This window comes from Notolabrus celidotus, chromosome 23 (assembly GCF_009762535.1).
Source record: "Notolabrus celidotus isolate fNotCel1 chromosome 23, fNotCel1.pri, whole genome shotgun sequence".
NCBI lineage: Eukaryota > Metazoa > Chordata > Actinopteri > Labriformes > Labridae > Notolabrus > Notolabrus celidotus.
The window spans coordinates 19844005-20128891 of NC_048294.1; the positions used below are offsets into that span (position 1 = coordinate 19844005).

The 284887-nt window shown below is 41.3% G+C and overlaps 17 protein-coding genes and 3 long non-coding RNA genes across 27 annotated transcripts in view; 5 read left to right on the forward strand and 15 right to left on the reverse strand.

The window, feature by feature from the left end:
* The first annotated feature begins 457 nt into the window (after window positions 1-457).
* aco1 (aconitase 1, soluble) lies at window positions 458-18882 on the forward strand. The gene is made up of 22 exons (XM_034676530.1): window positions 458-510; window positions 2867-2999; window positions 6353-6484; window positions 6577-6745; window positions 7601-7738; window positions 7858-7927; window positions 8020-8203; window positions 9382-9521; window positions 9611-9782; window positions 9869-9969; window positions 11358-11474; window positions 11630-11789; window positions 12209-12344; window positions 13220-13304; window positions 13501-13657; window positions 14364-14488; window positions 14581-14685; window positions 14884-15026; window positions 15336-15483; window positions 15586-15708; window positions 16745-16930; window positions 17015-18882. The coding sequence occupies exons 3-22, from the start codon at window positions 6376-6378 to the stop codon at window positions 17129-17131; spliced, it is 2685 nt and encodes an 894-aa protein (XP_034532421.1). The 5' UTR covers window positions 458-510; window positions 2867-2999; window positions 6353-6375; the 3' UTR covers window positions 17132-18882.
* A 2149-nt stretch (window positions 18883-21031) lies between these two features.
* On the reverse strand, window positions 21032-27345 carry paqr9 (progestin and adipoQ receptor family member 9). Its single transcript, XM_034677258.1, has one exon. It carries the CDS (start codon window positions 26143-26145, stop codon window positions 24985-24987), a length of 1161 nt encoding a protein of 386 aa, XP_034533149.1. The 5' UTR covers window positions 26146-27345; the 3' UTR covers window positions 21032-24984.
* A 9011-nt stretch (window positions 27346-36356) lies between these two features.
* On the reverse strand, window positions 36357-41707 carry LOC117807552 (leucine-rich melanocyte differentiation-associated protein). Of its 2 annotated transcripts, XM_034676879.1 has the most exons (4): window positions 41470-41707; window positions 38751-38942; window positions 38583-38660; window positions 36357-36671 (listed from the first exon to the last, which is right to left on the reverse strand). In XM_034676879.1, exons 1-4 carry the CDS (start codon window positions 41631-41633, stop codon window positions 36470-36472), a joined length of 636 nt encoding a protein of 211 aa, XP_034532770.1. In that variant the 5' UTR covers window positions 41634-41707; the 3' UTR covers window positions 36357-36469. The 2 variants fall into 2 exon arrangements, 1 of the variants encoding a protein (XP_034532770.1); XR_004629994.1 differs by lacking the exons at window positions 38583-38660; window positions 38751-38942; window positions 41470-41707 and adding an exon at window positions 36950-37164 and having other exon boundaries at window positions 36557-36671.
* Window positions 41708-48880: 7173 nt separating this feature from the next.
* frem1a (Fras1 related extracellular matrix 1a) lies at window positions 48881-80729 on the reverse strand. The gene is made up of 37 exons (XM_034677017.1): window positions 80638-80729; window positions 72295-72740; window positions 69409-69503; window positions 69004-69314; window positions 68397-68593; window positions 66858-67181; window positions 66658-66766; window positions 65256-65387; window positions 64558-64902; window positions 64330-64472; window positions 63879-64075; window positions 63695-63785; window positions 63452-63619; window positions 63176-63384; window positions 62733-62826; window positions 62375-62627; window positions 62025-62228; window positions 61713-61898; window positions 60199-60395; window positions 59898-60108; window positions 58052-58196; window positions 57833-57974; window positions 57348-57543; window positions 56984-57248; window positions 56262-56679; window positions 55774-55975; window positions 55531-55675; window positions 55325-55454; window positions 55134-55206; window positions 53851-53994; window positions 52901-53109; window positions 52770-52817; window positions 52541-52690; window positions 52097-52228; window positions 50534-50649; window positions 50279-50364; window positions 48881-50060 (listed from the first exon to the last, which is right to left on the reverse strand). Exons 2-37 carry the CDS (start codon window positions 72535-72537, stop codon window positions 49858-49860), a joined length of 6513 nt encoding a protein of 2170 aa, XP_034532908.1. The 5' UTR covers window positions 72538-72740; window positions 80638-80729; the 3' UTR covers window positions 48881-49857.
* A 3104-nt stretch (window positions 80730-83833) lies between these two features.
* On the forward strand, window positions 83834-86587 carry LOC117807668. Its single transcript, XM_034677018.1, has 2 exons — window positions 83834-84311; window positions 85593-86587. Exons 1-2 carry the CDS (start codon window positions 84026-84028, stop codon window positions 86006-86008), a joined length of 702 nt encoding a protein of 233 aa, XP_034532909.1. The 5' UTR covers window positions 83834-84025; the 3' UTR covers window positions 86009-86587.
* Window positions 86588-87386: 799 nt separating this feature from the next.
* Window positions 87387-92743, reverse strand: LOC117807461. 2 transcript variants are annotated; one of them, XR_004629973.1, is made up of 6 exons: window positions 92726-92743; window positions 90729-90856; window positions 89312-89398; window positions 89181-89218; window positions 87928-87998; window positions 87387-87812 (listed from the first exon to the last, which is right to left on the reverse strand). It is a non-coding gene; the product is annotated as an uncharacterized LOC117807461 (long non-coding RNA). The 2 variants fall into 2 exon arrangements; XR_004629974.1 differs by lacking the exons at window positions 90729-90856; window positions 92726-92743 and adding an exon at window positions 89826-90045 and having other exon boundaries at window positions 87388-87812.
* A 2199-nt stretch (window positions 92744-94942) lies between these two features.
* On the forward strand, window positions 94943-106647 carry tspan5a (tetraspanin 5a). 2 transcript variants are annotated; one of them, XM_034677097.1, is made up of 11 exons: window positions 94943-95332; window positions 97428-97478; window positions 98287-98433; window positions 98531-98701; window positions 100012-100137; window positions 100327-100374; window positions 100493-100609; window positions 100691-100752; window positions 101097-101210; window positions 103235-103275; window positions 103740-106647. In XM_034677097.1, the coding sequence occupies exons 1-9, from the start codon at window positions 95252-95254 to the stop codon at window positions 101167-101169; spliced, it is 876 nt and encodes a 291-aa protein (XP_034532988.1). In that variant the 5' UTR covers window positions 94943-95251; the 3' UTR covers window positions 101170-101210; window positions 103235-103275; window positions 103740-106647. The 2 variants fall into 2 exon arrangements, with proteins under 2 accessions (XP_034532988.1, XP_034532989.1); XM_034677098.1 differs by lacking the exon at window positions 101097-101210.
* Window positions 106648-109584: 2937 nt separating this feature from the next.
* rap1gds1 (RAP1, GTP-GDP dissociation stimulator 1) lies at window positions 109585-144076 on the reverse strand. Of its 2 annotated transcripts, XM_034676428.1 has the most exons (15): window positions 143810-144076; window positions 136776-136883; window positions 135328-135450; window positions 132654-132779; window positions 125796-125942; window positions 119891-120019; window positions 119584-119709; window positions 117345-117488; window positions 115973-116104; window positions 115712-115846; window positions 115474-115599; window positions 115054-115193; window positions 114022-114148; window positions 113602-113730; window positions 109585-113486 (listed from the first exon to the last, which is right to left on the reverse strand). In XM_034676428.1, exons 1-15 carry the CDS (start codon window positions 143811-143813, stop codon window positions 113359-113361), a joined length of 1824 nt encoding a protein of 607 aa, XP_034532319.1. In that variant the 5' UTR covers window positions 143814-144076; the 3' UTR covers window positions 109585-113358. The 2 variants fall into 2 exon arrangements, with proteins under 2 accessions (XP_034532319.1, XP_034532320.1); XM_034676429.1 differs by lacking the exon at window positions 125796-125942.
* A 2729-nt stretch (window positions 144077-146805) lies between these two features.
* slc1a1 (solute carrier family 1 member 1) lies at window positions 146806-167418 on the forward strand. Its single transcript, XM_034675998.1, has 12 exons — window positions 146806-147237; window positions 151632-151772; window positions 155073-155165; window positions 155296-155410; window positions 157718-157760; window positions 157873-157977; window positions 158637-158821; window positions 160577-160684; window positions 162301-162423; window positions 162550-162744; window positions 163887-164021; window positions 164109-167418. The coding sequence occupies exons 1-12, from the start codon at window positions 147138-147140 to the stop codon at window positions 164347-164349; spliced, it is 1584 nt and encodes a 527-aa protein (XP_034531889.1). The 5' UTR covers window positions 146806-147137; the 3' UTR covers window positions 164350-167418.
* Window positions 162903-168251, reverse strand: LOC117806984. The gene is made up of 2 exons (XR_004629846.1): window positions 167923-168251; window positions 162903-163267 (listed from the first exon to the last, which is right to left on the reverse strand). It is a non-coding gene; the product is annotated as an uncharacterized LOC117806984 (long non-coding RNA).
* Window positions 168252-169816: 1565 nt separating this feature from the next.
* Window positions 169817-181639, reverse strand: spata6l (spermatogenesis associated 6-like). 2 transcript variants are annotated; one of them, XM_034676665.1, is made up of 13 exons: window positions 181351-181639; window positions 179753-179890; window positions 178717-178765; window positions 178539-178580; window positions 178344-178468; window positions 178168-178260; window positions 177228-177410; window positions 174052-174151; window positions 173757-173803; window positions 171320-171441; window positions 171076-171157; window positions 170362-170450; window positions 169817-169970 (listed from the first exon to the last, which is right to left on the reverse strand). In XM_034676665.1, the coding sequence occupies exons 2-12, from the start codon at window positions 179837-179839 to the stop codon at window positions 170385-170387; spliced, it is 996 nt and encodes a 331-aa protein (XP_034532556.1). In that variant the 5' UTR covers window positions 179840-179890; window positions 181351-181639; the 3' UTR covers window positions 169817-169970; window positions 170362-170384. The 2 variants fall into 2 exon arrangements, with proteins under 2 accessions (XP_034532556.1, XP_034532555.1); XM_034676664.1 differs by lacking the exon at window positions 181351-181639 and adding an exon at window positions 180403-180571.
* A 2427-nt stretch (window positions 181640-184066) lies between these two features.
* LOC117807481 (NLR family CARD domain-containing protein 3-like) lies at window positions 184067-191169 on the reverse strand. Its single transcript, XM_034676795.1, has 6 exons — window positions 191129-191169; window positions 189058-190861; window positions 188797-188970; window positions 188528-188701; window positions 185224-185270; window positions 184067-185113 (listed from the first exon to the last, which is right to left on the reverse strand). Exons 1-6 carry the CDS (start codon window positions 191163-191165, stop codon window positions 184578-184580), a joined length of 2772 nt encoding a protein of 923 aa, XP_034532686.1. The 5' UTR covers window positions 191166-191169; the 3' UTR covers window positions 184067-184577.
* Window positions 191170-192619: 1450 nt separating this feature from the next.
* LOC117807482 lies at window positions 192620-193547 on the reverse strand. The gene is made up of 3 exons (XR_004629977.1): window positions 193515-193547; window positions 193167-193257; window positions 192620-192726 (listed from the first exon to the last, which is right to left on the reverse strand). It is a non-coding gene; the product is annotated as an uncharacterized LOC117807482 (long non-coding RNA).
* A 4367-nt stretch (window positions 193548-197914) lies between these two features.
* Window positions 197915-201257, reverse strand: trmt10a (tRNA methyltransferase 10A). Its single transcript, XM_034677003.1, has 7 exons — window positions 200811-201257; window positions 199447-199612; window positions 199289-199360; window positions 199143-199217; window positions 198856-199005; window positions 198662-198767; window positions 197915-198505 (listed from the first exon to the last, which is right to left on the reverse strand). Exons 1-7 carry the CDS (start codon window positions 200960-200962, stop codon window positions 198309-198311), a joined length of 918 nt encoding a protein of 305 aa, XP_034532894.1. The 5' UTR covers window positions 200963-201257; the 3' UTR covers window positions 197915-198308.
* A 3433-nt stretch (window positions 201258-204690) lies between these two features.
* LOC117807581 (nuclear factor 7, ovary-like) lies at window positions 204691-206731 on the reverse strand. Its single transcript, XM_034676915.1, has one exon. It carries the CDS (start codon window positions 206728-206730, stop codon window positions 205315-205317), a length of 1416 nt encoding a protein of 471 aa, XP_034532806.1. The 5' UTR covers window position 206731; the 3' UTR covers window positions 204691-205314.
* Window positions 206732-208642: 1911 nt separating this feature from the next.
* Window positions 208643-210561, reverse strand: LOC117807619 (tripartite motif-containing protein 35-like). The gene has a single exon (XM_034676955.1). It carries the CDS (start codon window positions 210559-210561, stop codon window positions 209152-209154), a length of 1410 nt encoding a protein of 469 aa, XP_034532846.1. The 3' UTR covers window positions 208643-209151.
* A 2951-nt stretch (window positions 210562-213512) lies between these two features.
* On the reverse strand, window positions 213513-230971 carry c23h4orf54 (chromosome 23 C4orf54 homolog). 2 transcript variants are annotated; one of them, XR_004629911.1, is made up of 3 exons: window positions 226353-230971; window positions 215959-216088; window positions 213513-213867 (listed from the first exon to the last, which is right to left on the reverse strand). XR_004629911.1 is itself a non-coding variant. In XM_034676215.1 (2 exons), exon 1 carries the CDS (start codon window positions 230954-230956, stop codon window positions 226373-226375), a length of 4584 nt encoding a protein of 1527 aa, XP_034532106.1. In that variant the 5' UTR covers window positions 230957-230971; the 3' UTR covers window positions 224178-224215; window positions 226353-226372. The 2 variants fall into 2 exon arrangements, 1 of the variants encoding a protein (XP_034532106.1); XM_034676215.1 differs by lacking the exons at window positions 213513-213867; window positions 215959-216088 and adding an exon at window positions 224178-224215.
* On the reverse strand, window positions 218133-219902 carry LOC117807140 (tripartite motif-containing protein 35-like). Its single transcript, XM_034676216.1, has one exon. It carries the CDS (start codon window positions 219900-219902, stop codon window positions 218511-218513), a length of 1392 nt encoding a protein of 463 aa, XP_034532107.1. The 3' UTR covers window positions 218133-218510.
* A 12435-nt stretch (window positions 230972-243406) lies between the features above and the next one.
* On the forward strand, window positions 243407-252025 carry hacd4 (3-hydroxyacyl-CoA dehydratase 4). Of its 2 annotated transcripts, none has more exons than XM_034676507.1 (8): window positions 243407-243422; window positions 246029-246183; window positions 247744-247850; window positions 247945-248072; window positions 248161-248270; window positions 248355-248461; window positions 249814-249948; window positions 251321-252025. In XM_034676507.1, coding segments are annotated over exons 2-8 (669 nt in total). In that variant the 5' UTR covers window positions 243407-243422; window positions 246029-246181; the 3' UTR covers window positions 251401-252025. The 2 variants fall into 2 exon arrangements, with proteins under 2 accessions (XP_034532398.1, XP_034532397.1); XM_034676506.1 differs by lacking the exon at window positions 243407-243422 and adding an exon at window positions 245909-245930.
* The window catches only part of focad (focadhesin), a 44381-nt gene continuing 8938 nt past the window's right edge, over window positions 249445-284887 (reverse strand). Inside the window, exons 6-45 of the mRNA XM_034676503.1 lie at window positions 281370-281468; window positions 276733-276834; window positions 276279-276507; window positions 275141-275350; window positions 274967-275054; window positions 274571-274764; window positions 274225-274491; window positions 270223-270327; window positions 269999-270100; window positions 269767-269894; window positions 264823-264949; window positions 264486-264620; window positions 263700-263750; window positions 263420-263503; window positions 263184-263322; window positions 262916-263104; window positions 262510-262631; window positions 262340-262432; window positions 261923-262011; window positions 260475-260516; window positions 260265-260373; window positions 260057-260173; window positions 258779-259017; window positions 258558-258647; window positions 258319-258466; window positions 258107-258226; window positions 257830-257952; window positions 257665-257742; window positions 256714-256785; window positions 256532-256634; window positions 256215-256295; window positions 256006-256134; window positions 255808-255923; window positions 254732-254992; window positions 254533-254622; window positions 254249-254426; window positions 253823-253920; window positions 252939-253190; window positions 252771-252846; window positions 249445-251765 (exon numbers count right to left, since the gene is read on the reverse strand). Of these exons, the coding sequence (XP_034532394.1) occupies window positions 251692-251765; window positions 252771-252846; window positions 252939-253190; window positions 253823-253920; window positions 254249-254426; window positions 254533-254622; window positions 254732-254992; window positions 255808-255923; window positions 256006-256134; window positions 256215-256295; window positions 256532-256634; window positions 256714-256785; window positions 257665-257742; window positions 257830-257952; window positions 258107-258226; window positions 258319-258466; window positions 258558-258647; window positions 258779-259017; window positions 260057-260173; window positions 260265-260373; window positions 260475-260516; window positions 261923-262011; window positions 262340-262432; window positions 262510-262631; window positions 262916-263104; window positions 263184-263322; window positions 263420-263503; window positions 263700-263750; window positions 264486-264620; window positions 264823-264949; window positions 269767-269894; window positions 269999-270100; window positions 270223-270327; window positions 274225-274491; window positions 274571-274764; window positions 274967-275054; window positions 275141-275350; window positions 276279-276507; window positions 276733-276834; window positions 281370-281468 (5149 nt within the window). The 3' untranslated portion in view covers window positions 249445-251691. The remainder of the gene's footprint in view (window positions 251766-252770; window positions 252847-252938; window positions 253191-253822; window positions 253921-254248; window positions 254427-254532; window positions 254623-254731; window positions 254993-255807; window positions 255924-256005; window positions 256135-256214; window positions 256296-256531; window positions 256635-256713; window positions 256786-257664; window positions 257743-257829; window positions 257953-258106; window positions 258227-258318; window positions 258467-258557; window positions 258648-258778; window positions 259018-260056; window positions 260174-260264; window positions 260374-260474; window positions 260517-261922; window positions 262012-262339; window positions 262433-262509; window positions 262632-262915; window positions 263105-263183; window positions 263323-263419; window positions 263504-263699; window positions 263751-264485; window positions 264621-264822; window positions 264950-269766; window positions 269895-269998; window positions 270101-270222; window positions 270328-274224; window positions 274492-274570; window positions 274765-274966; window positions 275055-275140; window positions 275351-276278; window positions 276508-276732; window positions 276835-281369; window positions 281469-284887) is intronic.

The window sequence follows — 284887 nt, forward strand, 5'->3', positions numbered from 1 at the left end:
TACAAATGTTTTTAGTATTTTATTCATAACCATTCTTTATCTTTATATATTCTTCTTTTTTATTTCAATTTCACATATTTATCTATTTGTTGATCCATCCATCTATCTTTTTGTTTTGTTTTTTATTTATAACACTTTTAGAAGGTAACTAACTGTATTTATTACTTTTTCTAACTTATTTTTCTGTAGTTATTTGTTTACTCACCATATCCTTTTTCTATTTATTGATAAGTTACACTTTTACTGTTTTTTTTATATTTGCTGATAAATAGTTTTTTATTAATTACCAAATTTAACTATTTCAATTAATTATGTATTCATTATACTTTTTTCTATTTATTTTTGCAATATTTATGCATTTTATTCTTAAGTTATATTTTTAAATTATTTTTGATTGATTCATATCTAAACAAATAAAGATATCATTTAGATAAGTTAAAACGTTACATTTCAGAAATGTTTATTTATTGCTTCCAGTGTGTGAGGAGCAGCGGTTTTGCATGATATAAGGTAAGAGTTATACACTGTAAGAACTGTAAGAATGTACAAATACAATTAGTGGTAGATACTGGTGGTATTTGCCAGTCTTTGGATGTTATAAACATATTTTATGAAATTAATTCATATTGCTTTAACCACACCCACAATCCTTAGACAGCCAATCAGAGCGTGCTGTCTGAACCGAGCCCCCTCTGCAGTTTTAGACTGTGTGTATGTATGTATGTGTGTGTGTGTGTGTGTGTGTGTGTGTGTGTGTGTGTGTGTGTGTGTGTGTGTGTGTGTGTGTGTGTGTGTGTGTGTGTGTGTTTTCCTGTGCATTGTCAGTGTAGACTGTGCAGCTGGATGGAAAATGTCTCAGTCTCAGGAACAGACTGAGCTGTCAGTCACTCTGTCACCTTCCTGTCCGCTCTCAGTCTGACATTAAAGCACAGAGGACACAGAGGACACAGAGGAGTTTAGACATAACATGCTGCTCACACACGCTGACAGCTTGTAGTGAGCCATGCAGGGGTAAATGTAATATGAATTTCTAAAATGTATTTAACAATATGAATAAGATAGGATGATAGAACTTTTTAAATCCAGAGCTGTAGGATGAGCTGAGGCAGCTAGAAAACTACTCAGAACAGGAGCCTTTGAAGCCTGAATGTGATCCTTGCATGTATTAATTGCGAATGCACGGAACCCATTGATGTAACACAGCATTTCCAGCCAGAGGCACATCCACAAAGGGAGACCGTTTCAGCAGTTTCTAGGGAGAGATGGAAATAAGTATTGAAGAGATCAGTCAATCTGAATGGAAAACATGTGAAACATTCAGTATAATTTGATTTTTACAAAGCAGACAGGGGGCAAAACTGTACAACACTGGTGCTGCAGTCAAACAGAGACATTGAACTGATGCCTGACATTTGTACACCTCTCTGGGTCTGGGCCTCCTTGCAGCAGCACCATCCGGTCAAAGGTCAACACTCAGCACCTTCTTACTTTACTGTAGCTCTGTGAAACCGCTGCAGCCGACAACTGCTGCAACATCTGCTGCAGCACTGCCATCTAGTGGCTGTTTCTGTGAGCTGCATGCAGATGTTAAAATTCAGACTGTAACAGTTTGTCACTCTTACTGAGAAGACTAACCTAGATTAAGAATGATCAAAGTATAAACATTAATTGATTAATTTCAACCTACTCTTTTAATAATTTAAACAAATAGCAATTCAATTAACTGGGAATAAAAAGTGCAATAAATTTGAGGAATGAGGAATACATTTGAAGTCTGGGGTTATTTTAGTATAAATGAATATTATTATCACTGTTACCATTTATTTATCCTTTTTAAAATACTGTGTCTACTGCACAGTGTTTAACTTAATCACTTCTCAGTTATTTCTCAACTAAATTATATATATACATATATATATATATATATATATATATATATATATATATATATATATATATATATATATATGTTTTTGTGTGTGTGTGTGTGTGTGTGTGTGTGTGTGTGTGTGTGGGTGTGTGTGTGTGTGTGTGTGTGTGTGTGTATTGATACCAGCTTTTGCATGTAGTATGAGGTAAGTGAACTAATGCATTTGCAATGCATGTCAACAGATAGGGCCTATACAATACAAAGAAATCTACAAAAACACAGAGAGACAGTACAAAAGAGACCCAAAAGGTTCATAATGCAACAATACAACTAATTATATAGATTTAATACATAACTAAACTCAAACACTGGTGTTGATTCTTACTTTATTTCCTGTAAACAATTCGAACTTGTGAAAAAACATTGTGCTGATTATTGCATTGTTGCCAGAAGATAAAGTTCAATGGAATGCAACCACCAAAGAAAGAAAAAAAGAAAAAATCTGCCTGTTAATATTATTCCTTAATATTTCATTTCTAGTTTTCATCCCAGTGAAAAATGAAAATAGCCAAGAGCTGACATGCACACACATTATTTACTCAATTTCCCGTGATCACGAGTCATTTCTGGTCGTTTTCTAGAGCTCTTTGATTGTTATAACTTATGCAGCATGGCAACAAGGCATGTCATAGTCTCGCCTATAAATGTGACCAGCGTCTTGTTTTGTTTTCTAAAATGCCAGGAGATTATTCCTTTATCACATGAAAACAAGCCTTGGTATCTTGAGATATATTAATCCATTATAATGGGAAAATAGCTTTCTTACCTTAAAATAACTTGAAATAAAATAATATAGTTATTGATATCATGAACATTATGAATATTAATTTGGATTGTCTTTCAATAGATGTTATTTTTCATTAATGTAATTATATATCTTCTTTATTTTTACAATTAGCGCTGCCTTATAATCTTGTATGTGCTTTTATTGTGAAGGAAACCCGGAAATGTGTCTGTTATTGCTTCAGGACGCGGAAGTGTCGCGGAGCTGCAGGAGAGAGAGCGGAGTGTGTGATTAGCTGCTGACAGAGTGTCGATAACACACGGCGGTCCTCTGCTGCACATTGAAGTAAGTTATCAAACCCCGCCGAGATTAAACCGACTGCTTTATTAAAGGCTTTACGTTTGCGTGATGAAGCTAGCTGACGTAGCAGAACTCCTCTGTGCTCAGCTGTGAGCTAGCTCTCTCTGACTGTCACATTTATGACCCTTATACCTACATGCACTGTGATAATCATGTTTTATACGCTTTATCCAGCAGCTTTTATGTCTCTGAGTATGTTGGTTTGATCTTTGCCTTCATTTAAAACCATAACAGTGTGTCAATGTTGAAGTTTGAGCAGGTTAGCTCATGCTAACTTACGTCAGAAAGAGGCCAAGTCAGGTCAAAGGGTTTGAAATGCAGCTTTAGAAATATGAATGAAGCACAGAGGAGGATTATCTTCACAGGTTTCTCAACTAGTTTGGTAAGAGGAAACTAGTTTAGTTCGGAATAAACTTATTCAAGGGACTTTCAGTAGAAAGTATGGGTTAGTTTTTGTTGATAATGAGCCTTTAAAAGTGACTTTTGAAACCTCACCTCTGATTAATGTCAATATATTTCCTCTAACAATAAAGTCTTCTCAACATCAACAATAAAATACTCGTATATAAGATTTTAACTGCTTTTAAATGACTTCTATAGGGTAGTGAAATCCCTTCCAACAATCATTGGAAGATGAAACATGTGAACTGATTAACTAAAGAATAAAACCACGCCCATAAAAAAGGTATGGTGCAGGATTAATGTATGTATCACTGCATCTTGGTTTGGTTTCCCTGAGATGAAATTATGTTCATGCTTTTACTTTGTAATTTAATAAACAAAACTGCAGAATATCTTAGTGTAAAAATGCATTTATTTTAATAAAGGCACATTGAAATGCACCGTGAGGAGTCTATAACAGGTTGTGAAATAGATAAAAAGTGATACTGGAGCCTCTTTATGAGCTACTGAAGCAAACAAGACAGCCAGCAACAAGGTTGTTAATGTAATATTCACAATGAGGGACACATTTAATAATAACAATAATAAACTTTATTTATGTTGCACTTTTCAAAACAGGGTTACAAAGTGTTTTACAAAAATCAAATTCAATTAAAATAAAATAACACAAAATAAAAAATATATGTGAGGAATATAATGATTATAATAAAAACAATTACAAATTAAAACAGAACAGTAGGGAGTCAAGCAACATATATCGCTCAATACTCATACACGTCATCAGACATTAGGTGTTCTTGTCATTTAATGCAGGCCTAAAGGGCGCTCAGATTTCTCCGGTTGCAACCGGAAGTCTGAGCGTTCAGTAACCTTTAGTTTATTACTTTTAGATGCTTTTAAACAAGTTTTTCACAATAAAACATTAAGCTAAGGGTGGAAGCAAAAGAGGCACAAAGATATGATGTTGTCAGAATATTTTAGTCTGATAAAATAGTTGAGATAATCATAAAAACAAAATACAGAAGGATAAAAGAGAAAGAAGGAAAAAAGGTAGAAAAAGACAAAAATAAAGGAGTCAGATGGAAGTAAATAGAAGAGCTTTCCTCTGGAAAAAAGTTTGTTATTTTGCGATTTTGAAAAAATTTCAACTTACTTATTGTGCAGCAACATAATTAGATTGAAAACATTTTCAAAGGAGACTTTTGTCAGTTTCAGCTTTATTATTTTCAGATGTATTTCAGTTGAAAAAGGTCAAACTCTTTCTGTAACACTGTAATAAACTGAGCTTGTATTCAAGAGAGAGTCGTCACACTCTGTCAGAAGTGATTCCAAACATGTGCACAAACTGACTTTGCACTTTGCAGCCGAGCTTCAGCCTGCCAAGTATGTGGCTATTCAGGATGTTCTCCCAGTTGCGCGCTCCTTTTTCATCCCTTCACCTCTCACACAGTTAACGCCTCTCGAGGAAACACCTCTCATTCAATCACCGTCTCCTGGAGTCACTCCTTTAAACTTCATCACCGCTTGATGAAGATTAAACCGCAGCTTATGTTGTTTTTGAAGTGTTGTCAGATTGCTGAGGAGTCATTCGTTATGTAAAGCTTGTAAAATGTGGACTGATAGTTCACTAACCCCCAGGTCCACCTGCCCACGTGGACTGGATGTTTATCTATCTCCTCTCTGACTGTGTAAAGACTCCTCATTGTAAACCAGACTTTTAATTAAACCTCTGTACTCTCAGTAAACACTCACAGCCCTGTTTGATTTCGTCTTCCTCACGTGCATCTTTTTCAGATTCAAGAGAGCTTGTTCTGCTCTTTCCTTCAAGCTTTATCTCACCAAGATGAAAAAAAGATATACACCACAAAGTCCCGCCCAGAGAGAGAGCAGAGGAAAAAAGTTTCATGTAGAGGAACAAACAATGACTAAGCATTTTTCAGGAACAGAACATGTGCCTCCAGCCTGCAAATAATCCTTAATCCTGTTTATAATCTTCAATGCTTATAAAATAATCTAAAGTGACTCTGCAGCTCAAGCCAAGAGGAGGGAACAATAACTTTAAAAGCACTTTTACTAAAGAGGGCAGAAGTAGGACACACATGATCGGTTATGTGTTAAAGTTTGAGGAGGCAGACCGGAGCGTAAAGACGAAGCAGGTTATAAAAACATATAAAGAAAATGTGCAGTTAAGGAAGCAAATCAATTCCTTTTAGACATGATGCGATGATGAATGCAGAAACTTAAAGCAGACATAACGTAAAACCGAATTTTTATGACAGAAGAGGGTCAGAATTTTGAGTTTCTTTGTAAGTATCTAAACTGGATCTTATCCTGTCTTGATGTTGGGTCTTTGTTAATAACAGAACATAGAGTATGGTCTAGACCGGCTCTGTTTGGAAAGAGTCTATAGATAACATTTGTTGGGTTTCGGCGCCATATCAATAAAGATTGATTGATTGATATGTGTGAGGTAGAAGTGTACGTTATGGTGTCGTCTTTAAACTTTAGAAACAGACTTTAACTCCTTTAAAGTTCTCAGTATGGATTAGGCAGAAGCTAACTTAATGGTGTTATCTGCATAACAATGAATTTAAACCAGTAGCAATGCAGCACAATTATTGATCCAGCTTATAAGATATTGGGCCTAGTATGGACCCCTGTGGGACACTTCCGTTCTTTTTTATGTCTTACTTTTTTCTTCTTTCCTTGGTCTGTTTGTTTGTTTTGAAAATGTTGGATAACTTTGTAACTCTTTGTATGTATAATACTGTATCACACCAGTACATTTTTCACATATTAACGCAACTAAAAGAAGATATTGATATAAAAATAGGACTAAAAGTGGAACCAGAAATCAGAAGATCAGGTCAGAAATCCTCTGTTGATTGTTTGATTTGAATCAGGCTCATCTTTGTTATTTTATCTCCTCTCTTCAGATTTTCCTGACACATAGAGGAGGATGTCTGCGACCGTGAAGAATCCTTTTCAACATATAGTTGAGTCTCTGGACGCAGATGATCCAACCCTGCAGTTTTACAATCTTTCCAAACTCGGAGATCCCAGATATGGTAAAAAAACAAAAACATCTTTACTGTCAGCGTTGTGTAAACGTTTGAGTCTTATGTTCATACTCCTGTGTGTTCATGGTCCGTCTCCTCAGACCGTCTGCCCTACTCCATCCGGGTCCTCCTGGAGTCCGCTGTCAGGAACTGTGATGAGTTCCTGGTTAAGAGCTCAGATGTTGAACGCATCCTGAACTGGAAGGAAACCCAGACTCAGACTGTGGAGGTCCCGTTCAGACCGGCCCGCGTCATACTGCAGGACTTCACGTATGTGGGCGCTGCATTTCTTCTCTTTACGTGTGTCAGAAAATCGATCAGTTTTACACATGAAGGTCAAAGTGGTCATGTGGTGTGTGACTCATTTCATGAAAACAGATTTTAAACGTTTCCTGTGATCATGGAGGATCTTCTTCCAGTCTGAAAATCACCCTGAGGGTCGTCTCGTCCTTAAGACTGCAGATTTATAACAGGGCCTCTGTTACTCAGTGGGTACTTCTGGCATGAGAGGCGTGCTTTTTAAAATCTAGGCCCTGTTTTTAAAGACTTAAATGAATAATAGCTATCAAAAGTTCTGGCTGCAGAGTAATCTCTCATGCAAAGTTCTTGTTTCCTGCTAACAGGCTCAGATTGAAGCTCCTCTGCCTGAACGAATTACAGAAGGACCCCCGCAGAGAAAAAGTGCATGATCCCTTTTTTTAAACCAGAAACAGATGTTGCATCGCTCCATTGACAAAAACAGTAATTTAACCTCACTGGAAGTCAGAGATTCTGGTTGGTTTTTGAGTTTTTCTTTGTTGCACTAATCCTGGTTCAGGATTTTGTTTAGAACACAAACAGACTGACACGTTAAGGCAGACGAGGAGGAACAGCAACTCCTTTGTTCTGCAGGGTGAAATGATTGTTTTGTGACTGAGCTGAAGTCCGGTGGCTTTAAAGAGTGCGTTATAATAACTGTTTGTGCTTAAAGATCAGGCATCTCCCTTGTACAGGTTTTTTTGCAGCTGACAGCATCTACACTTCTAAAACTTTTTCTACCTGCAAAGCTTGAAAATATGTTAACGTACGACTCCTCCACTAACTGTAAAGATAACTGTGATTGTGTCATGTCTCCTGAATCTGCAGTGGCGTCCCTGCTGTGGTGGACTTTGCAGCGATGCGAGATGCAGTGATGAAGCTCGGCGGGGACCCAGAGAAGATTAATCCAGTCTGTCCTGCTGACCTCGTCATCGATCACTCCATCCAAGTGGACTTCAACAGGAAGTAAGAGGCGGTCCTGTTACGCACACTCGATCACGCTCACGGCCAAATTCAATACAGAAACATTACCTCACTTTGCTGCATTGTTAAGTGACTGAAACCCTCTTCCTTCTTCCCTTCAGGTCTGACAGCCTCCAGAAAAACCAGGACCTGGAGTTTGACCGTAACAGAGAAAGATTTCAGTTCTTAAAGGTTTGAAATGAAACAAAAACCAGTGAGAGGTTTGAATATCTGTGAAGTGAAGAGATCTGTTAACCTGTAAATATACTCTCTGTTCTTCTCAGTGGGGCTCGAAGGCGTTCAGGAACATGCGAATCATTCCTCCCGGTTCAGGGATCGTCCACCAGGTCAACTTGGAGTACTTGGCCAGAGTGGTCTTCAAACATGAAGGGTACTTCTACCCAGACAGCCTCGTGGGCACGGACTCTCACACCACAATGATCGATGGACTGGGAGTCCTGGGATGGGGTAAGACCAAGTCCCATCCCTGTCTGCTGCTTAATGATAATCAGCTGTGGATTCAATGGTGAAGAAGTTAGACGGTGATCACACAGGAGTCAAGAAGAAGTAGAAACCTTAAACTGCAGCGTGTCATGGTTTAGGTACATGTTGTGACATTGGTACTTTTAGCTTAGCATAAAGCCTGGAAGTAGGGATGTGAATGAAATAATGTGTCGGTCACATGTTGTGTCTGAGTAGTTCAGGGACCCTCCACTAGCTGGAGCTGTAGCTCTGATTAATATCTGAAGCCATAATGCTCTAAGGCTCTACTACCTGGATGTAAAGGAGCACAGGTGATGATGTCATCTGGTAGCACGCCGTGGTTTGTCAGTATGTTGATCTAGCAAATGGAGATAAAGTTGTATGTAGACATATATAACCACTCCACCAGAGCAATGAGGAACCAGCAAGGAGGACTGCTGGAGCTAGTGGTAGACACACTGCAGACACACACTGCAGACTCTATGACCCTGTGTTAAGCTGTGTTAAATAATTTATGCTGAATTTTAACTGACTTACACCTCTATAGCAATGCCTGCAGGGTTATTGTGGTGTTTAAAACAATGAGCCCTTCACATATTTTGGGGTATTAAAATGATCAGCATGTACTCCAAATTTGGGATTTTTAAATTTTTTTCTAAAGTTATATATGTCTTTTTTTTTTTTTTTTGGCTTTTACACCTTTATTTTATATAGGAGAGGACAGTGGATAGTGTAAGAAACTGGGAGAGGCTGCAGTCTGGATTCGAACCAGGGCCATCAGCTACATGGGTGCACAACTTAACCATTAGACCAAGTCCACGCCCAAATTGGGGAATTTTTGTAGAAACAGCCTCTGCATCACTTCTCTTTGGAGCCACAAGGCTGTTTTTTTGTTAATGCTTTTTACAGTTAAACAGTGTTGAATCAGAGCTAACCAATTAAACATCACAGACTCACAACAGCACAAAAAATCTGAACCTGCAGCCCTTGCAATTGTGGTGTGAGTCAATCGCTGAGCTAAACAGGGCCCCTACAGGGATCCATCTATCTATCTAGGATTTGCATTTATTATGTTGTAACTGTATCATCATGTAAATAATGAAGATAATTTGATGGTTTAATAAATTGTGGAGTTATAATGAATGTTGTGGTTGAACCTGCAGGTGTGGGCGGTATCGAGGCAGAGGCGGTGATGCTGGGTCAGCCAATCAGCATGGTGCTGCCTGAGGTGGTCGGGTACAAGCTGAGCGGGACTCCCGATAAATTCATCACCTCCACTGACATCGTCCTCACTGTCACTAAGGTGGGTATAACCAGACTGACACACCTTCACCTCACAGGTTTTAAACCATGAGAATATACAGATAATCCCTCCTCTTCTTCTCCTTTCAGCACCTCCGTCAGGTCGGCGTGGTCGGGAAGTTTGTGGAGTTTTTCGGGCCGGGTGTCGCTCAGCTGTCCATCGCCGACCGAGCCACCATCGCTAATATGTGTCCAGAGTACGGAGCCACGGCTGCATTCTTCCCTGTGGACAACGTCAGCATTCAGTACCTCGAGCAGACCGGTGAGCCGACACAGAGTTATTCTTACTCTCTTTAAAGCGAGATTAAAATTTATTTAAGTTTCTGATTTGTGTTTTTATGTTTTCAGGGCGAGAGGAAGAGAAGCTGGCCTACATCACAAAGTACCTGAAGGCTGTGTCCATGTTCAGAGACTACAACAACGTCTCCCAGGATCCAGACTTTACTCTGGTCAGTCTCTACACGTTTCTGCAGCTTAAGTTTCAACTTCTTCTACTTTATTTAGTCCTCAAAATCTTTAACATGTCCCTTTAACTGATCTATTTCTGTATTTTAGAGAAATGGTCGGGAGTGTAAGGATGGATATCTGTGAAAATGAAAAATGGAGAGATGCATGAAAACACAAAACTCTGCATCTTTGAACCAGTTATTTGAAAAAGCTTTAAAATGATTTGTATTTACAGTCTCTGTGTTTAAAATGAGGATCGGGAATCAGAAAGATCAGAAACCAGGAGAAAGAAAATCTTAAAAACATTGTTTGTATTTATGTGATAAACATCCTGATTTCAAGTGAAACTGCGAACCAGGAAGTTCAGATTTTCTTACTTTTTTTTTGAGCAGCAGTTTGCAGCATGATAAGAAATAGAATCAAATATATTCATGAGTTAAATCCCTACCAATTTTAATTCTTAAAGTAAAAGCAGAAATGCCAGAAATGTGCACATCAGAAGTGTTTTAGGCGTCCCCAATTTATACGGGATGCGGCGCAGTGCGTTACGGCCAACACGTTCCCATTCTTAACAATGCTCATGTTTACACAGGGAGAGCCGTGGTGCGTCTCAGCTCCGTCTTGTGCCGCTCCGTTAGAGATACGCTTCAAGTCTATTTTTGATGGAGCATGCGTCAATCTGCACTGAAAAGATCAACCTGGACAGGAAGTCAGGCTCGAGGATCGCATGCAAAATTTGCTCAATTTCAAAATAAAACGCCATATACGGACTCCCGACCATTTAAAAGATCATATAGATCAGAAATACTCATGGATTATGGATGTAAGCTACAAACAGCCACAGATCAGTGATCCATGTGGACTAAAACAGGACTTTAAGATGATAACTGTGTCAGAAGGTAACAGGACAACAAAGTAGAGCAGAATTATTCATATTAGACTCATCTAAACCTTCAAAAAACTAAACTTTATAGTTATGCAGCATACTGGGTGATGTTTGAAGCACAAAAGCAATGGAATGCTATCCAAATGAGCAGAAATTCAACCATAAAAAGGCTCTGTAAGCTGTTGTTTGTATGTTGCTCTCTCTATTCTGGACCCAGCTGATCCTGACTGCTCTGAACTGGTGCTACGCTCCAAACATGCGTCCTGTGTAGCAGGGCGCGTGTTGTCCGATGGAGCAAACATGCATCGCAGCTGTAATGCAACACGGAGCATGAATTGGGGGTAACAGTCACCTGCAGCGTTGGCTGTTTGCACCCCAAGCCAAAGCTCTACCTAGTGTTCCCTCCTGGTATTACACATCAATGAATGCTCACTCTGTTACCTTATTCTGTAAATACAAACACGTTTCCTCCGACTCCTGCTACTCCGTCTCTGTCTCTCTCAGGTCGTGGAGCTGGACCTTAGCACTGTTGTTCCATGCTGCAGTGGACCTAAGAGACCTCAGGACCGGATCGCCGTGTCAGAAATGAAGAGCGACTTCGAAGCCTGTCTGGCAGCAAAGGTAGGAACCAGAACTCTCTGCTGCAAGAGACAAGGGTTCAAAAGTTGCTTTTGGACCAGAAGTACCAGGACGTTTTAGTTCCAGGAAGCGTGATATTGTGAGGTTTCACTGATCTTGTGTCCCTGACTTCACATCTCTTTCTGTGACACCTGCAGACAGGCTTCAAAGGTTTCCAGGTTCCTCCTGAGCGTCACAACTCGTCGGTTCCCTTCCAGTTCAACGGAAAAGAGTTCACGTTGAGTCACGGCTCGGTGGTCATTGCTGCCATCACCAGCTGCACCAACACCAGCAACCCGTCTGTGATGCTGGGAGCAGGTGAGCGTACAGCGCTTACAGACGAGGGTTTAAACCTTGAGCCCAGGTTTCTGTATCTGTCTTCACCCTGACAGAGGAGGTTGCTTATTCCTCTAAATAATCACGTGTGCGGCGTCAATACAAGTATTTTTCTGCTCCTGACCGAGTCTGATCCTCTCGTCTGACCTGGAATCGTAAATATCAAACACGTTTTGTATTTATGATTCCAGGGCAGACTGGGAGCGTCACCAACCGGATATTGAATGCTTTTACACAACGTTGATGTCCTGGAGTCACGTTTGACCTTGCACGTTTCTGAGAGATCTCATGCCTGTGAAATCGTTCCCACAAACATAAAGAATGTGGTATAGTGATCTTATGGGATCATCTTGTAAGTTTGTTCTATTCAAGGTTATTAAAGGTCACTCCTCTCCCTTCAGGACTCCTGGCAAAGAAGGCGATCGAGTGTGGTCTGAGCATGAAGCCGTACATAAAGACGAGTCTGTCGCCTGGCAGCGGAGTGGTCACCTACTACCTGAAGGAGAGCGGCGTCATGGACTACCTGTTCAAACTGGGGTAAGCTGCACAGACTTAATCAGGCCGCGGTCTCCACACATCTTCATCTTCATCTCTGTACGAATGATTTCAAATGTGATTATTGAAGTTTTCTGCTGAGATAGACTCTGAAATGCAGCTCCCTGTGGTCAGCAGGTGGAGTTTGCTCAGGCTGCAGGCTGTAATGCTCTTTATAAGGACTGTATGCTTATATCTATACAGCCTCCTGATATCACATGACACTTCACGAGGAAGATGAAGATGTCTGCTGAGTAACCACATCATAAAACGCGGCTACGTCACACCTCGTATTTCTTTAAAACAGCTTTAAAATTACGTCTCATTTAATTAGATTCCTGCTTGCCCCCTGTGCTCCACTCTAAGATGACACTGGAGGAAAGGAGGCAAGGAAAGGAGTGTCAAAAAATATACTTGAAAGAAGAAATGTGTAAAAATTGGAAGTCTTGATTGCAGAAAACTGACAACATCTGCAGTAGGACTCTTTTCATTGCACACTACACACTTTACAACAAACTTTAAAGCTCTGCTGTTGTGAAATATTCAAACCCAGCACAACACCTCATTGATCCAGCTCCACACAAGCAGACCTCATGGTGGTCATGTGATCTTTGCAGGGTTAATGATTGACACTTGTTCCCACAACGCTGCACACTTTCTTAAAGCTGCACTCAATATTCATGAGAGCGCTGCAGCAGCCCCTACAATCAGGAATAATAAATAAATAAATAAACTCAGTTTAGAAATGTTTACATTTTTGTTTTCCTCATTTTATCACATGATATGATATTTTACTTCAGTCCATGAGTCCTTCACTCCAGAGCTCTTTAAAGATAATTCACAGATCTGATTGTAAATGTTTCTGTGTCTCCTGTTAGCTTCGAGGTCGTCGGTTACGGCTGCATGACGTGTATAGGAAACAGCGGGCCGCTCCCAGAGCCGGTGGTGGAGGCGATAACACAGGTACCAACCAGCTTTCTGTAATCTCTCTTCTCTGTGACCTTTCGTTGTTTTATTCGTTCTCGATCTTACTTTACGAGCTTTAGAGATAAAAAGTAGAGCCTAAATAAAATGCATTGATTGTGTTTCCTCATTCTGCTCTCTAACTGGAGGTGTGTTGTGTGTTTGTTGTGTGTTTGTTGTGTGTTTGTGTTCTCAGGGGGATCTGGTCGCTGCAGGAATCCTCTCAGGAAACAGAAACTTTGAAGGCAGAGTTCATCCGAACACCCGAGCAAACTACCTGGCCTCTCCTCCGCTCGTCATTGCCTACGCCATCGCCGGCACTGTGAGAATAGACTTTGAGACAGAGCCAATCGGTGAGCTTCATTAAGAAAATCATCCGGGGAGAGCGCATCATTGAGAAGCACACTGAGAGCAAAATGTAGCTTTATTTCATGTACATTTATTATCAACACAAGAGTTCTATGAAGACATGAAGAGTAAACACAGATTGAAAATCAAATTAAAGTTCCAACAGAAATTTACAAATAGTTTCAGTGGATTATCGTAAAAAAACAAGCATATAAAGAAAAAGGAAAATAACTCTGAAATAGAAAAACAAGTCAGATATTTCAGGGTCCGACAGCTGTATCGTCTGCAGTGTTTCTGTGGATTAAAATAACCTCTGATGTTGTGATCTGAAAGTCTTGACATTCAAACAGAGCTCCAGGGTTTGCAGGGGAATATAAAAATGACTCATGTGGATGCACTTCAGTCTGAATGTCAGATGTACGTGTTGTGTCTCTTACATGAGGGACTGCAGATAGAAAGAAGAGACGGTCAAGATCTGGTGTAACCATCTTTTCCTCTATCGCTGAATATATAATGTCATTGCTCACCGTCCCTGATAAACATCAAATCAGATCATACACAAGACTGACTGTTCCCTCAGCTCCTCATTTCCATTATTTTCATCAATGTAAACTTTGAAGTATGTTTTGTTTTAACAACATTTCCCTCTTACAAACTGAAGACTAACATTCTTCTTTAATTTGAATCATTCATCTTTATTCGTCTTTGCAGCTGTGAACTCTGAGGGTAGGGAGATCTTCCTGAGGGACATCTGGCCAACACGGGAGGAGATCCAGGCGGTGGAGAGGACCTTTGTCATCCCTTCCATGTTTAAAGAAGTCTACGAGAAGATCGAGGTGATGAAACCTGCAGCTGTTTTAAAATGAAAAATGCTCTCTGACATCACGAAGAAGACAAACTAAAACGTCTGTTTGTGTTGTTGCTGCAGAAAGTGAACGAACGCTGGAACGATCTGGTCGCTCCCTCTGATAATCTCTACACCTGGGACGACATGTCCACCTACATAAAGTCTCCACCTTTCTTTGATGGTTTGGTAAATAAAAAAACAACTCAATACATCCTTCAAACACAACTGCTCAACTAACATTGAATTACTAGAGCCGTCACAGTGCTGGAATTAGCCAGCTCAAAAAGTTGGGATAATTTCCTCCATTAAAAGGTAAAGGTATTTAAACACCTCTTAAACCACTTTAGTTTGATTCTGTTTCTGTGTCACCTTGTCTGTTTTCAGACCATGCAGCTCCATCCTCCTACATCCATCCAGGACGCCTTCGTGCTGCTGAACCTGGGAGACTCTGTAACCACGGATCACATCTCCCCTGCTGGAAATATCGCCCGGAGCAGCTCTGCAGCGCGCTACCTCACCGGCAGAGGGTGACAGCACACTCTTTGTTTACATCTTTCTCTCTGTGTTGAATTTAAACCAGTCAGGTGAGCTCTAAATAAACAGAGAGGCAGCAAACAGTCGTTATTTGAAACTCAGCTCTTCTGAAAAAAGAGAGTATCATCCTCTGTCATAAAAGCATTGCAGCCTAATCTAGATTAATTTGATTATTGTGCTTATTTATAATCTGCTGAACACGATAATAAGATATCTGGTGTTTCCTTAAAAGCAGCTAGAACTAATTCACAGTTCTTCAAGTCAAGCTTTCTTCCTCATCATCTTCTGCATGTTTTTGACAGACTGAACCCTCGAGACTACAACTCCTACGGCTCCCGGCGAGGAAACGACGCCGTCATGGCCAGAGGGACGTTCGCAAACATCCGCCTGTTCAACAAGTTCCTGAACAAGCAGGCGCCTCAAACCGTCCACCTGCCCACCGGAGACACGGTCAGCACACGCAGCCCGTCTGTTCCTCTGGCTCTGTTTCAGTCCTCTGAGTTTCCTCTCTGGCTGTCACATGTTTTATAACGGTCACGTGTTTCTGTGCAGCTGGATGTGTTCGATGCTGCAGAGCGGTACCAGCAGTCCGGAGTCCCTCTGGTGGTCCTCGCAGGGAAAGAGTACGGATCAGGCAGCTCCAGAGACTGGGCGGCAAAGGGTCCATTCCTGCTGGTGAGGAGACGCTTATTGTTGTCGACAGCTCTGATAGAGAGCGGCTCTTTCTGCAAACATCAACATCTTACAAGGGATGGGTACCGCTTCAATTTGATCAATTCCCTGAGTTACCCTGCTTTTATTGTTTGGACATTTCGGCTCAACTGTGACATGGGTTTTTTTGTCATTAAAAATGTATCTTTCTTATCAGATTAGATCAAGGAAGTTTACCAACCATAATTATTTCAATAAATGAAAGAAAACTAGAACAAAACCACAATAGAATACAAACTAATATTATCATACATATTGCATTTTGCAGACCTAAACGCTGGAGACTAAGAGGTGTAATCCCATCACCATAAAATCTTCAACTGCAGAGACTTTCCTCCTCGTTAATCTCACCCTTCATCTCTGAAATGAACAGTTTCTCCACGACAGGAGGGGAGCTCTGTGAACTCGTATCTAACAGAAAAACATTAGATACGAGTTCAGATACGACGTCCCGTCACACTCTGGTACCTGAGTGTGACGGGACGTTAGGACAGCTGCGGGGGCGGCAGGGCGTTTTTGAGAATATGAGACCGAAGCATCAAAGACAGAGCTTCCCTCAAATTAACGCTGTGTTGGGATCAATAATAAAATAGAAAAATCAATTCTAAAATCTATCGGGAGCAAATGAAGAGAAGCTAAAACAGGAGTTATGTGCTCTCTCTTTTTAGTTCTAGTGAGGAGTCGGGCTGCTGTGTTTTGGACGAGCTGTAACTTCTTTTAAACTGTTTGTTTAAACATGTACAAGTGAAAGCGGTACAAAAACGGTGATTGGTTGGTGTTTTCCCAGGTTTACTCCGGCTGTAGATAGCAGCTTTTTTTCGCTCTTATTTAGGAACACATTATGTATTGATTGCCGTCGGGACATAAAGATCATTTTAACCAGTATAACAAAAAGTGTATCCTGTAGATCTCTGCAGTATTCAGGTCGTGTGATGAGTTTCTCAGTTAATGAACAGTTTGTGTTGCTCTGTGAAATAAGATCTCTTTCCTCTCTTTAAAGGGTATCAAAGCTGTCATAGCAGAGAGCTACGAGCGGATCCATCGCAGTAACCTTGTAGGGATGGGTGTGATCCCTCTGGAGTATCTACCCGGGAACACCGCAGACAGTTTGGGACTGACCGGCCGAGAGCGCTACACCATCATCATCCCGGAGCAGCTCACACCGCGGATGATTGTAGACGTGACGGTTCGTGAAGGACGATGTGAGACCGTTTTTATAACCTGCTGTGATTTCACAATCTAACGTTTCCTCTCTTTCCTCCGCTCTCAGCTCGACACGGGGAAAACATTCCAGGTGAGGATGAGATTCGACACCGACGTGGAGCTGGCGTACTTCCACCACGGAGGAATCCTCAACTACATGATCCGCAAGATGTCCGAAAACTAAGCTCAAAAAGTTCAGCACACGAGGAGATAGAGGTTTCTGTGTCTCAGCTGCAGGGAGATCATGAAATGTCTTACTGAAGAATAATGTCCAAAAATAATCCTAAGTGTGTCCAGGTTTGGTGCAGAGAGCCATTCACAGCTAAAAACAGATACCATAAAGTTCTCGTTTTAATGAGAATGCTGCTACTTACTTCTGATCACACATCAGACCGAGACTGAAATATTAAAGACCTGAGAGGCGGAGAGGAAGGGGTGTCGTGTTTTCACCTTTAACTACTGAAGAACTAGTTTTTCTAAATGTTTCTGCGACAAAATACTCACAAGTTCATTCATTCTTTAAATTCTATGAAGCGGTGCTAAAAAGTTCCTCAATGAGCCTGAAGTTTGTGCCATCCAAGACTTAAAACTCTTTGGACTTTTTCCAAAGTGGGATCTTCTTTTTCTTCTGATTCAGGTGAATTTTTTTCCTATAAAAGGTGAGCCAATTCAATATTCAACAGCCCTACTTATCTCAACTGTTATCACTTTATCAAACTTATGTTTCACCAATAAAAACAAGTGGAAAAAATGTCAAAAAATGCACCTGGAAAAAAAATAGTGTTTTCATTTTTTTGCACTTTGCAAAATAATTTAATGTTTCTTTTCTCAAAACCAAAAAAAATGTCTTCTCTTCATTCTCTACAATCTACATATTCTGTCTCTCTTCGGCTAAAGGCAAAAAATAGCCATAAAGGATAACCTCCAAACTCCAGACTTCCAAAAACAAGCCTGAAAAAAAGTTTTCTTTTACATACGAAAGTTTTCTTCCTCGGCTGTTTTCAGCGGTTCTTGTTTCCATGGATGATTTCTTAAGTTAAATTCACAGCCAGGGGTGAGATCAGGGAGAAGAAAGTTTTGCCAAGATTTTTTTTAACTCACATTTTCTTACATTAGCCAATATCCATCCGCCAATTAATCATCTGCCAAACTTCTTTTTCCAACTTATAACAAGTTCTCTTAAAACCATCAAGTGTTGTCAGTTTGAAAAATCATGTTTTCAGGCCTCATTTTCTAATCGTAAAATGTAATACCAATTTCAGCCACTAGAGGATGAAGAGCGCCAACGTGTTCAAAAACGGTCCGAAAAAAGACTTAAAGTTTTCCTGTTTTCTTCATGTTAAATTTGATTTCTTGTTGCACACTTAACACGAGTTACTTCCTGTTTACTGTTCATTATTTACCGTCTTTCAGCAGCTTATCTCAAATGACCTTCATGACTACGACTTTTCAGTTTTTTCTGTAAGTCCTAAACAAAGAAAGCAAACGAATCTTCAGAAAACACACCACCACTGTCTTTCTCTCCTGCCTCTCAGGTTCAGCGTACTGAATTTATAAAAGATTTATATAAATATATTAACTGACTATAAGAGATGTGAATATTATAGGTGAAACTAAAAGGCATGATGATGCTTGATTTAAAGATCCAGCTCCACCAGACTTCCTCCAGTCATTCATTCATTTCATCCTCACATTAACTCGTCATGTCCATCACTCAAACGCGCTCATTCATCGCTCAAACATTCCAAACTTTACTCGTCTTCGTCTCCGTGTGGTGTTTTTGGCTGCCTTATTTTATAATTCAGATGTGTGTGTGTGTGTGTGTTTGTCCTGAAACGATTTGATTCTGAAGACTGAAGAAATCATGTTTGTGTGTCACTGTGTGAATACATTTAACTCTTTAAATCAAATAAATTGTGATTCTTTTTGCCACTAGTTTATTGTTCCTTCACTTTAGTTTATTTATTTAAGCATATTGCCATGTCTGCTCCTTCAGTCACTCTCTCAACTTCAAAGTCTAACTCTTACTTGGAACTATTTTCTTTAATACTACAGATTTGAGTCTAAAAGTAGTCTTTCCAGGCAGTTTGATCTCAGCGCTAACTAACTGATCCATACTTTTAAAGTATCTTCAGAAGTTTGAACAAGGAAGCAGGAATTAGATCTTTGTGGCCGTCTTTGATTTGACAGGTCGTCACTTCACCAGCAGGGGGCTCACTGAGCAGCTCAGCTTTGTGTCTTTCACATTAAACATACTAAAAATAAACATGTGAAGAGGAAGTCAGCCTCTGTTTGAACATGAAGCATGTCAGGAAGCATGTATATACATATTTCTCACTTGTAACATCTTAAAACATCAGATGAATGTGCCTCATATCAAATGTAATGATTTGGACTAGTTGAACACATTTAGTGAGATTTTATCAGCTGATTCTGAATCATAAGAGACATGTTTGCTCCAAAGTGTCATAACTTTATTTAAGATAGATCAACCGACTTTAAACAACCAGCTTTTCTTTTACCATAATATTGTTGTGGTATTCCTTCCACATTTTCAGAAATTGGTCTATGATTATGACTCTACTACGTCAACACTGACTATCTGAGAATAAACTCTTATCTGCTTCACCAGCAGGTTGTTTAAGAGTCAGGACTTTACAATGCAGACTGAGGGATCGTAAAGGTGGTGTAGGGGGTGGAGTGTGGAGTATGATATTAAAAAAACAGCTGCAGGTGTCATCTGCATTTCCCACCAAGGTCCAACACACCTTCACTCAACTAAACACACACGATAAGGGCCCAAGGGTTAAAGGCCAGACTTGCAAATCAGCGTTTGATCACACAACATTTGAATTATTTAAATGTTTAAAAAACCTGAAACCTCACTTCACTTGAACCCTCTAAGTCCAGGCTACAAAGTCAGTAGTCATGAGAGGCTGATGATAGGTTTTAGATGATGAAATAGGGACCATTATGAGACATTTGGCACAGCCTTCAGCTCATTAGCTTAAAGGCTGGAAATGTGGGAATCCACTGGCTTGGCTCTGTTAAAAAAAGTGCCACACCAGCATGAACCCACTCAGAGTTTTTATAAACATTGGACGTAGCTGCTGTCAAGTCAACCTTTAATTTGTGGACTACATTTGGAAACCTTAAGTTTTATATTCAGCTGTCGCCATCTTAGTTTATTTGGTGCCATTTGTGACCATTTATCACCAAAAAGTTACAGAGGAGCAAAGGGCCTAACTATGGTAGGGTAGCAGCTAATGTTAGCAATAGCTTTCTCAAGTTAACTGCTATATAAATTAGGATGATAATTCTGGCTAGCTAACACCTTTTGGATTTTTATTTAGTAGGCTTTTCTTTTAGCTGAAATTTGGCCAAAAGAGTAGAAGTAAAAGAAGAGGTGTCGCCAATCACTAAATGATCACTAGCTTTGCTACGATAAGCTTAGCATAACTCACATGGAGTTTGGTGCTAATTGGGACACTGGTTAAACAAAAGAAACTAAAATCAAACAGCTTGCTCCTCAGAAAACTTGAAACTGAAAAATCTTAAAAATTTCTCAAAATATTAATTTTAAAGTAACTTTACTAATTTCAAATGACTAATAAAACATTAAAAATAATTCCTAGATATTTTAAAGCTCCAGTAAGAGACTTTCAGTGTCAGTTTTTCCACCTCTGTGGACAAAGCAGTCTTTGATGTTTTTGTGCTGTACGTGCATAATTTGTGTTCCTTGACAAATAATCTGCTTTGTTTTGATAGTCTCAGATGTGATCAGCAACTTACATTTAATCGCATGGTCTGACTCCTACCCACCACCAGTGGTTTCAGACATCAATAGCTTGAAAAAAATGTCACTCTTCTTTTAAAGCTCATAAAAAGACATCAGTATTAATTCTAGTCTGTTTCATAACCAGCTAAAAACTCCTCAAAGGAGCTTTAAGGTTTTTTAGATGCCTAATTCGATCTCATTTTGGCTAAAACTGCACCAATATTAAACTAAAATATAAGAGCACCACAACCTGCATACCAAACAGACACCAAATGTTGACTCAATGAAATAAATGGACAGTCGTAATCATATTTCTCTGTTTAATTTATTCAATAAATCTCAAATAATTCATTAGTGCTATTTTACATCAATTAAAATAATGGAGGTTTTCAGCATTAACAGACACAGAATATAATTATCCCCCATCTCTACTCATTAATAATTTAAATATGTGTAAATAATATATAAGTGTCGTTCTTCAGTCAGCCCTGAGTGCTCCTCTAGGTTATACAGTCAGTTTAACATTCACACTCTGAACACTGTTTGAACATCCACGGTCAAAAGATCCATTTCCACGAGGACTCTTCTCCGTGACAGAAATGCTCCGCAGAGGTAGAAACATCCCTTTGACATTTAACATTGAACACATGGTCTGATGTGAACCTGAATAATACAGTACTGCAGGGTCGACCCTTAAAGGAACATTTAGCTCTAAAGTGCACAGCATGATCACATCCGACCCTCTCAATGCGGTCCTCATGTACTCACTCCAGCATCACACATTAGCTTACATCTCCGATCATTTACTCTTGTGCAAGTGAATGCATCAATACATGTGCAGATATAAGTAATACAGTGGTAATCATGACATTACTATAATCACACAGTGGTTATCGACACGTAAGAAGATGCATCTCCCTCCACACGACAGAAATCACCAACACGTGACAGAGTTACACGAAACACACAAAGAAAACACATGTTAGCAAGCTTTAACATTTATGGTCCATTTCAGTGTGCAAAAAATCAAAAATCAAACGTAGCATCAAATCTAAACTTCTCTATTTGCTTCACCATTATCTAAAGTAGCACAGTTTGGCGAGCAGTACTGAGGCTGCGGCTAAGAGTGACTCAGCAGAAATGAATACGCTTAATCCTGGCAGCTAGCGAAACAACGCTCTGTCAAATGATGTGTACAGTACTGCTAACATCTCTCCGTTGAGATATATTAAGAAAAAAAAAAGGTAAGCGTGCAAAAAGTGACTACAAGTTTTTATATTTTGCTTTAATTTATCAGTCAGCCGACTGTTTGCTTTACAGGCTAACCAGATCTTCTCTGTTCCAGTCTGAAGCACCAGAAACACGAAACAAACAAACGTTTGGAGGGAAATCTAAAGGGATTCTTACGTTGGTGAAATGTTTTTCAGCAAAAGGTAAAAACAAAAAGTGAAGACGGTTTCAGGGAGGTCATAAAAATTATGGAGTTTCTGAACAAACTGGATTTAAAACAACCCAAACCCAAACTTGGCATTCGTCCGAAACTTTTTCCATCAAAACTGTGACGGCAGGGTTTGAGTTTGTGCGGCAGAATTGCATGAAAACAAACATATTGAGACATATTTCTGACATATTTCAAGGTAAGATATGATCCCTACTGCACAGAAATAACCTCTTCAAATCATGTTGAACTTTGCTGTACGCAGACGCAGACGTCCATGAACGATATTTCACTGTTTTTACATTAATAATTTTTTGTCCAACAAGATAAAAAAACTATTCTGCATAAAAAAACATTTTCAGACCATTATAGCTCGACAACTTGAGACCATCTATTAGTCACTTTTGTGTGACTTTAGAAAAATCTGAAATAACGGTGCGAGTAAAACTGAATCAGACTCAAAATGCAAAGTGAAATATTCTTCCTGCCTTTTTTTTTTCTCCGGATGTGGCCATAATAATTTTTCACACAAATCATTTTGATCTGGATCAGAAAAATATGATGCGACTTTTAAAAAAATTATTGAAAGTTTTTCTCTCTTTTTTTCTCATTGCTTCAGACAGATATTTTCCCAAATAATTCTTTGACGAAAAATTCAAAAATTCCATTCAATGATATCCTTTTAAATCATTTCCCAGGTGGGTGGACAGTTACAAATACCAGATATTGTGGCATTCCAACTAACTACTTAAAATGCAGAATAAAAATGTTTTAAAACCATCTTTTTTGTGTGTGTGGCGCACCTTGTCTTCAGTACAATATGAAAAAAACTGAGGTTTATGAGAATACCTTTGAAAACTGCTGGCTTCACCCTGGACGGTAAACTTTGTAACACCGATGTAATGATAAAACACGAAAGCAACAAAAGACAACATTTAGTTCTCACCTGATCTACCTGTTAGTGCAAATCTATCCATGAAGGTCCTGAAGATGTAGAAAGACGGAAATATTGCCAAAATTGAACTACCGCTCTACCACACTATGGCTTCTTCTCTAAGATTACTGAACATCGATTAATACAGAAAGCAGCCCGTCCTCCTGTCTTAATGTTCACAATGCTGCTCTCTAAACTGAAACTCAGCTGTTTTCTGGAATGACTGATTGGATGTAGGCGATATTCGTACAGAGTGTAAACCACCTCTGCAGAACAGTCCAGCCAGCTTTTAGATTTACGCCTCATTGAACCTGAATCAGCATTTAAAGCACTGTGAACACAACCTGTGAGGAGCTGGTCATCAGCGTAATGGAAACCGTACATACAGCAGATGTTTTTACAGCACTACGACTCACTTCACATTAAATGTCCCAGCTGAACCTGTCAGCAGGACGTCGTTACATGCTTCGGAAATGTCTAAGACTCAAGCATGGCTTCTCAGTGACGGAGCTTTTTGACCGGCCCCTTCTGAAAGTGCTTTACTGATACGAGCTCTCAAATATTTCTGCAGCTTCGTCAAGGCCACCACACTTCCTGTTACATGGGTCACATGGAGGAAAAGAGGAAATGAGAGTGTGAAAGCATGTGAGGTTAACAAAGGTCAGAAAGAGGATTCAGGAGACGTCAAGCGATGAGCTCTACGGAAAACGAACAGGGCCAACTGAGGAAAAAATCATTTCAGAGATGAGTTCAAAATCAGATCAATCATTCTTTTACTAGAGCAATAACATAAAAATACTCTGCATGCTATTAAATTCATTTTTAAAAAGTTTCCCTTTAAAGATAGAAATCTTAAAATAATTTCCCATATTTCCTACTTTACTATGTTTTCATTAAACAAAATGTCAAATATTCTTCCAATTGAGGCAGATACAGTGCATTACTTTACACAAACATTTAATTGATTTTTCTGCTTAAATCTTTTTTTAGGACAGCTCTTACTTTTCCTCGTAGGTTTTTTTTACACCGCATTTTTCTGCCTTAATTTGCAAATAAGGTCACTTAAAATATTTTTATCTTTTGAATTGAAAAACACTTTACCTCATCTCTGTTTAAAATGTCATAATTTGAATTTACTTCACTTTTAAATTTAAAATGTCATAAAAGTCTGTCTTCCTTTTATGTAATTTTTTCTTCTTTCCAGACAATTTTTTTATCTTCAAATTTTTCTTTTTCTTCTGCAAGCAAATTTTAAATTCTTACTTTTTGTAGTCTTTACATTAGAAAAATCAAGTACACAAGTTTAAATTCTTAGTTTATATTTAAAGTTCCGACCTCATCTTTTTTTTTTCTTCTTCATTTGGCCCTTTTCACCTTCCGTAGAAATTCAATTTACCCACAGCAGAGAAAGACCCAGTCTGAGGTCAAAGAAACGGGAGGAAGCGTGACAGCAGAGAACACGTGTGGTCAGGCTGACATATCAAGCCACATTACCCATGTGTTAAATGGAATATGTGTTCTCCTGGGTACCAACACCTTTCCTCTGTCCTGGAGTGAACCATCCTTAGAGGTAGTTTGATCACCTGACATCCTGTCTGAACATGCTGGAGCCGCTCGGGGACAGGGCTTGTGAATTTTCCAAATATTCACACAACCAGACAGCCACCCTGTGGTAAGCTCAGAATATAATCCTCTCATCTCCCTTTGTCCCAAATTTCTCCCGATGAAAGCGTGCACAATGCTCTCAAAGGGTTTAAAACAGATAACAGGTGTAACATCAGCAGGGGGGGGGGGAGGGTCTGTGTGCGTTTCTTCTGGTGGCATGGCTCTGTATAAACGTGCAAACTGGTTTCATAGTCTGGACGATAAAAACTCAAGTCTCTATCATTAGTGACATTTCAGGAGCTTCTTGGGGTGTTCCTCTGCGAGCTGGTCTCTCTGTGGTCCGTAGATGGAGTTGGCCTGCCAGGAGAACCACATTATGATGGAGATGATGGTGGTCTGGAGGAGGAACATCACCCCGTACGTTGAGAGGACGGTAGGTCCAGGCAGGCGCGCGAGGGTCGCGGGGGGCAGCAGCAGATTCGGACTCAGCAGGATTGCCTTTACCTCCGCCTTGATCATGTGGAGTTCGTCCAGGATGGACAGAAACGTACAACAGTGGAACCACTGGTGGCTATGCCCCCAGATGTCGAAGCGACCCGGGGCGAGCCGCTCGGGGAACTTGCTGATGTTAAAGACAGCAGAGACCACCAGCCAGAAGCAGTGGCGAATGAAGAAGGTGGCCGTGGAGTTGGAAGCCGCGAAGGAGGAGGAGGCGGAGGAGTAAGGCGACCTGGTGAGGAGGCGGTAGAAGACTGGTGTGGAGGAGACGAGGAACGGGAGCAGGAAAACCAGGGTTCGGATGAGGTATCGATGCTTCCTCCATTTCTGGCGAGTGTTGCAACAAGACAATACGCAGATGATGGCCACCATACATGCACTGGGGATGTAGAAGTTCTCAAAGAACACAGTGAACTCTGGGATTGCATAGGGTGATGTAAGAGCCTCTGCAGGTTCATGTTTCAGGTCCGTGTGAGACCCATTGTGGCTTCCTTTGTCCACTATCCCCGCCTGAGGGTGGATGTAATAGTAGTACGCCAGTGACGAGCCAACAGTGTATGCACTGATGGTGCCGTAATCCACAAAGAAGCAGACTTCCCTCACCACCAGAGACATGGAGTTGAGCAGGTGGGCCATGCTGCTCGCCATGAGCAGACAGAACACCCCGATGAAGTAGTTCCAGAAGGGATAGAAGAAGGGGGCATCGCCATGTGGGGCACCCTCCCAACTGAACACCTCCACGAAATAGTACGAAAAGACGAACACTGGGAGGAAGTGAGTCCAGAAGTTTCCTGTTTCATTGGTGGGCCTGAACGCGGACAGTAAGCAATCCTTCAGGCTATAGTTTGGGAAGCGATACCCGGTCAGGATGAAGTTCTCTATGACTCGAGGCGGCACGTCGGTGTGCCTCAGGAGAGGTAATGGCTGACCGCAGTTCAGATGCATAATGACGACCAAATAGTCTGTTCAGGCAAAGTTTTATTGCTCTCCTGTTTAGATTATGTCAGTATATTATAGCTCTCTTGTTCGTGAGTAGGTAAGGCATCCATCGGTGGCTCAGACTTCCAGCTCTGCTCTCCTGTGGACATTTGATCCAGCTCATGCAGGCCTTTTGAGCTGATCCAGCAGAACAGGTCTGTTATCTGTTAGCATACTGGAGAAGGTGTATAGTCTCCAGTGTCATAAATCCACTGCTTGATTAATTTTTCCTTTTAGTTTCCTCTTGCGTCACAAAAGGTCAGAACCCCCCTGCACGCGATGCTGCTGATGATCCTGCTCCCTTTCTTTCCCACAGGTCCTCCCTCCTCTTCCTCCTCTTCCTCAGCCCTGTGCACATTCACGTGTCCTCTTCTTCTGCATAGTACTACAGCAGCACATAAACCTGAAGGTCACTTATTACTGTGTTACAAGGTTGAACAGGACGTGGGCTCCTGCCTCCATGCAGCAGAGATGTCCTGAAGACCGTCCGTTAAGCTCTGCGGTATGTAGGTCATGCCGGGTCTGAGTGCACTATATCCGGCTACTGCAGTGTTGCCGGACTGAGCATGCGCCTGAGAGTGTGATGGATTATGGGTAGTGGAGTAGACGGGTAGGAAAGAAACAGTAGAAGAAGAGCCAGAGAGAGTAGGAGAAGTTGAGATGAATGTATGTTCTGACAGTGTCCTGAAATAAAGAGGTGACCCGGTTCTTGCAACTCGTCTCCACTGCAAGTTATTGTAAGCAGCCCGGACTGCTTGTTACCAGCACTACAACGAGCCAAACAGTAGTGTCGTTTTCTACGGCAGACGCCACGGAGCTGAAAAGGTAACAGCAGGCTCCAGTTGTCCCTGGTAGATCAGGCTGCGTCCACGTTCCAGTGTCAGTTCATCCAGCTCCCATTCTGCGAGACGAGAGGCGAAGAAGAAGAGAAATCCCCTGGGACAGAGAGAGAGGTTTTCAGTGCCGGTGTTCAGTCCTCTAAAGAAAGGTCATGTTTTAAAAACCGCCATCTTATAACCGGGAGTTATCAGGTAAATATCCCGGGGTAAACTCCATGGAGCAGCCGTTCACGTCCAGCCGGGAGACTCAGTCTGTTCCTGCTGCATTTCAGTCCGACACTGAGTGAGCGATGACTGTTTGACAGGTAGCGGTAAAGCGTCAAGTTAAAGGCGCGAAAACATGCCGGTTCCGGTTGTGATTTTCAAAATAAAATAAGATTATGCCCTGGAGGTCATTATGTAGTTTTCAATTCCCTTATCAGCTAAAATAATAATAAAAAAAATACATTTTACCTTTGACGCACTGTACCTCTTCAACTCAACTCATTTTTATTTATATAGCACCTTTTGTACATTCAAGCATGCAGCCCAAAGTGAACAGAGACAGAAAACAACAGCAATAGATAAAATGACTAAATCAATATAGAGGAATGTGATGTGAATTACTTCAGAAATACAAATGAAATAAAATCAATTGAAATAAAATCAAATACATACCAGTTCAATACAATAATTAATAAGGAAGATGATAGAATAAAAATATATATATATGATGCTAAAACCAAGCCGCAACCTCCTGGCTAAAAGTATGAGTCCCATGCGGAAGTGCTAAAAACTGCAGTTCATCAAGTGTCTGCTTGAGGCTGGCTCTGGATGTAACGGAAACCACATAAACACCCATTCAAAAAAGCCGATCTTTACACAGAAATACACATGTTTACAGCCTGGTACAAAAGACGAGTGTAGCCTGGATAGATCATTTCTCGAACGGCACACACTTTGGGGAGGTGAATATTTTCTAACGAGGCAATTTTGAAGATATTAAGAGTCTGAGTCTTCCAATGAGAAGCACAGCTGACTTGACTGACAGACGGGAACACTGTAGCTGTTGGCTAGGAGGCTCAAAGCCCGCCTATTTATCTCACAATCATTCGAATGCAGCAATATGTCTGCCGCAGCCGATTGGCCTCAAAACAGCGCTTCAGAAACAGATGGGTGACGTCACGGAAACTATGTCCATATTTTATACAGTCTATGGCCAAAACATTGGTCATAAAAGTATTAAAAGTAATAACGCAGTTCAGGGCTAAAAGGAAATTACTCCACTTAAAAGCCAAATTAAAAAGGTAAGTCTTAACTTAACTTCTAAAAACACAAATCAGAGCAAATCCCAAATTGCTACAAGACTCATCACTAAAACAGCAAAGGTTAAAGACAGACAATAAGAACACATTTAAGAATAATAATTGCAAACAGCCCAATTATTAAAAACAGTGTGCTTAAGTAAATTAATAATAACAGTAAAAGCAGCAAGGGAGATCAGGTAAAAACTAGGAAAATAAAGTAATTCATTTCCCTCATTTGTCATTTTGGCCTTTACATATATTTTATCTACTGGCCTGGCTATATTTTTTTCTGTAGTAAGCACTTATAGGCAAAAATGTAAATGTAATGATTCAATTTATTCAAATAGTGAAAACTAAGATATATATTCATATCATTCAGAACCTACATATACTAGTATAATATGGAATAACACAAAATAGGAATAGCAAATGTTGGAAATGAATAGAAATCAAAGAATGGCACGCATCCATGTATTTTGTTGCTCATAATTAGATTATTTCTTCAAATCCTTTTCTCCAAATTTCTGACCCATATTAATCTAATAAGACTGTTTTTCTTGGGATAACAAGTGTACCATCATTATTCCTGATGATCTCAGAGTATCCAACACATATTTTGTTTTTTAAATTGCAGGATAACCTTGAGGTAATGAGATAAATCCCATGATAAGCTGAAAACTAGCTTTGTTATACTGAGATAATTAGATAAACAAGTCAAGATCCCCAGAACGCAACATATAAATTAGTAATTGTGAAGATAAAATTAAGTTAATAAAATGTATGAATGCATGTCTACTTTGGACTTCCGTGGAGCGCCAGATGTCGCTATATCTTCTACCTTCTCTTGAACGATTTAGAATTATTATATGGTATATTTAGGCCTAAATAAGCAAACATGTACTTTGTTTACAATCAAAACAAACAAAAAGGATATTGATTTTCAGCAATGCATGTGCCACTACAAAGTGATTACAAATAACCTGTGTACAAAAAAAAATGCCATTTTCTTTGACTTGATAGTCTACACAACTTTCATCACGACCATTGCACTACTTTTGAAATTATTATTTCTATAATATTATTGGTTCATTTGCATCTTTGAGTTTTCTTCTATCCTCAAAGTGTGGCATTTGTGCTGCAGTGAAAACCTAAAGCTATATTTTACATTGTATACAGTGAAGTATTAGTCTTTTTCTCACAAATTCTTATTACAACACTCACATGTATCGTGTTTTTACAAATTATATCGCAAGTTGATGAATTGAAAACAAAGAAAACCCATGTAGGTATAGTTATCAAGATAGTAACAGTAACTGGAAAACAGAAATAATCTCTTATTTTGAAGGCGTCAATCGTCGTTTCCGGCGTCTTTTATGTGAACTGCGTGGCTGACTACAGTTCGACAGAACGCTGAACTACTTTGAGCTTTGATCTCTCTTCGTTCTTCTTTGTGTTTGCTCGTGAGAACCTTTACACGGATATCAAAGCCAATAAAATGACTATTTGAAGATGAACAGCAGTGAATGCGTGCCGTGCCGTGCCAACAGTTTACCTTATCTGCTTAAAATGCACACTCTGTCCCTGTTTAGTAATCCTACCAGAGTATCAGTGTGTGTGTGTGTGTGTGTGTGTGTGTGTGTGTGTGTGTGTGTGTGTGTGTATGTGTGTGTGTGTGTGCCTCACTTCCCCCTCTATATATCTAAACTTTTTACTAAGTCTTACACTCTCTGCCTTTATTTGTACTGTAATGAGTTTTCACTGGTCAGACAGGAGAGTACAGTGATAACATGCCACAGCAATAATGTCCATTGAGCAAATATTCAAAGAACAAAACTAAATTTACAGTTAATATTCTAAAATGTTTGATAACTACACTGTGTTGCATAGTGCTTATCAATTTTGTATTGTTTCTTATCCCTGTATTATTATTAGTATTTTTAAAATGTCTCAATCCTGTGATACTTTTTGTTTATTATTGTTTATTTTTTACCAGGAAGTGAGGCATAATGTTAAGTTGTAGGCCGTCATTTGAATTTACAGTATAAAGGATGTAGCGTCATGGTTGGAATTGTAATGGTAATGCAAAGGTGCCCTAAACCTGCATTCTTTCGACTGGCCAACAGGGGGCTACTCCACTTGTAGCAACGGAATTCAGATCGTATAGAAAATGAGCCTTAATTGACAAGATGTATTCCTCTTAATAAATATATTCATATGAGTTTGTTGTTCCAATATCTTTAAAGTCTTATTCAGTACAGCGTAATATTGGTTTTGTAAATGTTGGTCCCATTTTGACCTAAACTGGCCAGGCCCAAGCCTAAATTCAGACACAATATGAAAACTGTTCAACATTCCAGATGAAAGCAGACAAAAAAAAGGGAAAATAATTTTTTTTTCATTCCTTTAACTTAAGGCTTGTTTTTCACTTATTAAAATTAATAATGATTGCAGCTTCCCTACAAAACTAGCACTAGCATTTGCCGATTACTTGGTGTTTTCACTTTTGACTCAAAAATGGCTTCAAAATGAAAAGTATGTTCAACATTAGTCTGAAACATTTGTTCAAATTTGATTACCATTAGCACAACCAATCAGAGCCTTGGGTGATGTAGCGCTAGGCTGCTAAGCTATGGTGGCTAGTTCAGTTCCAACATCGTACATATATTCGCCCTCTGATTTGAGTCATATACAAAAGCAATTTTTAATCGATTATTATCTTTGTTTTTTAGCTGTAGGTATATAGCTTGTGTTTTCTCTAGCTAGCTAACTAAATTGCTGTTCATCCACATAGCGGGAAAGCACTTGAGAAAAGCTCCCAAAAATTGGTTTCTTAACTAAATGTATGTAAGCATTTATTTAGCAGCATATAAGAAAATATAACTAATTGAGTTAGCAAACAATTTTTAATTCACAGAAGCAAAACAGAAAACAAGACATGCCAGACTAAATGGACAAAAGCTTATAGCCTTGGGTTTCATGTCCAGGTTTTGTATTTCTTTGTATTTAATGTTAAGCTAACCGTATTTGCTGCTCTTTTACAACACTGCATGCTGAGAAAACAAGATGTGGCTCCCTCTATCAGATTCTGTTCATCAGTCAGCCCTGCCCATCCATCTTCCCATTTAGCCTCCAGCGATGGCTGTTGAGGCCAGATGTCAGGAAGTCTTTGAAGCAGCAGTTTTTGCAGGATGGAATGGAGGAGGAAGAGGTGGAGGTGGGGGGTGGGTGGTGGGGGGTATTTAGTGGCTACTCTCCAAATTCCCCAGAGGAATAAGAAGCAGGCAACACTGGAGTGCAAAGCAGACTGGGAGAGAGCCGCAACATGCTGCTTTAATTAGTGATTGACGGGCACAGAGGGTTTTATGGACGAGGAGCCACGACTGTAGCTTCGGAGCTGTGATGACATAATGGACACACATGGCTGAGTAGAGTTACGTTACAGACCCTCAGAGGGACTCGCAGTTAGCTGAAATATCATACCAGACTGGATAATGTTTAGGTCTTGATTACATTCTAGTCTAGGGGTTCAATTTCCATACCATTCTACCTTCCAGACCATGCTGACCAAAATATAAGACGACCTTAAGACAACCCCCCCTCTGTTTGACAGCTGTTTAATGTCTCTGCTGCTCTGATAACGGATACCTCTCTCCTTGAAGGATCATCCAATTCATTCAATGCACCTTGAAGGGACAAGGATCGAAGAGAGAGGAGGGTTCTGGAGGAACGTCATTGTTGCACGTGCACGTCCTCGATCGGAGGAGCTAGCAGAGGACCTGAGGAGACAAATTCAATAAGAAGCAGGCTCAGATTGTCATTCTAAATGTCTGAACATGTTATAAAAATAACCCAACAGAGGTAGGATTTTTTAAAGGGTGTAAGGTATTTACAAAACTAGAAACTGAATGTTGTCGGACACTTATGACAACGATCTGAGCCTGACTTTTAGTGGATGTACATTGATTGGACTCATGTTTGCTGAAACAATCTGCAGGATCTATTCAAACACTTTACAAATAAGGCCCTTGCTTTAAATGACTGTAATCCCCCTTTCTGTACAGCTTTCCTTCAGCCCTTTGACCCACTAACATGATTTAAAGAGCAGGAGTCGTGTGTGCGTGTGTAAACAAGACGACGACTCATCAAAGCAGCAAATATGCAGCGAGTCAGTCACTTGACTGGTCATGTTCTGCAGGGAGGTAAATCCTGCCTTTACAAATCACTGCCCTCCAGACATACAAATGATAAACCTGTGATCACTTGATGGTTTTGCACACAGGATCACACTTTTCCTCTCTCGTGAATCTCAGACGGTCGCCCCAGAGCTGGAATATAAAGCCACCGGACGAGCTGCAGAGAATAAAGTCACATCAGTGGTTTAAAGAGAGAGCTTTCATTGATCGAGAACTGCAGCAACAAGCAGCACAGACTGAAGGAGTTAACAGGAACTGAGCCAGCTGATGACTCAGTTTCTGCACACACACTTCTCATTAGCAGAGCCCTGAAGAGGAATGAAAGAAATGATAAACTGAAGCAGAAACGGCATTATGATCTGCTGTCACACGTCCACAAACCACGACTGTTTCTGAAACTTGTGCACCAGCATGCGGCTCAAACACTGCTGAGTTCTATACGTCCTGGTTTTGGGCATAGACCTGTGAGTCATTGGTGCCAATATCTCAGCCATAAAACCGATGCCACTTCTGTTTACTCCATGACTACATGTTCCCTTCTGCAGCTCTGGCTGTGACTTATTCTGGTGATGCCGACTCGAGAGGGTGTTTTCTCAGCAATTTTGGACAAGTGACCACAAATTGCAGCTGACATCAGGCCCTTTGGACTTAAAATCAAAGAGTTTCTTACATTTAGGATGCAGATAATAACAAGGATGATTCAACAAGGATACTGGAGCTGGAAAGTTTGTTGATCATGTCGGAGGTAAAAGTGCCGCCAGAGCTCCGACTCCAGGAAGTTTAAAGTTTCCCTGAATGAGAACATCCAAACATGAGCAGTCTGTGTGTCCTGAATGACTTAAGTCGTGTTTATCGTATTCATTACCTGGATTTAGGGAGCAGCTCTGAGTCCTTGAGTCATTCCAGGAAATCAGGCTTCAAACCTGAGATGAAACACACACAAACACTCAGGAGCAATCAGAAGAGACAGAGGCTCTCTATTGAAAGAGAGGAAACTCTGACTTCCTTCCCAACATTCAACAGCAGACAATACACTTCACCTGCACACACAAACAACACGCTTTCAACAAGATGTAAAGTATGTTCAGAGACAGCAGACACAAACAAGACACTCGATTGTGACCTGCAGGCTCCAGCAGCCCTCTGTGACCTTTATGTGTAAGGGTCAGACACTCAGAGTAACTACCTGAGCTCTCCTGAGTTTCAGGTAACAGCTCTGCCTCTATCTGCTTCATATTTAAACAGCAGGTGTAACCATGCTGGATGTAGCCTCAGTGACGTGACCCACTTGTGGTGTATTGAAGTCCAATGATGGCGGTCACCATGCTGGAAATGCTGCCTCAGACTAATCTGCGATCAAACAGTACAGACAAAGAGGTGGAGCTGAAGTGAGCCTTAACACTCAACTGCAACACGCCAACCTGTTAGTCAAATTAGCCACGCCCTAATTTTGCAAATTTGTGCTCAACGCTTATCCTTGACAGAATAAAAGCCGATGAAGTACGCACCAGAGGATGCTGCTTGGGTATAACCAACCCATTTGGTACTCCAGTGTGCTCCTAAGCCTTTGACCAGGAATACAAGTAAGAGATAGTGAGCCGGTGGTTATGTTAGATATAATCCAGACAGAGTGAGACAATGCACTTTTTCACCATTTTTCACCACCCTAAATTACACTAAACTTAACACCTTCATTCATGTTAGAGTTCCAATGTCCTTCTTATCAAGTGTTAGTGTTTGTCTGTTGGCATTTTGAAAATAACAGCAGCTCCTGTATAAAACTCTCCTTTTTGATAACGCTTATAGTTAGAGCTGGCTCAGGCTTGGACCAGCTCTTAGTTATGCTGCTTAGACTGCTTAGACTTAGATAGGCTTAGACTGCCCAGGGAACTGGTGCACTGACACACTGGGATCACTGTGACCAGCTAAATACTGCGAGGTGCAATGCTCATGGTGGATTAAGGTGGGAGTCTTACCCTGTCTTTGTGTTGGGTCTCACCACCAATCTAAAGTTTTGTGCTCCCCAAATAAGCAAAGTAATATTAAAATATCCTCCATGTTGTCTACTGCTGTTATTGGCAACTAAAGTTTTTAACACAGTGTCAACAGGCAGAGGTGAAATGTGCCAGACTCCTTTTTGTAGATTGATTTGACGTGACGTGTGTGATCAGGTTGTACCTGGGGTCACTCTGTCTACTCAGAATTAATTGCTGTTGTTATGAAGTTTCGATCAATCAGGATCAAGTATTAAACACAGCTGTTGGGTAGCAGGTAGCGATAAGAGACTTCATGCTAGGACTTTGTTTCCAGTGTGCTGCCCTTTTGCAGTCATACTGGCTTCTTGAGAACAGAGGATGAAAATAGAGGTGAGAGATGAGTTTTAAAAGCGGACTGATAGCTCCTCTTGCATGCTGTTATCTGTGTGGAGACATTACTTAAACTTAAACTGTCGTTAGATGAGTGTTGTTGGTTGTGTGATTGCTTTTCCAGCCGATATATTTGCCCTGTTTGCTCTCCTAACAGACTGTTTCCCTTTATTCAGCCAAAGCCTGAACAAACAACTCAAACTGCAAACTGAAACCCAGTCGAGCAGATTCTGCATTTGTATGCTGAGTCTGTGAAGAGAGATTAAAAGTTGCCTAACACCGGGAGCTGTGGAGGGACATTTGAAGACTGAGAGTTCAGCGTGATGAAAGGACGTCAAGTGGCAGGGATTCAATCAGCAGCAGAGGAAATAACGAGGATAAGATAACAGAGTTTAGAGGAGAGGGAGCTGATGTGAAAAACCTGAAGAGTGCAAACACAGAAGAAGGTAGGAAAGGTTTCAAACAGAAGCATGAGGTAAGAATGTGTAAACAAGTGGGAAACAACGTGTTGAAATATTTCAGAAGAAAGTCAAACTGGTGTCTTCTGTTGGTCTGTTTCATCTAAAATTAAAGTTCCTTAAATAACAGATCATGTACATCAGTCTGTTATCCCTCACATGCATCTGTTCAGTAAGAGGAACCTCAAACCTCTTCTGTAAAAGACAAAGTTATTCTCTGCATCACACTGACTTCACGCTGCACATTTTGGAAGTGAAAATGCTGAGTTACATTTGTGCACAAAAAAAATAAGATAAATCAGCAGCAATTTAGTGATTACACATTGAACTTCTGTATGTTATTTTAAGTATCAGAGAGTTCAAAAAGGAATAAAAGCTCATTTTTAATGTCATTTGGTGCAAATCCTCATGCAATATATCTTTGAAGAGACATTTCTGGATCTTTCTGCAGAATCTGAAAGTTTTCTTCTGAAAATTGAGATTGTTCAGATGTCCAGGAGATGGCTCAGCCAGCTTGGTTCTCGACTAGGATAATACACCTCCAAGAAGATCAGGAGTAGAGAGCACTACAAAATGTTCCTGTATCACAAGAAAAAAGCTTTGATATCTAAGTCAAGATCTCAAAAAGAACAACAGATAGACATGACTCATTATCATGGGAGAGTAGTTTAAATAAAATATATGGATGCATGTCCACCCAGGGCTCCTGTATTAACTCTACATATGTTTTCTGATGGTCACATAGTTACATATCCTGTGTTTTTACGTATCCTATTGCACCAATAAGACAAAACAGAACACCCTCTATGTGTAAACTTACTTGGCTTCAAACCTGACCATTTATATTTTCACCAGCAGTGCATTTGCTTGGGCTGTCTGTTTAACTGTGGCTCCCTCTAGTGGTAAAATTAAGGGATCATATGAAGATGGCAGCATCAAAACCAACAGAGCAGATTGTTTAAATTGTATGATTTCTAAAGTGTGTCGCTTCAGGTGTAGAAAAAGATTCACAGCCGTGTAGAATAATTCCTTTTTTATTTCATAGCGCAGCTTTATAAAACATTTGAATATTTAACTCAGTGTAAACATGTTGAAACAAGCAGATAAAGGTGGGATATAAAGGTAAGGGATCAAAAACTTTACTATAAACTACTCTCCTATGATAGCACTTGACTTGATTGTACTTTTCTGCGTGTGCGTATGTTTCTTTGACGAGTCCTCCCTTCTTCTTCTCCTGTTCTGTCTGCTCTGCTGAAGCCTGTAGGTTTTTCTGGCCTGGGCTCGCTCCTTCTCCAGGACCTCTGTGTCATCCAGGATCTCAAGGCCTGGAATCTGACTGATGACATATTGTCTGAAAAAGGATTAAGAACATGGCGTTAACAAGATATTCATTCAATATGATACAAGTGCATTGATACTATTGCTTGCCATCAATGTAAACACTGTACCTCCAAATACTACTCCCTGTACCTTTGGAAAATACACACTGTACCTTTAAATACTGTCAAGGCAACACAACCCTGGCACGAGCTCGGTCTAGGGCATCAAAGCGTTGGCTGCCCGTGCCATACTAAAGGAAGGAATCAGGCGGCTGTCGAGCCAAAGGCAAAGGGAAAAGGCGGACCCTACCTGTGGCGACCTCTGTCCAGGACACCATGCACGGCTCCAGGACCAGCTCAAGCTGCTTCCTTCTCGTTACCCCTCAGGGTTTCAGATGACAGTTAATTTGAAGGTGACATATATAACACACGACAAAAACTCAATGGGAAAAAAGGGAAAAACTTCGCAAGAATGCCTTTTCACGGCTTCTGACAACGGCGTCTCTTTTCTTCTCGCCTCTCCAGCAGGTGTCTGCTTGAGCTAATCAAGACCACAGCGTTACCGTCTCATTGGTCAATTGGTCACGTGACCAGGTAGGTCCACCCACCTGTAGCTCAACAGCCATAACCCCCATACTCTGGACAGTGTTGCCGCAACAATACTACTCACTGTATCTTTAGAAAATACACACTGTACCTTTAAATACTACTCACTGTACTTTTAAATAATAAACACTGCACCTTTAAATATAACTCACTGCTCCTTTAAATACAAAACACTGAGCTTTAAATATTACACAGTGTACCATTAAATACTACACACTGTACCTTTAAATACTACACAGTGTACCTTTAAATTCTACACAGTGTACCTTTAATACCATACACTTTACATTTAAATATTACACAGTCTACCATTGAATACTACACAGTGTACCTGCATAAAACTATAGACTGCACCTTTAAATTCTACATAGTGTCCCTTTAAATACTACACACTGTACCTTTAAATTCTGCACATTGTACCTTTAATACCATACACTGTACCTTTAAAAACTACACACTGTACCTTTAACTATAGAGCAGAAGCAGCTGCTGCATGACATCAGAACAAAGAGATGAAACACTAAAAGCCTATCATGTTACAGGGTTAAACTCAGTGCACAGAGGACTTTATAACAGAGTGGATGCACCTGCTGTGTTAAAGAGACTAATGGTTCTAATGGTGGATGTATTTGAGACCTGTCATGAGTCCTTTATGAACACATCCCCAAGGATTAAATCAGAAGTCACGAGTGTGGGAATTATCCAAAGCTAAGACTGTAATTTATAATCCCATATAAAGAAAGAGGCCAAAGCAGCTTTCTTTCACTTAAGAAATACTGCAGAGGTTAGTTCCCTCCTCACCCAACGAGAAGCTATTTAACCATTCATGGTCTCCAGGAACAATCCACTCATGTTCTATAACCACTTCAGAAATCTGTTACAGCTAAAAGAAGAGAAAGAAGTCCAAGGTTTGCGTACTTTGAGCCTAAATTACTGTGATTTTTACAACCCTTCATGGCCTCTTAGACGCTCTGCAGCCGGTTCTTTACGAAGAAATCAGGAGTTCAGCCTTTTTTCTTAACTATACACCAAAACTATGGAATGCAAAGTCTGTCAGTCAGTTAGAGTATTAGCACGGCCCAGGCAAGCCACAAGTCCTACCCCCCCTCTCCACACTGCCTGATCCTGGCAGAGAAATAAACCAAGCTTTCTTTATACATTTGTCTGTTCATTTATTTGTTTGTAATGCTTCAAAAAGTTGTCAAATTATAACATATTTAGATTAAAAATACTCTTCTAGGTGCTAGTTTTAGGCATATTTTATTGTGAGCGGAGATTATGCAGGGTACAGAGTGATTCTGGTTTTGCTGACCATTAAAGGACACCTTGATGCTCACCTGTAGTCTTTGTATTGGGTAAGACTTCCTCCATTGAAGTAGCTTGGTGCCGCCTCATTGTTCATCATACTGAGGATTCTGTTTGAAGAACAAAACAAACAGGAGGAATAAAAATCACAGCATCATCCACCGCTCCTCTGCACAGATAACAAACAGCATCAGGCTTACTTTATGTTGGGGAACTTCCGTTTCACCTCCTCTACAAACACGGGCAGGTTGTTGATCTTGTTCTTGTTGATGCTCACCGTGGTGACGCTCAGCATGTACGGGAACTTGATGTGCGACGTGTAGTTGTTGCTGTCCAGGATCAGCGTGCTGAGCTTCTCCATCCGTCCCAGCAGAGCCGGGTTCCAATAATTACTCAATAAAGGAGAACACACGGACAGGGTTCACACACAGAGTCCTTGACATGATCCAGGATCCTACAACAACTCTTGACCCATTGGATTCACAAACATTGGCCCTTTATTGATCTGTGCTCAGCTGGTCCAACACTTTTGTTTTACTAAAGTATCTCGACAATTACTGTAACGATTGTCTGTGCCAGCTGAACTTAGACCCCTAGAGAATTAATCTTTCTACCTTTGACAATCCAAGCTTACAACGCCAACAGACAACCAACCAACCAACCAACAGAAAACCATGAAACTAAACACACACACATTCACTTTTCCTATAAGTTTTTGAGTCCTCAAACGTCTCCTTTAACCCCATCATCAAACAACAGAAACCAAACAATAACCAAGTATCTCCACAACAGAAATCCTGAAGATAAAGTTTACCTTACTCTTCCTGTCCAATTAAAGTTCCTAACCATAGACCTTTCTGGAGTCCCTGAGCTCCCTTGTCTCATAGGTTCCTCTGGATCTCTGCAATAGATGGCCTGCTGCTGTGGACGTGCCAGACTCCAGCTGCTACAACTACTACTATCTGTCTCATCACTATCATCTCTCTCTCTACATCTCCCTCTATCCCTCTCTCCAACACGGTCTCAGCAGATGTGTGTCTAACATGAGTCTGGTCCTGCTGGAGGTTTCTACCTGTTAAAGGAAGTTTGTCCTTGCCACTGTAACTTGCTAAATGCTGCAAAGTGCTCTGCTCATGGTGGATTAAGATGAGATCAGACTGAGCCCTGTAGATGAGATAGGACTGGATCTTATCCTGTCTTGATGTTGGGTCTTTGTTAATGATGGAACATAGAGTACGGTCTAGACCTGCTCTGTTTGGAAAGAGTCTTCAGATAGCATTTGTTGTGATTTGGTGCTATAGAAATAAAGATTGATTGATACTGAGTATCAGCATTGAGTTTTCTTTTAAGTCTTTTAAGTTCTCCTGTAGCTTCATCATCAGACAGAGAAGACCAAAAACAACCATCCATTATCCATACCACTCATCGTCTCCGGGCTGGAGGCGATCCCCTCCCTGGTTGGGTCACCAGCCTCTCACAGGGCCAACAAATAAACAGACATCCAGACACTCACTTAACACAAAACAAGTCTTTGGGCTGTTGGAGGAAGCCAATCCAACATTATTCATCATTATGACATGCGTGAGGAAAAAACAGAGCTGTCTGTTTGTCTGATGAACATCCATTTGATGACTCTTTAAACAGGAATGACATCCTGGAGAGTTTATTGATATCCAAACTCACAGGTGAACACTTCCACCCCTCCCTGTTAATGTTTATTTAAAAGCTCCAACCAAAACCTTCAAAGTAACAACTCTAACAACCAACGACCGACTGAATCAACACGATGTCTCAGCAGACAATTGCTGGAGAAAACCAAACAGCTCATAGTGGTTAGATTTATGCACATTAAGACCTTAGCTATCATTTCTGCTCCTTTTATTTTCCTCCAGTGAACTACATGGACTGTGGCGAGAGTTTGATCATCAACAGTCATCCCCGCCCTCATTCTTACTCGCACAGAACCTTTGTCCCTTTAGCCCCTGAAGAAGAGTACAGTTTTGTGACAATTATGCGCAGGCTACTGCTACAGAACTGTTATCCAACACTGATATCTTTGTGGACAAATAGAGGCATCAGAAGCTAACTCATCTAATGCATCTGCATGCTAATGATCCAAGAGAGAGCATACAAATTAAACTATTCTTAACTCTCAACATAGATTAGCAAACACTGGTTGAAAAGTAAAACATTTTCCAATGACTATTGAAGACATTGATTCAACATCTATGGTGCTTTCCAACCAAAAGTTCCAGGAACTTTTAGTTACAGGATCTTCTCTTCAATGAACTATAGGTGCTTTTTAACCACAGGAACTTTCCCCAGGAACTAGGGACCTTTGGAGGAACTATGCCCACTTCCACAGCAGGAACTAGGTCTAACTTTAGGTCCTGAGTAGATAATTTCCCCCTGGAAAGTTCCTGCTGAAGGGGTAGTACTTTCCAAAGGTCCAGGAACCTTTGGGGTGGGGCCTGCAGTGCTGAATGTTTCTGATTGGTAGAGTACCCTCAGTGTTTTTATTTCACCCTGCTTCCACAATAACATCACACACACCTGTGATTCACTTGGTTTAATAACTCCTGAACATTGGTCTTCTCTGAGCGTGATAGTGTGAATGCGTCTCTGTCATCTCCCGGTGTTACAGTCTGAAGAGTGACCCTGTAAACTGGAGACCTTCAGCTGAACGTGTCAGTGTTTGTGGAGTTTACAACAGCTGTTGAAAAAAAGAAGGAGTCCTCGGGAATGCATCCTAGTTTAGTTTGTATTCAGATGTTCAAATATCCTCATTAGATATTTAATGATCATCTAAAGATGTTTGTGAGGTATGCATCCAGCTGAAAGTCTTCAGTTAACAAGGTCGCTTTTTAAACTGAAACACCAGTAGATCTTTGCAAAATTTGGTTGTTAAGTAAAGGATACTCCTCCAGTAGATTGTTACTCAGGTCCAGCACTTCCAGAGTCTCAGTCTGTGTCAGAATAGTCTCATAGGGGATCTCTTTCAGGTTCTGGTAAGCATAAGTAAGCCACTGAAAGCTTGGGGCTTGGCCGGTTTGACTGTGTTGGCCGGAGGATTGATGATCCATGGGAAAAACGTCGGCGGTGTGACCTCCTCCGCTCCAGCTTTTATGGTTGAAGAGTAGGAGAGAATTCAGATGAATTTGTCATGATCGAACCTGCAGAGAGAAGAAGAGAGAGGATCAGAGTCATGAAGGAAACGGTGTTCATGATTGAGGACACATTTTCATCTACAGGGACACACAATTGAATGCATTTACAGTTTCACCGTGGTCAGATTTATTTCACATATTGGATGTATTTAAAGAGAAACATGGAGAAATAGATTTAAAAGAGAAACATGGAGAAGTAATGACAGATTGAATTATTGGTTCAACTGTGATATGTCAACATCTTTCTTTCCAGTTTAACTAAAGCTGCATCCTGAGCATTCAGAGACTGATGGTGTCACAGCGGCACGCTCAAAGGTGCCTTCAAATGCAGCCATGGAGGATGCATGGCGTGCATCCATCCCTTTCATGGGGATGCCACCAGTTTTCATGTCTGTTGGTGCTGTTAGGTTTAATTGACTGTCTATCATCCTGGCCTTGGAACGAGGGCGAATATATACATCCAATTCAATTGTTTTTAATTCATTACTCCATATACAGTTTAAAGAACACGGTCTACAATTACTGCTCACTCAAGAAGACGCTAAATACACATAGGCTCAATGTATTTCAATGGTGTCATGAAGGACTTCCACCAGATCCATGTCCGGTCTGTCTCGGATCTGCTGTGGTCCGGTTCCGTGCTCTCTCGTCCGTCAACATCCACGGGTTGCGTTTTCAGAACGCAGCACAGAGCGGGATCCTCAGACAGCTGGAGTCATGTGACCGAGGTTTTCCCGCGGTAATTAATGAATCAAGGATTCTCCTCCTCCTCTCCTCGTCCATGTTGTCTTTATAGTCCTCTGAAAACCTCTGACCTGTTGACTCCAGGCCTGGCTCCGCTCATCATGACGGTTTGTTGTTGTAGTTAAGTGAAATACGATCTGGTGATAACAGGATGTTTTCATTTTCTTTTGGTGCCTGACTTCCTGTCCCGCCCTGCTCTGTTGAGATTGAGGCATCGTGCTCCGGCATCGGGCAAAAGTAGAAGTCTTGTGTATCTGATCCGGAAGGCTTCAACCTGCCGGATCAGAGACGCAGCCCGAATGCAATGGAGCAGGTTAACCCATTGACTAGAATAGAAACCTATCTGATCAGCGAGGTCTTTTCGTGGATAAACCTGCTCTTATCTGCACGTCGTAGTTTGTCCTTATTGCTGTAAATTTCTCAAATCTCTCAAAACTGTTAAACTACAACTGAGCTCACCAGCTAACTACCTGATGCTGGACGATAGGCTATGTGACGTAATTGTAAGGAAATCCTCTGTAGATCAGACTGTCACATTCAAACGCTTTGTACTTTGAAGGACCTACTCTAACTCTCTCACTCTCAAACCAACATACCTGCTCTTATATCGTCTTAATGAGCTTTGAATTTTTGTCAGTAACAAACGACTAACCTAACATGAATGCTCTCCAGTAAACAGCAAACACTGATGGTGCATGCTGAGCCAATAACTGCATCCCTGTTGCTCTGTTTCCAGATGCACGTTGATATTTAAGAGATTGATCCCACACCACTTTCTGATAGGATTGCTATCACACCAATCACAACGGCACAACACATTGGCCATCATCTGATGGCTGTAAAGCTTTGGTGGCAGTTAAAACTTTAACTTTAAACTGTAAAACTTTGTCCAGTTAGGAACTCAAGGATGAAAACAGACTCGAAATGGAGAAAAAAACAAATAAAAAAACTCCATTTATGTCCAGATGTCTGATCATAGAAACAAAAAAAAGTCAACGGTTTCCACTTTTGAGCCAATGTGTTCTGACTACTTTACTTTCAACAAAAATATTTGGACACCAGATACTTTGTCTTTCACCAACAGATTCTTCTTGTATACTGTATGTAGATATCCATGGACAGAGATCAGACAATCTTAAACTCTGCTGATGGAAAACCAGAAGAGAACGGTTTTGATGCGTCCAGACGACTACAACAGAAACACGCAGCCAAAATGAGGAACCAGGTAGCTTTAAGTTGATTAGTAGGTACGACAGAGTAGTAGGATCAAATTTCGAGAATTATGCCATAATAATTCAAGATTACGGTCATGATATTACAAGGCTGCTTTATAGACCAACGGTTCCCGACCCAAACAGTGATATCATAGGTGTTCAAGGCTTGACCTCGACCGTGTGAGATAGAAACATCGCCTACAGCGGCCAAGCAGCAAACACACTGCCGGTCTGAAGCAATACTGAAACACATTTTTGTCCATTTGTTGCTGTACGTGTCAATAAGATACAAACATGCTGAATACAAACTGAGAACCGATTGTTGTTTCACTGAAGCCTGAACACCTTTCATTTAAAGACTTGATCCTGCAACAAACGGTCCAAGCTTAGCAGACACTGTTACAGTGAACAGATTTTAATATGTGGTTATTATGGTACAAACATTTAGCAGCCATGGGGCACTTTTAACCTAGATTTTTAATCATGCGCCCCATGTACAGAGGCTACAGTCCTCGTTGCAGCGGTCGCTGGATCGATTCTTTACCTAGAACATTTTCTTCATGTCTCCTCTCACTCTCCCCATGTTTCCTGTCTCTCTTTATCTTTCCTATCAATACAGGCTGAAATACCTCAAACATCACTTTAAACATGGGGCGCATAGCCATCTCAATGGAACATCAACCTGCATTTGGCGCATAGCAGGTGCTGATCTTGGATCCTGGGTACATGTGATGTATATGTATTTTTGTATCATCTGACAACTCACAAAGACGATCCAAGCAGCAACCTCCAGTCTCAAAGTATGCAGGAAGTGTTAAAAACTGCAGTTCATCGAGCATCCGCTTGAGGCTGGCTGCAGAAACACTGGAAACCACATACACACCAATTCAAAAGACGATCTTTGTAGCATTAGTAAACAACAACGGTTCAGTAAATATTAAGATTACGAGTTTTGCCTAAATAAGGACATGACTGACTTGACTGACAGGCGGGAACACTGTAGCTGTTGGCTAGGAGGCTCAAAGCCCGCCTCTTTACGTCACACTAGCTCGACAGATGTTAGGTTGAGTTCAACATTTCCAATATGGCTCCCACCGATGATTGGCTTCAAAACAGCGCTCAGGAACAAATAGGTGATGTTGTGGGTACTACATCCATTATTTATACAGTTTATGAGATGATCTTGTGACCCATATTGGGGACCCTGAGGTTGAGAATCACCGTCTAAGACAACCCGTCCACCATGGACTTTGAGTCCTGAGAGTGTGGTGCTGATAAAGATGAAGTTTTCAGTCATTTATGAAACCTTGAGTAAAGAATAACTTCCCAACATGCTCAACATTCCTTAGTTTAGTGCCGGCAGCTTTATAAAACACAACCACAGTCTTACATGATGACCTTTCCTTGTGATGCTGCAACTTTTAGTCATAAAACCACCTCGTCCTTTTATGGCTTTTGTCTTGTGATGGTGAAACCTTCTTTTTCAATGCTATTCTGAAAATGTTACATATGTTTTATTCCTTTATTTGGCCTTAAACTCTGACATATGGTAGGCTTCATTCTTCAACCTGACTCCAGGTGTGTCCCATCACCCTAAAACATGAGCCATGAGATTGAATCTGCTCACCTCCCTCTGGGGGAAGAAGGGAATACACTGATACTCATCTCACTACATAATAACTTCAAGCATACATTAAATACAACATTTAAACACAGCATGGCTTAAAAAGTCAGCAGGCACATTTTAAGGACACATTCATTTTCCCAGAGAAAGAAAGGTGACAGTAGCTGACACAGACGCCCACCAACCAGCCTTATTTGAACCAACACTATGTAGAGATATAAGCAAAGCAATAAAACCCCTTCAGTGAAACAGCAGAGGAAATAAAAGCTCCTTACAGACTCCACAGCAGGATGACTTAATGTGGCAGAAATGCTCAGAGAAACTCACACAAAGGTTAATATTGTTGGAAAGCAGTGCTGCTCTGTGCGTAAAAAGAAAAGAATGATGAGTGATAGAGGGATTTCAGTCTGTCTGTTTCACAGCACATGCCTGGAGAAGACACTTCAAGTAAATGAGCAGCTGGTAATGTCCCTAGCATGTTAACTTACAGTAGAAGACTCCATTTTATTCAAGGCTGGGGGTGAAATGTTCAGAAAGGTGCGTCTCTCTCTTAAACTTCAAAGACTCTCCTCTGAACTCACAGATGTTTCAGACACAGCTTTGAAACTTTGCACAAAAATGTAAGGAATACAGGAAGCAACATCTTCATTCATCTTTAACTGTTCAGATACAGATCATCTAAAGTATCAGGGTAAGTTTTTAAACACACACTAACACAGACTGAGGACTCAGGTGGATCTGGACCACCTGAGGAGGACTTACCGAACTGAAGAAGATCCCGAGTATCCTTTTGACTTCATGCAAACCTCAGGGGAGTTCTTACAGCTCATGTAAAAAGCTCTCTTTCATGGCCGGTCTGTGGATCACATGATGGGGATAATCACGTTGGTGCTTAACCTTGTGGTTCGCAGGACCCACTGGCCCAGATCTCCGTCATAGCAGCGGGTTCTCAAACAGAGGGAGGAGGACAACAACACAGGCTTATATAGAGCACAGAGGAGATAGGAGGTTATATATCACAGACATCACATCATACATGTTCCTTCTTTGTGCTCAGTAACAGCTGGACGTCTGAGCATGAACTCTGGCACACATCTCTATAGTTTATTATAAGAGGCTGTATTTTAACACAGAGATATGATCACGTCTCCAATTAATGTGTGTTATCTGAAATTGAAGGATTTGTTCTTCCTTGAAAATACTTTGTAAGATAATTCAAGATTTTCCTCAATTTTATGCATCCTTTGAATGGAAAATAAAAGAGCTGTTGGTACAAAACTTTTTGCGTAAGTTTCTTTACTTTAATTATTTTGTAAACTTGTAACTTGTAAACTTTTTTTCTGTTCACAAAATATCAGAGCAACTGAAGACCAATTAGAACATTTTTTAAAACGGTGCACACAGCGTATTAACTTGTGCCTACAATTTAATTATTTAGTGGCGATATGTTATCTTGTGTTGTTTTCTTGTGCACACAAATATAACCAGTTTCCACAAGATACATGTATTTTGCAGAAAACTGTTAACTTGTGGACACATTTTTTTAATCTTGCGTGCACAAAATAATAACTTGCTCCCACAACACAGTTCTACTGTGTTCACATATTGTTATCTTCTGGAAACTTAAATATCTTGTGCACACAATTTAATATGGGAACAAGTTATTATCTTGTGCCCGAAATACAATAACTCTGCGGCAACATATTTTTATCTTGTTCACACAACTGATTCTGGGCACAAGATAATCACTAGTTCCCACAAGAAAGTTAGATTTTGATTACATGTTTTTATCTTGTGGAAACAACTCCATTATCTTTTGCGAACAGGCTATTATATTATCTTGTGGGAACAAATTAATAATCTTGTGTCCACACAATAATTCCCACAAGATAACTTTTACCTGCACAAAAATGTTAACAAGTTAATGATCTTGTGGGTTCAAAATAATAACCAGTTCCCACATGCAGTTACTGTGCTCATATGTTATCTTGTAGAAACTGAAATATCTTGTGCACACAATATAATTATCTTGTGCTCAAATTACAATTATCTTGTGGTAACAGGTTATGAGCTTGGGTGCGCAAGATAATAACTTATTCCAACAAGAGAGTTATACTGTGCTTACATGTTGTTATCTTGTGGAAACAACTCAAATGTCATGTGCACAAAATGTAATAATCTTGTGGGAACCTGTTATTATCATGTGCACACATAAATATAACCAGTTCCCACAAGATACTTTTATTCTAGGCACAAGATAATAACTTGTTCCAACAAGACAGATAAAATGTGCCCACAAGTTATCTTGTTGGAACAAATTAATCATCTTGTGGGCACAAGTTGAATTCTTGTGGGACCAATATAACAAAAAACGATAGCCTTGTGGGAACAAGTTGTTATACTGTGTGCACAAGATGGTAATTTGTTCCCAAAGTATAAAAAAAACAAATTTTTGGGACTTCAGAGGCTCAGTAGAAAATAGTATTTCTACAAAGTAATGAAACTTTCAGACATGTTTTAGGTACATTGATCTTTAAAGAAGTGTTTTTATACACAGATCATTTAACAAAACAAAAGATCCTTTATTAAGACATGATGCTCCTTATTAAGAGCCTCCTTAGATGAATTTAATGCCTGCTTTTTCTCCCCCCTCCTCCCTGTAAACATTTGCTCTATCTGAACCATTCCTCCCTTTTTGTGGCTTTAGTCCACTTCACAGCAAACATCTCATCATTTTAATTTTATTTTGCTCCCAGACTCTGAAAACAAACAGTACATCTCTACATAGAGTTCAGTGTGTCTGTTAAATTGTGGCAATCTGATTTAATGCAAATCAAATGAGTGAAAGTAAACAGGATTGGGACACAGGAAGCTGCGTGTCTTGTGGGAAATTGCTCATGGAGGACAGAATCATAACAAACATTTACGTAACTAAATTATCTGGACTGAACTGGTCAGATCAGATTTAGCTCCTTAATGAGAAGCTTTAACTGCTCTTCATAAGCTTTTCATTTCAGCTCCACAGCAGACTCCTGACGTGAGTTTCTGCAAGATGCACATTTATTACAGCTCTCAAGCCAACAATTAAACCTTTCAAATCAACACCTGTCACTTTAACTCTGTTATCTAAGTGAGGGGAAATGAGCAGATGAGCTGATGATGTTAACAGCAGTTCAGCTCACAGACCATGACAGCTCAGCAGAGGAGAAGCAGAGAAACACTGACAACTGCTTTATTTGGTGTTTTACTTGATTTGTTCACAGGAAGATACATCTGTGAATAGTCCTGCTTTGGGATTATGTTACTTTCATGGTGTGCGAATTCAGGTCAGCTCAGCTTAGAGTCCCCAAAAACCTGCAGAACAGCACTAGAGAACACTGATAACTGCTTTATGTGGTGTTTCACTTGGTTTATTTAGAGGAAGAGACCACTGTGTAAGTTCAAGTCAGCTCAGCCCACAGCCCCCCAAACCCTGCAGAAGAACGTTGAAGAAACACTGAATGTTAAGTACAGTTAGCAGCAGCTCAGCTCTCAGACCCTGACAGCAGGAGACAATTAGAGATACACTCGTAACCGCATTATTCAGTGTTTTCCAGGATTTATTATGATACATCAGCTTAGAACAGGAAGAGAGCACAGCCTTCTTAAGGATCATTTTACTTTCTTAGTGTGTGAATTCAAGTCCTGATAGTTCTAAAATCTTAAATTAAGCTACAGTTAGCAGCTCAGCTCACAGCCCCCAAAACCCTGCAGAAGAGCACTGAAAGAGCCCAGGTCGTAAAGTACCTTCTCTTTGTTTAAAGTTAAGGCACAGTTATTTTATAGTACTTTATAATACAAGCTTGTGATGGATATAATTCAGCTTGTGAGCCATAGTCAACAGCAGCTCAGCTCATAGCCCCCAAAGCCCTGTTGAGAAGTACACTTATTTTAAAGTAAAACTGCTTTATACAGAGTTTTTCAGGATTATTGTCACAATGTAAGTCTTTTGGGACAGGAGGACACAAGTGCAGACAGACACAGAGGGAATCCTTACCTGAAAAGCTTGCAGCAGCTCAGCTCACAGCCTCTTTTCAACATGGTGTCCACAAAAAACTCAGATCTTTAAGATCAGACCGCTTTATTCATTTCCCACCAGCTTTAACTACCAGCTCTGTTAGCAGATTATTCGTTTCTGATGAATGATGAACACAGCTCAGTTTTAAGACTTTGTAAAGTGTGGAGCCTTTCAAGAGGTTGCTGTTGCACGGCTCTGTGTACCATAAAGTGATTCATGTAGCTGAACAACAGAAGTGCAGAGTTCGTCTGAGAAAATGTCAACAAATGCCTCAAATAAATTCTAAAACATACCTTGTGAGCTTTACATATAACAATACTTTCAGTGTTTAATTAAAATAAATGTGTGTAAACATCATCACATAGTACGTAGCTTCTCAGACATAATAAGTGTCACATTATAGATTCATTAACAATGACATAAAGAGTTCCAGTTGCTCCTTGTTGGAAAGTTTAAAAGTCCTGAGGATCAGTCTGTCCTCTCGGCTGTGCTTCTGTGTTTTCATGTTTTCACTGAACACACGAAGCGATGACCTCTGCTCGTCTTACAGTCCCTGATTTGCCATTTTGCTCTCTTCCAAACCAGGACGCACTTTTTGTTGCCCTTCGTTTTCGAGCGAGGTGGCGTCTTCCTCCAGTTTGTATAGCTGACCGACTCGCCGCCCGCCCACTCCCAGCGTCCTCTGCCCTCCCGGTCATTCAGGCCTGAAACAGTGGGAGGAAAATGAGTCAGAGTCAAGGTTTATTCATTTACTTTATTATTTAGGAATATGTTTCTGGATCCCCTCCATGGTTCTAGTCTGGTTCTTTCTTTTTTTGTTTGTTTTCCTCTGACAAACCTTAAGTTTGACGACTTAAATCCTTTATATAATGTAACAAACACAGCAGGATGGTGTTGTGAGAAATGTTCCTTAGACACTCACCGATCCAAAAAGGTTTCCTTCCACTAAAGTCCCACATCCAGTCCATGTCAGCTTTAGAGAGAACGCTTGCTAGACTGCCTTTATATCTGTAATCACAAAGACAAGCTGCGTTATGTCTTCAGAAGGATCATTCTAAGTGTAATAACCCAGATTACATGGATTTCATGCATGACAGGCAAGTAATCAGAAGCATGCGTTCTCAGTCTTTCCCTCTGGAATGAGTCTTTTTTTATCTGGTCCCGTGTGAAAGTGTACCTCTCTCTGCAGGCTCTGTTTGCCGTGCTCCACGTGACTCTGTGCTCGGTGCTGAGGATGAAACAGCGCCCAGCATGGAAGGTCCAACCCTGAGGACACCTCTGAGCGCCCACCATCTGAGTCAGAGAGGGAAGAAGTCAAATATGTTGACAGTTAAGTAAGGGATGATGTTTGGTTAGCAGGTGGTTAAGGGAAACAGAATCCCGACAGGGTGAGACAAGTGAGAGTGAGTCCTGTCCATCGTCAGACGAACCCCTTCCCATAACTACTTGCTCTTCATACATTATCCTGCTTATTACCCGACTACTAACTTTCAAAAAACATTGATTAAAGATTATTTTATCAATCTAAAAATGATTTCTGTTTTTTTTTAATAGTCCCAGTGATTCCTTGTCAGTGATCGTTCCGTGGTGATGGATTTTTATCTGCCTGTTGCGGTGGATTGAACATGAAACTGTCCTCATTCAGCTCTCCTTCTCTGAGCTCTGCGGTTCACACACCTTTAAAAATAAACAAATGTCACAACTTTGAACCCTGCTGCTATCATCACCACCGCTCATGGTTTAAGTTTCGTTGTAGAGATCACTAACTTAAAGTTTCTCTCACCTGCTCCGTTCGTTGATAATATTGCCGGACAGGATCCAATATGAAAATGTCCGCAGCCTGCTGATTTAGCATGATAACCAAAGCTAACGTTCTAGCCACGTTGTTTTGATGCGAACAGAAGCTAACGGTTTTACCTCACTTTACGGTCTATGGTGTCAACAAGCAGAAGCTTAATGTGTCTGAACTCTTTTCCGTGGATTGACTTGACATGTCGTGTGATCAGTTTGCCTCTGATGTTGCTCATGTTATTGAAAGTTAATAACCATCATCAAAGGGTTTTGACCAATCAGAATCAAGCTTCTGACACAGTCTTCAAAAAATTCATTTAGATGTTTAATAGGAAATAAGATGAGTTGCCTTGATTTTGGCGCCCCCTGTGGACAGAATGAGCTGTGCTGTGAGTCATTGCTACCAAATGTAAAGAGATAAAACAATCGCCAGCACATGGGAGTTGTTGGTCTACTGTTGCATTATCAGTAAGCTTTAATGCAGGAACAATGTTTGTGCACTCTGCCGTAATCCAAAAAGAAGCGATCCAGTCATAGCAGGGGTAGACCAACAACTCCAGCATGATAAAGTTACTCATTTCTGCTGACTACTCTGATAAAAAGGTCTGTGATGTTGTAAGACACTAAGATTAACAATTAGAGTCTGTTTGTGGCCAAAAACAAGAACTTTCAGACTTGTATTGAGTAAAGTTGGACCAAAGGATTACTAACACCTCACATAGTCTCTTGAAGCTGTTTCAAACTTCGACTAGACTCAACATGCAGGTACGGTAAGGGTAAAAAAATGTTGGAGTTCCCCTTTAACGTCACAGAGGCAAAGATTCTCCTCACCTTTAACGTCTCATGTCAGAAAATCGAGATATTTTTGACACAATAAGAGATTTCAATATCCATTCTCACAGACATGCAGAGAAGCTGTTGCATGCTTGAAGGTTCCCCTCTCTGTTACCTGATCAGTGGGTGCCCAGGGTTTCCAGTTGACGCCATTGCAGTGGAAAAGCTGGTTGGTGCTCTGGTTGAAGTGCAGGAGTCCCATCAGCTCTGGCACGCAGGGTTTGTGTACGAGGTTATCAGATGAAGCCTTCGAGCCAAACACACCACAGTGAAATCAGTTTAAAGCTTCTACCTGGCAGCACGCTGGTTTGTTTGTTTCTGTTTGAGCGTTAATCCATCAGTTAATTGTTTTTAAAGCTCCTACGAGTCTTTTAGTCACAGGAAAGCCTATTAAAGATCGAAAGGTTGATTTTTCCGAACAAGAGTTGGCAGCCTTGAACTCAACTCGAGGATTAACAAACTGGACTCGATCACAGAGCTGGAGTGAATTAATCTCTGCTGCCTCAACATGAAGTAAAGTTTCCATGACGAAGAAACCTCCAGGAGGGTTCAGACTCACATGTGCTCGTGCTGGCCCACTCTTTGGAGGTTTTGAGATCTTGTTTTGGGGAGCTGATGCCGCGTGCTGCACAACACGGATGTTTGCTTTCCGGCCTGTCCTCGATGGAGAGGTGTCGTCTTCTACTTGCATTTGCATGATCCCATGATACTGGAATCAAACATGATATATTTGATACATTTTCTTACAGCTTACAGGTAACTTCAGGTTAGAATCAGCCGCAGCTTACCGTGTAAACAATGTCCGTCCCGTTGTGAAAGACTGATGAAGGGGCAATCTGTGAGTTCAAACACAGCAGCAGTTTAGTTTAGAGGAAACAACAAGGCAGATCCATGCTGATGTTTCAAACGAGACTCTTACCGTCTTTGGGTTGTTGCGAACTTTGAGTTTCTTCTTCGTGGCATCCGGTGAAGGTCTAGGGATGCTGTCTCCTCGACTCCAGACGACCGCTTCTGTGCCGAGCGGCAGTTTCTCGAGATGAATGGATCCATGAGGGGGATACTTGTCAGACCGGATCTCTTTACCTCTGAGGAGAGGAGCCTCACGGTTCTGGTTCAGTCTGCACCGACCTGTGGTGATAAGTTCTGTCTTATTTGTGTCTTTGAGAAGATATCAAAGTTTTTAAACGGTCGGTTTAGAGTCAGTGTAAGATAACTGTGTTAGATAACTGAATAAAACAGATCATGTATGAATATTTAAAGAATATTAGCATATATTTCTGAATATACATATTTGTTTTATGACATTAAGTACTTTATTTGATAAATATGCAATTTTTTTCTGTATATAATATAAATTATTTCATTGTATTTTTTTAAGCTTTGGTGTGTTTTTGTCTCTTTATTTGAAGGGAAAGTAATCAAGACATTGAAAAAGTAATGATGAAAAACTAAAATAAATATAGAAATTATGGATTATACATAAAAACAGTAGATTGTGTTTATGTATAGATACATGAAGAGATGTATGCAATAATACCATTTTTCATTTGTTTGTAAAATGCCCAAATTAATTTGATGTTTTTTCTTATTAATCCAATTTCTTGTTTTCTTTGATGTAATCCAATTCACTTCAATCAATGAAAGATCAATAATCTTTCTAAATGTATCATCTCATTTTATTCCAGATTTATTCTTATCATGCCTCTATGATGACTTTGTACTCTGGCGCCCCCTTCTGACAATGAAGCTTGACTCTTACAAAGTCAATTCTGGATTATTTTGAACTGAATTATTTTTCTTTTTCTGGAAAGTACCTGATTTTACCGAAAATAAATAAACACACATTATTTATATTTACTGAAAGTCTACCTGAGTCCTTGATGGCGATCTCAGCCTTGTCAGTCCGTCCGATCACCGTTCCCTCAGGAGCGACCAGCAGCACTTCAAACTTCTCCTCAAACTCCTCCAGCTGATCCTGAATGATCTCGGTCTGCCACATCCTCTTTGACATTCCTTCAAACACAGAAACATGCAACTTTTTCACTTTACTCCTCACTCTGATTTAACATTTAAGTCCCAAAATGCAACTCCACATAATGTCCTTGACTAAAAATGTTTTTGTTTGTCTCCTAGCCTTCACATTTTAACACGCACACTGTGCCAACATTTTCCTCTCCTGACTAAAATCTGAAGGGTTGCTGTAACGTTTTCCTTATTTCAGTATTTTCTACACGCACTCCTTTTATTGGTAAACTATTGCTTCCAGCAGTTTGCACCTGGCTGTGGTTCCATACGGTGGCCCTAAATGTCAAATTTACAAACATTTCATGAACACAAACAACATTTCATTGAACGCCAAAAAATGTCATGGAACACAAAATGTTTCTAGAGAAAAAGTTCACATGCAAAAAAAATCAACTAATGAAATGCAAAGATAATTCACAGAACACAAAAATATCTTATGAGACATTTTTAATGAAATATAAAAATATTTTATAGTTTTGTTTTGGTTTAAATTTGTTTTTGATGTGTCCAATGTTGTTGTATTTTGTGATTTTTGAGTTAGAATCCGTCTTAGAATTTTGTGAAACATTTTTGAGTTTCATAAAATGTTCTGTTTGATGAAATGTTTTTGCTTTTCATGACATCATTTTGTTTTGTAATTTTTTTTTTTACATTTCAAGAATTTCGTTGAAATGTTTTGTACATGTAGTTGTCCTTCAGGTCCACCTTGGTTTAATATTTTTTACCCGATGAGTTTTGTGGTGGGACACAGTCAAAGAGGAAAAATATTTTTCTTTTGTAAGCCATCTTCAGCACTATTTTTAAGCCACATATTTGCTCTTGGGTTGATATTTATTTTCAATTTTTTTGTTTAGAAACAGTCAAAACTTTTGTGGACTTGCTTCAAGGCTCTTTCAGTCAGGACCACCGGACCACTCATGTGCCTTAGTGGAATGCCAAAGCCCAAGGCCGGGAGAGCAGCAGCATAGACCTCCGGCGTTTAGAGCAGCTGATGTTCTGTGGGAAGAACTTTACTGAACTAATACTTCTCTCAATTTACCCCAGACTCACTAAAGCTCCTCAGAGTAAACTTATCTTTATAAGATTAAGAAATAATAATGATGTTTTCCACCTGAGTGAAAACAAACCTGGGTCAAACTGGACGAGGGAAGACGGGCTAATGAGGAAATCTTTACCAGCTGTTGCCGTCACCTCCTTCACCTGTGACAGAGAAACAGACGAAAGGTGGGGATATAAGAATGAAAAACAGAGCAAACATCTGTTTGGGATGAGAACCTCTCTCACAGTCTCAGTAAGACAAAGTAAGGAGCAGTCAGACCTTGACTGTGACGTACGAAGACTCTGCTAAGTTTCCTTTTCGGCTGATGTCCAGAGAGACGGTCCTTCGATCCTCACACACAGAGACCTGAGACTGAGACAGCTCCACGGTGGACCAGCTGAACTCCAGTCTGCAGAGAGAAGGAGCAGCACAGTGAAGACTTGAATCAAAGCATCATTATAAAGTCTGTTTTAGTGTCTCCTTACATGTGAGAGGACCCGGTGTTCCCTAAAGGATCAGACACTGTGAACTCCAGACTGTCTGACAGAGACTCTCTGTCCGGGTTGATGATGTACACAATTGATCTTCTGTTCAGCTCCGTCTGAGGGAAGCGCTGCGGGACAAATCCACCTACAACAACAACAACAACAACAAGAAAGAGACTCACATTTACACATTTAAAAACAAACTTTTAAACTGAACCAAACTGAATATTTCCCTTGTCTAACCTGTAGTGATGTTTTCTAGATAACCAAAGTACGGCTGTCGAGTGATGCTGAAGATCAGCTCGTCGTCTCTGCTGTCTCTGTCTTCGGCCTTCAGCTCATGAGACGACAGAAAGATCCCATATCGCCCGTCGTCTAAGAGCTCAGCTTTCCAGAGAGGAAGCAGCTTCACAACCTCCGGAGGCGACTTATCCAGAGGCTTGATCTGGAATCAAAGATAGTTTTATCATAAAAGAGAGGACTATATATATAGATATGTAGATACACTCTCGCTCCCAGCTCTCATTGAACAAGAGGCAGGCACACCTCGGTCTTGTGACAAATACAGACAACTCGTAAAACTGAAGGACGACTATGGGAGGAGCTGGCGATGACACTGAGGCTACTTCAAAGCTTCATGAAATCACCAGAGCATAATATAACCTTCTCAGCTCTATGTACCAGCTGACGTTTCTCTGGGAGTTTGACTCCTCCATAAATGAACAGCCTACCTGAATAGTAAAGAACACAGGTGTTGTCTGTAACCGCCCGTCCAGCAGGAAGCCTCGTCTGCTGCTGTCAGAGGCCGAGAAGGCGAATCTGTCGATCTGTGCCGCCCCTCCATCGTGTTTATACGTCACCTCCAGCTCCTGTAAGTCTCTCTGGGTGAAGTTTGATCCATCAGTCAGAGCTCTTCCTCCTAAAATCAGGCCACCGTACTGCGGAGGCTGCAGGAGGACGAAGGTCAGGTCTCTGGGAGGAGTGTCAGGGTCAGATAAAGCCAGACAGTCTGGACTAAGGATCATGGAGGATCCTTGTGGGACGGACAGGCCTTTGTTTGAGGTCAGAGACGGCAGCACGCGGTCCACCATCTCCACCATGATCTCAAAGGTTCCGTTTTTTGTTGTCTTACCGTTACTCACAACAAACCTGCAGAAACACACAAAACACAGAGATGTGAACTGAAGTACTCGAGCTTTGATGGGCTGAGAACATTTTTGAAACTATTTTTCATGTTTTGCGTGACCTTGACAGCCTTGGCCAATATACACAGAAAAATTACACATTCAGGTCTGTGCTAGCTTAGTATCTATGCTTTGTTTATGTCACAGGCATGAAAAGTATAGTATGGATGTACCTTCAGGGTGTTTGTCAAAGCAAAAACCTGATCCGAGATCTAACATATATTTTGAGAGTAAATAATAATAATCTTTATGATGGCTGCGACACTCACTGAAAGGTTTCTGTGGGAGTGCTCGCTCTGTTGTCGTGAACGTAAGCCACCAGGTTAGCTGCTACGTCCATCTGACTGAAGGTGGAGATGGTCAGCCCGGGGTGTTTGATGTACTCGATGTGTCCGTGAGCAGGAGGGTGTGTGACGACGTACAGGAGCTCCTCTGGTTTGTCTGTTCTGTCCGTGGCTAACAGAGCATCTGTGGTGAGAACGACCCGATCTCCTCGGTTCACACTCACCGGCTTCACAAAGATGGCAATGTTCCCTGAAACGAAACACAGAGGAGGCTTTAAAACTGGAACCACATCAGGTTATAATCGATCCAAGCCTGTCTAATGAAGAATCTCAAAGGAATAACCTGTACCTTTTTCCAGATCTTTGACCGAGATGTGAAAGTGTTGCAGAGGTGATCGATTCTTTCCGTCAAACAGGTAGAAAACAAAGAAGTCCTGTGTGTCCGCTCCGTGCAGGCCTGTGTGCATGAAGCGCAGCAGGTTCATATCCACCATCTCCTGGGTGCAGTTTCTGCCGGCTGTCAGGGTCACCCAGCTCTGACCTTCCTGAGCGAAACAGGAGGGTGAAATAAAAACACTGAGGGTACTCTACCAATCAGAAAAGTTCCGCATTGCAGGCCCCACCCCCCAAAAGTTCCTGAACCTCTGGAATGAACTTTCCCCCTGAGCAGGGACTTTTCTGGGGAGATTAGCTACCCAGGAACTAGATTTAGACCCTGGTTCCTGCTGTCAAAAAGCATATAGTTCCTCAAAAGGTCCCTAGTTCCTGGGGAAAGTTCCTGTGGTCAAAAAGCACCTTTAGTGCATTCTTTAAATTCTGTAGCACTCCACCAACCTTCAGCTGTAGTAGTCCTTGTGCAGGAACACTCTCAAACACGTACATAACCTCTGAGGAAGGAGTGTCTCTGTCCTCTGCAGACAGAACAACACTGGATACGAGCCGGGCCTCTCCAGGCTCCACCTCCAGCCCGTTGTTCCTAAATGACAGCAGAAGAAGAACGTTCTCTCCACATTCATAAACATGACGATAAACAGGAAGTGATGTTGATTTTACCTGATGACTCTGGGCTCCTCGTCGTTGACCGGCTGAACTTTAACCATCACCTGTCTGTGGAGCTGATGTCTGCCGTCTGTTAGCTGGATGGTGAAGCTGTCGTCCATGTGCTCAGAGTCATCGTGCAGGTACATCAGATCCATACCTGAGGGGGAAAACGTTAACGTTAAAGCCATGTAAGGCACAGCACAGCAACTGTTTCCTTTGATTTTAAGAAAAGAAACCTTGTGTTTAAACATCATCCATTTGTGCATATCAGCTACACAGTTCTAATGTCTTCCTGCAAATCTGCATGTTTGTGCAACTTTGTCACTCATGGGTCCAAATAATTCAACATAATACCTTTCTCATCAATCCCAACTCTTCCATTGTGCTCTTTAACTCATGGTCACCAAAGGGGCACCAAATGTGCATTTCCAATATTGATATCAAATTGTAAATTGAATACCATATTAATTGTTTATACACAGCACAAGTGAACTTAATGTGTCAGTTCTCTGGATTTCTCTCTTTGGGGCGCTGATCTTCGAGCCTGACCAGGGTCTACCTTTTGTTTTTAATGATGGTTTTAAACACTCTCAGCCGCCTGTCGCTCAATGTACTCTCATATTAATGCATTTTAATATTATTTGAGTCTGTGTGCCTGTGTTTTCTGCAAGTATTCACACAGGAAGCAGCTCAGATTGCAGCCATGTTGAAGCTGAACATACAGGACTGTCTTCATATCTGTGCTCAGTCTGATCTTTAATGCATGACTGCGCACGGCTCTGAGCTCACAGAGGAGCTCATGAAACGCTGATCCAGGATCAGCTTCAAACAGGATCTCATGTTCCAGTGAGCCGCTCAACAGAGTCAGGATCAAGTCTGCTTTAAAGTGTTTAACTGTGGCTTTATAAATCACGTTCAATCATCTCTTATTATCTGAGATGTGTTCTGTAGTTCAAGCTCCAGCTGCAGACTTAACCTGGCCCTTCTCCTCTTTTTCCTCAGGGGTAGAATGAATCAGAAGGTCTAAACCCAGCTCTTATTGAATATACAGCACTGAATATTGAATGCTGTGCAATATTGAACGATAAATATATGATAACAAACAAAAAAAAAACTGTCACTTCATCTGGCAGAACTTGTGGCCAATCAACTTGAAGCACTTTGTCGCACTTACTAAGGTTTTTCCCTCCAGTCTAAATTCTTGCTTGTGTTGTACGTCGCTTTGGACAAAAGTGTCTGCTAAATGAAATTGTAGAATTGTAGAACAGTAAAGTATTCTGGTCTTAATCCTGCTGCAAAACAGATTCACTTTCAGGGATGAAAAATTTGAAGTTGAAGAATAGCACATTTTAAGCATCTAACTTTATTAAACTGGTCTAATTATTTCACATTTATAGCTTGCAGTTCTTTTATCTTTGCCATTTTCAATCTCTTCCTTGAACATTTCCTTTGCTGACCTGCCAGCTATTTTGCAGAAGTCAAAGCTTAAGGCGTCAGTCCCTTAACTCCTCCCCTGCTTCTTGCTCTCTGGGACTCTAAATAAGGACATCATTTATTCAGTGAACATCATGCTGTGTTGAAGAAGAATTGAAACTAGAGATTGAGACCATAAACTCATGAGGACAATGCTTACTGAGAGGATAAAGCCTAATTTTGTTGCAGGCTTTAAGAACTTATTTTTGCAGGTGTGGTTGCCCCCTACTGGTCACTAAACAGAATGCAGGTTTTATATATAGTCTATGTAAGCTGTTATGCATATGAAAGGATCTATTTATAATCAATTTACTTTCTTTAACATGTGTTAGTATAACTCAAGGGTCAAATATCCGGCAGTATAACACTGACATGTCTAAAGTACCATTTGACAGATCTGTCATCGTGAAGTCGTCCACAGCGACTGGAGGATTGGACTCCCGCCTCTTGTGAACCATCTTCTCTCTGCTGTGGCTGATGATGCTGCCGTGCTGCGGGGGTCTGGCCACGCTGAAGAGCAGGATGTCCTGAGGAACATCCAGATCCATCGCACGTAACACAGACAGGTCCAACTGCTTCATTTCTCCCTCTCGAACCTCCACACAGACAAACATCAGTAAATACTGAGCCGGTTCTGATTTTCATTTGGTCTTCAGTACATGGATTCAGTAGATATAAAAACTCACAGTGATGTTGCGGGCCTCAAACTCCGGGATCTCGTCGTTTGTCGGGTTAATGATGATGTAGAAGGGGACGTGGGCAGAGCTGTGTTTGCCATCAGACACGCTGAGCATGAACTGGTCAGCTGTGGGCTCCATCCTCTGGTGTCTGGACTGGACGTAGTTCACATGACCGTCCATGATGTCTTTGTACGAGAAGGAAGCTGGAAATATAGAGTTCAGACAAACATTTTAATATTACATTGAGTATTTACGAAAACTGATATTATACAATATGATGAGGTAAGATAATTAAAATACAATACGATATAATACGACACAATAAGACGTAATTGGAAAACGCAAGGTAAGACACAATTCGAGAAGATAGGATATGACACGACACATTACGACATGTAAACGACACAATACAACACAATATGATAGAGTACGATATAATATTATACAATGTGATACCATATGATACAGTATGATACATTACCATACCATACCATACAATACCATTTGATACCAAACAGTAGGATGCCATAAGACACTGTACCAGACAATACAATACCATGCCGATACGATTTGCAACTTAATAAAATGTGATACCATATGATACAGTATGATACCTCACCATACCATACCAATCCAATACGATACGTTATGTTACAATATGATATGGCGCAACACGATACAATACAGTAGGATACAATATGATACAATACAATACTGTATGATATGATGCAGTACGATACGATACAGTATGATACCACACTTTCCCATATCAATACGATATGATAAGTTACAGTATGATACGAGACGATACAACTCAATACAATACAGTACGATATATTAGATACGATACGATATGATACAATACCATACTTTACGATACAGTGCAGCACGATGCAGTGCGATACAGTACCATTCTATGCGATACAATTCTATACGATACAATGCGATGCAGCGCTATTTGATGCAATATGACGCAGTGCGATACAATATGATGTGACCCGATACAGCACAACCCGATAGCATACGACATGATACAGTGCACAATGCAGTACTTTACGATACAAAAATATATGACAGAAATGATTGGATTGGATTGGATACGATACAGCAAGACACGAAACAATTTGACACGACACAATACAATACAAAACAATACAATTCAGTAGATCGACACGACACGACACTACACAATATGATATGATATGATATGTTACATTACAATTTAGTAGAATATGATACAATATGAAACAATTCGATACACTACGATACATTATGATACATTACAATACGATGCGATACAATATGATACGATACATTATGATGCGATACAATGCTATACAAAATAGTCTATTATCAAATAGAAAAATTTTTGGGATTAAAATGCTCGCCCCACGAGCTGCCATCACAGTTTAAGTTATAGATACGAACGATAAGAAACAAACAATCAGCCTGTAAACAGAGAAGCACATTTAAATGACGACCATAAAAACCTCACTGCTCATGATGCTGATGATGCTCACCTATGCTGATGCCTGTGTTGCTCTTCTCAAAGCCAGGACTCGGCAGAACATTTTCGATGTACCCAAACTGAGGTGGAGAAATGAGACTGACCACCAGCTTGTCCAGGACCGAGTCCACATCAGAGACCCTCAGATGGGAGGTGGTTATCGGAGCAGACCCGCCCTCATCCACCATGTAAATGTCTCCTAAAGATCCAGAGAGGACAAATCCTTGTCATGTGGACTATACACTGATTCATAAAGTGAAAATATGTGACAAACCTGCAGAGGTAGACCATGAAGGTGTGTTTGACTGAGTTAGAACTGTCTCACCTGCAGTAAGAGAAGGGGGCTGACTGTCCACTGGAAACACGGTGATCTGGAGGTCGTAGACAGGCAGACTCTCTCTGAGCTGAGTCTTTTCTCTGGTCCTGGAGGGATTTCCTTCACTGCAGCAAAGACCAGAGTTCTCTGTTTCTCCGTCAGAGATGACAAAGGTGATGGTGTCGTGGCGAGGAGTGAGTCCAATCTCCAGACCTGAAAACACAACAAATTGAGAGCTTTAAAAGACTCTGTTTGGTTATCCTCTCTCCAAGATATTTAATTTATACATAGAGTCTGAAACATCCAGGTGTTTTGTATAAATGTTCTGAATGATTACTGTGACTCTTTCCTCTGCCCACCTGTGTGTTTGTAGCTGACAATTCCCGCAGTGATGTCAGCCTGGATAAAGCGGTCGATGATGACACCGCTTCGTAGCACGACACCGTGATATGGCTGCCGGGCGATGAGGAAGGCGAGGCTGCTGTTATCGCTGTCTGCGTCCGTAGCGTATATATACTCAGCTGTGATGATGACGTCCTCTCCCTCTGCACAGCTGAGGACTGGTTTCAGGCCAGGAACCAACACCGGGATCTGGTCGTTGATCGGCATCACCTGGATGTGATACGAAAGTCATTAAATTGAACAGTCTTTACCTCACATCTGACAGGAGTGTTAAGTCACTTAAATTCAGCAATTCTGAAAAAATAAGGTACTTACATTGACTTGAAAGACAAAACTGGCAGAGTTGGTGCCATCTGTTGCGGTGAAATGAATGTTGTCCTCTAAGGTTTCTGAGCCGTCATGAGTGTACCTGAACGGAAAACCATTATCAGGAAACATTAATATCTAACATGATAATATGTGACTTTTTCTCACTAATCTTTAAATGTGTAATCTCTGTGACTACTGAAGTGTATTTCACTCGATTATCTAAATCTTTAATCTCAGAAAATATCTAATTTAACTTAAGTGTTAACTAAAAGTAAGCCGATGTCATGGTGTTTGGAACGGGTGGAGCCTGGGATGCCCCCCTTATGGACCTGGGCTCGCTGCAACCACATGTCAATTATTTCAAACAGGGTGAACAGATAAACTCTGTTTTTTAGTCTAGCTTTTAGACTTTTGTCTATAGAAGAAACAGTAACAGCAGGATGTCTGACCTCACTCTGAGCTTTCTCAGATCTTGCACAGTAAACGCCTGTCCTAGTTTCAGTGTGAGGCCGCCCAGCTGCAGAGCTCCATATTGAGGCTCCTTCTGAAGCTCCACCTGCAGACTCTCCTCCATGGAGTCCACGTCCGAGAGCAGCAGGTGTTCAGGGCCCAGCCAGGATTCCCCTCCTTCGTCTACAGTCAGAAGGTTGATCATCACCTGAAGGCAGAATAGTTCATCACAACAGAGCAAGAAAAAGATGATAAGTAAAGCAGTGTCCTCTCACCTGTGGAGGCTGGTTGTCCACTGGCACCAGCGTGATGTTAAAGCAGATCCCAGTCACGGTTTTGCCCAGGTGGTTCGTTACCGACAGAAAAAACTGGATGTATTGAGGGTAAGGACCAATGTCCATGAGGGGCGGCATGTAGGCGACTTTCATGAAGTTTACTGCATGCTGTAGAAAACAGAAAAAAAGGTGTTAATCTTGGAAAGTAAATGATTTCTTGATGTTGGAAACTAAGAGACTCACCTGTGTGAAGAGCCTCAGCACAGGTGCATTGGAGTCTTTCGTGAATTTAGGGATGCTGTCGACCAAGAACAACCTCCCTGCGTCTGGATTACTGCTCATAAAGATAATACCAGCACATAATTCAGACTGAATATTTCAACTATTGAGAATCTTCTGTGTTTTCTGCAGGTGAGGACATATTTACTTGTGAGAGTTGGTGTAGAAAGGTGGGGTAGTGACCGTATACGTGAGCTCACTGTCCGGAGACTCCTGGTCTACAAAGTGGAGCTGTTGTCGAGTTATATGGACCACTTCTGTTTCTTTGATCAGCAGGCAGCGACTGGAACCGGGAACCTCTTTAGGTGGTTGATCTGGAACTGGTTCTATGTGAACCACCACAACCTGTACCGGAAAATTTACTGTGATTTCATCCTCTTTGAGAGCTTTGAAAGTCAACTACTCATTTTGTAATGTTTCCCTGCAAACCCTGCCCTTGCACTTTAACTGTCCATGCTTGTGCTCACAGTTGCTCTGCTTGTTCTGATAGTTTGTCGACTGCACAGATTTAGCATATAGCTTAAAGGGAGTTCCCTAAATGTCTTAAAACATCTCCCAAACTTCTTGAATGATCTCAGTGTTGTGTTATTTTTACTCACCTGAGGTTCTGACAGGTTTGGAGGGTCATGAAAATCTGACAGTACCACCTCAAAGGAGTCATCAAACACCTCATTCCCCAGGTGACGATAATAAACCATGGACTGTGACAGGTCTCTCTGCAGGAAGTGTCCGACAGGGTAACCTTGAAACCATCAGAGACATCACGTGATCCAGTGGAAACAAACTCCAGGAGGAATATAACGAAACAATAAAGTGACTCTTCCAACCTGTGAGTCCTGGTCCAGGCATCTTCATGACCTCTCCAGCCTGTGGGGGGCGGGTGATGTTGTAGAGGATGTAGTCGTCGCTGGAGTCCATGTCGGAGGCCTGCAGGGTGGAACCCCTCAGCAGGGCCATCTGACCCTCAGACACCTCCAGCAGCATGTTGGTGATCAGGAACGGAGGGCTGTCGTCTTTCGGAAGGATCTTGATGGGGAACTTGTGTCGGGTCTGGTGGGGGCCGTCGGTGATCCGCAAGACGATGAAGTCCTTGGTGGAGTCGCTGTCGTCGTGGTGGTAGCGGACCACGCCATCTTTGATGTCTTTCACAGTGAACATGAAGCCCTTTCCACCTGAGTTCAACAAGGAACAGTTATATAAAGTCAGATTTGATGCGTGCAAAACAAGAGACCCAAAGAGGTGGGTGGTGCAACTTGAAGCACATTGGTTGCAGTGGGAGCATACCTTACAACTATAAAGGTTAGTGTAGGCTGAGCTACTGGTAGTAAGTATGATTGAAAACTCTACATGCTGAAACCAGATATTACTAGAAATAGCTACAAAGCTGCACAGAAACTGTACATTGTGGACATTGCTTAACTCAATTGGAATGCATCTTAAAGTGCTGATTTCACTGATTTCACAGATCTTCTACAGGTGTATTGGATCATTTCATCCTTGTTGATGATAGTTCTTTGGTTTTTACCTCTGACAGTGAGCCGTCCATGCTGCAGACCGTCCACAGTGATGAGACGGACAGCATTCAGGTTGTCGTTGTCCACAATCTGGAGCTGCTCCCACAGTATTGGCCGGGACTGACCCTCTAACAGACTGAGACCTTGAGACACAGAAAAGACTGATAAACCAAGTATGCGGTACGTGCCAAAGCATGAGGTGGGGAGAGCACACCTCCCCTTTTGTTCATGTGCATACTGCATATGAGAAACCAAGGCGGGGAGAGCAGCAGCAAAGACCCGAGCCAGCGAGCATCAGTCAGAATACATATGAGCCTGCAGCGTATAACTGAGATTTAAAGCTGAGGTAACGTTTGTTTTATTATCTGATGAGAGAACATGCTTCTGAGAACAAAGGCAAACTTCCATGTGTTTCCAGTGTAGCCAGCATTTAACGAGAAACGACTTCCAGATGAGACTTCCCTTTGCCCTGTTCTTCATTGTTTACAGTCCAATCAGCAACTTGAGGAGCAACAATGTGTTCAAATAAAACATGGAGAGAATTTAATCTTTCAGACAAAGTCATCTTTTAGTTTCAGTCATGACCACTCTCGTCAAAATGCATGCAATAAGCTCTATTTAAGTTTTATTCCCACCTGCATACGTGGAATGCCAAAGCCTGAGGCGGGGAGAGCACACCTCCCCTCTCTTTCATGTACATGCATTAAAAAGCAAAGGCAGGGAGAGCAGCAGCAAAGACCCCGGGGTACAGAACAGAGCAAGCATCAGTGAGGATCATATGACACTGGTAAAATCAGACACAGCAGAAAGGAGGAGCTGAGTGGAGGAGGGGAAGCAGGAAGAGAAGGCAGGCTGAAGCAGTTTAAATAGAACACACATTTTATCATCTGCTGATTGGATTTGTGTGTAGATGTCAGCTGATAGTGTTAAGATCAGCTGATGTTCTGTGGGCCGACATGACTTCAGGACCGGCCTGAACTAACGCTATGCTCAGTTTGTTTTTCTACTTAATTAATATGTCAAGTTTTACTCTACTTTTAGCTCCCTTTGGTCCCCACCAACTCGTTGGAATAACATCTAAAGCCTAATCATGTAAGAGTTTGTCTTCCTTCATCAACAAAGTTGTTCTTTCTTCCCTAAAGCTTTATGTTTCCTGCTGCTGATTAAAGAAAGGTTGATGACAATGGTGAGACTAAACAAAAAATTGGCTAAATATGCGTTTAACCAAAACAACTTTGAGCTAAATGAGGCTTAAAAGCTCCATGAAACTGCGCAAATGTGTTTGGACATATCGCATTTTTACTGTGAGTGATAATTGCTAAATTAAGTTTAGTTTTGAGTTTTATTTTACATGAAGTTTCTACTTCCTTTAATGTAAATTCAAAAGGTTTTAGTATTTGTAGTTTGGCTCACCCATGTTCCAGGACACTCTGGGTGCGTTGGTGTCTGCGTTCCTTACAGACATGTGAACTGTCATTGATTGGCTACTCTCAAAGAAGAAGTCATGAGCTTGAACTTCCACCTGCATGAAAAGATAACAAAGATTTACAGAAACACTGACAACACCAAACTATTGTTACAAAATGTTCAAGTATAAAAAAGTTGAAGTGCACCTCGTAATTCCTGCGTTGTGTATGTGAGGAGTTTGGAGGTTGATACCCGATGAGCATGTCGTTGAGGTCGAGCCATGTGAAGGAGGAGATTGGTCGAGTGTGATCAGACAGATGGGTAATGAAGCCGTCAGCGGGGGGTTTGGTGATGTTGAAAACCAGAAGCTGTTTGGGAGTTTCCTCGTCTTCAGCGTCTAACGTGGCGGTGGAGAGCGGAGTGAGGATGAACTGGTCCACCTCCAGGATGAACATGGACATGAAGGACGGTTTGGGAGGCTGGTTGGGCATCGCACCAAGTATCTGCACCGGAATCCAGGCCTGTTCAGACTACAGAAATAAAACACAATGACTTGTACCTGTGACAGTTTTTTTCCTTTAAAAGATCCTGACAACAGATTCAAGACAGGGAAGGCTTGGGTCGGCATGTAGAGAAGGGAATCTTGAACCTTTGACCCTTCGGTATGTGGTGTGATCTCTCATGCAGCCTTTCAGGGTGACCACCAGCTGACACTTCAAACAAAATATTGCACGTTCATCAACTTAGCATCTATCTTCGCAAATCTGGGCCAGTATAAAACTTGTTGGGTTCTGAAGAGTTAGCTGACCGCCTAAGAGTCCCAAATTAAAGAGACGACGACGAGGCCTGCTGCTCGGGAGATTTATTTCGACTCATAGCCATGATTTATGCTCAGGAACGCATGGCAGGGGAAGACACTGGAGATCTAAGAGATCTGCAGGTGTGAGTTCGGCACTGATACAGTGGCTGCAGGCACACCTGTCTGAAGTAATCAATCCAGCAGGACACTTAGTTGCAGAGACAGGATATAAACCATAACAGTACCAAGGATAAAAAAAGCATACAAACTTTTTGCATTAAAGTTTGTAAATTAGCAGTAAAAGTAAAAGATGACCACCCTCTTGGTAGCAACAGTCAGTTTTTGGTGAGTCCCACTTTCATTTTTAATAATAAACTACACAAAGGCTACACTCTGGTTTACCTCAGCAGAATGAACCCAAAAAAGAAACCAGTTTTCACGTTATTTACCTGTCATTTAATGGGCCTTATGTTAGTCAAAATAATATTTGAACCTTTGTCAGGTCTGTCCTCAAGAGGAGACTGTTGAATGGAGGTCTGTGAAAGAGGATTAGGGCCACTGATGTTTTTTAGGTCTGACCTTCTTCACAGAATTTTCCATTTTTTCTCAGAATTTCGAAATGAAAGAAAGAGTTATAGAATTCTGTCTTTGATCTCAGAATTCTAGAACACCTGCTGCCCACTCTGGTGGTGCGGTCCATCATTTGTGTTGCATTCTAGGAAGTCGGGAAATCTAAATGCTGATTGTCTTTAGTGACACAGCATCAAGCAGATTTGTGTCTCAGTGTAAATGTTTGATCTAGAACAGATGGTTAGCTGCTCTTCATGCAGATATCTGTTTATAGAGAGAAAGAAATCCTTCTCAGATTAACAACCATGGGAGCCGGGATGTCATTACAGCTATCAAGTTAGAATCAAACACTAGAGAAAGAAAAGATCCAAATTACCCGATAAATGCTTCCGCTCCTGGTGTCCTTAAGGTCCAGTCTGATAGCGATGTAGTCCACGTCTGGAGATGGAGGGTCAATGTGCTGATACTTCAGCCCCATCATCAAAAAGTCATCACAGGGGATTTTAGTGAACTTGACCAACTTTAGACCCTTCAGACAGTCTTCAGATTTACACATTGCTCTTTCTTTGTTATCTGAAAAGTTACAAAAACAAAGAGGGGTCACACAAAGTTCAAAATATTTTCTGTGCTCAATCAATTCTATATAAAAATAGAAGATCTGTCTGGATTTTAGCATCAGAAGTGTTCTGGTTTCAGTTTTTTGCCTGAGTAGTATCAACCACTCAGGTGTTTGCAGGAAAATCAGTCTGCATGGAGAGCAACAGCAGGAGGAACACAATCCAGCGTAATGTCATCCCGGCTCCCATGGTTGTTAATCTGAGGAGGATTTCTTTCTCTCTATAAACAGATATCTGCATGAAGAGCAGCTAACAATCTGTTCTAGATCAAACATTTACACTGAGACACAAATCTGCTTGATGCTGTGTTAAGCTGGAGCTAAAGATCTTCCTTAATCAGCGGTTTCTTGCACTTTCAAAGGTTACCTAGCTGCTGACGGAGGAGAATAAAGCTCTCTGGCTCGTCCCCTCTCTTCGTAGCTTTCTCCGGCTCTCCAGTGACCAGCTGACCATGAGCTGGCAGGTGGGTGTCATGGTTACTCAGGTGGATGCTACACTCCAGACTGGACCTCCTCTCGTAGTTGAAGGACACAACGTTTCCATCCACGGCATCAGAGAGGCCGTAGAACTCAGGAACCTGCAGGGATTTGGGCCCCAGCTTTATGACGCTGCAGTCTGGCTCTATGACGTCCACATGGAGAGAAAATACCTCTGTGTACGTCTCTGTCTCTGTGAACCTGGACGGAAAAAAAAACAAGATCTTCAATCTACAACACAAGCAAAGACTTAAAGGAGAGGAGTTAGCGTGGTGAGGATTCTAGGATGCTGTACCTGTAGAGTCGTAGCTTAACAGTGTCCTCCTTCAGTAGCGGACAGCCATTGTGGACGTATTTTATCTCATCAGCCAGGTAGTGGCAATCGAATACCTGGAATGAGATGGGAAAAAATTATGACCAAAAGGTACAAATAAAGCTTGAATAGTGAGGGGGTTCGCAGACAGATCTTATAAAACAATTGATGATAAAACAGCTCCCAAAAAAAGTGAGGTCAAAACATTTTGAGCTCCCCCTGGTGGTGACCGGCTGCAGTGCAGGTCACAAAGCAGGCCTCTTCTGTGTTAACAGATGGGACAAGAGTTTCTTTTAAGACCTTCCGCCTCCATTTGAGAGGATGGCATGAGAGAAACAAGAAATGTTGGATGAGAGTGGAGGATGACATGCACCAAATACTATCAGGACTTAGAATCTGTGCCAGTCGACACAAAGTTCTTGTTCCACACGTGGTCCAGACTGGGGTTGCAGTAAGAGTTGTGTTTTGTGCATGAAGCATCTTAGATAAAAATGTAACTAAACTGATAAACAGGGTGAGAGAAAAGCCGACCCACTGATGTTGACGCGACTGTTTGAAGTTTACTCCTTTAACTTTATTTTTCTTCCACAGAATGATAAATGACTCATCCTGGATGTCCACCAGACGGCCGTGTCTGTCAGCACAGAGTCATTAGAGAGGAGGCGGCCTGTCTGCCAAGAAGACAAAGAGAGAAGCAGAGAGGGGTCCGTCTGCCTCAAAATACCTCTCTGTCTTTACTCGACCTGACACGAGGCTGCACAACATCCAACAACTGTATCTCACAGAGTTCAGACACCTCAACTAAGCCTAAAAACTCATCAGGATCTAACGTCCAGTTTTGTTTTATGGCTACAATACATATTTTCCTTCTCATGGCGACTGAAACATAGTAAACATTTCTGTAGTCTCTACAGTGTTGGAACGGTTGACTGTATGTTTATATGGGCAGCGTGCCTCCATCTTCTCCCATTATAAGAAGTGAAGCCAAAATACCAGCGTGATAGGCGCTGACATAAGCAGAGGTGATCTGAGAGTGAAGCCACACCCCTTCCTCTAACAAAAACATGCATTTAACTTAGCAACAAAATATGAAAGCTCCCTCAGGTGGGTCCAGTCCTCAGCGTCACAGATTCTTGTTTGGGTTTGAAGCATAGACTGTATAAATAACGGACGTAGTATCCGTGACGTCACCCATCTGTTCCTGAGTGCTGTTTTGAAGCCAATCAACGGCGGCAGCCATATTAGAAATGCGGAACTCAACCAGGTATAGTGTGACGTAAAGAGGCGGAGTTTGAGCCTCCTAGCCAACAGCTATGTGTTCCCGACCGGGAGTCAAGTCAGTCATGTCCTTATTTGGGAAAAATCTTGTAATCTTGATATCTTCTGAACCATCGCGTTAGAAAAAAATTCACCCCCAGTACAGTGTGTGCTGATAGAGAAATTAGCTACATAGGCCAAGCCGTTTTTTGAACCAGGCTGTAAACATGTTTATTAATGCTGCAAAGATCGTCTTCTTTGAATTGGTGTCTATGTGGTTTCCGGTGTTTCTACAGCCTCAAGCGGATTCTCGATGAATTGCAGTTTTTTATAACACTTCCGCATGGGCTTCATAGTTTGAGACCAGAGGTTGCTGCTTGGTTTGAAGCAGCCGTCACGGTGATGGAGAGTTCAATGACTCTTGTGTGGGGGCACACAGCGCTGCAGGAGCCTCATTGGTCAACAGAGCTGTCAATCATGACGTTGACGATGGAATAGAATTCTGCCCGTGGCATCAAAGGCAGGATTCTAGAATTCTGTCTTTGATCTCAGAATTCCAAGAAAAAAAGTGAAATTCTGAAGAAAAGTTGGATCTAAAAAAGCCCCTCCCCTCTTTCCTGCTTTAAACCTATTTGTATATCTAAGTTAACTAATTCAAAGTAAACCAGTCAGAAACATGAACACTGTGACATAAATTTGGTTAAGAACTAACTGCTTCGCCAGGGGGAGCTCCAAATGTTTTGGCTTCACATCTGTTGTGCTGTCCATTATTATCTACAGTCTAAAATTGTGACCCAGAGCTCATGATATAAAGAAGGAACATGTTATTGTCTTGCTTAGATAATTTAAAAACATCAAGTTGAATTCAACAAAGTCTCACTGCAGTTTGTGAGATAGCGAGGAACATTTCTAAACAGAATCTTTTGTTGTTTTTTATTTGTTATTTGATATTTAAATGCTGACTAACATAAACTACTCCAAACTTTGCATGCACATGACATATACTAGACTTATATAATCAAAATATAACTCTTGTATAGTGTAGTTGACTGTCAGAAAAGGGGGAAACCAAGTTAATTTGCACGACTTTTACACAAACGCTCAGGAGACCAGGTTCCTCGGTTTGAAGGAGACGCAAAAATTGTTCAATATTTAACCAAAATTGAATTTCCCCTAATTTCAACCAAGTATGTTAAATTCAATATTACAAAATGCATAATTAAAGTTTCATATTCTGCAGATTAGGCGAGGCAAATCTGCAGAATCTAAAACCATTTTCATGGCAGGAAACTGATCAAGATAGTAATTTTTTTGACATCTCTTATTATTATAAGAGACATGTTTTAAATCATACTAAAGACTCCTCAATCTCAGTTTTAATCTGGCAGACTATATGATCTTCTGCATGTCATGGGAGGGGTGAAGAATAAATCAGAAGACTTGTTTTTGTCTTCATTACAAGAACACTAATAACACGCTTCCCTTCATGAAGCTGTCAAACAGAGATAGAGGTGTGCATGCATGCCTTCAGACGTTTCAGCTTTGTTTAACTCCACATGTTGAGCAGCCTGAGGCCCTCTGGAGTTTCACTAGAGGAGGATGTTTTGTTACCTGAGGCATGAGCGTCCCCACTCGCTGAGTGATCGGCTCATTTAGCACCACCTCCACCTTGCATGCATCCTTCTGACGGGGGATCTGGAACTGCAGGTCGCCCTCCTGGAGGAAGGCCGATTGACCTCGTTTCACCTTTAAACCTTTGTTGACCTTCACGAGGGAACTGTGGACGGAGCGGGTCAACCCCAGCAGAAGAGCTGACAGCACAATCCAGGTGAGCTTTTGACCCCGAGGAGCCATCACTGTCAGTCACAAGCAGATGAACTGCTGGGTTGCTTTAAAGCCTCCAAATAAAAGCAGGATCAAACACACTCAGGCAGGAGAGTTTGGAGAACAAGGAGACGTCTTTCTCTTGAGATGAAGCTGCATTTTCCTCTGAAGGGGGAAGTCACTGAGGTTGAAGTTTCTCTTGGTCACTCGTTTGTTTCATGATTGGTCCGGAGCTGAAAGGACAAATAAAGAAGCTTCAGTCAGTAAAGAAAGTCAGCTTTACATCCCACTATCACTGATTTTTATGACACATATCACCTGTTTGATGACCCAGAGGTGCAAAAAAATACATTTTACAAAAAAACGCCAGAGAAACATGAAAAAAGTGTTTCTTAAAAGCTATTCAAGGTTCATCCTTTTTTTCCACAATGCAGAGGAGAGAATTTAAATCAGCTACTGTTGCATCTAATTCATGTAGCACAGATTGATTGTTGGCCACAAGGGGGCAGCCAAACAAGCTGTAAATGGTAAAATATTTACTACATATACAATCAATCCTTTTTATATAGCACCAATTCCCACAAATGTTATCCTCAGACTCTTTCCAAACAGAGCAGGTCTAGACCGTACTCTATGTTCTATTATTAACAAAGGCCCAACATCAAGACAGGATAAGATCCAGTCCCATCTTACAGACAGGACTCAGTCTGATCTCATCTTAATCCACCATGAACAGAGCACTTTGCTGCATTTAGCAAATTACAGTGGCAAGGACAAACTTCCTTTAACAGGCAGAAACCTCCAGCAGGACCAGACTCATGTTAGTCAAACATCTGCTGAGACCGTGTTTGAGAGAGGGACAGAGGGAGATGAAGAGGGAGAGAGATGATAGAGGGATAGTAGCAGTTGTAGCAGCTGGAGTCTGGCATGTCCACAGCAGCAGGTCATCTACGGCAGAGATCCAGAGGAACCTATGAGACAAGGGAGCTCAGAGACTCCAGAAAGGTCTATGGTTAATAACTTTAATGTGACAGGAAGAGTTAAAGTAAGTGACATGCAGAGAGAGGAGAGGGAGGGAAAGACAGGATCCCAATGTGTCAGTTCCCCCAACAGTCTAAGCCTATAGCAGCATAACTAAGAGCTGGTCCAAGCCTGAGCCAGCTCTAACTATAAGCTTTATCAAAAAGGAAAGTTTGAAGCCTACTCTTAAAAGTAGAGAGGGTGTCTTCCCCCTGGACCCTGACTGGTAGATGATTCCAAAGGAGAGGGGCCTGATAACCGAATACTCAACCTCCCATACTACTTTTAGAGACTTTAGTTACGATGAGCGGGGCTGCATGTTGGGAGCATAGTAATCTAGAGAGATAATAAGTCACTATGAGCTCTTTCAGATGCGAAGGTGCCTGATCATTAAGAGCTTTGTAGGTCAGAAGACGGAATTACTAAATAAGCAGACACAGAGCAACACTACGTCAACATTACTGTGGTGATACACAAGTGGATCGAGTCAGGCACTTTTGCCCCCATGCACATATCCCTGGATCTTTTCATGCATTTACAGTTTTGCATCAATAACAATCCTAGCTTTGAGTTTCCAGCTAAGGAAGCCATGACTATCTTTGTAAATAGCAGACCCAGAAGAATGCTTGAGATAGTGGAATCAATAGCTGCCTTCAGCAAAAAATAAACCATTAAAGGACTTCTCAGTGTTTCTTACTTTTAGCTTTCCCTGCTCCAAAGTGTTTCATTTGAAACTAGGTCAAAAAGGGACTCACCCCCATCTTCATATCTCAATCTTAAGTTTTGTCTCTATGAAAGCTGACTAAACTTCTAGATCCACGAGCAGAAACATGAGTGTTTATCAATATAAGCTCCCTCCAACACTGTATGTTTATATGAGGATAAGCAGGCTGTACACTTCATTGTTTTTGTAATTATATGGAGAGAACAGCAGTAATTAGAGTTTTCCCTTAGCTCCAGGCGTGTTCCTGATCTGTATTTATAGACTCCTGCGCTACGTTTGCAGGAAATATGTCCATTACGAGCAAATAATTGCCTTACCCTGAGGCTGAACACGCTCTCTCTAGTAACAGCATGATGTTTCTGAGTGACCTTTGACCTCTTTATGGACTCAACCCCAGCACGAGTCTTACCCGTATAGAAAACATTCAGCCTCTGCAGGAGTTATGATAGAATTAAAAGCAGTATGGGACAAGCAGCTTATAAAATCACAACCTGGGGGGCTTTAACGTGTTGCTTTCTCGTGCATCATGTTCTGTTCTCATTCTTAACTTCTCATTCCTCTGCAGGATCAATAAAGTCTCATTCCACCTCTTTTTTGAGCCTTTGTTTTGGAGCTGTTTTGTATCTCAGATGTCATCCTGCCACATTCCTCCAGCACTTGTCTGGGACACCTATCACAGACCTCACACAGAAAGAACCTTGGACAGAAAAGGAACCTTGTAATCAGCCTCTGCGTTGGGGAACATGTCGCAGCTTGTCCCTGTGAACAATGCTTGTGTTTAGGAAGCTGGGGAGATCATGTTCAAGGAGCTGAGAGCAAAAACAGGCTTTCAAATTGTCACAATATCCTCCTCCTGCTCCACATCAGACCCTGACAAGAGAGCTGGGAATGTACTGCTTTGGTCTGTTTGCAGAAAAATCTAATTTTTGTGTTTTAATTAAAACTTTTAGTTTACATATATAATCCTAAAACCTGTAAAATCAATGCCGATCCAGCTGAAGACAAGGCTGTTAGTTTGCATACTTCTCTAAGGCTTACATTTTGGAGGTATGTGGTTTCACCCAACACCTAACTTTTACGACATATGACCTCTTGTAACCTCTGGTATGTCAAATTTCATGCAAGGTGTAATTTTACCTGTGCAGTAAGGATACAGCAGCGATGATTACAACCACATTGGAGCAGAAAAATAACTTCAGACTGCATTAGCTGGCATTTCCAACCACTAGGGGGCAGCACAACAAGCTGTAACAACAACAGGCGAGGACTTTACCTTCTCACATATTTTACTAAAACTGTAAACAACATCCAGTTTAAGAAATCACTCAGACCGTCTTTTAGAGAGCTGCTAGAAGTTTTACGGATACCAGACGTCGCTGTTTGCCGAGTTTGAAGCTCTGAATAGAATGAAATCGCCACATCTTCATCAGGCTTCACCCACACATCATAAACTAGTTTAATAACTAAATTACACAAGTTAAAGTACCTGTGTGTTAAATAACTTGCACTATAAGTTCTGAGCTGTGGAACACCTGAAAGACTGCTTCATGGCACATTACAGAATTACGAAGCTGAGTTTTGAAGCCAATTGTCAGCCGTCGCCATATTGGAAATGGTGACTCAACCTAACATCAGTCGATTTAATATGAGGCGAAGAGGTGGAGTTAAGGCTTGCCTTTAGCCTCCTTGCTAACAGCTACAGTGTGTCCACCTGTCAGTCAAGTCAGCCACACCTCTAATTATGCAAAACGTATAACTTTAATATCTTCTGAACCGTCACGTTAAGAGTAAATTCACCCCCATACAGTGTGTGCCGATAGATAAATGAGCTAGTCAGACTACACTCATTTTTTGAACCAGACTGTAAAACATGTTTATTTCTGCAGTAAAGAATCGGCTCTTTTGAATGTGTGTGTATGTGGTTCCTGGTGCTTTTGGAGCCAGCCTCAAGTTGACACTCGAGGAACTGCAGGTTTTAGCGCTTTTGCATCAGCTTCATTTCTCAAGAGGAGGTTTCCGCTTGGTCTGAATGTGTTTCAGGCGCCTCATCTTATATCCGTGAAGCAGCCACAGCTAAAACTATTGAGACGCTGCAACATCCTGCAGGTCAGAATGAGCTTTACGTCTGAGAAGCTGCAGAGATTAATGTGCTGTTGCAACATTTACAACCTCTAATACCAAACATTAACAATAACATGTCACTAAAAGACATGAGTATCCTCCAGAGCCTCAAGCCCAAACCAGAACACTGTAATAAAGAGTTCTGCTAATGAAAACTAAATCCCACTAGCTATGCAATTTTGCATTTCTTTGCATCATGCACATTTAGATTGTTACCTTGTTGTTAGCTAGCTTTCTTCCACTTTGAGTCTGGACACACCTCCCTTCTCCTGTAACTGGAGCATGTTTATGTCTGTGCTCTAAAGTCAGCAGGTCAAATCAAAGCAAACTATGAGCAGGATCTTCCCTACACACTTTCAGTGAACTGTGCAGAGTGATGAGACGAGCAAACCAAAGTCCACCCTGAGTGTGAGGTTTGAGAGTAGATCACATTTTACAGATAGCATCGTGTGCAGCACTGTTTCCTCCTGTCACTGGTGTTTACTCTGTTTAACAGCACAAAGCTCTCACTAATCTGTTCTGATGGAGGTCTGGATGACCCGCTGACTGATGGGAGTCTCTGTGGGGGGGCTGCAGAGTGCAGGTAGGGGTGCTGGGAAAGGTCTGAATGTTAAGCTGCCTGCAGCTCTCTGAGGGTCCCGTCCCTGTCTACTGCTGATCCTCTTCCTGTTTGGACTCAGTTCATGTTACAGTCACCGTACGATGCATGCAGGGACGGCGGCTTATTTCCTGTCGTTATGGATACAGACCACCAACCTCACCTTGAATTAACCCCGCAGGTCAGGAGTGTTTTCTCTGCTGACATGTTAGCAGGAGGAGGCTCAGTGTCTAATGACAGATCAGGGTTACATTCCCATCAGCTCAGGCTAGTTCAACATGCACTCCCTGATCCTGACCTAAACCAAACATCAGCGCTGGATGGTATGAAACCCTCTGCAGCTAATTCATACCTGCTTGAAGGGCAATCATGGGAAAACTGTATGCAAAGTAAAATGCTGCTTGTTCCCATAGGTTTTGTAAATATTTTTCTGTCATTCTTGGCTTCCCTGAAATGACCCACAGGTTCCTGGACTATAGTTTCAAACCCACAAGTTGCCATTACAGCATTTTCCAGCTAGTTCCAGGAGTGTAAGTATCTGGATAAGAGAGATGATCTAGAGTGGAGAGGAAGGTTAGCAAATGCAAAACTTCATAAGGCTTCATAGACTGGCTTATAAGACTTTAAAAGGCACAGTAAGGAGTTTTTAAGTGATGTTGAAATCGTCTCACTCTTATCCTGATTCTTCTTCATGACTTACAGAGTAAAATGAGATGATCAGAGTTCAGATTATTTCTTTATACTGAATTTTAGTTCCTGTGCTCAGGTAGTAAAAAGCTGAATTCATATTCCTTTAACCGTGCATATTTACGTTATCCAGACATTTGTCACAGTACCGATTCTGGTGACTGACTGGTCACTAGAACCAACACAGCACTGCAGTCCCTAATAGTGACTTTAAGAACCTTGACTCCAGGGAGATACTTTTTTTGGTAGCTACGGACAGGAGGTGTTTATTTTTCATACTATATTTCAGATAATCAACAAGAACAAGGCCTCTTTATAAACCTGGTCTTCTTCACACTACAGCCTCTCATGTCCTCTGTGGGGAAAACCAACAACAATCCTAACCCCCATGCACAGGCTGCTATGGAAGAGAAACAAGACAGGTAATGTGAGCGCAAACATAGATACCTGTTAATAAGTTATAAAATATGAATCAAATAAAAACTAGAACACAGCCCAGAGGTTAAGTTCAGGGACTGAATTAGCTGAGGGGACACCTAGCAGACACCTGTCACTCAAAGAGGCAACGCCCCTAGTTCTACCTCCCTTTAATCCTTAATCAAATGTCAACAGGTAAGTTGTATATAAATTCAGCCGTACAGTTACCATGAATAGAGAAAAGAGCTATAGAGAGAGTTTTTATCTAATATATTTTGCTTTGATCTGTTCCATTCCATTCTATTCTGCTTTGATCCATTCCATTCTATTCTATTCTCCTTTGATCCATTCCATTCCATTCTTCTTTGATCTGTTCTTTTCCATTCTATTCTGCTTTGATCTGTTGCATTCTATTCTCCTTTGATCTGTTCCATTCCATTCTATTCTGCTTTGATCCATTCCCTTCCATTCTTCTTTGATCTGTTCTTTTCCATTCTATTCTGCTTTGATCTGTTTTTTCTATTCTCCTTTCTGCAGATTGATTTAATATGACGTATGTGATCAGGTTGTTCCTGGTGTTTATTTCTATTGTTATGGGGTTTCAGCCAATCAGAATCAAGTATTTAACAAAGCCGGGTATAGCGATAGAGACCCAAACTGTTGTTGTACTAGGCTGTAAACATGTTTATTTCTGCTGTAACATTTTAACATGGGGCTCTACCCACTGCAGGAGACACACTTGAGGGACTGCAGGTTTTTGTACTTCTAGGTGGAAATGCAGGGAAAGCTCTGAAATCTAAGACTGTAAGACTCAACACAAACCAGCTCTGAGAAACCAAACACATGCTTTCAGTCTGTTTACTCAAATAACAAACCATGAGCATACAATAATAATCAAAATGCCATAGAGATTAAAAAGCATTATATATCTCTACACTTACAATAAGTAGACCCTCCTCCTGCTTTTTCTCAAACCACAAACACAGAGATGAACAGAAAACAGACTCACAGCTGTGAGGGAATGTGATGTGTCACATAACAAGTGGCTTCGCTCCACAGCTGGGAACGTCTGTTACTATTCATTCACAGCCGCCGCTTCTTCTTCTAATCTTAATAATGACAGGGTCCTCAGCAGCTGGCAATTTTCACAAAAACACAGAGGAAGAGAAAAAGAAGAGAAACAAGAACAAGATAGAGAAATGTAGAGAGAAGGAGAACAACAAGACGAAAAAGGAGAAAAACTTAAAGGTGCCATAAAACCTTAAAAAGTTCCAAACTGAAATAGCTAAAGATGTGTTGTGTTGGTTAAAGTGTGTTGCATATCAAATAAGAGTGTGTGCATACAGCTTTAAGAAGATGCACCTCTTTAATGCTCCATAAGTGAGGATTTCTAGATAACTGTTTACACTCTAAAACCAGATTAAACTGAATTAAAAATCCTTTGCTGGGTCGTTGGTTTGGCCTGATGGTTTAGTGGCGTGCCCCGTATGCAGAAGCTAAAGTCCTAAAGCAGACAGCCTGGGTTTGATTCTGACCTGTGGCCTCTCTCCTGCATGTCTCTCCCTGTTTCCTCTCTGACTGAAGGCACAAAAGCCCAAAATATAACTTTAAAAAACCAAAGATAATAATTTGCTGCCAGAAATATTTCAGAAACTTCAACAGCAGGATATTTCCAATCTGAATCACAGATACTTTGTTTGTTTGTTTGTGATGATAAAAAGGGTAGTAGAAAAGATGATGAAGATACTGAGACTGTTACGGAGTGTGTTTCTAAGTCATGAAGAAGAAAACGCACACAGGTGAAGCTTGGTCGCTGTGCAAAATCCACAACAGAAACCAGGACTCAGGGTGTGAGAGTGCAGTTTAGTGCTGCTGCATTTTAAATTAGAGCATATATATATAAGGAAATATCCCTGAAATTAATCATCACTGAGGATCTCTGGGTAACTTTTAGACTCTAATAACAGATTTCAAAGAATTAAAAACGGTTCACAGACAAAATTATTTCAGAGACTTCCTGGGCAGCATGTTTTTATCAACACGACAGATGTTTTGAGACAATAAGATGCATCCAAATCATAGTTTGTGATGAGAAGGAGGGTATAGAGAAGATGATGTAGAAACAGAGTACAGATCTGAATAATAAATTATTAAATTTTGCTTGAAAAAGAAGAAGAAGAAGAAGGAGTATAAGGAAACATGAGCAGATCACTTTTGCACCATCCAAAGAGTGCAGCATAAAAGTGAAAAAGCTATAAGAAACAAGAACAGAGGACGGGATGAATTTGTAAAAGAGCAGCAGCATTTAAAATGACAGGAGTTTAACGAACTAATGGATGATATCTAGGGGTAATAAGGAAGATAGTTTATCATCCAAATGAAGCGTTATAGTGCAAAAGAGAGAACTGAAACAGGCACTGAGGAAAGAGAGACACATTCAGTGAAAATAAAGATCTTAAAGAGTAAAGAAAGGAGGAAGAAAGACCTCCAAGCAGACGTTTATTATCTCTGAACAGAAATCTACCCTGCAGAGATCTGCTGGTTCATCTCGACATGTCCTTACCTGATCTGTAAACATCTGGCGATCCTTCTTCTCTACCTGCCTCCTCTCTTCTGCTTTCAACTACAACTGTCTCACCAACTCCTCAAACAAACACTCCTCCCACAGAAGAGAGAGAGAGAGAGATGAGTAGAGAGAGGCAGAGGAGGAGGAGGAGGAGGGACAGGCTCTTCCTCCTCCTGTAAGATCAGTAATCGGAGTGGAAAAAGCTAAAAGACAAACACGGAGCTGTGAGATCAAAGTCTGGTCCAAAGTGCTGCTGGTTGAAGAAGCAGCTTTGTCATTATTGGACGGAGGAGAGGGACGAGATAAAAGAGCAGGCAGAGCGCTAATGTGAGGAAACACTGAAAACAGACTCAGTGCATAGTTTATAAAGAAACACAGAACAGCTGCAGAGAGGTGGGAGTCTGGAAATCAACCTGTGATCTGCAACTTCAGCAACATACTTTATCTCTCTCTCTCTCTGGAGATTTTCTTTTATGACCTTTAAATTTAGAACATCAAAAGAAGAAGTTATCAACAGTTTTGTTTTAATAATAAATGAAGAAGAAACAGATTCACTGTAAAAATGCTTTCAAGTACAAGTAAGTTTAGAGCAGCTGTAGCTTCATTCCCCCATAGGTTTGTGGATGCAAAAGCTTCAACCCTGCAGGGCTGAAGTATTAAAATACAAACAACAAACAAACAAATAAACTGTACCCTAAATAAAAGTGTTTGTGAAAGAAAAGGAAACAAACTTTAAAGTGAGTGAAGCAGAAGTGTGACCAAACTCTTCAAAATAATGTTTCTGTATTTTCAAGTCTACTGTTCTCGTTTCAGGCAGCAGGGGGCACTGCTATCCTGAGAGGCCCGAAGTGATCTGCACCCTCTGATGAATTTAGAATAAAAGTTTGATCATAACTTTAATAAAGAGCTGAAACCTTTGAATCAGAGCAGACGAACGATCTCTAAATGTCAGAATATTGTGAGATGGTGGGATCGAGGATGTTCAATGAAGTTGAACAGTAAAGCTTGACTTTAATGCTGAGCTGATTGCAGATACAGACAGAAAGAAGATCTATACAAAGTCCCAGTGGTACGACTAAGTGAGGGTTGTGACTTAAAGGGGCTGAAAAATCTGAAATTGACTCAGTCTCTCAAATGGTCTACCAGAGTCTTGATCCTTAAGACAAGGTGGTGCTGAAGTGCCAAAAAGATCACGTGCTCAGTCTTTAGTAAAACTCATAATAAGGTTTACCTACGACAAGATGATCCAGGTAAAGAGCAGCTATAAAATATCACAATTACCGATCACAGACTAAAGATTGTTTCTAATTTTTTCTCATAAAATAAGAGTTGTTTTCTTGGTAAATATTCAATACTCAAAGTCTCATAAGATTACCTCTTACCTCAAAAACTGACTTTTTTCTCATCCAACTACAGATTTTATTTATTTTGATTTCTTATTTGTTTAAGATTTTTTTCAAATTAAAATATAATTTCCTTCTCATAAAAATGTAACTTATTTTTTTTAGTAAAACTAAAACCTCACATCTCACAGAATGATTACCTACACATGACATTCTGTTTTTCTCATTAAATTCTTTTTTTTTTTTTAATTAAACATTTTTTTTCCAGAAATATTCAACCCTATTCTCACAACACAGACATGTTGTTGTATTATAGAATTATGGTCTTATTTTTTTGAATACTTTCTTTAAAAAAAAACCCAACCTTTTTTACTTACATGCTACACTGTTTCCTGAAAAAAAAAAAAGTCACGTTATTTTTTTTTCTCATATAAATATATTTTCAAAAAATTATACTCATAATATAAAGATGTTTATTTCTCATGTTTGGACTTTTTTCTCAAAAAAACTTTGTCTTTTTCTGTTTAAATTATGAATATTCTCATATTAAGACTTTATCAAGTACTATTGCATCTTCACTTTCATGATGTAAAACTTTTATCTTATAAAAATTCAAATTTTAGTCTGAAAAATATGACGATAATGTCAGAAAATACATGATTCTTTTTACAGTGTACCATTTAGATGTGACAATACATTTAGCTTTTTCTCTTAAAATTACAAAAAAGTAATTTTCTTAAAGTTATGACTGAGCTTTTCTTAAGTTAGGATGTTATTCCTGTGATATTATGACTTATTTCTCATAAAATTATGAATTTTTGTTTAGAAAATTTAGATTTTTCAGGATATCTTTAATTAAATGTGTCCCCGATGTTATGCCAAATATTGCCACAGTTTGCATAATCTTAATCTAATAATAATAACAATGATTTAAATAATCTTAAAGCTCCTGTGAGGAACTTTCTCTTTGTGTTGACTTTGGCGCCCTCCTATGGACTAAGTGATCTTGCTTATTTTGTCCTGTACATGTGTAAATTATGTTATCTCCTCCTGCTTTCAACTAACAGTCAACTATTTCACTCATTAAGAATATTTACTGCAGAAAAGGGGTATTTCGTGACGTGCTGTCCATCACCTCATCTGACACCTACCCTCTCACAGTGATTTCAGGCTTTAAAATAACAAAACAGAAATGATCAATACCTTTTTTAACATTCTTGTTTGCTTTTCTAGGTCATAAAGAGGCATTACTGTTCTTTTCAGTCCATTTCATGACCACTCAAAAACTCCTCACAGGAGCTTTAATAATATAAGAATATGTTTTGTTTTTTTAGCGGTTGATCAGAACATAAAAACGCTGAAATTCTGGTTCATACATAAAAAAGTTATCATGTTCAAGACTCTCAGCATCAAAAATGTACATGTTATTTGTGCAACCGCTTACTTTGACTTTATGTTAGTGTGTAGTTAGATGGCGCCCTCTGGTGGCTCTAATGACAATAGCAGGACAAAGAGGAGATTTGGTGGTGATAAAGAGTCACAAGTTCAAATTTAGTCACATTATCAGGATAAAGTTAGACATGATCTTATTTCCCTGAAACATTTAGACCATAATTGTGTTCAGAATTTAATTGTGACTGAATTTAAATCATGATTTCAATACTTTCTGGTGCACAAAGATCCACCATGGGAATAAAAACAGATTATGTAAGTGCAGCATGATGAAGTGAAACCTGCTGCATGTCTGCAGGCCCTCTCTGACCTCTCTGTTTCCACTCAGTGCATCAGCTCAGTGGTTTGTCTCTGCGCCCTGCAGCAGCGAGGCTCATTACAGTTCATGCTGCAGTGTTTGTCAGAGAAATAAAACATTCCTCAGCTTCAGAGTGAGACGGCTTCATTCGGTCCTGACGGTTCCTGTGGCTCTGCACACAAATTAGAGCTCAGACGGTTTCAGCAGACAGCCAGGTGCAACTTTCAGCAGCTCTCTGACGGGAAAACAAGAGAAGGATTGGGTTTGAATCAGAGGATAATCCAAACGCAGGATGATCCCAGGAGTCTGTTTGGGGTTCTTTAGAGTCCCTCTGTTTCTCCTCCTGCTGAGCTCGGTCTCAGGGTTGTTACAGATGGATCACCGCAGAGATGCAGATGACAACCAGGAGTTAAATAAAGCAATCTTAGAGATGCTGCATATCAACAAAGTGTCTGCGAGCCATCAGAATAAACCTCATCCCTACATGAGGAAGATCTACCAGCGCCTGGACTCTCTGGAGGATCAGGACTTTGAGAGCTCTGATGGAACGCTGGTGCAGAGCTTCAGGAGTGTTGATGGTGAGGATTCAGATTTATTTTTGTCTCCTTTTAAAGTTAAAATAACTTCAACTTGATTTCAATATTCCTAAGAAGTCTGTTAAGTAACATCTTTTGTTTTCGCCTCGTCTGTGTTGAGTTGATGACATCTTTCCAACCTGGAGAAACACCTGATGTAAAGTGTCAAGGCCAGGCAGACAGAAAAAGTGCGAATGGATAATCTATTATATTTCGCAATTACAGTAAAGTTTAAATTTCAAGAATAAACTCAGTGTAAGGCCTGAGGAAAGATCAATCAGAGGAAACACTTTAGTTTTACTTTTATAGAATGAACACAACATGTTAAAACATTATGTACCTCACTGTTTACACGTTTTTGTTGTATTTTCTTAGCTCTGTCATCAACATTTATGACTTTATTCTCTCAGTATGAGGTACTGTAAAGATGCATTTTGACTGCAGGAACTTTACCCAGGAACTAGGAACCTTTAAAGGAACTATGCATGTTCTGAAAGCAGGAACCAGAGTCTAAATTTAGTTCCTGGGTAGTTAATCTCCAACTGAAAAGTCCCTGCTTTAGGGATAGTACTTTTCAGAGTTCTAGGAACTTTAGGGAGCGGGGCCTGCAGTGCTGGCAGTTCTTATTGGTAGAGTACCCTCAGTTTTTTTATTTCACCCTCCGTCCACAATAACATCACACACACCTGTGATTCACTTGGTTTAATAACTCCTGAACATTTGTCTTCTCTGAGCCTGATAGGGTGAATGTGTCTCTGTCAGCTCCTGGTGTTCCAGTCTGAAGATTGACCCTGTAAACTGGAGACCTTCAGCTGAACGTGTCAGTGTTTGTGGAGTTTACAACAGATGTTGAAACACAGAAGGAGTCCTCGGGAATGCAAACTAGTTTAGTTTTTACTCAAATATCCAAATATCCTCATCAGATATTTAATGATGATCTAAAGACATTTGTGAGGGACGCATCCGGCTGAAAGTCTCCAGTGAACAGGGTCGCTCTTTAAACTGGAACACCGGCTCAACTTGAAGCAATTTGAAAGCCGTGTTGAAACAGCTTTGCTCCTCGTGCTTGTCTCCTTCCTGGTGTTGATTCTGTTATGTTTACTGAGGGAATAAATCAGCTGAGAAGAAGGATCACTTACTCTAAAAGTACAACCAGTGGTGTCTCCCTCTGCTGGCCATTAGAAAGAATACAGGCTGGTTTGATTTTCAGACCCTGAGGCTGTCTATTGTCTCACATCATAAATCTACTTCACATGTTTGTAAATGAATGTTTTTCTCACCCAGGTCCGCCTACCGCTCCTCCAGGCTGGATCTGGTTCAACATCAGTAGCCTGAGCCCCTCCATGCTGGGTGCAGAGCTGGTTCTGTTCAGGAAAACCCTGCACCCCCATGCCCTCAGCGTGACCGTCTCCCTGCACAGCTTCACCTCATCACAGGACGTTCTGAAGGAGAGCCCCGTCCTGGAGGAGAGGCTGCTGACCCTGGACCAGAGACCACCATCTGGATACGATGTGTTCGACGTGTCGGCCGTCCTGGACGTGAGGCCTGTGGAGGCGGTGGGATTTCAGCTTCGTTACACGGATGAGAGCGGGAGTCTGGTCCTCCATGAAGCTCTGACTCAGAGTCTGTACTGTCTGAACAGAGGGTCTCTGAGAGAACCCTTACTGGTGCTCTACCAGGCTCACCCCCTGCCTGTCTAACACCACAGGGACCACAGTGAGAGCTAAATGTTTGTTTTAAAGTTTGGGTCAGTTTGTCTGTCAGTTTGGGTGTTGTGACTTTAAGAAATGTGAACGTATAATTTAAACCTTAGTACCTGAATCTCATTACCTTGTAGCTTGTAATGGGTTTGGGAAATCATCCAGAAAAAAATGTAGTCTCTAAATTATAAGTGGGGCTGCATTTTGTTGGAGGTGCAAACATATTTACAACACTTCCCTTTATACTTCTAAAATAAGCTTAGAATAGAACTCTAATAAAAGCAGTAAAGTTGTAACCCGGGTCAGTTAAAGCTCTGAAACGTGATAAAGCTGATTTTTCTGATGCTTTTATTTTGCCTTCTTTAAGCCAATTTTGCTTTACTCCCTTCTTGTTAGCGGATGCTTTTATTTTGAAAGGACGCCAACTTCCTGTTGATGGTTGAAACAGCAGGATTGAGGCTAAACTGTGATATAAAGGGTAAACACGTGAAATATTTTCTGTTATAGCATCCCCTGTAGAGGTTAAAGATGAATTCTGACAGAAATAAGATGATATGATTAAAACGCTTTGTACTGTAATAATCTACAACTTCATTTCATAACATGTATTAACTTGTGTTTCCTGTTGTGAGTTTGAGCAGAATATATTATAATTTGTAAAAACAACACATCAAAATCCAGCCTACATGTTTAGTAATTCACTCTAAGGGATTTACATTATTATTCTTATGAATTACAGATGAATTTACTGATGCACGGTAAAATTACAGTAAATTACTGCCATCTCCTCTGCAGATATTAAGCTGTTTTTTATCACCACATGCCTTCCTCTCTCTCTTCCCAGATCCTTCTCTATCCCACACAATCATTACAAACCCAAAAGTAGTCTTACAGTAAATACATTTGAGGTCCTCCTCCAAAATGTAACTATTCATCGAATCGACGCAGACTGCAAGCCCTGTGATTAGTCCGCCCAACGTCTTATATTTCCTGCATTTACAGCACTTCTGGGATCGCTTTACATCGGCCGAACATTTAATCTCCTCTGACATCTCCTTTCTATTCTTCCCTGTTATGGTGTCTGTACAATAAACAGCAACATGTATCAGCTGTAAATGAACATAATTCAGAATCCCTGTGAAAAAGTGAACAGAAAATGTAGCGGGGCCGGAAACAGGCAACCTGACTAACAGAGAGACCACACTGCCCTCAGGCGACATGGACACAAGTTTGTAGAGCTCACATCCGCATCAGCCACTGCTGCGTAGGATCAACACAGAAGTATAAACCAGTCTTTAGGCTCCTTTAAATCTGTACCAAATAAATAAACAAACATAATTGAACACAGCTACACAGCATGATTCATCGAGCATTATTATTTTATTTTAGTTCCAACATTATTGGACTTAAAAATACATGAATTAACTCTGATGAAATTACACAAAATAAAACCCCATACATTTTTATAAAACCACTTAATATTAGTGACACAGATGTTTTAGTAGTTTGTGCTTAGTGATGTGATTATCAATGGGCTGTCTTGTGTGAGCTTAGCCTTTGTGTTGTCTCCTTTATTGAGTTTGAACCAGAGAAATGTGTCTGTTTTAAAAATGACCTCCTGTGAAATTAATGCAACAGTACAAGTAATTTTTCTCAGATTAAAATTTGCAGGGAGAGAGCTTATCAATGTTAAAAAAACACTCTGGAAATTTAGTAGTGTTTGCTGTAATGCGTTAAATCTGGCACACATGGGAAAGCTCTTCTGAGGAGATTAGTTTTGACCTCTTCTTCCTCCGCATCAGGACTGTGAAGAAAAACAGAGAAAACTGGAATGACTGATTTATACTTACAGGTATTAAAGTAAACAGAAAGCTGTAACAATAATATTTGATTATGGATAATAAATAAGAATGGATTACATGAAATGCTGTAGTCCTAGAGGACTCAGTTCACCACAATGCCTTCATCGTCATCGCTGGAGGACGGAGAGCTGATCGGATGAAAAGGTTAAAAAGAAAGGTTAATTAATTCTATCCTGTTTTAACTTCAAATAGACGTTTCTTTCAATGAGGGCTGTTAATAAAGCTCTTTTTTTTAAAAGTAACCTATTTTGTCATAGGTAAGCCACCGCAGTGTCTTCCTGGTTCCCTCTGCCACACTTCAATAACCAGTGGTGGACACTTACAAAGTAAATTTACTTCAGTACTGTACTTCAGTACATTTTTGAGTATCTGTTCTTTACTTGAGTATTTTTTTTCGGGATACTTATTACTTTTACTCCACTACATTCAGAAGACATTTATTGTACTTTATACTCCACTACATTTCTATCAGTGCTCTAGTTACTCACTACTTTAGCTTTGAAGTCAGCTCACGAATTTCCTTATCTTTTCTGAAATCTGATCCCTAAGACAGTAAAATGTGTTTGTGTAGTTCTGTTTGTCTCAGTGGTTTAGTCGTACCTGTATATCGTTGGTCTCCACGGTTGAACGTGGAGCAAACACAGAGCATTACTCAGATCAGACAGTTCATTTAGAGGTGGTAATGATGGCTATAATTCTCCACCTGAGCACCCAGGACTATATCTTCAGTCCGTGTTAGAGGTTTTTGAAATGAAGAATGATACGTATCGTTTGAAATGTTCTCCTTGTTTCCCACTCTGCCCAAACATACAAAATTCACTTTCCAACCTGAGAAAGCGTGTTGAGCTACGTAATGTTTGTTTCATTCCAGATGAACATTTCAAACTAAGTTGTCTGTGGAGTAGGTTAGTTGCTGTTTTTTTTTCCATGGTATAGTTTTCAGAGATTTCAAGTAATGGTTTCTAGATAAACATAATGTAACCCAGTGTACTTCTATGTATCCTTGACTGAACTTATGTATTGTGAAAATACGTTTTGAGATTTTTTAAGAAGTACTTTAAATACTTAAGGATTTTTAAAAGCAAGTACTTCAGTACTTTAACTCAAGTAATAATTTGACAGAGCAACTTTCACTTGTATTGGAGTAATATTTTACATGAAGTATCTTTGACTTAAGTAATGAAGCTGTGTACTTTGTCCACCACTGTCAATAACACATTTCACCGTAAAAAAACTCCACATATAATCTGCACTTTGTGTCAAACGGAGTTAAATATCATGAAATACTTTGAGATTGAGCTTCCACCTACTTTTGCTCATTCTCAGGGGCAGCTCTCTCCACATCATGCTGAAAAGTATGAAAAGACGAGACACGATAGTTATCTTGCAGGCGATACATTTCACACTATGGTTTGCTTTCTACCAGCTGGTTAAATCTTACCTCCGGAGGACAAATGGGGAACGTTTGATCTTCATACACGATTACAGCAGAAACTCCTTCTGCGTTGTCCACACACTCGATGGAAAGCTAATAATAGCAAAAGCACATCATGAAAATGAAATCAATCATATTTAAAAACCACGCTGTGCCACATTAAGACAAATTGTTAGGATGTCCTTTTCATGCTAGCAAAGCTAATGCTAATTGTTTTGCTAACAAATTTGATTGAGATTTCGGGTCAGTCAACATCCAAATACAAGCTGTAGCCGGACGATTACAGCAAAAACTACTCCAGAATTTCACACAGACTTTAAGTAAAACTGCAGAAATATACCTCAAAATTAAATAAATCGTATGACATTGAACTGTTCATGACCTCCTTACGAGCTAGCAATGCTAATGACTCGGGTTTAATGTCAGTCAGATACAAACTTCCAAAACGACACACACACACACACACTCCATGAAAAAATTTACACTTGTCTTCATCTCAGCCCAAAATATTTAACTGTACCGGAATAGTGGCGTCCATCATTTCCTGCCTCTTCATCTACGCTAAGCTGCGACCTCTAACTAAGAGTCCAATGCGGAAGTGCTAAAACTGCAATTCATTGATGATCTGCTTGAGGCTGGATCCGGAAGTACCGCCAACAAAATCCGCACCAATTAAAAAAAGACGATCTTTACAGCAGAAAATAAACATGTTTACAGCCTGGTACAAAAGGTGAGTGTAGTCTGGATAGCTAATTTCACGATCGGCACACTGTTTAGGGGGTGAATTTTTGTTCTAAAGGCAATTTCAAAGATATTAAGATTACAAGTCTTCCAATGAGAGGCACAGCTAACTTGATGGACAGGCGGAAACACTGTAGCTGTTGGCGAGGAGGCTCAAGCCTGCCTCTTTACGTTATACTCTCTCAACAGCAGCAATATGACTCCCGCCGACCATTGGCCTCAAAACAGCGCTTCAGAAACAGATGAGTGACATCACGGATACTATGTCCATTTATTACACTGCTATGATCAACACCAATGCTGCCGACAACTTCTGCGATTCCGTCACATTCTCGAGACCATGTGATCGTGATCATAGACGTGTTGGATCACAAATAGTTAATGAAATAAAAACACTCGTAACATTTAGCAGAATTCAAAATCTTAACAAAAATAACAAACTTACATGCCTGACTCTGACCAAATGTTCGTTTAATCCTGCTTTTCTTACGATTTATGAATCCTCAACAAATTAAGTACATCAAATTTTAAGTAGAATTCCCATAAGGCATATTTTATATGCTGATGAGACTTGATTTAACATTTTTTACAAAAGCAGAGCAAAAAGCTGTTCCATACCCGTTAAATAAAAACAATCAGACATCTTCCTGTCAGAAAGAGGTATTCAGAATACGATGTTTACCTTCGTTCATGTTGGTAGATCTTTGGTCCATCTGTCAGCTTAGGAAAAAACTGATGAACAATCTCATTTTGTTCATTAGCTCTCTGGAAGGTGTCATGGTGTGGTGTAGCTCTGTAAGCATCCTGTTTCTGAAGAAGGATGTAAGAGAGCTCATCAGACCTTTGTATTGGTCGCTCATGCAGAACATGCAACCGCCTACAGATACCATAGCCTTTCACAAACAGCCTTAAGCTCAACATTTCCTTTTAAGGTTCAAATACATACACTAAGAACAGCCATCTCTTTAACTTCTGATCTACTTTGATGCTCTTGAAATCTCTTGCAACTTCATTCTGAAACTTGCATCTTTTCCCATCCTTACTGTGACTCAATTCTTCCCTCCTACAGTCAAGTCTTCTTCTAAATGAACATTACATAAGGGGTTGATTAACAAACATTTTCTTAACGTAATTACTTCAAGTGATGTGAATAGTTTTATTTCTTTGCCTATTCTGTCCACACTCCTCTTCAAACTTTTACTCACAGCAGGTCTTGTTACCCATTCACACCTTTGTAACAGCTGAACAGTTCCATACTGCACTTTCAGTTCCTTGCAGATGTGAGAAATGGTTGATTAAACTTAACTCAACTAAAAAGTCCCCACTCAGATGGGAGAGCACCAGCACACACAGGGGGAAAAGGTTACTGAGTATACAGCGCCCACTCATACAGCATGCGTAGCCAGTCAATGTAGGCTACAGAAACATCGGTTTCAGTGATTTTCTCAACAAATCCTGGGGCAAACTTCCTGAGTTTATATTCTTGCTACCTGTGATCAGTTGTCTGCTGTGAGCTCTAACAGTGGTTGCCTGTGTGTCTGTCACAGTGAGGAGGGGCAGAGCTGGTAGCTGGTGTCCAGTGTACAGTAGTAAACAGTGGCGAGTGGCATTCGTGTGTCAGCCTGTCCCCGTGAAGCTCCGACATGCAGACAGCAGTGGAGCAAGAGGGAGAGGCTGCAGCTACACCACACTTGGTCAAAAGTTACTATTAATGACATGAGTATTTTGGAAAATCTGCTCGCTTTTGGCACCTGTTGGGAGTTAATTTTGGACTCTGCTTTGGTCTAGTTTTTGTTCTATTTCATAAATATTTTTAACATTTCATTTAAATGTTATAAAAAAAATCTGAGCAAGTCTACGAGCCTGAACTGTCAATGATGATAAAGGAAAAGAAAACATGTTTGTTTCCCTGCCTGTATGGAAAAAATGTACCAAATCAAGACTTTTTTTCCCCTTGCACTCTTATTTGCATCACACCCTGTACCTGTGGTATTGCTGCACCCTACCAGCGGTTCTTAGGCGTTGTTTCATGTAGTTACACCGACTTTCCCTTCCTGTCAAGTCTTTACATATTTCATGCAGATCTCATTGGCCACCACTAGATCCTCAATCTAAAGGAGAATATATTGTCTTCTGCTCAAACAAACATCCTTTGACTACAATTTATCCTTACAGAGTCTACAAACTTAAGACTTTCTAACAATACTTAGTCCAACATCATCTGCATACAACACATTTTTATTCTAACTCAGTTTACATGACTGTCCTGACAGTGTTTGACTGTATTTGAATAAGCTGCAACACTAGTGGTATAGTTGGCTGAACCCATAATGGGAGCACACCAGTTTCATAAAATAAACATCTGCTTGTAGGAATGAAATCTGAATCTGAAATGTGCTCATTCACATCTTAAATCAGCTTGTTAATTCACCTCTGAGCTCTAACAGCAGAGGATACGCAGATGTCAGGAAATGTATGTAGAACATGTTTGAAAGTCAGTCAAGCTCTATCAATCACACGTAGCCTGCGAACTTCCTGACCACAGAGAAAAACAAATGCTCCCCTTGTGCAAGTGCACACCAACTTGTGTTTTATAACTTTGCACATCAGTGCAAAAATGATGTGAAGTCATTTTTGCAGCATTTATCTTTTGCAGTTGTTTCAGCTTTTGTGTCTCACCCTTTGCTGTTTATTTGTTTGCAGTTGCATTGGTCTTGGACTTTTGCACGAGTTTCTGAAGTTTTGAAGCACATTCCTCCTTGTGAAGGTTGTTTGGGCCGTTGCAGATCCTTTGCCTCTGTTGGCCACAATACTTCTTTGCCATTAACGCAGCATAGACAAAAAAAGTCATTATGTTTCAGATGGTACGTTTCTTCATTGTCATTTAACCATAGTTGGACAAATATGTTTACCTCCTGGCTCAGGCAAATCTAGATGTTATGATATCTTAATACTCAGCAAAATTAAACAAAATATATAACATGGATATTATTTGCTATAAACTGTCTGTTCTATTAAAATCTAAATACATGTTGGTTAATTTAATAGTACAGAGCTTCTCTGGTTATATTAAGAAATTACCAATAACTATTTGCCACAAGATATTAAATCGGGGGAACGAAATCATATTTTGTGGTAATAAAAAGTACTTTGTTGCCACAATGTAATTTTGTGGCCATAAGTTATGAATTTGTGGGCACGAAGTCACAGCAATTATAAATAATTTCCCTGCAGACACAGTGAGTTTTTGTTTTAGTTGCTTTCAAAATGTGTATACTTAGTTGTGGACTACCTGTGTTCATAGGATATGTAGAACAGTGATATATGTTCTGCTATTTTTTTGTGTGCTTACCATTTAAGTCCGTGACTTGTTAATGATATCCTGTAATTATGCACACACACTCACATAACTAGAAAGCTAAATTTATCCTATTCTCAGACATCGCCACCACTGCCATCGATCACATATAGATAGTTCATTTCCACATACAATAACCGCGTGTAGCCGTGTGATCCAGCAGAGTGAAGAGTGATGCTGGCTCCTGTAAACAGCTCTAACACGCACATAGATGTGATTTTATCCACAAGTCACATGTAGGAAATGAGTAACGGAGTGAGAAAGTCATTTACTATATAAGTCCGGTGAAATACATATATGCCCCATATATGTGAGTAATCATTAACATTCCAATTAACTAATGATTTCAGAATTTGAGAAAGTTTGTGTTCTGAAAGCCAGGGCCTGATTAGTATCCCCAGGGGCCCCTGGGCACTGAGGCTCATGTACCCCTTACGTGCAGGCAGCACTCTCACGCACACACACACCACACAGGGAATCGTTAGCTAGCTGCTCTTCCTCCGTCTCTTCACTTTGTTCAGCTTTTTTGAAAAAGCTTCTTATAAGGGGGAAATTTTTTATTACTGCTGCGTCTTTCTCGTCTTTTTATTTTCGTTTCTTTCTCTTCGTCGCTCCGCTGGGCTTTTGGATGTCCATTTTCTGTCGCTTGCCGAGTTTTCCTGCACTTCTTTCTGATACATTTTTAAAAAAACTTTAATTACACATGATTGGTTTGCTAGGCTGTCGCTGAGCACAGTTAGGCTTCAGCAACGCCCTCTTTTACTCTAACACACATTCACACATCTTAACTGATCGTGGGTCAAATAAAATAAATAACATTTTTAATACAGACTTTTCATGAGAAACATATTTATTACAACCTATAAAGCGCATTGCAGTTTGCTAATTAGTCATCACTTTTTTTTCCGCCATCTGATAGGATGGAAATGCACCTTCCCCCCCACTCCCATCGCGGAGGGCCCTAACGTGCTCTGGGGCCCCTGGGCACGTGCCCGTATTGCCCATATGGTAGATCCGGGGCTGTTGAAAGCAACTAAAGCAACAATGAACTTTCTTTGCATGGAGATTATTTAGGATCATTAATTCGAAGCCACAATGTAGTAATTTGTGTCGACGAAACGATAATCAGTTCCCACGATTTAAATATCTTGTGGCCACAATTTTTTTTCTCCTGAAGTGTCACCAGAGGTGCTCTGTAGGATATCAGTGGACTTAAGCACCCAAAAAATAGCTGTAACTAAGTTTTTTGTTTGGTGTTAGCAGCATTGTCATCCTTTTGTCTTAATATGAGAGGACTTTATGTCAAAATTTAGCTTTTAGACATTTAAAATTATATATACTATGTACATTTCTTTATACATTGTACATTTATGTTGAAATTATACATGAAACTCGATTAAATCTTTTGCAAATGTCGAGGAACACGACTGCTCAGGCTTGTGTAGATACTGGAACAGCAGAGAACACACAGGAAGTGCTCCTCCCTGTCTCTGATACGATTGGCTGCAGTGTCTGTCTGTCATGTATTGAACAGCCAATCAGTGACGACCTCCCTCAGCAGCGGCCCCGCCCTCTGCAGGCGCATTTCTCTGAGAAGCAGCGGATCATCTTTATCCAGCAGTTCACCTCTTTATTATCAGAATTATTAACATTCAGCTGAACCAGTGATAGGGGGAAACCAGACTCCTCAGATCATGGTCCTGGTGCGGATCTGTAGCGGGTCTGTGGACGTCTGAAGCTCACGGAGTGAGATGCTTCCCCGGGGTGCTGAACCTGCTCCGTCCCGCACACAAAGCCTGTGAAGCAGGCCGAGTTTTTATCTTCCTCCGCGCAGATGATGCTCAAACATGACGGGGAATCATTTCAAAGGCCAGGAGGTCAGCTGCTGCATCAAATACTTCATTTTCGGATTCAACATCTTGTTCTGGGTAAGAAGGTTTCTGGTTTTACTTTCTGCGCCTCTCTCCGGCGCATAGCGGTCTTTATCACATCCAGCGATCAACACACAGGAAGGCCTCAGTTATTGCGTCTTATCACGGCTCCGATATCTTTTATTTACTCGTTTAGACTGATGTTGATGCGTTCAGGGCCCTCTGTGAGATTATATGTTCTTATTATTTTATACCCAGGATGTCCGGAGGAAACAGCTGCTGGTCAGCTGACCGCGCGCAGAGATAATCGGCTTTTTTAAGAGAACTGATGAGAGCTGAGCAGCTCCAGGCTGCAGCTTATCATTCATACTGTACATGCACCGTGCACTGACTGCACACATTCACACCTGACACTGCAGGTTATACTGACGTATAACATGACATGACGTCAGATGTGTTCAGATAATGATGTCATATATGTCAGGTGCAACAGGATCAGTGTTAGGGCGCAATTAGAGTTTAAAGTGCTGCTATTGCTAACTACTAAAGGGTTAATGCTCAGATCATCAATAGATATCTGAATGTGCAAATGTGAATGTTATATAAGGCTGGAATAAAAAACTGTAATATGATCTCAGTTATAGATTCAACAAAATCAGCACAGCAATATATCATCCCCCTGAATCATGTGATTCAATTATGACACATAATTCAAAAGTCATAGTGATGACGACATTTAAGGGCATTTTATATTCTTCAGTTTATCAGACATCATGATACATCATTCTATGGTCAATCACTGTCATATTATAGTTATGGTAGGCCATGACTTAAGTACTGTGTCGCACTATATTACATCGTGTCATATCTTATTATACCATACAACATCACATTATATTGTTTCCTATCATACAGCATTGCATCACATTGTATTGTGATGCGATGCAATAAGGCGCAATACCACACTGCATTGTATAGCAAAGTAAAATTTTGTATTGTACTACAGCATAGCATCATGTCACTTAGCATTTTATTACATTGCATGGTATCGTAATGTATCACATCTATCTGTAACGTCTTGTATCGCATCATACCGTATTGTATCGCATCACACTGCATTGTAATGTAACGCATCGCAACGCATCATATCATATAGTATCGTATCGAAACTATTGTATCATATCACATTGCACTGCATCTCTTCACATCGTAATGCATTGTATCATATTGTAATGTATTGTATCGTACAGTGTCGTATTGCAACACATTAAAATGCAACGCATCACATCATATCATAACCCATCGTATTGATTGTATGGTACTGCATTTCATTGCAGCCCATCACATCATATCGTATCATATTGACCGTACTGCACTACAATGTATTACATTGTATCATTGTATTACAACTGTTCATACAAGCGGCAACCTCCGGTCTCACAATATGAAGCCCATGCAGAAGTGTTATAAACTACATTCATTGAGAATCCGCTTGAGGCTGGCTGCAGAAACACCGGAAACCACATAGACACCGATTTAAAAAAGACGATCTTTGCAGCGCTAATAAACATGTTTACAGCCTGGTTCAAAAAACGGCTTGGGTCTATGTCGCTGATTTCTCTATCGGCACACACTGTACGGGGGGTGAATTTTTTTCTAACATGACGGTTCAGAAGATATTACAATTACGAGTTTTTGCCCAAATAAGGACATGACTGATTTGATTGACAGGAGGGAACACAAAGCTGTCGGTTAGAAGGCTCAAACCCCGCCTCTTTACCTCACTCTTTTTGTTGAGTTCAGCATTTCCAATATGGCTCCCGCCAACGATTGGCTTCAAAACAGCGCTGAGGAACAGATGGGTAACGTCACAGATTCTACGTCCATTATTTATACAGTCTATGGTTTCATATCATATCATATTGAATCGCACCGCAGCACGATGTTATATGTCATTGTATGGTATGGTATGGTATCGTTAGTTAACCTGCTCCCAAATAAATATAATGTAATAGCATGACAGCCTTACGAAGCTGTTCTCTTTTTCTCCTGATGGAAGAAACCAACCCAACATATTTGAAATTATGCTGATTGATTAAATTTCTTACTTTAGTAAAGTCTGTTGATTTTTTGTGACTGTGTTGTTTTTCAGCTGCTGGGCATGGCCCTGGTGGGAATCGGACTTTGGGCCTGGAGTGAGAAGGTGAGGATTCTGAGCTTTGACAGTAAAAATAGAAACACAGCGTTGTTTTAAAAAAATCAAAAGGTTGATGGAGCTTTTTTTGTCAAAGCTTAACATTAAACATGTATTCATCCTTTTGAAAAACAGTGTTTTCCAAATTACAGTTGTAACGCCAATCTGTTTATATTAACCATGGATACAATTAGCATCCTACAGCTAATCTATGTAACCCTGCTGCCTCTTTGAGCTCATTGTTTTGTTTACTGGCAGACATCTTCAGCATAATTAATCCAATTCTTTTACAAACAAGCTGAGATGAACTCAGTTTAACTAATAGAATTATGCAACCAGATAACAAACAATGAGTAGCTCCTTGAGAAATGAGTTTTAACTCACCGCAGAGCAACAAGTGCAGCTGTCGTCAGCTCTCTTTGTCCTCTGTGTAGGAGCAGGGGTCAAAGGTGAAACAGCATGCCCCATAAAAGACAGAAAACACAGAGTGAGAATATTTGATCTTTAAACTTTATTTCTGTGCACTTATTTCATTCAGCTCAGTGTGGAGGGCTGTCCATGCTGTTTCTTTACTAAATACAGACTCCACAGAGATACGCAGGGTGATAGAAATAAGAAATAAAAACACTTGTTCTCTCAAAATGTGACTGAATAACTTCCTTTAAGAACTCCAGCAGCCTCTCTTTGTTCTAACCCCGTCCTGTTCTGGACACCGCGTCCCCTTTGGCAAACACGTTGCGTCCTGAAAGTGATCCAGCTGACTCAGACTGAGTGCTTTCTCTCTCTTTCTCTCTCTGTCTTTCTCCCTCTCCTGCAGGGCGTTCTGTCCAACATCTCCTCCATCACAGACCTGGGGGGTCTGGACCCGGTCTGGCTCTTCATGGTGGTTGGGGGAGTGATGTTCATTCTTGGATTTGCAGGATGCATCGGAGCGTTGCGGGAAAACACGTTCCTGCTGAAGTTTGTACGTTCCGTTCGTTTAAAGACTAAGAGATTAAAACGTGGAAACTCGTCAGTGTTGTTTTATCTACGTGTGTTCTGGTCTTTGTTTCTCGCCGTAGTTCTCTGTGTTTCTGGGGATCATCTTCTTCCTGGAGCTAACGACGGGGATCCTGGCGTTTGTGTTCAAGGACTGGATTAAAGATCAGCTCAACCTGTTCATCAACAACAACATCCGGGCGTACCGGGACGACATCGACCTGCAGAACCTCATCGATTTCACACAGGAATATGTAAGTTTAGTCATCACACAACATTTCCAACTTCCAGATTAAATATTCTCCTTAAGGTTTTTTATTCTCAGAACATGCTGCCATGTTCAGATGACAAAGTGTTTTCAGTTCCTGAATAATGCAAAGAAAAAGCAACAGAAGTTTAGACTTAAGCATCAATATTTGATAACCCATATCTTTATAACGCCTTTCATGCATCTTGGCACACTCTCTTAGAGTCTTTTATATATGATTACCCTGAAGGTCAACTGGACAGGAATTTCATTAAAGCATAAACATCTTACTGAACTCTAAAAAATTGCTTTTGCGCAACATTGAAACTCCTGACACAAAAATTCACTTCAGTTTTTATTGAGAGTTTAGAGAAAGCGTTCCCGTTTTGTAGTTCAGCAGACACTGAAAGAATTTAAAGGGATGTCTGAATTTTTCCCCCAACCTTTACAGAGCTTTAAATCGTACTTCACTTTCAACTGTCTGAATCGTAAGATGAGTTTAAAGCTCCACAAAAAGCTGATAATTCTGTGAAATATTTATATTTATATTTTATTTATCTCTTAACATTTAAGAGAATAATGTGTAGCAGTGTGTGATTGTTATCGTAGTGTGATATCCTGAATTAATGGAATAAAAAAGGTTATTGGTAACTCTTCAGGGGATCTACGGAAGCCCTGGTGAGGCACATGGGACAAAAAAGATTGTAAACTCTTTAAGATTGATGTTAATATTTGATCCTCCTGCTTTCATGACCACAGAACAGATACAGATACATTTTGCTTACAAAGTGTGGATCGCTTCTTTAACTTTTTATTGTTTGCCAAACAAAAAGTTTCAAAACATTTCTTTCTTGTAACATTTCTTTGAAAGTTTTAGGTCTTTCAGGCTCACTTTTCTAACATCAAAGCTTCATATTTTCACATATCATACACACTGATGCCAATGTTAATATGACAGACTCATCCTAAAGTATAACATCTGCTAACAAATATTTCAGTACCAGTCGTAATAACACAGGCTTTATTTTTAGGATCAGTGTTTTTTATAACGGTCGATGTGATTTGTGAGTTTACTACTTCAGGATAGAGATCAGCTCTGTCGACCAACAGCAGCAGCAGCTCTGAACCTGCTTCATGAACGCTCTACGCTACAAACCGCGAATCTGGTCTGAGTGGATTTCAGTAATTCTTAATGAACGGAGCCAATCAGGTCATCGGGCCAGACAAGTCCTCCTGTGATGTAATTCATTGTGTTTATGTCTGGAGCTGAAATCTTGAATCACACAGACCTGTAACACTCCCTCCTCTGTGTCTCAGTGGGAGTGCTGCGGAGCGTTTGGAGCCGACGACTGGAACCTGAACATTTACTTCAACTGCACCGACGGGAATCCGAGCCGGGAAAAGTGTGGCGTCCCCTTCTCCTGCTGCACCAAAGACCCAGCGGTACGAGTCACTGAGTCTGCGTCATGTAAACAATGAAAGGGATGAGAGCGTCAGGAGATTAGTCGCTCAGGAGCATCCCCGAAATATCAGTTCATGCAAAATACACAAACATAAAACTTCTCTGTGACACACTTTAAACCTTGCTGCTTTTAAAAACTTGGATGATTAAAATGTTCTTTTGGTTTCCAGGAGGACGTCATTAACACGCAGTGTGGATACGACATTCGAGCTAAACCGGTAAGTTCAAACCATCTCAACTCGCCTCAAAGTTTTTAAAAGTTGTTCGCACCTTTCTGCTAAACTGAGAATGTTAAAGAAGTAGAGTTAACTGGAGGATCTTGTGTGTTGCTCTCAGGACTCGGAGCAGAAGGACTACATCAACGTGAAAGGCTGCGTGCCTCAGTTTGAGAAGTGGCTGCAGGACAACCTGACCCTGGTGGCGGGGATCTTTATCGGGGTTGCTCTGCTGCAGGTCAGTTTGACACGAGAGTCACGACACTTCAGGAAAACCATCACTCCCTGTGAAAACTAAAGTTTGCATTCTCTGTTTTAGATTTTTGGGATTTGTTTGGCTCAGAATCTGGTGAGCGACATCGAGGCCGTGCAGGCGAGCTGGTGAGCTTCTTCACTCTTCTGTCCTCATTCAGGCAGCTTCACGTCTCTCCCTTTGAAGCACACGATCCATCTGCTTTAACTGTTTCATCTCACTGCATGTGGGAGACAAAGCAGCTCTTTGTTAGTCATGTTTTAGATACTTTACTTTGTATTGTTTTAAAATGTGAAGGGGAGGGACAGCAGAGAAATCAAAGAAATATCATCTTTCCATCAAACATCTTCCTCCTCCTGAAGATGTTTGATGTGTCTCATCCTCGGGGGGGTTAAAGGGAGGAGGGTTACCGATCTGTCATGATGCATAAACTCACCTCACACCTCATTCTTCCTCCTCCATGCTTCGTCAGGGTGCCCCCCCCTCTCTCCATGCGCCGACTCCCTCCACACTCCAGCAAGAAAGCATCGGCTTACTACACATGAGACACACACACACATACATGCTGTATGTGTGTTTGTAGCCGGTGGGTGTGATGGATCCATGTGCTCAGTGTTTTGTCTCTAGCGTGGCTGTGATTGGCTGGATGTTTGGTCTTTGTGTCGTGGTGCGTTTAAGGTCCAGAGGTGTGATCGTAGCAGCTGTTGCGTATAAATATTATCCTATAGTAACTTGTAATTAAAGACAGATACGTTTAATGATAGTCGCAGATTAGTGGTGACTTCCTGCTGCAGCAAAAAAACTCACAACTAATCAAATCTGCAGGAAAATATTAAAGGAGCAGTCTGTGATTTTTCAAACCAGACTCCTTTAACAAAAACACTCATTTACTTTCTAAATATGACGTCTCCACTGTTGCCTGCATCACTTTGTTTTTGACGTGTTATTGTAGGTTTCATAAATCTAAAAAAATCTTCTCATGCAGCAGGTTGATCATAAACTCCCATAGGTGACTACAGTTAAAGTAAGTGAATGAATCTGGTTCAGTGCAGTGAGCTGTGTAGTGTCTGTTTAAAAGGTTCTCACCTGAACTAAAGGTGGTTTGTGTTTGCAGACAGGCAGCAGAGTAATCCTCGTGTTAAGGGAGAAAAAAGAAGAGATTTTGAGGATTAGGTCGTAAATATTCAGAGAATAACAACATCAGAGAAAAAAGGAGTACAGTTACGAGAATTAATTTACAAGTTTGCAAGAAAAAGTCGTAAATCAAGAAGATTAAAGTCGTAAATTTAGAGAGAGGATTCATGTACAGGCTTCAGTTAATCTATATGTAAAATAACAGACAGGGTGAGAGGAGTTGGAAGTAAGCAGCGTGCAGTAAAATGAGGATCATAGATCATCTTGTGCACAGACTTTCTGTTCCCTCTTATTAGGAACAGAATCAGTTTTTGCATCTTCTCACAGCCCTGATTCTTCAGCGTGGTGCTGATGTGCTAAAAAAATTGAAAAGTTAGTTTATGTGATAATCAAGATGTTATACGTACTTCGTTCTAAGCAGCCAACACGCTGCTCGTCTGATATTCCCTTTCAAAATAAAATACAGGCCAATCAAAGAATAAAATTATGACCAGTAAATCTACAACTTTTATTCTCTTACGCGTTTATTCTTGTACATTTACGACATTATTCTTGAAAACTTAATTTCTAACTTCCTTGGTGTTGCCCAAATCCTGACGTCTGCTCAACCTCAAAGTGAAGATAAACTCAGATCATTTACTCATTGAACGACGCACAATGCCGGGCTCACGATACGATTACTTACTGTTTTTTAATGCGTGTAATGTGCAGAGTCTACTCGGGACAGGTGCACGAACAGAGAGAGAGAAAGAGAGTCCTTTGGTTTACTGACGGCTCGTCGGGTAAAACTAAGCATATCGTCTCTGTGTCGGAAACTGGCAGTGCATCCTCATCTGCAAAATCTTCACCATGCCAGTACGCCTCTATTAAGCTACAGGAGACGTAATTTTCAGTCTTAGATATGAAGCGTTGAACTGAAGGTGGCATTTAAAATGGGACAGCTTTACTTCAGGACACCTGAAATTAAACACAGAGGAAAACTGCAGAAGAAAACTTAGATGTTTTTAATGTGTCAAGTGTTTGAACTTGAGGAAACTTGAGGATTGAGTTGTCGAGATAGGATCTGAGTCTTTGTGTGTCTGCATGTCAAAGAGCGTCCTACATGTTCATACTGAGCCGTAGAGTCTGCGTGCTTTGCATTAATCAGCTGTGGAGTCATGTGACCTAGAAAACAATCCTCCTCTTGTTTCCCGCCACTGAACACATTTTCTTCTTCTTCTCTCTTTCTGAACTCGTTACCTCCATTCTTCTTCTTCTTCTTCATCTTCCTCTCTGCAGCCTGTGGTTTAGACGCTGACCTTCTGCTGAAGTCTGTCCCCCTCCTGACCCAGAGCGTGTCCGTCTTTTGTTTCGTGTCGTGAACTTTTGTTTTGAAATGTTGAACCTCACAGGAATGCTGCGTCTTTGTTTTGCGTCTGTTTTAATGCATATAATAATATAACTGATGAATTTAATTTCCTGTCTCCTCTCTTTCAGTTTCTTCACCTAACGCTGAAAAGGCATTTCAACTCTAACAGGTAACCAACTTCAGAGAAATTAAATTCAGCTGTTAAAGATTAAAAACATCTGTGATTAAAAAAAAGAAATATTCGCAGATTAGGATGGGAGACACTTTTAAAAAATAGATCTGAGCTAATTATCTCACATTTTAATTTTTTAATGTTTAATTTTGTTTTCATAAAAATCTTATCTATTATTTATTGTTTTACATTTACTTTTATTCTAATGTTTTATACTCAATTTCACTCTTTTCAAAATGTTTTTTTCATTGAGTGATGAATGTTTTTATATGTTTTACAACTTAAAGATTTATTATTAAGAAGGATGAAGTTTGAAAATGTAATATACTCTTATTACACCAACAGACCCCTAAAGAGGATGCTTTTTGTAAATTTGTAAATTTGAGATGTGAACCATATCCTGATGCTGTTCTATAAAATCATTTTTCACATTTTAATCATGTTTTTGTTTTCTCTTCTAGCTGTGGGTCTTGAACGTGCCACCTTGAACACATCATCGGGGCGTTCGAGGACCTCACGATCACCTGAACCACTTTGGTCACTGAACCAGCACCTTGTTTCTGAGGCACTAATAAGATGTGAAATCTGTGTACATAATAACACTGTGTGTAAAAAGATCACCGATGGAGAGATGGTTCAACACGCACGCCATGCAGACCTTCACCACGCTCCAGTTTTGATAGAAACGTGTAGAGAGTAGGAGTTTTGATACATCTTTTTGATATTAGATCGGTATTTTTCACTGTGGAAGACGCTCCATGAACTCACTCATCGTGTAGAACTGTCCATCATAACGCCGTTCATCACTCTGAGGAGGGCTGCTCGTTTAAAGGCTCTGTGCTTGTTTATGTGCTGTAACACATTCTGACCAGACTGAGGCGCTGCAGAGTCACGAAGGCTTCAAACAGTTACGTACCTTACACTGGATCTGGATTTTTGGTTACAATGACACGTTTAGGATGTTTGTTCAATGACAGGAGACTGAAGGACTTTTCTTTAAGCTGCATTAATCCTGTTGACCTGGACCTGCCGATACGTCTCCATCCTGCTCAGCAACCAAACAGCTGACTTTATGTAAGTTTCCTGAAAAGAGGTAGAGATGAGACCGTTTCTCTCTGACCACAAAGTACTCAAACTTCTCAGAATAAAGAGTCACTACTTCAATAAGAAGGGATGACAGTAAAGGGTCATTCTGGTGTTTTTAAGAAACATTTTAAAGGCAGCTTAATCGATGAAGTAGATTGAAACACATTTGCAATGAAACGTGCTTCATGAAGGAAAAAAACAATTGAAAAATCGAAAAGTATGTTAAATTTTTTTGTACCAACGAGTATTTTAGACCCAAATAATGTCAAATAAAAGAGGGTGTAAGGTGTTAAGATCCTCCTCAGTAGATTTAAATTGTCAGTTTTCACTTGGCAGCTTGAATTCAGAGATATATCGCTTCTCGCTTTTTTAAACTCTTTTTCAGTATGATAGTTATTTATACGGTTATGTCTATACGCCCAAACACTACCTGGTTGCTGCGTTTATTCCTCCTCTTATTGTGAAGGGTTACAGATTAAACTTTGTCCCTGCAGTTAAAAACATCCCTGCTATAGAGGATACTCGAGATGTGTCAGCCGTGCACTGTTTAGCCTGAGCCATTTGTTCAAATGTTTAATCTGGATCAGATTTGGAAGTTGACTTCTTTAAATCGAGAATAAAGTAATCCAGTTTACATTTGTACAAGTTTTAGGAGTAAAACTGGATTGGATCATCCAGATTCAGATACAGATAGATAGATAGATCTTTATTTGTCCTTAATAAGGAGATTTGTTGCCAGACTTTCGAAAGTGACCATATCGGGGTTATCAGAGCTCTAAGTGGGACTGGATATGACATTCTGTGTCCACAGGGGGCACCAAAGTCCGCACTAACAGAGAACTCTTCGCAGGCACTCTATTTCATTTTAATTAAGGTTGCAACTTTGGGCAAAGGAGAGAAACAGGATCTGTGGAGAGCAGAGAGTGGCAGGATGGCATAAGGCAAAGGGTCGAGGTCCGGAGTCAAACCGGTGGCCGCTGCAACCGGGACCAAAGCCTCCGTACATGGGGCACTTTGAACTTTTTTAATCACCCTGTTTTCATGTTTTGATCCAAACTGCTTCAATCGGATCAGATTACTTTTAAAGTGAGCCCAGATTAACATAGCTCTGAATGGGATTACATACTTGGTCCACAGGGGGCGCTAGAGTTCAAGCAAACTGACAGATCCTCAAAACTGCTATTAGTCAAACTTTCTCATTATGGAAGAAACAGCTACTGAAATAATTCCTTCATTTTCACAACTCTATAGTGGACTTTTTGAAAATCTTAATTCCTGTAATCCAGCCCTCTGATAGGATTAGGGTAATCTTGAGTCTTTGGATCAAAGGTATCCACGTCCTGCTCTTAATTTCTCACCAACACAAACCCTGATAAATCTGATCTGATTTCACAGTCCAGTTTTATTCTTAGAAGATTTGATCTAATCTGATAGCTCTAATCTGATCAGATTACATTTAAACAACACGGTCCTTGTTAATAATTCGACCCCCAGACACGCCTCAGATTATTTCTTCCAAACCTCTGTGGACCGGAGGAATAACGACAGCAACCAGTAACATTTTTTCTGACTTATCTGTGGCATGTGAGTCTTAAAGGTACAGTGTGTAGAAACAGGAATATCTAACAGATTGTTACGCTCCCTTGCTCACCCCTCCTGTTAGTGAAGTACAGTGGCCTTCGAGGACATGAAGCTCCTGTGATTCTTAATACAGTTAGCGGAGGCTAAAAACTACCCACTGCACCTTTAAAAATGACCCACTGCACCTTTAAAAATGACCCACTGTACCTTTAAGATGGTTTTGATAAATATTTAAATTTCTGTTTTTTAAAAGGGAAAGATGTTTGTATTCTGAAAGTAAGAACTGAAGAAGGTAATGTCTGTGAAGCTGAATGATGAGAGAAATGAGACTCAGTCCTTTAACAAGAACACTAAATAAAGAGTTAACGCCCTCACTCTTAAAGGGGTAACCCGCTTTATTTAAACATTTTTAAGACGTTAAAAGGAAGGAGTTCATCCTTCTACTTGTATGACTCTGTAATGTTTGCAGCTGTAACTTTATTCTGTTGAAGGACGTAAACGTTTTTAAAGATTGGTGGTATATACACGAGCCGTGAAAAAGTCCTCTGTGTGTATTTTTAACTTTTCTTCATGTTGTGAGACGAACAGTTTTGAACATTTTAATATTTCTCTACATTTCCGCCCTAACTTGAATGAAAACGAAGGTTGAAGAAGATTGTTTCTCACTGTGTTGTTGCAGATTAAATCAGTATGAATAATGAAGTCCAGCCTACAGATTTAATTTGTGATTTATAAACAGGAAGTGTGAAGATGTTTGTGTTTCTTTGGAGTGATTTGTTGCTGAAAGCATGCGTCACTTGTTTGTTTATTTGGATTGATATCGTTGGAAACATTCAAAGCTTCCTAAAAAAGGGATTAATGAAGCTAATTATTTATTGTATTGAGCGTTTTTGGTTCTCTAACGTCTGGATGAACATTAAAGGTTTCTCACTGCAGATTGTCGTGCCAGGTGTGGGAGGTTGTTTGGTGGTGTAGACCTCTCACTCGTCACCTCCTGCTTCACCTCTGAGGATTGTTTAGATGATCACACTTTCTCCCACAAACATTGTAATGTAACTACCTCCTCTCATGTCCTGCTGAAATCAGACTGTTTTAATAGAGTTGAATTAATTAATAAAGGTGAAAAAAAAGCAAACATGGGACTGTGGAGTGTTTTGTCGTCTGTGTTTTGGCACACACAGCTCTCTGGTTTGTTGATGCGTCGCAGCTTCCCACACATCGTCTGTCGATGTCTCTGCACATCTTCACAGTCTGTCGCTGCCGATACAAACTGCTCTGAATTTACTGAAGACAACTGGACATGAGGAAAGACTTAGAGTACAAAACGAGACACTTTACAAAGTGGACTTCGATTTAAATCCCTTTGTTTTGCTAGTTTTGATTGAGGGTGTAAATGTTTTCTTTAAATACAGGGCAGTAAAATTCACATTTCAGAGTGTGTGTGCACCTAATTTAACTTCTCACCTGTCCCAGTCATCATAGTAATATGATAAGATTCAAGCAAATAACAAGCAACAAACATCCTGTGTTGAAAATTAAAGCTAATACAAAAGTCGCAATAACCGCAGTGTCCAATAGAGACTGGCTGAAACACGAAGAAATCCCCTCATGGCCCGTATTAAAGAGGGTGTTCCAACAGCAGAATTAAACATGTTTACAGCCTGATTCAGTCTCGTACAGTTTGAGGGGAGCATGTTATAGCTGTTTACCCAGAGGCCACGAGAAGCTCCGCCTCTTTCCCTGCGAAAACTCAAAGCATGTCTTATATATTTTAAAACATATCTTACTGGACTTCATATAAGCCACATGTACCTGAGGAATCCACTTAAATGAGTTACATCAAGGTTTTACGAACCAAAAAGAAGTCCTGAATTCCTTGTATTAATTAAAAATATAGATGCGTATTAAAGCTCCAGTGAGGAGTTTTTATCTGATTATGAAACAGACTGAAATTAATACTGCTGTCACCAAAATCAAAACAGACTGAAAGTTATTAACTGGAGCTTTAAGCTTCTGGAGGGCATCATGAGTGAATCTTTCTTAGTCCGTCAACAGATTTTTTATTTCTGGTTTGTTATATCTTGAAATGAGATGTTTATTTGGACCTGTCTTATGAATGTGGCTTGTGTTTATTCTAATAATACTTTTTTATTCAAAATTAGATTAAACACTCACTTGTTTTTTTGAGTTTTTACAGTGCTATTTGTCTATGTTGAAGGGGTTGAAGTTCTTAATCACTTAACTATTTTATATTAAAGAGTTCTGCGTATTTGGGCATAATTGTGGGCGTGGCTAATTTGAAGGAAAGGTGGGAGCATTGTGGCTGTTTACCAGGTGGCAGGGCTACAGCATGAAGTCTGCCGCTTTGCTCGTTTCTGGATCCGCCCAGTCCAATATGGTGACCTCCATCGTTTGACCTCTTCAGAAACAGATGGGTGATGTCACTGAAAGTGCATCTTGGTGCAATGCTGTCCTCCCTTTCACTTCCTAACATGCAGGGAAAGAGACGTATCAAACAGTCCTTCTAGTGGCTTCTTGTGGATTTTGGTTTGAAGAACTTTGATGACAAAGTCCCAGCCAGGTCGGTCTTTTTAACATCCAGCAAACAGGTGAACTTCAGCAGATGTGTTGCTTGTGATTTCTTATTCAGTAACTAAATCAAACAGCACTAATCTTCACCAAAGATGAACGTTTTTCCAAACAATGGACATATCGTTGAGTCTGTAAACAGAGAAGTTGAGGGTCATTTCAACACCTTCTGCAAAATTCTGAATTTATTCCAATATGAAAACTGCTTTTAGGATTTATTTTGGATTCAAGAGGGACGTAAAGAACAGCAGAAACTGTGCAATCTGCACTCTGTAATATGTTTATTTATTGCACTTCATATTGTTATCCTGATATTGAATGGTGTAACTGCTCATAGCAGATACTTCTCACATTATGCAGTCTTATATGTGAGGTTCTTTTAAATTAGGAATCAGGGTTTAACATTTGCATCTGAGAATATTTGCCTCGTGTTTGATTCGAGTGAAGTTAGTTTTACAGTTTTCAGAGTCAAAGGAGAGAGAGGAGTGGAGGCAAGTTGAAGACATTTTTGAGCATACAGAAAGAGTGACTGAGCTTCATTAATCTACATCATAGGGGAGACGGAGAGGAAGGAAAATAAAAGAAACTTCATGGAGGTCAAAGAGAGAATGGTGGAATAAATGAGCCCTTAATGAGGAGGGAAATCCCTCAAAATGTTTCTATTTTTATCTGTAATATATTTGATACATGGTTTGGTTTCCTATTTCTTTGTGTTGACTGTTGGAGCTGGTTTGGGCTTTTATTTTGAAGGCAGGGTTTGTCGCTCACCTGCAGGAAACAGGATATAATCAAATAAAAGAGGGTTCTCTAAAGAGATGAGAATAAGGGACAGCTATGATTCTCTTTGCGTAAATATGTCACCAACATGTCTCATCCTGCGCAGCTCTTAATGTATGTGTGTGAATGAATCATTTCATTAACAGGCTTTGAGGACTGCGTTTGGATGAACTTAAAGGAACATGTCGTGCATTTTTATGTTGTTTCTTTATTTTTAAGACTTGACTGAATTTTTTAATTCTTCACTTTGTAAAAATAAACAGACACCACACGTGACCAGCTATCATCTTTTAATATTCTGCTGAGTTACAATCCTCCAAATGTACAACTCATGACATTTACAACAAACATTTAAGTTTATATTTGTATTTTACGCAGTTACTATGGATACATCTCCACTGGCATGTGTCTGTAAAGAGCACAGATCTGATAAATAACCATTCATACCTTTAAAAAAGAAAGCAGGACCACAGCATGTCTGAGTGTGTGCGTGTGTGTGTGTTTGTGTGTGTGTAACAGAGTGTGACATGCTGAGAGGAGCACACACCCCTTTGATTAGAACGGAGGGAGGGTTTGTCCTCTGGGGGGCGCTGTGCTGATGTGGAGGTGACTGCAGTGACTGTCGAAGCGTTCTCGTAAGATCCCAGACTCTCGACTTCGAGCGATACGATGATACACACACACTGAACACACACGGAGGGACGACGGAGGCTGTGTGTTACTCTCTCTCTCTTCTCTCTGGAGCCAACGGGGCTCTGATTTTCAGAAACGACCACTCACTTTATAAAATCTTTGGCTTTGTTCAGACTGAAGACTTGTGTTTGGGCGTTTTAGATCCAGAGTATCCAGATTATTTTCAGGAGGTCTGACGGAGAGGAGTGTCAAAAAAATGAGACAGGAAAATATTTTAAATTTGTTAAATAGAATTGAGAGTAAAGTTGAGCTTTCAGATTCTGTGCCAGGCTTTAAAAAAATCAGAGGGCGATAATTATAATCTGACTTAATCTGAATATATAAAAAGAAAAGTGATCTTCCCCTCTGACTCTTTAAACCCTGTTTCTTAATCTGAGAACTCGACTTCACCTCGATGGTTCGATTCTACTCTACCTCGTCACGTTTCTGTCACACCTCGCTCTGACACTCTTCTGCAAAAACAGACATGAGCATGCCGTTTTAAACTATCAGATTGAAGATTGGGGCTCAGATTATGTCTCAAAAGTTCTAGTCGTAAACTGTATTCACACAGGATTAATGTAACCTGAGGACCCCTAATAGTTTGTAATCATTTCAGAGATCATCTGATTTTTTAAGCCTGTGTGTTTGACCAGGAAGTAAAAATTCTACCTCTCATATTTGAGGACACAGACGTCCTCTGATAACAATCCAGTCCGAATAATTTGAGGAGGTAATCTTTGTTTTTTACGAATGTATTCGCAGCTTTTTCAGCGTCTTTTCCTAGGCTGCTTTGAATGTCGTACGCAAAGGTTTTGACGCATTTTAGGTGCAGCTTCAGCGGGATCATTGTTTGAGATCTGTTCACAGAGAGAGCAAAACAAATGTCCATCAAAGATCCAGATAAAGAGTGATTAGATGGACGACGTGCTCTGCAGCGTGCAGGGAGGAAACAGGTTCATTGCTTTTGTAGTGTGAGCACATTACGCCTGGAAACACGAGCTGCACGGATGTGGACGTCTTCTTCTTTTTATGAATTTCCTGCAGGCTGTTTGATGTAGAAGCTCTGCAGGAGGTGAGTAGTCCTTAAAGACTCAAAGATAACGACACATCCTGCTCCGAGGTCAAGCCCGACGCCTGATTGTTTAGAAACAGTGGCGACAGTCCCTCTTTAAATCAGATTTTCCTGCAGCCTGAACAAAGCCAAACTCTCATTCATAACTATTTTATATATTGTTCTTCTTTGCTCTTCATGCCACCTCGTCCTTACCATCAAGAAAATATGAAAGAATAATCTTCTCCGTACTTTAAATGCTCTCGACTGTGAAACAAACAAGACTGTGATCAGCAAAAATCAGATTTATAAACGTGATTCAGTCTGAGGAAGAAATATCTCCTGAATCGTCTTTAACTTTCTAGATTTCATGATTCCTGGAGAGACGTTTCTTCTTCAGACGACGTCATACTTTCTGCACCTTGTGGTTTTATTTCTAAACTCTCTCTCTCAGCTTCTGCAACTTCTGACAACTCCTCAGGACTTCTTCCTCTGCTCTGAGTCTGGGATCTGAGCCGGACCTCACTTACAGACTCTGGTCTTAACGTGGTTCTCTTGGTGATGTCGAGGAGGCTTGCGGAGCCTCTGTCGTCGCTGTACAGGTGTGTGAGCGTCTGAACATCTGTGGAGTTACAAACTTTGATAAAATCTCCAGATCTCGAGGAACAAGTGCAAAAAAGGAGTGTGCTCGACCGGAGGTGTGTGTGACGGACGACGGTGGAGAATGTGAGCGGCTGAGAGGTCAGATGAACACGGTCACACCTTGAACAGGACTAAAACATGCACAGTTTCTAGTCAATTTACACTCGAGCTACATGGGACACGACTGGGCACATCATGGATGGCTGCTTTTCTTAAAAATGAAAGAAAAATCACGACAGGAAGTTTTTTTGTTCTTTTGTGCACATTTTACACTGGTGGGTGTTTTTTTTTGTTTTACCGGCGGATGGTATCACAGCTATGGTCGTAAAGAGTGTCGTCTCTTATCTATTGCGTTTGGCTGTTTATGGCGCCTCAGCTCCGAGGAGCTACTTGTAGCAGAAGATGCATGCACAAGTAGAGGAGGGCACCAGGGTCAGACTGACGGAGGTGACTTTGAAAGAAAGCGTGGGAGTTAATGGTGTCCACGTCTGAGAAACGTCCCCGCAGACAGAGTTTCAGAGCGGGTTAACCCTTTAGACCCCAGAGAGCCTGACGTTTGAAAAACTGCCCGTTGTCTCAGAGCGCAGAGAGGAAGGAAGAAACTTTGAGCTGGAATCAGAGACTGGAACCAGAAAACAGAGACGCACAGATGTGAAAATCAAGGTTGATACTGACTCAGATGTACATAATAGTGTGGCCGATACCTGACTTCTAATATCAACAAAAGATGAGCAGGTTTCATCAACTCAATTTCAGCCTCTCTCCACTAGCTGGAGCTGTATTTCTGGTTGATGTCTGCTGCCCTAATGCTCTAAAGCTCTACTACCTGGATGTAAACGAGCACAGGTGAGACTCTTAGTGTTTTCTTGACTTTAAGGTAAATTTAAAGGCTGCTAGAGCTAGCTCTGCTACAGGTAGACATACTCTTTTGACCTGTTGTGCATGTTGAAAAGCGTTTAAAGCTTCATATCAAATCAAATAATCAGCTCAGTAAACAAGATATCTACCTGGAGGCCACGGCCAGAGACAGACGCTGTTTTCACAAGATATATATATAATTATATATATTTTATATTCTACATGTAAACCCTTTTCTATCTCTTACAAGTCTCCAAAATTAAACCTACTTCCTAACAGTCTTTGTTTGATTTTATTACATGTAAGACTCAGGGAAGTTTGGGCTGTTATTTGTCTCTGTTTTTCGAGGATCCCACCCTGAAACAAGCTTTTCCCTCCTCAGTCCAGTTTAAAGTTCTCCCAGGCTCTAAAGGGTTAACACCTGAAACTACACCTGCCTTGCCCCGCTCCATGGAGCCGCTCCACTGCTTTAATAAATCTCAATGTTATGGCTTTCAGGAGAGTTTTGGCGTCTGACAGAGGTCTAAAAACAGTTGTGAAGGCTATTCATAAGTCAAATACTCAGAACATCAGTCTGACCCTGGTGGCGGTAGGCGGGGCTTAAGTCTGACCCTGGTGGAGGTGGGCGGGGCAGATGATTTGGGGGCGGAGACATGACCGTATGTCTGGCTGGCAGTTAACGCGACATGGTACCTTGGCACATGACGATGGGGCACAGGGAGGGGGGAGCATCATGAGGTGTCGTCGGGTGGTCTTTAGGTCAGGCAGGCATTGGGCGGGGTGAAGGGTGTGTGGAGGTGGGCGGGGTTTGACACAGTCATTTAGCTCTGGGCAGTTAACCGCTGCTCTGTGAGCGACGCCTGGTGTGATACCGTTTTGTTTTCGTGCGCACGCAGCTTGGACACCACGTCGATGAACTCCAGGCTCTGGACTTCTTTATGGAGGGGCTCTGAGGGGAGAAGACGAGAAGGAGGAAGAGGAGGTGCGTGAGAAGTGTCCTGTGTTTGACCACAGTGTAACTCACTTCAAGAAACACAGGTATCACATGACTGTAGAAGCCTCACCTGATCCCATGACAGCACAGATGAGAATCATGGAGTTGTATTTGATCTCTGGAGCGCTCCTCTCGTCTGACAGCAGTTTGTGAAGCACTGACACCAGACTGGCTCCCACAAAGTCCTTCTCTGCTGCAACTGGAGCCCAGAAATAAGAGATACATAATATCAACCGAGAAACAAAGGTTAGCATAAAGCATGCAAGAAAAGAAGCAGTGTGGTTACTGGACTATTCTGCAGACAATTCAGACCCTTGTCCAGACTCACAATCTCACGTTTCGTCTCTTACACTGACGCATGAACTCAAACGCTGTCCTCCATCACAGAGGATTTCTAATCAGAGCAAACTCCCTGCAGACTCCTCTGTTCGTCAAGAGGCTCATAAAGAGAGTCAATACAAATAATCAATATCTGAATTTCAGTTCTTACCCAGATCCAGTCCTGCGATGAGTCCCAGAGCCACCAGCGCTTCATTCTGCATTATCATATGCTCACTGGTTGCCATGGTGACTAAGTGCTTGACGCCTCCTCCCTGGATGACTGTTCTGACCACTTCCTGAAACCCACATTAAAAAAATCATAAATGAAAAAACAAATGATGACTTAGTTTCTGCTTTCATTTTCTCTGAACCCATCGCCCTCTGTCTCACAACAACAACAACAATAACTCCTCAGTGCAGCTAGCTGTTAGCAATAAACATCTGAGTTTTTACAGTCAAATTATCATCTTGAGAAGCGACCATGTGTTCAAATCAGGAGAGAAGCGAATATCAGCCCTTCAGAAACATCTGTAACATAAACACACATCGTTCATCTGTTTCTGGTTAGTCTCAGCTTCACTGCAAACACTAAGTCACAGAGGCTTCACCTCGCCTCAGCAGTAAACCCAAGAAAAATGTTATTAACTTGTAATTAACATGTTTCAAGTTTGCACCTGAATCAAGCAGATTTGTGTCTCAGTGTAAATGTTTGATCTAAACTGATTGTTAGCTGCTCTTCATGCAGATATCTGTTTATAAAGGGGAACTGTCATCACAGTGTCACCCATGAGAGCCAGGATATTGTTATGGAAGATTTAGCCTCCTTTGCTCTCCATACAAGGGATGGGTGATAACATTTATCAGGGATAAATACATTTTAAAAAAGTATTTATTTTTCTCAGAATTGTGACTTTAATGTAAGAATTCTAGATTTCTGAAGCTAAATTCTAGAATTCTAAGATCAAATTCTAGAATTCTCAGACTCAATTCTAGAATTCTGAGATTAATTTCTAGAATTCTCAGACTCAGTTCTAGAATTCTGAGATTAAATTCTAGAATTCTCAGACTAAATCCTAGAGTTATCAGACTAATTTGTAGATTTTTGAGATTAAAAGACGGAACAGGAACTTCAGAGTGTTGATAAAGAGAGTGTTAAGTTATTCTGCATTTTAAAATCAGTGTGAGAATCCGGTTGTCAGACCTTTGACTTGCTGTGTCGGATGAGAGCAGACAGGAGTCTGTTGGACTCGCCCATCACTCCTGCGTGATCTTTGGCTTCACACCACTCCACTAACCGCTCCACCAGCTTCCCATTGGTTCCCAACTGGTCTGCTGCTTCAGCTGAACACAGAAACACACACAAACAGGAGATGACTCACATGTTAACTTTTGAAAGCTCAGACAGAAGTTTAAGTTTCAGCCACAGAAGCAGCTTTAAAACCATCTGTAGTGAAGGACGGGAGCGGTACCAACCATATTTACAGTTTCATGACTCAGATTGTTATGAAACCAATAATCAAACCAGAGCTGGTGGAGATTTCTACAAGCTGCTTCACAGCCTGATGTGTTTCCAGAGCTATGATGATTCTTGTGAATTAAGTAGGAGGTGAAAAGTCCGTACCCTGTGTGTCGATGAGCATACGTAACGTCCCGAGCAGTTTGAACTGGACTGGAGGCATCTCTGACTGTAAGAACTTCAACACCACGTCTGCCACGCCAGCTGAGAGCATCTTGGATTTGTTCACCACTGCAGAGAGGACACACGAGAGGCTCAAACACTACTCTAACATCATAAATATTCACAGATTATCATTATGTGCGTGCAGGCTTCAGTAAGTTATTCTGATGCAGCAGCTCACCAGGTATGGCCAGGTTCCTCAGGGCGCTCAGTGCTGCATGCTGGACTGTGACGTTTCCTTCTTCAACGTGTCGATCCAACAACTCCAGAAGCTTCTGCACGATACCAGTGTCCACCATGTGGATGCAGTTTCCATCTAAACACGGGGAGAAATATGAAGGTACAGGTGCCATGTTAGAGCCATGGTACTTATGTCACAGTTAAGACATCCCTTCCACAGATTTGGACTTTTCCTGCTGCTGAAAAAGTCCCTCTTTCTTACCATTGCGAGCAAAGTTGGCGATGGCGAGGGCCCCGGCTAGCTGCAGCTGATGGTTGTGAGACGGGATCCAGGACAGAACTCTCTGGAAGACGCTGCCTTTCCCTCCTTCAAACAGCTTCTGCATGGACTCATCTACACAACGGAGGAGAGACTTTAGATCAAACTGTTTCATGAGACAGTCAGTGTGGAATATTTCACAGATTTTCTTTGAACAAATCAAACTTTTCTGGACCTTAACACACTCAAGAACTTAAAAGAACTCAGAAAATGTGCACATTTGTCAGGTCAAAAATGGGCGGGGCTTATTGGCTTTTCAACCACTCCCAGCAGCTTTAAAAAATACAGCCCCTAGTGACAGTTTCACTTAAAAAGAACTTTGAAACCCTTTTTCGGCTTCCTGAGACTTAAGACTTAAACAAACTCAAAGGGCGTGGCTATCACAGCGAGTGGAGAATGTGCTCTTTACTTGAGCGTAGATTGCATCATCTCTCAGGAAGAACATCAATCAGGCTCTCATGGTAACAGAAAAATGTTAAATTGACCACAACAGGCAGATAAGAATCTATCGCCAAGGAACGCTAACTGCTGAGGAATATTTAATGTTTTTTACAAACGTGTTTGTATTTAAGTTAATAGCGGGATAATGTATGGTAAGCAGGTAGTTACAGGAAATATAATCCTGACAGGGTGAGACAAGACCCCTGTCGGGATTCTATTTCCCATAACTTCCTGCTAATCATAAATTACATCACATACATTATCCCTTATATGTGGCCATCTGAGATTTACCTGCTAATGTGAAAATCTGCACGCATTCAGTGCTTGGTGGATGCTCATTAAAGACCCTGAGTGTAATTTATTGATAGATGTTTCTGAGGCAGCAGATTTCATTGCACAGCTGTAGAACTGGATCTTATTAGATTTTATCAGTGTGCTTAATGAACCCACTGGAGCTCTAATCAGGCCGGTACCATGTAGTCCGAGCTGCAATGGGTCTATTATGTATATTAATAACACACCATGTTCAAGTTCAGCATGCTGTGATAAAATATTTAGAGGTTGAATTATTAATGCTCTGCATCAGTGCTGGACAGAAGACATTCATATTCATGGTCACTTTAAATATCTGAACAGAACTTAAGTTAGTCAGGGGAGATTTCTTTCTATTGATGACCTCGTGCGTTTGGCTCTGGGTCTGTGCTGCAACAAAGAGAGTATGAATTTTTAACCGCTGTCACATGAGCTGATTTCTGAGTCGAGGTTCAGGAGAAATTATGAAACTGGATTTCTGTGTTTTTAACCCTGGACATAAATCATCTGAGTAAAGATAAGTTTCACTCTTCTTATAGAGGTTGATGTTGGGCGTGTTTACCTCCCAGCAGCAGGAGAACCATGAGGTCCGAGGCGGTCTTCAGCTGGGCGATGTCCTCCTCCCGCTCTCCGTCCACTGTCTGAGCCACCACCTGCAGGAGACACTCCACCAGGCCGGCCTCCACCAGCTGCAGCTTTATCACATCTGAGAGGAGGAGAGAAGAGGAGGAGGCGGTCAGAGAGGAGCACACTGCTGCAGCTGCAATGCAGTGCTGCATTATATACGGATGCATCACATGGGACCAGTCATGGCTCTGCATGCCAACACAGGGCTGCAGAGCATGGAGCACAATAAAGGGATGTGTGTCCGTGAAGAGCTACAGTACAGTGAGTCTGATTAACCAGGGTTTACTCTACAAGCTCTACCCTTCAGACTGCAGCTTTAATGAAAATATTTGAAGTTGAATTCATTAAGAATAACTGTTTGTAACACTGTGTGATACAATCACCAATATGTGGGGGCTAAATGTCTGTGATGCATTTGAGAAGAAGACACGATGACAAGTCAACTATCGAAAGCTGCAGCCCTAGTTTGGTGTACATGTGACAATATGGGAAAGAAATAAAAGTAATTGCACTACACCACCAGACCAGTAAAGGGCAGTAAGAAAGAGATAAGGCAAAGATGACACCACAGAAGTAGACAGAGAGGCCATGTGTGACACCACAGTTAGCCTGTTAGCATGAAGGAGATTCCTCTTGTGCTGTTTTCGATCGTGCTTTATTACAGATGGATTCACTGAATCAACACTTGGAAGGAGACGAGCTCTAGAGACAAAGAGGATTCAAAACGCCTGAAACGCTCGACTTAAAGCAAGAAGACAGATTTTAAAAGCCATGTCAGAGATGGGCCGGTGTTCCAGTTTAAAGAGCGACCCTGTTAACTGGAGACTTTCAGCCGGATGCATCCCTCACAAACGTCTTTAGATGATCATTAAATATCTGATGAGGATATTTGGACATTTGAATAAAATCTAAACTAGGATGCATTCCCGAGGACTCCTTCTGTGTTTCAACAGCTGTTGTAAACTCCATAAACACTGACACGTTCAGCTGAAGGTCTCCAGTTTACAGGGTCACTCTTCAGACTGTAACACCGGGAGCTGACAGAGACGCATTCACACTATCAGGCTCAGAGAAGACCAATGTTCAGGAGTTATTAAACCAAGTGAATCACAGGTGTGTGTGATGTTATTGTGGACGGAGGGGGAAATAAAAACACTGAGGGTACTCTACCAATCAGAAACGTTCAGCACTGCAGGCCCCGCTCCCTAAAGTTCCCAGATCTTTGGAAAGTACTACCCCTGTAGCAGGGACTTTTCAGGGGAGATTAACTACCCAGGAACTAAACTTACACCCTGGTTCCTGCTGTCGAAGAGCACATGAGGCGTTTTTAAACCGCAGGAACTTTACCCCTGAACTATGTGTGTTTCGATTGGAGGAATAAGGGTCTAAAAGACCCTGGAACGCTTGGTCGAAATGCACCTATAGTTCCTTAAAGTTCTTGCTGTGGAAAAGCAGCTTATAATAGCAATTTTACAGTCCTGTACAAGATTAATAAAAGCTTCCAGCTTCTCCTCTCCAACTTCATCTTGTTTATCTTGAACCATTTGAACATTTTGTCCTGACCTTAAAACCCTGACATAAAAACTATTTGCTTTAGACCCAAGCACTTTAACGTTGAAAAATAAATCTGTATTGGTCTCTGTAACACTTCTACATCATCCTTTCCCTTTCCATCACAGCTGTGAAGCTTCCACAGATTACTGTTAATGTCTGTGTCCATAAATCTAGCGAACATGCAGAGTGACAAACCAGAAGAGAGATGGAGAGGCAGCAGAGAACAAGGTTTCTCTGGAGTGGAGTTAAGTAGGACGTTGTCCTGGAGACTGACAATGTACGAGCACCCTGAGTGCCTGGAACGGTGATAACAACAGGCAGCACACACACACGACAACACACACACACACACATTTAACAGACACTGAAACACACACGGAGACATTCTTTAAGCTTTAAAGAGAGCAGCTGAGTAAATGCAGGATCTGTCTGCTATGACTGTGCAGTTTGCAGCAGCATGACTCACACTGAGGATAATTTACTACAGAGTAGGTGGACATGGTTTCATTTAAATGCATGAGAGGACACTGCAGACTCTCACTGGGTTGTGTTTTCATCTGCAGACTTCTCAGATGGTGAAATGGCTTTTTGTTAAACCATAAAAAATAAAATCTTTTTACCGTTTTCTGCCAGAGGAGCCAGAACCTCAAAGATCATTTCCTTCTTCTCGTGTTCGGTCTGCTTTTGGAAGAGACGAACCAGCTCCTCTGCGATGTTGGTGGAGGCAAACTGCTCTTTGCTCGACTCTGAAAACACCCAAGAAAAATCACAGGTGAGTCATGAACGAGAAGAAAACCTCTCGTCTACCTGGACCCGTTTATGCATCCAGGGACTCACAGTAAATCCAGTTTAATATCTCCAGGTGAGACGTTAATTAAAGGTAAATAGCGTGTTAGCATCCCTGAACAGGTATTCATGTAAACCCACCGAGCTCCGCCAGATTCCCAAAGGCAATTAGACACATTTCTGTCAGGGCTGTGTTGTGGGAGTGGATGCCGAGCAGCTTTACTAGAGTGGGAATCACTCCCATGTTGATCAGCTGGGCTTGTAGGGAATCTGCAAACACACAAACAAAGACACAAAGAGATGAGCGGATGACCTGGAAACGTAACGTAGAGGTCATGAGATCAACAGATACAAGTGTGACTCTGAAACTTTACTGAGAAGACAAGTTTGGAAAAGGTACAGTAAGCCTAGAGCACAGAGAACCACCACCAGGAGAACAAGATTATTCTGTTAAAGCACCTTAAAGTGAGACTTCAGCACTGAGGATGGAGGTCTACTCACTGTTAACTACAGGTATGTGAATGCATGAAGGCTGCGATGCATGCACAGCGCTGGTTTTGATGCGTTGGCTGTGCATGTCTTCGAAAACTAGCGAACAGGGATATTATGTATATGACCAGCAGGGGCAGCGTAGAGGTAGAGCGGATGTGGCCTTGTCAAATGGAATGCTCCCCGTCAATAAAGAAGAAAAGGATAAAGCGGAACGAGGGCTGTGCATTATGGGAAGCATTACACGAGGGAGACTGGTCCGATGCAAACTGAGAATTGTCCCGAATCAGCACGACATCCGGGTAGTTTTGGCATACTGCAGATTTTGTTCTTGTTCACATACTACATACTGAATTTTGGCCAAATCAGTACGTACTGCTAGTATAGTAGGCGGTTTCAAAAACAGTCTATCTCTAGCCTCGGGATGTTGGATCTACAGCCTTTAGATGTCGGCACACCAGAGGATCAAAATAAATAATTATTTATGGATAATAGAGTTTCGCTCTCAGAGTAAACAAACCTGCTAAAAGTCTGCATGCAATCTTGTTACTTGTGCAAGCTTGAGATTGGGTTACGAGAGAATTTAACAGCCACGTTAAAGAAAATAATCGGAGGTTTGGAGAAGAGAGTCGTACGATATGAAGAATAAAGTTGTGATTGTGAGAAAAACTCAAGGCTGCCTTGTAGTCTGTGATTTTTCAGACTCGGTTTCCTGCACAATCTCTTCAGAGTTCTGATACGTATGACAATGATGGCTTTCAAGGATACTACAAGTTTGTCTTTTTAGGGTCGGCTGCTCTCACATTCTAAAATAACGTTGAGGTTAAAAGTAGGATTTCTTTCAACCTTGGATTAAAGAGCTAAACACCCACATCATGAAATCAAATCATCGGTGTGAGGAATGATCACCAAAAACACCAAGTGTGGATGCATTTCACATGTGATGGTGAGAAGAGGTAGAGCTATTAGAGACACCTGGAGAGCAAAGAGAAAGCATTATTCTTCCTTTTCAAACCGGAGTGAATGAAAAGACGGTGAAGGGATGAAAGAGATGTTGGATGAGAGGAACAGAACAGAACAGGAAACACTCAAACGGATCTTTTCAGATCCTCGTTGAATGTCAAGATGACCTTACAGAGAGACGACGAGCTGAGCCTGAAGAGCAAAAAAAGAAAGCTGATGGAACAGATACACGTGATGTTTGGAGACCAGAGAAGCCCCAACAGAGGTTTGTGTGACAAAATGAAGAAGAAAGGAAATATAGATAAAACAGAAGATGGCAAAAACAGAGGAAGGCGGCTGAGTTTCTCTAATGAAGCTAAAAGTTAAGATATCACTGCGTCACAGAGAGTAGGAAACTTTATCACGCTGCTGCAGCATCTTTTCAAGGACTTCCTTTTTCTAGATCGAGCGAATATACAGTAAGAAGAATATTCCTGTTTGTTAAACCTGGCCCATACTTTTAATTTCTTCAGGTCTAGAGGAGTACAAACAGTTTGGGACTTCCTGCAGTAGATTGCTTCAGCCGGCAGCCGCTAAACTGGCTGTAGTCACGCTGTGTAGAGTCACAAACTTTCAAGTTTATTTTTGCTCCAGACAGGCTCAAGATTGTTAGTTGACGTGTCATAATATATTCAAGACAAAATAACTACAAATAGAGGGTTTTTTTGTGCCAGTAATATCCTTTTTATAAACTAGAAACATCTGCTACATCTGTCTGTTTAAAGCTACCCAACTCTAAACAACCAATCTACCTTGCATGGCTCAAAATGTTCTGCTAAAGCTCTGCATCGAATGGTTAGGTTGTTTTTTGTGTTGTTGCTGTCGCGTTGGGTCCACGCTTAAACATTTTGAACACCAAAGTCACATGAGGACGTGAAGAAACTAACAGATTTAAGTGGCTGTGTCAGTTTAAATAACTGTTTTTGTCAATGGAGTATGATGGCTTTAAAGAGAACAGCTTTTTCTGTCTACATTTGGAACCTTTAAAAGTTTTATTCTGCAACTGTTTTCAGATTTATTCACTTTTAATCTATTTAGACCCCATGATATCCAAAATAAGGGTCAGATTTCAAAAAGGCAGTCACACTTCAACTGACGACCGATCAAAGGACGACCAAGTAGAAAAAGTTCGGCATCGCATGCTGGGCCAGCTCGGACTTTTACACACTTTACTGATTGATGCACTCTTACCTTTTGGTCTTATCATGATGCTAATACTGTGTTTTCTGTGATTTTAATGTGTTTTTAAATGTTTTAGCCTGTCTTCAGTGTCTTTTATTTTGCACTGTCAAGGTGAGAAACAGTATTTTGTTTCACCAAGTATGAAAATACGAAAGGAAATGACAAAGTAAAATCTTGAATCTTGATCTTGATTAGTTGATGCATTTTCTTTTAAAAGAAACTCTGCGTAATAAGACATGTTACATACCCTAACTTATGCACTCAGGTGCTGGTTGGTTGTAGGAACATGCATATGGGAAATAATAAAAGAAGCACTGCACATTGAAATGACTTTACTGCGACTTTAAAGTCATTTCAATGTGCAGTGGTTGATGGATTTCTACATTTTGAGAGAATTTGAAAAAGAGATCCCATCACAAGTGGTCCCTGCAGATGCATGATCCAGGCAAGTGTGAACTGCTGAGTTTAGAGCCATCTGTTCGTGATTTAATCACCTTGAACGCATCGCTAATACCAGATATTCATCCCTTGTTTCTCTCGCTCTGAGTCGAGCAGCACGGACGCCATCGTTTTAACTCCACTCTAGCCTCCTCACCACTCTGACTGTTTTAATTTTGATCCACATCGAGAGTGACTTCCTGATTCTTGTCCTCTTCTAATACACTGTGCTCAGGTTGAAATTAAAAAGGCTTAACGGATGACATTCACGCATGGGAAAGAGAATTTGAGGACAAGGGGAGTGGCTACTTGACGTCACTACCCAGAGTTTGTGGTTAGAATAAAAATGGCAGCCTCTCAAAATGTAAATGTTATATTAATTATAATATTAATGCATTAAATTCAACATGTAATATTATGCAGGGTTCTTTTTAAAGGCTTCGTCTGAACTCATGCTGAACTAATAATTACTTCTATTCCTCTTTCTCTCTCTCTTTCTTCAAAGCGACAAACTCCATTCACATAAACAGTCGTGTTACTCTGCAGAAGAAGAAGAGAGTGATGGTGCTATCGCTGCCTCTTTTACAGCTTTTGTTGTGATGAATTAAAGTTTAAAATGGTTAGTCAGGTTGCAAGACACAAAAATACAGATTGATGCAGCAGCGAACAGGAAACAGCTTTTGTTCTGCAAGGTAAAATGATTGTTTCTGGTTGCAGTACAGGAATAGTCCTAATCTTAGGGATGTAGTGGTATTTGCATTAAAACAGGTGATAACTGAAGGATTCTCTCAGCTCTTGCACTAACACCAGGGTTCTCTATGTTTCATCCTGTGTCTGTTTTTCCTCAGGGAGTCCTTTTCACTGATGCAGTAGATTCAGTGTGAGTTAGTGTTGAGTTGTCACATCATTAACTATATATGAAGAGTCAGCTCGATGCAGAAAGCTGCTGAAAGCTGCAAAAAGCCACAAAATAAAAAAAACTCATCCACTCTGTCAGTGCAACCCAAAGCCTCTCATCAATCAGCAAAAGACATCAGAGACTGGTCCAGAGCCAAAAGACACCTTGGCAGGAGGTCTGAGTCTGTCAGATCACACACTGTCTGCTCTCAACAAGCCTGTTATCACAAAGACACAAAGTTTAGCATAGTCCAGGAAACCAGCTGAACGCAGAGACACAGTGGAGAGGAGAGCCGGCTTTAACAAATACCTAGACTGGCAAAAACAGGTACACATGATAATTCATGGAACATGTAGAGATGAGTGCAGTGCATCATGAGAACAGAAGAGTATGCAGGAAAACAAGAGCTTAAACTGTATAGCCGTCTTCTTATTCAAAACCAGATCATTGATTTTAATAAATTTCATATTTAACAGGTTTATAAATATTGTCCTGCACCCGATGAAGAAGCTGGAGCTCACTGATCCGCACACTGTATAACTCCACTGGTTTCAAATAATTCTAAATAGAAGTCTTTGAAGAACTACATCTCTTGTTTCAAATCGTCTTCAATACTGCATGATGTTGATTTTGTAAATTGGGACTACCATTGATAATTTGCTGCCATGGCAAACTGAAAAAGCCGTCTTAAGTCAACTTATTGTCGTTACCCACGCTAATCGGCATCAGAATCACAAGACGGTTCAACAACTTATTCATATTTAGGTTATTGTAGGTCTGATAAGTCGGTCACGTGTCTGAGCTGTAATTCAGCCTCCTGAAATAAGCCATGTCTGTAGCTCTGGTTAATATTACCTGCTCTAGAGCTCTACTACCTGGATGTAAACGAGCACAGCTGACAGATGTCATCTGGGAGCACGGCGTGGTTTGTCAGTATGTTGATCTAGTAAATGGAGATAAAGTTGTATGTAGGCTGTGTCTGGTTAAACTGACATATAACCACTCCACCAGAGCAATGAGGAACCAGCACAGGCATGAGGATGTTAACCTGCAAGGAGGAGCTAGCTCTGCTGGGGGTAGCCACATTCTGCAAACCAATCTGAAATTTTAACCACGTACTCTGTGATCCTTTGTACCGCTGTGCTAAATAAATTCTGAAGTTTTTTCTTGACTTCAACGTAGTTGGTTAGTTGGGATTTCAATTTCTGTTGAAATGACTAAAGAATGAGTCGCTTCTGGGAATCCGTAATCCAGTATTTTGGTTTTATTCTAAGGCATTTTTCGACAATTTTCGCTGCATAAATATTTGTTTGCCAAACAAAAATAGTCTCCCAGTGAAATTTACAGTAACTATTAAGTAGGGACACAACCTGCAAAGGAATCTAGACACTAATCTAGTCTCGTCAGGTTCCTGTAAACCAATGGCGAACCAAGATGCCAAACTAGAAGTTTTAAAATGATAGTTGGAGCACCACTGGGTAGTTTTGAGTGGCTACATCAACTTTGTCAGCAAAGCCTCTGCAAATTGCACCAATTTTGACTTTGTGACATGTTTTGAATTCACATAACAGGGTTACCAAAGTTAATCAAGTGAATCTACAATGGGAAATGAATGGATCCACCAACTTTCATGTCAATCCAACAAACAGTTGTTGAGATATTTTTGTCTAAACTAAACAAACACCATCACTCGATCTGTGCTAGCATGGCTACAAAGCAAGGAGAGAACTAGCTACACATTATGATAAGCTGAGTCTATGAACTTACAGGAGCATGGTAGAGGATGGAGGAAGGCTACGAGACTCAGCAAATATTAATAACTGCTGATTACCTCAGAGGTGAAGATGGAAAAGCAACAGTGCATGGCAGAGAGGTCAGAAAGTCAGTCCAAGAGAGAGAAATCGTGTTTCTGTTAAACCAAACTGTCTAATGACAAAAAGAAAAATCATGAGACATCTTCTGTGTGAAACAAAGAGAACATCCGCTGATTAGTTGTGATTAGTCAACAGTTGTTCTTTGGGGGAAGATGGTCATTACCATTATCATTGCTATAGTTCATCAGCATGCCACAAAAGACAGTCAAGAGCTTCTCATTTTCCGGCTCAGTATTTTGGTAGAGGGACTTAATGTGTTCAGCTACTATCTGAGCCCCTCCTGCCAGGTCAACTGCACTCCTGCCCTCATCTGCAAAACAAAGAGGCCAGGACACAAATCAACCACAAAGCAAAGGAAGAAAAATAAAGAAAAATAAACCACAACCTGAAAAATACATTGAAAGGAATGTTAAATAAGCAGCACAAAACATACAAATCAATGCAAACTGAGGCTAAAAACACAGTCATACTGTCGGATAAAAGAAGTGTACCAGGAATCATTAAGACCAGGACTTTATGACAGGAAGCAAATCAAAGTTTAGGCCGTGTGTGTGTAGTGAAAAAAGACTCTTAGTTTATCGGATTGAGGCTTGTTGTAAGTCAGAGATAGATATATTTAATTCCAGGGGTATAGGTGGCAATAATTCATCAGTTTCCCTCAAGTAGACGATACCTTGGTGGGCTTCAAAGTATATGATTTAGAGGAACTCTCTTGTTCTCTGCTCCTTGTTTCTAATAACCTGCAGCGCTTGATGCATGCTCTGCTGCATGCTCTGCTGCAAGTGATCAGATACCCCTTTTCCACCGAGGCAGTTTTAAGGCCAGTTCGGAGCAGGTGCTCAATTGAGAACCAGTTTTTTGTGTTTTGGTTTTGTGTTTTTCGGTTCCCGGCCAGGAAAACAGGTTCCAAAGCAGCACAAACTATTTGTTGGTCTAGAACCTTGAACCACTTAAGTCAGGGATGAGGGGTGAAGTTGCTGTCCATTGATAAGTTGTCTTCAGGATGTCATGTGATTGCGAGAAGCCAGGAGCAACACCAGCAAACATGCTACGTTGCCCACCATCGTTGTTATTGCGAGGGAAAGTTTGCGCTAGCTCTTCTGGGAAAAGCGATCACCTAGAGGTGACATCATGACGTGGCTCTTCCACGGGCTTGAGCAGGTGAAAAAACAAACTGGTGCCGAGTTGGTTTGCAAGTTCAACCAGCTCCGAACCAGCGCGAGCACCAGCCCGGAGGTACAAGCAGGTTTGCATTAGTTGAAATGGGGGAAAGAGAGAGGTCCTTCAATTACGTACCTCCTGAATATGCATTGATCGAAGCTTGACGTCACATGTCTTTTTAAAACGTGCTGCTGATGATTATTGTCAAAAGATCAGACACATACAGAGAAGAGAAACTGTAGGAGGCGGGGCAGGACAAGCCGCTGTGTATAGAGACAGGGAACGCCAACAAAGTTCAGCAACTCTGTGCAGTTTGCTCCGGTTTTGCATTTCATTGCAACTAAGATGAGCTGTTAGCATCTCTGCTCTGCTGCTGCCGATTCTGTCGGTGCTTCATTTACATTCACATAACCTCAAGAGCTGAAGAGAGGGAAAGTCGCGAACATTTTACTGTGGGGATGTGTTGAATGCCCCTAACTTTTATAGAAAATAGTCATTCTAAAGTAACGTCAGCAAACTTTACATCCAGATGTATTAATTTTAAGTCATCAAGAGGTGGAAATATCGTCTTAATCAGTTTAGAGTTTGAGCGCTCAACACTTAGAAACATTGCGGCGCAGTTTCCATCAGCTCTCTGCAGACAGTAAACATTTATTTCCAGCTGCGTGGTGCTGTTAGCGCCGGTGTTTGTGAATCACGTGTTATCTGCAGTGCAGCTTATTTGCATACAAAAGGGAATATTTTACTCCAAATGAATGCACAATGGCTGAATTAAATGTAAGCAAACAACACTGGTGTACAGTGATGCTATACTTGGGCGTTGTTGTGTCCACATTGCTCTGCAATACTCCCCAAGTGTAAATTGAATCATTTTAAAAACTCCTTTGTGCCAATCTCTATTAGAATTTTTAATAGTAAATAGCCTGTTACGGTTAAGACAGTTTTATGGTGCCATCTCTTTAAGAGTATGCTGTGTGTTGTATGAATGTGTTGTGTGTTGTATGAATGTGTATTATTTATTGTATCTTTTCTTTTTTATTTATGTGTGTTCTTGTGTCATTGTGGTGATTTTTTTAAAGCGCAGGTAACGAGTGCAGCACTGATGTCAAAGACAAATTTCCCTCCGGGGACAATAAAGGACATTGTATCGTAACTTGTAGCTGATAAATGTTGCTGTTGATCATGAAGCAATGACTACAAAGAGAAATGAAGAGGAGATGTCCGTGGTTGATGTATGCACTTCTGGAAATTTAGCAGGAAATACAATGCTTTTTCCTGTCGTTTTCTACGTTTAGTTCCGTTTTGGAGGAGGAGCACGTCAGGCTACGTGCATAGGCTACGTGCATAGGCTACGTGCATAGGCTACGTGCATAGGCTACGTGCATAGGCTACGTGCATAGGCTACGTGCATAGGCTACGTGCATAGGCTACGTGCATAGGCTACGTGCATAGGCTACGTGCATAGGCTACGTGCATAGGCTACGTGCATGGCGTTGAATTAACGCATAAGTATAAACCAGGCTTTAAACCCTTTGCATGCTTTGTGAATTAGTCTGCATCTTTTGGTCTCATTTGCACGGATTTAGCGGGCGCAAACGTCGCTCAACCCTTTAGGTAACCAGGCTTTGAATATACATTACAACCCGATAACAGAATTATAAGATAGATAACAAAGCGCAACATAGAAAAGGTAATGTATTTATATATACAATGGACCCCTAATCCAAGGTACAGCTTCTTTCTGTGGGAAACACTGTATTTGATATATTACAGGTTTCCATAATTCATCTATTTTCCTTCATTTAATCTTTTAAGAGAGTCCAGCTCTTCCTGCACACTTCACATAATGAAATAATTTTGTTGTCCCCGAAACATAAAACACAATCTGAGTACAGGAATCTTAAAAACAAAAGCAAAGAAATAAAATAAACAGCTCACTGACGCTGGAGATGTTTGGTTTAACGCAGTCTTTGTTTCAGATCAAACCTCTTTTAAGAGAGCGGTGCTTTTTACCACTGAGAGACAATAAATCCTCAGCAGTGCTGACTCTCTCTCTAGGAGGGCTTTGTCTGGTACAACAGCTGCCAAAGGAAGCGTTACATGAGTCAGCCCTCACTGTTTCAGTGCGCCTGCTACTTCATTCAGTTGTGGCTGCATGCCACGCCTCAGCAACACCATGTGGATTACATTTCCTGTCCCTCTCCCGTTAATGTAAGGTGCGTCATGTTTGATTTATCCAAATGGGGAAGAAAACAATGTTGCACAAAACAGAAACGCCCGGCAATATGATCCACGACGATGTAGGAATAAAACGGGATGTGTGAAATATAGAAATTAAAAGAACGTTTTTGATAAGATGTATAAAGATGTTGTGGACACACAAGCTAACAAACTGACTGTTTTTCAACATACTCAGGACCAATAAAATAATGAGTTGATATTTAATGTGATAATTATCGATATCAAAATGTTTTCGTGATAACATCTTTTTCTATATCGCCCAGCTCTAATTCCAAGTGTCAATCTAGATAGATAACTTTGTCGTCTTGTCTTTGGTTCCTCTGTGAGACGTTTCAGCACACAGATAAAATAATAATTTGGTTACAACTTGAACGCCAAGAGAGATGTATAATATGTCGTTTTTAATATTTACTGCGAAACTGAGACTCATCAGAAACACATGACCAGAAGCTACTGAAGCGTAATGCACTGATTTCATGAACCGTGAAGCGCTGACGTTTATTCTGCAGACATATCTGCAGGAGTGGATTTTACTTCAAGCTGCTGATTGGATGACAGCCCACGGTAAAGTCTTGGGTGGAAGTCTGGCCAGCTACTCCAGAGGGCCTGAAGAGTTGGCCATGTGTCCTAGAGGTATGTATTGTTGTCAGAGGATAGCTGTTGGGTCCAGAGGTTAGATGTGTCCAGGGAAAATGATGGCCAAGAGGCATCCTCCTCAGATAGTTAAGTCTTTTTCTGGAAGGCTCAGACTCAGGTGTCAGCACAAAGCAGGTCTTCATGTTGAGGTTGTTTCCTTGGCTCCATGATGCAGATAAATGATGTTAAAGCTCAAACCTCTGCATCTTTGTAAACATGATGTTTCTTTGCATTTCATCTCGTCCTGCTGAGGCGGTTTCATCTCTTCTGCAGCAGCCGGTCGGGCAGCGTCGTCCATATCATGTTGTGTTTCTTTAAGGTGGCGAGCAGCTGCCTCTCCACACTCACCCAGTGCGTCTTTCATAAAACGCTGCCAGCTCAGTGAGACCCCCCTCCACTCAAACAAATGTCACTTCCCACCAGATTCCAAAGATGCCCGGCTTTTTCAGCGCGAGGAGAAACCATGCACCAGAACTGACAGCTGTGATTAAAGCCTCCAGAGCGGACTGCAGGATCAGGATTAAATTCTGCTGCTCCTCCGAGGTCGATGTTCAAACACTCACTGTCATTTCTAATATTGGAGGTGCTGTGTGCAGCATTTCTATTATCATACTCTGTTAAATGCATGAAGTCATCAGATCATACGTTTAAAATATTGTTTCCTAAATCAGGACGATATTTCACATCTCTTCATCTCTTTTTCAACTTTAGTTTAAACACAGAATAACTAAAGCTTGAAGAGAAAACACAAGTCAAGCAATTTAAAAGATCTCATCTGCTGATGAGTGTGTACTTGAGGGTTCAAAGTAAGAGCTTGTTATGTCTAACACCTGCACAGTTATTGATTCACATATTGATCTCCTTCTTGGTATCAAGTGGACTGCACTTTCAGCACCTTTCTTTCCCCACAGCTCTGAACACTTCATGTCACTCACGCCTTTACGCACAGACTCACGCACCAAGTCAAATTTCTCTAACACACGTAGATAACGCAGTTAGGGCTCGATTTTCTCCTGCATGCTCACGCCTAAACTGGACCCAAACTAGACTACCATTCGGTGGATGCTCCACAGTTTGCACGCCAGGCTTAGACCTGGAAGTTGAACAGCATAAATGCATAGAAGGAAGCCGCCCGTTGTCGCCTGCCGAGACCGGAGACAGAGCATCAAAAGGAGAGAGTAGAGTACAAACATCCGGTGTGGAGCTGTTTTCGCCGTATCACATACAACCAGGTAGCCTCCTGCTAATTTGTTCATCTGTCATCCATTGTTTTGGTATGTCACATAATAGGTCATCGGATGTACGGCTAAAATTCCACCAGATCCGTCTCCGGTCCGTCATAGATTTCAATTCCAGTCAATGTGTCAACTTCCACTGGTTCTGCTCCGTCTCAGTTCCGGCAATCCAGAAAACTCCACAGCAGATTCACATGACTTCTGTTTACCGGATGTCGAGTACGACGCATCAACAGCACAGAGGGGATCGAGCAGGACGGGAAGTCAGGCACCAAAACAAAATGAAAATATCCGGTTAATTTTCAGAATAAAACACTCTGTGTTATCCCCAGATCGTATTTTCCTTAACTACAACAAACAGTCATGATGAGTGGAGCCAGACCTGGAGTCAACAGGTCAGAGGTTTTCAGAGGACAATAAAGACAACATGGATGAGGAGAGGAGGAGGAGAATCCTTGATTCAGTAATTACTGCGGGAAAACCTCGGTCACATGACTCCAGCTGAAAACGCAGCCGGTGGATGTTGTCAGATGAGAGAGCACGGATCTGAACTGCATAGGAGTGGAGACGGGTCTGGTGTAAATCCATTCTTGCCTGATGCTCGTGGACTGAGATGAAGACAGTAGTCAAACTAAATTGCCCGAATTAGCTACAATCACAGCTCGACTTTAACGTGCAGACATGAGGCTCTGAGGTCATTGTCTTTCTCGAAATCTGTCAGTCGAATACGATTTTGACGTTCGGTATGAAGCTTTGCCGGGTCGCTGAAGAACACCAAACTCATCTTTAAGACGACATGACTTTCATGTTCTGCCTGTTAGCTCTGTCAGACATACATTAGGTAATTTACAGGCGACTACTTCCTCTCTGTTTCGAGTCACATCAACATTGTCTTAGTATTACTTCACCTGAAGGATTCATTTGTCTGTGACTGAGAGCAGGCTGCAGTGAAGCCCAGTCAAAGAACATTAGAAAGACGGCCGTTTATTCTTCTTATTAATCACTTTTAATTTGTGGTCAGTTTGTTTTGGATCCACAAGGCCTGTGAGGATAATTTGGCTTCCAGTAAAAATCGCTGAAGGAACCTTTGACTAAAAATAAGCCAAGCACCAGGGAACAACCCGGCAGGAGCTTGGCTTAAACGCTGCTGGAGAAACTTGGATTTTAAACCTGGAGCTTCTTTCTTCAATGTCTGTCTTGGTTTTACATTTTTAGGTCCATTTGTTTGGAGGAAGAAGAGATCTCTTTGGAGTAAGAGACTCCTGATTAAAGCCTTGTGAAGAGTTTGCAGCCTGCCCTGCTCTGTCTTTAGTGACAGCTAAAAAACACGATGGTTCATGACTTTTGGGACGTGGTTTTCGTCTATTTGGGGGTGCTTTGTCAGGATCAACGTGTTGAATGTGTAGCTGGTATTTTTTTTCATTCATCTGTAAAGCGTCCATCTTTACCTTCCTTCACATGTGGTTCAAAATGAGTAAAATGAACCTGGATGTCAGAGAGGGAGTTTAATCTGTAGTGCTCTTATCGGCTGCCAGAAGCTGCCGCCCGCTCTGTGTGTCCGCAGTATTTCCCTGCATGCAGTGCAATAACTCCTGAAAGCTTTTCTGTCTTTGAAACACGTTATTAAAGATCAAAGCTGTGCCTGCTGCAGCATCTTTTTATGACTTATTTTCCATTAGCTCTGCGATGGTGATGACAAGGCTCATGAGGGATTCAGTGTTCCCTCAGAAAAACAAACTCCTACTTACGGCTGTCGTAACAGATGTTGCCAAGAGCTCTGCCGGTCTGCAGTAAAACCTCCTGGTCGGCGGAGTTTAACAGCTGAATGAGAGGTGGGATGAGGCCGGCTTCAACGCAGGAACTCCGCATTAACTCTAGAGGAGAGGAGAGGAGAGGAGAGGAGAAGCAGGTGAGTGAAATCATCTTAAGGTAAAGTTGTTTAACAGCATCACACTACTTCATCACTAACTTTATTATATGAATGTAGGGGCCAACATGACAGAGACATGCAGGAGCTCAGACAAACAGAGAAACTGATGCTGATCCAAAAGCAGTTTCATCTTTAGTTCAGTTCTTCCTGTCAGTCTTTATGTTTGTCATTCAACTCTGAACTGGACGGATCAATCTCTGAATCAGCAGTTACATCAGCTACTAACATCCGTGCACGTCACATCTTTTAACAGGACCGGTATTTGAAGAGTAGTCTCTGTGACGTCACCCATTGCAGAGTTTTGAAGCCCATCATCAACAGTCACCATATTGGAAATGTTGACTCAACCTAACTTCCTTCCACCCAACATGAGGCAAAGAAGTGGAGTTGAGGCAGGCCTTAAGCCTCCTCGCCAGCAGCTACAGTGTGCCCACCTGTCAGTCAAGTCAGTCATGCGCGTCATTAGGCAAGACTCATAAGTTTATCTCTAAAATAACGAATTCCCATACAGTGTGTGCCGATAGAGAAATTAGATATTCAGACTACACTTATTTTTTTTAACCAGGCTGTAAACATGTTTTTTCTGCTGTAAAGATCGTCTTCTTTGAATGGGTGTGTATGTGGTTTCCAGTGTTTCTGCAGCCAGCCTCAAGTGGATGCTCGATGAACTGCAGTTTTTATTGGCTTCATATTTCAAGACCAGAGGCTGCCGCTTGGTTGATCCTGTTAATGAGGAAAGGTGTTTATAAAATGTGGTGTGAGCACTGATATTAGAGATTGTTATGGTCTCATATCTCTGCACTCTGTGGAACATCTGAAGAAGCTTTGATGATTCACTATTAAACAATAAACACCTGGTACCTTGGACATACATTTACTAAGGATGGGCTTTTCAAGCCAAAATACTGTTCGATAATCATTGGCATCTATTCGACAATTATTTGAATACTTCCCCCTCTGATAACAGCCCATTTGTGTGGCAGTGACATTAAGCAGCAGCAGGACGAGGTGCTGATAGTAGCGGGCACTGACAGCGTCTGTCTCGATCTTTATGTCAATGTTTCTGTGACGCAATGTGGCGTGTGTGTTTACATTTTACAGCCATGCTCGGTCTCTGGAAATACGTGTGTAGTAGTGTGAGATTCAGAAATGGAGAAAATCGCTGCAATTGTCGCTAATGTTTTCTTCTTCTTTTGCTATTTAATGCAGTTAGCGTTCTTCTTCTCCTGTTATTTAATGGGGTTAGCAAACAGCTTTAAGATGCTCTATAGCCACCATCTGGCGGGAATACCGTATTACAACCAGGCACCGGGGAAAACAATGAAAAATTGTACTTTTAAAATGAGAAAATATTCACAGTAACTCTTCAATGTTCACTAAGTTAACAAATATTCGAAAATTCAAAAATTATATTCCGTCCCTAATGTTTATGTTTACCTACCAATTTAAAACTTTGTGTTCTGCTGTATGCCAATTTTCCAATGTTTTAGATTATAACAGTGTAACAGTGTAGTAAGTGTAATAACAGCATTAAAGAAGAGAGAAAAAAGGCTCCACTTTTTGTTTAACCAACTACTCCTATGATATTATTTCTAAAATCAATTTAAGCACTTCAAAGCCTCTACTTCTCCACTTAAGCAAATAAATGCGTTTTCAATCACTCTTTATGGGAAGACAACAGCCAATAGGAGTAGTTTGCTTTATCCCCGAGCTGTAGAATTCAGCTAAACTGTCTCCAAGCAAAGATTTCAAAGAGGATGAGACTAGAGATCAGAGTATCTATGTTAGGTATGAGGAGAGGACCAAACTGTAGCCCCGTTTTTAATCGTGCAGCCACGCTGGATCATCTGCGTTTCAGATTTTCTTTAATGCTGCTGATTAATGCTGATTTGGTGAAGAGGTTTTCACATTAAACCTCGCCCGGTGCCTCTTTATACAACCCAGCCGGTTCAAACTGTCAGACAGAAAGGCGGTCGTCCTCAGCCCAGCAGCCACTTGGCCGCTTGCAGACATTTCCGGAAGCAGTGACAGATAAATGCCAGCGGGCTGCTGCCAAGCTTGGCAAACTGCTGGGGAGTGATCATTAGCTGCAGTGTGGCAAGCTTCGAAAAACCCATTCATTATCCCCAAACCTTTTCTTCCCCAAGTTCCATTCGAGTCGACTCTAAAAGCTCCTGAGCTCACATGGAGGCATTATGGAAATGGAAGCTCTCCGACACAGCAGTTATGCAAGGTCTGAGTCCTTACACAATAACCTCTCAGTCAGTGACAGCTTAGCTCGGAAATGCCAAAAGGGCCCGCTGGAACGAGCAGAGGTCTGAGACAGCCCGTCAATCAAACACGTAACTGTTCAATTCTTCAACTTTATGATGAGTCCACGACCAACGAGGCCGCTACGCTGTCCTGCAGTAATGTCTGAAACTAAAAACTGATCCATGGAGGAACTGGACGTCTGGGTGTTTCTGAAATGATGGAATTTAATCTGAACTCACCGTTTTTGGCCACCTCCGCTATGATGTTGGCTACTTTGGGGGTGCAGGAGGACTGGGGATTTAGCAGACCAGGGAGCAGGGGGAGGACCGCCATCTCCTGGAGCTTCATGCTGGCCTCAGTGTCTGCAGAGAAACAACAGCTTCACTTCAATGCATGCAAAAGGAAAATCATCTATCCTGCACATTTTCGGCGTGTTTGCACAACTTCTTTGACTTTTCATGCACAGACGTCCAACATTTATCTCCTTGCATTATTTGTATTTATAAAGTGACTTGATTCACAGTTTTCTTGAAGGTTTTATTCACAACAAACTGTTTGAGACGGGAAATTGTACATTTTGATGGAGTTGGGAGTAACCTCCTGTCGTCGTCTGTGACGACTGAAATCTGTGCACTATGTGTAGAGCTGGGAGATATTAAAAAAACATGTCATCACAGGTAAATATTTCATATCAGTCGATACCGATAATTATCACGATAAATATCAAATCATTATTTCATTTAAATTTAAAGTCAGATTTTTGCTCCTGAGTGAAAGTTGAAGACAGTTTGTTAGTTTGTATTTGGATTTAGTTTTCAGATAAACTTCTTGAATCCATCATTTCTGATGGTGCTAACAGCAAGCAGGTCTTTAATGTAAGATAAGATTTTTGTGAAGTTTTAGTTTGTAGATTATAATTTTTCACAGGTTGAGGTTATTTGCATAATTTGATTTAAATTTACAACAAAGATATATCAAATGATATTCTGAGTATCAGTTTAGTATAGTATTATTTTGAGTTGTGGTCTGCCCTTTAAGATTACTAAGGGTTACGGGCAGAGTGATAGTTTCCCACAGTGCAGTGAATGCATCACGGTTATTCAGTGTTCAGTTGTCCTACGGTCACGGTGGACATTAAACGTGTTAACAGCAGAAGTTGTCTCTGTGCTCTTCCTTTACCCACATCCTGAAAGTATATTTAATGAAGTGTATTAAGTTAATAGTTAACGCAGAGTCGACACAGTGACAGACTAACGACTCTGCTTTGAGCTGGTAGGTTTTAAGTTTTCTTCGATATATCGGATTTTTATTGAACATTTGTTATATTTATTTTGAGAAATGACACTCACATCAGGCTCTGTCGGACTTAAAGTTTATTGTTATAACGAAATTTTAAAAATAAATAACAGACAACTTGTTAACAAAAAGTGGCCAAAATGTGGCCTTACCCTTTTTTATGGATACTTATTAGATGTATTTGGTTGTCTTCTGTTTCTTTTTGTCTCTATGTTCATTTTTATACATTTCAATGACTTTAATGCGTTTTAATTTTAGTTTGCACAACACCACTCCTCATCTCTGCACACACTCACTGTGTGAATTGGATCAGTATCAGGGGCAGATAAACTTAAATTGGACATCCTGCTGCACTCTCAGCGTGAAAGATGTTAAATCCGGCTGTACTCACTGTTGTTGGCGAGCGCTTTCAGCAGGCAGTCCAGGCAGCTCTCCACGCTGTCTGTGGCGCTGTCTGAAGACGCTAACTTCAGCTTCTCCAGGGCTTCACTTAGGTTATCTGAAAAAAAGTAACAGATACAACTTAAGACTGAATTTATATTTCAGGAGACGATATATACAGAGAGGGAGGCCACATCACAGATTGGACAAACATTCTATATTTTTCAGCCACGTGAACCGAATTTCATCTCCATGTGAAAAGAGGAGTAAATATAATATTCCAGCATGTTCTGAAGACTAATGTTAGACAAGCTACAGCTCATTGTTCTCCGGGATGGAGTCCAGCTGCCTGCAAATCACGACACAATTAATAATAAAGAGATGAAACAGAAGGAGGAACATCCTTTAAAACAATCATGTTTGTTACTGGAGACTGTTCACGAGTCACAATCTGTGGTTTCCTCTTTATCTGCTCTCTAACTGAAGAGTTGGAGGACTTATCAAACTTTTTCACGGACAGCATCTCCGCTGTGTGCAGTCAGCTGATTCTGAAACATGCTTTAAATTTAAAGGTGACATATCACGCTCTTTATCATCAAAATATATTGGTCTAAGAGGTCCCCAAAACATGTCTTTCAAGTTTATGCTCAAAAAAACACTTTGAAATCAGATTTTGGCATGCTTGAAAAACTCTCTTTGTCAGCCCTGCTCAGAACAGGCTGTTTTCTGTGTCTGTGCCTTTAAATGTGAATGAGCTCTCTGACCACGCCCCCTCAGGAAGTGGATGTGCCCTCTGCTCTCCAGCACGTTGATCTAATGTTTACATGTTGGCTGAATATACACGGCTGCTCACAGACCCGCGTTACTTCAACCCTCTGAATTTGATCCAGAATCTGATCCTGACGGAGAGGCGCCTGCAGCAGGACCTTTCTGAACGATTGGTCACAGATTTTGTTTCTTGTTGTTTTATTTGTCAGTATGTCGACGTGTGTCTTGGTACACAGCTACGAACATGTAGCTATGTGGCTATGCTAACTAGCGCTAGCACTTTTCCATGAAAAATAAAAATCATCCACTAGATCTTCAAATCTACAGATGTGGGGAGTAAAACCGACCTTTGTGTTTATTAAGACAGCCTACAACTAGCATGCCTCCCTCCTAAGCTCCTTGTTAGCACACATGTGTGCAGGTAATGAAAAACGGAGGAGGAGTTGAGTTGTATTTTATACAGTCTATGGGCTGAACAAGCTCCGAGCTCTGACTTCCATTGAAGACCGGATGTCGATGTGACGTATGAAAAACACTGAAAAAAATCAGCACACATTTACAGAGAGGTGGAGAAATCAGAACAGGGGCAGAATGGATTTTTTTTCATTTTCGAGGGGTTTGTAGACATGCCAGGGACACATTTCAGGTAGAGAACCATTAAAAAGTCGACTTTGCATGTTATGTCATCTTTAAAACACCTCCACTCAGCGAGTGACCAGAGAGCAGCACAAAACACTTAATGATCTTGAACAAGCGGAGTGAAATGCAGATAGTGCCTTTGGCTGTTTAAAAATGATATCCCAATACAAATTATGTTGAATCGATTTTAATCCACCCTTATTTGTATCGATTTTTTACCGATCTGCGATATATCGTTACATCCCTACCATCGGGTCAAAAAGATCATTTTAACTAGTATAAAAAAAGTGTATCTAAATCTGACTACCAACCCCAGCTTTAATAAGATAACTGAAACCCAGATGAGTCATTAACAATGACAGAATGATGCAGGCGTCTGGATATGTATCTGAAATCCTCCCAACAGACATTCAGTGGGAAACGATGAGGCAGAAAACGCAGTATCATCAGCATGAAGCAGCATCTAAACACACTATACACCACCCGTGTTTGTTTACGACACACACCCCCTTCTTCTTCATGTGATGTCTTCTTCTGCAGCTTCAGCTTTACAGGCATGCGTTTCAGCTGTCACACACGTTTCACTCACAAATACAACTTCCCCCTGAGGTCCAGCGTGCAGCTCTGGTAACAGTACACCGTATTTATCCTCACATGCTGTCCCACTGACACTTCTTACATTACAGATTAAACTCCTGACGTAATGCAGACTGGCATATAGCTGGCATTAAGGTCAGACCGTGTCCCAGGGTGTGCTGCCTCGCTACACTGTTCCAGTTATAACAACATGAGCAGCAAATACATCTGTAGGCATCTCTGTCTCCATGTGTGTGAGTGTTACTGTGGTGTTATTTACTTCTTTTGAATATCTCTGTAGGCCTGTAACTAATGCTCAAATGTTTATGTAACCTTTACTGAGCTTTCACCGCTGTGCTGTTTGAATCGTCATGTGACACACCACAGTTAGCCTGTTAGCATGAAGGAGATTCCTCTTGTGCTGTTTCTGATCATGCTGTATTGCAGATGGATTCACTGAATCAACACTTGGAAGGAGACGAGCTCTAGAGACAAAGAGGATTCAAAACGCCTGAAACGCTCGACTTAAAGCAAGAAGGCAGATTTTAAAAGCATTGTCAGAGATGGACCGGTGTTCCAGTTTAAAGAGTGACCCTGTTAACTGGAGACTTTCAGCCGGATGCATCCCTCACAAACGTCTTTAGATGATCATTAAATATCTGATGAGGATATTTGGACATTTGAATAAAAACTAAACTAGGATGCATTCCCGAGGACTCCTTCTGTGTTTCAACAGCTGTTGTAAACTCCACAAACACTGACACGTTCAGCTGAAGGTCTCCAGTTTACAGGGTCACTCTTAAGACTGGAACACCGGGAGCTGACAGAGATGCATTCAAATTATCAGGCTCAGAGAAGACCAATGTTCAGGAGTTATTAAACCAAGTGAATCACAGGTGTGTGTGACGTTATTGTGGACGGAGGGTCCATTTTACAGTCCTGTAAAAAGCCCCCCCCCCCATAAAAGTTCATGGGCCTTTGGAAAGTACAACCCCAGAGCAGGGAATATCCAGGGGGAGATTAACTACCCAGGAACTACATTCAGAGTCTAGTTCCTGCTGTCGAAAGTTCCTTGAAAGGTTCCTACTTCCTGGGGAAAGTTCCTGCGGTGGAGACGCACCTTAATACCAATTTTCAACCGTCTTGCAAGGAGTCATCACACCCCAACACAAACCAGGCAGACTGCACAATCTGATTTAATATTTTCAAACCAGTGATTCTAGGAACTTCGGATCCAAAAATACTCTTCTGACTCAACCGAACTTCAGATAAAAACAAACACGGAGGCAGACTTTGGTTTAAACTCGCTCTCTACCTTTCATTTTCTCTGAACTCCATTAAGAGGACCACAAATGATCACCTGACCCTGCACCACAAAAACTAAACTGATGATTAATAACTGCTGCACATCCATCCATCAGATGTTATGAATCCATTCATCATTCATGTTATTATTAATCATTGAAAGAAACTCATTCAAACATAATTTATTATTTCTGATGACGTGAAGTGAACGTGGCCTTTCTCTGAAACGTTCGATGAAGCTGCGAGATATGACATCTGACAGCTGATCTAAACCTCCAGTAATGAATCTATACGCTCCTTACGTCTGTTTACAGTCTGATGTCATATATTTATATCAAGCCTGGGCTTTAGCAAGATTAATCAGGTCTTATAAATGTCCATTAAATACCAACATGAGCTTTATGAGAATCTGTTTTTGGCTGCGTTTTTACTCACAGTCTGCAGCCTCAGCAGAACCTGATGAGGACTGACCCGTCAGGTTCAGTCCAGAAAGACCTCTAATTACTCCGGAGGCTGACACGCTACTTTCTGCTTTATTCTATTCATCACACAGAAAGGAGAAGATTCCTTTTAATCGTCTGAAATAGTAACAATAACGGGGATGCTGCCAGGCGAGCAACGAGGATACAAACCAGATGATGATCCAGATTGCAGACACTGTTGCAGTGACCTGGTTGTTGCATAATGTGCAATGCACAGCGCAAATCAATCCCCCCTGATAGACATCGAGTGACAACAGGAGCGATCCGGCCTGGGATTAAACATTGTGTAATATCTGTGAACGGTGGGATGAAGAGAGCTCTACATGCTCTTCAGTCTCAGATGTGTGCAGGGTTTTAAATCTGATAAACAAGGAATATGAAGCATGATTTATGTGCATTAGTATCTCTTTACAGTCAGAGAATTAACCAATCAATTATCAGTAGGCTGAGCAAAGCATGCTGCACCCATAGCAAAAGGGAACCAGTTCAACTTAAGGTCCTAATCATGCATTTTTTTTAAAAACGTGGTACACAATCACCGTGTGGCTGGTTTGATTGACAGACCTCTAAACGTGAGACAACAAGTGACCAGCGGAGGACCGGGGTGTGAGTCTCAGTGAGTTAAACTCTCCATACATCATAACTGTCAACCCCACAGCCGGCTGAGCTCAACTGACTGCAGCGCATGTAGCAAGTAGAGATGGGCAGTGATATTCGAATATTCAAATCTGAACAATATAAGTAAAAATTTTCAACGTTTTCACCGGTGCCTGGTTGTAATACGGTATTCCCGGGGGCTATAGAGCATCTTAAAGCTGTTTGCTAAGCACATGAAGTAACAGAAGAAGAAGAATGCTAACTGCATTAAACAGCAAAAGAAGAAGAAAACATTAGCGACAGTCGCTGCAATTTTCTCCTTTTCTGAATCTCACACTACTACACACGTATTTCCAGAGACTGAGCATGGCTGTGAATTTTAAAGCTGTCAGTGCACGCTACTAGCAGCACCTCGTCTAGCTGCTCGTTACCAAGACTGCCACACAAACTGTCCGTTAACGGGACAGGTCTGTGTGCATGCATGTGTGTGTGTGGGGGGGATTATTCGAATAATCGTCGAATAGATGCCAATGATTATCGAAAAGTATTTTGGCTTGAAATGCCCATCCCTAGTAGCGATCAGGATGGTAAACACAGACGGTTAAAGTAAAGTAAAACACTAAAATAAAGAGCTACACAGCTGCACAGAATCGGCACATTGCTGAATGCATTTGGAGGTCCTGACACGAGGACATAGTTTGAACCTTTCCCCCTCTAGGATCCCTCCAAAACAGACTGCCTCTTAGATATCAATTAGACCTATATTTGTTATTTTAAAATGTATTTATCGTCTATATTTAAGTTTTATTTACTTTAATGCTTTTCTGATTATTACCGTGCTTCATTTCTTTTGTATTTTATATTCACAAAAGCTTTGTGTTGGTCCGTGTCAGAACTGAAAATGTCTTCTTGCTGAGTCTGACTGTAAAGCATTAAAAGAGACTCCATCATCGTTGTTATCTTTGATCTATTTGTCGTTAGATTTCTACATTTCAGCAAACTTTCAAAATAAAAGCACTCGTAGATCACCATTGTTGTTGTTTCAGTGCACTCTGGCATTGTGTTGCCATCGTTCTTGATCCATGTTGCTTTTCTGTACACTAGATCAACACCATGTCCGTTCAGTCTTTTCAATCTGAACCTGAACGCATCATTCATGCTCAGGTCTTTCTCTGAGATATGGACTTGGTTTTGAATTAGAAAGCAGTTAAGAGAATCCAGAAGAGTCCGCTCCTCTGAGGTTGAATTCAACTGTCGAGACACAATATCAATACAGCGATATAACGCCACTGATTTGTGCAATTTCATTTATCATACAGCTGCTGCCAATCATCTTTATGTAATTTCAAAATAAAACGCCTCTCTGGAAAGTCTGATTTCCCTTCCGATTCACCACATCACAGCGGTCTTCAGTTCATCAGATATCCTGATGCATCATTATGTGATCGCCTTTAGATCCACAAAGCATCGCACAACGGCTGAAGAGTGGCAGAGAATCACCCAGTATGAGCTTATAATCTATGATCGAATCATTTCTATGACGTCAACTTTTTCAAAACATGTTTCATCTCTCTCTTTTTACTGCTCTTAATCTTTTTATCTGTTCCTAAGTCTTCTTCTGTAATCCCATCCCTCCTTTTATGTGTTCACTCATTCATTTATCTTCTCTCTTCTTTTACTAATCTCTTTATTTTTTATTATCTTTTATTTTGTGTTTGAAAAAGATTGACAAGAGTAAAGCCAGAACATTTGGAGCTCCCCCTGGTGGTTGTCTGCAGTCAGGTCTTAAACCCCGCCTCCTATGTGTAAAAGATGGGACATGGGTCAACTTTAAAAATGAAAACACAGGTCGTGCTCGCTCCAACGCCACACATCATCATCGTCTTCCTCCTGTTCTTCCTCTAAGGGAGGATCAGAAGTGGGACGACTTCGCCTCTGTGCGTTTCACACTGCTGCGCCAGATGTCAGCAGTATTTTGGCGTCATCATTTTTACAATGAGAGGAGAGGGAGGCGTCGTCCACATTTATAAACAGTGTGAATGTGCGTTATGTTTTCCTCCAGGGTTCCTACCTTTGCTTTTTTCAGTCAAAGCGCTATACAATCAAAGTCATCATTACAATAATCAATGAAAACCAGCTTCACAGAGAGCAGTGCGGTACAAACAGCGACACAAAGTGGGCTGCTGGATCCTCTTGCATAACAGCTGTGGAGATGGAGGAGTGCCATCTACACCATCAGCAGCTCTGCCATTTCAGGGGATGTGGCTCCATTCATTTAGCATCTACAGCCCCGAGTGAATCACAACACACCGAAACACTACATTTACACCACATTTACATGGTTAAAGTGGGGAAATCACGAGCACAGGGCGCGGGGAGTGGATGGAGAGAGGCAGCTACCCCACCCGAGGACTGAGGCTCACACGCACGCGCACTTACGCACGAGTAGCTGGTCAGCTTTTCCTCAGAGTTTCGTTAAAATGACACAAAATAAGGAGAATAAAGGGATCTGTGAGGGTGGGATTACTGCAGGAAGAGCTATTACAAACAGGAACACTATGTGACGGTGTAGCGGCGCTCTCTGTTATAAAATCTGACATGTAATGTGTTTAAAATGAATGCACAACACTTCTTCCTCTTAGCTAGTTAGCCCTGTGAGCTAGCTGCTGTTACTCACCCATCTCAGCAGAACGAAGCTCTAAACAGGTAGAATCAGGGGGGAGGGGAGACAGAAGGGTAGCCGGTCTGTGGTTGTCCTCAGCGGGCTCCGGGGCGGGCAGCAGTCCCGCTCTGATGGATGCTGAGCGGCCTGTTCACCGGCTGATACACGGTTAACACATCTGACTCCCTCTCTGTCCACACCGACAGGCAGAGCTGCTGGATCGAGCTCCCTCTGAGGACCGGATCACAGTGACATGACACAGTCAAGCTGCACGACACGGATTACGATTACAGCTTCCGGTTACAGCCTTCAAAATAAAAGCGCTCCTAAGAATATTAAAACGTCCAGTAGGGGTACCCTGGTACGTGTGTGAGGAGTTCTTTAGCTGGTTATAAATCAGACAACTTGTTTTTATGAGCAACAAATGCATCATCAGCATAGAGATTGATCATTCCTGATCAGAGAGAAGATTTTTGATTATGCATGAATAGAGCCAACATACTGTAGCTCTAACAAAATGAAAATGTAATCTTGTGCACACAGGATATTAAAGCTGCTGTTGGTAGTCACATAGTAAACATCTGTTCAGAGAGAGGGACTTTGAATGTCAACACTATCCCTCCCAACCAGATTTCCTCTTAGCCCCCCAGCACAGACAGGTGTGTGCAGTCACAATGGTGCCGGACTCATAACCAATCTGAGGATGTAGTAGGGGCTGCCCCTTAACCAATCAGGACAGAGGATTGGAGATTAGCTCTGATTGGTCCGTCATAACGGGAACGAGGGGAATAATAACATTGCTTGATACGAAGGCATTGGAAAACGCAGAGATTTCGCAATAGTCTCAAATGACTTCACTTACCGATGAGTACCGATGGGCATTATGACCTTATCTCCAAACCCAGCAGTGAAAAATTGTAACGGCTTTTACACCATTGTAACCAACAGCAGCTTTAACTGGAAAACAAAAGTTAAAAAAAACTTGTGAGCACAAGATATGAACTAGATTGCACAAGATAGTATGTTTTGTGCACAACATAACTATTTGTGGGAACAAGTTAATATCTTATTTGCCCAAGAAAATAACTTGCGCCCTGCACCCCCACTGTTGCTGTTGTCACTGTTGTCATTGCTCCTGAATGAATTCTCTGTGCTTAAAATATCTATTTCTCAAAAATCGACATTATTCGCTGGCCTAACAGCAGCAAAAGTAATGCTAATACGTATGTTGATATACGTAGCTGTTATGGAGCTCTCAGTGGCCAAGATGCACGGAGCTACAGGAGGCACTATCTCATGGTTAACACCTATAACTAAAAAAAATAGCACAAGTGAAAAAATTGAATTTCAGCTCAATATAACTGTTGGGATAATTCTTGGACCTGAAGAATCTGTTTGTCACATTTGTAAATAAACCAAAAAACAACACAAAGAAGAACAATTGTGTCTTAAAGTGTTCTCAAGTTGAGCAGCTGCAAAGATATTCTGCACATTCATCGCACTGCAACTGTTAAAAAAACAGAAGAACTTGTACCAGTACCAGGGCAATCCAGCAAGCGGCAGCAGAGACACATCACACATTTCTGAGGAGGTACCTGAAGGCATCAGGGCTGCAGTGGAAGAGTCATGGAAGAAAGAATGATCACTTGAGGAAAACTCTGTTCATAAAGTCACTTTATGAAAAGTTGAGTCAGTAAACACAGAAAAAAAAAACAGGAAGGCTGCTTCTTCAGAAAGGTCAAATAATGTGGTTTAATATTTATGTTTAGAACACTGGTGTGAAAGAGCAACAGAAAAAAAAGAAATGTTCATCAAAAATGACAGATTGGCCATAATCCTCCTGTCAGCCACCACCTCCACAGAGTCCAGGACTGAGCTGGCCTTCTTCACCAGTGTGTTCAGTCTTGCTCTCCTGTATCCTGTCCGTCCACAGCAGGTTTAATCCTTCCGATGTGGTGTTCGTGTCCGGTGTTAACTCTGTTAGCATGATGCTACTCTGCCAGTATTCCCTTTTCCTCTACTGGTTTATGCGCGCAAGCCAGCGCACTTTTGTTGTTCTTTTTTCCTCTGTTGGTTTATACGCGCGCAAGCGGGCGCACTTTAATTGTTCTCTTTTTTCATGTGTTGGTTTATGCAAGCACACACTCTTTTTGCTCTTTTTTTACTCCGATGGCTAACTTTTATTGTTCTTTTTTCCTTTACTAGTTCTTTTGTCCTGCACTGGTTTATGCGCGCGCAAACGTGCCTCTGTAAAGAGGCAGAGTTTGAGCTCCAAGCCAACAGCTATGTGTTCCCGACCAGAAGTCAAGTCAGTCATGGCCTTATTAGGGCAAAAACTCATAATCTTCATTTCTTCTGAACCGTTGCATTAGAAAAAAAATTCACCCCTCATACAGTGTGTGCTGATAGAGAAAATGGTTCCATAGAGTCAAGCCTGCCATTTTTTGAACCAGGCTGTAAACATGTTTATTATGGCTGCAAAGATCGTCTTCTATGAATTGGTGTCTATGTGGTTTCCGGTGTTTCTGCAGCCAGTCTCAAGCGGATTCTCTATGAAGTGCAGTTTATGACACTTCCACATGGGCTTCATAGTTTGATGCCGCTTGGTTTTTGGAGCCAGCCTCTAGTGGACACTTGCAGAACTGCATTTTTTTTGCACTTCCATATTGGTTCCAAGTTTCGACACCAGAGGTTTCTGCTTGAGGACGACACAAGCTGACACAAGTCTATAAAAAGGTGTGACTGGCTGTAAAACATGGCTTGCTTTGGTTTTTACTTGCAGCATATATCTTTAAATTAAAAAAAACTCCTAAAGGCTTCCAGGTAGAGGAGACTGTTGAGATTTGGTCTTGAAATCTAGACATTGAAATCTTTGACTTTACAGAGTTTTAGACTTCAGGCTGCTCGGTGCTGGATCATAAAAATGTTGCAATCATCCTTTAATTTTGCTGAGGCTTTAAATTCCTCCAGCACAGAGCAGAGTCACTGATAGAGAATGAGGAAATGTCAGTGACACCTTGTTAGAGAGGGGGAAGGGTGGAGGAGGAGGAGGAGGGAGAAGGAGACTGTCACCCTCGCTCTCTCCCTCCCTTCCTCACACAGACACACACACACACACATTCTCCCTCACACACACACACACACACACACACACACATCTCCTGCCATCAGCAGCGTCTGCCGGCTGCATCCTCTGCTGAAGCACCACGGCTCCTCCATCCTCCTCTTCCTCCTCCTCTTCCTCTGCGTCGTCTGCTTCTGACACTCTGACCGCTGCGGGACTCCTTTGTGTCTCTGCGGGGGCCACTGTTGTGTCTCCTTTTTTTGGAGGAAGAGCAACACCATGGACATGATGGGGAACAAAGAGCGACGAGGCATGAATTTCAAAGGCTTGCTGAGGAGGAACTGGCTGCTGATCGCCACAATTATATCCGTGCTGCTTGGTATGTGGACCCTCCTGAATGCATGCTGATGTATGCTGAGAGAATGAGGTGCTTTCTTTTCCCCTGATGCCATTTTTTACTCATCCTCTCTGCTGTTTATTTCTGCATCCCTCCTCCTGTATTTGACAATTCAGTGCTGCTCTCAGCTGCTGTCACTGAGGAATAAATCATCCTCCTCTGCATCTGCATCCCTCTGCTGGACTAAACTGCAGCTGCGAGATGAATGTTGAAGCAAACATGCGTTTAATGTCATAGATGAACATGGGCTGTGTGTGCAGAGTGTGATAGCCTGTGTCCTCTCGCCCTGTGTGTCTGGAAGTGTCTCAGTCAAACGTGACCAGACTGAAGGGACAGCTGATTTTGCTCTGAGAGGAGTCTCAGCACAGAGGATGTAAAGTAGCAGCTATCAGCAGGTGCTTCAGACATAAGGGCTTCACAAGGGCTCATCAGACACAGTTCTAGCTTATATTTTTAGACAGGTTACCTTAAGCTGTGTCCTTCAGGTTCAAAAGGACAGATCAGGAAGCATTCATGTGCATTCCTTAGAGCTGGAATTAAAGGAAAAATCCAACATTTAGGCAATATGCTAACTAGCTTTCTCTCTGGGTGACAGCCAATGGGATTGGTGTCTGTGTCATGTCTGTGTCAGGTGTTTTTGTTGCTATACAACACTCTATATGCACCTCTACTGGTGGCCCTTGAAATAGTTGCAGTATGGTTAGGTTTAGGCACCAAACCCATGTGTTAATGAACTCATACCATCTGGATTCAAGTTAAAGATCATAAGTAATTAAGTCACCTACATTTTCCAAATGACTTGAGAATTTAAAGCTGACGTTTCATGGACGACACACTCTCTCCTCTTATACAAAAAGTGAAGCCAAAATACCTTTGCAACAGGTATATTGTATTGTGCTTGTGACCTCAGGTGGGTCCAGTCCTCAGGTGGGTCCAGTCCACAGCCTCACAGATTCTTGTGTGGGTTTGAAGCAGACACTCATGGTTATGGAAAGTTCAATGACTCTTCCTCTCTTCGCTCCAGCGCTGCAGGAGCCTCATTGGTCAACACAGCTGTCAATCGTGGCATTGATGATGGAATAGAATTCTGCCTTTGAATTCTGAGAGAAAAGGCAAAATTCAGTTTGATCTAAAAATTTAATTAAATTAGCCACTCCCCTCTTTCATGCTTTATACCTCTTTTTATACCATTACTTATTCAAGCTAAACTAGTCAGAATCATAAACACTGTGAAATAAATCAGCATGATAAGACCTAACTATAACGACATAAACCATGTCCATGTTTGTAAACATTTATTTGACCTGTGTTCGGATTTCAGAGTTTGACCCATGTCCCATCTGTTTACATGTAAGAGGCAGAGTTTATGACCTATACTGCCGCCAGTCAGTCGGGGGGAGTTAAAAACTTTGGCTCCATTTTGTCATGTCATGCTGCCCATCAATTTATACAGCCTTAGGACAAATATTTCAGTCTACTGAGTACCAAGACTGTGTTTTTAATTACTACTACGGCCACAAGAGGTCCCTACTTTATGCTAACGCAGAAATGGGTGGTCAGAAAATGTTGGACTGATAAATTAGTTTGTTTTGAAGATGATTTTTTGGGGCCTTTAATGCCTTTGTTGATAGGATAAGACTTTGTATAGAGCGGGAAACTGGGACAGAGAGACAGCTAGGGGGAGCCAGGGGAAAACAGCTAGCCTGGCTTCTTTAAATAATCAGCTACACTTAAAAAGCTTAACAATTCAAACTTACTGCAGTCAGGACACCTCTCTTAAAAGAATGAAATATCTGCATATAATACGTTATATTTGGTGGTATGGTTGTGTTCTGGGAGCTTCCTGCCCTTCCACCTGCCTACGTGGAATGCCAAAGCCTGAAACGGGAGTCAAATGAGAGCACACCTCCCCTCTCTTTCAAGTGCATTCATGAAAGACAAGGCAGGGAGAGCAGCAGCAAAGACCCCAGGGGTGCAGAACAGAGCAGGTTTAGTTAAGATTAAAGAAGAAGAGACAGTTTAAAAAAGTTAGCTTATAAGTATTTGTTGGTATATTTTCAGTCAGGCAAGCTGTTTCTCCCATCTTCGTGCTAAGCTAGGCTAATTACGACTTACCTGGTCTCTTTCTCTTATCCTCCAATCACTGATGAAGTGTCAGAAGGAATCCGTCATTTGCAGGTTGATGTCCTGGCTTCATGTTAAATCAGGAGACGACAAAACAAAGACAGAAAGAAAAGCATTAGCGTGCATCTGCAGGTTTCCAAAACAGACCTCAGCCCCACATCCCTGAGGGGCCCAAAATTATTCCACAATTAAAACCTCAGAGGAGCTAACACATTTATCTTTATCTCTGGGTTGGAGACTTTATGGCTGTTTTATTTAACCTCTGCACGACACCTGCAGAAAAATAAATATTTGTACAACCACCATAAAATCTGCTCTCCTTCGATGCTCTCTCTCGGTCATTGGACGTTTGGTAACAGCTCCCTGAGGTCCACATTTCTTCCAGCTCACTGTCTTTGTTTTTAACTCGGCTCTGTTCAAGGTTGAGTTACCAAACATCATCGGCCGGCTGGGAGGAAGCGGCCTACTGTCTGGTGACGCTGTAAAGTCATAGAGGGAGTCTTTATTACATAATCCTAGATGTTGACTGAAAGAGAACATGCAGAAGCAGTTTTTTTTACGTACACAAAACCCTGAAATATTCTAGGTGAGCTGCGAGTTATTACCCAGACTTTACCTGCTGACCTTTGAGTACAATTTCTACGTGAGCTGAGGTGAGAACACAGATCAGATAAATACTCTGTGAACGAGCAGTCAGACTCAAATCATGCAACTGGTGCAAGCCCATGCAACAGGATGAACAGCAGGTTCAAGACCTGCAGCAGAACAGGAGTTTAGACCGGCTGCATCAAAGTACTCCATCTAGAGACAATGCAGCGATTGTTAACTGGATATTTTCAGAACATATTTTAAAATTAGAGAAAGAGAGGCAGATTAGATGCATAGTTAGCAGAAGTTTGCAAAGCATGCCGCTGATGTGACAATCATGAGCTGGTGCTGAAGGGTTAAAAAGTCAGAATCAAGCACAACAATATTTACATTTAACATAGAAGCAGCTGTAACGTGAAGGCTCAATGTGAGGTGGTTGGATTACTCTGTTAAAAAGAACCAGCAGGATGGAGATGGACTGCTTTCTCAGGAACACTTTACGTTACTCAATCACATGACATCAAACTAACCAATCACAGGCTAGGATGACAGAGCTCAAGGTAAACGTGCAGCAACTACAAGATGCTTTAAAAATCATTTTGATATTGAGATTGTACAAATAACTTTTGTAGACTTTTATGTAAATAATTAACTGTATAAATGTTGTAAAAATATTTTAACCTCAACTCAAATTCATGAATGAACTCTAATTTATAAATAACTAATGAGTGAGACATCTTTCTTTCTCCATATTATGATTTCAGTGGCCTCAAATCTCCAGATCTAAGGCAGGCAGATCTTATTCCACACTTTAAAATTACTATACATAATGTAGAAGTCCTATATTTTAGACCTAGCAAAAAAAAAAATAGCTGGGGTATACGAGCACTAGAAGTGCAATTAATCATTTACCATGCATGCTTAGAATCATTTCACTGCTGCATTAAAGTGCACATTGCATTGCTGTTAAAGGTTTTCTAGCTGGATGATCTAAAAGAGAAGTGTTTACGGGGTTAATTTACGACAGTTCATCACATTATTTAAGATCATTGTTTTTCTGTTGCTGTGTGTTTTGTTTTTCATGATGCATTTTGCAGCAAAGAGAATTGTCTCCACTCATGCCGGAACACCTAATCCTTAATTATTTCAAGATGAACTAAATAAATCAAACAAACTTTGAACTTGCATGGTTTTCCACTGGACAGTATGTTCATGGAAATGTGTGATCTGAAAATGATTTGGAGATAGTCATGAGTACCTTTGAGTTAACCCAGCATGCTTCTATGCATCATCCTTTGTTTGCATACCTTCCGCTTTGTCATCACAGATTTTTACAATCATCTCCGTGGAGGTCTGCTGTGCTTGATAACACAGATGAATGTGTGCAGAGCATCAAATCACTGAGTGGAATACATGTGTGTTTTATAGCTGTGAGATATGAACCAGTGTGTGCTGGGCTTCATTAATTCTCTACAGATGAAATTCCCCTGACCTGGGCATTACTCTGACTGTTCTGCAGAATGATATCTTGGTTCATTTAAATGATATAACATCATTTGACTGTCTTGTATCATGAGGTAACACAGGTATCATCCATGTGTGTATGTAAGAGTTGGTTTTACTTCCCCCGTGTGTTCTGACTCCGTCTCTCTCCGGTGTTTCAGGGATCAGTCTGGGCGTCGTGGTCCGAGAGTATGCCTCCTTCTCAAATCTCCACAAACAGTATTTTGGATTCCCGGGAGAGATCCTGATGAGGATGCTGAAGCTCGTCATCCTCCCTCTCATCATTTCAAGCATGATAACAGGTAACGTCAGCATAACATGTCGGGATACAACAGCTCTGATGATTTTGTCAAAGTATCCTAAAAGTATTCTACAGATGAACAAGCTAGGTATTTGGAGGTACTCATATTTTATATATATATATACATATTTTAAGAAGCTGAGGCTGTATTAGGACACCCTTTGACTGCGATTCCAGGTTGCTATTGTGTGTCTGTTTCAAGTAATCCTTAGCCACTGTTTGATATACCCTTGGTAAATATCTTGAAGTACCTTTCTCATTGCCAGTGATCTTTTGCGGCTATTAGAAGATAACCATTAGCAGTTCTATCAGGTACCTTGTGGTGTTCCTTTTGAGGTATTCTTAGCAACAATTTCTCATCATGTCTCAAGGCACCATTCAATATTTTAAGTGTTCTTTAGTGGCTATTTGGAGATGCCCTTTCTAGAGTTTTTCAAGGAACTAAGTGTTTGATTATAAGGTATCCTAAGTAACTGTTTGTATGCATGTTTTGAGGTACCCTAAGGTGTTGGAAGTTTTCTCTCACAACTGACATACAATACCCTTAAGTGGTTATTTCAATGAACTCGATTGCACCGTTGGAATGTATCTTAAGCTGCTGTTTTGAAGTACTATTTTTATTCCGTAGCAAGGTACCCTGAAGTGTTTGAATTTTTTTTTGTGTCTGTTTAGATATTCCCTTTTAGAGTTTTTCAAGGAACTATGAGTGTTTGATTGTTAGGTATCCGTAGTTACTGTTTTGATGCATGTTTTGAGGTACCCTTAGGGGTTTTAAGCATTCCTCTACAGCTGTGAGACAATTCCCTTGGGTGCTTATTTCATTGTAACATTATGTGTCTGTTTCAAGTATCCCTTGCTGCTGTTTTAAGTTACTTTTTATATCATGTCTCATGGTAACCTCTTATGTCATCAGGTGTTAAGCCGATGTTTCAAGGTACCCATATGTGTCTGTTTTGCTGTTATCTAAATACATGTTTTGAGGTACACATTTAATGTCTTGTTTCCCTTGTGTCTCCTTGTTGGTACATTTTCATGTTTATTTCAGGGTACCCTTCCCTGTGGCGACAGGGTTCCCATTAGAAGTTATTTCAGATAACCTTAAGTGTTTGTTTGAGGTATTGTTAGTGACTGGTTCCAGGTACCCTTTTTGTCCAGACTAGAAACACCACTTTTGTGTCTTCTGATGGTATACATTAAAATATCTTTCAAGGTACCCATGAAGTAACTGGTTTAAGATTGCTTCAGTATTCTGTCTCTTGGTACCTTAAACAATTATCCATTAGCAATAGATTCTGATATCCTTTTGTATTTTTTTAGGGTGTCCTTAGGAAGGGTTTTGATGTACCTTTTATTTCTGTCTTTAAGTACCCCTTAGTTTTTTATTATAGTCACATTTTAAGTATCTTTCTGGGTACCCTCCAATTTAGGTTTCAGGAAACCTTTTTAAAACGATTTCGGATTACATTAGATTTTTTTTACTTCAGGGTATCTTTGGTAACTCCTTATTGGTATAAATTCAGAGCTGTCTCAAGGGACCCTTCAGTTTTTTGATAAAGTACACTTTGAGGCATTGGTTCCAGGATACCCATTAGCATTTTTCGTTTCCCTTTATTGTTGATTTTGACGTATCCTCAATAACTGTTTTGAGGTACCTTTCATATCCTGTCTTTATGTACCCTTTAATATCTTATTGATTTGACTTTTTGACTATACTTATTTCGTTCTAGGGTACTTTAAGTGGTTGTTTTAAGGTACTTTTTAATGTCTGCTTGAAAGTTAGCTCTGGTGCTCTTAAGGAAGTAATCTTTGGATTCTGTTTTGAGGTACCCTTTAGCACCTTTAGCAAGCACTGTCTTCCTGTCTAACTCATAACTAGGTCTGTTTCAGAAATCTCTAATTAGAAGCTATCTGAGTGAGTAAGGTAGACAAGCATCCATTAGGTTGAGTCATTCATTCATAGATTACACTAGTGTCAGGTAGGACAGCTGATACTGCAGGTGACTGTTGAAGAATGCTATTTAGGAGCTCAATGACTTCCTCTTTGACTCTAATCCCCTCACCACATCAATGGCAGAGTGTCAGCGATCCCTGGTGGATTTAATTAGGCCTTCTGTAGAAGTAGTTAAGTCTTACAGCCGTCAGAGAAGACTTTTCAGCAGCCCCAGGAGGATCTCTTAGAGACATAACTGTGATGACTGTAGATAATGTCTGAGCATTGTATTCCTTTGTTTGTCCATGATACCTCTCCTTGCATCGGTTCCTCATGATGAATGTTTCCCACCTGGAGTTTTTCCCCACCTGGGTACCCACTGCTCAGCGTGCCACACAGCTATCTATTAAACAGAGATGCCTGCTGTGGTTGCACATAGAAAGCACGGGGCCCTGTTTTCCTGGAAAGGGGATTGTGTTGTTGCTTGTTCAAGCTGTTGTTAGTCAATGCTAGCTGTCATTATATTGGAGACTACCAATATTTCCAGTATTTTACAAGTAAATTTAAGACTTTGAGAAACAGCTTACTAACCACAATGTTTACAACCAGGAAGGGATATTTATGGCATTTAAACTCCCGGAATGCACCAAAATGACAATAAAACTCAGCTTTGCAGCTTACTTCTAGCTTAAGGTGCATTAAAAAGCCTTTTTGGAGGCTAGGTCCAAATTCAGTGCTTCATATTTATCACTTGGCAGTCACTGTGAGGATTTTACTCATTCCATCCAGTATTGTAAGTTTAAGAAAAATGCCTGTGAGTCACTATATCACTAAAATTAGAATTTTCCCTGCTGGACAAGCGATGCTTAGGTTGCAAAGTAAGACTGACTTGAACGTAACTTCTGATTAAGGGTGGACTTGACGCACTGCACGTATTTAAAGGTCTGCAGTGAGACTAGATCTGAGACTGGTGAACTTAACGTGTTAGAGGCATACTTGGTCTGGGTTCATTTTCTGAACTGGATTGTTTACATTTATATTTCAGCCAGGACCTCTCTTGTCAAAATAATGAATTATCTGCATGCAATAATTTAAATTTGGTGGTGTGGATGTGTTCTGGGAGCTCCTGAGGTGGGGAGAGCACACCTCCCCTCTTGTTCATGTGCATACATGAGTAGCCAAGGCAGGGAGAGCAGCAGCAAATACCCCCAGCTTACAGAATAGAGCGAGCATCAGTGACAATGCGTATGACACTACTAAATCAGACACAGCAGAAAGAAGGAGCTGGGGATGGCGTTCAGAGAAGCTGATGTTCTGTAGGCCGAGCTTGACTTTGTGGTCTGCCTGCACTAATGTTATGTCTGCCCTCAGGTGTAGCAGCTCTGGACTCTGAAGTATCGGGAAAAATAGGGCTAAGAGCTGTTATCTATTACTTCTCCACAACCATCATCGCTGTGATTCTCGGTGAGTGAACTGCTCCTCTCTTTCCCTCTCACCTTGTAGTTATCACTTCCAGCTCTCATCAATAACAGAGTTAGTCTTGTTATTTTCAGTTGTGCAGGTGCATCAGTCTAAGCCTTGTCGTCTTTTTCAGGTATCATTTTGGTGATGACCATCAAACCCGGCGTGTCTCAGACTGCTGAGCACATCGACAGAGCCGGCACAACGCCAAACGTCACGACAGTGGACACACTCCTCGACCTCGTCAGGTGAATTAAGAGCCGCTGGTAGTCGGATCTTCTGACTCGTATGGCTTTTCCCTCAAACACTTCTTTGTCTAGTGATTGGCTGACTTTCATTTTAAATGTTAAAAAGATGAGGGGTGGATTTATTCCACTTCTTGCAAATTTTTTCATCATAAACTGGACTGGGTGGAATAAGGGGCATACGCTTAGAGCAGGTACCAAATAAATGATCCTCAGGTACAACTTCTTTTGAATCTTTTTGAAGAAACCAGCTGCAGATGTAGGATCACTACAATATGGAAGGCTTAAGAAGAAGTATACCCATATATTTATTATTCCTTTTCCCCATGAGGACGAGTAAATTTGGGTTGTTTTCTCAAGATCTCCCCTCATTTGTCTTTTAAATCAGTTGTATCACCGTAATGTAAATAATCATGTGAACTTCAGCTGAGATAATGAGCAAAAAACATCACGGGATAACTGCGCTAGTATTGCGTATAGATGTATGTCTGCTCAGAGAAGTCTTTTCTTTCTTCATAACTATGAGGCTTAAAATCTTTTAGACGTTGTATTAAAAGAGAGCGCAACCCAAGGTCTCACCTTTAGAGTTGACAAACCTGATTATTGATTATCAGACTGCAAAGCATTTGTTATCAATGCTTTGCAGTTCGTGTACAGTCCATTCTTTAATTATTATCTTTAAAATCAAATCTGAAAAACAAGATATGTTTTCTTCTTTAAAAAATTAATTATTATCGGAAAAACAAAAAAAGCATTGTTTGGTTTTGTTTTCAATATTTTAACCGAAAACTCCTCCTGAGCCCCCGATCAGTCACATTTAAGAAAAACATTTGTGGCCACGAAACAGTTATTGTCAATCACATAGAAGTCTGTAGCCTGCAGCCCCTTTCCCGTGTGTCATCATGTCTCTCTCTGGCTCCCTGCTCTTTCCCCTGTCCCATCCTCTCCAAATAAAGGTGTAAAACTTTAAGAATAAATTCTGCAGTGTTGCAACTCAAGCTTTTTGCACAGCAACTAAAGAAAGATTTGTATGCGAATACTCTGCCTCTATGTTTCAAACCAACTAGTTTTAAAACAGCTTAACAGGCAGTTCCCAAACACTGATCCTACTTATCCCTACACAAAGCAATTCTCTAAAATACCTCTATAACCCAGATAAATGTACACCCATTCAGACAAAACCAGCGATATAACTGCTCCAGCCATCCAGTGGAAAATCAGGTGATGCAGCAAAAAGACTGTTACAGTATTTTATCCTGGCAGCATTCAGGGACATCAGGTGGGTCAAAGTGGAACATCCACAAAAGAGACGAAGACTTGAGTGCCATGTGATATGAAAAGTAAATGTTCAGTTAATATTTTAACCGTTGATGTAATGTACGTGGTCCTAAAGTTAACCGAGCAGTTTCTGTGCCGAACCACACGGATAATTTGATATTAAAGACATGGACTCAAGAAAGAAACAGGCTCTTAGGCTGGGGTTTATTTTGGACGATAAGAGGATAATCCAACTTTCTTAAAACATATGAACATTGGTCTTCTCTGAGCTTGACAGTGTGAATGCATCTCTGTCAGCTCCTGGTGTTACAGTCTGAAGAGTGACCTTGTAAACTGGAGACCTTCAGCTGAACGTGTCAGTGTTTGTGGAGTTTACAACAGCTGTTGAAAAACAGAAGGAGTCCTCAGGAATGCATCCTAGTTTAGTTTTTATTCAAATGTCCAAATATCCTCATCAGATATTTAATGATCATCTAAAGGCGTTTGTGAGGGATGCATCCGTCTGAAAGTCTCCAGTTAACAGGGTCGCTTTTTAAACTGAAACACCGGTCCATCTCTGACATGGCTTTTAAAATCTGCCTTCTTGCTTTAAGTTGAGCGTTTCAGGCATTTTGAATCCTCTTTGTCTCTAGAGCTCATCTCTTTCCAAGTGTTGATTCAGTGAATCCATCTGAAAGAAAGCACGATCAGAAACAGCACAAGAGGAATCTCCTTCATGCTGACAGGCTAACTTTGGTGTCATATGATGATGCCGGCCTGTCGTCACGTTCATCATCTAGAAATGTCACTTAATATGGAAATTTGATTTGGCTGTCAGAAATCCAGTGCTTGTGCATGACCATACTTTGTCTGGAGCAGAATGTGCACTTATTTTTGAGATCAAAGAACATACAGTATGTGGCAAGAAATCCAATCCCTGTAGCTTTTGATTGACATAATCAATTTATTTGGAAAGTATTATGTCACTTGCGTAATGAGTTGTTTTCGTTTCTGAGTCTTTAATTTGTCTGTCTCGTCTTTTCTCGTCAACAGAAACATGTTTCCAGAAAATCTTGTGCAGGCTTGTTTCCAGCAGGTAAGAGACTTTGCACGTCCATCGTTCATTCCTGTTTGCAGTGATATTAAAATCTCCATCTGACCATCTAACACCATGTGAATCTAACTCTGTGTGATGAATTTAACTCCAGTACAAGACCAAGCGCAAAGAGCTGGAGCCTCCGAAAGTTCCGTCCAACAACACCACCAACAGTACAATCCCCCCTCTCACGACGACTATCGCCTCTGTGGTAGAGGTAGGTGAACTCATCAAACAGCTTGGACAGTGTCTCAGTGTTTCAGTGTATGATGTTGTAGGTTCCCCTCTGGCCTCTGAATTGCTGTTTTACGAGGCTTTGAGGACAGGTAATGAAGCAAGAAGAGTCAACAAACTGTACTTTCATCAGGACAACTCACGCCTCTTTCTCTGAACCCAAAATGTTTCCATGTTGAGAGCAAAACAAAACACACGTAATCTACCGAACATAGAACATCATCCTAACCCTGCACATGTTGCACAGGCTGCTAGAAGTAAGGAACTTAAATCAAGTGAAGATAATCATGATTTAAAGCTTAGATGGGATCTTATTCATGAGGTTTAGAAAGAGATGTTTCTATCTGTATCCACGTACTTGGGTCAGGATCATCCATTACCTTGTCAGGGTTTTGAACTTCACACGAAAACAGAGATCTCCTTGTTTCCTCCACCTGCTGCACTTTACGTTTCATGTTTCTGCACTGTCTGATCTGAAACATCAGAGGATAATGAGTCATAAGTGACCGTGGGGCAGCAGTCTGTGATCCTGTAGAAAAGCTCATCAATGGCTCCTCACAGTGGGACGATGTGGTTGCGAGAGCAGCTTCCTGAGCTGTTGTCCATCAGCTGAATGAGTCTCCTTGTTTCCTCTCTTGGCAGAATATAACCAAGGAGTATAAAATCGTCGGGTCGTACTCAGATGGGATCAACGTGTTGGGGCTTATCGTGTTCTGTGTTGCTTTCGGACTCGTCATCGGGAAGATGGGCGAGAAGGGACGAATCCTGCTGGAGTTCTTCGATGCCCTGAACGAAGCCACCATGAAACTGGTGCAGATCATTATGTGGTATGTATTAAAGACAGAGCTACAGGCAGAGACACCAATCCAACTCCACAGGGTTATGATGTGATGTTCATACTGTTATGTTGTGTTCTCACCAAACATGAATAAATTCAGCCCTGCCAGTTCATTAAATGTAAAGTCAATGTAAAAGTGTGAGTAGATGTGAGTTCTTGTCAGGCGACACAAATGATGTGAATTGGGTGGGTTGTATGTACTAATGGCGCAAATTCACACTCTACTGGCTTCGTTCCCTTATTCACGAAATTGGAAAAATTCTGATCTTTAGCGAATCATTTGTGTCACAAAGGCCTATCAGCACGTAGATCCTGCCACCGGAGGTTCATTCATCTGGCAAATGGAGGAAAAGTTAATAGCCTTGCTATTATTATTAATAGAGCTGACTTGGAGGAAAGTGAGTGAAGAGGTCAGATTATCTGGTAAATTGGGAAAACCTTTGTCTGTGATTGGATTCCAGCTGTCTGTAGTTCTAGGTAGCAAGCACTGCCCCCTTTTGCATAACCGGCCTCTCGTCTGTGGTAGGGATGGGTATTTCAAGCCAAAATACTATTCAATAATCATTGGCATCTATTCGGCGATAATTTTGAAGAATCTCCCTTCACACACACACACACACACAGACCTGTTCCGTTAATGGCCCGTTTGTGTGGCAGTAGCACTAACCAGCAGCAGGATGAGGTGCTGCTAGTAGCGGGCACTGACAGCGTCTGTCTCAATCTTTATGTCGGTGTTTCTGTGACACGGCGTGGTGTGTGTGTGTTTACATTTTACAGCCATGCTCAGTCTCTGGAAATACATGTGAACTGGTGTGAGAGCATTCTTCTTCTTGTGTTACTTAACGCGGTTAGCAAACAGCTTTAAGACGCTCTTTAGCCACCGTTGTGCCGGAATACCATATTACAACCAGGCACCGGTGAAAACGATGAAAAATTGTACTTACTTAGTAACTCTTCCATTTTTACTAAGTGAACGAATATTTGAATATTTGAAAATCATGTCCCATCTCTAGTCCGTGCGTACCTGCGTGTATGCAAATGGAGCGAGTTATCAGTATGAATTTAGCAAGTAAACACAAAACATTCTGGGGTGCAAATACGGACGAATAAATCAGGCAAAAGATTTTATTTGTGCCATGGTGTGAACATAACATTAGGCATGGACTACTTGCTCTCCTGATGGGCCTAAAACTTTTAACTTAGACTGAACCAAGTCTGGATGAACCCAAGTAATACAGTTAAATTTGACTCAAAATATCAAAAGCAATGAATATGATGCTGGCAGAGTGGCTTCAAGACTCTCAAGGCAAAGAAACAAAAGTTATCAAAATTTTATCTCAAGGTTCAATCCAGGTCCAGGTCCAGGATTTTTCCAGGTAGATCTGGGCTGCGAGTTCTATAAGGTGAAGAGGACAATTTGTTATATAAAGATGACTAGTTTAGTTTTTTGTTGGGAAATTTTCTTCAAATGTCAAACTAATGAGTTGTTATTGTTAATATTGTTGCGGGAATATTTTCTGGATGAACTGGAGTCAACTCCAGATTCAAACTGGGACTCATGTTGCGCTTAAGTCTCAAACAAATGTGACTCTTTGGATTCCCTCCTTCAAAACTTGAGGCACAACTGGGAAACAACATTTTTCTTTATATTTTGTGGCACATCATCTTCAGCCACCGAGCCAGAATCATGAGCCATGTTTTCTATCTTCTACCCACACTGACCCAAACTGTGTTTGATTTTCAGCTACATGCCTGTGGGGATCCTCTTTCTAATTGCTGCTAAGATCATCGAGGTGGAGGACTGGGAGATCTTCAGGAAGATGGGTCTTTATATGGTGACGGTGCTGAGTGGGTAAGCTGTCCCATTACTCTGTATCCTCCTGTTCCAGACTCCAGGATTTATGGCTGACATTTAGGCCGATTCTCCCCCCAGTGATACAGTAAAATCTTCGCTCTGTGAGGACACTGATAAGGGCCAAGGACATTTAAAACTGCTCAACCTGCAGTTGCAGTAATGAAAGCAGTGCTCGTGCCTCTAAATCTCAGTGACACCAATAAAGAGTGTACAGTAAATCCCATCTAGGCAGGTCACAGGGTTAGTACGAGGTTCTGACTGTCCCCGTGATGACAGGAGCACACTTTGAACACTGTAACGTTCAGGGTGCAGCATCAGGGCCAATAAACTCGTTGTATTCATTATTTCTTTATGACTGTGAATCACAGAGGATGTAATTAAGAGTTTAATGTGGTACGGGCTGAGAAACGTAGAAGTCCCGCTCTACATCTTTCATCAAAATTTCAATTATGGACCAAAAAACACTCAAAAAGTAGAGTTATTTTCAATCTAACTCTACAAGCAGTCAGTCAGTGCATCGTATTAATCTAAAAAATCACTCTGACACGAAAGTATGCAAAACTTCTTAAAGGCACAGTGAGGAGTTTTTGACTGTTGCCTCGATTTTTGTCAAGAGGAGTTTTTCTTCTTTAGACAGTTATCTTCTAACATCATGTTTTGCCCTCATGTCTGATACTGGAGCAGGATTCTCAAACAGACGTACGCTTTCTCTTAAAGTTTCAGACGGGGAAACTCTACAACCAGGGCTTTGCTAGCTAAAAGAACTAAATTTCTATGAACAGGAATTAATGTACATGCCAGTGTGTATTTACGTTATTCAGACATTTATTAGGAGCTCACATCATGACACCGCGGCTGTACGTCTACTTACCTATTGTGAGCTAACGAATGGTGATAAAGCAGAGGTTACAAAGTGTAGTCGTTGTTACATTACTTCAAGGACATAGCTGCAAATAAACACACGACCTCATCACTTTGCATCCTGATGAAAGATGTCTGAGATGCATCTTTACCACAGAGGGTGATGGTGCTCATTGGAAATACAGTCCAGAAAAACACTACCAGCTTCTTCCTGAGGGGGCGCCAGAATCAACACAACATGAAAACTCATCACTGGGACTTTAAGAAGTTAAACTCTTTTTAAAGTTAAAGTAAAGACATATTTGGGAAACTGTGCTCTTTTTAAATTTCTAATTGTCTAAAAATAAAGTTAATGCTACATACACTATGGCCTCCATACATGGGACACCTGCTCTACCAACTGACCCAAACATGTGCCCCTGATCAATGCCGAATGCCACCAGACTCCACTGACAAAAACAGTGATTTACAGCTCCTGCTGCCTCAGAAGTTTAGGTAGTTATTTTATGTTACACATTTATTGTGTTGGATCCATTATAAGAATTTTAAACACCAAAGTTAGACAAACTGACAAACCAGTTGAGGCTTGGGTAGAACAACAACTCCCAAGTTCTACAGCGTAAAATGACTGATTTTGTAACTAGGGTTTGGTTGGTGATGTTTTAGAAGATGTGAAAGTGCATGTTTTCCCCTCAATTCTGTGATTTAATTTAAGTAAATTGTCCTTTAATGAAGACTATTTTGCTCCCCAGTCTTGCTATCCACGCCACCATCTGTCTTCCTCTCATCTACTTCATCATCGTGAGGAAGAACCCGTTCACGTTCACACTGGGGATGGCTCAGGCTCTGGTGACAGCGCTCATGATCTCCTCCAGGTCAGTACAAACAGGCCTCTTACAAACGCCTTAAAGCTGCGTATGAAAGAGACTGTTCAGGTTTAGGAATAACATCTTTGTGACAAACATCAGGTCATAAAATCCAACCCCCGTCTTGTCTTCCAGCTCGGCCACCCTGCCCGTCACCTTCAGATGTGCTGAAGAGAACAACCGCATCGACAAGCGGATCACCCGCTTCGTCCTCCCAGTGGGTGCCACCATTAACATGGACGGCACAGCGCTCTACGAGGCGGTGGCCGCCATCTTCATCGCCCAGCTGAACGACTACGCTCTGGACGTAGGCCAGATTGTAACCATAAGGTACAGTTACCCAGGAGCACAGATAACTAATATAATTCTATAAAAAAATATCAGGATACAATAAAATACAACTAGGTCAGGACGTGAAACTTCTGATTCCAATCATACCAACTAAACACACCGCGCAAGTATAAACAAGCATAACAGGCAGTCAAGAATGAGGTCAACAATCTTCATTTATTTTTACGACAATGTCATTTAATGAGTCAGTCAGACTTAAATAGATAACACATTGATACCAGTTAACTCTGTGTAACATTACTGGCTCAAAACAGACAGGAAGACAATCGTTTGACACGAAACACAAGAAAAGGATTAAGTCCAACAATCTCTAATCCAAAAATCAGGTAAAGGTAGAAGTCAGAACCAGGAAGGTAAACAATAAAAGCAAAGAACACAGAAATCACACAGGATTACAGCTAACCAGGATCAGTACGACCAGGAAACACCTGCTCTGCCTTTTAGGGAATCACAGCTGATATTTAGGGACTTCAAGTGGGTTCCAAGTTACCGATTACCATCTCTGAAACAAGAAAAGATCAATAACATCATGTGACAAAACTTCAAAAACAAATGAAAATCAAAAAAAGAGTAATAAATTCAACATTCAGTCCAAACTGTCACCAAGGCTGTGTTTGGGTCTCACTTTAAATACTTGTAATACCTGCATATCGCCATAGGTGGTGCCAAAGAGGACAGAACTTGTTTTGGGTTTATAAAATGTTGTGGTTGGAATTAAAAAATTATCATGACGTTACCTTTGACCACCAAACACTAAGCCAGATGGCCTGATGAAGTCATCAAGGTTTATCATGAAAATTCTGAGCCTTTGGCGACATCATATCCAATTGTTTCTTATTGTATCATAATGTCTTGTACCGTACAGTATAGTATAATTTCTCTTTGTTTTGTAACGTAGTGTATCGTACCTTATCATTTAATATAGTACTGTACCGTACCATATCAAATCATACTGTACCATACCGTACAATATCACATTGTATCACATAGTAGACTTTACCAGCCCATCAATCCACTCTGATCCCTGAGCTCTGAGGCTCTATGAAGAAAGGAAGGTTTTTGTTCCTGACAAAAAGCTGTGTCTCTGAGGATTCATGACATGTTGTGTCTTTCTGTTCCAGTATAACAGCAACAGTCGCTAGTATCGGAGCAGCAGGAGTCCCCAACGCTGGGCTTGTCACCATGGTAATAGTCTTAACAGCTGTTGGATTACCTGCAAGTGATGTCACTCTGATCGTGGCTGTGGATTGGCTGCTGTAAGTTTGTTTACACTCTGAGAACTAGAACATATGAATTTAAACTAAGAGAAATGCTGTAGATTGACTTTGATTGGTGTGTTTCAGAGACCGTTTCCGTACGATGATAAATGTGCTTGGCGACGCTTATGGAGCCGGAATCGTCCAGAAACTGTCCAAGAGAGAACTGGAGCGGATGGATCTGACATCAGACGTGGACGTCGCTAACCCCTTCGCTCTGGAGGCCACTTTGGACGACGAAGAATGTGAGAAGAAATCCTATGTCAACGGAGGTTTCACCGTCGACAAGACGGATGCGATCTCGTTTACTGAAACCTCCCAGTTTTAGCCTCTGGCTGGCTCAGAGGAGCAGAGAAAGTGCCACGCTGCTATGGATGTAAAACCTTCCATCTTGTATCAGCACCATGACGGGAGTGGAAAACTATCCAAACCAGCCCCATCCAAGCTCAGACATCAGCAATAGCAGCCTCCATTAAGCTTACCCAAGATGATCACGCTTCATGTCGGACATTTACAACCACGACTAGATTAAAGTGCTTCCTTCTTAATCTCAAAATGTGCCAAGATGAAGAAAAGTCAGTTTTCTTTTAAACAAGAGTCTGCTCGTTCTCAGAAGAAGAGCTGTTTGTGTGTGTGTGCATGAGGACGTTCTTTTCAGGTGTTTCAGAGGAGTGTGTGTGTGTTTTTTTTTTGAGAAAAAGAAATATCTATTAAATACGAGTAAAAGCAAAGCAGTAATCCTGATGTGAAACATCACTTTAGTACTTATTTACTCCTTCATCAGACACTTATTCTCTCAGATTTCTACATAATCTTTTTGTGTGTGGCTGTGTTGAATGTCTATGTCCCATAATGCACTGCTTGTATATCTATCTGTATGTTGAAACTGTGCCAAACATATAAAGAAAGTTTTTACGAAGTTGCATGAAGCAATATGTTAAAGAAACGCTAACCGCTGGCTGCAGGAAGCAGATTTTTTATGAGACTTCACTGAGACTGCAGATGGTTAACCGAGGCTTGTGAAGTCATTGAACACTGTGAACTTTGAGGACATTTTTTCAGAGCCAATCACTAACACACTGCTTTTTATTCTTTAGGTAAATGGTTGTGAAAAGCGTCTGTGTTTAGGCAGTGTGGGGAAAATAACCCTCTCGATCAACACTATTTTAATCGTCACCTAAAGGATATAAAGATGTAAAGACACTGGAAAAAGTGAATAATTTTAATTTATTTTTGCAGTGTTGCTTCCATATTTTCACTGTGGTGTAAGGGCTTAAATATGACACATGTGCAGTAGGGTTCATGTATAGTTAGGCCGTCTGTAAAAAGGCACAAAATATAATTCCAATTTAAAATATATCTTTGAAATTTGAGCCGAATGACACAAAAAAGGAATTACATGACCATGTGCAGATTTCCTGAAGGGGTTGAATGGTATTCCTGAGTGTTCTTCTGCATTACTCTTTCACTCTTTATAAGTTCACGTTATTGACTGTATATAAAGATGGACAATGCATCTCAACCTCCTCCCGTTAAACAAAAGTGAAGCCAAGATCCCTCTGCAATTGGCACTGGATCCAGAGTCACAGTATTAACATCCCACCCCTTCTGCAAACCATAACATGCATTCAACTTCACGATAACACGTTGTCGTGTGTTTTCTTGTTTGTTACGTTTCCTCTCACCGTTCCTCCTCTACTCTGATAATCCAGAGCACACAGCTCTGCAGGAGCCTCATTGGTCAACACTGCTGTCAATCACGCCGTCAGATCCCCCCATTCCCTCTCCACTGTGACATAAATCAGCATGATAAGAACTAACTATAATGACAGAAACATGTTTGAGGAACTTTTATTCCACCTGTGTTTGGATTTTAGAGTTTGACCCATGTCCCATCTGTTCACATGGAGGATGCGGGTTTTATGACCTATTCTGCAACCATACAGCAGTTTGGCTTCACTTTTGGGGACACCGTCCATGTTTGTATACAGTCTCTAGTTCACACAGTATTCCCCTGTGCAGGTCTCTCTAACAGTGTTCCTGGTATGATAATCAAAATCATCTGATTCCCATTTTATTCCTTTTTTTTACTTTCCATCATCTCTGGAGTCTGAGTTCCCTTCAAATCTATGATAATTCAACAAACACTGTATCTTTAAATGCAGTTTTTTAACACCCATCATGTGCTCAAGGTTTTACTCTACAAGAACGGACTCTGCTTCCTCATCTTCACTCCCCACAAGAGAACTACAAACTCCACTAGGCAGTTTGTTGGTTACATTGTGATTACACTGAAGACAGAACAACAGTTCGCATGTCTCTTTAGAGAGATGTTAGAGCAAATAATAAGTCCCACAGACTTCTGCACACTGTCAAACTGCAAACATACCTTTAATGTCAACATTTTTAGTCCTGAGCTTCATTGGGAAAAGAGCTAAGGCACGCTGTCTTAAAGAGGCAAGGCTTCAACCAGTCAACAACATCACATGACATCCGCATGAAAGAACTAATAAATGATAAATGCAACACTTGCAAGTTAGACAGTGTGCAAAAATGAATCTGCCATCTTTATTTATTTCTCAACCATACTCATGGGTGCCACCACTTCACTGCTGCAAATGTTCATATACTTTTAAGGGCCCTTAGCATCATCCTGACTTTTCTCCCCCGTACAGACTCCCTGATCATACTTTGTTTCCAGTTTAAAGTAGTAGATTAGCTAGAAAAATGTTGTGCAAAGTACTGACATTAAAACAACATCCCTCGTGCCAATAATTAAAACTATAACTATAACTAAACTATAGCTATTACCTTTAAGAAATCCAGTTATTACTTTTCTCTTTAAGGTGAGCAAGCAACAGCTTTTTTTTTTTTTCGGTACAGAAAAAAACTCCTCATGAGGTTTGTTCGCTTTTTTTGTCATCCAGTTTTGGAAAGGTTGAGTCAACAAGACACACCTCCAACATTTTCTCACAACATTAAGATGCATTGCCCCCAAAACATGAGCTGATGCCTGAACACTGTTGGTAGCAAGGTTATTGTAGAAAATACGCAGCTGGAAATGCTAGTTGGATTTTAGTTTATTTTATTTGTTGTGCTATTTCAGGGGTCAAACACTTATTTTATTTTCTTGTTGCAAGCACTGCCCTCCTAACAGAATCTAATGTGCCAAAGCTTCATGATGTTAGTACCTTAGTCATTGCCAACCACACTCACAGCAGGTCTTATCAAGTAGAAGTGGTAATGCCAATGGCGCCATATGGTGAATCACACAAAAACCACTGTGACGTTTTCTTTTTTCTGTGCGGAATATTCCTGCCCTGCAGAGAGCATCTAATGTGCCAATGCTTTACCATGTGAGTCACTCTTGAGTGCATTAAAAATCAGCCGATGCTAACGCTACTTTAAGAATTTGTAACTGACTCAAAAGGTACGTTTGTACTGGTGATATTCTCCTTTGCAGATGTGACACTACTGTGAGCACTCAGAGCAGAAAGTAACCTGCTGAACTGTAAAACTATATTACATGGACATGATTTTTCTATGGAAGATACCCACAAGGAGCATGTGCAAGATTTTCTAACATTTGTGTACGCTCCTGCCTCCAAACAACAGCTAACATGCTAACACTCAACAAGCTGGGCATAGAAAGTTAGCCACTGCAACAGCTACCTGTAGTCGTGCTTGTGTTAGCTGTCTAGCTTGAAAAACTCTTCTGTGATCTTCTTAGCTTGGTGCCAATACTGTTCCCAAAGTGTGTCAGTACTTTGCAATAATAGTGGTTGCTTAGCATAGCAATATTAGCAACTGCGAATGCTACTATATCCTTCAGCTTAATCCTACTGCGCAGATGTTTCAATAGAGATCATTGAAATCTCTGTTTCTCATGGCTGCACCTTACCTGAGTTTCTTTCTTCATTGTTCATTTTTGAAGGTCCGTCGATTATTTTTACCCAAGAGTTCGATTCCCATAATGCATTGTGTCTTAAAAGCCTCTGTGTCTGAACTCCAGTCGTCCCTACACTGCCAAAAAGGGCCACATCTCAAATAAAACCCGGCTGAATGAAGTTGCCTGTGTGACGTGCAGATAAATGCTCACAATCAGGTTGTTTTTTTACATTTCAAAAGCACACTGGCATCAAACTCACCCTCTCTGTGTACGATAACTACTTGAGTACCTACAGTCTGTGAATCAACATGTTCGACATTATGTTTAAACTGCAAGCAAATAAAGAAAGTTGCTCATTTTTCTGGCTGAATTTGAGTTTCTTATCCACCACAAGACGCAGGATGAGGTTGTCAAAGGTTGTTTCATGCAACTCTCTGCAAAGCAATGAACAAGTTTTAGATGAACGGAGTTTATCTTATTTGTTTTATTTCTGATGTTGACCAGTGTGATGAAAAGAAGAAGCAAGAAAATTAAGGACATGACCTCTACTAGATGTTACAGTTTCTGGGTTTCAGCCAATGAGCTGTTATGGTTTTCCATGTTGCAGCCGTAGCGTTTCTCGTCTGAGTCGGTGCATGGATTATGGATTGTATGCAATTCCTTCCAATCTGTGGAAAAGCCACTAACAATCCTGACTCCTATGTTCAGGTCAACAAATAAATAAAGGTATAATAAATACTGAAGAATCTTGATTTTCGAATATTCAAATAATCGTTTAAAATTTTAAAATTTAAAATCAAACAGGTCAGGTAACGCTTATCTAATCTTTGTAACGTGGTCACTCTTCTTGGCTCGGATTAAAATTCTTGTAGCTCTACAATCTGGAGCCAAAAAAGATCTTTGGTTGATGCCGGTTGTTAAAAAATAGATCCCACCTCTAAACTTCAGGCTTTAATATAATTTAAACATAATAGTTATAAACACTCACAGTGCTGTTATCATGAATAAAGAAATGAGCTATATACTGTAGATGAAAGATGTTTCTTCTATGAAGCTGTATAAATGTACATTTTAATATGAGCTCCTATGGGGATTCCTGGCTTTTGGAGCCAGCCTCTAGTGGACACTTAAGGAACTGCAGTTTTGTATTTTTTAACATACTTCTTGGTCCGTTTTGCCTGGTTGGTTGGAACAGCTGAGGAGAGACAGAACATGTAGGGAGGAAAGAGTTGGGGGCGGATGTGAAGCAAAGTGTTGAGACTGCAGAATATTGTAGTTGTGCATTGGCTTCATTTTGCTAAAGCGGAGGTTGACGCTTGAGAAATACTTTCTAAGCAGACTGAAGTCGGTAGATAATGCTGAAGCTGACTTTATGCAGCAATTTTCAGGGTGTGTGTATCTCAGAGCCTTGTTTGTTCTGTTTCACAAAACCTCCTCCATCACTCTGTATTTAAAAAAAGGAATAACACCACAAATGCATTAAAAAAGAGAGATACTCTTGAGTTCAGTTTTGGCGTCTCAGTGCACCGTCACAGTCTCTGGATGCAGCAGCTTCTTCTGGTTAAAAGCATTATTTAAAGAGTTTTGTTGAAACCACCAGAAATGATGCTCTACCATCAAGGCCTGAAATTAAAGACGGAGCATTACACCAAAATAGGATCCAGTTTCATGGGCAGCTGTAGATCACAATGTTCCTGACAGAGCTGCAGCAGTGAGTGCAGCTATTTTTCTGATATACGGCTGCAGTTCACACAGAGCCGCATCGCCGCGGACACAATTAGCTTTTAATGGCCTTCAGTTGATTTACCCGAGGACTCCACAATGTCGGCTTGATAGATTAAAGCGACGAGGACTTCTGACGTCAAACTCAAGCCTCATTGTGTTCAAACTTAGATACAACGCAGAGTTACTATTCTAAAAGCTTTATTTAACATTACACACGTTATTCTGTCATCAACACAAGGACCTTCATCAGACCAGTGAAGTGAAATACCTCCATCCTGCACACACACGTCAGGAGAGACTCTGAAGGCTGAGTCGTAAGGTGAGGGCCTTCGTCCCTGAAGAAGAGGAAAGAAACAGACATCACACAGATATAACAACAACAAAAACAGCGGTATGAACCTGAAACAGAAACCGATGTTCTTGTAATTAATGGGTCTTTAGTTTGCTGAAATAACAACATCATGATGCAGATTAGTCAAAAGTCAAAAGTCAAAAGTCAATCTTTGTCAGGTCTGTCCTCAAGAGGAGAAGAAAACTACTTTTACAATGTTTGTTTGTTGAATGGAGGTGGGATCCATCATTTCTGATGCATTCAAGAAAGTCAGGAAATCTAAACGCTGATTTTCTTTAGTGACACAGCATCAAGCAGATTTGTGTCTCAGTGTAAATGTTTGATCTAGAACAGATTGTTAGCTGCTCTTCATGCAGATATCTGATATCAGATACCTTTCCAGAGTCTGGTTGGATTATCATGGTGGACCAGGAGAGATGGACCTCCTGGCTAAAATCTCGTCAACCTCTGAGTGTGTCGCTCCCTGAAACACAAAACAAAGTAAAAACCGAGGAGAAGAGAAACATTAAGTGATAAAAGGTCAAAAGACAAGGAAGCTTCTTAATGATTAATGATAAATCTGATTACAGTATATATCTTTAAAAATCTCTCTTATGGGCTTATGATTTAGCCTAATGGTTAAGTCGCACGTCCATATAGCGGGCAGCCCGGGTTTGACTCCAGCCTACCACCCCCTTTCCCGCATGTCATTCCCACTCTTTCCCAGTTTCCTGCTCTATATACTGTCCTCTCCTCTCTAAAATGAATGTGAAAAAGCTCCAAAAATATAACAAAAGAAAAAAAAGAAAAAGAGTTTAATTAAAAAATAAATAAATAATCTCTCTTATAAAAACCTGTTTCGAATAAAGGCCTGGTGTTTGCTGCATGTAAGCTACATTTGCTGAATATTAAGGCTAAAAAACTAGGAATGAAATACTATTTATCGGCTAATGCTTTTTAGGATTAACACCAATGATTATAAGACAGTCTAATTCCTAATTAACTGCAGAGAGTTTCATTAGGAGGCCTTTAAAAATGTCAACAAGTCTCTCACAAGACTGGAACACAAACTGCTGCTGTAATATCAGACACAGAGATCTTTTACTTACGTAAACAAGTCGGCGTACTGCTTTTGGTGTCGTAAGGAGTCCTCGAACCCGCTCTTGGACCTCCTCCCATTCTCTGTGAGAGCTGAAACAAAGTCAGGGACTGTCACTTTAAGAGATTTTTTTTTATCAGTCATCATTACTCTCCAGAAAAACTAAAGGTCAGATGAGACATTTGAACTCTATGGTGACATCTAACTTCTGTTCAACTATCACAGACTACAACAGCATGAAAGTTAGTGAGTACCTGCTGAGCCTGGACTGCTCCCTGTAAGACCGCCACAGTGCGGAGGGGTCAGGACCTCTGAGGGGGTCAGGTGGGTCATGTGTTTCTGAAGAGCTGGATTCATAGTCTGATATCCCTCTGACCTGCACAGGAGAAAAAGAAGACGAGGATCAGAGTACCATCCTTCAGACACCATCATTTTAGCACATTAATGGTCAATTTAGTCACATGGTTGATGATGATGGTGGTTATAAATGACGTCTGAGCTGAGCTGAATTAGGATGCTGTTGGCCTAGCTTAGCATAGATACACAAAGCAGGGGGGGAACGGATGTCTTGTTCTGTTTTAAGCTCTAAAATATATCTATCAACATATCTAGAGGAATAGAAATGTTGGAATTTTTTTTTTTTTACACAAAAGGGATGAAAAAATATTGTTGCTAAGAGCAGCTTAAAGGTCCAGTAAGGAACTTCCAGTTTGTGTTGATTTTGGCGCCTCCTGTGAACAAAGTAACACATTTCATGTCTTTTAACCAAAAATCTATTCATTTTTTTTTAGAAAGTCAAATGTATCTCTCATTAGGGGTCATGGAGGAGTGACGACAATTACTGCACCTGACTCCTACCCCGTATCAGCAGCTTTGTCTTGCCTCTGGTGGTTTTGTTTTAAGAAGAAGAAGAATATGATGATTGAACTCTGGTGTTGAACATGCTGCACACACATAGGCTGATATACACACAAACAGGATCATACCAACATGCATTAATGTAGAGATGTCACAGTGAAGGGGGTTTGGTGCCTTACTCAAGGGAACCTCAGTACCAGGAGGTGAAGTGGCACCTCTCCAACCACCAGCCTGATTCCCAACCTTTTCTGTACTTTTCTGGACTTGAGCTGGCGTAAAGGAGCTAGAAGTCACTTAGGACCAAAAAAGGGACACTTTTTTTATTCAAGTGTGATTCCTTCTTACTTTGGTCACAGCCATTCTAGCTATTTCCTAATGCTAAGCTAGGCTAGTTATGTCCTGATTTGATCCCTGATTTTAAAATTAGAGGCAGACGTTGTTCTTCCAATAATAATTAAAAAAGTATATTTTTTCGTATTTTTAGGGGTGTTTTATTTTGTTAATCTGGTTCTTTTTTCAGGAGGTTGTCTAGATACAGTATCTCACAAAAGTGAGTACACCCCTCACATTTCTTCTAAAGATGATGCACAAGAAAGCCCGCAAATGGTTTACTAAAGACAAGCAGACTAAGGACAGGGATTACTGGAACCATGTCTTGTGGTCTGATGAGACCAAGATACATTTATTTGGTTCAGATGGTGTCAAGCGTGTGTGGGGGCAACCAGGTGAGGAGTACAAAGACAGTGTGTCTTGCCTACAGTCAAGCATGGTGGTGGGAGTGTCCTGGTCTTGGGCTGCATGAGTGCTGCCCGCACTAGGGAGCTACAGTTCATTGAGGGAACCATGAATGCCAACATGTACTGTGACATACTGAAGCAGAGCATGATCCCCTCCCTTCGGAAAGTGGGCCGCAGGGCAGTATTCCAACATGATAACGACACCAAACACACCTCCAAGACGGCCCCTGCCTTGCCAAAGAAGCTGAGGGTAAAGGTGATGGAGTGGCCAAGCATGTCTCCAGACCTAAACCCTAGTGAGCATCTGTGGGGCATCCTTAAACGGAAGGTGGAGGAGCGCAAGAGCTCTAACATCCACCAGCTCCATGATGTTGTCATGGAGGAGTGGAAGAGGATCCAGTGGCAACCTGTGAAGCTCTGGTGAACTCCATGCCCAAGAGGGTTAAGGCAGTGCTGGAAAATAATGGTGGCCACAGAGAATATTAACACTTTGGGTCCAATTTGGACATTTTCACTTAGGGGTGTACTCACTTTTGTTGCCGGTGGTTTAGACATTAATGGCTGTGTGTTGAGTTACTTTGAGGGGAAAGTAAATTTACACTGTTATATAAGCTGTACACTGACTACATTACATTGTATCAAAGTGTCATTTCTTCAGTGTTGTCCCATGAAAAGATATAATTAAATATGTGCAGAAGCGTGAGAGGTGTACTCACTTTTGTGAGATACTGTATATATTTTAATAAGTTTGAAATTCTCTGTCATGCTTTTTATCACTGAGAGTTCAGCATTTTGTCTTTTTCTTGTTTTAAGTTATATTTTTGGGGCTTTTACACCTTTATTTTATAGATAAGAGGACAGTGGATAGTAAAGGAAACTGGGAGAGACTCGGGGAATGACATGCGGGATAGAGGCCACAGTGGATTCAAACCCCGTCAGCCCACTACATGGGCACGCAACTTAACCATTAGGCTAAGTCTGCACCCAGCATTTTATCTTTTTATGTGTGCAGATAAATCAGGGAAAAAATAAATACAGCAAATGTTGACTAACTTGGCGTCCAAGAGGTCAACAAGCAGAAATGAACTCTACCTACCAAACCATTGCACAAGGGTTTTCTTCTCCCGGTTGGAGAATATCTCACTGTAACATCATAAAGAAATAAGAGACATGATGTTAAATAATAGATTTATATTCTTCTGGTGACAGAAACCTGACTTTATGTGGGTTAAAGGACAGTAGGTAACTTTAAATAGGTTATCATCATCAAACTAACCAGGTCAGCAGCAGTATAACGTTATCAGTGAATGCTGAGGCAACTTGTTGGGCAGTCACCTGAGATCGTAAAACATGTTTAGGAGCAGCACAGCAGCTTTAAGAGAGGATTCTACCTGTGGATGAAGATCGGGTCAAAGGTGAGGAGGAGCTGGTAAACAGAGCAGAGCGGCGGGGTGAGGCAGACCCTGTGGCTCCAGGCCATGAAGCGATCAGCTGCACACGGGACAGAGATGACATCATAGTGATAAGAAACAGTCAACAAGTCACACAGTTAATATGAAACACTTCCTGAAAGTGGAGTGTGATGCAGGATGATTAAGCTAATGAAAGAATAAAGCCGTTATCTTGATAATACAAAGAGTAATTTGTTGTTTCACGTACGATGTTCTTATGAGAGCATGCACAGAGCCACAGCTGTGTGTATGAATTTAAACTCATTCACTACATCACATCAGATCATGTTTTAATCACAGGACAGTGAGTCTGAAAGTTTTAATCCAGCGTGATGATATAAATCCATCTTTTCTTCTGAAGTATCGCTCTGTAAATTAACTGGCTGTCACCACAACCCGTCTTATTATTTGACTTAGTAAAACTTAAATAAAGCCTGCAGGAACGACTGTTTTCACTGTTTCATGTTCTACAAAAGAAAGTCTGTTTTTAAAATCTTTGTAAACTCCGTAAAGTCCGAATGAGGCTGCATGTGTGAATCCAAACAGCCACATTTCTCACACTTAATTCTTCCTGACAGCAGCCTTGTAAAGGTAGTGATGAGGTTTGTATCAGTCTCTGAAGTCTCCAACATGTAGCGTTGATACAAAGGCAAAACTATCAGCTGAAGCTCCTGTCACATTAATATACTCCTAAAAAATGACAGAAAGTTTCCAGATTTGTTAATGCACTCTGTTACGACAATGTTGACCTGAATTAGGATGTGGTTAGCTTAGCTTAGCATAGATACACAATGCAGGGGGAAACATCTTGCCTTGTTCTGTTTTAAGCTCCAAATATATCTACCAACATATCCAGAGAAATACAATTGTTGCATCTTTTGGTTTTTACACAAATAGGGATGAAGAAAGTATCCTTATTAAGAGAAATTTAAAGCTCCAGTGAGGAACTTCCAGTTGGTGTTGATTTTGGTACCTCTTGTGGTCAAACTGGTACATTTCATGTCTTTGTTGTCGTGTTTTTAACCAAAAATCTGATCTTATTTTCTGAGAGTCAAATGTATCTCTCATTAGCTTGATGCTTGCTCATAATAGCGGAGTGAATAGAATCGAATAAGTCTTCATTGTCCACCAAGATGGAAATATATAATACATATAAATATAGAATATACCAAAAGTTTCAAGACAGCCATCGCCTGAAACCTACGAAAGATGTTCATTCACACACATCCCTCACTGTGAGGTTTCCTCTGTCACACCGGAGGACGGCTCGATATAAAAGACTCTGGTAGTAAGCAGAGACCGACGTTACAATGACAGTTCTTACTTACTTATTTCAGTTTTCATATTAGTATCGGACTTCAAATGAAGACCGATTACATTTTCAGGAGTGGGTGAGTGAAAAGTGAGTCAAACTATATTATCTCATACTTCGTTTAGCTCTGTATGACTCTATCTCCCTTTCATGGCGCATCCAGCTGCAACAGACAGCTGTTCAACATCAGTCTGCTTCTGCTCAAGGAGATTTTACTTGCCACCGTGAACAAGACCATCCTAATAGTGGATTCATATTGAGTCTATCTAACAGCCAAATTCCACCAGATCTGTGTCCAGTCCGTCTCCGCTCCATCACAGCACCGGATCTGACAGGTTTCTATTCTGGTCAATGTGTTAACTTCCACTGGATCTGCTCCATTGCGTTACGGCTTTATGTCTGATCCGGCAGGTGTGAGTCCTCCGGATCAGGACTTCTATTTGTGCCGGAGGACAACGCATCAATCTCAACAGAGCAGATGGAGCGGGACAGGAAGTCAGGCACCAAAACCAAATGAAAACATCCGCTTAATTTTCAGAATAAAACACTCTGTGATATCACCAGATGGTATTTCACTTAACTACAACAACAAACCATCATGATGAGCGGAGCCAGGCCTGGAGTCAACAGGTCAGAGGTTTCCAGAGGACCATGAAGACAACATGGATGAGGAGAGGAGGAGGAGAATCCTTGATTCAGTAAATACAGCGGGAAAACCTCTGTGACATGACTCCAGCTGTCCGGCGGTCCTGCTCCGTGCTGCGTTCTGAAAACTCAACCGGTGGGTGTTGACGGATGAGAGAGCACGGAGCCGGACCGCAACTGATCAGAGGCGGACCAGACATGGATCTGGTGGAAGTCCGGTGTAAGACTGCGTTCACACTGCAAGCTTGAATGCTGTTTGGATTCATAGACATAGTAAGAACAACAACCATAAAGCACGGAGTATGTAGTGCTCATCATGTCAGTGACTGTTGTGAGTGAAGCGCTCTGACCTGGCTATTCTGATCGAGGTCATATTGCAACAAATTCAACCTGTGCATTATTTTGTACGTCTTACAAAGGTGAAAAGATTTGATCTTATGTGACTTTTGCTTTTCAAACTGTCATAAAAAATCTGACTTGAGTCCCTTCTGCCCGCAGCGAGCATGTAGCAAAGAGTAAAATCAAGACCTGAGATAACCTTTTTGTTATTTGGCGCTCCGAGGACAAACGTCAACTTTTTAGAGTTTCCAACAGCTTTAACGACTTCTCTGTTACTTAAGAAATACGATTTTAAAAGACACTAAAACAGATGATGGTTCAAGGTGGGCTGCAAGAGGGCTAATAAATGTCCCTGTAAGCCTTCTCACTTCTAACAGGTAACATAAAGTAGGTTCAGATGACATTTGTTGTTGCAAAACTGACATGAAAGAATGAATGATTGCCTAACTTTTATACTTTTATGGATGCTAAACCTGGTAAATACGACAAAATGAATTGTCTAGTCCTTCACTGCTTGATTGCAACACCGGTGTTAATCATAGTAAGTATCATGCACTGCCAAGCTCTTGAAATATCTCTCCTTCATCATTTTATCCTGAAAGACATTTGTGTCACTGTGTCATAAAATGTGGACTGAATTTCAACCACATTAATCAGATTAGTTCATCCTAGAGTCCATAATAATCGCAAAGTTTGAAGATGTCCTGAGATTTAACATCTACAAGACTCTTATCTTATCATAAACCCTGGATGGTCCTGACTCAGCTCTGCCCTCTAGTGGCTACAGGCCTGAAAACAAAGCTGTGCAGTTTGTGCTTACAGGCTGAGAGGTGCTGCTCATGTCCTGGTCCCTGTTTCCAGCCCTCAGAGGAGACAGAGACTGAGATCTGTGGATGTGTGAGGGGGATCTGGGGCTGCCGTTCGTCCTCACACCTTTCCTCCTCTGAGGAGACGAGGTCCGGGGTCTGCTGGAGGGGTTCCTGTTCCTCTTCACCAACGGCCTCTGAGAACAAACGAGTGGATGTCTTGGTGGATGAGAGACATCCAATCTTTGCTTTCTGGGGCCAAAAATCAACTCATAATCAAATCTCTTTTCTGTATCAGACACACTGACAGCTTGTCTGTTCTTGCATGGACTCCAGCTGTTTCCCAGTCAAACTTAAACCTGTCCCGGAGTCATCTTCGCTTTGTTTTCATTTTAAATTTGGAAGTAAATTTAGAATTTTGTTAAACCTTTGGTTTCATCTTTTGTCCTTTTAGCTAAGGTGTGGTCTTCAGTCCTGTAAGCCTCTTTTAAAGTTTATTTTATTTAAGAAAACAGATATCGGTAATGATTTTTAGACCTTTTTAAATAATCAATTAGTTTGTGATTTTAATATTTCAGAGAAAAATTGGACTAGATGTGAAATGATGTCTCACAGAGCATGAAAAAGCACCTTTAAGCCGGCTAAATGCAGACGGATTCAGTCAGCCTCAGATTAAAGGAGCATTACCAGAATTAAAAAAACAGCTCATGGATCCAAAGATACATTTAGAGCAAAGTTACAACGCGAGCTGTGACAAAGCTCAGCTGCTTTGTTTACATGCATTTCACAAGGGCAGTGAAGATGCATAAAGTCAGTACCTGCAAAATCCTTTCCTGTGCATTTGTTCAAATCATTGTAAAATTAACTTTAAAAAAATATGATTATTAATGAAAATAAACGTGATCCATAAAAGTGTTAAGACTCCAGAGAATCAGCACATCATTTAATCGTTACCAGGAGCCTGTTGGGGTAAACGTTGATCTTGGCATCAGCAGAGCACTCAATGATGGTCGTTTTGCTGGAAAACTCCAACCTGGGAGCGATACCCTGAGAAAAAGAGGAACATCTACATGACATGAAACTCTGAGTGTCTATGAAAACAGGTCACAGGTATGCGTACAGCTACTTACTGGAAAGTGATGTGCTCGGGTCATCAGAACCTCTCGATCTTCTCCGGAGAACGAGGGAAGCAGTTTGGGCTCTGGGAATAAGAAACGTCGAGCGTCTTCTTCAAGGCAGGCCAAAGTCTCTCCTCCTGCTAACACAAAATAACTTACATTAAAACAAGTGGGGAAAAAACATGAATGTAGTATAAACAAACTCACCTGGAGGAGTCAGCTGCACCAGATCAACTCTGACCGGCTCATCTGAAGAAGAAAATCAAAGATAGCATTAAGTTCTGTTCTTCATCTGAGTTCTTTTTTTTTTTTTGCAAAACTGAAGGAGCATGCAGAGATACATTTCACAAGGATTTCACCTCATAAGATCACACGCTGGACTTACACTCAAGCATCACTGCGATGTCTCCAGGATCGACTGCATGCTTGAAAATCTTAACAGAAACACAAGAAATATTTAAAGCTCCTGTGAAAAGTTTTCATTGATGAAGAAACAAACTGAAAAATACTTTTGAAGCCTCCTTAAGTATTTACAAAGCGAACACAATCATCAACAAGGAGATTGAGTAGGTCAGCAAACCAGCTGCAGAAACATTCCTGTCTTTACATTTTCTACATTAATCTTTATAATGAATGATACATGTGACCGTCAAAGTGAGCAGGGTGAGGTTTTTGTCAGAAGACGCTTCTTGAACATGTAGAAGATCAGCAAAGACCGCGTTGTCCAAAGGGGACGCCAAAAATGATACAATGAATGTTCTCCACAGGGTTTTTATTTTATTGTACTTTAGCTCCTTTATTTTTAAAAGCAATATCACACTGACTTTCTCTCTAGTATTTGTAACCCGTGTTAGTAAGTACAGTTCAGTCATGTCAGATTATTTATTTGGAATTCAATGCAAACATGTCTACAGAGGAGGATAAGGAAAAAACAAATGTTCAGGCCAGCAAAAAAATACTTTTTTCAAGGTGTCATTTTTTTTTGATTGTGACAAAAAATTACGAATTCTGATTTTAATCTCAGAATTCTGAGAAAAAGTCTGAAAACAGTTTTTGTGCAGGGCGGATGAGCAAAAAAAAATATTGTAGCTGTAATTTAGATTTTAATTCTGAGATCAAAGTCAGAATTTTGAGATCAAAGTCGGAATCCTGAGATCATATTCAGAAATCTGAGATTAAAGTTGGAATTTCTCAAATAAAAATGTATTTTCAAAAAAAAAATTCTTGTCAGGCCTTTTACAAAATGTCTTTTTAGTGGCCCTAATCCTATTCAGTACATATCTGCACTTTACTTTTTAGAGAAAGACAATAACTCGATCTAACTTAAGACATCCTCTCAAACATTTAATCTTTTTTTTACAACCAAGTTAAAAATATCTTTCTGAATATTTCTTGGATCCTGAGTAGGCCTAAATACTTGCCTTTTCAAACATCATCTTCTCATGGATCAGCATGGGAAAGACAGCAGGGAGACATTTGGACTGACTGAACTGTCCCAAGAAGCTCATGCTGAGATACACATCATCCTTGGCTGGCAGGTGAACTCCAGGACAAGACACCTGAGAACAGTTCAAGAACATATAAGCCTGGTAACATGCTTTTAAGGCCTCTCCTTCTTGTAGATACAACATTTACAGTTTCTATATTCATATATTTATTATCAGCTTTTAGGTGAATGGTATGCCAAAAACTGTAAAATAACTCACGTTAATGGAATGCTTTCTGAAAAAGTCGCCCTATCACTGAATAGCTACCATGAGAGTTTACCAAACCATGTTTAATGTTTATCTGTTGCATGGACCCAGTTTATTAAAACAGTGTCTGATAGTTGAAATAGGTCACAACGTTTATTTCTTGGCTTTATGTACATGCCGAATTAAGCCGATTGACTTTACAAACAGTATTGTTGATATAACTTTCATAATAAATATTGATCTTTGCTGCTTCGACAAAAAATATTAAAATGTTAATAATGTAAACAGGGGTTTGGTTCGTCTGTGTCCCCCTTACTGAGCCCAGTGTACTTCTATCAGACAGGTCAACATTTATAAAGGACATGAACAAACCTTACCGCTCTGAACTTAAATTCTACCACAACTTTCAGCGCTTTTCGGGACATTTGATTATTCTATCACTAAAGACGAAAGACGGAATAAAGAGATAACAGTACAGCTTAAAGTTAGTAGTTTCCTCCGGTTCAGTGTCGCGCTACCTTGTCGCCATAGTTACTACAACTTCCGGGGTAGTTGACAGAGAAGCAGCCTGTGTTTAGTGCGTATTGTGGTTTGTGTCAGTGGTGTGGTTTTTTTTCTTTAATAGAACGAAACTTAATGATTAAATACTTCATTTAAACCTGTTATATTGAATTATAAAGATGATTTCAGTAAGCTGTTTGGTAATGAGTGTGAACATTTAACTTTAGAGAAATTTGAGGATCAATCAATTAATCAATCAAGCTTTATTTATACAGCACCTTTCATACAAATCAAATGCAACCCAAAGTGCTTAACAGCGATTGAAAAACAAGAAAGAAGCAGAAATAAAACAATGGCAGGACATATTAGGGGGAAATAATAATAATAATAATAATAATAATAATAATAATAATAATAATAATAATAACAACAACAATAATAATAATAATAATAATAATAATAATAATAATAATAATAATAATAAAATAAATAATAAAAAATAATAATGAAAATAGTAATAACGAAAATTGAAATTAAAATATAATACAATAAAATAGAGACTAATGCACACCAACAATAAAATATGTGTAATTAAAATAAGTTCAAGCATCAAAATTAAGAATACAAATAGTTTAAAAAAAGCCTACAGGGCTCTTTTGATGCAGACTCTCCAGTTAGAGGGCTGCACCATGTTCAGACGTAACAGACACCTGTCCTATGCTAATGTTCCACAGATGGCCAGTCGAGGAGATGGTGGAGTTGCTGTTTTTGTTAGAAACCAAATGCAGGTGCTGGAGAAACAGTACATTACTAAAGTGACTGACCTTGAGTTTGTGGCTTTGAAGGTTGAAGCTCCAGTAAGTGCTCTGATTGCAGCTGTGTACAGACCTCCGGACTACAGTGTGACATCTTTCCTACGGGATATGCTCAGCTGATCACCACTACAACAGAGAAGAACACACTGCTGGACCTCATCTTCATCTCCAGACCACAGCAATGTCTCCACTCAGGTGTTATGCAGACCTATTACAGTTACCACAATCCTGTTTACTGTGTGATTTCATCCAACAGGTCGTAAAGGAAGACAGCTGGACTTAATAGACAGATTTAATAACGTGTGGCTAAAATAATAAGTGCAGAATAAGTGTTTTAACAAAGATTATAATAAGTAAGAGCCAATGAAGTGAAAAGAATCAAGTTTATAAAATAATAACTAAAACTGTTTGATTTTAAAGACTGAATTATTGAAAAAGTGTTGTGACAATATGTAAACAGTGTAATTATGACAAAGAGTATTTTACAGAGAGCAATGTTGAGATTATGACTATGACTAAGAGAGTTTTCTATCCATAATGCATTAGTCCCAAATGATCCGGAGGAGAGGTACACTCTGTGCAGCCTGGCTTTAACACCTGAACTGGTTGTAGGGTGGGTGGGTGGACTATGGTGGACCATGTGACCCTTCTCAGCTGGTTACATTTCAGTGAGAAACTGACCTGTCTCTGTGTTTCTGAGAAAAACTCTCTACATGACCGGTTCCCCCCAAAACATACGGAAAATGTCCCAGTGATGTCATAGCCTTGTGTAGTGGATAGGTGAGTGCAGCCTTTGCTTCACTGTGGCACAGTAGGTTGAGGTACTGGTAAGTCCACCATTCAGAGATTCGTAAGATCCCTAGTTCATACCTCACTCAAAGCAACAAACAGGCCTCACTACCAGTGCATGCATTTGTGCTGCTCATGTCAATGCCTCATGTTCTTTCGTCTTATTGTGGAAATTACCATTAAATGAATCAATGCAAATGTGCCCTTAGAGAGTGCTGTGGTATCTTCAAAGCAGTTTTATTTTCACTTCTCTTCATGTGTCTTAAAGACACTTGGTACACAAGTTCCATATCAGCATCTACAAGATTTAAGCCTCACCTTTTTGCATTTTGTTAAACAACATTTAATGTTGTTAAGCAAGTTTGACATTATTAACAGAGTTTTTCATACAGAGGAGCTGAACAAGATTGTACCAGTTGTTACTGTTTAACCTGTAGGAGGGGCACAATATGTGTTAAAACCAAGCGGCAACCTCCGGTCTCAAAGTATGAAGCCCATGGGGAAATGTTTCTGCAATTCATCGAGAATCCGCTTGAGGCGGGCTGCAGAAACATTGGAAACCACATACACACCAATTCAAAAAAAGACGATCTTTACAGCAGAAATAAACAGGTTTACAGCCTGGTTCAAAAAATGGCTGTATTCTCTATCAGCACACACTGTACAGGGGTTAATTTTTTTTCTAACCCGACGGTTCAGAAGATATTAAGATTACGAGTTTTTTGCCCAAATAAGGACATGACTGACTTGACTGACAGGAGGGAACACTGTGGCTTTTAGCTAGGAGGCTCAAACCCCACCTCTTTACATCACACTAAGCTTGGTTGGGTTCAGCATTACCAATATGGCTCCCGCCAACACTTGGCTTCAAAACAGCGCTCAGGAACGTATGGGTAACGTCACAGATACTATGTCCATTATTCATACAGTCTATGGTTAAAACCTGGAAAAGCAAAACACAAGCTGCAAAGATTCAAGTAGTAGCAGAGGCTGCAGACAGTCAACGGTATCAGCTTCAGGTGCTGAAGGCTTGCAGCTCACAGCTTCTTCCAGCTCTCACACTGCAATTTCTTCAGGAACTGCCCATTCAAGTTAGAAAGAATCTTTAGTTCTTAACTTTAAAATCAAAGTATTTGTCACTTTATTTGTAAAAAATAATAGTATCTAATGTATCTGTGTAGGGTATGATATATTTATGATATCTGATTGATGTTGTCTGATTCACTGTCTAATGAAATAGAGTAATAGAGTCTAATATCATAGATAGAATATATATTAATGATCAGTTATTTCTCCTGTTGGTTTCCCTGTTTGTTCTCGTTTCCTTCATGGAGAGAAGTCTGACAGTAAAGTTTGTCTGTTGTAAAAACACTTGTTATATTTCCTGTCAGGTTAATAAAGTTTCATATGAGGCTGATCATTAATGAGCACGGGGTTTGAAAAGAGTTGCATGATTTATATTTTCCCTTAAAGTAATAAATAATTTAATAATGAGGCATTTTACCGGTGAATCGATCCGTGATGCTTCAGGACAGAATAAACAGAGAGCAGATTCTCTTCATGTGCAGGTGTGTGTTTAACAGGTAAACACAGAGACAGAGCTCTGTTACTGTTTATATTGATCAGAGTTATTACAGTGAACATGTGTGTTAAACAGGTAAACAGAGAGACAGTGCTCCGTTACTGTTTATATTGATCAGAGTTATTACAGTGAACATGTGTGTTAAACAGGTAAACACAGAGACAGAGCTCTGTTACTGTTTATATTTATCAGAGTTATTACAGTGAACATGTGTTAAACAGGTAAACAGAGAGACAGTGCTCCGTTACTGTTTATATTGATCAGAGTTATTACAGCGAACATGTGTGTTAAACAGGTAAACACAGAGACAGAGCTCTGTTACTGTTTATATTTATCAGAGTTATTACAGTGAACATGTGTGCAGACACAAACAGCTGTTAAAGTCGTCATCACAAACCGATGTCGCTTCACGTGACGCTCCGGAGGAGAGGACGTTTCATTTCTCTTAATGCAAATCTCCTCGTTTCCTCTATCCTCTCGTTTCATGTCCTTGCATCTCTGGTGGGCGGGGCTAAGACGTGAGTGAACGATGCAAGGATGGAAGTTTAGAGCTCCATTTTAAACCCACTTTACTTTCTCTTCTTTTTGGAGTCTGCTGCTCCAGCTCCAGCTTCTTGTTGACATTCTTCACTTCTGAGTCCTGCTCTTTGATAACAGACATTCATACTGCTGAGACAAAACAGTTGCATGATCAGATGAAATTTGTGTGTGTGTGTGTGTGTGTGTGTGTGTGTGTGTGTGTGTGTGTGTGTGTGTGTGTGTGTGTGTGTGTGTGTGTGTGTGTGTGTTAGTGCAGAGGGTAAACTGTTCTTCGGCAGCTGTTTGTTTGTGTAGTGTTTGTGTAGAGAGGAGGAGACTCTCCCTGCTACACAGAACACACACTCACTGAGGAACCATGAGACAACAACCCAAACCCAGGATACAGAGGTTCAGTGAAGGAGGTGCTGAAGGTGTGGAGGTGGATCAGAGAGTCAGAGGAGACTCTGTAGAAAGACAGAGAGCCAGCAGGACAGTCCACATACACTGCTACTCTGTGAGGGTCAGAGGACGAGGAGAGAGGGAGGACTCTTTTTATCTTATTGTGATGGACAGAGTATTCTTTATCAGAGCAGAACAGACTCCAGGACTGATCATTCCATCCAAACAGACAGTCATCACTGTTTCCTTTCCTTCTGATTCCTCTGTAACTCACTGATATATAAACCCATTCTCTACACTGCACCTCCCAGTAACAGCGACCAGTCAGACCATCTCTACACAGCAGCTGATGTAAGGAGTCAAATCTGTCTGGATGATCAGGATATGACTGATCCTCTCTCTCACGTGTCACCTTCCTGTTGTCTTCAGACAGTCTGAGCCGTCTGTGCGCTGTGTTTAAGTCCAGAGTGAGTTCACAGACATCTGATGGAGAGACAAAGACACAACACAGCAGCAGTTTATCATCAGGCACACCTGAAGGCTTTATTCTTTGTTAGCTGACAGTCACTGAGTCAAACTGATTCCACACTTACACTTCTTCAGTCCAGGTTTTAACCACTGCTCTCCACCATGGTCCACCCTGGAGGGAGAAACACAGTCAGAGTGATGTTCAGTCCAACATGAGTCCTACCTGCTGTTCAACATGAAGCAGTGTTCCTCAGTTTGTCCCTGTGACAGAGAAACATGAATGAAGATGAAATGAAACCTCTCTTTTGAACTCATGTGACTGTGCGAGGCTCTTCTTGGATCAGTCAGAGTCAGCCAGAGGAGAGGGAGCAGAAGCATCACACCTGGCACAGCAGGTGGATTCACTGCAGTGTGTGATGTAGAGAGAGTGGACCAAAGTCAGTGCATCTCCACCAACAGCCCCTCAGCTTGTTTGGAGCTCTGCTCAGAGTCTGTAACAAGTGTTAGTCTGAGCTGTTTCAATGGCTCAACATGGCTTTTGATGTATCTGACATAAAACAAGTTACGGAGAAGTCTATGTTGTTTTAGACTCTCAGGAATGTTTTGTTATTATGACCCTTTCATGTTCTGTGAATGACGGGGACAAGTTTGTGCCACCTAAGGTCAACAGAGCCGGGGGCTAGTACTAAAAGAAGACCAGATGTTAAGAGAAGTTTGAAGGTGTGTTATGGGGACACCATCAACCGTATATAAGGCTGTGTTCAACAACCTTCAAGGAGTGAGACACAGATTGGCAGAGTCGTCCTCCAAAGCATTCCGGGTGCTTGTTCCATACTGGTGTTGTTTTTGTAATGAACATATCACTGTACAAGCAAGCCAGTGTCACGAAGTTCCTTCTACATCTGCACACCATGGCCTGCCGAGATACGAAACTTTAAATCCATAAAGTCCAGATTCTGCTTCTCATGTCCTCTTTGAAATAAGTAAAGCTGATTCCTGCTGAACCTTTGTTCTGTCACTTTAAAGAAGTTGGCTCTTTGTATGTCTCAGGAGTAAAATCAATTGTCATAAACATCCTGTCTTATGGTTTAGAGTGATGAAGACAGCTGGAGAACAATCGGAGCATCAACAGTCAAATCATTTCCACATGTCCTCCATTATGTCTCAGAGTCCCTGCTGAAACAAACAGCAGCTGGAGTAGAATAGAGCATATCCCTGATGTGGAGACAGCTTGGACTTTTCTCAATGATGGTTTCATGCAGATTTCAAATAGACATGCACCTTTTAAAAGATACAGAGTCAAGGGACGGGATAATCCCTGGTTCCCATGAATTAGCAAGACTATTTATGCACGAAACCGGGCCTGGGCTTAGGCCAGGAAAACAGGTTCTGCAAATGACTGGTCAACTTTTAGACAACTAAGAAACAAGTGTTCCTCTCTTATCAAGAAAGCCAAATCAGAGTATTATTTGTCTGTCACCACAAAAACATTAAATGACCCTAGGAGTTTTTGGACAGCAATAAAATCCCTCTCTATCAGCAAAAACTGTCATGATCTACCCACTTCTGTTATGAAGGATTCTGTTGTCATACATGACAAAATGGAAATTTTGAATAGCTTTAATGAGCATTTTGTGTCATCTGGCTCCCTGTATGACTCTGTTTGCTCTGCATCTGTGAGACCCAGTGCTGATGCTCCAGTGTTTGTTGGACAGTCCTTTAATTTGTGTATTTTTATGCACAAGAAGTACACAAGGATTTAAAAGAGCTGGTTTCAAGAAAACCTTCAGGACCTGATTTGATGGATCCTTATTTCCTGAAACTGGCGGCTGATTTTGTAGCAGAGTCACTGACATATATTTTCAATCTTACTGTGCTGACTAAAGAAATCCTGAAGATATGGAAATCTGCTTTTGTTGTCCCTGTACTGAAAGGGGGTGACCCAAATATCCTAAATAATTACAGGCCAATATCTAACTTGTCAGTGCTGGCTAAAATTCTTGAATCTCTTGTTAGTGCTCAACTAAAAGAGTATTTATACAATAATGACATTTTATCTACATTTCAATCAGGTTTTAGGAAAAGGCATAGCACTATCGCTGCAGCACTGAAGGTGGTTAATGACATTGCTGTTGCTCTTGATAAGAAGCAACCTTGTGCTGCACTCTTTCTCGATTTGTCAAAGGCTTTTGATACAGTAGATCATGATGTTTTGAAGCACAGACTGAAGAGCATTGGGCTCTCTGAAGAAGCAGTCTCTTGGTTCTCAAACTGTCTTAGTGATCGGTCTCAGTGCATTAGGTATGATGGTCTAAGCTCTGATATTATATCTATCCACAAAGGTGTGCCACAGGGCTCTGTATTAGGTCCTCTTCTTTTCACTATTTATGTGAATAATCTGGGTCAAAATGTATCTAACGCTTTTACAATTGTTGAAGATACACTGCTTGAGCTGAAGCTTGTTTTAAATGCAGATAAGACTAAGTTTATGTTGTTTACCAACTCCAAGGCTGGATCACAAAGTGTCTCAGTGGTGGTCACTGCAGAGGGAAAGGAGATAGAGGTTGTTACCTCTTACAAATACCTCAGTATTTTGATTGATGAGTCCCTTAATTTTAAATAACATGTGCTGTACCTTGTGAGAAAGCTGAGGTTGAAACTGAGTTTTTACTTTCAAAACAAATCCTGATTCTCTTTTAATGTAAAAAAGCGTCTTGATGCTGCAACTTTTATACTAATTCTTGACTATGGTGATCTTCTGTACATGCACACCACTGATCAGTGTCTGCACAAGATTGATGCAGCCTACCATGCTTCCTTGAGGTTCATTACTAACTGTAAAGCTCTGACTCACCATTGTGAGTTGTACTCACGGGTTGGTTGGCCGTCTCTGGCGACCCGTAGATTGGTACATTGGTACATTTTTATTTATAAGGCTATTCTTGGTCTACTGCCACACTACCTCTGTGTCTTTATCACACAGAAAAGTGCTGGACAGTACTCACTGCGTTCCCAGGACTTTTTAAAGCTTTCTGTCCCAAAAGCTCGTACAGAAGATGGGAAAAGGGCTTTTAGGTATTCTGCACCTTCAGCCTGGAATTTATTGCAAAATGTCTTGAGAATTAAGGAGCTGGTGTCACTGAATATTTTTAAATCTAAAATTAAAGACCTTGAAGCTGAATCTATAGATTGTCATTGTTTTTAGTGTATCTTGTTACAACTGCCTCCTAGGTAACGGCTCTTTCTGAGACAAACGTTGTGCTTGTAAAGTGTACTTCGGTTCTCTTGGTCTTTGTCTGTAACTTTGTGTTTTTTTGCTGCTGACTGTCTTGGCCAGGTCTCCCTTGGAAAAGAGATATTTGATCTCAATGGGACCAACCTGGTTAAATAAAGGTTAAATAAAAATAAAATAAAAATGTCAGGTAATACCTCAGTGTATCCAGTCTGCAGAGCAGATCCTCCAGTCCAGCAGATATTAGCTTCACTCCTTGGTCGCCTGGATGGTTGTAGCTCAGGTCCAGCTCTCTCAGGTGGGAGGGGTTGGACCTCAGAGCTGAGGCCAGAGAAGCACAGCCTGTCTTTGTGATCAGACAGCCTGACAGACTGGAGTTAGAAAAAATCATACAGTAAACAAAAGTGTACCAGCTTATACAATTTTAATACAAATAACCATAAACATTATGAGCAGGTATCCTGACCTGAGGGTTTCCAGTTTACATTGTGGACTCTTAAGTCCAGCAGACAGAGGTCTCACCCCTGAATCCTGCAGGTTGTTGTTACTCAGGTCCAGTTCTCTCAGACTGGAGGACTGAGAGCTGAGGACTGAGGACAGAGCTTCACAGCTTCTCTCTGACAGGTTACATCCACTCAGCCTGAAGAAGATGATGAGAACAAACACATGGTTTCAGTTTTCATGAACAGAATTAATTATGTTTAAAATGTCTCACTCGTTAACTCACACAGCTTTGTTGGAGGCTTTGATCACCGGCAGCAGCCTCAGAAGAGCCTCCTCTGAAGCAGAGTATTCCTTCAGGTGAAACACGTCCAGATCTTCCTCTGAGGACAGTAAGATGAAGACCAGAGCTGACCACTGAGCAGGAGACAGTTTCTCTGTGGAGAGGCGTCCTGATCTCAGGGACTGTTGGATCCGCTCCACTAGAGAACGATCGTTCAGTTCATTCAGACAGTGGAACAGGTTGATGCTTCTCTCTGCAGACAGATCCTCTTCGATCTTCTTCTTGATGTACTCGACTGTTTCTTGATTGGTCTGGGAGCTACTTCCTGTTTGTGTCAGCAGACCTCTCAGGAGAGTCTGACTGGTCTGCAGTGAAAGACCCAGGAGGAAGCGCAGGAACAAGTCCAGGTGTCCGTTTGGACTCTGTAAGGCCTGGTCCACAGCACTTTGATGGAGACATTTCAGATTAGGTTTGTCTGTAAAGGTTCTAGAGATCAGGGACGTTGGTTGTTCTTGTTCCATCAGGTTGAGTCCAGACTTGGTGAAGGTCAGATGGACATAAAGAGCAGCCAGAAACTCCTGAACACTCAGATGGATGAAGCAGAACACCTTGTCCTGGTATAGTCCTCTCTCCTCTCTGAAGATCTGTGTGAACACTCCTGAGTACACTGAGGCCTCATTGATCTCGATGCCACACTCTGTCAGGTCGGACTCATAGAAGATCAGGTTTCCTTTCTGCAGCTGCTCAAAAGCCAGTTTTCCCAGAGACTGGGTCATCTTCTTGCTCTCTGGACTCCAGAGTGGATCAGTGTCAGCTCCTCCATCGTACTTGATGCTCTTCAGTTTGGACTGGACCACCAGGAAGTGGATGTACATCTTAGTCAGGGTCCTGGGCAGCCCTCCTCCCTCTCTGGTCTTCAGCACATCCTCCAGAACTGTAGCAGTGATCCAGCAGAAGACCGGGATGTGGCACATGATGTAGAGGCTTCTGGATGTCTTGATGTGGGAGATGACTCTGCTGGCCTGCTCCTGGTCTCTGAATCTCTTCCTGAAGTACTCCTCCTTCTGGGGGTCTGTGAACCCTCTGACCTCTGTCACCATGTCAACACACTCAGGAGGGATCTGATTGGCTGCTGCAGGTCTTGTGGTGATCCAGAGGCGAGCAGATGGGAGCAGGTTCCCCCTGATGAGGTTTGTCAGCAGCACATCCACTGAGGTGGACTCTGTCACATCAGTCAGGACCTGATTGTTGTGGAAGTCCAGAGGAAGCCGACACTCATCCAGACCGTCAAAGATGAACACAACCTGGAACTCTTCAAACTGGCAGAGTCCTGCTTCTCTGGTCTGAGTGAAGAAGTGATGAACAAGTTCCACCAAGCTGAACTTTCTCTCTCTCAGCAGATTCAGCTCTCTGAAAGTGAAGGGGAATGTGAACTGGATGTCCTGGTGGTCTTTGTCTTCAGCCCAGTCCAGAGTGACCTTCTGTGTTAAGACTGTTTTCCCGATGCCAGCCACTCCCTTTGTCAGCACTGCTCTGATTGGTCTATCTCTTCCAGGTGGGCCTTTAAAGATGTCTTTTTGTCTGATGGTTGTCTCTGCTCTGTGTGGTGTCCTGGATGCTGTTTCAATCTGTCTGACCTCATGTTCATCATTGACCTCTCCAGTCCCTCCCTCTGTGATGTAGAGCTCTGTGTAGATCTGGTTCAGAAGGGTTGGGTGTCCTGCTTTAGCGATCCCCTCAAACACACACTGGAACTTCTCCTTCAGGTGAGACTTCAGTTTACGTCTGCACTCTGGAACAACAGTTCCTGAAAGAACAAAAGAGAAATGTGATGAATAATCTGAAGCTACAATCAGTCTGATGAATTTACACTTTCAGACATCAGGATGGATTTGATTTTCCTCCTCTCTGAAATGAAATCTCTTCAGCACATCAGCTGTGAACAGTTTCTCACAGCTCATAGATGTGATACAAATGTGTGCATCATATTAACAGCAGAGTTGAAATGTAAACCTCTCCCATGTTGTCTCCATTTCCTCTCTCCACCATGTTAAATGTGTTCAAATCCTCTTACTGCTCTGCAGACAGTCAGCCAGCTCCTCCTGCTTCATTCTCCTCAGGAAGTGCAGAGTGATCTCCAGAAAGGCCTCTCTGCTCCTCCTCTGCTCTTCATCCTCATCCTCCCTCTCAAAGCATTCTGGGTAATCTGGACTCAGAGCTCTCTGGATCTCCTTCATCTCCGTCTTTACAAAACTGATGATGTTCTCCTGGAGCAGCTGGAGCAGAACAAAATAGAACATCAGATCGTCTGTGACAGACAGAGAGCCTGCTGGTCTGCAGGGTGAAGCATTGAGACTGGATCACAATGCTACTTCAGGATATAGTCTGGTGCAAGTTTCTATGAAATGAACTTCCTGTTGGAGAAATCTCCTGGTGTGCTTTCATCCAGGAAAAGTCTGCAGTGACTTTAGACCTGATGTGTTTCTGTTGTTTAGACCTCAAGCTGGACTCACTTTGTGAACTCTGCTGCCAAAGTCTGAGTCTGTGTGAGAGCAGCATGACCTCTGACTGTGTGCAGCTCAGAAATGTAAGGCTTCATTTAATCAGTCAAACACTGAGTGTGAAGAGAATTCAGGCAGAGATGATGTTTGCAGTGTGATCAGGAAACAGAAACATCAAAACAGAATGAGTGTGTGCTCTGATTCTCAGGAGGAGCTCTGTTTGTACATTAACTCACCATCAATATAGAGTCCAGCTGTGAGTGATGCTGCTGGGCAGACTGACCAATGGGAGACTCTGATCTCTGAACTCTGCGGAACAAATATAATATCATGTAGTGTATATAATATAATGACACACAGTGTTGATGTGATAGATTCTATGTAGTGGATCCTGGTGGAAACACTGCTAGATCCTCCTAAAAACACAGGACACACATGAAGATACTACATGCTGAATACAGTTATCTCTGCCTCCAATCCTGTTTACTGCTGTTGATCCTGATAGAAACACAACGAGTGACAAATGTTCACCTTCACAGAGAAAACACCAACCACAGTTAGACATGTTTCACACACAACAACAGGAAGTTCACTTTGAGAGTCTTACCTTTCATTAGCACTCATCTCTCCAGATTTTAAATCAGTAAGTCGACCGATAGACCAGTCACTCTTAAAGGACACAAAGCTGGGTCCAGGTCCAGCAGAGCCTTGTCTCTGATGTTGGACTCTGACAGAATCACAAACACTGATGAACAAACATGAACTCTGAAAATCTTCCAGGTTTGAGTGCTGATAAATTCTGATAAATCAGAGAGAGAGAGATGATTACTTTGGATGATCAGACCGACGTCCATCTTTAAACTCAACGAATCGACCAATAGACCAGTCACTCTTACAGGACACACAGCTGGGTCCAGGTCCAGGAGAGCCTTGTCTCTGATGTTGGACTCTGACAGAATCACAAACACTGATGAACAAACATGAACTCTGAAAATCTTCCAGGTTTGAGTGCTGATAAATTCTGATAAAACAGAGAGAGAGAGATGATTACTTTGGATGATCAGACCGACGTCCATCTTTAAACTCAACGAATCGACCGATAGACCAGTCACTCTTTAGGGACACACAGCTGGGTCCAGGTCCAGCAGAGACTGGTCTCTTATCTTTGATACTAAAAATCATGAACACTAGAAATGTAAGGGACATTCCAAGTTTTTGAAAAGTGCTGGTGAGTTTTATAGACAAAAGGTGGTTTTAGAGATTGTGGTAAATGTCATTCAGGGGGACACTTTGACTTTTTTTAACCCTCCTGAGGACAGTTTGACACAAACCTTTAAACATTCTTACATTTTATCAGCAGACTGTCGTTCATCTTTAAACTCAAAAGGTTCAAACATTGATGTTAGTTCCTCCACAGAGGGCATGCTCAGTCCAGGTCCAGGTCCAGGTCTAGCAGAATCTGGTCCATGCTGCTGCTCTGGGCTTTAACACACACACACACACACACACACACACACACACACACACACACACACACACACACACCAGTGCAGTGAGTGCTGAGCTCTGACGTGGAGCAGAGTCATGTACAGGTAGCGATCCTCATCTCACCTCTGAGCTTCATGTTCCCCACATAGAGTGCTTTTAGAGGGAGGGGCTCCCTCCTCTCCGTCCTCACACTGATTCATAGCAGAGCCTCCACCTTCACACAAAAACAACAACATGTTCATCATTACAACAAGCTTTACACCACAGGGAGGGACACACACTGCTCTCTGACACAGTGTCATTCCTGATTCTACCACCAGATGGAGCCACACTCATTATATTCCTTTTATAAAGTTTTCCTTTTTGTTGACTCAGAGCTCATCTGGATCCCTTTAGAGTTCAGTTCTGTTCAACATGAAGACATGAGAAAACTCTTCGTTTGATGTTTGGCAGAATGAAGAAAACACTCACCAGGTGAATTCAGATCCACTTCCTCCTCCACCTGTAGAAATAACACAAAGAGAGACTACAGCTGATCCTGCTTCATCACTTCATCATCATCACTCTGTAAACTCTGTCACGCTCTCCCAATTGAACAGTCGAAGTCCAACGATATTAACAGGACATGAAATCTGTCCTGACCTACAACCAGAAAGCAGAGTCCAGGTCCACAGAGCAGGAACCTGCAGAGACTTCCTGTCAAGACATGACTGAGAGAGCTCAGAGTGATACAGGATAATGTTTGATTTCACCGCTACTCATACTGACATATGCAAACATTCATGTTACTGTTCTTTAGTCTGCTACAGAAAGAACAAAGTTTAAACCATGTGACATCTTCTCATAAGGAGGAAATTCAACTTGGACTCAACCTAAATAAATCAAACAGACAGAAGAATGACATGTGGTGCAGCTTTTAAATGAAGGAAACACATTTTCTAATCTTTGAAAATGAAATAGATTAAGAGCTAGACAGTTATAACTTTATGTGGCATCTTTATGTTGTTGATGTTTTATAAGGTATAATTATAATCTCTGATTGGACCTTGGACATTGGTGCTTTTTGTTATCAATAAAAGTTAACAATGTATCACACCAAGGGACAGGTCATGTGATGTGAATCATTCACTGATCATATTCATAAATATAATCATTTAGTTTTAGCTTTCTCACCTAACAGTAACCTATTTTTTAATTCCAGAGGAGATCAAATGAATCTATTCTTGTTGAAGCTAACATGTTTAAAGGAAAAGTTCAATTCTCTGGTAATATTAAGAATAGAAACCTTTTAAAGACAGGGATCAGGTTTTGTACCACATGAGATCTGCAGGTCAGAGGTCAGCTGATGGATGGTGGTCATTTTAAAACCAGTAAACAAAGTTAAATTTTTTGCTGAAACCTTAGTGTTTGTGTGTAAGATCATCATCTTTCTTCAACTTCAACCAAACTGAACAATGAACAATGTTGACTTGAGATTGCTCATATGATGCTGTTATATTCATACAGTTTGAATATTCTGTATTAGCATTCATGTTTAAACATCTCTAGATGGTATTTTTGTCTTTCAATGTCTGTTCTTTTAGTGATTTGGATATTTTGTATCTCATGTAATCTTGTATTGAGTTTGACCCTTTCATCAGTTTGAGGAGGGTTTTATTACACAGGTTTTAAATGTTTTATTGCTGAATGACTTGTACCTCCACGTTGAAGATTCACATTGACTCCAATATAAAAATACTGAATAAGAGAAGAAGAGTGGGCAAGTTAAACGTGACTTAATAATATCTGGTCATGTCGTAATCAAGAAACTTCATGATTCAAAGAGCAGAAGATCGTGTGCTTAATGACAGTGATTCATTTAAAATGTTGTATCATATATGATTGATGTTAATTTAGTATTGAGATACTGATGTTGTTTTCATATTGTTTTTGTGTTAGCTCTGACTATGGTTATAAAACTCAATATTCTAAGTAATATTCATCAAAATATATTGTTCTAAAGATGTTGAGAGATCCCTTCCCGGAATATATTTGATAACTTCTTTATGATCAGTTTGTCATTAACCTTTGTTCCTATGAACAGGTTCAAACTGATAAGAATCACACTGTTCAATTCATGTGCTCTGTTTGTAAAGGACTGTTTGACTGACCTATGATACTGTCATTAAACTTACAAAGTCATAAACTTCCTGGCAAACAGAAGCGTATTGCATTGCATTCACTTTGTTTTTCTTCATTTCTGAGAGAATTATCTTTGAATTATGGGAAATGCTTTGTTGAAAAATATGGATCCCTGAATGAATGAGATTCTGGTCCTTCAAAATCCCAATGGAAGCCGGAGGTTGCCGCTTGTGTGCAACTTTACAATTGGCGCAACAGCACAGCTCTGCACAACATTTGTTACAACAAATGCAAAACTGAGTCAAACTGCACAGAGCTGCAGAACTTTGTGGATGATTTTGCCCTTGAATATCATCAGTGCTCTTTGCTTTGTGATTTAAACTTAGAGATGGAGCAGATGAAAGCTAAATGAAGCTCAATTCTTGGTGCTGTCAGCAGCCAAGATCCACTCTTAGTGAATTCCCCTCTCTGTTTGAGTTACTCTGTATGTAGGAAGTTTGACAACAACCACAATGTTCAAAAGTCAAGAGTCTGCTCTGTTGGTGCATTCAATATGTGTTCACACTCATGGAACTTCACAAAGAACTCACAGACAGGTAAAGTTTACCTGGAGCTCTTAAGTTCTATGTGGAGGTAGCTTACTATGAGTGGATCACATGATGTTACACAGCAAGTAACATGCAGTTTGACCTGTTACTGTTTCTTATGCCAATAGACTAATAAAATAAAGTGTTATAAAAACAGTCCTGTATTAAATCTAATCTCTGTGATTGTGTTTGTTGGTAGAAGTTTGGTGTTCATAGTGTTGACATGTTTCTGCTCCTACACATGTAAATAAATGAGACCAAAGATAAGGCTCTAAACTAAGATCTTCTTGTCTCCTGTGCTGTTTGGTCTGTTCCACCAACACAGTCACAAAACAACACATCAGTTCTTTACCACCACCATCTGTACTGTTCTCAGGTCAGTTTAACAGACGCTCACACAAACATGATGAACAGTTTGTTACCTTACCTTCTGAAGGTGAAGATGATCTGCGTGTAGCCGATGAGTGAAGGTGAAGAATCAGCAGCTTCACACAGGAAACCAAGCAGAGAGAGAACAAACATGGAGGTTTTCAGCGCTCAGATTCTTCACATACAGTCCAAACTCTCTTTGTTCATCCTCACACTGAAGCGTTCTTTTAGGATAACAGAGCAGCTCTTAACTTCAGACTGAATCAACATATGATCTGCAGTCAAACATTAACAGAATCAAACCGTAAAAGATGGATCGTAAAGGTCTCATGTTTATATGAGGACACAACACAGATAAAGATGCTGTGAGGACTTCAGTTTGATGGATCTTTAAAAGATATCAAAAATATATCCTACTGTCAGTGTTCAATACTATACAAGTACAAAATGTGTATGGTGTGTGTGTGTGTGTATTATAGTCTGTATAAATCAGGCTGTAGTCTCCGTGTGGTCACTCATTGGTTTCTGTAGTTGCTGTGGTTGGTTAACTCTGACTAACCTCTTGCCAGGGGTGAAACAAGAACTTGAACAGAAAGCTGTGACACTCAAACTTTATACAGGTGCATCTATAAATTAGAAATCTTTAAAAAAAAAAAAAAATCTTTTTTTTTTTTTTTATTAACTTCAAAAAGGCAAACATTCTAACATCCCTTACTCATTGGATTTACAGTGAACATTTTAGAGCCATGTCTTTGTTTGAATTTTGATGATATTTGCTCATAGCTCGAGAAAATCTGAAGCCTCGTCTCAGATATCCATATATTTCCTAGCTGTGGTGGTAACAGATGTTGTGTGTTGTATGCTTTTTTGAGCAGGAAGGTCTTCAGGTGGTTTTTAAATGATTGAAGAGTCAGAGTTGAGGATGTTTGGAGGGGGAAAGATCCAGAGAGTTGGGGCAGCGATGGCAAAGGCTCTGTCCCCAAAGGTGCGGTGCTTGGTCTTGGTGATAGGGGACAGGAGGTGGATATTGGATGATCTGAGGCGGCGAGATGGGGAGTGATGTTTGAGGAGGTTGGTCTGGTATAAGGGAGCAAGGTTCTTGAGGGCTTTGTGGTTGATGAGCAGGACCTTGAAGTGGATTCGGTGCTGTATGGGGAGCCAGTGAAGGTTAAGGAAGGGTGTTATGTGAGCTCTGGAGCGGGAGTAGGTGAGTAACCGGGCAGCTGAGTTTTGGACATATTAGAGTTTTTGGAGGTCAGTGAAGGGAAGGCCGTAAAGGATGCTGTTGCAGTAGTGCAGTCTGGAAGTCATGCATAGAATGATCTATTGGTGAAAGATTTGTCCTACTCAAAAGCCAGCAGGATTCACTACTGTTTATGGAAATACCAAATTGGGCTTTTGCAATTACCACCTAAGAATAAAACAATCACAAAGGCCTGAAGTCGATTTGACCTTACGTTCCCATGCAACAAAGAGCTTAAGTCAGGGGATAATATTTCCTCAAAAGGACAGCTCTATCAAACTACAGCAGTGATTACTATTGTCACTCAGTGATGCTCACATCCCTGTGCAGCTATAGATCAAAATCTCACTTTGTTCCTGCAATTTGACTTCTTTTCCAGGTTACACTTTCTATGTCTTATTGTTTTAATGCAGCGTTTCTGTTTACACTCTTCTTTAAAGTATTAAGCTTTTACCTGATTGTATCCCAAAGCACAGAAACATCACATCACCTCTGTTTGTGGTAAATATTACACCAAAGTCTTAAAAATATGAAATATTACCCCAAACGTCTTTAAAGAAAGAATGAAAAGTCTTAATGTTTCAGGAAATTGAAGAGCAGTGACAAGCACAGTCATGTTTTAACTTTGTCTTTTAAATGAATATTTCAGATCAACTTTAACAGCTTTGGATTTACGCTTCAAGAAATTAAGATAAAAAAAGCAAGTTTAAATCATTTCCTTCAGTGTAATAACGGTATAATCTGCTGAAACTTAAAGCAAAACACAACATTTGTATTCAAACTAAAATAATACCCATTAAAGGAGGCACAAAGTAAAACTTTCAATAAATATCTGACATAAGAAAGGCATTTTGAAATTATAAACAGATGCTTTAACAGAAGCATCTCCTCTCAGAGAAGAGCCTCAGCATCAATATATCTGATCTCTGGAGTTGTCCGTTTGAACTAGGGTTTAGAGTCTTTGGCAATTTGTTCTGGTGCGTCAGAATCAGAGTCTGAGTCTTCCTCCTCTTCTTCCCCTTTTCCCTGAGTGTTCGCTCCGTCCTGATCGACGGCCACGGCTCCTTTCCTCTGAGGCAGGACGGTGAAGAAGGCCTCCTTCCAGCTGCCCTTCTCCAGGTACGCCAGGATGATCTCAAACACTGCAGGAGAAACAGAAGATCACAGGAGACATATTTAAAACACATGCACTTTTTTTAGGCATGTTTTGAGGATATAAATACACTTGTTTGTCGAAGGCCGTCTTATTGACTATTCTTTGACTTATACAAAGGCTGTCCAGGTTTAAAAGTCCTCACCATGGTTGACTGCCAGAACCTTCCGACTGTTCATCTTCACAAAACTGCTGAGAGGAAGCTGTGCGTGCTCGATCCCCAGCTCCTTCGCCTTCTCAAATGTGATCCCCTGCAGAGAGAGAAAGCAGACAGAGCAGATATCAGCCTGCTGACACCACAGCCTGCTGCGTGCTTCAGCTGTGAACTCACAGACAGACCTTATGGTGGTTGTGGTCCACCAGTCCTCCTATTACATAGGCCTTCTTCTGGTCCAGCTCCTCCAGGACATTTGGAGAGTCTGACGTCAGGTAAACCAGCTCGTCCTTCGCCACAAGGTCGCTGTAGTGCTCTGATTTAATGTCGATATCCTGCTCAGAACAGCAGCATGCACATTTATCAAACACTGATTGCAACACTGACCTAAAGGAAAACTGTTCACAAAGTCTCTGACACTGTCGGCCTAAAATGTCCCAAACTAAATCCAGTCACAGAGAAACCTGCTCACCTTCCAGTTCACCCATCCTTTGTCCTTCTCATCCATGCTCTGTTTCAGCTGTCCGCCCATACTGGTCAGATAAAACTGGAGGAATGAGAGGAGTGGTTACACATCCTGGAGGATTGTGTGTTTCATTAAGGTCGGTAGTGATTTACCTGTACAGGATGTAAGGCTCGTCTGTTCTCAGCATAGCACCTCTGGATCTGTTTGTGAAGCTTCCGGACATCCTGAACACAACAAGATTATGAGTATGTGGTTTAATGCCTGAGGTCCGGTCTTAATGTCAACATGGGTCCCTGCAGGAGCAGCTAACCTTGATCAGCATGAGGTCATCGAAGCCGCAGTCCACCACCAGCCTCAGTGTGCTGGGCGTAATCTCCCTGCGAGGTCGTTTCTTGAAACTCTGAGTCTCTCCTCCCTCCTCTGGGTTGTTCTGCCTCTGCTCCCGACGCTGCTGCTTCCTCTCCTTTCGTCTCTGCCTGCAGCACAAACACACATTATAGTCTAAACATCTACAAATAACTGCACATTTGGTGTTGTTGGAATTTAAGTAAATACTACATGTGTCCGAGTATATAAACAAATCTATTACTAAAATAGATCCTTGATTTAAAGACTTACTATATGTTATATGTTCTCAGAATGCTGAGATTGAAGTCACCTAAAGTTTCTAAAAGTAGTATGGGAGGTCAAGCCTTCAGCTATCAGGCACCTCTCCTTTGGAATTATCTACCAGTCAGGGTCTGGGAGGCAGACACCCTCTCTACTTTTAAGAGTAGGCTTCAAACTTTCCTTTTTGACAAAGCTTATAGTTAGAGCTGGCTAAAGTTCTTAGTTATGCTGCTATAGGCTTAGACTGCTGGAGGAACTGACACACTGGTATCCTGTCTTTCCCTCTCTCTCCTCTGTCTGCCAGCCTCTTACTTTAACTCTCCCTGTCCCCTTAAAGTTACTAACCATAGACCTTTCTGGAGTCCCTGAGCTCCCTTGTCTCGTAGGTTCCTCTGGATCTCTGCTGCTGTGGACGTGCCAGACTCTAGCTGCTACAACTACTACTATCCGTCTCACCACTATCATCTCTCCCTCTTCATCTCCCCCTATCCCTCTCTCCAACACGGTCTCAGCAGATGTGTGTCTAACATGAGTCTGGTCCTGCTGGAGGTTTCTGCCTGTTAAAGGAAGTTTGTCCTTGCCACTGTAACTTGCTAAATGCTGCAAAGTGCTGTGCTCATGGTGGATTAAGATGAGATCAGACTGAGTCTTGTCTGTAAGATGGAACTGGATCTTATCCTGTCTTGATGTTGGGTCTTTGTTAATAATAGAACATAGAGTACGGTCTAGACCTGCTCTGTTTGGAAAGAGTCTTCAGATAACATATGTTGTGATTTGGTGCTATATGAATAAAGATTGATTGATTTATTCTGAGATCAAATCAGAATTCTGACTTTAAAAGTAAGCTTAAGAAATGACATCAAAGCATTCATTTTTACTCACCCTCCCTCCAAATTAAGGTTTTTCAGTGGCCCTAATGAACAAATGTAAGGTTCCTCACTTCCTCTTCCTATGTTTAACTCCCCATTATTACCCTCCAGCTCTCCCTGAATCACTCTTGCAGCTTAGTTCCCTTAAAAAGAAGAGATCATTGACATTATTTACATTAGAGATGATCTGACTCACTTTCGGAGCTCCCTCTCCTCCTCCCATTTCTGCTGCTTCAGGAGTTTCTTCTTCTGTCTTTTGGACAGACTTTGGTCTTTTTCTGCTGCAGCTTCTCCGTTTTCACCCTCCTTCGTGGCTGCAGACTCAGTAATCACTCCGTCCTCAGCCATCTGTACAGAGCAGGGGTGCTTTCTAATGCTGCTGTGTTAACTAGCTGTGTGCTTGTTTGCTGCTCTTTGCAGGAAGCTAACCAGCTGCATTTAAAAGAGAAGCCGAGCTCTTCCTCTTCTTATTCAGCCAGGAACGAAACCTCTTTAGAGAACTTTAACGCTGCAGGATCCGACTTTAGGCTGTCACACAACCTGAGAGAATAAAACTTATCAAGCTGTTCAATTTAGCAACACTGCTCCACATGCATGATGCGACGCGCTTTGATGATGTCATCTAACCGCGCCAGACGCATTCAAATGTTTGCAATGTGTAGGAAGAATTGCAACTCCTCTCTGATCCTGTGTGTAAATCGTCCCCCCATAAATATACGGCTTTAATTTCATCCGTTAGATGGAGTCATGAGGAAATGCTACATTCAAATTCATGCTAGTTTTCCGTGACTAACCCTAGCTTTAATCTGATGTCATTTCGGGTGGTACACGAAGTTATTACCTGAAAGAAAATCGTCCTTCAAGAGCCAGCATCAGTTTCAAATGATTTTAGTAGCCTATAGTTTTAAGTACTACAACACTCTGAAAATGAATAATTTCCAACCCTGCCTCCTAAAAAGAGGACAAAACTGCCTACTTCTACTTTCTACAGGCACGGTTTATAGTTTTATCATAGTCTCATTTTTGCATAACCACCCATTCACTATACATTACTCCTCGTAATACCCGGCTACCAACTGAAGACATAAACAAGTTGATATCATAGCTTTAATGTCAAGAATGAGTCATCATTGTTATGGGGTTTTGACCAAGCATTAACCTCCGGCCGCAAGAATTGAAGCCGATGCAGAAGTGTTAAAAACTGCAGTTCATCAAGGATCTGCTTGAGGCTGGCTCCGGAAGTACCGGAAACCACATACACACCGATTCAAAGAGACGATCTTAAAAGCAGAAATAAACATGTTTACAGTCTGGTACAAAAGACAAATGTAGTCTGGATAGCTCATTTCTCGATCAGCAAACACTGTACGGGGGTGAATCTTTCAATAACACTTTCGAAGATATTAAGATTATGAGTTTTCCATTACGAGAAGCACAGCTGACTTGATTGACAGGTGGGAACACTGTAGCTGTTGGCTAGGAGGCTCAAAGCCCGCCTCTTTTCCTCACACTCGCTCGGCAGCAGTTAGGTTGAGTTCAGCATTTCCAATATGGCTGTCACCGACGATTGGCCTCAAAACAGCGCTTCAGAGACAGATGACTGATGTCACGGATACTACGTCCATTATTTATACAGTCTAGGGTTTTGACCAATTAGAAGCATTCTATTCTGTTCTGTTCCATTGTGCTTTGATATGTTCTGTTCTGTTCCGCTCCATTCCATTCTATCCCACTTAATTCTAACGTTTTTACCACAGTGTCAACAGGCAGAGGGGAAATGTAACAGAATACTTTCTGAGGATTGATTTGATGTGACATGTGGGATCAGGTTGTGCCTGCATGGTGCTGTTTGGGCTGTCGGTTGTTATGGGGTTTTCACCAATCAGAATCAAGTCCTGGATGAGTCATCAGTTGTGGGATATGTTATGGGTAGTTAAGGGGCGTTAGTAGGGACTTTGTGGACTTTGTGCGACTACCACCATCTACAACTTAACATCACAAAAACTAAGGAGATGGTTTTAGGTTTTAGAAACAAGAGGCCCAAACCAGCCCCAGTTACCAAAGGTCTGACATGAGCAAAAAAGGCTTGATAACATATTAAATATCATATAACTATTGTCAGTAGTTATGGTGCCTTAATTTGAAAATGTATTGAAATATGTGCCCCATGTATAACAGATTGAATTTCAACGAAGTGACAATAATCCTGAGCCAGAAACTATTTTACACAGAGTTGATTATGTAATATATAACACATCTAATGTGATCTGTTGACATTACACATTCCAAAATATCAACTGGCTTATGTGTGTGTAGCAGTATGTGTGTGTAGCAGTATGTGTGTGTAGAACTGCAGGGTTAAATGCCTGTATAAGCGTCAGGGCTCTGCAACATGATCCTGCATACATCCATGTGCATGCCCTCCTAACCCAGTTTCTATGTGGGCCCACAGCCAGCAGAGAGGCCTTTAACACTGGCGGCTTGTTTAGCACACATTCCAGCGTTACGGGTGATAAGCCGGTTTTCAGCCTGCAAACACACCACTAAACTGTTAATGGTGAATTTAGCATCTAGACGATGTAAACCCCAAATGTATTTAGTTATTTTTGTCAAGAGTGGCTGAAATCCAACGTGGACTCCCCTACAGGACAGAAGTGTTTCCTTGTGACCACAAAACAAAAATAACTGTGGCCACACATTAGTTACAAGAAATAATAATTTGTGTCCACAATTTAAGTATCTCGTAGCTTCGACTTAATAACTCTTGGCCATAAATAATTATTTGTGTTGTTATTTGTTTGTTTTGTTTTATCATTTTTTATTCATGTTATTATTATTTTTTTATTATTACTATTATTTTCTCCAAATGGGCCCTGTAGTTTCCTCCTTTTCTAGCTGAGCTAATATCCTGCTGCCTTATCCTGCTTTATTTATATAAGAGTAGGTAACTCATGTAGAAAACATTTCTATTCCTTTGACACCAAAGAGTGGGATAAAACTATGTGTCAACATTATATCTGTGTGTAGAATTGAGTCAGGAACATTTCACCTAGCTTAGCCGAGAAGTTTTGCCTCTCAATAATTAAAACTACTGTTCAATATTCAAGCTGATTAAGCGATCATTACCTAAAGTAAGCATTAATTTGATACTGATATAACATAAATCAAGACAAAGTTGGATAAGGAAAATTGTTCAATTGTTGGCTCATTTCTAGTAATATGCAGCTTTTGAGTTACATTTCAAGGTTTTGGCTTTTTTGCTGTATGGTAAAGATATATGCTAAGTAGCCTAGCCATGCTATCTAGCATGCAAATAATAATCAAATTCATATTTAAATTAGCTTGTGATGTAGCAGTGTAAAAAATATATTTTTGCTCTTTTTACATGATTATAAGTTAAATGAATATATGATTTGAAAATTAGCAATTGCTTTTTTGAAGTTTCTCTGTAGATGGACCTACAACTTGGTCATGAATCTACAGAGATGATTGGAGAATGATAATTGAGAACAATCAAATATAAGCAGAAAGTTAAGTCCACTGCTGTGTCTGTATGTGTTATTTTTTGTTTAGTTTAATTCTGGTATTATTAATATTATTATTGTTATTATTATTATCATAATTATTATTGTTATCATTGTTATTATTATTATTTTACTGATAAAATAATAATAATACTTATTAATATTATTAAAATTATTGTTAATTATTATTAGTATCATGATCATTATAATCCTTATTATTAATATTATTATTAATTATATTAATATAAAATCATATGAATAATAATACATATTATTATGATTATAATTATTAATGTGATTAATATGATTATTGTCAATATTTTTTCCTTTATTATTATTACCGTAAATATCATTATTATTATTATTGTTATTTGTATTATTACTGTTATTATTATTGTAATCTTGAAATCTTGAATATTAATTTTTGTGTATGGAAATATAAAATACATGAAGGTATTAGAAAAAAAAACAAAAGCCAACTGATCTACGCTGGAGCAGCATGTGCTTGTGATTCCTTGTCATGTATTTAAAATAATCAACAAAAAAGAGAGGTCTGCAAAAATGGTTTCATATTTATTACACTTTCACAAACACATTTATCATTAACTCCTCATGAAACATGCCTCACAGAATTCATGACAGAAGTTTTAGCCCAGACTGGACATCTGCAAAAACACATTAAAGTTTAAAAAAACATTCATTTTTCTGCTTTGTGTTTTTATATTTCTCTGTCATCTCAACCCCCACATTTTATATTTTTACAACAACAATGAAACCCAAATAAACACAAGTGGATCCATTTCATTATTTAACTTTGATATGACTTCTTCAAAACTGTAAAGACTGTATTTAAACTCAAGAAGACTGACGGCTGATTTACAAATGATTTTTTTCTATTTACAAGCTTCGCTTTGCTGGAGCTAAATTCAAAAACACTCAAATAAACCCAACGACTTCACTCTCACACACCTTTGTCTCTAGTTTAAATGTATGGTAAAGGTTGAATGTAGACAATAACTATTTTCATTACCTGCAAATGTAACTGAGCTCCAAAATGCTGCTACAGTCATGCATAGAAACACACATTAAGATATAAACATGGAGATACAGTGAGCATAGCAGCAGAAGATAAAGGAGCTTTCATAGGATGGTTTCCAGAGACTCTAACATTAATATCTACATCTCAAACTGTACCGTGACTTTCTTTGGTAATATGCTCAGTGGCTTTGTATTAAGTGTGTTAACAAAGGGAAACACACGCTCAGTGAAGGTCTGGTAGAAGGTGTAAAGGTGTGTGTTTGTTTCCAGATCAGTGAAAGAAAGTTTCCCTTTGTCACAGTCCAGTTTCACCCTGATCCTCTGCAATGGTTTCCTTATAGAGAGAACTTTATTCGTTTTCGGAGGAGAGTATGCTCTGTATTTATCATCATGAAGCCACAAATCCCAGAATCCTGTCAAATTTTCTCCCTTCCTTGAGGCAGACTCTCTTATCACACCCACGGCCCAACTTGCGTCACTCCTCACTTCCACATCCCAGCTGTGAGTCCCCGAGTTGAAGCCGACAGATCCAACAACCGTTGGGAAGTGCTCAAATCTCTCTGGGTTCTGGGGCAGCAAACTCTCTTTGTCTACAAACAACACATGTTTCAGGTCCTCAGACACAAAGAGGTGTGATCCTGCAGTGTTTGGATCCAGAATCACAGGAGAGTACGTAACCACCTCCTTCATCTTGTTCCAGATGTTGTAGGTCAGGTTGCCCAGGTGTTTGGCCACATCTATGAGAGCTCCTGTGCTTAGCTGGGGATCCTCCACCAGGGGGCGCTGCTTGACTTTTTCAAGTGCTGCCTGGTAATTCTTCAGGAATGTGATCCTTCCAGACTGCAGCACCTGCTCTGTGCTTTTAATGGTGTCTGAAAGAGAGTCTATCTTTCTGCTCAGAGCCGCAATCTCGATCTCTATAACTCCACTCTTGAGCACCTCCTCCTTCCTCAGAGCAGAGATCCTGTCTTTCTCTTCCACCTCTAAAAACTTATGAAGTTTCTTAAATTCCTCCCGAATTTGACTCTCCGTGACTTGAGTCTGTGCATTGATATGCTCTGCTCTTTGATTCAAGTTAAGTATGACGTTTATGCAGTGCTTTATTTGGACCTTAGTGGACCTCAGTTGTTGCCTGAGCTCCTTATTGTAGTCCTCTGCAGCCTCTTCAATGGGAATGAATCTGTGGTTGGTGTGTGCTCTTGAATCTCGACAGACAACACACACTGGCTGCTGATGGTCCCGACAGAAGAGCTTCAGTTTCTCTGAATGCAGGCTGCAGAGATCCTCAGACCTCGCTGCGGCCTTCTCCTCCAGAGAGAGTTCCAGTAAGAAGGATTCACACAGGTTTTTTAAGGCTAAGTTACGGGGCGGGTCATCTGTTGGAGATCTTGTATTACACAGAGGACACAGTAAAATCTGTTTACCCGTCCACCAGCGCTTCACACAGTCTTTACAGAAGCTGTGGCTGCATGACAGCACAACAGGATTTTGGAAGATGCTGTGACAGACTGAACAGAAAAAATCCATGTCTGCACTAAAAGAAGCAGCAGCCATTTGTAAGTCCTTGTTTAAATCGACACTCCTGTAAACTCTATTAAGACAACAGGAGGAAGAGGAAGTTATCCAGTATTTTCAGTAATCCATCTACTCTGTATTTCTTCTTTGTTGGTGAAGTTGTAGGTGTTAGTAGTTTGTTCCTGTAGACGTGTCTGTCCTCAGCAACGAACACCAGTACTGAACTTGGTTTCCTGGTTGATGTTTTATAGACAGAATGGGAGGCTTGCCAAATCATATCTTGAAAACACTTAGTTATGAACTGTACCAACCGGGTAAAGGAAAACTGCATTACAAACATTCTTCTGTCATTACACATCAAGTTTTGTTTACTGTTTCATGCAAGCTGTATTTTGTATGCTTAATACTCAGGACACTGGCCCATATCATTTATATGGCTCATAAACAATGTGTTCTTAATGGAAATCTATGTTTTTATATGTTATAATTCAATCTTCATTTAAATTAAAAATGTTGACATAAGCAAGACTTAATTCTATTTTTAAAAAAGTTCTCATAGGGTAGCCTGTTCAGCAAACCTACAATGTTTCAATTATAATGACTTTATTTATTTATGATATAGTTACTTGATATAAACTTTTTTTTTCCATCTTTCCGCCTGCTTCTTGCAGTAAACTTGAGTGCTCAGTGGCCACCAAACACAAAAAATACAATTAAATTCTAAAGTTTGACGTTCAGCGATCAAATTTAACATCTAGAGTTCAAAATGTAATATTTACATAAAGATTAAAAATAAATCATTTACTTTCTTGTCAAACATTTGCATGAACCTTTTATTGTTTAGATGTAAACATTCAGATCCAACACCTGAATTTACAATTCACACTTAAAATTTAGATCTCACATTTTGAATTAAAATTAATATTTACATTTAATATAGCACTTATTAATTTACATTAACTTTTAGATTTGAAAATTATTAACATTGACATACATTAACATTTTATGTTTACATTCTACATTTACATACATTCACTTTTTAAGTTTACATTCAACATTTAACATTTAGATAAAACTTTTAACATTTACATTTAACATTGAGAATAAACTTTTAACATTAAGAATACACTTTTATGATTTATAGTTAGGTTTAGTGTTTAGATCTAAGAGAGTAACACAAATATGTTACCTGACTGCACTGAAAGAACGCCCTAATGTTTTGTTAAACAAATGGACACGGATCTATTTACTCTTCTCATAGATTATGAATTCAATGTTTGGTTGTAATGTTTGTTTGTTGGTTGGCAACAGAAAGAATGGAGGGTGGTGAAAGAGAGAAGAGAGAGAGAGAGAGAGAGAGAGAGAGAGGTGTTATAATTCCTCTTTTTTGCCTACATTCATTGCAGTGAAACTCACACTGATTTTAAATAAGATAACAAGGACTTGTGGACTCTTCCCATCCATCTCTTACTTTTATCAACAGGAAAAAAATAACTCTATTTGCCTTTCTGTTGTAGTGTGTCATTTCCTGGTTGAACAGTATGTTTGTGTGTAAAGAGAGTGAGAGAGGACAAAGAGAGAGCCAGAGGAGCAAGAAACAGGTGAGTGCTTCCTTCCTATAGTTCACATTTAAATTAATTTAAAAGATGGCTTTTTTCAAATTATACAATATGTTCGTTTTTAGGTAAAAAGATAATGTTTGCGTATGACTGAATTGCTTACCTGTGCGCTGGATGTTCATGTTTGTGTATTGAAATATAAAAAATATAAAAGTATTGAATAAAGCAACAAAAGCCAACAGATCTACACTGGAGCAGTGTGTGCTTGTGATTCCTTGTCATGTGTTTAAAATAATCAACAAAAAAGAGAGGTCTGCAAAAAGATATTCATATTTATTACACTTTCACGAACACATTTATCATTAACTCCTCATGAAACAGGCCTCACAGAATTCATGACAGACGTTTTAGCCCAGACTGGACATCTGCAAAAACACATCAAAGTTATATTTCTCTCTGCCATCTCTAAACCAACATTTTATATTATTTACAACAACAATGAAACCCAAATAAACACAGTTGGATCCTATTTCATCATTTCAGTTTGATGCGACTTCTTCAAAACTGTAATGACTGTATGCAAACTTAAGATGAATGACGCCTAATTTTACAAGTGAGTTCTATTTACAAGCTCCGCTTTGCTGGAGCTGAATTCAAAAACACTCAAATAAACCTAACGACTTCACTCTCACACACCTTTGTCTAATTTAAATGTATGGTAAAGGTTGAATGTAGACAATAACTATTTTCATTACCTGCAAATGTAACCGAGCTCCAAAATGCTGCTACAGTCATGCATAGAAACACACATTAAGATATAAACATAGAGATATTGTGAGCATAGCAGCAGAAGATAAAGGAGCTTTTATAGGATGGTTTCCAGGGACTCTAACGTTTATATCTACATCTCAAACTGTACCATGACTTTCTTTGGTAATATGCTCAGTTGCTTTGTATTTATCGTGTTAATGTAGGGAAACACACGCTCAGTGAAGGCCTGGTAGAATGTGTAAAGGTGTGTGTTTGTACCCAGATCAAAAAAAGACAGTGTCCCTTTTTCCCAGTTCAGTGTCACCCTGATCCTCTGCAGCTGCTCCTGCATGAAGAGAAACTCATCTGCATCTGGTGGAGAGGACACTTTGTATACACCATCACAATACTGCAACTCCCAGTATCCAGTCAGGTTACCTTTGTTCTTTGATGCAGACTCTCTTATCACACCCACAGCCCAGCTTTTATCACTCCTCACTTCCACATCCCAGCTGTGAGTCCCCGAGTTGAAGCCCTTGGATCCGAGCACCATCGGGTGCCTCTCAAATCTCTCTGGGTTCTGTGGAAGCGGACTCTGTTGCTCTACAAACAACACATGTTTCAGGTCATCAAACACAAAGAGGTTTGATCCGGCAGTGTTTGGATCCAGAATCACAGGAGAGTACGAAACCACCTCCTTCATCTTGTTCCAGATGTTGTAGGTCAGGTTGCCCAGGTGTTTGGCCACATCTATGAGAGCTCCTGGGCCTAGCTGGGAATCCTCCACCGGGGGGCGCTGCTTGACTTTTTCAAGTGCTGCCTGGTAATTCTTCAGGAATGTGATCCTTTCAGACTGCAGCACCTGCTCTGTGCTTTTAATGGTGTCTGAAAGAGACTCGATCTGTCTGCTCAGAGTCAGAATCTTTATCCTCATCATTCCAATCTTCTGCTCCTCCTCCCTCCTCAGAGCAGAGACCCTGGCCTCTTCTTCTTTAGTGAGAAAATACTGAAGTCTCTTAAACTTCTCCCGAATCTGACTCTCTGTGGTTTGAGTCTGGGCCTTGATATGCTGCGCTGTTTGATCCCAGTTAAATTGGACTTTTATGCAGTGCTTTATTTGGTCCTGTGTGGACTTAAGTTGTTGCCTTAGCTCCTTCTTGTAGTCCTCTGCAGCCTCATCAATGGGACTGAATCTGTGGTTGGTGTGTGCTCTGGAATCCCGACAGACAACACACACTGGCTGCTGATGGTCCAGACAGAAGAGCTTCAGTTTCTCTGAGTGCAGGCTGCAGAGATCCTCAGACCCTGCAGGGGCCTTCTCCTCCATTGAAAGGTTCAATGTGACAGAATCACACAGGTTTTTTAATGCCCAGTTACGGGGCGGGTCTTTGTGAGATATTTTTTTACACAGAGGACACAGGTTCATCACTGTGCGCGACCACCGTCGCTTCAGACAGTCTTTGCAGAAGTTGTGGCTGCATGTCAACACAACAGGGTCCTTGAAGATGTCCTTACAGATGGAACAGTAATAATCTCCTGCTTTAGAAAAACGTCTCGACATCTCAAAGTCCTCCTATAAGCCGTCGCTCTTCTACAACTGTCTCCTCTACGCAACAAGTGGAAGTGGAAGCAATCCAGTATTTCCAGGAACCCCTCTACTCGGTATTTCTTCTGTGTCAGTGGAAGTTGTAGGTGTTGTGTTCAGTAGTTTGTCTCTGTGCATGTGTCTGTTCTCAGCGAGAAACACCATGAATGAACTGTGTTTCTTGGTTAATTTCTTTTTATAGTCAGAGAGTGGGACGTTGTCCAGATCACCTCTGGGAAATGTTTAGATATGAACTGTGCCAAAAATGTTGGTGAGTTTCATCCAAAACATTCCTCTGACGTTGCTCATCAGGTACTCAACAGATACGCTGCTTTATGTAAGCAGTATGTTTAATAATCAGCAGAAAATATGTTTATTTTTTTCATTATCAGTGTTTGATTAATGCAGCACTGCATTAAAAACAGACATGACTCTGTAGTGGAAGTCAGCGCATGGGCTCAAAATCCCTTCAAAAACCATTGCTTCTGAACACAGTTCATCACTGCATCCACAAATGCAGGTTCAAACTGAACCATGCAAAGAGGAAACCAGATATAAACATGATCCAGAAACAGCGGTGACCTCTCTAGACCTGAGCCCGTTTCAGATGGACTGAGGGGATGTGGGAAACTGTCCTGTGGTCTGATGAACCAAAATCTGAGAGTCCATGGCATGGGTAGCTTACACATCTGTGAAGGCTCCATTAATGCTGAACTATATATACAGGTTTAGGAGTAACACATACTGCAACCCAGACAATGACTTCTTCACGTATTACAACAGCATGGCTCTGTAGTAGAAAAGTCCAGGTGCTGAACTAGCCTGCCTGCAGTCCTGACTTGGCACCCATTGAAAACATTTGTAGCATCATGACACTCAAAATACATCAAAGGAGACCCTGAACTGTGGAGCAGCTGAAAACCAGGCAAGAATGGGACAACATTTTAGACTCCAGAAACTGGTCTCCTGGGAGATTCATTCAGCAGGGAATAAATCAAAAACAAAGAAACGTGTTGGTATGAGGATGTTGTGACATCTGGTTTCAGGAGATGACATTTGATCCTGTAGATCAAGTTTGTATCAACAAGACAATGTCAGTCATTGCCTTTCACAGGTGTCTACGAGAGAATGAGGGCTGGGACTATAAAAAAATTGAGAGGAGAAAATATGTTAGATATTTGTTTAGCATTTTTAAGCTGATTGGCATTGTTATATTTCCTGATTAGCACTTTCTGCAAAAACCTAAGTGCTGGAGAAATGGTAATCCTTCGTGTCTTTAAGTCCTTCTTTTAAACTATGTTTAAAAATCTATCTGGCGACATGTTCATGTTTTACCCCTTTACCCTAGTTTAATGCCAATGAACTGTTGTGCTTTTGAATGTGTGAAAGACAGACTTGCAAATCAAGTAACTTCTCTTTGTGTGTCAGTCTGGCATCAAGGTATGAACCTGTCTCATACTCACCTGCAGTTTCAACCATTTTTCATTATCGTAAACAGACCGTTTTCAGAACAAAAACAGAGCCTCAATCATTGATGGAAGTGGCACAAAAATCAGGGGTGCAGTGGTTAGCGCTGTCCTCTCATAGTACGAAGGTTTATGGTTCAAATCTATCATTAACTCTTTGTGTGAAGTTCTCTCCGTGGGTTCCCTCCTGGTACTGTGTCTTCCACCCACAGTCCAAAACCCTCAAGCTGCCCTTATGTGTGAATGTAAGTGCGTCTGGTTACTCTTAAGGTAGCAGGAAAAATATTGAAAAGCAAAAGAGTTTCCGATTTTTTTACTGTTTCCTTTTGAAAGTTATGCGTTAACTACAATCAGTGAGTGAAAAATAAAATACTAGAAGTCATGTCTGCAAAAAACAGTTTCATATTTATTACATTTTCACCAACATTGACCAACGTTCCATGAAACATGCCTCGCAGTATTCATGAAAGAAAATTGAGCTGGACTGTACATTTGCAAAATAAATCAAAGTTTAAAAAATTAAAAATTAAACAAGCTTTCATCGTTTCATTTCCTGTTATCCTACAAAACTCACATTTTCCTACTTTACTATTTCACTTCTTTAAAAGTCCCTTCAGTCGAAAAGTCTAAAACGTCCTCCCTGAATCTCTTCAGTCTACTTTCTTTAACCTTCATCACAGTAACCTCTCTCTGTTTGAAAGCAGCAGGCTGCTCTGGACTCAAACCCTGTTTGAGTGTCCTTTAGCAAGACTTAAAGACATCCCAGAACAAGCCAGCGATACATCAGTACACCAGGTCTTATCCTGAGACCTGAGAATGAAATATTTACACTTTTACGATCTAACTCCAAAAACTAAAAAATGCTGTACGCTTCCTTTATTGCGCAGAACTGAAAACTACTGCAAGAAAAAACAAAGTGCTGCAAAGACCACAAACAAGACAAGAGGATTAACTGTTGTGGTCATAGACCGTGGCTGTTTTCGAAACCACCTACTATACTAGTAGTACATACTGATTTGGTCAAAATCCAGTATGTACAGTAGTATGTGAACAAGTACAAAATCTGCAGTATGCCAAAACTACCTAGATGTCTTACTGATTCTGGAAAATTTCCCAGTATGCATCGGACCAATCTCGCGTACTGTTTCCCACAATGCACAGCACTTGTTCCAGATTTTCATTTTTGACAGGGGCGCTCAGATTTTATGTGCTGTGAGAATTATTAAATTCCATATAAACCACTTCTTAACTTTTTAAATCATAAGTAATGCTAAAGAAGCAGTTTCACGATCAGATTGGACATTTTTTACTTCCACTTTCCGAAACCAGAAATCCAGCGACGCATGACCCAGCATCCTGCAGAACAGATCCAACAGAACAGTCATACTACATACTATCTTCAGACGCAGTATGCAGTATACAGTATGCAGTACCTACTGCATACTACATTCGTAGGTAGTATGTAGCAGGCAGTTTCGAAAACAGCCTCAGTGAACAGCCAGCTATTTTAGATCTCCCCCTGGTTGCTGGCTGCAGGACAGCTCATAAAGCTTCCTGTAAACACCAACACACCCTTTATAATCAATGTGAATATATATTACCTCCTACTTTGAGACATTTGATAAAAAAACACTAATACACTTTCACAAGAGTGGCTCTCTTCTATTGAAACTTTGACACAGCAGTTATCATGAAAAAAAGAATAAAAGACTAAGTTTCCGAACATGAAAGAAAAAGTTAAATCAACTTAAAATCAGAGGAGGAACATTTTCAGCAGAATTTTGAAGAAGGATGGACTGTCCAGCAGATCCATAATCTGTGAAGTAATTTAAGTACAAAACAGTGAGGGTCAAAATACTGACTCACAAAGAGAATGCATGAAAAAAAACATGAAACAATTCAGTCATGCTGGGGGTCCGTCTTTGCTTTGCCTGCTAACACACCCTGTAGCTGCAGAGTGCACAGAGATATGTCACATGCTTGTTATTTTTGAACAATGCATCTTGTGAAGGCGGTTAAAATGACATGCCAACAAAAGTGAATCAACACCATGGAAGGTAAACAGGGATGCTTTTTTCTGGGCGGATACAGTGTTCCTGTAGAAAGTCAGTAGTCTGCTTTTGGTAACACAGATAACTTCTCTTTACGTATGAAAGTTACATAGATCCTTTACGTGAACAAACTAATAAGAAGTAATAATAATAAGTACTTATATAACTTCATGACATCAGGACCACTTTAAACCCAAACTAAAATCATAATCTCAGTTTGACCAGGTAGTTTGGGGGTTTAAAATCACCATAGTAGCATTTTTTCTCACATCTAACGTAATCTACGTACGTAATTATACTAAATTTAGGTATTGCTCTATTCTTCAATGTCAGAACTTCCAAAGTTAAACTAAGTGCTTTTCCATAATTTGCAGTAGAGTTTTATTGTATTTATTTAGAATAGGGGACAGTGCTCATTTATGAATGTGGGCGTGTAAATGTACCAGATTGTAGACATATGCTTATTCCTATGGTAGTCCCCCGCAGGTTTATAGTAGCAAGTGGCAACCCCCAGCCGTGAAAAAGGAAGTACTAAAAACTGCAGTTCCTCAAATGTCCACTAGAGGCTGGCTCTGGAATCACCAGAAACCACATACACACCCGTTCAAAAAAAGCCGATCTTCACAGCAGAAATAAACATGTTTACAGTCTGGTTCAAAAAATGAGTTTAGAATGAATAGTTCATTTCTCTATCAGCACACACTGTACAGGGGGTGGAATTATATATAACTCGTTATTTTTGGAGACATTAAAGTTACTAGTTTTGCCTAAATAAGGGTACAGCTGACTTCACTGACAGACGAGCACACTGTAACTGTTATTGAAAACTCTCAAAGCCCACCTCAACATAACTTGCTAGATCGACCAAAGTTATGTTCAGTCAGCATTTCCAATATGGCACCCGTGGACGATAGGTTTCAAAACCCTGCTTCAGACACAAATGGGTGAAGTCACGTAGACTACGTTGGTGTTTTATACAGTCTGTGGGTAGAGCACATGGCTGATGAAAATATTTAAGTCAAGCTCAACATGAGCAGATATTTTTCCAACCTAACAAAGTTGAAAATGTGCTAAAGCACGACAAATGTAGATAAAATGGGGCTTACGTGGCATATGAAATTCTTATACTGTATGTATAAAACTATATTACTTATCTTAACTAAACCACAATCAAATTTCCAAACTAAACTTGGCTGCTCCTTTTTGTAAGTGACGTTATGTTTTTATTAGACTTTGTTAGGAGTATTTATTTGAACCCAAGCATAATTGATTTCTAAATATAATGTTTTTTGTCAACTATGTTTCGTAATATACCTCGCATAACAAAAAGTAACATATCACTGTATATGTTTAAAACCTTCATTTTTTAAGCCACACCCAAATCTTTTTACAAACGTAACCAACTAGTTTTGAGGCCTAAAGATAAAAAACCCCACAACCTTTATAAATGTTAAAAAGCCTGTCCTCTCTCCTGATGCTCCTCCCTTTTTGTTGTTTTTGTTGTGGAGGCATGAAATTTAACACATTGCTTCACACCTCCATGAACTGAAGAAGAGCTCATTTATGTTTTGTAGTTGTATTGCTCCTTTAAACCTTCGTCATGAGAATAAAATTCTATTGTTATTAATTCAGTCAAAGCAAAGACGGACTTTCAAACTTTTGGAACATAATGAACACTGTACAAAAGAAAAACATGTTAACTGCTAACATTGTTTTACTACATGTGATAGTTATAAATAATATGTGTTGCAAAAACAAAAAAAAACTAAAATCTGATTATTCTTGAAGTATCTTTGAATTACACCCTTTAACAAAGCAACACAAACTGTATACACTTCTTGTACACGTTACTGTACCTGAAGCACGATGTGAATGAGGCCTTTAACTCAGCAGCCTTGATCCATCATCTCCAGAGCGAAAAATAAATATATAAAACATATGAGATCGAAGAGATCCAGAAGTCCAGCATCCTCTCAGAGCTCAGCCCTGTCAGGAACCAAGAGAAAGAAGAGATAGTTTAACATTAAAAGCTCAAACACCAAAATACTGTATTTAACAAAATGTGAATTCAGAAGTAACAATTATCACTTGAGGACAGAAAGATGAAAGTGAAACAGTTCTATCACTGTTCAAAGAATCATAAGAGTTTAATAAATGTGTCTGCTACTTTTGGATCATGGCTTTTTTTTTAACAACTTTAAGTCAGAGGTTTATAAATGACAAATTTAAAGAGCAAAAAGTCCAGAATTATTCAATCTGTGGATTTACTTTGGAGTCAAGAATAAGTGACAACTTGTGGTTTTGAGAAATTAAATGGAAGTGATGAAAACTGCAGTTCCTCAAGTGTCCACTAGAGGCTTGCTGCAAAAGCCCCCGACCCCACATACACACCCATTCAGAAAAGACAGTCTTTACAGCAGAAATAAACATGTTTACAGCCTGATTCATAAAACAATCTATAAAACAACTCAAAAAGATTTAACTCTAAATCAGAAGTAAATGGAAGGTCCAAAGATAGAAAGAGAGCTTCATTTAATTTAAGTCCTTCCAAGGCCAGACAGCAAATCATAGTTTATGATTTTAGGGTGGACACGTCAGGCTCAGCCCCTGCTGACAAACTGTTTTTTGTATTCAACTGATTTTTTTTTTATAATTCAATATTTTGTATTAAAGTTCTTACTTTTTCTACACAATCATAAAAACAGACATTTTATGTCTTTGGTTTAGTAAAAAGTTAGGAGAGTTTTAACAACCAGTTGAATTCAGACTGCTGGAGGATGGAAAAACTACAAAGTAAAATCCTTTTTTTCTGTATCTGCAGGTGTGTTCATGCATTACTTTTTTCCACACAACATTCAACCCCAAATAAAAACACAACAGGGATCTTACTCAATAATTTATTGTAACATTGTCAGCACAAGATTTACACTACACAGGAATGCCTGTGGGTATATGTAAAGTACCTCAAGGCTGATTTCTCAACATGTGGTTATCTTCTATTTACAAACAAACAAAAGATTACCAACCTTCAAATGCTCTCTCACATTTCCTGTTCACATACCTTTGTCACGAGTTTGCCTCCATATCGGTGGGTTAAACGTTCACATTGACTCAAAGGCAGTGTTGATATGATACAACAGAATGATGTTTATTATAACCTCATATAATCACACATTCAAACAACCATTGACATATTGTGAGTACAGTACTCCATAATATAATTGGTATTAATGTTATAGAAATAGATCCATGAAAACAACAGTTTCTTTTTCTTTTTTCAAAAAGGCAAACGTGATAAACCAAAGACTAAAAATAAACACACATTTGTCTAAAACTCCTCCTTATGCTCAGCTTCCTGTTTACTGGAACCTCCACCAATTTTCTAGAAATAGCAACAGGTGTGCAAACATGTCCCTCCCACTGCTGATACTCTACCCACTGATGACACTGATGAAAAATCTCAGGCCATAATGTGCCGGCAGGTAAACATCAGCTGATGGGCACAAATGTTTTCAGGGATTCAGATCAACAGGTACAACTTGAAGCACTTAAAATATATGACTTGGGTTAGCATAAGATTAACATAAGATTATTCAATCTTCACCACATTATAGACAGTGTCATACAATATTAACCTTTATAACAGCTAAATGATAACTTAAGATTTAAGGGAAAAAGGAATTTTAGAAAAGCCTTTGCTACTCATTAAATTAGAAAGTTCCTCTACATATTTTAAAACTTAGATCGGGATATATGGAGCAACAGAAGAGCTTTAAGGCCACTGAAAAAACTATTTGGAGGACTGGCGAGCAAAATAAATGCTTAAAAGGTGTAAAATAAATTACTTTAATGGTAGAATTCTAACCTCAAACTTGGAATTCTGACTTTGATCTCAGAATTCTAACTTTGATCTCAGAATTAAGACTTTTTTCACGGAATTCTAACTTTTAATCTCAGAATTATTTCAGAATTATGAGGAAAAAAAGTCAATATTATGACTTAAATCTCAGAATAAAAATCAAATATCACATCACAAAAATTTCACTGCCCTTTTCTTTCCAGTGGCCCTAATTTTTCCGTATGGTGCTCATCCCTAACCAACCAACTACCTTAAGACTTGTTAACAGGAACAATGAATCATGGTTTCTGTGTACTGTAGGACTTTTTGCATAATCACTGTCCTCATAATCACTGAGGCCTCTGGAAATCTTGCTTGAAACAGCACAAGTGTGTATAAGAAATCAAATATGACAGACTTTTGAATGATTAGGTAAAATAACCTTGGGGTGATAAACCTTCATAAACACAAACTGGAGATGCTGTTGCAGAAAAGGAGCATGTTTGTACGACCACATTCACATGCTGAGAGGGTTTTTCCCAATTAGGTGTCCAGAGGCTCTACTAATATCTATATGTGTAACTTTACATTAACTATCTCTGGTAATATGCTCACTGGATTTGTACTAACCGTGTTAAAAAAGGGAAGCACACGCCCACTGACGGGGAGAACGAAGGTGTAAATGTGTTGGGTTGTATCCAGATCAAAGAAAGCCAGACAGAGTTGGAAATCTTGATGGTTCAACTCTACTCTGATCCTTTGCAGCTGCTTCTGTACGGGGATCACTTCATCTGTAAATGGTGGGTAGGATGCTTTGTACACACCATCGCAGAACTGTAGCCCAAAGTATCCTGTGGGAATGTCTCCTTTCCTCAGCACAGACTCTCTTATCAAACCCACAGTCCAGTCTACAGCACCTTCAACTTCAACATCCCACATGTGAGCCCCCAAGTCGAGGCCCTTGGACCCAAGGACCGTCGAGTAGAGCTCAAATCTCTCTGGGTTCTGCGGGAGCCAGCTCGCTTTCTCTTTGTATCTCAGACTTTTTAGATCCTTGGACACAAGAATGGTAGATCCTGCAGTGTTTGGATCCAGAACCACAGGAGAGTACGTAAACAACTGTGACATATTGTTCCAGATGTTGCAGGTCAGGTTGCCCAGGTGTTTGGCCACATCTATGAGAACTCCTGGGCCTAGCTGGGGATCCTCAGGGGGGCGCTGCTTGACTTTTTCAACTGCTGCCTTGTAGTTCTGCAGGAAAGGGACACTTCCAGACTTCAGCACCTGCTCTGTGCTTTTAATGGTGTCTGAAAGAGAGTCTATCTGTCTGCTCAGAGTCAGAATATTCATCCTTATCGTTACAATCTTCTGCTCCTCCTCCTTCCTCAGAGCAGAGACCCTGTCCTTCTCTTCCACCTCTAAAAACTGATGAAGTTTCTTAAACTCCTCCCGAATCTGACTCTCTGTGGTTTGAGTCTGGGCCCTGATATGCTCTTCTGTTTGATCCCAGTTCATTTTGACAATAGCGAAGTGCTCCACTTTGACCTGTAAGGTCATCAGTTGTTGCCTTAGCTCCTTCTTGTAGTCCTCTGCAGCCTCTTCAATGGGACTGAATTTGTGGTTGGTGTGTGCTCTTGAATCTCGACAGACAACACACAGTGGCTGCTGATGGTCCTGACAGAAGAGCTTCAGTTTCTCTGAGTGCAGGCTGCAGAGATCCTCAGACCTCGCTGCGGCCTTCTCCTCCAGAGAGAGTTCCAGTAAGAAGGATTCACACAGGTTTTTTAAGGCTAAGTTACTGGGCGGGTTAGCTGTTGGAGATTTCACTTTACACAGAGGACACAGTAAAATTTGTTTACCTGCCCACCATCGCTTCACACAGTCTTTACAGAAGCTGTGGCTGCATGACAGCACAACAGGACTTTGGAAGATGTTGTGACAGACTGAGCAGAAAAAATCCATGTTCGCATCAGGAGTAGCCATCATTTGTAAGTCCTTGTTTGGTTTCTCAGCTCCTTTGTAGCAACAGGTCGAAGTGGCTGGACTCAGGTATTCCCTACACTCCTGATGTCTTCTAGTCAGTGGAAGTTGTAATTTGGCATCCCGTGAACATGTCTGTCCTCAGTGAGAAACACCAAGAATGAACTCTGTTTCCTGGTTCATATTTTTGTAGTCAGGCGGTGGGAGGTATTCCACATCAATTCTTGTAAGTGCTTTGTCACGAATACCAACCAGGTACAGGTGAGTTTACGCCAAAACAATCCTCTGTTATTGTTTCACAGGTACTGTACACTGCTTTATGTAACCAGTATGTTTTATAATCAGTGGCACTTTTTCTTTCATGATCAGTAATTCATAAACAGAAATCCAGGGCTGACATGTGTTTAAATTTTAATTATAGTGTGGGTTATGTATAAAAGACTCCTTTGCATTATGGAGGCTTGTTTGAAAAGCAATCCATTGTTCCTTCTCAAATGTAATCTCATCTTTTTTCATCATCCTCTGCTTTTTGACGCCAAAAAACAAAAAAAATGGCGGCTCAAAGTCTGTGCTGTGCTATAACTTTTCATGGTTTCATAAAAAATGCAAATGACTGCATCATTGAAATTTGAAAATAGACAGAATAGTTTCAATGTTTTCATCACAGCTTGTATTTTTGTTAGCACCTCTCTCTCTTTCTCTCTCTCTCTCTCTCTCACACACACACACACACACACACACACTCACACATACACTCACACATACACACACACACACACACACACACACACACACACACACACACACACACACACACACACACACACACACACACACACACACACACACACACAGAATCTGAGACCCTCCTGCGATGTAATGGTGGGATAAAAAGCAACTTTTCCAGCATATCTGAAAACGTTCATGGAGGTCTGTCAGCATTGTATCCAGTAAAGTGCATTTTCTGTGCAGCTGTTTAGCTTTCTCTAGTGCCATCTGTTTTTATTGTCATTCAAGCTAGCAGCACGCTAGTTAAGCTCGGCCTACCACTGATAGTTGTGAGGTGCAGACTGACCTCCCACCACCAACCTCACAGCTCACTTTTGGTTGATAAAAAACGTGTTAAAAGTGCATCTTAAATACTGAATTTTACGGTACGTTGTAATCTCTCCGTATTTTGCCTGTTTTTTGTTTTTTTAATTGAAAATTCACCAAGAAATGTTAAAACTTTATTACACATTTCAAGACGCACATCACGAGGTGCCATCTGGCTTCTGAAGGGAGATTTATCAAGACGGAACTAAAGCAGAAAACAAAGAAACGTGTTGGTATGAGGATGTTGTTACATCTTGTTACAGGATATGAACTTGTAGATCAAGTTTAGTATCAACAACACTGCCAGCAAATCTAATGTCAGTCAAGGAGTCACGTGATTAGGAGACATGGCACGGTAATTTCAGTCACTGTATTTGAAGCTTTGACAGGTCTCCAAGGTGAATTATGCTCAGGATGAAAAAAAACTTTACAAAGCTGTTTTTTTTTAAGATTATTAGCGTTCTATCATTAGCCAATATTTGAACCTCAGTACCAGACACATACAACTGTTTTCCTTCATGTCTTTATTTGTTTTTTTCAAAACGTGCTCTGTGCCTAAAAATCAACCCAGTTACACACTCAGAGTTTACCTTTGGGAACTAATCACTTAGTGTTGATGTTAATGAACATTGAAGGATTTGATTTATTTCTTTGGAAGAAAAACTTGAACACCAAGTTATGTCCCTGTGCGTGTCTGTGTGGCATCTCAGGTATGACACAACCAGCTAGGTGTTGTCTCTTACCAATCCATAGCTTCAACTTTTTTTCATAGATGCAAACTGTTTGTACTCTTTTAAACCTTTAGAGGTACAGTTTCTCTTCTACTAAAAAATCAAATGACTTAAGAAAGAGAAATTGCGGTTACATCAGGGGTTCTGGACCTGACTTTGCACATTTATTTGACTCTCAGTTGACAAAGCCTACATAAATATGAAAGATCTGGAGATGGGAACCTGTGTTTTAGTTTGGGAAGTTTTCTGGTCTCTGTAGTCTGAGTGGTGTTGACCAATCAGGTGTCAGCAGGAAAACAGTCTGTGTCTCTAATACTCTTTCATAGACCTCCATTCAACAAACAAACATTGTAAATGCAGTTTTCTTCTCCTCTGGACGACAGACCTGACAAAGCTTGGCTTTTGACAAATCTGCATCACGGTGTTGTTATTTCAGCATGCTTAAGACCCGTTAATTACAAGAACATCACAAGAACACCGCTTCCTGTTTCAGGTTCATACCGCTGAAAGAAGCCAGAGTGAAGCCTCTGTGGAACTTACTGTTTACAGTGAAACTGAGACCTACCACAAACGAGTAAACTGGAGCTGCTTTGGAGGATGTAATGAACCAAGAATCAACTGTTCTTTGGTTGCAGACATACTGTATCTGGAGGGCTGAATTTTGTCTTTTTTAAAATCTGAACACACAGTCACTTCTCAAGTTGCTAAGTGGACCAAAAACAATGCAGCAGATGGCGAGGAAAGCTACTAATCGCTGGCTAAAGAGGTATTTATCACCACCAATCATTAGCCAATGGGTTCGAAAGTTGTGTTCTAAAAAAATTTGGGAGAATAATTTCCACTCCAAAGTCAATTTCTCCAACGTCTCTCCATCAGAATATCTGTTTACTTTATAAACACAACTGAGCCCTTCAGTATGCGCGTCTGAATCTCAGATGAGAAGGGGAACTCCAAATGATCGCCCACATCACAGCTGCAGCGTTGTGCTGCCATGTTGCAGGCTGTGTTTATGTAATTGCTGATGGGAGGCCATGTGAACCTGGCCTCTCACTCTCTCTGTCTTTAAATGACTGCTCCTATAAAAAGCCAGCTGACCCTGCTACGACTCTGACCTGCCAGGCTGCCTCTTGATGTCCAGCAGCAGCTGAAGCCGCCCGTGTATACAATAACAAATACCTGCCATTGGTTGACCTTTTACTACAGCACAAGTGCTATGTCCAACACGCAGCACACGCTCACATTCACACACCTAGCTAATGAAGAGATGTTAGCATAATCCTCTACATCTCTGCTGTCGGATCAGACCGCTCGAACTAACTTGCTGACATGCTCAGCTGCAAACTCTACAATCCCGTCGTGTCTCTTCCTTTGTCATGCATGATGAATGGCATCAAATGATTAAAGAATTGAATACAAAACAATGTTGCTTTAAATACAAATAGCCTAACACCATTTTACTACACAAACACTTTTGTGATGGTATGGATTTGCTGTAGAGTAACTCCGGCTCACTATGTTCTGCTGCATTAGCTCAATCACAGCTACAACACCCATCTCTGAGGTGACATGAACCCACAGTCAGCTAGATGTATGTGTTCAAGCGTTTTCTTTATCTTATTAATGTCACAAAGGTGACGATGAGAGACTTCATGTGCTTCTGTAAAATCTGAACAAGTGGCGTGTTGGAGCGAAAAGAGAATGTTTATTTTACACCTGCCGAGAAAGGCCACTTTACACCGCTTCCAAACTGACTTCTTCTATTTCGTGCACAAAATAAAAACAATCACCTTGACAGGACTTCAGGGGCTCTGTAGTTTTCCTACCCAAAGCTTAGCTTTTTACAGTGCTATTGCTAGTGTTGTGAATCACTGGGTAACACACATTGGGAAACAATACCTGATTCATGGCAAATTAATGTCATTAGTACCATCAAGTGAGGTTTCGTGAAGTAGCAATTCATACGTCAAATCGGAGGGGAGATCTTTTTAGAGAGCTTTATGGTGTTTAAATTTAAATTCATTCATCTCGCACCAACAACCGGATGGTTGTTTCGCAAAAGTCAGGACAGTGATATGTTTTCATTTTTATATTCTGCTTGAATTTTGCGTTAAATGGTCTGTAGACTGTCAGACTGATCACCTGACACTTCCACATTATTTAAATTTGCCACCTTAGCCCAAGAATGCGCAATGTCAATCATTTTTTAGAATCGTCCCTGTGTACACTGCTTTAATTAGTTCATTTATCTTCATTTTTTGGCTTTGATGCCTTTAAATTAGAGACAGAGCAGCGTACAGAAGAAGAAACTGAAAAGAGAGAGTGTGGAATGACATGGAACTAGAGCTGCAGGTTGCAACCTAACCCCAACAACCCGCTTCAGACTACAGCGTCTGTACCTGTGGGGTGATTTAACTGCTGAGCCACACCAGCGCCCATTCATACTGCTTCTCTAAGGTTGGGTAAAAGCTTCTATGGAGACAAAATGAAAAAAATATTTATTGTTAAAGGAATTAATTTTTTTTTTTTTAAATTGACAAAAATGAAATTAATATATGATAAAATATTTCAAAATTGACCCTTTTAAAGTCAACCCACAGCAATATTTTGTATGAACAGGGGCATTCTTGTAATAAAAAAATATCTGTAAATAAATAAATAAATAAAGTAATACTGCTGTGTAAAAAAATCTGGGGTTCTATTTTAACATGTGGGGTCAAAATGACTCGAAAGTCTTCAGCCAGTAGCCACTAAACGAACTGTAATGTCTGTAGTGAAACCCTTTGGGGCAACTACATCCAAACAACATCTACCAGAGGTGCTTGTTTTTGTCACGAATTGTTAGGTTGGGTGAGTGTATGCCCAGCCAGGCATAGTAACGTAACATTGATCTAAAGAAAATAGTCACATTATTGGGTTTGTTACATTAATGCACAGAACATTTAATCCTGAGTCGATCAGATTTTACTGATGCAGAAATTTAATAACCGATGCATCAGGATTTCGGTTCAAAACTGCATCCACACACAGCTGCTCTGGTGTATATATATGAATTGCTTAATCTTCACATCACTAATATTTATGCATTTCAAAAATTTTGTTATTTGACTTTTTTGTTTCGTGTATTCCTCATTTGATACATTTTGTCCACTTTGGCTCTCTGTACAGATTGGACTTTGTTATAATACTGTCTCTAAAGCTTTGTACGTTTAAAAATGATGAACATTTTAGTACTAAGTGATAAATTCTACAACAATAATTTGAAATAATTAGAAGCAGAGTGAAATAACGTTAAAATACACCTAGCTTACAGGAATACTGAATTATTTTGCTTCCACGCTCAGGTCCAAATAGTCACACGATGGTAAAATAATGATTGAATATGGGAGCAGACTATTGTGCAGTATTTGTCATTTTTTCCATAATGAATGCTTTGTTTCATGTGTTACATTTAATTTTGTACCCTTTTTGGATATAAAACACAAACTTTGATCAACGAAACCGACAGTACTAAACATTTAAATTCAAATCTTCCATATGAGCAACAAATCTGAAACATGAGAAAAAGCAAAATGGTGGAGAGATCATAACAGCATTAAATGAATCAGCACCATCAGGACGTAGGACCCGTAGTAAATTAATGTCATGTGATTTTCTTGTCACACCAAAGTCAAACATTTTTACCCACGGTGCGACCAGATAACCATATCCAGATTACTGGAGCAACCTAGTGAGTCTGAAAAGCACTCAGGCTTCTCAAGTTTCCTTCATGTGTGACATTACAGCAGAAATAGACCATGGAAGTGTCTCATTATGCCAATAAGACCGAATATAACCCCCAAAACTATCAGCCCTGTGTGCTTTCATAAAACCAGTTTTACTTTCATCTTAAACGAGTCTCAGGCTGATAATTTACCTTTTCAGAATTTGATTTATTTGTCTTTGGTTATTCTTACCAAAGACAAAGTTTAATGCAGGACTCTTTTGTTTTTACCAAGATTTATCAAATAGTTTTGGTAATTTTGATGATGTTAAGGATCCTAGCATACGGTGGCCCTGAGGGTCTACCGCACAAAAGAAAAAAAATTATTGAACTTCAAAAACCTATTACAGTATATAACGTCAAAACGATTCACAAACAACAAAGTATTATATCTTAAAATATAAAAAAAATATTTCATGAAACTCTAAAACATATCCAAACCATAAAAACATTAATAGAAACACAAAAATACTTAATAACACGCAAGAAAATGTAATAAAATGCAATTTTAAAATCCTTTTTGTGAGAGTTTTTATCGTTTTTGCTATTTTTTCCATTTCATAAAATGTATAGTCTTTTTGTGAAATGTTTTTATATGTTTTGTTTATTTAAATTTTTTGTTTTGTTTTGCCTCTGCATTGGATTAGTATTATTTTTTGCAATTTATGCAATGTTTCTGCGTTTGGTTAAATGTTTGTATGTTTTGTAAAATGTTTCATGTTGTCTTCCAGTGTGATAGCGGAGTTGACCTTCATGGCACTGTACACTGAACTTATATGAACCTAGACCGCACCACCACCCAAACCCCCTCATATCTGATGAACAGAAACACTCAGATCTACTCACCTGTCCAGGTAGGCTGCCACTCATCTGTGCTCCACCACAAAGCTCATGGTGGTCCCATCAAACGAGGGCGGGGCGATGATCCGGGGCCCTTGCTGGGAGGTGATGCTGATGACCGGCTGCTTGGCGCTGGAGAAGCCCTGCATTGGCCTGCTGGTGGCGGCAGGGGGGGCACCAACATGCTGTTGAATCCCAGACGCCATGTGGGGAGACTTTCCTGTCGCCATGTAGAAAGGACTCTCCATGTACAGACCCTCTGTCTGCTGAGACGATGCTTTGTCCACGCTGTCAGCCTCTGAGTGCATCGACATTTGGGACTGCACCAGCGTCCTCGCTGGGATCACTGATGGCGTTGGCATGAAGCCCGGGTAGATCATGTAGGTGTGTCCAAACGCTCCTGGACTGAGCGCCAAAGGTGACATTGGCATGGGAACTGGGGTCATAGGAGGCTGCGGCATTGGCACGTCCACATACTGGCCTGTTTCAGGGTCAAAGAGACGCTTTGTGGTTGGCTGCACAGGAGTGTCCACCAGGTAGTAGTTCCCAGTAGTGGGATCCAGGAGCATCTTTCTCTGGGTGGCCTGGAACGGGTCCAGAGTGGGAGCTGGTGTGATTGCAGGTGAAAAGCAGTACAACTGTGGCTGATTCGCAGTCATACCCAGAGGCATGGAGTGGTAGATGGTTGCTGGAGGGATCTCAGGTGATCGTGTCTCCATGACAATGCTGGTGCGTTTCGGGGACTGGTTGCGGTCTCCATGGCTCTTGGTGCTGGAACCAGACTGTCCTGAAGGTGCCGCTGGATGTGTCATTGGGGTGAATGTGTACACTGAGGTTTTATCAGCAGAAGAGACCGGTTTGTTGGGGCCAGCAGGAGACTTGAGCGGGATAGTAAAGTAGTTCTCGTTGTCGGTACCCAAGAAGTCTTGGAAGGACTTTTCTGTCCTCCTAAATTCAGCTTCCTCGTGTCCACCCTGCTTCGTCTGCTTGCTCTTTAAGGACACAGGCAGTTTGGGGGACTTTGGGGTGAAGCTTTTGGTGTTAAAGGGTGATTGTGTGGTGGTGTTTGGCTGGGGCGTCTTTGTTGTTGAAGGCTTAAGGTTGGAGCTGGGACTAAACATGTTCTTGTTCCCTGTGGCGTTGGCGGTGGCTTTCATGGACTTGGCAAATAGCTTGTCATCACGGCTGCCGTGAGTCTGAAAAGCTCTGTCGTCTCGCCTCAGCAGGTTGGGGGACGCCGCTACTGCTGGTGGAGTCCTGTCAGCGTTGGGGTAGGAGTCTCTTCTGGCCGGCCTCTCCATGATGGACCCTCTGGCTTCTTCGTCCTCCGGTACTCCGAGCCCCTCGCTGGTGATCATTGAGAGAACATGGCTGTCCATCAGAGGCCGGGGCTCGTTCTTCCTCTTCCATTCATTCCTTTCAAACACGTAGAGCTGCTCCATGGTTTTCACAGCAGCCTGGAGTTTCTCCAAAGCCCCCAGATTTGACATCTTTGATTCAGGTTTCTTCTCTGTGATATCTGATGGTTTCTCCTGCCTCTTTGAAGCTGCTTTGCTCTCGACTTTCAACCCAGTGCCCCCCTCTGAAGAGGTGTTTGGTGCTCTCCCTGCTGCCCTTTGCAGATGAGCACTTACAGCGCCCTCTGGAGACGACCTGTCCAAGTCCAGCGGCTCTTGTTGTGATACCTCTTGTTTCCCGTTACTGTTTGTGTTCACAGACTGACATTTTATCACTATAGGGGAAACAGAGTTGAGATTTCGATAGGGCATTTGCTTCTTCTGCTCTGATTGGTTGTCAGCAGCGGATTTGTTTTCGTTGTTATCCAGAGAAACAAAGTGGTAGGAGCTTTTAACGAGTTTACGCACGTCTCTCACTTGGTGAATGGGCGTCTGCAGCTTCCCTTTATTATCTCTAATGTCTCTCACCATGAAATGCGGCACTTTATCCGAGCACTCACCCTTCAGAGCTGCAGTCAGAGCCTGGCATTTGAAGTCATCTGTTCTGAGGCTGGCTGGGTTACAGCCTATATTAGGAGCGCGCAGCTTGGAGACGCTGAACGGCTCAGTTTTATTGTCTCTGACGCTCCTTAAGTTAATTTTGATTTCTGGAGATTTCGATGTGACCACACTCCTGGAGTCTGCGATGTAAAGTGTGTTGTCCGAGCACAGTTTTCCTTCTCTGTCCTCACATGGAGAATAACTCCTGCCCTGCAGCTGCTGCCCCTCTTCTCCGTCACTTGACAGCAGTTGGATACTTGGCACAAACAAATGTGACATTTTAATCAGTTTGTTGCCGCCCGACGAGTACGTATCCTCCTCGCCTTCTTTGTTGCGAGCTGAAGGCTGCCTGTCCCCTAGAGTTTTATCGTTTTTATGATCCTTTTGAAACTCTACCTCCCCTTCCTTCCAACATCTGAATGCGCTATTTTGGCTGCGAAGCAGCGTGCTTTTGGACGCTTCCAATGCGCCTCTTTTAGTATCGATTCCAGCTTCATTTGTCGTCTCCAAATTAGTTTCTGGTGCGGGAGCAGCCAGGTCCTGTCTCCGGGAGTCGCTCTTAGTATCACATGAGCCGCTGTCAATGAAGTCCCCCAAGTCATCCACGCACATTATGGCGTAGTCAGAGCTGCACTCTGAAAACTTGGAGCTCTGTCTGTGCAGCTCCCTGCTCCCCTTCCCCCTGTAGCTGTCGCTGTCTGGGTGCACAAAGCTCGGGGAAGGCGTCTGATGCGGCTCACATATCTCCCCTCGTTCCATCTTGCGCTCCTGCTCGAACTGCATCTTTTTAGAAATCACATTTTTGAGCAAGCTGGAGGCGAATATGGCCTTCTTGTGTGTGTCTTCCATGGTGTTAGAGGGAGGCTTGCTGGCCCCTCTCCTCTGGCTGCTTGGCAAACTGTTGGTAACTTCATCTGTGGAACGTGATCCTTCAGTATTTTGTGCAAAGTTAGTGCGCCTTTCTCCCTCAGACATTCCAGATTTGACATTACAGCGGAAATTCAGAGTCTCTGTTAGTCTGATCACCCCACTGTGGCCCTGACTGAATTTCCCCATCAGCTCGATTTTCTTTGATGACGACGCACTGTGGGGATTCCCATTCAGGGTGAAGATCTTGTTGGTGGCCGGTTTGATGCTTGCAAGTGCCATACCTTTATACCCTCTGCTGTCTACATTGTTGGCTATTTCAAAAGATGCCGTTGGGTTTTGTTGTGAAACTACACTGGGGTCCAGTCCCCGTGACATGTTGCCATATTTCAGGTCGACAAACGTGGACCATCTGTTGATCCCCAAGCCATGCTCTGATGCAGAGGACTCGCTGGAGGTGCTGAAATTAATGGCATCAAAGTAAGGGTACGCCAGGCTCTTGAAGGCTTTGGCTGTCAGATTGCGCACCTCCTTGTCAGCGTCGTCCAGCTCGCTGACAGCGCTGGACGCACCGCTGGAGTGCTCGTTGACCTCTTTTCCCCTCAATTTGCGGCCAAAGTGTAAGCGTCCGGGCGCGGCTATGAAACACTTCGCCCTATCACACAGCGTCTCAGCCTTCCCATCAACTCCCCTAAACACATAGCGACTCACGTCCCCGGCGCGCCTGGCATGATAAAGAATATTTTTCTGTTCTTGGATGTTGCTGGGGTCATTTATAGCTCGAGAAGTGGTTCTGATTGACAGGTGGATCTGCCCAGCACTGTTGCCACTGCCCTGCTGCTGCTCCTGCGGGGGCTTTGACACACTCTCATCAGAGCTGGTAAACTTGGCCAAGTCGCACGGATCACTTTCAAGCAGAGTGCTGACTGTTGCTGCGTCCTGAGTGCTCGGCTGGCGACCGTCCCCCCTCTGCCCCGCCGCCGCTCCATCACCATCAAATGAGGCATAATCGACAAAAGAGTACACCTGCTGGTTGTCATCCTCGATGTCCCAGCTGGTGGAGGAGCCCACCCCGAGGTCGTAGTCCCCCTCGTGGTCAGAGAGCTCCGTGAGCTGGATCTCGTGAGTGGTAATGTAGTGGGACTCGTCCTCCGTTACGCACGGGCCACTGTCATCTGAAAGCACCAAACTAACATCATCATCCTCCTCTAAGTCATCAGACTCACTCCTCCCGCTCAGATAATTATCACTGCAGTGTAACTCCTCTTCTTTCTGTGGGTATGTCTCCTTTTCTCTTTGGGATTCCTCTGGTTGCGTAATGGCGCGCTCGCTTTTGTTTCCGGAGTTGAAGCAATCCTCTGACTTTGCTTTAACGACCGAAGGATCTGTTGAAGATATGTGATGATAGAGATCCCCCACAACATCTTCAGTATACTTCTCATCTTTGAAAGAATCCTTCTTCTCACTTTCAATCTCAGTTTTTATGGCACACTTTGGCTCCGTTGCGCGCGAAGCTTCGGGGCCGTCACTGTTAACAAAGACAGACATTTGGTTTTTATCATCAGCTCCACAGTCTTTCTCCAGTTTTAAGCCACATTTCTTCACGTCCACTAAGTCCAAATCCACGTATTTGCTCTCGTCCTGCTTCTCCGGCGCATCTTCTCCTCCGCGCGCCAGTTTGTGGAGCAGATCTTTGACCTCGCGGAGATCTGCTGCTGTCTCCACGCAGCTTTGCTCGTTCTTCATGGCTCGGCCCGCGGGTTTAAGTGGACACGCAGTGTGTGACAGGAGAGAGACGGCAGAGATGGAGCCCCCCCGGGATTCCTCAGAGCCACAGGCAGAGATGGTGCCTCGCGCCCGGTTTGACAGACACACTGATGAGACGGAAGCGCTCCAAACATTCCAGCTCTCCGCGACATGCAGCCCAAAGCCGCGAGTCTAAAAAGGACCACAGACATTACCTACTACTGTCTAGGCCACATGGTTCTCAAGCTGCGGCTCGCGGACCAATGGGGACAGTTGAGAGGAAGTCTTTCATTAAGTATAAACCCAATGTAAAAACCAGATTCTTGTATTATTCTGGAATAAATCATAGATCATAAGCTGCAAAAAGTATGTAGGCGTTAAGTCCTGTTTTATGTCTGACTACTAACAGACATTTATTTTATGCCCCATAATGACATTATACACTTCAGTCACTTCATATTTTAACTGAATTCAAAATGAGCTTCTTGTAACTTTTTGTTTAGTAAGAGGGAAGGTATTTTCCATCAGCCTTTTTTGGGGCTTCTAACCTCCCCTGCACAATGTTTAACATTCCATTGCATATATTGTTGTTATGATGTGCAAATAAAAAATAAATAAAAAATGATCCACTTTTTATTTGACTTATTGAATATTTTAGGAGGGTGAGGCAGTTTTATGTCTTTATATGTATTTTATTATCACAAGATAAACTGGACAAGTTAAAATAATAGAACTACTAAGACTAAAAAACAAGTTTAAATAGGCTATATGATGTCCACATGTAGTCGACTTAATGATTAAACATTGTCACCCTCGCTAGTTAGCACCAAAATTACTACTCAGTTAAACAAATATATGTTTTTGTTGTTGTAGGTCTGGAATTACAGTCATATGTTGTGTCTAACTGTAGCTGTAGCTCTGGCAATAATGCTCTAAAGCTCTACAACCTGGATGTAAAGGAGCACAGGTGACAGATGTCATCTGGTATCACGGCGTGGTTTGTCAGTATGTTGATCTAGTAAATGTAGATAAAGTTGTATGTAGGCTGTGTCTGGTTAAACTGACATATAACCACTCCACCAGAGCAACGAGGAACCAGCACAGGCATGAGGACGCTAACCTGCTAGGAGGACTGAAGGCTGCTGCTAGCTCTGCTTGTGGTACACACACTTTGCTAACCAATCTGACGTTTACCTGCAGACTCTGTGATCCTGTGTTTAGTTGTGCTGAATGTTGACTGTTTCTGAGTGTGTTTCCTATACTTAAACACTCAGTTCAAACAGTCAGTTGGGAAAAAAATGTCTACAGTCTGTGATAAATAATCATATTTATAAGGATACCTGTGTAAGGACAGTGCATACTCTCTTTTTGTTTGTTGAAAACCGTTAGAGCTTCCAGCTTGACATTTAGCTCTCTCCTTCTTGGGTTTTTGATCCAGAAGTGATAATCATTGACTGGTAAGTTATCATCTAATGCTGGAATTAGCTACTTTAGCCACGTGCCACAGTTATTGACATAACTAAAATAGTAGTTGGGTTGTTATTAATGATAGCTTGGAAACCAAACTGAACAATATATCGTCTCTGCAGATCTGTGTCTAACATGAGTCTGGTCCTGCTGGAGGTTTCTGCCTGTTAAAGGAAGTTTGTCTTTGCCACTGTAACTTGCTAAATGCTGCAAAGTGCTCTGCTCATGGTGGATTAAGATGAGATCAGACTGAGTCCTGTTTGTAAGATGGGACTGGATCTGATCATGTCTTGATGTTGTTTCTTTGTTAATAATAGAACATAGAGTATAATGTAGAACTGCTCTTTTTCAGATAACATCGGTTGGGATTTGGTGCTATATAAATAAAGATTGATTAAAATGTAGTTTATTTTTTTCATATTGGATTATTATGAAAAACAGGAGACCAGAGTCCACATCAGAGGCCTGTTTCTGCCTGATAAACAGACAACATGTCCACGCGGACAGACGGCTCGGTGGTTGTTTTTAGAAAAACAAAGTCAAAGTCAAATTTAGGCACCGTGGCAAAATGCAAAAAGTGCAGCTGCGTCAGACGGGGGGAATGCGTGCAAGGTTTTTGTGACACCTCAGATGAAGGATGTCTGGCAGATAAACACCCAAGTGACAACAACTCATCAACAACACACCCCCCTGAGGAGGGAGCCGCTGTGCATGCTGCAGACTGAGGGAGCTCACGGGGGGTTCGTCTGGGTCAGGGGAGCTCAGGGGAGCTCAGGGCCGACCAGGGGCCTCGAGAAGATGCCAGGGGGGCCCAAAACATAAGTAGGTCACATTTTCTTTGGCTTTTGTGTTCCTGCCTGATGGAAAACATGAACACTAGGGGTCAGATCCCTTAAATGAAAGGGCCCTAAGGAGTTGTTCCCCCTTATTCTTAGAGAGCTGAACAAACAGCCTTGTTGTTGGATGCTGTTTGGTTTCACTTTTAAAAGTTTGCTATTTTTGTTATTTTCCCACTTAAAGTTCTTCTTTTTGCCACCAAAAGACTTAAATGGTTATTCTAAGCATCTGTCAACATTACAGGAAGGAATCCATGTCCACAGCAGCAGGCCGTCACAGCAGAGATCCAGAGGAACCTACGAGACAAGGGAGCTCAGGGACTCCAGAAAGGTCTATGGTTAGTAACTTTAATGGGACAGGAAGAGTTAAAGGAAGTGACAGGCAGAGAGAGGAGAGAGATGGAAAGACAGGATCCCAGTATGTCAGTTCGCCCGGCAGTCTAATCCTATAGCAGCATATACAGTAGTTAGAGCTGGTCCAATCCTGATCCAGCTCTAACTATAAGCTTTACCAAAATGGGAAGTTTGAAGCCTACTTTTAAAAGTAGAGAGGGTGTCTGCCTCCTGGACCCTGACTGGTAGATGAATTCAAAGGAGAGGGGCCTGATAGCTGAGGGCTCGACCTCCCATACTACTTTTAAGAGAATTTAGGTATGATGAGCAGGCCTGCATGTTGGGAGTGTAGTGCTTTAGAGGGGTAATAGAGCACAATGAGGTCTTTCAGATACAAAGGTGTCTGATCATTAAGAGCTTTGTAGGTCAGAAGAAGGATTTTAAGTTCTACTCTAAATGTTATGGGGTGTCAGTGTAGAGAAGCTAACACTGGAGAGATGTGCTCTCTCTTCCTAGTTCTAGTCAGTACTGGAGCTGCAGCTGAAGAGTCTTTAGAGACTTTTTAGCGCAGCCTGATAAAAGGAAATCTAACCTGGAGATAAGGAATGTGTGGACTAGTTTTATGTCTGATCTATGTAATATTGCACCACTGAAAAAGGCTGTCCTTGAAATCATGTCAATAATCAATGAAGTGTATTTCTGTTCTCTCTCAGGAGTCCAGAGGGGAAGTGAAGAGGCAGAAAACAAAGTGAATTAAGGTGAATCTTCAGCACCATGGACAGCTCATGTTTTGTTTTAATATCACAGCAAGATAAAATCTACAATCTGCAGCCGGCTGAACCTGTTTCACTGTTTATGTGGGTCTGAAAAACAAGTTAGTGATCCTGCTCTTTACTTCAGACTCACTGTTACAGAAAAGGACTCATAACAGACAGTCTTCCTCAGATCTGCTAACACTCTGCTGACATGACTCCAGCAGTTTATGACTCTTTGACACTCCTTAGACACATCATGAAACCTTCCAGGAGAGCTAGAGTAATACAGGCCACAGATGGGCCCGAGCTTCAGTTTCAGTGGGACACTTTGGATGGAGGAAAATGCAGACTATGATTCCAACTAGTATTACATTATGTTAACTAAATCAGGTCAACAACACTGTATTAAATGAGTCGAATGAAGAATTTTTTTCCATCATCATCTTTAACTCTAAAACCCAGAGGAATGAAAAATCAAACCAATGCAGGACATCCAAAAAACTGCAGTCCCTCAAGTGTCCACTAGAGGCTGTCTCCTGCAGTGAGTCAGTTCCAATAGAGATCCATGTTAAAATGTTACAGCAGAAATAAAAATGTTTACAGCCTGGTACAAAAACAGTTTAGGTCTCTTTAGCTCATTTCTCTAACTGAACGGCTGAATTTATATAAAACTGACTTGTTTAGTTGAGCAAAATAGGGGGTGTGGCCTCTTTTTTAGCTTAAAGTTAGAGCTGGCTCAGGATTGGACCAGCTCTTAGTTATACTGCTATAGGCTTCGACTGCCGGGGTAACTGACATCCTGGGATCCTGTCTTTCCCTCTCTCTCCTCTCTCTGCCTGTCACTTCCTTTAACTCTTCCTGTCCCATTAAAATTACTAACCATAGACCTTTCTGGAGTCCCTGAGCTCCCTTGTCTCGTAGGTTCCTAGGTTCCTCTAGATCTCTGCCGTAGACGGCCTGCTGCTGTGGACGTGCCAGACTCCAGCTGCTACAACTACTATCCCTCTCTCCACTATCATCTCTCTCTCTCTCTCTTCATCTCCCTCTATCCCTCTCTCCAACATGGTCTCAGCAGATGTGTGTCTAACATGAGTCTGGTCCTGCTGGAGGTTTCTGCCTGTTAAAGGAAGTTTGTCCTTGCCACTGTAACTTGCTAAATGCTGCAAAGTGCTCTGCTCATGGTGGATTAAGATGAGATCAGACTGAGTCCTGTCTGTAAGATGGGACTGGATCTTATCCTGTCTTGATGTTGGGTCTTTTTTAATAATAGAACATAGAGTGCGGTCTAGACCTGCTCTGTTTGGAAAGAGTCTTCAGATAACATTTGTTGGGATTTGGTGCTATATAAATAAAGATTGATTGATAGTCCAAAATATAAGTTTGGTAAAAAAGTTGCTTATGTTTGAGACTGAGCCAAAACAAGAATCTAAAATGGGCTAAAAGGCTAAAAAACTATACCATGAGTTTGTAGATGAGCCATAGAAATCTAGGGGAAGAGGTGTCAGTGTCACATGGATCAGACAGATCTGGAGCTTTCAGTGCAGCAGGAGTCAGGGAGTCCAGGCTAATTGGAATGAATGACTAGACATTCTGAGGCGATGGTTGGCTGGCAGGGACCCTGAACTCACCACGAAGCTCTGCTGTTGGTGGGCAACAAATTCCCCCATTGCCTGCTGCCAGCATAGTAACACAGACGACTCTGAGCCGGAAACCAGAGATGACTCTGAGTTTAACACTGACACTCAGCTGCACATGTGTGCAAGACTTTAATGCATCTTCGTCTACCAGTAGTTCCATTAATGCAGCATGTTTGGTTTCCTGATCATCTGCATGTCAAAAGGAAGTTTTCCCTGACATTGTTGCAGTGTTCTTACACTTATCTGTCGGGACTTTCATTTCCTTCTTCCTCAAGGAATTTCCCAGAAGAGTAAAGTAAGTAAGTAAGTAAATTTTATTTAGTATAGCACCTTTCACAGAATAAAATCACAAAGTGCTTCACAGGAAAATATCAAACACATTAAAAGAAACAGACCATAGCATAAATAAAACATTAGTCTGAACACAGTGAGTCAAAGGCCTTTTTAAATAAATGTGTCTTCACACGTTTTTTAAAGGCGACAACAGAGACAGCTGAACGAACATTTACAGGAAGAGCGTTCCACAATGATGGTGCCACAACTTCAAAAGCACGGTCACCTTTTGTTCTTAGACGAGCTCGAGGGAAAACCAGCAAGCCCTGGTCAGAAGACCTGAGAGACCTACTGGTGAGTTAGGGGTGGAACAGGTTGGCGATGTATTCAGGAGCCTGACCATGCAGAGCTCTGTACACAAAAACAAGAACTTTAAAATGAATCCTAAATTTAACTGGAAGCCAATGTACGGAAGATAGAATCGGAGTGATGTGGGTTGTCAGGCTGGACTTGGTCAACAGCCTTGCAGCAGCGTTCTGGACTAATTGAAGATGATGGAGGGATGACTTACTGAGGCAGGTGAAAAGTGAATTACAATAATCCAGTTGGGATGAAACAAAAGCATGAATGATCATTTCCAGTTCAGGATGTGACACAACAGACCTAAGTTTGGCAATGTTTCGTAAATGGAAGAAGCATGACCGGGACAACTGTTTTATGTGGTGATCAAAATACATGGACTCATCGAATATAACTCCAAGATTTCTGAGTTTAGACTGGACAGCAGAAGAGACAGAACCAATACACTGAGCAACCTTGGAACCTACAGTATCAGAACCAACAATAAGGACCTCCGTCTTGTCAGCTTTAGCTGCAGAAAGTTGTCAGCCATCCAGTCCTTAATGGCAGTCAGACAATCAAGCAAAACTATCAGCTTGTCTGTGTCATCAGGCCTAAAAGACACATACAGCTGGATATCATCAGCGTTACAGTGATAAGAAATACCTTTGAATTTACTGATAATGTGACTCAAGGGCAGCAAATACAAGGCAAATAATATAGGCCAAGTCTTTAGCTTTCAAAACAACACTTTCACCCACACAGTCATACTCAAAGGCGACAAACATGAACAACATCTCTGTTCTCTGCTCTCTGGGTTTTGGCACTTTGACAGCTTCACAATCTGCAGAGAAGTTTAAAGGAGTAAATCAACCTTAGACTAAAAGGGTGGGTGAGGGGGGCAGAAATAGGAGTTAGAAAAGTGACCCCTTACATCGTCAGTCATGATTACACCCTCAGACTCCGCTGCTCAAACTTGTCTACGTAATAAACTAAGCTGCTGTGCCAAGTGCGTCGAGAGAAACCAAACTTATCGTCTAAATTTCAGAGAACCAAATGACTCCCAACACACAGAATGTAAATGAGTTATTTGTAGAGCAAGCATCTCGTAAATCCCTAAGCTATCAAAGCCTAGAACATAACGAATCGTATTTCAAGTATCTCTAAGAAATGAATTTAACATGCTAACACTTGGAATAACGACTACGATTCATACTGAATCATCATGAACTGGAAATATAACACATCAGGAGTCCGTGTCAAGACATCTGACTGTCTTATTATCTCTGCTGAGAGTTTACCTAAACGTATTTTTGGGGGCTCTTGGCCTTTTTTATCCGATAAAATAGCTAGATAGAGAGAGAGAGAGAGGGAGTTAGAGAGAGAGGGAGTTAGAGAGAGAGGGAGTTAGAGAGAGGGAGTTAGAGAGAGAGAGAGAGAGAGAGGGAGATAGAGAGAGAGAGGGAAGATGTGCACCAAATCATGTCAGGACAGGGAAGCAATCCAAAGAGGACTGTAGCCTCTGGACAAGCTGCAAGCTGAGCTAAACAAGCACACCAAAGTATTTCACCAAAAAACAAACATTCATATCAACACAAAATGGTGTGCAAGTAGAGATTGGTAACCTAGAGTTTCTCTCACCTGCTCCGCTCGTTAGTAATATTGCTGAACAGGATACAATATGAAAATGTACTTAGCCTGCCAATTTAGCATGCTAACAGAAGCTAACCGTAAGGTTTCCCCTCACCTTACGGTCAACAAGCAGAAGCTAAATGTGTCTGGACTCTTTTGCGTGGATTGATTTGACATGACGTGTGATCAGTTTGCCTCTAGTGTTGATCATGTTAATGAAAGTTAATAACCATCGTCAAGAGGTTTTGACCAATCAGAATCAAACATCTTGCACAGCCGGAGGATCAGTAAGAGAGAGGGAGGTAAAACAGATATTTATTCATACAAAATATGGAGGTCCTTTTTTATATATATATGCAGTAGACTTAAAATTATCAACTTATGAACTCTAATCAAAACAAGATCTTAGGAGGATAAAAATGAGCTTAAATATGACACCTAATTGAAATTATGCTCCAAAAGTAAAAAAAATCAAACACCAAAAGGTGCATCTTTGAATGTTTGCACAAATCTTAAATGAATTGACGGTCTCATTCGCAGAGTAGAAACAGCCCTCCTGTTTTTAACTCCAGATCTAAACACTTGTTGGATGCATTCTAGTTTTGCTTATTAGATTCATGCAGTAAACATGTCCAAATGAAATAAGTTGCTTCCTCATGTTGCACTTGATTACAAAACCTCAGATGTGTCCTGCATAAGTGGTGTAAAATAGAAATAGCTCAGCTGACTTGTCATAGCATGATATTATTAATTATTTCCAAACTACTTCATCATCCAGTTCATCTTTTTGGACCAGATTTAAGGGGGGTTTCAGACCCTCTATTTCCTCAAACATTTTGAGAACCTCAGTTGCTCCAAACTGTGACCTGAGCTGAAGTACTGTAAACCCAGCCGAGCCGCACAACAAGGTATTTATAGAGGACTATTTTAGAGGGATGGCCTGAAGGCTGCAGGTCTTGAGGAGATACGGTTACTCCTGGAGTCTACATTAAAACAGCAGGCGGTCAATCATCTCGGGCCAACAGTCAGAACGGATTAAGAAGGAGACTTAAGTTGTTAACGAGGCTAGTGAAGCCTTCCTATCTCTGCTGCACCAGTCCACTATATGTCTCCATAGCAGCAAACATAAATACATGCATATCATTAACACTGAGGTCATGTGTGTCATATACAGTTTTATCTGTGTCTCAAAGCACAGTGAGATGTCTTCTTCAGCAGCAAATAGAGACCTGTTCACTTCGCTTTAGTTCCATGATTGAAGGACCAGTCCACTGATTTTACACATGACGATATGTTTACTCATAAAGAAGAGTACAGCTAAGCCTGTGAAAACAGATATATAATACGGGAGGAGTTCTCTGATCTGCAGAGGCAGGAATGAGTGTTATGTGGTATCAAGTCATACTAAAATAAAAATTAACAGCTTGCTTAAGACATAATTTGGTTTAGTGGCAATAAAGACATTAAGTTCAGACTGAAATGGATGGTGGTAACTATGTTAATTCAATTTAATGTCTAAAAAAATATGACAAAAAGCCTACGGAGAAACGGGCTAGAAATCCAAAATCCAAACAAAAAGGACTGAAATGTGTTGCGAAGGATAAAACTTCCACAGAAATCTACAGAAAGCCTAGACAGAGACATTGACACCAATGTGCTGCTGATATTTGAACAATAAAAAGTCAGGAACACACAAAAGAAGAAAAAATGCTGCAAAACCAGCCATCCCAAAAAAAGTGCTCCAGGCCACTAGGGGGAGTTATCTAAGTTAGCCAGCCTGCAGGGGGAGGATTGGCCAGGCCGAGACAAATGACAGACAGAAATCAGGGTGACAACAAAGACTACTCCATGGCAAATACAGGACTATATGAAATGATACAATACAAAACTGTACGATATCAGATAATACAATACAACTCGAGATGATACAAGACAAGATGAGACAAAATTATTCTGTACAAGACATGATCAGATGATATCAGACAATACGAAATGATCAGTATGATGCATGATGAGATGAGAAGAGATAAAAGGCATTTATATGATACAAGACAAGACATGATGATATCAAACAAAAGAATACAACACTTCACAAAACGAGATACTATACAGGACGAGTCAAGACGATATCAGATGAGACAATGGAGGATAGAAGATGAGATAATGTGATAAGATACCATACAAGACAAGATGAGACAACATCAGATGAGACCAGATGAGGTGAGATGAGATAGGATGAGAGGATACAACACCATACAAGATGTGACGAGACGAGACAATGTGATAAGATACTAAATGTGATGAGATGATGTGATACGATACAAGACAAGATGAGACAAAATCAGATAAGACCAGATGAGATAAGATGATAGGACACTATACGAGACAAGACAAGACAAGACAAGACAAAACAAGACAAGACAAGATGAGACGAGATAACATGAGATGGGATCAGATGAGACAAAATGACATAATACCGGGAGAAACCAGATTAGATGAGACGAGATAAAGTGAAATGAGACCGGATGAGATGAGATTAAACAAGATAAGACCAGATGAGACCAGATAACATGAGATGGGATGAGATGAGACAAAATGAGATAATACTGGAAGAGCCCAGATCAGGTGAGATGAGACAGAGTGAAATGAGACCAGATAAGATGAGATGGGATGTTGCGACAGTACACAAGATGAGATGAGACGAGAAAAGAGGAGATGAGATGATGTTATTGGACACGAGCTCTTAAGATGTGATACCAAAGGATACAATGCAACAAAGTAGGACGCGATTACGAGACGAAAACCTGTGATATGAGACAGTGGGATATGAGATATGTGTTAGTAAACTCTTTCTAACCGAGTTAACATTGACTGGACAGAAGTGGCAGAAAGGTCATTCCACGCAGCATATCTCTGCGGGGTTCCTGAGTGCAGAGCAGCATCTGATACAGAAAAATGATCTGGAATTTCAGAGAGGAAATGAAAGAGCTAACAACAAGCCAGAACCGAAGCGGACTGATCTGTTCTACATCTGTCAGTGTCCTTTCACCAGCACGACGGGGGAGCAGAGATCATTTAAAGTTAGACCTGGATTCATATCCATCATGTCATGTGCTCCTGACTCCAAACGTCCAAAAGGTGTCATTATATGATCTGTGCAAACCCGGAGACGGACATGAACCCTGTCCATACATACCTCCATTACTCACACTCAGCTTTTACTGTTACTTCTTCTTACAGGCCCACGACGACCTGAACTGTCACCTCACATTAAAGACTTTGTATTTCAATTAAAAGTAAAACCTACAAACAGGTTGTGGTTTTGTTGGGAGCAGTGGTGGTTCTAGAGATTCATAACCATTATGTTTGAAATAATCTGAAACCAAAAGAAAAATGCGTTTGCATTTAAATGTGATTTCAGAGTTAGCTCATCAGAAGATGTGTTAGCTTATGTCACAGAAAGAGCTATAGTCAAAACACTTGAATATTGCGTCCTACGTTACTTTGGCAGAGACCACGCCTACTTCAGTAACACTGCCAAAAAACAAGTTGACTGGTGATTGAGTGTTAATATTATAACTACTAGCTTACTCACGTTTGTTCACCCTGTCCGCTAAGCCAACAAGTCAACTGCTTGTGGGGCGGCAGTAGCTCATCCATAGGGGCTTGGCTTGACAACTGCAGGGTCGTCAGTTTGAGTCCCAGCATGGACGAAGTTTTGCAAGTGGACTGGTGGCTAGAGAGATGTTTGATCTCTTGCCTGGGCACTGCGGTGTGCCCTTGAGCAAGGCACTGAACCCAGGAGCTCGGGGTGCGCTGGTTGATGGCAGCATCCTCACTCTGACATCTCTCCCTAAGTGCATGTCTACTGCATGTTTGTGCAAAAAATTGTATGTATATACACCAAACTGTCTGAAGCAAGACCAAAAAATATAACACGAGTGGAAAAATTGAATAAATAGGATTAGGGATAGAGAATAGGGATTAATGAAGTACATTTCTTCTTAATGTCTCAACGGCCAACAGAGATTGACACACTGCTTTTCTGCTAGCATAACTAACGCTACACGCCAATGAGCAAAAACCATACTTTGATGCTAACATGCTATCTGAGTGTATCTTCCCCAACAAGCAGCATTAAGTTACTTTCATTGACTTTTGCATTTTTGCACAGGAGTAATGCACCCCCAACGCTTTGCAGCGCAATGAGAGTCAGTCTTATCAGGCGGGGCCACATTAAGGGGGTTTCCTACAGTCATAGCTAACTCATGAAACAATTGAAAACTCTCATTCAATAGCTGAACAACCATACATTGATCCGTTTCATTAAAAACAGAGTGGCGACACATCCAGTATAACTTGTAAGCGTGATTCTTTACGTACAATAGATATTTATCCAAAGTCATAACTGAAGGCACTGACACAAAAAACATGCTTCATTTAAATACAAAGAAGTCTCTGCCAGCCTGTTAACACACCTCTAATAATTGCCTCTAACATGTCCCGCCTCTGACAAGGCAAACAGCCAATCATAGCTCAGGATTTGAGGAAAGGAGGTTAGTGCCACCCAAAAACATCCCTCATAGACACGCCGCCTCCTGAACCCTGTCTAACTTTTCATCTCTGGTGCATTTCCTGAGTTTTATAACGTGAAAATACTTTGCCAAGATGAAACTGAGGTGAATATTAAAAGCTTGAAATGTTTTTGCAATGAATACACCTTTAAATATCCATCATCCAAACCTTTCACAGTGCAGACGTGTTTCATACCTCCACTGACCTTCACCTTTGTGTATTTGTCTACCACACACACTGGAGGACATCAGACCACACATGCTCTCTCTTCTATTTTAGACATGTTTGTAAAGCCGTGTGGTATCTGGTGTGTGATGTTTTGTTGTTTTATGCTGCAGTGAAATCAGAAAGAGGCAGAATCAGCTAATGAAATATCAAAGTTTTGTTGCTTTTGCTGAATCATTTAGGTTTATGTGAAGGTGTTGTCTTCAGTGGGAGTTGAATGGGACTTAATCTGACATCTTTAGGGTGAAGTGTTTCTTTCCACCACTAGAAGGCAGTGCAACCTCACTTGACCTGTGACTTTCAAGGGTATCCATCCATGAATGACTTGGAATGGAAATATTAAATCCTAATTTGTATATATCTTATCGTAGGAAGCAGGATGGTGTGTGAGAAAGTGAGTGTGTCTTTCTTTCTGCAGTCTTCAGGACAAATATTTGGGCTGTGTAGTATGAGGAAGAACATTTTATAGCACTAAAGTATGTTTTCTGTGGATACTTTGCATAATGAAGTCTGCACAATACTGGATTTAGATGAAGAAAAGAGACGGACTCCATCCTTCTGTCTCTTATGATGTGTATTCTCTTTATTTTGTCTGTATTTTCACTTGATGTGTTTCATTCAGCCTTCACTTTGTAATTTTGATTTGATTCTGAATATTTGGAATCATATCTCAACATTTTGTCTTCATTCTCAGCATTTAAAATTGTAATTCTACACATTTCTGCCACATTGTCATCATTCCATCTTTGATTTCGACATTTCAACTAAAAGCTTCTGTGAGGAACTTTCCTTATAGGTTGATCTTGGAGCCCCCTGTGGACAGTGTATAAATTATCTCAGCTGATTTTGTCCTGTATACTTGTCAGTAATGTTTTTCTTCCGAAAAAATTCTATCCTAGGTGAGCATCAATAATCAGAAATTCAACTCAACTTAAATTACAACTTTCTTGTCATGAAATCACGACTTTAATCTCTTCGTACGACTCATTTCTATTAAAGTTATGACTTTATTTTCATAAATGTACAACTTTATTCTTGAAATCTTATTTTGTTTTCTAAGTTAATTTGGCCCTGACACTCCACTGTGGGCTTCACTTTTGAAAGCGATTATATGAGATAATGTATCGTGAACGGGTGGTTATGCAGATTTAAATCCTGCAGGACCTGCAAAGCCAAGACAGTTTGTCACTTTACACAGCTATCAGAGATGGTTGGGGTCTAGTCGCTCCTCAGGCTGCTCTCACATCTGCTAACTATCATTATTTCACCACTCTCAAGACCAGCCTGAGACCTCTCTAACATTTTTACCACAGTGTCAACAGGCAGAGGGGAATGAGATGGACTATTTTCATCCAGTCCCGTTTCCTCCAGCACTGCAATATAGCCAAAATCAGATCAATGCTTTCTCTTTCCGACCTTGACACATTAATACATACTTTAATTTTCTCACGTTTAGATAATTACAATTCCCTTTACACCTGTCTAAGTCAATCATCTCTACACCGCTTACAGTTAATGCAAAATTCAGCCGCCAGATTACTAATTTGCAACAGCCGTCAATCCCATATCACCCCTGTTCTAGTATCCCTCCACTGGCTTCCTGTTAAATTCAGAATTAATTTCATTATCCTTCTAACCACATACAAAGCTCTGCATGGTCTCGCCCCCGTCACTTCTCCGAACTCCTTGTCCCGCATTCCACCCCTCGTCCACTCAGATCATCTAATCTCAGCCTTCTTTCCATCCCCCACTCAAACTATGAAACAAAAGGTGACCATGCTTTTTCCATCTACGCCCCCTCCATCTGGAATTTGCTCCCTCGAGCCATCAGGTCTGATGAATCTATTGATAACTTCAAAAAACTACTCAAAACACATTTGTATACTCAGGCCTTCATAGAACCTCCCATCTAACCTCTACTGTTGTCTGTCTATTGTCTTGCTTGTCTGATTATTTCTGCATATGTATTTCGTTTCTATCTTGTTTGTTTTTTTATTGTTTTGTGCCTGTGAAGCAATTTATAACTGAGCATTTTAAAAGTGGTATTTAAATAATTTTTTACTTACTTACTTTCTATGGATTGATTTGATATGACGTGTGATCAGGTAGTCTCAAGCATTGCAGCATTTTTTTCAATTCAGCTTTGATCTATTCTATTCTATTCTATTCTATTCAATTCTATGTGGATTGATTTGATGTGACGTCTGTGATCAGTTTGTTCCTGGTGTTGCTTTTGTTGTTGAGAATTCTATTCTGTTATTTGGCTTTGTTCAATCAGAAGCATTCCATTCTATTCTACTTTGATCTGTTCCATTCTGTTCCATTCTAATGGTTTTACCGCAGTGTCAACAGGCAGAAGGGGAATGTGCTGGACTCCTTTTGTGGATTAAATTAACACGTGTGTGATCAGGTCGTCCCTGTTGTTGCTTTTGTTGTAGATAATTCCATTCCATTGTTGTCTGGCTTTGATGAATCAGAAGCATTCCATTCTATTCTACTTTGATCTGTTCCATTCTAACGGTTTTACCACAGTGTCAATGGGAAGTGGAGGGGTTTGACAGACTACTTTCTGTGGATTGATTTGATGTGACGTGTGTGATCAGGTCGTCTCTGGTACAATATAAAATGTGTAATAATGAAAGCTATTTTATTGTTCGCTCTGTTGTGTTAGCGTTCAGTGACTCTCTGATGAGTCTCCATGTTTCAGAATGTGAAGGTTTTTCACTCTTCCCTCACTTTCTCTCCTGTTTCTTACTCCAGACATTCGAGGCATGTTCAGTCTGCTCGGCTCATTGTTCTCTCTCTCTCTCTCTCTCCTGAGGCTGTGTGTTTCTGGCAGTCAGTCAGGTCATAGTTGTATTCGAGAGAGGAGGGACTTCCTGACGTCCGACTCACACACGGGGTGCCCTCTTCCTCCTCTCTGTTAAGTAATAACTGTCACGTTCAGTGTGAGGAAGCGTTTCAAACACACATGTTGCTGTTTTTTTCTTTCTGCTCCAGTTGTGACGGTGTGTAAGAGAAAGAGGCGTGTCCATGTTTACTGAGAGGAAACTGCAGCTGGAAAAATGATTCTCCTCAAAGTCAGACTCCTGGGATCATCACCCGCTCCTCTTTGCCAACACTAACAGACTAGAAGAAGACTTCAGGAGGAAGATGTGAGTATGCTGAGGAAGAGTTTTGTGAGAGTTTAGCAGCAGTTTGAGCTCTTGCTGTGAAAGGAATGTGGTGTTTTTCAGGGCGTGTTGAGGTCTGTCAGACTGATCTCCAGTTTCTGTCAGATTTACAAGGAACAGCAGCTCAAAGAGAGGGAGGTATGGAGGCAGAGGAGGGACAGAAAGACATCTCATAAGAAGTAGAGAATAAAGAAAAGAATAAGAAAGTGATGCACCAAAAATGAACCTATTGTTTGCATGAAAACAGAGTGTGCAGTATTTATATTTTTTAAGTTATTAAACTTAAATGCACTGCTTTTTATATTCTCCGATGTTTTGCATTATTATTTTATTTATTATACTTTCAATAACCAATATTTCCTGCTGTGTTTTATTCATATATGTTTAGTGATTCTTTAAAGCTCCTGTAAGGAGTTTTTATTTGGTTATGAAAGACACTGAAATTAACAGTAGGGCGTCTTTAAGAGCTACAAAAGCAAACCAGACCATCAGCAAAGGTATAAGAAGTATCACTTTGTCCACAGGAGGTGCTAGAATCGCCACAAACAAAGTTCCTCTTAGGAGCTTTAACGTGCTGCTGTTTATTTTCAGATACTTGATTTAATATTCTGTGTTCAATCTATGCCGTTGAAACAGCGTGAGTAAATAGTCCTGTATCGGTCAATCTAGTATGGCACAAAGAGGTGGAGTTGAGGTGGATCTTTAGCCTCCTTGCTAACAGCTACAGTGTTCCTGCCTGCCAGTCAAGTCAGCCACGTCCTTAATTAGGCAAAACTTGTAAGTAATATCTGCAAAAATAATAAGTAATAAAAAATGTCGGCTTTGTACAGTGTGTGCCGATAGAGAAATGAGCTACTCAGACTAAACAGTTTTTTGTATCAGGCTGTAAACATGTTCATTTCTGCTGTAAAGATCGTCTTCTTTGAATGGGTGTGTATGTGGTTTCTGGTGTTTTTGCAGCCAGCCTCTAGTGGACACTCAAGGAACTGCAGTTTTTAACACTTTTGCATGGGCTTCATATTTTAAGATTGGAGTTGCTGCTTGGCACACACGAGCAGAGGATGCAGCAGAACTGAAAACTGGTGGCATGTTTGGCACACTGCCGCCTAGTGTTTAGGCAGAGTATTCCAGAGCGACAGAATTTATAAACTAGACTTCACACGATAATGTTTTGAAGTACATCCTGGTTTCTCTTCTTATTTCATCGCAATTTTATTCACTTATTTTTTCTTGCATTTTTTTTTGACAATCACACATTTTTTAACCTACTTATTTTAGTCTTTTTTCCTCAATGTCCAATTATCTTAAAATAAAACCTATTATTTTGCTTTCTTTTTAACACTTTTTTGCACTCCTTTGACTGCTATAAAAGAGTAGACACGGTCTTTTGACTCTTATGTCTGGTCCTTCTTTAACTGAGTCTGTTATCTGAGACAGGGGACAGGTGAGTAGTTGCACCTGTCCAGGATGTCCAGTGAAAGGCTGGTCCAACCAAATGCCATCACATCAATAATCTTGTTCTTCCTCTTTTCCCTCCCACAGGCTGAGCTTCAGGCTGCTCTACATTTTCTCGTATAACCTGTTCCAGTTCTGCGGACACACCTGGATCCTGGCCAACACCATCGCCAGGTTCCTCATGTTCGGGAAAGGTGAGATTCAGATCCAAGAGAATCTGTGGACCCGAGATGCACCTAAAATCCAGCTCACCTCGAGTGTGATAAATGACGGTTTCTGACTCTGCAGATGCGTTAGCTGACACATTTTACTCCGTGGGCTTCGTGATGAGTCTGTGCCAGCTGCTCTCCATCCTCGAGCTCTTCCACATCGCAGACGGCATTGAGAGAGCCAGACTTTTCCCTCGCTTCATCCAAGTGTGTATCACAAATCAGCCACACATGCATCAATATCTCTTCTGTCATTTGAAGCAGTCTGAGGTTGTTTGTGCTTTCTCTGTTTCAGGTCGTGGAGAAGAACCTCCTCCTGATCATGGTCATCATGTTGGAGGAGATCCAGAGTAAACCTGTGGTGTGTGTTCAGCTCTTCTTGTGGAACATCCTGGACCTGCTGAGGTACAAACATCACTGATCTTCAAGGATCTTTTTTTGTGACATTTGATTCTCTTAACTGAACTGCTGGGGTATTTCTAACGACAGGTATCCCCATGAGCTTCTGTGTCTGATGCAGAGACCCTCCATAACCATGCTGTGGACTCGATACACGCTCTGGATCCCCGTGTACGTCCTGTCAGCAGCCACAGAAGGTGAACCACTGTGTGCACCGCAAACAGAACAATCAATCATTATTTATTTAGCACCAAATCCCAATAAAGGTTATCTGAGGTCTCTTTCTAAACAGAGCAGGTCTAGACCATACTCTATGTTCTATTCTATTATTAACAAAGACCCAACATCAAGACAGGATAAGATCCAGTCCCATTTTACGGAGAGGACTCAGTCTGATCTCATCTTAATCCACCATGAGCAGAGCACTTTGCAGCATTTAGCTAGATACAGTGGCAAGGACAAACTTCCTTTAACAGGTAGAAACCTCCAGCAGGACCAGACTCATGTTAGACACACATCTGCTGAGACCGTGTTGGAGAGGGGGACAGAGGGAGATGTAGAGAGAGAGATGATAGTGGTGAGACGGATAGTAGTAGTTGTAGCAGTTGGAGTCTGGCATGTACACAGCAGCAGGCCATCTATGGCAGAAATCCAGAGGAACCTATGAGACAAGGGAGCTCAGGGACTCCAGAAAGGTCTATGGTTAGTGACTTTAATGGGACAGGGAGAGTTAAAGTAAGAGACAGGCAGAGAGAGGGAAAGACAGGAACCCAATGTGTCAGTTTTAAGCCTATAGCAGCATAACTAAGAGCTGGTCCAAGCCCGTTCCAGCTCTAACTATAAGCTTTATCAAAAAGGAAAGTTTGAAGCCTACTCATAGAAGTAGAGAGGGTGTCTGCCTCCTGGATCCTAACTGGTAGATGATGCCAAAGGAGAGGGGCCTGATAACTGAAGGCTTGACCTCCCATACTACTTTTAGAGACTTTAGGTACAATGAGCAGGCCTGCGTGTTGGGAGCGTAGTGTTCTAGAGGGGTAATAGGGCACTATGAACCAACGGTGCAGCCTGCCTCTGGAGCTGTCCTGACGTGAGCTGTTGTCACTTTCTGGTGTTGCATAAAGGAAGCAGCGAGAGCAGACAGGAAATGAGTTGGCAAAATAGCAGAGATGATAAAATGTCAGGAAGTGTGAGGAGAGTTTATTCCAGTGAAACACAACACATGCTCACACATGAACATCTGCAGAACTGTTTTTCCCTGAATCAAGAACAGATCATCTCAATCCAGAAAGCAGCGTTCAGAGAAGTTATCCTCACGTTTTCCACCCTGAATATTTTTAACAAGGAGAAACCAGAAGTCTCTCTTTGATAGCTTTGCTGTGGAAATATTTCCTGCAAATCCATGCCACTGAGAAAGCTTTTGTGATCATCAGGCCTAGTCTTACTTTACAGAGAACTGATCTGTATTAGACTACAAAAGGAGGATTCTACACACTGTGAGGGGGCTATAAGGATACTTCCTCATCCTAAATGCATCCCTCTTCTTCCTCAGGTGTCACCATATACCAGGCCCTGCCGTATGTCGAGCCAAAAGCATCAGAGTCTTCTTCCTCTGTAAACTCAACAGTGTCATCCCAGCCTCACCTGCCCTTCGCCTTGATGTTCTACCTGCCTGTTCTCACTCTGGGTACGATCATATAATCTTTGTTTGAACCCGAAACTGTCATTAAAAGTGGCCTTGACACAGACCTGCAGGGCAAGGTGGTATTAATAACAGGCGTAAATGCAGGTAGGAAGCTGTGCACAGACGATTGGTACAGTTGAGTTTTTGGATTCACATCTACAGGAGGTTTCATTTCTTTGCAACTGAACTAATAATATTTACATTAGAGATGCACGATATGGGTTATCTGAGCTGGTACATATAACCAATAATAACCGGCTCCTGATTATACATATTTGTATTTTAAAATGTGGCGGAGTTCCACAAGATCCGTGTCCTGTCGGTCTCCATTCCGCTGCGGTCCAGCTCCCTGCTCTCTCGTCTGTCAACACTCACGCAGCACGGAGCAGGACCGCCGGGCAGCTAGAGTCATGTGACCGAGGTTTTCCTGCATTTATAACTGAATCAAGGATTCTCCTCCTCCTCTCCTCATCCATGTTGTCTTTCTGGTCCTCTGAAAACCTCTGACCTGTTGACTCCAGGCCTGGCTCCGCTCATCATGACGGTTTGTTGTTGTAGTTAAGTGAAATACGATCTGGTGATAACACAGAGTGTTTTATTCTGAAAATTAACCGGATGTTTTCATTTTGTTTTGGTGCCTGACTTCCTGTCCCGCTCCATCTGCTCTGTTGAGATTGATGCGTCGTGCTCCGGCATCTGGCAAAAATAGAAGTCTTTTGTATCTGATCCGGAGGGCTCTGACCTAACGGATCAGAGACGCAGATGGAACGCAACAGAGCGGATCCAGTGGAAGTTAACACATTGACTAGAATAGAAACCATCAGATCTGGTGCTGTGACTGACCGGAGATGGACCGGACACAGATCTGGTGGAATTTGGCTGTGAGGTTGAGAAAGTCCCAGACTTGGCGGTCATTTATTCATAGCTTTAGCTTTGGTTGTCTGATAAACTTTCTGCAGTTCAGCACTCACTGTTTTATTGCTAGCTGCGGCTACTGCTGCTTCGTATTTCTTCAATACATCTTTGTTGAGATGCATCTTTGGGTGACTTAAAGATGTGTTGTGTTAAATCTTGAGGACTTTTATTCCTCCTCTCTGAATACGTGCAGCTTATTTTTTTTTTAGATTGCCATCATCTTTTGAAACAGTGAAACCATCCACACCAATGACGCTATCTTTAGTCTCTGGCGGCTTGTTGTTCTCTTTTTTTTCCAGTTTATCAGACTTATATATTGTGCATCCCTAGTCCTGACAAATTCAGGACTAATGTAAATCTTATTGATTGTTTTATAGTTATAAAACACAACGCTGTGCACAAACAGAAATGTGCATGCTGTTTTTTGCCCAGACGTTCAAACACAAGTCTCTGTTTTCAGGAGCGTCTGCAGCCGTGTGGCAGCTGCTTCAGGAGAGACAGCATCACCTGCACAAATGGAACAAGATGAAGAAGAAATGAGTCCTGAAGACTGAACGTTTGGTACTCTGAAGAGAAGTTCCTCTGGACTGATGCCGCCGAGGCGAGAGGATCTTGAACTTAAAGCCACAAAGTGAAAAACATAAGCTTCCTGTTTGATGAACTTTTAATGTGTGTGATCGGGACAGAGTACACTCCTCTTGTTTTTGTCATTCCTGTGTGATTTTAGCAGAGTCCATTATGCTGCAGTGTCTCAGCTGTGAGTTTTTAAAGCTCCCTCCATGAATCTGAGAAGAACCTGTGTTTGTTTTGGTCAGTCATGACTCCTCCGGGCTACCATCCGTACGCTCTGGTCCACACAGCTTTCTTCTTGAACTCAGCAGAGGACTTCAGGACCAACAGGGTGGCTGAAACAACGACACAGGAGGAAGATTTTAAATCAGAAGAGGAGACTTTAACTCTGTAGAGGATGTGAGTGTGTGAGGAGAGACAGGGGTCTTTGTCTTTGTGTATTTAACGTCATGCAACAGGAACACCACCATCAGAGTTTTTACCATATTCATTCTCTAAAGAAAACATCCGTTAATATTCACTCTCTCTCTATCAGACATGATGGAAGCATTCCCCTCCTCACGAAAACATTCAAATAAAGATTTTCAAACATTAAGCCTTCATTCTTTCTTTCATTCATTCCTAAAGTCCATAACTCAAACGGCGTCATCACTTCTGTCTTCACAATTTAAAGGCAACAGTAACGATGATACGTGAGAAGTGTCTAGTGTTTCACTCTCATATCGTGTGATATGATAGCTTTGCATGTAAGTGCACTACAAAAATGCACTCCTGGTACAGTGCATACATGGTATGTTACATATAACTCAGCTGTGTTGAATACTTGACCCTGATTTGTCGAAACCCCATAACCACAGGGATTCATTCTTAACAGCAACGCAAAGAACAACCTGATCACACGTAATATCAAATCAATCCACAAAAGTAGCCTGTCACATTCACCCTCTGACTGTTGACACTGTGGTAAAAATGTTAGAATAGAATGGAAAGGAACAGAATGGAATAGATCAAAGCAGGAAGGAACAGAACACATTTAAGCAGAACGGATCGGAACAGATCAAAGCAGAACAGAAAAGAGCAAAGCAGAACCCATCAGAACAGTAGAGAGCAGAACAGAACAAAAAGTAACGGAAAAGATCAAAGCAGAACGGAACAAAAGAGATCAAATCAGAATGGATCAGAACAGATCAAAGCAGAACAGATCAGAACCGACCAACGCAGAACGGGACAGAACAGAACAAAGCAGAATGGATCAGGACTGAACAAAGCAGAATGGAAAAGATCAAAGCAGAACCGAACACAACACATTGTATATTATCTGCTGTGTGTCGTGTTGTTACCTTTGGCGGCATCGACGGTGGAGGCAGACAGACTCTGTTCAGGACCTTCTGTGATGCTGAGCAGCCAGTCGATGAACTGAGACACACATTCATTTCTGTTATCACCATGTTCCACTCCAACACTCAGATTTATACACCACACTCCGTCACTCTGTCCATCAAACTGACCTTGTGCCTCTGGCTGCTCCAGGGCTCTTTGTCCAGCAGCACAAGTAGGCTGTGGGACACTCCCAGCATGCACTGGGGCAGGGCGCTCTCAGCAAACGATTCCTCACCGTACAGACTGTGCTGCAGAGTCTGGGGCTTTGTTTCTGGCTGCCACAGGAACCACTTGTTCCTGATGCCGAGCAGGAGGGGCATGAAGTGGTCGCCCCAGGACACGACGGCCGCAGCAAAGACCTGGAACAGAAAGTCTGTGGCCTGCAGAGACGAGGAGGACGACACGTGCATGAGGAATATACGCAAAACAGAAGACTAGGACATCAGAACGTTTCAAGGGTGAAACTTTAGAGCTTTGAGATCCACCCTGTGTGTGAGAGTGAGGTGTGGTGCATCCTGCAAGCCTAACATCGGACTTCCACCAGATCCGTGTCCTGTCTGTCTCTGATCTGCTGCAGTTCCAGCTCCGTGCTCTCTCATCCGCAAACACCCAGGGCTACATTTTCAGAACGCAGCATAGAGCAGGAACGCCTGACAGCTGGAGTCATGTGACCGAAGGAGAAACCTCTGCTGACATTTTGAAGATAAGGCGACCTCACATGGCACTCTTTCTCCTCGTCTTTCTGTCTCTAGAAATCTGACTTAAAGTTTTAAAGTAGAAAAAAAAAACAGCCAGTCTAAAACCTGTTTGCACATCCAGCATATTTGAGAGAACACACCCAGCAGGAGCTGCATGCCAAACCTCAGGAATGACAGTCATGCCTGAGCGGCCCTGAACTCTCACTGACGTGTTAAAATGTAGATTTTTTCCACAGGATGAAAATCATCCAACAACGCTCTCAGCTGCAGCTCAGAAACAAACCACATCTGATCATTCAAAAGAAGAAACAAACCTGTTTAGTGTCTCCACACGTGACGGTCGCTGCACCATAGGCAATGTTTCGGATGAGTCCCATCAGCTCCAGCAGCCACTCCATCCGCTTCAGGACTCCTGAAGCAAACACAAACCGGATCAGCACGAGGACTCTCTCCCCAGACGATGACACAACAAAGATGTGCTTATTTGTTGCGCTGCATGAAGGGGTGGTAAGATACAGAGGGACACTTTGTGTTGCATAGACGGTTTAGGGTGTTTTCAACCCTGGTGCCCTCTAGTGGTTGCATCAAGAATGTCTTTGCAGAATGCAGGCAGCATTTCAAAGTTGATAGATTACGTCACAGGGTGGAAGCAGATGTCAGACTATGTAACAGGCCCAGGTTTAAACTTCCCTCACATGTGTACTGATTCCTCCTTCAGTGTTCGCGTGCACGCTCTCTACCTGTGTTGGCGTTGGCTGCAAGGCGACACTGGTAAAACGTCTGCAAGAGGAGCCAGCCCACCTTGCTGCTCGACCAACCACGGAGTACGCCAGCTATGATGTCATTGAGACTGAGGAGGGGGACTCTGCCCTGAGAGGTCAAATAGGACAGGATGAAGCAGGTCTTCTCCATCTGAGTCTGAAACACAGAGTAGGTTTGAGTTTTTATTCCCATTGACAATTCTAGGATGTAAAAATGCTCCCGAAATGAACAAGAAGTAAACAACGAAATCTTTACACTTCACCTCTGAGACTCGAGCGATTCGGTCGATCTCTGTGTCAGACAGCTCAGACAGACATTTAGTGATCCCCACGTACAGGTCCACCTCCTTGTCCTACAAAAAAGAATCAGCACAAAACCATGAGACCACGACTTTAATTCATAAAATATTGATGTTTACATATGAGACGCTTCATGAGAGCTGAAGTTGGGTTTCTTCATACCTGGATGTGGTCCGGCAGGAGGGTGAAGATCTTCTCGGTGGTGGAGCTCAGGATGCTCCAGCAGCTGTTGGGGGGGTTTGGGAGGGCCATGGCCTGAGCGAGGCCCCGCAGCATGGAGCGACACAGAGACAGACGCTGCGGTCTGAGGTCGTCCTGGAACTGCTGCAGACCCAGACTCTCCAGGTAGACCTGCAGCTTGTCTTCAGCGACATGCTTCATCCACAGACCTAGAGACTCATACAGGTGAGCCCGAGTCTGGGGCTGCAGGAGGAACAAAAGAAGACCTCAGGTCATCTTTAGACTCTGTAACCAGCCTCATGAAGCTTTTGATGACTGACACTTGAAATGAAATAAATGTATCATAAAAAAAAAAAAATAATAATAATAATAATAATAATAATAATAATAATAATAATAATAATGAGTATAATACAAATATATTATTAAAAACAATACAAAATTAAATACAATAAAAAATAATAAAATAATACAAAAAATCATAAAAAATACGAATATTATTATAAAAATAAATAACAATACTACTAATAATAAATCAATCAATCAAAAAGTAAAAAGTTAAATAATAATAATTATAATAATATACTAGTAATAATACAATTTTAATTTAATGATAAAATACTAGTGATGAAAAAATATACAATTAAAGGTAAAAAAATTAAATACAATATAATAATAATAATAATATAATGATAATAATAATAATTATACATTGTAAAAAAATATATAAATATATATATGATAATAACTTATTCAATTTCAACTGAGGGCCGCAGCATGTGTTTCACATGCATGCCCGTTCAATTGTCATATTATTCAGCTACAGTTCTTGCCATGGCGCCCACGGAGGCACCATGAACTGTGAGTTTAGCCTCCAAAGATTTTACAGCAAATTCAAATGAAAGCAGAGTAACATGTTCGATGTGTTAAGACAACAAACTCCCTGATGGGACCAGTCAGAGTCTGATGTCTTTAAATCAGTGCAGGCTCAGACAGTCAAGAGATCTAACCTCTCTTCTTTAGAAATCTTCAGGTAGAAGGTAGAAGAGAAGACTTACACTGAGACTGTGCACGAGAGGCGGAGACAGCCAGGAGCCCAGAAACAGAGCTGCACTCTGAGAGGATTGAGCCTGACTCGCTGCCAGGACCAAACACTGATGCTGAACGTCCTCTCCTGAAACAAGAACACACCAAGCTCAACGCTGGGACTCTGCTTCACCTGAGCTTTAAAGAGACAGCAGGATGAGAGGTCTCACCGAAGCTGAGCCGCATCAGAGGGGAGAGGACGGCGCTCCAGTTGATGGGGGGGAACTGGAAACTGGATCCGACTGACGCCAGAGGAGCCAGGGCGGTCTTAACTAGAGCCGGATGAGAGAAATCTGGACCTGGATCAAGAACAAGAAGAGGGTAAGATAAATGCAAGACAAACTCTTCTGATGTGTGGCGTCTTTCTGAGTCAACTAACCTTTCTTTCCAGCCTCTGTGAGGAAGTCAGCGAGCGGCCTGATGGCACTTTTCTCTGAGAGGTAACTGAAATCCTGGGGGACTGAAAGACGACAGGAGAAGAAAGGAATCACACCAACTCACTATCATTTTAAAGACAGTTAGGGGTCGCTTTAGACTCCCTAAAAGGACTTGTAAACTTGTCTTAACTCTGATTCAGGATGAACTCTGGGATAGTTTTAAGAGGCATATTTGGAGACATTTGAGAACAGTTAAGACGAAATAAAAGAGGTTCACAAGCTGTATTTGCATGTGTTTAAGCTGCTCTATTGTACCAACCTGCTGTCTGAGTGTGACTGGTGGACATGTGAGCCAAATGAAGATGAGCCACCAAACAGGCGCTGTTGGACTGCAGGCCGATGGCTCCTGAGAACGTTATGATCTAAAGAAAAGAAAGAAGTGTTTCAAATCTCCAGCAGCGACAGAAACAGAGAGAAGAATAAAACCTTTGATGTTCATACCTGTGTGATGGCTCGTATCACCTCATTGAGTCTGCTCTGCTGCTGAGAGGAAAGCTCCAACTCACCCGACAGCTGTGACACAAAACAGCAGAGGAACGAGTTTCAGCGACAAACACATGCACAGATAATCCACAGAGATATTCAGTCAGGACCACTCTCTTCAAAAGAGTTATTTATTTCAATTCATAAGTTATATTTGGTGGTATGGCTCTGTTCTGGGAGCTCTCTTGCCTTCCATGTGCCTGCGTGGAACGCCAAAGCCAGAGGTGGGGAGAGCACACCTCCCCTCTCTCTTTCATGTGCATATATGAAAAGCTAAGGCAGGGAGAGCAGCAGCAAAGACCCCCACGGTACAGAACAGAGCGAGCATCAGTGACAATACATATGAAACAGGTAAAATCAGACACAGCAGAAAGGAGGAGCTGGGGTTGAGGAGGTGAAGCGGTTTACCTCAGTTGCAAAGAAAAACAGGAACCAGCTGTAATAAATAACTTCTGTTCACCCTGTGCACTTCCTCATTTAGTAAACAAACAAACAAACAACAAGAGAAACACATCCATCCATCCGTTATCTTGACCGCTTATCCCGTTAGGGGTCATGAAGGCCTGGAGCCAATCCCAGCTGACTTCGGTTGGAAGGTAGGGAACACCCTTAACAGGTCGCCGAACAATCACAGGACCACACAGAGAGAATGACAACCATTCACGCACACACTCACACCTACAGGCAAATTAGAGTGACCAATTAACCTGGTGAGCATGTTTTTGGACTGTGGGAGGAAGCCGGAGTACCCGGAGAGAACCCACGCATGCACAGGGAGAACATGCAAACCTGCAAAAGGCACCTGTCCGACCGGAACTTGAACCAGGAACCTTCTCGCTGTGAGGCAACAGTGCTACCAGAGAAGCGCAAGAGAAGAGAAACACCTCAGCAGAAGAGCGAAACCCTTACCTGTATGAGGTAACTCTCTGATCCCACCAAAGCCACCAGACCGTTCACAGCAGCCAGACGCTGCATGGTGGGACAACCCTGAAACATGGACAGGAAGCTCAAAGTTACAGGTGTTTGGTTTCACTCCAGTTAAAGAGATTAGTGTGTCTCAGGTGTCTCAGGTACCTCAGCCAGTAAGATCTTAGTCCATGCAGCCAGGAGACGAGGCTGGATGTCTTCAGCTTTACCGTGACCGGACGCTGAGAGGCCGTGGACCACTAGACCCAGAGCCAGGGAGAAACCAGGAGTCTGCACAGAGACATGTGAATAGACTGAGGTTAGATGGGGTCAGGACAGCCTGGATTTACAATCATTCTCTCTGCTGTTACCAAATAATGACAGATATTTTCACAATATTTATCAAACACAAGCTCCCAAGGTTGAACATCTGTTGCTCGCTGACCTGCTGGCTCTCCTCCGTCAGAGTGCGCAGTGTGTTCATGACCTCCTCGGCCTTCTCAGCATCTATGAGACCTCCACTGAACGCTGAGACCCCCACACAGGCAACAGAGTACGCCAAGACCTGCACGGTGAGAACAAAAGGGGATGGGAGAATGATGCAACAGCGGAGGAAGATGAAGAAGACGAAGGAGAAGAAAGTGTAGATGATCGTACCTCCTGCAGCATGCGTCCCTGCCCGCTGCTGTCCTGCAGGCTGGACAGGAGTTTGTCGAGCGATTGAGCGACGTGCACGCGTTGATCCGTCTGTCCACTGCTGCAGAGAGCTGAGAGCACCAGAGCCAGGCCCAGCACACATCCGGTGCTGAGGAGAAGGAGGAAGAGGAGATAATCCTTCATGTGTATTCAAAGATAACTAACGCAAGTATAAAGCACATGCAGGACTCAGCACTGACTTGTACTCCAGGTTTGGATCGAAGGAGCAGCTTTCCAGAGCCTCCAAAGAGTTTTTGAGGAGATCAGCATCCTTCTGAACAGACACGTCGCTAAAGAAGGAGAGAGAGAGAGAGAGAGAGAGAGAGAGAGAGAGAGAGAGAGAGAGAGAGAGAGAGAGAGATGAAGAAAACAGGAAACATAGGTCTCACAGCGTGCGTCGTATAACAGGTGCACACTCTACCTGAGTCTCTGGTGGTGCAGACTGGACAGCACCATGCCCAGCGCCAGGCCGGAGTGGAACTGGACCGCCTGGGAGTCGTCAGCATTGGGAGAACTGGGCAGACCGGCCCTCAGCGCCGACAGAACCTGGACCAGACCGTCTCTCTGCCACACCACCAGAACCGGGACCAGCAGAGACAACGCCAGGCTGGCACAGGAGCGTGCGATGCCACTGGCTGTGTTCTCACCGGAGTACGAACGCTGAGAGGGGCGGAGGGAGGCAGAACATGAACCCTGACTTATGAGACAGGAAGGAGAAGGTACTGCTGAAGTGTTCACAGAGAGTTACGGCATTGTCACCTGAAGGAGAACAGAGACACCTGCAGGAATTTAAGGCTCATTACATGCTTTTAATGTGAAAGACACTTCACAATAGAATTTGAGTTTTTAAACCGGAGTCCTGAATGACTGAAGAGTGTAAGAAGTTTTGGAATAAATCCCTTTTATAGCTTCAGCCGTCAGCTGTGTAACACTCTGATATGACAGTAAAGTTAGGGCCTGTTTCCATTCTCTGCATTTTTTGATGTATGGAGAAGTGACATTGAATTATCTTCACTGCTTTTCATCCCCAGCAACTTGACTCCGGAACTATGTGCTTTTCATCCACAGGAACCAGAGTCTAAATTTAGTTCCTGGGTATTTAATTTCCCCCTGAAAAGTCCCTGCTCTGGGAAAGTACTTTCCAAAGGTCCAGGAGTACGCTCAGTGTTTTTATTTCCCCCTCCGTCCACAATAACATCACACACACCTGTGATTCACTTGGTTTAATAACTCCTGAACATTGGTCTTCTCTGAGCCTGATAGTGTGAATGCGTCTCTGTCAGCTCCCGGTGTTACAGTCTGAAGAGTGACCCTGTAAACTGGAGACCTTCAGCTGAACGTGTCAGTGTTTATGGAGTTTACAACAGCTGTTGAAACACAGAAGGAGTCCTCGGGAATGCATCCTAGTTTAGATTTTATTCAAATGTCCAAATATCCTCATCAGATATTTAATGATCATCTAAAGACGTTCGTAAGGGGGGCATCCGGCTGAAAGTCTCCAGTTAACAGGGTCGCTCTTCAAACTGAAACACCAGTCCATCTCTGACATGGCTTTTAAATCTAATAATAATAATTCAGCTGCTTTTTATATGATAAACATTCATGAAAAAAAGGAGCATAATAGGTTTTATGTCACGCCTCCAGGTGACAGTAAATATTACCGTAGAAATAGACACGAAAATATTCTCTGAAAGCTTACATGTAGGAACCAGGGGAACACTTGTCCTGTGGCCTTGTAGCTGCTGCTGCTGATGCTGAGCAGAGTGTTGAGGACGATGGACAACCAGCTGGACGTAGGGACAAACTCTGGACCAGCCTACAGAGACAAGAGAGGGAAGAGTCTTTGTAAAACTCCCTTCATTGCTTCAATCATGAAATTAACCTCATCTAAGAGTTAATTATCTCACCCCGAGGCCTCCGTCTCCATCAGCAGGCAGGTTGCTCTCGTATTTAGCGAGGACAGCAGCCAGGCCGCTCAGAGCCAGGATGGAATTTCCCTGAACAACAGGACTGTCTCTGTACAAACACAAACAACACTCTGCTGTCAGTCCTCACACGATGATCTCAACACTATCAGCTGCGTCAGTTTCTGTAAAGATCAGAAGCAGGAGACTCACTTTGTTGCAGCTTTGATGACGTCTGTCAGCTGATCTCTGGCCCTGAGAGGAAACGTGGTGGACAGATGATAAAAACACAGAAAGGGAAACAATGATTTGATGTCGCCGCTGTTTGTGAGGAGGATTCCCCTTTTTGATGATGCATGATGTACAAAAGAACACAAACACTCTCTGGGGCATCAGCCAGTATCCACATTTTGAATAAAACCTGTTGTTTTTCTTCGCTTTCATAGGAGTGAAAATGTGTCTGCTGCAGGAATCAGAACATTCTGCACTGAGGTGAACTCATAAACATTTACCAAAGATGATGCACTTTACTCTATTTTAATGACAAGAAATACACACTTCTTCAGATGTTAAGTTATATTTTTGAAGTCACAGTAAGGAGGTTTCATGTTGTGTTTATTCTGGCGCCCCCTCTGGACAAAATTGGTAGTGTTTTCTGGACTGCATTTCCCATGAGCACCATCACCCACCTTCGTATCTTAAAGAGCTCATAGTGCCCTATTACCCCTCTAGAACACTACGCTCCAAACATGCAGGCCTGCTCGTCGTACCTAAAGTCTCTAAAAGTAGTACGGGAGGTAGAGCATTCAGTTATCAGGCACCTCTCCTTTGGAATCATCTACCAGTCAGTGTCCAGGGGGAAAACACCCTCTCTACTTTTAAGAGTAGGCTACAAACTTTATTTTTGATAAAGCTTATAGTCAGAGCTGGATTAGCTCTTAGTTATGCTGCTATAGGCTTACACTGCCGGGGGAACTGACACACTGGGTTCCTGTCTTTCCCTCTTTCCCCTCTCTCTGCCTGTCTCTCACTTTAACTCTTCCTGTCCCATTAAAGTTACTAACCATAGACCTTTCTGGAGTCCCTGAGCTCCCTTGTCTCGTAGGTTCCTCTGGATCTCTGCTGCTGTGGACGTGCCAGACTCCAGCTGATACAACTACTATCATCTCTCTCTCTTCATCTCTCTCTATCCCTCTCTCCAATTCGGTCTCAGCAGATGTGTGTCTAACATGAGTCTGGTCCTGCTGGAGGTTTCTGCCTGTTAAAGGAAGTTTGTCCTTGCCACTGTAACTTGCTAAATGCTGCAACGTGCTCTGCTCATGGTGGATTAAGATGAGATCAGACTGAGTCCTGTCTGTAAGATGGGACTGGATCTTATCCTGTCTTGATGTTGGCTCTTTGTTAATAATAGAACAGAGTACGGTCTAGACCTGCTCTGTTTGGAAAGAGTCTTCACATAACATTTGGTGGGATTTTGGTGCTGTTAACCGCCTCATCTGACACCTACCCTTTTCACAGCGTGTGTAGACATTAAAAATGATGATGAAGGAACTATCCGTCTTTGTGTTGATGATCGTGTTTGGTTGTAAAGAGACCTCACTGTTCATTTCAGTCTGTTTCATAACCAGCTAAAAACTCCTGACAGGAGCTTTAATTCTCACCACAGCCAGGCACAGTGCTGCTTGTACTGCAGCTCCTGTGGGTCCCCTTTGCCCTGCTTCTGCTGCATCTCCAGGTCTGCACGTCGACCCTGGAGACACAAAATAAGAGCACAGAACATCAGAGCTAAGTCCACCGGGGAGGACGTCTAGTGTGTGCTTCAAAACTTTAAGCAAGAGGAAAAGGTTTGAGAGCAAATCTTTAAAACTACAACATGACCAGTTAACACAGGAATATGGAAATCGAGCAAAATAAACTGCACATCAATCATTTCTGTGAGCTTTGAAAACAACATGACATGCTTTTTTTTGCACTTTGTCTGATGACTACGCCTGGAGTATCTTTACTTTTTAAGAACCACAGGTTGCATTTCTTATTACTAAATGCTTAGTCGTTTATCTGATCACAGGAGCACAGACCTGCAGAACGGCGTGGAAAGCTCGGCTCATGAATCCTCTCCAGGCCTGAGGCAGGAAGAGAGCTCTGTGCCACTCTGACGGCTGAATGTTCACCTTCACAACACAAACAAGCAGATATTAGTTTCTAATTTGCTAATTTGGAGGAAGATGAGGAGCCGGTTCAAACGTACCTCATGAATCAGAGCTGATAAGGTCTGCTGGCAGCTGCGACTGCGGCTGATGAGGAAACGATCAATTGGTCGGCCTTCACGATCTGTCTGCACGGGGAGCTCGTAACAGAGCAGCAGACCAGCTGCAAAACACACAAACACGAAACATACAGAGTCTTTTAAGGAGCAAACACAAAATCTATAGCTGCACAAGAAAGGAGAAAAATCAACCCTGAGGTGCAGTTCCCCAAATATCCACTAGAGGCACTCCAAATGTGAGCTCCAACCAAACAAATGCATGAAAATTAAGAATGTTTCTGGAGCTTTAGATCCAAACAAGGAGGCTTTGTAACGGCATCACTTCACTGGAGTCACAGCAACAAAATCTGAATCTATCAAGACGAATACAGGGCGTAGGTTTCGTCACCTGCGAGTCCCGTCTTCAGCCCCGGCTGCTTGTTCTTCTCGTAAGTTTTCAGCATGAACCCCGGGATTCCTGCCACCGTTTTCCCCTGATCCGAGCGCAGGTTTCCTCCCCTCAGAGCAGAGAAGTAGACGCCTCGAGGCATCTTGCTCATCTCCTGCTTCACCAGCGACGTTAGGAAGAGCTCGAAGGCTGAGAGGAAGAGGAGGATTATGGGAAGTTGTGGAGCAGCGTTATAAAGATAGAGGCGAGGATGTGAGCGTCTACTCACCTGGAAGAACAGACACGGGAGTCTGAGCCATCAGCTTCACGTACGATGAACCAGGAACAGACAGATCCTTCTCCTCCTCTTCTTCTTTGCCCTGCTCCTCCTCCTCTTCAGTTTCAGGTGTTTTAACAGCCGGTCTCACCTTCACAGCAAAAACAAGAGGACAATGTGAGACGGAGGTGAAGAGGTGAGGAACAGACAGAGTTAGAACTGTGTGGAAAGAGGAGCTCGATTCTCACCGCCTCAGGGAGGAGGTTGATTGTGTGGACCTCCTCCGAAAACTCAGCCAGAGCTCTGAAACCACAGCTGGCCACCTCTGGATCCTGAAACACACACACACAGTATATATTCTTATTTATACAGGCAGTTACAAAAAAATACACACCATCTACCTGCCTACATTCACTGAAACATCATGTTTATCCACCAACAGAAAAGAAAGTATCTTAATTATTTACACGTATGAGTAACCTTAGAACTAATCCTCAATCAAGGCTTCAAACACGGGACACAGCTCACCTTGCTCACGGCGTAGTTCCAGAGGAAGCTGACCACCTCCTCTTTCAGTTTCTGGAGAAAAAAACAGAAATAAAAAGATTTTTAAAGCAGCGTTAACTTTTCAGTTTTCAAAGATACAGGAGCAAACTGAGGCTGCAGGGAAAATATGGATACCATATTAATGAATGATTAAAAACATGTTTTTTAAAATGAAAATCAAGGATCATCATGGATGAGATGCTTTTCCTGTGAGCTGGTGATTATTCTAACAAACAGTTCATCTGCAGGGTTAGAAGTAAGTCTGTGGTTACACTGGGTACACGTTCTTTAAGCTGCAGGATTCACGTGAACAGATCCACATTTTGGATGCATGCAAGTTTCTCTCTAAGAGTAAAATGAGGAGATAAATATCAGCCCTGTCTGTTTGAAACACACAGAGCTGGAGCCTAGAGTCATGATGCATGGGAAAACTATTGATACAGATCATGAAACGTCTAATAATATATTTACAAACACTTTTAAAGCACAAGATAAAGATGTTTAATTTGTGCAAAATCAAGAAAAACTGTTGAAATAAAGATGCTGAAAATCTGTAAAAGTTTGAATTCATGCATCTGCAAAATGACAAACAAAAGACTTCTGAAAATGTGTTTTTGTAGGGATCGATAATCTCTGTGTGTCAAGAGAATCTTCCAGGTTTTGGGGCAGCACTGCAAAAAGTTCATCCTGCACATTCAGCGACTGACATGAATTTGCACAATTAGTCTAATGTGCATAAACAGACGTCAAACAGAAGCTTCCTGTTACCTCATACTGCTCCGACTTGACGGCAAGCTTAGGAACGAGTGCCAGGAGATCAGCCGTGGCTCGGACCATCAGAGGACGAGAGTCACAGCTCAGGTCAGGACCTAGGCTTCTCCATGTGGAGGTGATGTCCACAACCTGCAGAACCAGACTCATTACACTCTGTTTGTGTTCACGGTGTACACAGTAAATGTTGGCAGAGTGTGTGTGTGTGTGTGTGTGTGTATGTGTGTGTGTGTGTGTGTGTGTGTGTGTGTGTGTGTGTGTGTGTGTGTGTGTGTGTGTGTGTGTGTGTGTGTGTGTGTGTGTGTGTGTGTGTGTGTGTAAAGTAGAGTGTGACCTCAGTTTTGCACAGCTCCTGTAGTCCCTGCAGGGCGAGAGCAGCCGGGGTTGCCATGTCTGGTCTGGTGCACTGGGTCAGAGTGAGTTTAATGGCAGCCAGCATGTCTCCTCCGTGCTGATAAGGCCTGACAAACACACAAACCCACACACGCACACGCACACGCACACACACACACACACACACACACACACACACACACACACACACTGACACGTAAAGTACATGATGAAGGCAGATATGAACAAGCAACTCCTGTTCTTCAGCGTTTGTTTTCAGTAGAGTCTGAAGGGCTCAAAGAGAGTGACGTAAGATCTGTGTCTGGTATCAACGAAGCATTTCACACTTTAAAAAAAAAATATCTCATAAATCTCTGGCTGTGTCTCCAATCTCAGGGTTCCTACTCTTTACCAGAGATCATTTTCCAGGACATTTCCAGGACATTTTTATTGATGATCAGGCTGGTATGACAGTCTAAATTTAGTTCCTAATTTAGTCCCTAAATAGTCTAATATGTTCCTCTCAGTGGAAGTCTACATTGAAAGACATGTAGTCTTATGGCAGTGCTCAGCCCCAGCTCTGCTCACAGCAGAACTTTGTTTTGATTGGTCAGCATGGTGGCCATGCGGCAAATCATATGTGAGGACATAGGATACAGGTGATGGAGGGGAGGCTGTGTATCCTGGCTACATCTGTTCCTTCACAGAGAGTCTTCTTGAAGACCGGTCAAATACTCACTGAGAGGAGAAATCGGATCAGCCCCTCAAAATTGAGGCATCTGATTTTTCTCAATGCCAACCTGAGGACATTAATAATGTTTGCTTGAGTTTGGTTCTGTTTGCATTAGTTTGGTTCTGGTTCTGTTTGCTCCAGTTTGGTTCTGGTTCTGGTTCTGTTTGCTTGAGATTGGTTCTGGTTCTGTTTGCTCCAGTTTGGTTCTGGTTCTGTTTGCTTGAGATTGGTTCTGGTTCTGTTTGCTCCAGTTTGGTTCTGGTTCTGGTTCTGTTTGCTTGAGTTTGGTGCTGGTTCTGTTTGCTTGAGTTCGGTTCTGGTTCAGTTCTGGTTCTGGTTCGGTTCTGGTTCGGTTCTGGTTCGGTTCTGGTTCGGTTCTGGACGGTTCTGGTTCGGTTCTGGTACGGTTCGGTTCTGGTACGGTTCGGTTCTGGACGGTTCTGGTTCGGTTCTGGTTCGGTTCTGGTTCGGTTCTGGTTCGGTTCTGATTCGGTTTGATTCCGGTTCTGTTTGCTTGGTTCCGGTTCTGGTTCGGTTCTGGTACAGTTCGGTTCTGGTTCACTTTTGTTTCGGTTTTGGTTGGGTTTGCTTGAGTTTGGTTCCGGTTCTGTTTGCTTGGTTCCTGTTCTGGTTTGGTTCTGGTACATTTCGGTTTTGCTTGGGTTCTGGTTTGGTTCTGGTTGAGTTCTGGTTGGGTTTGCTTGAGTTTGGTTCTTGTTCTGTTTGCTTAAGTTTAGTTCTGGTTCTAACCCTAACCCCAATCATAACACTAACCCTAATCCTAACCCCAACCCTTATCATAACACTAACCCTAATCATAACCCTAACCCTAACCCAAATCATAACCCTAACCCTAACCCTAATCCTAACCCTAATCCTAACCCTAACCCTAATCCTAACCCTAACCCTAATAACCCTAACCCTCACAACCCCAACCCCAATCATAACCCTAACCCTAATCCTAACCCTAATCCTAACCTTAACCCTAACCCTAACCCTAATCCTAACCCTAACCCTAATCATAACCCTAACCCTAACCCTAACCCTAACCCTAACCCTAATCCTAACCCTCACAACCCTAACACTAATCATAACCCTAACCCTAATCCTAACCCTAATCATAACCCTAACCCTAACCCTCACAACCCCAACCCTAACCCCAATCATAACCCTAACCCTAATCCTAACCCTAATCATAACCTTAACCCTAACCCTAACCCTAATCCTAACCCTAACCCTAATCATAACCCTAACCCTAACCCTAATCCTAATCCTAATCATAACCCTAACCCTAATCCTAACCCTAATCACAACCCTAACCCTAACCCTAATTCTAACCCTAACCCTAATCATAACCTTAACCCTAATCACAACCCTAACCCTAACCCTAATCTTAACCCTAACCCTAACCAAAACCCTAACCCTAATCCTAAACCTAATCACAACCCTAACCCTAACCCTAATCCTAACCCTAATCCTAACCCCAACCCTAATCATAACACTAACCATAATCATAACCCTAACCCTAACCCAAATCATAACCCTAACCCTAACCCTAATCCTAACCCTAACCCTCACAACCCCAACCCCAATCATAACCCTAACCCTAATCCTAACCCTAATCCTAACCTTAACCCTAACCCTAACCCTAACCCTAATCCTAACCCTAACCCTAACCCTAATCATAACCCTAACCCTAACCCTAACCCTAATCCTAACCCTCACAACCCTAACCCTAATCATAACCCTAACCCTAATCATAACCCTAATCATAACCCTAACCCTAACCCTCACAACCCCAACCCTAACCCTAATCATAACCCTAACCCTAATCCTAACCCTAATCATAACCTTAACCCTAACCCTAACCCTAATCCTAACCCTAACCCTAATCATAACCCTAACCCTAACCCTAACCCTAATCCTAATCCTAATCATAACCCTAACCCTAATCCTAACCCTAACCCTAATCATAACCTTAACCCTAATCACAACCCTAACCCTAACCCTAATCCTAACCCTAACCCTAATCATAACCTTAACCCTAATCACAACCCTAACCCTAACCCTAATCCTAACCCTAATCTTAACCCTAACCCTAACCAAAACCCTAACCCTAATCCTAAACCTAATCACAACCCTAACCCTAACCCTAATCCTAAACCTAATCCTAACCCTAACCCTAATCACAACCTTAACCCTAATCACAACCCTAACCCTAACCCTAATCCTAACCCTAATCTTAACCCTAACCCTAATCATAACCTTAACCCTAATCACAACCCTAACTCTAACCCTAATCCTAACCCTAATCTTAACCCTAACCCTAACCAAAACCCTAATCGTAACCCTAACCCTAATCATAACCTTAACCCTAATCACAACCCTAACCCTAACCCTAATCCTAACCCTAATCATAACCCTAACCCTAATCCTAACCCTAATCACAACCCTAACCCTAACCCTAACCCTAATCCTAACCCTAACCCTAATCATAACCTTAACCCTAATCACTACCCTAAACCTAACCCTAATCCTAACCCTAATCTTAACCCTAACCCTAACCAAAACCCTAACCCTAATCCTAAACCTAATCACAACCTTAACCCTAATCCTAACCCTAATCCTCACCCTAACCCTAATCATAACCTTAACCCTAATCACAACCCTAACCCTAACCCTAATCCTAACCCTAATCTTAACCCTAACCCTAATCATAACCTTAACCCTAATCACAACCCTAACTCTAACCCTAATCCTAACCCTAATCTTAACCCTAACCCTAACCAAAACCCTAATCGTAACCCTAACCCTAATCATAACCTTAACCCATAGACTGTAAAAAATATGGACGTAGTATCCGTGACGTCACCCATCTGTTCCTGAGAGCTGTTTTGAAGCAAATCGACGGCAGCAGCCATATTGGTAATGCGGAACTCAACTAGGCAGAGTGTGACGTAGTGTGAGTCTCTTAGCCAATGGCTGTGTGTTCCCGACCGGGATTCACGTCAGTCATGTCCTTATTTGGGCAAAACTCATAATCTTAATATCTTCTTAACCGTCACGTTAGAAAAAAATTCACCCCCCGTACAGTGTATGCCATTAGAGAGATTAGCGTTGTAGGGCCAAGCCGTTTTTTGAACCAGGCTGTAAACATGTTTATTAATGCTGCAAAGATCGTCTTTTTCCCATTCATATCTATGTGGTTTCCGGTGTTTCTGCAGCCAGCCTCAAGCGGATTTTCGATGTATTGCAGTTTATATCACTTTCCTAATCCTAATCCTAATCCTAACCCTAATCACAACCCTTATCCTAAAATAGAATGCAATAAAAAATACAGTAGATAAAATAAAAATACATTAAAAAAAAAATAATAAAATATCAAATAAAACACAAATAAATCAAAGAATGAATAAAAATAAAAATAAAAAAAATGAAAAATTAATAGTAATGATAATAATAATCATCATCATCATCATCATCATTATCATTTAAATGGTTAAATACAAGTTACGGAAAATAAGAAGCTAAAAAAAATCAAATAGAATAATATACAAATTAAATTAAATTAAATTAAAATATAATTTAATAAAATAAAAAATAAGAAAACAAATAAATAGAATAAATAATGTATTTTTAAAATGCTTGGTGAAAAAGGCTTGGTGTGCATGGTTTCACCACCAGAGGTCGATCTGTGACTCTGGGGTTCTGAAAGCATGATATTTAGTGTCCCAAAATCACACAAACAAACTGACCAACTGAGGCAGCTGAAATTACAGATTTTGTGATACCCACTCTTTTCCAGAAACAAAACTGGGCCTTGATAAAAACTCACCCAGATTTTTGAGTCTGGTGGCTTTTATGAGAGAGATATCACAGATTCAAAAAGCCTCTCTCTGTCAGGATCCTTTCTGTCTCACACAAAGAATGTAGTACATTACAGCCATAACAGCTTATTTTACTGCTGCCGACATGAACGATCTAGTGGAAAATGGTAAATGGACTTTTACTTATAAAGCACTTTTCTAGTTTACTGGAATAAATCCAAAACTTTCTGATCCTCTCGGTCTTTTAAAACAAGAAATATGTGAAGCAAGCAGACACTTTCTCCATCTTTGTTTCTGTCGTGTAGCTTTGTTTCTAAGTCCACAGTGTGGAGTGTGTGTGTGTGTGTGTGTGTGTGTGTGTGTGTGTGTGTGTGTGTGGCCTGACCTCTCTCTGCAGACGTCTCTAATGCAGGCGGCTCTGGCCAGGATCTGCTCCCACTGAGCGTCCCTCCCCACCACCACCCTGCTGTCCTGCTGGCCCAGCAGACGCTGCAGCTCCGAGTAGACCCGGTCCTGACACGAAAGACACCGAGACGAAGAAGAAGAGAGTACAACTCAGGGAATAAACCAAATAATCTAGATGGTTTAAATATGAACACATCATGATTATAACAGACCTGCTTCTTCCACAGAGTAGTCATGAGGCGCATTGCCACCGCTCGTAGCTTGGGGGTGCTGGCTAGCATGTGGAGGGTCTGCAGCACCATGGGAACACAGAGCTGCAACAACAGAGCAGATTTCAGATTATAAACGCTGAATTCATTAAAAAACCTCCAAATCTGAGACGTCATGTTCAGTTTTTAAACCCCGTCATGACATCATCACGGTCGGCGCTCTGTACCTTATGAGTCCCGAGGTTCGGCAGACAGTTCAGAACAGCGTGAGCCAGGTTTGGATTCTTCTCTTTGCCCAGTTTGAACAACAGAACGGGAAGAAGTGAGGGGACCTGCAGACACGTGCACAATGAAGGAGCCATGTTTAATAAACAGTCAAAATAAAAGCGTTTTCATATCTTGATGTACAACTACAGAGAACTTTAAGGGCGATCTCTGACAGTCAGCTGATAAAGAAACAATAATATGAGATTTAAATAGAGAAATTAGTGACGTAGATTGAAGCCGTTTTTTGAACCAGGCTGTGAACATGTTTATTTCTGCTGCAAAGATCATCTTCTTTGAATTGGTGTGTATGTTGTTTCTGGTGTTTCTGCAACTAGCTTCAAGGGGATGCTCAATGAACTGCAGTTTATAACACTTCCACATGGGCTTCATATTTTGAGACCGGAGGTTTTCCGGTTGGGTTTAACTCTGATCAAAAGCGAAAGACAAAACCAATCCTTGTTTGTTGCTGTTGATGGTATTTTAAAGCAAACTGAAATAAAATAAACAGAAGTATTTTATTTTGTTAACTCTCATGGTGATTTTTCATTGATAAGTATGGTCTTTGTCTTGGTCTTGGTGTTGTCTCGGTCTTGCCCTGCCTGGGTCTTGGTCTTGACTCGGTCTCTATCCCTAAATGTCTTGGTCTTGTCTTGGTCTTTGTTAATGTGGTCTTGACTACAACACTATACTCAAGTAAGGAAAGGTCATCACACACAGACAAAAGAGGTAATATAGAAGAATGATCCTTACTCCAAGTCAAGTAAAAAAAAAAACACTCTTCCTGTGGACACTACGGCGATATTTAGATTATCTGGCTTCAAATAAAAGTGCCGTGAACACACAACACAAGGACTGTGTTGCCCTTTTACGACTTCCCTTAAATGTACCTGCAGAGAAAGGTCAGTTCACGGCACTCAGAACTTCAACTTCATCTTTAATGGTTAAGAGTTGATCAAAACTTCAAAACATCTTACTAAATGTGTCTAATGTATCGCCAAACTGCGATAAATCAAGCTGTAGACACGGAGTCGTTAGCTGAAAAAGAAGCAAAAAACGGCAAACGTGAAATACAATACTGACGACACCCGCTAGCTAGTTATGGCTTCGTCACTAACGCACACCGGGGATAAAAATCATCAGTGACAATGAGACAGATGCATGGAAGTTTGTTGACAAACATTTATCGTCATAATTTTCATTAACAAAACTAACCTTGATTTCTCAAAAAGACGGCATTTCGGTCCCCAGTAACTCCACGCCCTCGAGTTAGCATGTAACAGCCTAAAGCCCCAGCAAACTACTAATCCGAGTGGCAAAAAGGCAGAAACTTACATCCCAAGACAAAACAGATACAGCCTGTTAAAGATGACCAAATCTAGATTATCAGAGCTGTAAATGGCACTATATACTTTGTCCAGAGGGGGCGCCAAACTCCAAATTGAAGATCCTTAGAGGTGCTTTAAGTCAAATATTTTACGTTTGATTTTGATGCTGTTTAGTGGATTATTTTATGGGAACAAAATACTTTTTTTATACAAAGCAAAATGTTTCAAAAAATTTCAACATCCATGAAAAAATATTCGACCCGTTAAGTTAATCCACTACAACACTAACTGAAGGTTTTACCTGGATTAAATTGAGATTATATCACCTGCTCTATTCTATATTTCTCTTCGTTATTAAGATCTGACCTAATCCAAAATCTTTATAATCTGATCAGTTCATTTTTTTTACAATAGGGCCAAGGTTCTGGTCTGTCTCCTCACTGTCTGACCCCCCGTCTTATTTCTCCCATGATGCTCTCTGCTCACTCAAAGCTTCAAGTTAGAGTGAAGGACGATGCAGCCTTCACACTTCACGGTTTCCTTCAGTGCTCAGGTCAGAGACAGGAACCAGTCAGGGTCTCCGGCTGCATGCAGTCAACAGCTCTGCAGCCTCTCATTAACATAAAGCACTCACTGCTGCCAGGCACCTTGGCCGTCGCATAGCAACAACTTCACCTGCCTGAGAGGAAGGGAAGAAGACTTGGAGGTTTTTCCTGAAATCGCAGGAATGTCTGATTGTGATCCTAAAGTGTAAATCAGGATGACGTCCCTACATTTATTTATAGGAGGTAATCTTGATAATTATTAATATTTAACCTAATCTCTTAAAACAAGCTGCAGACCTGCACAGTGTTTGTTACTACACGCAGGCAGATGTGGTGCTGCGAGGAGGGAAATCCATCGAGTTCAGATATGCCAATAACCTCCCACAGACGCATCAAACGAGCGGCACAAGTGGCACTGTGGGAGCAATTAGAGCGGCGGGGGAATACTGAGAGGCGTCTAACGAGGCCGAGTAATGAGCAGCTTATAACTCTGTGTGATATTTCACATCATCTTCAGCAGCCAGCGACTCCATTTACAGTCCCAGAGGGTCAGAGGGAAGTCTGTCAGGTTAAATCGCTCTTTTTATGCAGCGGAGGATAATGGAGACGCTAAAGAAAGGCAGGGACGAGGACAATCCAACTGAAGGTGTGGATTATGTACAAAAGACGGAAAGATACATGCTTTAAGAAAATGAAAGAAAACTACTTTTACAATGTTTGTTTGTTGAATGGAGGTCTATGAAAGAGGATTAGAGACACTGATGTTTTTTTAGGTCTGACCTGCTTCACGGAATGTTCCTTTTGTTCTCAGAATTCTGGAATTCTAGCTTTGATCTCAGAATACTTGCTCTCCATACAGACTGTTTTTCCTGCTGACACCTGATAGGTGGATACTACTCAGACTACAGACAGAGACCAGAACCCTTCTCAGACTAAAATCCAGACCCTGAGATCCAGATTCAACATGTTTCTGAATCAGAATCTGTAATTACAGGTTAGTTGTAGCTGAAAGTAAAAAGCTTTGTCAGGTCTGTCCTCAAGAGGAGAAGAAAACTACTCTTACAATGTTTGTTTGTTGAATGAAGGTGGGATCCATCATTTCTGATGAACTTCCTTAAAATTTGAGTGTTTTGTGTGGTCTCATTACCGCAGGCCTTGGAGGTCAACTGCATAAACATTTCATGATCACAAAAAACATTTCACTAAATGCCAAAACGTTTTACTCAGTGCCTAAAAAATTCAGTAAATAAAAAACTATCTAACTATCTAACAAAACCTATAAATATAGTTCACAAAACACACAAAAAAAGTAGCAAAAAGAGTCCTAACTGTTTAATAAAATGCCAAAAAGTGAAAAACAAAAAAATGCAAAAACATTTTGTGAAATGCAAAAACTTTCCACCAAACACTTACACTTTTTCAATATTAAAAACATAAAAATGTATTCATAAAACAAAATATTTTTTTTACAAAGCCCCGAATGTTCCAATTAATGCAAAAAAACCTGCCAAAATATCTAATCAAATGTAAAATTATAAATAAGATTAAAAAAATCTTGCAATTCATGAAACTTTTTGATTTTGTCAAATATTTTTTGTCCATAAGTGTGAAGTATTTGAGCTTTTTAATGAATGTTTTTTTGTTTTATTAACATTTTTGTGTTTTGCAAAATGTTTTTGTTTTTTTGTGTTTTATGAAATGTTTTAGTCTTTCATGAACTATTTTTACATTTTGCCAAACTTGATGAAATGTGTCTGTGTTTCATAATTAATTTTTGGTTTTGAATTCAGTGAAATGTTTTTCCTTAATAAACATTTCTGCAGTTGACTTTCAGGGCCACCGTACTTGATGTGTACGAATCAAAAAGAGTGCGTTTTGATGTAATATGTTGTCATGAACTCTCCTTTAACGAGGACAGGAGGAGGAATCCTGTTGAAAGATGCTGTTTCTTGTATTAACTTTGAGTAAGTTGTGCAACTTTAGGATTAAGCGGAGCACCTTATTAACATATCCAATCTTTTTATTCAAACCTTCAGAGACAAAGCTTCATCTGAATGTCCGTGTGTGAATCTAACCCGTGTGGATTATCTACCTGGCAGGGGTCGGCTGCAGCGACGGCCTGGGCGGAATTCAGGGCCAGCTGGCAGACGTCCTCCTGACCCGTGATGATGACATGAGTCACCATGAGGGTGAGCGAGGAGAGACGCTGCTGGCTGGACGACAAGGAGAGGGCGGAGCTGACGGACAGCAGCCAATCAGATGCAGCGGCTGGATCATCTGCAAGTTTACGCAGCACGGACACGGCCACGCTGAGCTCGCTGTACCAGGAGCTGAGAGGGAGAGCTATTGGCGGAGCAGACTGAGGAGGAGAAGAGAGGTCAAATCATGTCATCTTTTTATTCTGTTTCTCACAAAAACGTACAACTAATCCCGTCTACCTGTCGACGGGTCTCTGTCTCTCTGCTGATCCTGCTGAGCAGCTTGTGAGACAGATCCTGGTTGAGCGTGTTGGTCCGCTTATCAGCCAGCGCCTCAGTTAGGCCAGAGCAGGACAGGAGCTGGAGGACGGGAAGGACCAGGACTGGACTCAACCAGGGGGACAGCTCTGACTCCTCAGGGACTAAACTCAGCGCTGAGGGAGTGAGAGGAGAACCAGACAAAACAGAAATGTAACAACGGTTACAGAATGAACTGAGGTGAAACAGGAAACTGTATTTGAAGGCTTTATGAACTCTTGTGGCATGAACCAAACAGCTCTAACTACAGGAAGCACAGGGAAATGTTCATAAACGTTGAGCGGAGTTGTGTGTACTGATTACTCAGGTGGTTCTTACCCAGACCAAGCAGGCTGCTCTGCTGAACTGCAGGAGCCTCTAACAGGAGCAAGGCCACGCCCATCAGCAGCTCATCCAATGGCAGCTCCTAAAAAAGACAGGTAGTGAAAGCTGATGCATATTGTTTTAAAGAGTATGACAGTGATAATGAGGTCTAAACTTAGATCATGTCACCTGTCCACAGGCGGGCAGGAGATGCTGTATCGAGTTCAGGAGAGGTCGACAGTCTCCGTTCAGCTTGAGGCAGAGCTGGCAGGCGCAGAGCAGCTGCAGAAGAAGAGCGACCCTCTCGGACCTCCAACGCTCCTCAGAGGAGGAGAGGAGACCCTGAAGCAGAGTGTCCACGAATCCACACAGCTCCAATATTGCCTCTGCACTGTCCACCTGTCACACAGAGGACAACCACAACACCACGACGACATTTAACAGACAGTTTGGCAAAATCAAATTCAACGTTTAAACTTTACTTTCAGAAAGATTTGTTCCTGTATCTTATGAAATGTCACAGCGGTCATTCTTTAAACTTCCTCTAGGGGTCACTACATTTGACGACAGAGAAGTTCTGCTTTTAGATACATTGACTCAATAAATGTATCCTAAACGCTGTGACTTTAAGGTTCACATTTTTCATGATTTGTCAGATACGGGCAATGAAACTGAACCCAAAATTATATCATACAAAAAATATTTAAACAGATAATTAATAAAGAAAATCGTATATATTCGTATAGCTAATGTCAAAATATAACTTCATAACGAACATTCAGTTTATAAAAAAGCTGGTGGCCCATTTTAGACACATGAATACTGGCACATATGTGTTCAATATTTGTAGGCAGAAAGAGATACATGGCTTCATTTCGAAATGTTGTCATGGCACAGTTTGTCCAGCAGAGGGAGCTCTGACTTCACAGTTTACGACCTTCTCTGGACTGTCTGCAGCACATGAAGAGAGCACCACAGCAGAGGGGCAGGGGCCTCATTATAAGTGGATTACAAAGAATAATGATGCAGAAAAATCTTTTCATATAGTCGTTTTGTCAAGAGAGAAAGCTTCTGAGGAGAATGAATAACCACAATCCACTCAGAATAAGTTGTTTTTTTCTGTTCCGCTCAAAGGTTTGTTCTTTGACAGCCAGTTTTAACCTCTTAAAGAGTAAACATGGTAGTAATGCTCATATAAAGGCATTCAAAGTGATGCAACGATTGCTACAAGGGCAAAAATGTTTCATTAACGCCAATAAAAACTGAAATTTAAAATCTAACAACCTCAAAATGTAAAAATCTTAAGCTGTCAGCAAAGATTCTCCACCTGCATGTGAGGCACCAGCTGACAGAGGCAGAGCAGCAGGTTCTCAGACACATCAGAGGAGTTCTGTCCCTGGTCCTGGTCCTGCAGAGTGGATCCAGGTCCCGGGTGTTTTGGCAGCAGCACCCTAAGGAGGCTGTGTCTCAAGAGGGCGTGCTGAGGTTGTCTCTGAGGCTCACAGTACAGGTACCGCAGGAAGGGGGCCATCATGGTGATGTATGCAGGTTCATTTCTTCAGGATACATAAACACAAACATTAAATAAGCTCCTCAGACCTGAGCCTGTAAAGAACCTGATCCATACTGTACATGCTGAGATTTATCAGTGCTGCTTAATAACATCTGACAGTGGAGTGATGAGTTATTTGGCATGCAGCGCTCTTCACAGATGGCTTTGAAATGCATGCAGGGAAGGAGGGAGGAGCTGATTGGATGGAGGGTTCAGGGCCTCTGCTAACCTGTCAGCAGCCTGCTGAATGAAATCATCAATCTCCAGCAGCAGGGCCGGCCAGCAGTCCGCTCGGTTCTCCAGAGCCGTGATGAACGGGTGAGGGCTGTTCCTGTTTAGAACATAGAGCATGTTTAAATCACAGATTCAGCATACCTGCTCAGATTTTAATCTCATACAGGTGACACAGATGTGGCCGAGGCTGCAGCGAGGTAATCATCCTGCAGGGGACATGAGTGTTCAAAACATTTTGTTAGCTTGAAACAAATCGCTGTGTGTTCACTTCTTTGCACACAAGTATCTGACTTTTGATGACTTCTATTTATGCATTTTTATGTAACAACACCATGAAAGTCAACATCAGACACGAAAGATGCTTTTCGACGGGGAGTACCAGGAACTAAATGGTTCTTCTGGCTCATTATTGTTTGCGTTTTACCGCGGCCTGAAGTCCTGTGGAGATTATGCAAATCAGGCCAGTGATGTGTGGAGAAGCAATAAAAGTGACTACACTACACTGCTAGACCAGTAGAGGGCAGTAAGGAAGAGACAAAGACCATACAACAAGACCATACAACAAAGACAACGCCATAGAAGGAGACAGACAGGCCGACTCGCTATGTGCGACACCACAGTTAGCCTGTTCGCATGAAGGAGATTCCTCTTGGGCTGTTTTTGATCGTGCTTTATTACGGATGGATTCACTGAATCAACACTTGAGTGGAAAGGAGGGCAAGAAGCAAAGCAGTTTCAAAGCCATGTCAGAGTTGGACCAGTGTTTCAGTTTAAAGAGCGACCCTGTTAACTGAGACTTTCAGCCGGATGCATCCCTTACAAACGTCTTTAGATGATCATTAAATATCTGATGAGGATATTTGGACATTTGAATAAAAACTAAACTAGGATACAGTCCCGAGGACTCCTTCTGTGTTTCAACAGCTTTTGTAAACTCCACAAACACTGACACGTTCAGCTGAAGGTCTCCAGTTTACAGGGTCACTCTTCAGACTGTAACACCAGGAGCTGACAGAGAGACACATTCACACTATCAGGCTCAGAGAAGACCAATGTTCAGGAGTTATTAAACCAAGTGAATCACAGGTGTGTGTGATGTTATTGTGAACGGAGGGGGAAATTAAAACAGTGCAGATACTCTACCAATCAGAAACATTCAGCACTGCAGGCCAAGCCCCTAAAAGGTCTAGTAACTTTTGGAAAGTACTACCCCCCAAGCAGGAACTTTTCAGGGGAAGATTAACTATCCAGGAACTATATTTGGATGTCCCAAAATAGATGACAGAATATTTTACAGAAAAGTAATTTGTGATACTCCAACTGAAAACATCTTTAATAAGTTCCATTTTTGAGCCGATGTAAAACAGTATTTATCTAAAACTCATGTCTCACTATTTAACATATAAGCGTTGATCCAGGTGTTTGTGATAGCACTCGTCATGAGGCATCCTGTCCCCTACCTGTCCTCTCCTGTGACAGTAAACAAACCTTCATTACTCCTGAACATGAAACCACTTGAGTCCAGACAAAACACTGAGGTCAAATCCAAGGTGAAGTCCTGGTGTTAGGATTCAGCCCACAGAGAGGTCAAAGGTTAACAAAACAAGTCCTCCATTAGGTCCAATTAACGGCTCCTTCCATCAATCAACATGTGTCCAAGTGTAGGGAGGAGGGTCTGATCCTGTGACAGCCCACAATGAGACCCAGACCTGGACTATCCCTCCACCTCCTCCTCCTCCTCCTCCTGCTCATTCTTCCTCTCGCTCTAATCTGTCTGACCATCTCTGCCCCCCTCCTCGGGTTCCCACTTCAATTCAGCTCCCATCCATCAGCCTCTCACAGCGTGCCCGACTCTCCAGCAGCCACACAAAGGAGGAGGATGAAGAAGAGTGGGGATCTTCCTCCTTTCAGTTCAACTGCAAGTTCACAGCTGAACCGGAGTGTTGGCAGACAGATGGGTTCATGTACAACCCGTCCACAGATTCCTGATAGGTCTGACGGTAACACCAACAGCTGACAGGAAGTTGTGTCTGGGTCTTGTCTCACCCTGAAGGGTTTCTTTTTCCCAAACCTACCTGCTAATCATACATTATCCCACTTATTTACTGGCTACTAACTTAAAATACAAACACGTTGTAAAAAACACTGATTAAAGATTATTTTATTGATCTAAAATGATTTATGTCTACAGTTTTTTTAAAATAGTCCCAGTGATTCCTTGTCAGTGATTGTTCCGTGGTGATGGATTCTTCTCTGCCTGTTGCGGTGGATTTAACATGAAACTGTCCTCATTCAGCTCTCCTTCTTCTCTGAGCTCTGCGGTTCACACACCTTTAAAAATAAACTAATGTCACAACTTTGAACCCTGCTGCTATCATCACCACCGCTCATGGTTTAACTTTCTTTGTAGAGATCTCTAACCTAAAGTTTTCTCACCTGCTAGGCTCGTTGCTAATATTGCTGGACAGGATCCAAGATGTAAACATCTGTAGCCTGCAGATTTAGCATGCTAACCAAAGCTAACGTTTCACATTGTTTTGATGCTAACGGAAGCTAACAGTTTTACCTCACCTTATGGTCTATGGTGTCAACAAACAGAAGCTAAATGTGCTGGAACTCTTTTGCGCAGATTGATTTGACATGACGTGTGATCAATTTGTCTCTGGTGTTGCTCATGTTAGTGAAAGTTAATAACCATCGTCATGGGGTTTTGACCAATCAGAATCAAGCATCTTGCACAGATGGAGTTTCAGTAAGAGAGCCGGGAGATAAGTCATGATAAAAAAGGAAATTATACAATAATGTAATGCGATATGATTCGATACATTACAATACGAAATGGCAAAATTCATTTAAATTTTTTTTTACGGAGCTCAATTTCTGTCAGAAATGAAATCCTTTTGATTTAGCTCGTTGGTGTGACCTTGATGTTGAAATCGGTGAGTCCAGTTCCAACGCTCTATTAACCGCTGAGGCAGTGATTGACAGGAAACACGTGCTCTGCCAGGTACGATGACTGTTCTCATCCACAGAGTCTAGAGGCTTTTAAAAGGAGGAACGTGAGCAGTGTTCAACTTACAGAAAGGGTATTCTCCTTTTACACAAAGCTCTATCTCTGTACGGACCTTTTCAAGAACTTTTAGTGGACATACTTTGATTGGACGCATTTCTTCTGCAGCTGCTGGTTACTGCAAAAACTCTTCCATCTACCTGTCGATGAATAAGATCCTAGGAAATATAAAATTATAATAAAAACAGCGACAAAGAAAGCCTTTCCATCTAAATATTTCTAATCTTAAGACTCTGAAAAGTCTTGATGCGATTCTGCAGATGACACAGTTACTGTTTTAACCCTGGCAGATGTGATGTGGCACTGTCCTCCAGTTTGAGCACCTCCTCCTCCTCTTCTTCCTCCTCCTCTTCCTCCTGCACCTCTGCCAACATCCCGGGGCCCCCTTAATCACTTACAGCAGGTGATAAAAGCACTCATTTTCTTTGTCTTTCTCCTTTTCGTTCACTCTTCTCCTTCCTTTAGTTGTTCCCTTGCTCACTCTTTCCATCCCTCCCTGTCTTCTACTTCCTTCCTTCCTTCCTTCCTTCCTTCCTTCCTTCCTATTGTCCTCCTCTCCGTCTTCCTCCCCGTCTCTGCTGTCTGCGTCTGTCTGGCAGTCTGAACCTCCCCGGTGTGAAGATGAATGTGTGGAGGGCAGCAGGGTGGCGCCGTTGGCCTGGCAGGACCGGCCTGTCATTGGTCGCCGCGCCCTGGCACTGCTGGGTAACTGTAAATGCTGCGGGATTAATGGAGGATGCACACTGGTGCCCATTGTTGACCGTCTGCTCACCGCGGCCCTGTGCAATCTGCTGCCGAGACTCTGAGCCACTTCAGGCCTCAGCAGGATCAAGAAGGTTCAGACTGTAACACCAGTGATTTCAGTCTTTCTCTGAGTGCTCATTGTGTCTGTGCCGCCTGCTCAGGTACAGATTATAGTAACCAGTGCCTTCTTTGAGAGCACAAATAACCTCTCCTGTTCCCTTTTCTCCTGCACATCCAGCTCCTATTTGTATATATTTAAAGGTCTTAATCTCTAAAAGATGCCATTAAAAGGCTGAATACGTCACTTCTGCCGTTGTGTCTGCTCCTGCACTTTAGATCATCAGTTTTGGACATTACTAATTTTAGTTTAGCATCTACACATTCACCCTTACAGCCAAATTCCACCAGATCCGTAACGGTCTGTCTCTGATCTGTCACAGCACCAAAACAAAATGAAAACATCCAGTTCATTTTCAGAATAAAACACTCTGTGTTATCACCAGATCATATTTCACTTAACTACAACAACAAACCGTCATGATGAGCTGAGCCAGATCTGGAGTCAACAGGTCAGAGGTTTTCAGAGGACCATAAAGACAACAATGAGGAGAGGAGGAGGAGAATCTGGTCTGTGTTGATGGAGAAGAGAGCATGGAGCCGGACCGCAGCGGATCAGAGACAGACCGGACACGGATCTGGTGGAAATCTGTATCTTCCTCAGATGAAATGCTTGATGTTCCTCCACACTTCTGTGGTTTATCAGTGAAATATAAGAACCTAAGTACAAATGAATAAAGACAAAAAGATGTGATGCTGACCTGATCGAGTACGGACATGTGAACGGTGTTCCTCGGTCTCTCTGGTCCACCTGCATCTGGAGCAGCCGTCCGATCACCGTCACCAGCCCCTGGAAGTTTCTGCTCAATGATCGAGGTGAAACAAAAACAAGGTGCATGTAAAGAAGCGACTGAAACATAGTGAAGTGGTTTACTGTACATGTGTGAACCTTTGCTTGAATTGTTTTAAGGCCCGGTTATTCAAAAGTAAAGAGAGTGGATTAAAACCATCAGGTTACAAAATAAGATAAGACCAGGGGATCAGATCTTTGTTCTCATCCAGATGAAACCTCCAGGTGATGATCTGGAAAACTTTAAAAATTGGTCAATCAAACAACATTTCTAGATTGAGGTTGATATTTTAAGTCTTTTTTTTTTTTTGTCTAATACCACAATGGTCACGTGTCAGATCAGGCGATCACAGAGTCATACATTTGTGACTGTCAGATAGATTATACAGCAGTGCCCGACCAATCATCACAACTGACGTGACAATGATGGAAGAAAGAGGGGCCAGGCGAGGCGACACATTGCAGTTATTCGCTGGGTTGCTGAAGTGCGTCTCTTATGTTTCGCTATCTTTTCACTTCTTCAGTCCGTCATGGTTGTCCCTCGACGACACATCATAAAGGAAGGGATGTTCCTCTGTCTCATAGCTTCACCTCGCAACTCCAACAACGTATCTCCTTGAACTTTGTCATTGTATTTGATTACGCCGAAGACTTTTGCACATGCAGAGCAATCTGTGCAGTCATTGTTCAGGGTCAGACATGCTAGATTCTGTCAGGTGATTTTCTGTTGCTCACTATGAGTCACTACACTGGAAAAATCGGTTGAGTTTCAGGTTTGACATATAATTAGGGCCCGAGCACCCACAAGGTTGGCGAAGGCCCTCTTGAAACCCGAGTGATTATTATTAGGGCCAGAGCACCGATGGTGGAGAAGGCCCAATTGTAACCCTAAGGATTGTTCTTTCTTCCGCCACTTAAAACGCATTTTTGGACCCCTGAACGTGAATGAAAGCGCGGATATTTTTGCACACTCATCGGGCCTGGTGCAAATTGCAAGTCATTAAAGGTCCCGCAAAAAAAATCTCAGTAGCGCCCCCTCGAGGTAAAAATAACACCCTAAGAATAGAGTTTTTTTGAGCTACATGCATGAAAAGTACTACGCATATTCATGGCATCAGGACGCACAAAAAAGCCTCTTGCACCCATATTCGAAACTCAACAGGAAGAGCACCATCTAGCTTTGAACATTAAAAATGGGGCCAAAATGGGTCCGTGCAAGGGTGCATACTTTTGCTAATTTCTCCTAGATCTTTTCTCCGATTCAGTCCAAACTAGGCACATTCTATAGGAAACCCATTGACGATTAAAATAAATTAAAGGCACTCCGTTCAGACTAAAATTTTGGGCGTGTCAGACTTTGGGGCGGGGCATCAAAAAAAAATGTCAGAAAATTGATTTTTGTGACTTTAAAATGCACGTAATCTCACCTCATCCAACACACTCATCAGGCCTTGGGAAAATTGCGACATTTTATGGGTGTCGCAAAAAAAATCAAAAAAATGTGCTCACTAGCGCCCCCTACAGTTTTCAAAAAACCCTCCCCATAGAGGTTATTTTGAGCTACATGCTTGAAAATCAATACGCATATTCATGGCATCAGGACGCACAAAAAAGCCTCTTGCACCCATATCCCAAACTCAACAGGAAGAGCACCACCTAGCTTTGAACATGAAAAATGGCGTCCAAATAAGGGTGCATACTTTCATTATCTTCTCCGAGGGCTTTTCTCCGATTCAGTCCAAACCAAGGGCAACCTATAGTAAACACATTGACTATTATAAAACCATTAAAGGCATTCCGTTCAGACTAAAATTGTGGGCGTGGCAGACTCTAAAGTTTGAGGTTTTCTTGGCAATCTGCCAAAAACTTGGAACATTCCCACAACCTAAGCCAGTAGGTGGTTTACCTGTGGCGGTGGCTCACTTAGGCGACGGTTGCAGGTGTGCGAGGGCCCGTTCATTGTCGCTTGCGGCTTTAATTCTTTCTTTTTTTCTTTCTCCTCGCCTCTTTGAAACAGCGCCCAGTTGAAGTTGAAAATTTTAAAAGGACAGCCCCAGAATACGGTTCAACATACATGCATGAACATTTTTTTGGATAGGTATCATGGCAAGACCTACAAAAAATCCTCTTGACATCGTGGTGAAATCCCAACAGGAAGTCGGCCATTTTGATTTTTCTGTTTTACACCCCATTATTTAGGGTATGTATTTATGTAAATGGCTCCTACAATTTTGCTCCGATCAACTCCCAACCATGCACATTTTGAAGAAGACACATTGACGATCAAAAGTTATCAGACATGATTTCTCTAAGTCAATTGGTGTGGGCGTTACACCTCGCTACATTGGGAGGACATTTTGGCAATCTGCCAAAAAATTTGAATCCCAATAACTCCTCCTCTTTTGAGTGTATTTATTTCAAATGTACTCGCAAACGGCCTTCACACCTTCATGAAGCATCACAGGTCAGACTGTGACCTATCGTTGAAGGGTGTCTCTCTGGCTACGCCTCAAACTCTGATGTCTCGCCATGAAACAGGAAATACTTATAGCTCATTCAGACAGTGTTCAACCTGTTTCAAATTGAATACACATGATCAGGGTCCATCCCTCAACACACCTACGGGTTCATTTCTCTCCAACAGCCATAGCGCCACCCACAGGAAATACATGGTACTGACATTTATATCCAATATCCAATATCCTCCAAAATTGACATGTTTCATCATGGACCCAGCCTGAACTCATCTATATACACGTTTGTCATATGAATAGCGCCACCTAATGGACACAATGAGTATTTACTCTCAGAACATGTTTTTAACATGCTTGTGATCACAACTCTTTCTATAATGATCTGTGATGAACAATCCTTCATATGCTCATAACTACTCGAGTATGCTCACAGTTTCAGCTTAGGCAGCACAGCAACACTTGCAGCACATCAGGCTGTGGCTTACATCAGGCGGTCGCGCACATCAGGCGGTCGCGCACATCAGGCGGTCGCGCACATCAGGCGGTCGCGCACATCAGGCGGTCGCGCACATCAGGCGGTCGCGCACATCAGGCGGTCGCGCACATCAGGCGGTGCTTGTACGAGGGCCCGCACATATCCGCTTGCGGTTTTAATTGTGTTTACTCTACTGCTAAAGCACACTAAAGCTCTGGATGTAAAGGAGCACAGGTGACAGATGTCATCTGGTAGCACGGCGTGGTTTGTCAGTGTGTTGATCTAGTAAATGGAGATAAAGTTGTATGTAGGCTGTGTCTGGTTAAACTGACATATAACCACTCCACCAGAGCAATGAGGAACCAGCACAGGCATGAGGACACTAACCTGCAAGGAACAGCTAGCTCTGCTTACTGTAGCCACACAGAGTAATTAGACCTTGTTTACCTGCAGACTCTGAGGTGTGTGTTCAATTAATCG

Bases quoted from the DNA above. Each gene is read 5' to 3' on its own strand.
- aco1 (XM_034676530.1), top strand. From the start codon at position 6,376: ATGTCTGCGACCGTGAAGAATCCTTTTCAACATATAGTTGAGTCTCTG. The intron at 9,522-9,610 runs GTGGGTATAACC...TTCTCCTTTCAG, and splicing joins TCGTCCTCACTGTCACTAAG to CACCTCCGTCAGGTCGGCGT. The intron at 16,931-17,014 runs GTTCGTGAAGGA...CTCCGCTCTCAG, and splicing joins GGATGATTGTAGACGTGACG to CTCGACACGGGGAAAACATT.
- paqr9 (XM_034677258.1), bottom strand. From the start codon at position 26,145: ATGCATCTGAACTGCGGTCAGCCATTACCTCTCCTGAGGCACACCGAC.
- LOC117807552 (XM_034676879.1), bottom strand. From the start codon at position 41,633: ATGGATCATCAATCCTCCGGCCAACACAGTCAAACCGGCCAAGCCCCA. The intron at 38,943-41,469 runs GTATCCTTTACT...TCCTTTATTGAG, and splicing joins AGTAACAATCTACTGGAGGA to TAATTATTGGAACCCGGCTC. The intron at 36,672-38,582 runs GTGAGCATCAAG...ATCCTTTTTCAG, and splicing joins ACCCAATACAAAGACTACAG to ACAATATGTCATCAGTCAGA.
- frem1a (XM_034677017.1), bottom strand. From the start codon at position 72,537: ATGGCTCCTCGGGGTCAAAAGCTCACCTGGATTGTGCTGTCAGCTCTT. The intron at 62,628-62,732 runs GTAAGTACCTTA...TATCACATCCAG, and splicing joins GTTTTGTCTTTCAAGTCAAT to GTGATGCCGATCAACGACCA. The intron at 55,676-55,773 runs GTTAGACAAGGG...TTGTTGTTGTAG, and splicing joins TCTAGAAAACATCACTACAG to GTGGATTTGTCCCGCAGCGC.
- LOC117807668 (XM_034677018.1), top strand. From the start codon at position 84,026: ATGATCCCAGGAGTCTGTTTGGGGTTCTTTAGAGTCCCTCTGTTTCTC. The intron at 84,312-85,592 runs GTGAGGATTCAG...TTTCTCACCCAG, and splicing joins GAGCTTCAGGAGTGTTGATG to GTCCGCCTACCGCTCCTCCA.
- tspan5a (XM_034677097.1), top strand. From the start codon at position 95,252: ATGACGGGGAATCATTTCAAAGGCCAGGAGGTCAGCTGCTGCATCAAA. The intron at 97,479-98,286 runs GTGAGGATTCTG...CCTCTCCTGCAG, and splicing joins TTTGGGCCTGGAGTGAGAAG to GGCGTTCTGTCCAACATCTC. The intron at 100,375-100,492 runs GTAAGTTCAAAC...TGTTGCTCTCAG, and splicing joins ACGACATTCGAGCTAAACCG to GACTCGGAGCAGAAGGACTA.
- rap1gds1 (XM_034676428.1), bottom strand. The intron at 115,194-115,473 runs GTACGGACTTTT...TTCTGTGTTCAG, and splicing joins TATGCTCATCGACACACAGG to CTGAAGCAGCAGACCAGTTG. The intron at 114,149-115,053 runs GTCTGACAACCG...TGTGGGTTTCAG, and splicing joins TCCGACACAGCAAGTCAAAG to GAAGTGGTCAGAACAGTCAT.
- slc1a1 (XM_034675998.1), top strand. From the start codon at position 147,138: ATGGACATGATGGGGAACAAAGAGCGACGAGGCATGAATTTCAAAGGC. The intron at 155,166-155,295 runs GTGAGTGAACTG...CGTCTTTTTCAG, and splicing joins CATCATCGCTGTGATTCTCG to GTATCATTTTGGTGATGACC. The intron at 157,978-158,636 runs GTAGGTGAACTC...CTCTCTTGGCAG, and splicing joins CTATCGCCTCTGTGGTAGAG to AATATAACCAAGGAGTATAA.
- spata6l (XM_034676664.1), bottom strand. From the start codon at position 180,450: ATGTCCCGAAAAGCGCTGAAAGTTGTGGTAGAATTTAAGTTCAGAGCG. The intron at 171,442-173,756 runs GTAGGTAGAGTT...TCTCCTGTGCAG, and splicing joins AACCCTTGTGCAATGGTTTG to GTCAGAGGGATATCAGACTA. The intron at 170,451-171,075 runs GTAAGTAAAAGA...TTTGTGTTTCAG, and splicing joins CAGTACGCCGACTTGTTTAC to GGAGCGACACACTCAGAGGT.
- LOC117807481 (XM_034676795.1), bottom strand. From the start codon at position 191,165: ATGAAGCAGGAGGAGCTGGCTGACTGTCTGCAGAGCA. The intron at 188,971-189,057 runs GTGAGTTAACGA...CATCTTCTTCAG, and splicing joins AAAGCCTCCAACAAAGCTGT to GCTGAGTGGATGTAACCTGT. The intron at 185,114-185,223 runs GTAAGTGTGGAA...TCTCTCCATCAG, and splicing joins AAAACCTGGACTGAAGAAGT to ATGTCTGTGAACTCACTCTG.
- trmt10a (XM_034677003.1), bottom strand. From the start codon at position 200,962: ATGGCTGAGGACGGAGTGATTACTGAGTCTGCAGCCACGAAGGAGGGT. The intron at 198,768-198,855 runs GTCTGTCTGTGA...CTCTCTCTGCAG, and splicing joins TGGACCACAACCACCATAAG to GGGATCACATTTGAGAAGGC. The intron at 198,506-198,661 runs GTGAGGACTTTT...TTTCTCCTGCAG, and splicing joins GGTTCTGGCAGTCAACCATG to TGTTTGAGATCATCCTGGCG.
- LOC117807581 (XM_034676915.1), bottom strand. From the start codon at position 206,730: ATGGCTGCTGCTTCTTTTAGTGCAGACATGGATTTTTTCTGTTCAGTC.
- LOC117807619 (XM_034676955.1), bottom strand. From the start codon at position 210,561: ATGTCGAGACGTTTTTCTAAAGCAGGAGATTATTACTGTTCCATCTGT.
- LOC117807140 (XM_034676216.1), bottom strand. From the start codon at position 219,902: ATGGATTTTTTCTGCTCAGTCTGTCACAACATCTTCCAAAGTCCTGTT.
- c23h4orf54 (XM_034676215.1), bottom strand. From the start codon at position 230,956: ATGAAGAACGAGCAAAGCTGCGTGGAGACAGCAGCAGATCTCCGCGAG.
- hacd4 (XM_034676507.1), top strand. The intron at 247,851-247,944 runs GTGAGATTCAGA...CTGACTCTGCAG, and splicing joins GTTCCTCATGTTCGGGAAAG to ATGCGTTAGCTGACACATTT. The intron at 248,073-248,160 runs GTGTGTATCACA...TCTCTGTTTCAG, and splicing joins TTTTCCCTCGCTTCATCCAA to GTCGTGGAGAAGAACCTCCT.